This window comes from Malaclemys terrapin, chromosome 14 (assembly GCF_027887155.1).
Source record: "Malaclemys terrapin pileata isolate rMalTer1 chromosome 14, rMalTer1.hap1, whole genome shotgun sequence".
Lineage (NCBI taxonomy): Eukaryota > Metazoa > Chordata > Testudines > Emydidae > Malaclemys > Malaclemys terrapin.
The window spans coordinates 4236823-4502242 of NC_071518.1; the positions used below are offsets into that span (position 1 = coordinate 4236823).

General features: G+C 50.4%; 6 protein-coding genes across 17 annotated transcripts; 4 read left to right on the plus strand and 2 right to left on the minus strand.

The window, feature by feature from the left end:
• Positions 1-14473: 14473 nt before the first annotated feature.
• CBFA2T3 (CBFA2/RUNX1 partner transcriptional co-repressor 3) lies at positions 14474-135655 on the plus strand. 11 transcript variants are annotated; one of them, XM_054049025.1, is made up of 13 exons: positions 14844-14930; positions 64821-64929; positions 102882-103031; positions 108495-108572; positions 111166-111407; positions 111913-112002; positions 118097-118278; positions 119743-119993; positions 121775-121860; positions 123256-123451; positions 125142-125210; positions 126705-126895; positions 127324-135655. In XM_054049025.1, exons 2-13 carry the CDS (start codon positions 64854-64856, stop codon positions 127816-127818), a joined length of 2106 nt encoding a protein of 701 aa, XP_053905000.1. In that variant the 5' UTR covers positions 14844-14930; positions 64821-64853; the 3' UTR covers positions 127819-135655. The 11 variants fall into 11 exon arrangements, with proteins under 11 accessions (XP_053904999.1, XP_053905008.1, XP_053905005.1 ...); XM_054049024.1 differs by lacking the exon at positions 64821-64929 and having other exon boundaries at positions 14474-14930; positions 126708-126895; XM_054049033.1 differs by lacking the exon at positions 64821-64929 and having other exon boundaries at positions 14474-14930; positions 127346-127449.
• A 3719-nt stretch (positions 135656-139374) lies between these two features.
• On the plus strand, positions 139375-148135 carry PABPN1L (PABPN1 like, cytoplasmic). Its single transcript, XM_054049269.1, has 7 exons — positions 139375-139464; positions 140561-140669; positions 142012-142079; positions 143359-143465; positions 144937-145024; positions 145821-145966; positions 148048-148135. Exons 1-7 carry the CDS (start codon positions 139375-139377, stop codon positions 148085-148087), a joined length of 648 nt encoding a protein of 215 aa, XP_053905244.1. The 3' UTR covers positions 148088-148135.
• A 6710-nt stretch (positions 148136-154845) lies between these two features.
• TRAPPC2L (trafficking protein particle complex subunit 2L) lies at positions 154846-159811 on the minus strand. Its single transcript, XM_054048645.1, has 5 exons — positions 159731-159811; positions 158421-158593; positions 156110-156197; positions 155875-155954; positions 154846-155014 (listed from the first exon to the last, which is right to left on the minus strand). The coding sequence occupies exons 1-5, from the start codon at positions 159761-159763 to the stop codon at positions 154969-154971; spliced, it is 420 nt and encodes a 139-aa protein (XP_053904620.1). The 5' UTR covers positions 159764-159811; the 3' UTR covers positions 154846-154968.
• Positions 159812-159819: 8 nt separating this feature from the next.
• GALNS (galactosamine (N-acetyl)-6-sulfatase) lies at positions 159820-230492 on the plus strand. Its single transcript, XM_054048646.1, has 14 exons — positions 159820-160033; positions 171807-171930; positions 173235-173309; positions 175123-175225; positions 181883-182026; positions 184102-184168; positions 184302-184429; positions 185261-185400; positions 188089-188192; positions 195963-196099; positions 198701-198803; positions 210530-210651; positions 223721-223838; positions 226866-230492. The coding sequence occupies exons 1-14, from the start codon at positions 159929-159931 to the stop codon at positions 226950-226952; spliced, it is 1557 nt and encodes a 518-aa protein (XP_053904621.1). The 5' UTR covers positions 159820-159928; the 3' UTR covers positions 226953-230492.
• Positions 230493-242145: 11653 nt separating this feature from the next.
• APRT (adenine phosphoribosyltransferase) lies at positions 242146-247474 on the plus strand. The gene is made up of 5 exons (XM_054048845.1): positions 242146-242342; positions 243966-244069; positions 245040-245173; positions 246350-246428; positions 246896-247474. The coding sequence occupies exons 1-5, from the start codon at positions 242161-242163 to the stop codon at positions 247036-247038; spliced, it is 642 nt and encodes a 213-aa protein (XP_053904820.1). The 5' UTR covers positions 242146-242160; the 3' UTR covers positions 247039-247474.
• Positions 247475-248280: 806 nt separating this feature from the next.
• On the minus strand, positions 248281-259884 carry CDT1 (chromatin licensing and DNA replication factor 1). Of its 2 annotated transcripts, none has more exons than XM_054048843.1 (10): positions 259243-259884; positions 258162-258305; positions 257483-257703; positions 256324-256518; positions 255263-255408; positions 254516-254619; positions 253720-253908; positions 253284-253418; positions 252987-253188; positions 248281-252136 (listed from the first exon to the last, which is right to left on the minus strand). In XM_054048843.1, the coding sequence occupies exons 1-10, from the start codon at positions 259783-259785 to the stop codon at positions 251976-251978; spliced, it is 2040 nt and encodes a 679-aa protein (XP_053904818.1). In that variant the 5' UTR covers positions 259786-259884; the 3' UTR covers positions 248281-251975. The 2 variants fall into 2 exon arrangements, with proteins under 2 accessions (XP_053904818.1, XP_053904817.1); XM_054048842.1 differs by having other exon boundaries at positions 258147-258305.
• Between the last annotated feature and the right edge of the window lie 5536 nt (positions 259885-265420).

The following is a 265420-nucleotide window of genomic DNA, read 5'->3' on the forward strand; positions in this document are numbered from 1 at the left end:
GGGGATTGTGGAAGGGAGAACGCGTCAGGGGCTTAAGGATCTTTCACACGCTGCTTGGATTTGGGATGACTCTTGACTGGGTTTTGATACAGAACTAATATTTCGCGAGTGGGAAGCCGGGCTTGCTGGGTTAGGAGCAGAACCATGTCTGGGGCAGAGCTAGCTGGGGTGGGGGGAGCCCGACTTCCCCTGCGACAAATGCCTATACACAAAATAAATGCAGGCCCAATAGCCAGGCTCTCGGCAAGCACCGTGTGTATAGGAAGGGGTGATGTAAGCGATGCATTAAGAAAAACCTGGCCTACTTTCACACCACCAAGGTATGCGGTAGGAAGCAGAATACACTTTAAATGCTATTAATCCAATCAGATCTCCGGTTTTGTATCCGATATTAGAACTGAGTGAAAGCAGGCCAGGCTTACGCTAGGGTGGGGAGAGGTCACATCTACAGGCGTGACTGGGTCCCTACGCATCCCCTGTCTGCACGCCCCAAACAGGCCTCGTGAGGTGGTATTTGAAAACCAACCAAACACTGGTCATTAATATCAGCGTAGAATGCATGTGCTAACCGTCAATGTGACGGTATGAATTCCCTCTGTGTCATGTGTCAAACGGCAGCCTAGCCTCGGTGAAGGTGACGAACAGCTCTGCCCTAGACAAAGCGGGGTTACCTCCATTTACAGATTAGCGGCAACAATGCTCTCAAGCAACCCACCAAGCATTGTCTTGAGCCTGAATGGGAAAGAGAATTTCCATGGCTCCTGCTCCCCCAGAAAGAAACAGGAGACTGAATCCCCAAGGGGCCTTCTGAACTGTGAGAACAAAGACAGTTCTTTGGGACCATATGAAAGAGAGAGCTGCCATCTTTATCTTTCACCTAAGACAACAAGGGCCACCAGCACCTTGGACTTCTGGGGCAGGTCCTGACAGAGTCAGCCAGCTGTGCTGGACAGAGAATATTTGGGGATGAACAAAGACTGTGTCCTGCTAGATTAAGTTTTAGACTTTTGGATGCAGGTGTTCACTTGTAACCTCCACCTTTATTTCTTTTACTTGGCATCACTTATCCTATGGCCTTTTGCTCAGAAACTCGTTTCATTTTAATCGAAACCAACCCAGTGCTGTGTTTGAATGGAAGCGATTGTTAACGCTAGTTAATGTGGGGATTGGGTCTTTAAAGGCACAAACGAACCTTATTATTCCTCTGAGGGGCCCAGGAGAGGGCTGGGCAGTTCAGGGCAGGTGGGTTGGGGGAAATTCAGGCCTGGGTGTGTGTTGGGGTCACTGGGTGCTGAACTAGGGCCGCTTAACACAGAGAAATTCAGTGCAGGCTAGTATACTAGCTGGGAGCACCCAGAGCACAGGGCACTGAAGGCACCCAGATGGTGGAAACTCCTTACTGGTCTGGACTCAGTAACCCCCTGGTCGCAGGCTTGCAAGCTGGCACTTCAGCTCACACTTTCTGCTCTGGAGGCCGCCGGTACAATCCCCGCTGTCAGCCAGGATGGCAGCCATCACACAAGCACAACGCGGGATTTCTGAGCCAACACCTGGGGAAACCTATCCCCTTCTCTGCAGAGGGCCCTAGCCACAGCAGAGCCAATGTGTCTCTACCATGGGGGCAGGGCTGGGAGGCCAGAATTTGGATGGGGGTCCATGCAGGGGCTTTCCCCATGTCCCTGTGCAATGGCTCTGATACTACAAGGGTCCTCTGGCCTTAGACCCCTACAGACTGGGAGGCTGGGGCCATATAGGTATTCTGGGCTGGAAGGCAACTGCACTGCCACTTCATGGACCTAGGAGAGGCTTCCTGACCCTGCTCCGTCCCCCTCCCCTGCACCAGGCTGGACTGGATTGGGGGAAGAGTTTGCCCCTAAGAAACATGCAGCCTAGAGCCAGCTGAAGTGAATGAGATTTGATTACAGAGCAGAGGGTTCAGCGCTCCCTGAGCCAGGCCCAGTTAAAACGAGACACTCTCCGTCCCAAACCCGGTTTCTTAGCAGGGCTCCTCTCAGGTTCTTGCCCTGCACAGCGAGGGGCTCTTCGAGGGCATCATCCTCCCAACCTAGGCACAAATAAGCAAGGACTCATCTGAGAGACATCTGGAAGCCCTGGTCCAAGGGCACACGAGGGGCTGTGCTCTTCTCCCACGTTAGTAGGGGTTGCACTGTTGTTCTGGCCTAGCCTTGAACGTTCCTGGTGGTGGAGTGTTCCAGATCCAGAGAGTCTTGGTCCAGTCTCACCTCTACCTCTCATGAGCTAGCCCAAGGCGCCCGGGCCAGATTCATGAGGGTGTATAGACTGGGGGCTGGGCGTTTATATGCTGTAAGCAGTGGCTCTCAACCTGTCCTGACGACTGCACTCCTTTCAGGAATCCGATTGGCCTTGTGCACCCCATGTTTTACCTCACTTAAGAACTACTTGCTTACAAAATCAGACACAAAAATACAAGTGTCACAGCACCTTATTACTGAAAAATCACCAACTTTCTCATTTTTACTATATAATCAAATAAATCACCTGGAATATAAATACTGTACTCACATTTCAGTGTCTAGTTTATACTGCTTTATATACAAGTCATTGTCTGTGTGAAAGTTGAGTTTGCACTGACTTTGCTAGTGCTTTTTACGTCGCCTGTTGTAAAACTAGGCAAGTATCTAAGTGAGTTGATGTATCTGCTGGAAGACCTCTGCGTACCCCGAGTGGGTACACGTACCCCTGGCTGAGAACCACTGCTGTTGAGTATGCTGACTTGATCTCTCTGCCTAGCACAATATCTGTCTCCCTCGTGCCTACACTGTGATTTTAGAAAATGCAGAGGGGTGGGCGCTTCATGCTGAGAAAGGAGACACCCCTCGAATTAGAAAAAGTCTGAACGGGGCCTTTGGAGTTAATGTCCGTTTGCCGGGGCTGGGAGAGTGGGGTGGTGTAGTCATTAGAGCACAGATCTGAGAGCCAGGAACTCCTGGGTTCTAACCCTCCCTGTAACCCTGACTCCCTTGGTGGCTTTGGGCAAGTCATTTTAACCCTTCCGTGCCTCGGTTTCCCCATCTGTAAAACAGACAATACTATTTACTTCCCTAAAAGGACTATTGTGGGGATTGATTAGACAATGCTACAGTGTGCTTTGAACATGAAGTGCTAAATATTATTATTAAATTGCCATATTCTTCACAGGAGCCACACATCTATTTCCCCAGTGGATTAGAAACATCCCACCAAGAAACAATTTGTCTCCATCTGCAGAGGGAAAAGCTGGGCTCAGTTTCATCCTTTCCCAATAATCTGACTGGCGTAGAGAACAGCTTGCTTAGGGGACCATATGGCTCCCTCCTCCAGTGCATCTATGGATACTGCAGCTAGAATGGAGCTCCCAGCTACTCTATCATGGTTAAAATATTGCATCAGCCAAACTGCGCTCTGGTGAGCCATCTCTTTGCCTAGAGCACCTCGCCTGGTCTGAAAACGCGCCCCGCGCTGCTGTGGCCCCCTTTGCAAACCTGCGGGCAGCTAGCTTGGGGATGAAGCACTTAGACACTGCGGTGTCTTGAATCGTAGCTAGCAGCCAGATTAATCCAAAGGAGAGTAGGCAGAACTATAACAAACAACAGAGCCATTGCTAGCAGTTCTAGGAGCTCTGCCTACTCTCCATCTGAGCGGATGCTTCGAGCGAGGACCTTGGGTTTGAACTATTTATAGGAGACCGTCCCTGGATAAATATGGATTTGCGTGGGCCTGGATGGCTCACAGGAATGGTGAGAGATATACTGCCCCTTTGCTTCTAGGCTGCTGGTTTGAATCCATCCCGGCACCGTCCTGCCTCGATGGCCCATGTGCAATGAGTGTGCTGGGTCTCAGGCCAGCTTTACAGTGTTGCCAGGTGTCTCCAGCACCAAACCAATGCCACGGCCGGCAGAGGCATCAAGGAAGCCAAGCCCCCATCCTAGGTGATGGTCTCTGCCTTTCCCAGGGGATTTTGCGTGGGACGTTGTATAGGTTAGTCTGGCCTCAGAAGAGCATGTGCTTGCAGCATTTCCTTGTTCCCCTGGAGCTGATCACACTGTCCTGTGCTGGCTAGTACGTGAGCACTGAATAACCAATGCAAAGAGCAATACATCCACTCACCGTGCAGAGCTGAGCACCGTCTCCTAGCTGCCAGCACCATTGTGCTGGGGGATCGTCGTTTACTTCACATTTGGTTCGGCTCTGATCATTCCTGTGAGAGGTAGGAAAGGCCTTTTGGAGCAGCCGGTTCATCTCCACAGGGGCCAAAGCCTAACCCTTTGTCCAGTCTGGTTCTAAAATCCCCAGCCTGATTTTAGAACCTCGCTTGCCTTGGATACCACTCATGGTCAGCAAGTTTATCCTGGTGTTCAGCCAAAATCATTTCGGTCCCTTAGCTCCTGGTCATACTCCAGCACTCTCCTTCTGTTGACAGGACAGGCCTGATTTTGATCTGGTAACCACAGTAGGAATTAGGAGCAACTCAGTGGGAATGAGGAGTTTGCCCTCGTGAAAAGGTGATGGGAATGCGGCCCTACATGTAACACCTGGAAAATGCTCCCCAGCCAGGCACGCTCCTCTGCGGGAGTCTTCGTAAAGCGCAAGCGCGTTGCTAGGGGGTCACACATTGAATCCCTCCGGCTTGCACGGGCTGTGTTTTCTAGGGAGGCCCCAGCTTTGCGATGCCGTGACATTTTACCTAGCCAAGAATGGCCTCGGCTTCTCACTAGCTAGGAGAGGAGCGGCTGGTGCTGCCAGTTCTCCCCAGAACCAGATAGCGTGGCATGGTGCTGCTAAGTCAGGCAGGACGGAGAGCCTGCTGCCAAACTGTGTGAAGCCACAGGAGTTTTCCCACTGACTTCTGTGGGAGCAGGCCCGGGCCCGAAACAGGCAGGGACACGTTCACGTTTCGCTTTTGTTTTGTGGCAGCCCCGTGTGGTTTATTTGTGGGGTTTTGGCTCCACTTTCCTGAAGGGCTTCGAAAAGGCCTCAGCACAGGGTTTGGATCACACGGAGGGGAGCATTTCGCTTAACCAGGACATCCTCCGGGACCGTGACGAATACACGGAGGTGAACAATCCGAGAAAGAGCGGCTTCTCCAGAGCTCTAGGGCCAATACCAACCTGGCGGCACTGTTCATGAACAGCAAGCGTTTCGGTGCATTTCTCAGCAATTCCAATAGCTACGTACTGGATGGGACCCTGGCACCCTTTGAGGCCAAAGTGAGGAGAGAGGTTACTCTGGAGCTGATGCAGAAGCAGGAAGGGTACTGGATTTTCCTAAATTAATTTTGGATGCATAGAGTTAACCCCCTTGTTATGTAGTTTGCACACATTTGCAAGGGACACAATGGACGTTGAGGTGAATGCGTGGAGACTTTCCGTACAAAGGCTGCACATGAACAACATGGCAGAAGAAAGAAAAAAGTTCTACCTGAGCACAGCAGCGAAGCTCGCGCTGCAGAGGGAAGGCTGGTCTGGACAGTCACCATGTTTAAGGATATATTACCGTCCTTTTGCACAAAAGACCTGGCTGGCTGGAGAATTAGAAGGTCACATGCTCTTCTAGGTTTGGAGCAGTAGGATTAAGGACACGCCAGGCAGCAGAATTCTCAGAGAAGTTAACCACCATGCGGTAACCTACATGCAATCTAGCTTACTTCCCTCCTCTTTCTTTCGTAGAAGGTCTAAGGTCTCCCGAGAACACGGCACCTTTTCCTTCCCCATCCTCTCTATCTGTGCCCCTTGGCCGAACAGAGCTTAAGTGAAGCCAGGCTTTCGATAAGAAGAGAAAGTGCACTGAATGCAGAAACATGAGCAAGGAGAGGCTGGAGCATGCCGGATGGTGAGACTAGAGAGACGCTGCAGACCACTGGAGGAGAATTCCCTCTCCCGCCCTACACGGCCGTCAGCTCAGTTCTCTGGCTGTTTCCCAAACCAGAATTTAGGGGGAAAACACACTGTCTGTCTATCAAAGTTGGATCATTTTGGAGGCAGAGCCCAGCCTCCAATGTGTGCAGGATGCACCGACAGGGCTGGGGCAAATCTAACCCTCCCTGGATCAGGGTAGGAACAATACCCGAGTCAGTGGGGCAGGGCAGTCTCTCCACTCTGACCTGTGCTGCCACTAGCGAGAGCACAAGCCGGTGCCAGAGAGCAGATCCCCCTGGCCAGCTCTGACTTTCCCCGTGGGGCGGGGAGGAAGCAGAGGATCCCCTCTGACCCCCTCCAGCGATGGAAGCCCAGGACAATTCTTGGAAGTGACATCACCTCCTTCCGAACGGGACTTGCAGCCCTGACTTCCTCCCCAGTTACTAGGGACTGAGAGCCTCGGATCTGAATGCAAAGGGCAAGCCCTGGGCAAAGCATCACCTGTTCGCCATGCAGAGTGGGGGTCCAGGCAGGCAGCTCGCTTGCTGGGCTTCTAACTCACCATTTGCACTCGCATTCCCCCATCAGCGCGTGCCGAGGGGGCTGCACTTTTCCACACACACTGTTAGCTCCTGGGTTCAGTCTTCTGACAACAGGGCCCTTCAATCTGCCCTTCCTTCAGACATCTGCTAATTCCTTCCAGGGCAGTTGTCACTGCTGTCGGCTGGCGTCAGCGCCTTCGGCGAATGTGGCATCCTCTTATGCCCAGGACATGCCACTGCTGCAGCCAGCCCCTGCTGTTTGCCAGCTGTAAGGATCACGCCCAAGTCTGCTCGCTCCAGACCATGTGTGCTCAGGTTTCTAGATTCCCCGTGCGTTCACACCTACAGTGCGAAACAAACATTAAACAGGCCTGATCCTGCAGCCCCCACTCATGTGGGGTCTCATGTGTTTCATCGGACAGAGACTGCCCCGTGCCTTTTGTGACATGCACAGCCTGGCCTGGCCCTACTGGAGGAAGTGCAAAGCAGGGTTTATTCTGGGCACAAGCCCCCAGGGGAACACGTCACTGCTTGTCCCACCCAGGGCATTTTAGTTCTTCTATCGGATTTAGATTAGGAGAACAGGCCCAAGAGGCCGCCCCAGATGCATTAGGGTTTTAGAGTAAGGGAGCAAGTGCACCCTCCAGACACCCCCTTTCCCTAGGGGAGGCCCGGCCTGTGGGGGGCCGACACTGAGCAGCCAGATGAAGGGATAAGATGTACGTGGCTCACCCACTTCTCCAGGTCTTCAGCATGAGAGTTCCCCTAGCGCAGGGCCCATCTCCGTGGGCATCAGCAGGTATAAGGGGGTGGAGTTCAAGGCCAGCTAGGCTTACAGCTCCTCTCGCAGTGCCTCTGAACAGCTGGTCCCTACTTGCCAGTCACAGGGCTCACGGAGTTACACTCCAGCCCTGCCCTGGTTGGCAAGAGCTGTGCTCGTCGGACTAGGAACGTGTGGAACCCCGAGCTCAGGGCATGGCCCAGCCCAGACGGAGTCACCCACCGGCACCTGCTCCTGGGACAGGCTAGCGGGATAGACGGGGGAGCGTTCTCCCAGCTGGAGGTGCGTTCCTCTCTCTGCAATACTACAGCCAGGGGCGCTCTAGCCATGCTGACGAACACGTACAGGCCTCAGGCACCTTCTGGGAGCTGCTAAGGAGCCTTTTCCCAGCCCCAGAGGAAGTGGAGATTTCTCCTTCAAATGCCTCCGTTCACAAAGCCGGGTCGGTCACCCGCAAAGGGGCAAAGGAAACATGCCGAGGGCAGAACGGGGCAGTCAATGCACACACATGCGATGGAGACTCAGTGGACACCACACAAGGCCTTAGCGTTGCCTCAGTACAACCGAAGCAGAGATGCGGTAGCCCCACTCTGCTGCCACAAGAGGCAATGGGGGTGGATAACCCCGCAGCAGGCGGGGACGGGCGCGGAGCCAGGTGTACAAAGAAGGACGTTTCTTCATTAAAGGGGCATTATCTCCTGGCACTGCTCCCCGGCTCGGAGAGGCAGAAAGTCCACGCCAGAGTTTGATGGAAGTCACCGTTTGTTCTCGCTCTCTTTCTGAAAATTGATAATTAACCTTTTGTCCACGTGGCTGTTGTGTTTATTTGGTGCAGCGGCTGCAGGGCGCTGATATGGAAATCGCAGCCAGCAGGCAGTGCCTCGTCGCCCGCACAATCTACAGCCGCTCACAGCCGTTGGACAGAGATAAGCAGGTGCTTATTCACAAGCCCTCCAGCTGGCTGGGAGGGCAGCACTACCTGATCACTCCAATCTCTGTGAAAAACTACTTGAGGTTAGGCTAATGTGATGGAGAGAAGCGATAGGAGAGCGTGCAGACTCCCTCATTCCCCCCACTTTCCCTCTGTCTGCTGCTTTAGTCCCTTCCCTCTCTTCCACTCTCATTCCTCTTCCCTCTCTTTACACTTCATTTTTCTGTCTTTCCTCTTATCTCCCACTCCAGGGCCACGTGATGGATTGATTTTTTTAAGACTCGGTCTTTGTATTTCATTTGAACTCTGTGGATTCTTTCTTCCTTTCTCCATCTCCTTCACTTTTGCTTTCTTCTTTCTCTTGCCTTTTTCCCCCTTCTTTCCTTTCTTGACTCCCTGGCGCTGTGATATTTTTTTAAAGAACACTGTTATTCACGGTCCCCTTTAAGCCTTGATGTGCAGAAAGGCGCAGCTCTTGTCTACACAGAAAGGACGGCTTGTGACAGAGGCCCTAAACAGGCACTCGGGAGATCCAGTTCTAATCCCTGCTCGGGCTGACGTTCCCCGAGTCAAGTCACTCCCCCGGTCCTGTGCATTAGTTCCCTCGCTATAACATGGGGCACAGAGGCTCATCCCGCCTGTCACAGGGCTACAGTGGGGATGCATTCGTTAGGGTATGCGAGGTGCTCGTATGCCCCAGGGATCATAGAAAAGCCTAGAGATGCTTAGTGCAGTGGTTTTTAACCTGTGGCCCGCGGAGCCCTGGGGGGGCCACAGACCATGTCCAAACTTTCTAAAGGGGTCTGCACCTCCACTCCAAATGTTTAGGGAACTGAAAAGAGGTTGAACCCTACTGGCTTAGTGAATAACAGCAGCCGTCACCAAGTGTGCCTGTCTCCCAATGACCTCTCCAGCTTTGCGCTAGTCTTGGGCTGCTATAAACGACAGGCTTTTGGTTTCAAACACGGGAATGAACATCTCCCCTTTTGATGGAAAAGAACCACATATCCCTCTCTGCCCAATCCCCCAGCCGATAGTCTTGTTTTTCCAGAGAAACAGGCGGGAGGCTCCGAGGTTATTAACTAGCAAACCAGACCGAGCCTTCATCCTTGTCCCTCTCTGAGGTGCCTACTGGCGTGGTGCGAGGTGGGGATAGCCTGCAGTTTTCCTGCCCCATTTCACCTGTTCTGGCCAAAGGGGGTGGGGAGAGGGGAGCAGAGATGTCTCTTCCTAGGACTGGTACCTTTCACCAATGCTATAGTCATTCCTTTGAAGTCCCTGTTAAGAAGCAAGTGCCCCTGCCCCAAGGCGTGGGGTCCAGCCTCTGCAGCAGGCCCTGTGGGGCGGAAGAGAATATGTGCCCTTCCAGAGAACACACCCCTTACTCTGCATCTTGCCAGCTTCACCATCTCCCCCCGTTTCTGCCCCTTTGCAAACCGCATGCCTTCCCCCCACCCCACTCTGTTCTGAAAGTCACTGCCGCCTCCCCCAGCCCCACCGCTCCTTGCCTCACAGCGCATGCCATCAGGCATCTGCTCTGCCATTCGGTGTCATTATCTGGGAACAGCTGGGGACGGAGATAACCGGAGCCTCTAAGCTCCTGCTAACGGACACAACGCTGCGCTACAACTACTGCTCTTGCTTCCCCGCTGCGGACACAGCCATGCAGGAGAGCTTCCCAGGGCCTGGTGCAAAGCGAGCACCTGTTGCAGCAGATTTCAGTGCGCCGGCTTCCCTTTGCTTTTGTGCTCGAAGCTTGCCTGGGGCTGGGCTGGTGCCTGTCAGAGATTATGGGCCTGCTTCTGCTCTCAGGGGGCTAGGAACTATCTCCTGCTGCTTGGGACCCGATTCTGCGCCTACGTTAATTGTCGGTCAAGTGACGCCACGTGCACACGGCCCTGGGCTCTCCCCATGCCCAGTTTCTCCTGCCTGACTGCAATCATTCCTAGGCACCTAGGAAAAGGAGCCAGCCCGAAATCTGACAGGCGCCAAGCCTGGGCAAACTTCCAGCACCAAAGGAAGCCAGTGTGCTGAGGTCCGTTCTGACCCACCGGCTCGCTCAAGCCAAGCAGACCTGGGGTTAGTCAGCAGGTTGGGGGCAGAGCAGAGTCAATGGCTCTGGCCAACTGTGGGAGTCATTCGGGGCCACTGTCTGATCAGATGGGAAATGAACTCCCAGCCCATCCCTGGTTAAAGATCCCAGGCCCCTTTTGCAAGAGCTCCAACATCCCCGCATGGTCCTTCCATTCCACCTGCCTAAATTCCTCTCATCAGTGCTGTGGGGCACAGCTAGACAGGGGCTGCGGTTTGGGGCTGGGGGAAGTCACTTTGGAAACCTGGCATTAGAAGACTTTCAATTTTTTAGCATAAAGCGCTAAACAGGTTCAAGAGACAGTTCAGTTTTATTTCACTCCGTTTCTCATTTATTATTTAGCTCATTTTTATTATTATTTCACTCATGGATTATTGATGCAATTTCATTTGATCTGGTTTATTTAACTCAAAGCAGGTTTTCTTTTTAAAGTGTAAAATGACTGCAAGTATCTCAGCGTATTTCTCCTTCCCCTTTCAAAAGGCCAATCTTAGAAAACAGGCTAGTAAGGAAGACGCTAGAGCGAACAACGTCTGTTCTGCGTAAATCTGCCTGCCTCCAACCAGCCAACCCACACCAGGAGGGAAGAAAGATGCTGATAAAGGAAAGGCCGCACTGCCGAGCGAATGCCACAGCCAAGTACAGATAAGCCAACCGTCAAATGCAAAGACAAAACCAATCCCGTCTGAGAAACAAAGCGAATCCCGGCCAGCTGTTTCATGGGGGGTTCTTGTTTCCTTTCACTCTCTTGGTTTGACTAGCCAGGGGATGTGAGAGTTGGCTCCGCTTCTCCTTTAACCTGATGGGGTTTTCTGCTCAGCAACAAATGTGCATGTTACTCAGACAGAAACTAAGGCGGGGGAGGTGAGGGATGGGCACTCCCAGCCCAGGATGAGAGGCTAGAATGGCTGCTCCAGAGGGACCGGAGAGCCGAATGTGAAGGGAAAGTGAAGTAACATCACTGATGCATATTAAAAAGCATCTGGGCCAGGGCAGGTGTACAGCAGCTTGGCTTGACTGAGAAAATCCAACCTACTCCAGGTGATGGGAGAAATCAGGAGGATACAGGAGCTGCAGCTGCTGAGAATGATCCCGCTAGGGTCCAACAAGGAAACCCCCCAAACAGCCTGGCCTTTACTCACTCTTCACAATCAAGGCATTCCACATGGGCAGTTTCTTCCCCCCCTCCCCTGACTCTCAAAATCTGATTGCAAATTCATCTCTTTGATTGCAAAACCTGATTGCAAAGGAGTCCGACTGTCACTCTCCGACCCCTGTTCTCGCTGGGGCGGCTCCCCTGCTCCCCATCCATGAACCCAGGGCTGGAAGTCACCCTCCCCCACTCCCCAAAAGCGGAGCCGTCTGCACACAGTCTGCCCTGTAAGCAGCAATGGTGCTATCCAAGCTAAAAATAAAAGGGGGAAGAGGTGAGACAGCACAGCTGGTGACATTACGAGCCTCCTTTCGTCAGCATGAAGCATTGGACTTAAAACCTCCCCGCTCGGAGCACAGGTGCCAAGGTCTCAACCTGATGTGAGGCCACAAGCCAGCAAGAATTCGGATGCCTGCACAGGCAGTCACCAGACACAGGGCTGACCCGGCAGGAGTTTGCTTAGCCTGCGAGGTCGTCAGGACCGGGGCGGGGTCTCCCTCTGTGTTCGTGGCGCCCAGCACAACAGAGCCCTAACTAAACAGTAACAAAGCCACCCTGCACCTTGCAGGGCAGGACCCACATCAGGCCCTCCATGCTGGCTGCCCCAGCCAGACACTCCAGCCTTCTCAGCCTGGGGACGGGGGACCCATGGCCGGTGAGCAGATGGGGCCGTGTCTATGCCCTGCCAATGCTCACTCAAACCAGAACCCTCCTGGTCTGGAGGCAGCAGCTTTATGAGGCAAACATTCGGAGCTGGGCCCAGCTGGCACCTGTTTGCCCAGCAGCCATAGGTGAGATCAGAGCCCCAAGACAGCAGCTCTTCTCTGCTACGGGTGTGCCTGTGAAGGGGCACCATCTTTCCTGGAGGGGGATTCGCTCTGCGGCCACCCTCCCCCATTCCTGGATTAGCTCTCGGGAGTGTCTTTGGATGGCTGGGGGGCGGGGAGGACTCAGAAATTAGCAAAAGACGGCCCAAGCCTGAACCACCAAACAGCACCGTCGCGCTCAGCCAACGCTTCCCACCCAGCAGCCAAAGGATGCATTGCAGGGCTGGAGGGGGAAGAAGGTAGATCTCCTGGATCCTCCAGAAGTGCGACGGTTTAGAGAGACTTGCTGGGCTCAGCACACTTCACACCTTGTAGCTGGGGCATGAGTGGCCTGGCCCACTGCCGCCTGGCCCGGGGGACGGCAGTGCTGGGGAACACGGAGATCCCATGGAGGGGACTCTCACCCCCCGAGAGGAGCAGGCCCCTGTACTCTCTTACCCAGCTGCTTTGTTTAGTGGTTTTTCAACTGTCTGATCCTTTTCTCTGGCTCTTGGCTCCCCACCCAGCCGCTGGCCCCACCCTGCCTGCTAGCAGCTCTCACCCCCTTAGAGTTCACAACTAGAATGAAGCTTGTACCGGGCTCTCAAGGAAGGCAAAGGGGACCCTCATCCTCACGGAGTAGGGAACGGAAGGGGAGCTGCAGGTACACGATTCGCAGCCATCCAGAAAAGCTAGGCCTAGGCGACCCTACAAATTCAATGAACCTAGCAATCTGCGCCCTGAGCCATACTGGGGTGACCCATCCCCCAGCACAGACGCAGCCAGGCCGATGGAAGAATGCTTCTGCTGACCAAACTGCCACCCCTCGGAAGGGTCCACACCAGAGCTGTACCACTGCAGTGTAGACAGGCCTTGCTGTGACCCCGACGTTCCCCCCATGCTCACGTTTGGTAACACCCAGGCCCCACGATGGGAACGTCACTTCCCCTTCTGACAGGGTGGGGGGGCGAGGGAGAAGAACTCCCTATCCCCCTGGGGATACTGACTGAAGGCATTAATGCATTAACAGGGAGTAGGGCATCTCCCGCTGCATCGTCCCTGGCTGCATTGGGAAGAGCGCCAGGACGCAGATGGGAGCTAGTCCATTGTAAACCCCAGGTCTTTGCAAGGCTCCCTCCCACAATCTATCACCGGGAAGTCCCTATGATTTCCCCAGAGGCCACACTGCATGCAACCCTGCTCAGGCCCCAGGCTCTAGCCACCCAAAGCTGCTCGGAGGACGGAGGATCACATTGCTGCTATCTTTCCCAGCCACTTTGGAGATGCTGATGAAAGCAAAAGGCAGGGCTGGGCCAGGAAGCCCAGGGCAGCAGTGTGAAAGTGGAAGCACCACATACACCATCTGCGGGAGCACACACTCCACAGGTGGCAGGCAGAGACACACCATCTGCTGAGCCATCTTCGGGGAGCGAGCAGTCACGGCTATATTTTTAGGACAGATTTCCTCCCTCCCACCTGCAGACGCACGTACAGCCTTTCGGTTCTCTCTCTAACAAGTCCTTTCCTTTCCCCAGGGCCTGCACCCCGCGTGTCAGCAGCATCGGGGCAAACGGAAGCCCAGGATGTGGGAGAAGGCAGGAGCTAAGAGACACTAGAGATGGGAGAAGCCAGGACCTCTTAAGAAAGTCAGTGGCTCCAGATTGCAAAGACTTATGGGGGATTTTTTCTCAGTTCTCCAGCTGAGAGATGACTGAGGTGCAGCAGAGACCTGTGGCTGGGTGAGGGCTGCAGTCCAGGGGGTGCATGACAGAGGTGTGCCGGCAGGCCCAGGGCATGGTGCCAGGCCAGGCAGGATCATGTCAGATCTGAAGCCTTCCTGAAGTCCCCCCGAAGAGACAAGTTCAAGACGAGAACAGCCGCAGGCACCCGCCCGCCCAGCCCGCTGTACGTAGAACAGACGGGCCCAGCTCCTGCCTGCACTCCCTGTCCCCCTCCCCCCCCGCGGGAAAACAAGAACTCGCCACCCCAGGCTGGCCGCTGCTGCGGCTGCTACTGCACCGGCCCCGCTCGCGGAGTGGGGAAGTGAAGCCAGTGCGAAGGGGAAGTTGTTGGAAAGTCAGACCGGAATGGGTGATAGGGAAGACAGAGCTGGGCTTGGTCACAGATGGTTCCTGTTGGGGGAAGAACAAGGGTACAGCTGCCCAGTCCTCCTCCCCTGCTGCATTATCACCAGCAGGCAGCTGTCTGCCTTCCCCTCTCACCCTGGGACACAACTCCCCCTCCACATCAACCCTGGTGGTCACATGAGCACCCAGCACCCCTTGCAAGGCACACTCCAGAGCAGGCTGGACAGCAGTAAGTCAGAGCCACTCAGGGGCAGGGTGGCCCAGGGACAGAACCAGCAGCCGCTCGCCTGCATTTTCTGTTATGCAATCCGCGGGAGAGGCCGGAGCTCTCCAGCCTGCTCTCCTCCGGTGTGGATTTGAAACAGCTCCTCTCCCCTGCAAAGTGGCTGAGAGCATGTGAGAGAGAGACACCCTCCAGAGCCCTGCATGGCCTCTGGTCGCAGTTAGCCTCCAGCCGAGAGCTTAGGTAGATCCTCTCCAGCAGTGCTGGCAGCAGAGGGCCTGGCACTGCATTTCTGGAGCCCACCACCACACCGTTCAGCTGGCACTGCAAGCAACCGGCTGGGCTTTAATGGCTGGAGGCTCCTCCGAGCTGGAAACCCGACCTTCCGCCTCCACTTGCCATGGCACCTGGGGAAGGGGCTCCAGGAGAACCGGCCAAGGTAAGAACATAAGGTCTTTGGATGGGAGGTGGAACAAGCCAATCCCGGATGGACCAGGTGGTAGCAATTACAGCTGCCAGGCTGTCCGCTTTGTTTACATGTGCGCCGAGGGCTGAGGTGTTGACTCATCCCATATATCAAACAGGATTTCAGGGCAGTGGAGCAGCCCATAACTAGCCAGACAGGTGTTCATCGCAGGGAAAGCCCTGGGCACAAACAAGCCCTTGCACTTCCTGGGTGGCAAACACAGAGCCAGATTCGGTGCAAGGGCCCCGCAGCAGGTGGGAGATGCACTTGTTTTCCAAAGGCGGGCGCTTAATGTCAGCAAAGCCAATGGCACCTCGGACAAACAAACCAGATAGACCTGGGGGAGCAGAGCCCGGTGGAGCAGAGCCCAAGGGAGCTGCCCAACTGGTTCAAACAGCAGCTGGCTAGTCACCTGTCCCAGATTATTAGGAGGAGGTGGCCAGGTTTGGCGCAGAGAGATGTTTGACTGTATTTCTGGTCTCCAATCTGTGAGCAACACAGGACAATGGAAGGATTTTGCTACCGAGCTGGAGGAAGGTGCATCCTGACTTGGCAGTGTCTGCTTTGCAATTAACATTTCCATAATGACTAATCAGGCTCGTTCATGTTTTATTTACAGGTTTTAAATCCTGAATTTACTCAGTGCTTTCTTTAATTATCAGGTCACTTGCTCATGTGTAATTCTGAATCTTGTTTTATTTTTCCACCCTAATTCCCCGGCAGCAATTCTGGGCCAGATTCTGAGCGCACTTACCCCAGCGAGTCTCTCCCTGGCTCCAGCAAAGTTACCCTGGCGTAACCAAGATCAAGATCTGGCCCCACCGGTCCCTGAGGTGTGTGGGTAGCGGTGCTCCTAACGGGCTGTCAATTACTGCTCCAGGTCAGGGAGACAGCTCAGAGGGGCTGCAGGAGCCAGAGTTAAAGCGGTTCCCTTGTGGATCCGTCTAGTCTCCGTAACGCAGGGGTCGGCAGCCTTTCCGAAGTGGTGTGCAGAGTCTTCATTTATTCACTCCAATTTAAGGTTTCGCGTGCCAGTCATACATTTGAATATTTTTAGAAGGTCTCTTTCTATAAGTCTATTCTATATAATTAAACAATTGTTGTCTGGAAAGTAAATAAGGTTTTTAAAATGTTTAAGAAACTTCATTTAAAATTCAATTAAAATGCAGAGCCCCCCAGACTGGTGGGCAGGACGCGGGCAGTGTGAGTGCCACTGAAAATCTGCTCGTGTGCCGCCTTCGGCACGCGTGCCATAGGTTGCCTACCCCTGTCGTAACGCATTTTCCCCAGACACCCTCATTCCTAGAGTTGCTACAGAGTTGCTAATGTTTTGCTAAGGGAGGTGGTGGAGATGGGAAGGACACAGGAGGGCAGCCCAGCATGGGGACAGCACCGCAGGATCATGGAGGGATCTGAGGTGGCCCTTGTAACCTGAGTGGCAAGCAAGTGGGGTCAGTGGGGCAAAGGGAGCCACATGGTTGGGCTCTGGAGGGAGATGCTCCTACCACTCCCAGCCAGCAGGATGGTCCCTGTCCTGCAGAGCTTTCAAGGATGCTGGGGGTGGGGGGGAGAGAAAGGCCCTGTCGTCCCCACAAGCAAAGGGAGGAAGGATGCAGGGCTTCACGAGGTCCAGCCCACTAACCCAGTGCACATGGAAGTACAGGAGCTGCTGGGCCCATCCCAAGTGACTCCAGGGGGTTAGAATCACGGAACTGGGGCTGGAAGGACTGCAAGAAATCATCTAGTCCAGCGCTGGGCACTGAGGCAGGGCCAAGTAAACTCAGACTGTCCCTGACAGGGGTTTGTCCCACCTGTTCTTAAAATTCGCCAAGGTCAGGGATTCCCCAGCCTCCCTCGGTCACCTGCTTCAGTGCGTCACTCCCCTAGGAGTTAGGAAGCTTTTCTTAATAGCTCATCTCAATCTCCCAGGCTGCAGACTAGGCCCATCACTTCTCCTACCTTCAGTGGACATGGAGAACAATGGATCCCCATCCTCTTTAGAACAGCCCTGCACCGATTTGAAGACTTAGTAGGTCCCCGCTCAGTCTTTTTTCAGAACTAAACATACCCAGTTTTTTTTTATTTTTATTTTTAAACCTTTCCTCCTAGCTCAGGGTCGCTAAACCTTTTCTCATTTCTCTTCTGGACTTTCTCCAATTTGTCCACATCTTTCCTTAAGTGTGGCACCCAGAACTGGACACAGGACTTTAGTGCCGAGTAGAGCGGGACCATTACCTCCCATGTGTTACATACAGCCTGCCTGTTAACACACCCCAGAATGATAGGAGCCTTTTTTGCAACAGCATCATGTTGTTGACTCAGTCAACGTGTGAGCCACTCTCACCCCAGATCCTTTTCAGCAGCACGACCGCCTTGCCAGTTATTCCCCAGTTTGGGGTTGTGCATTTGAATCCCCACCAGCACCTGGCAGTATGATTTTAAAGGTGAATACGCACAAGGAACCAGGCTGCCTAGAAGCCAGGGAATCCCCGACACACAGTCAGAGAGCATTCTGGAGAGACAGCTCCCAGTCTCCACCCCAGTGCTGCCCAAAGGCCTGCTCCCACAGTCAGGCAGTGCTCAGCACTGCTCAGGATTAGGCCCTGAGGCATGTGGGGACACACTCCATGGTGCTTCCCACATCCACAGCACCGCACGGCCCTGTAGAGAACCACACCAGGTATCACGGCAGAGCGGTTCCATCCAGCGTGTCAGAGAACCCGAGCTGCAGTGACGGCCAGCAGCAAGACCTCAGCAGGTCACGCGGTTCATACCTATGAGATGCTGCTGCTGGAAATATCTTGACCCTTTCTCTGTGGATGCCATCCCAGAAGCAGGACTGTGCACCCTCTGGCCTGCCCTCCCACTAGCATGGGCAGGAGCTGGGCATGCCCATGGAGGGCAGCAAGGGCATTTCATGGTGTAAAACCCTTTCCATCCTTGGAGGGCTAGAACACATTTCCTAGCTCATCCTCACAGCCCTCTGGGAGGGAGGCAGGCACCATTAGCCCCAGGTTTGAGAGAGGCGCAGTGACTTAGCCAGGGCCACAGAGCGTGTTTGTGTCAAAGGCAGGATGAGAACTCAGGAGATCCCTGGCTCCCAGTCCTGTGCTCTCACCACACCTCTCCTAAGAGCAGAGCTTGCAGGAGTGACGCGGTTCTTAGTAACTTTCAGAATCGTTTCACAGGGGCAGCCGTGTTAGTCTGTTTCAGCAAACAGAAGGAGGAGTACCTGTGGCACCTTAGAGACTAACACATTTATTTGGGCATCCGTGGAGGTATCCGATGAAGTGGGTTTTAGCCCACGGAAGCTTATGCCCAAAGACATTTGTTAGCGTCTAAGGTGCCACAAGGACTCCTCGTTCTTTTGCAGAATCACGAGCGTCTGTGGATTGTATTTACTGCCCTAAAGATACTGGGTCTCAGCTTTCTTTTCAATATTCTTCCCTGAGAGCCAACAAGTTGATCAACCAAAAACGTAAAAACCCAACTGGGATCGCAGACAAACTGGACTTACCCTCCCCCTGCAGCAGGTGGGTTTTCCCAGCCACAGTCATAGGCACCAGCAGCCCATGTTCAGCAGCACATTCAGGGCAGCCCTGCAAGAAGAGGAACAGAGGGGAAGTTAACCAGCCCTGTGGAGGCTGTTCGGGGCTTTGGGCATCGGCTGAGAGGCCTGAGAGGCAGGTTGGCTGGTTCCCCTTTGCAGCCTGGGCTCTCCAGCTTTCGCCCTGACATGCACAGCTGCTGCCCGGCTCTCAGAGCTGCACAGCAACGGGGTCTGTTTCTCAGGCAGAAAATAATCCAGCAGTTGAGAGGATTTACAAGGTAACTAGGAGCCGCCTGAGACCCCGTCTCCACCAGACGTCTCCTGTTGAGGTCCCCCAGCAGTACAAGCCCACCACAGCACGGGCAAGGGCAAGACGCTGTAGCGTGACTGTCCAGGGGCACGTAACCACTGGGTCATCTAGGTGTGCTCTGAGCTGGGTTAAGCGCCATGCGGCTCAGAGGGCTGGCAGCTGGTCTGAACTATGCTCCCCTCGTTCTTACCAGAGGGGTAAGGAAGGGAAATTGCAGTGAAGAAATCATGCTGCAGACCAGGCAGGAAGGTCCAGCAGCTGCACCTGAAACCAGCTGCATGTGTAGAGGGTCACCTGGCTATCCGGGGAGCACTGCTGCCCTTGAGAGCAGACTGTGCAGCGTGGGCATGTCGGACCTGAGTCAGCCTCAGCCCCAGGGTTTCTTTAAGAGGGACCACAGGAGAGCGATGGGAAGAGGAGACCCCCAGCAGGATATGCAGTGACTTCTGGCTAGGACAGCAGGTCTTACTGGCTCGCCAGAAAGCCTCCATCGTACCCAGGACCACTCCAGGTGGATATCAATGCAGAGAGCAAAACTTTGCCGCTACACCTGGTCACCCGTCACACCCCCCCCCATAGGGTAAGGGGGCAGAAAGCCGTACCTTTGACCTTAGTCCTATCAGCAGAGTGGGGAGTGAATAATACTGCAGCTGTGGGCACTCGGGGCAACTACACCACGCACACAAGAACACCCACAGGTGCCCTCCCAGCTGACGCTCTCTAGTTTAAAGCCCTCAGCCAGTAGCCCATAAACACTCCACCTCCCTGGGAATGTCAAGGGATGCCAGCCCCGGGAACTAGCTGTTTTATGGAGTTCCCAGAGTTTCCTCGGAGAGCCTGACTGGGCCAGCAGGCCCCAGTTCCATCTCCTTACTCCACCCAGTGCAGCTGTGGGAGACAGGGGCCAGGAGTTAACTCTTTGCCTGCTGGGATTAACAGGGCCCACAGGTTAACCCTTTGTTTGCTGGGATTAACAGCAGGCAGGAATTAACCCTTTACCTGCTGGGATTAACAGGGCCCAGAGGTTAACCCTTTGCTTGCTGGTATTAACAGGGGTCAAGAGTTAACTCTTTGCCTGCTGGGATTAACAGGGCCCAGGGGTTAACCTTTTGCCTGCTGGAATTAACAGGGCCCACAGGTTAACCCTTTGTTTGCTGGGATTAACAGGGCCCATGGGTTAACCCTTTGTTTGCTGGGATTTACAGGGGCCAGGAGTTAACCCTTTGTCTACTGGGATTCAGTTAAGGCCACTGTTCCTGCTCAGAGAATCACTGGCTCTAGTTTCCCTCAGTGAGTGCCATACCCATTATGGGTCATGTCCTGCCATGTCCTTTCTTTGCTCATTGATTTCAGTGGGAGCTTTGCCCATGGGCCAAAGGGAGACCATGGCCCGGTAGGGCAAGGCAGAGAACGAATGGATAATGTATCCTGATGGTGATGCTAGAGTAAAGGGGGGTGTGTGGAGTGTCCCATCCTGAGCCTTTTCTTGGGCTGATCTCTTCCCAGATGGTAAATGCGGGGTGATGGCGGTGGGATCTCTTCAGAGAAAATGATTATAGTTTGCACCGGGGGGTTTCCCACTTTCTAACCACCTCGCAGACTCGGTCCCAGCTGTGGGACACTTACCGTTGGCAAACAAAGAACAGAGGAAGTGACTGTAACCTCTGAGCAGTGTCTGGTCAGGTTCTTAGCTCCTGCCCATCACCCTGGTATCTGAGTGTCCGGGTGACAGCTGGCGCACATTTTGGTAGTGCCATTTTTATGGGTTTATTGCCCTCCTGCCTGGTGTTTGTCCTCATCTATCTAATCTGTCTGTCTGTCCAACTGGTGGGTTTCCTGTAGTGCCCCAGCCTGGCGTAACTGATGCTGGCTCCGGTTCTTGCCAGCTCCACAGCAGCGGTGGGGTTCAAGACGGACCTGACTGTGGGGAGGAGAGTTCCCTTCTCCTTGTAAAGAGGAAGGCGCCGCTGGCCCAGTGGTTAGGTGCTGGTCTGGGGCTCAGGAGACCTGGCTTGGATCCCCTGCTCCGCCGTACGTTCCATGTGTGACTTTGGGCCCTCGATCGTTTAGAGAGGGCTGAGATATCAGGGTCTGGATCTGAGCGTTGCTCAGCTCTCTAATGACAACACATGCTCAGTCTCTCCCGGTCGCCTGTCGTTCCCTGCAGCGTGGAGCTTTCTCTCCCTACCAGCGGTCGGCCGTGTCACAAACGCAGGGTCTTCATGCAGTTAGCTTTGGAGCTCGGTTAAGAACACACATTGCTGGGTGGCTGCTGATTTGCACACGTTATTGACCGGAAGGGCAATCCAAGGGGAGCTCTGGCAGCTGCCAGGGGTTGAGGGATACACCGTTCAGCTGCTGGCAGGAGCAATGTTTATTTTATTGGCAGGGTATCTCTGCAAACTTCCTGATTTACTCGCCGTGAGGAAGAGAGCGATAATGCTGGCTGGTCCATGGCCCACCCTTCACTCTGGCTTCAGTTATCTCAGAGGAGCACTGGAGCAAGGAGGGGCTGGAGGAAGGGAAATGAAATCAAACAGAGAGGGCACGGTTTTCTGCTATTGATAACAAGCCCTGCTTAGCCTGGGAACTTGGAAACAGTGCAAGGTGATCACAGCCAGCCAGCAACATCCCCTGCTTCCCATGATGCATCTGTTCCCAATAATTAACAATAATAATAATACCTACTATCTAGCCTCATAGGTACACAGCATGGGGCCTGCCAGAGAGACTAAGGACAAACTCCCTGCTGTCAGGAACTTACAGGGCTGTGTCCAGACCAGGGTTTTTTGCCCACAATTTCCCACCGTAGTCAACACAGCTCCATTGGTGATGGCAATGATTGGACTCTAGTGTAGACAAGGCTTCTGTCGCAATTTGAACCATCTTGTTATCTAACACTGCAGATAACAGGTCTAAAATGCCAGTGGCCATCCAGCCACCTGTCTACACCAGTGCTTCCAGCATTGCTGCCACTGGGGGAGCTGCATCAGTCTTAGCAACAGTGGGGAATTGTAGAGGGGTTTTGTTAGAGTTGCCCCTCTCTGGGGCAGCTGGGAGCCAGGCCGCCTCACTACCGAGGTCCGCTGAGTCAGGGAACTGGCCGGGTGAGACAGGAAATAGTCAAGGGCTCAGGCCCTCAGGTAGGGGCTGAGCAAATAGTTCCAGACCAAGCCCGGGCCCTGGGTCAGGGCGGGGCGGTAAACAAGCAGTCTAGAGCTCAGGCCCCAGGCAGGGGCCGAGCAAATAATTCAAGATCAGGCCCAGGCCCTGGGTCAGGGCAGGACAACTCACAGTCTGGCGCTCAGGCCTCAGGCAGGGGCCAAGCAAACTAGTTCAGTAATAAGCCCAGGCCCTGGGTCAGGGCGGGGCAGCAAACAAACAGGAGCTCAGGTCCTCAGGCAGGGGCCGAGCAACTAGTTCACAGGGCCGGCTCCAGGCACCAGCTCGTAGGAGGCGGCGTTCCGCCCAATCCTAGGGGGCACGGCCGCTTTTTTTATTTTCTTTTTTATTTGTTTGGTTGTTGTGCCGCTCCGGCCGTCCTGTAGGGGGCGGCAGCGTGGAGGATGGGAGCACCCTGCAGCAAGCCCGGCAGGGCAGCCCGCGTCCTTCCCTCCCAGCCGACCGGAGCGGCGCGGAGCCCTTGCGGCAGGCGGCCCAGCGGTTGGAGCCGCATGGTAGCACCCCGCTGAAGCCCTGGCCGCCCCCTTCTCTCTCTCCCCCAGCTCCCTCCCCCGCCCCCCACTAGCCGGGGCACGTCCCCCTGCACCCTGGCTCCGGCCGCGCCGCAGGTTTTTTTTTGTTTGTTTGGGGGTTTTTTTGCTTTGCCGTTCTGGCCGCCCCGGGTTTTTTGTTGTTTTTTTTGCTTGGGGCGGCCAAAAAGCCAGAGCCGGCCCTGCTAGTTCAGGATCAAAAACCCAGACTCTTGGTTCTGAGCATCTGGGGCGAGGGGGAGACAGCCACCCGTAAGTGGGGTGGCAGGGGGGACGCAGGCCCGCCCACTCCACTGCGTCCCAGCCAGGGCCGGCTCCAGGGTTTTGGCCGCCCCAAGCAGCCAAACAAAAAAAAAACCACAAAAACAAAAACAAAAGCCGAGATCGCGATCTGCGCCGGCAATTCGGCAGGAGGTCCTTCGCTCCAAGCAGGAGTGAGGGCCGTCTGCCGAATTGCCGCCGAACAGCTGGACATGCCGCCCCTCTCCGAAGTGGCCGCCCCAAGCACCTGCTTGGTAAGCTGGTGCCTGGAGCCGGCCCTGGTCCCAGCCTGGGGCCCTAACAGCGGCAGGCGGCCTGCTGCTGTGTCAGTGGGGATCTTGGCTGCAACGCACTGACATCGGCTCTGGGTGTGCTGCAGCCAGACTAGGGTCAGCTGCCCCCGGGCTACTTCCTAACTTCCCCTCTAGCAGTACCTGCTGTGACGAACTGGGACTGTTCCTAATGTGGTCTTTGAATGCTGAGTGGGGAGTGTTGGCTGGGAAGGCAGGGGAGGTTGGCTAGGACGGTCTGCATTGGGGGATGGGAGACTGGTCGATGGAGAATACCTGAGCATGTAAGGTGAGAACCCAGGAAGGGGTTAGAGGCCTGGTGACACCTTTGCCCGGGAAACAGAACAAAGGCTGGGGAGTTGAGGTTGGTCAGGAGCTGGCTGGTAATGGAGGAGAGCCCAGACGGGGCTCTGACCCCCAATGGGGCTGTGGTGCCCCTGGAACCCCAAGATGGACCTAACTGAGGGGGTCCTGTTGTCTGTGCCTGCAAGACCTGTCTTGGACTGTGTTCCTGTCGTCTAAATAAACCTTCTGCTTTACTGGCTGGCTGAGAGTCATGGTGAATCGCAGGAAGCCGGGGGTGCAGGGCCTTGTGTCCCCCCACACTCCGTGACACCTGCATCTGGGCGGTGTCCTCCAGGGAATCAAGGACCATGGGCTCCTCAGGGTACTCGGCGAGCGGTAGGCTTGGCAGCTTCTCTGGGTCGCTTCTCTCCGGTAGGGATGACAGCTTCTCCGGGGTCTGGTCGTCATCAGGCCTTGACTGGTATGGCCAGTCCTCGGGTCGGTCACAGGCTGCGGGAGTCTCCCCAGCGGGAGCTAGGCCCCCAGTGTCTGGCTTCTCCGGCGGCCAGGCAGCTTCAGAGCCCTGGGATGTGGCTTTTATACTTCCTGTCCTGCGCTTTGACCTTTGGGGGGCGGGCGCAGGCTCCAGTGGCTCCGCCCACTTTGGCAACCAGAGGGGCTCGTCCCTCTCTGGGGCGGCTGGGAGCCAGGCCGCCTCACTACAGGAACGTTGGGCAAAAGTCCCTAGCAGAGACACAGCATCACTTAGCCACTACGTGGCGGTAAGGGATGAAGGGGGCAGGCGAGGGGAGGAGGAAGGCTTGCCCAGAAGAAGGTGATGAGGTTGCTTGTTTCAGAAGGGTGAATTTCATGTATTGTGCACTGAATGAGGCAGGGTCCTGTCGACAGCATAGGCTGGGATCGTGTCATTAAAGTCTGTTTCACAGTGCCTATGCACAAGAGGCCTGCCTTCAGGTTGCATGGCCAGCATCAACTCTGACATTTCCTAGCTGCACACTGCATGACTTTGCAACCTTAACATTTTTCACATGGACGTTTTTGTGCAATGTCCTATGTTTGTTACAAAGCAAGCTGAAACAACAGAAATCCCATCCTGTGGAACCAGACAGAACCCCCCCACCCCCGGGTCATCAACACCTTTAGATCCCACCACTTGAGCGAGCAGAGTAACCATCAGCAGTGGTAGGCTGCTATTTGCCAGGTGCACCAGCCACTAGAGGGAACAAGCCCCACACTGAGCCAGTGGGTTTCACACAGATTGGCTGACAGCAGAGGAATGGTGAGCCACAAGCATGCTGGGTTTCATTCCAGGTTCTGGAGGGGAGTGGGGTCTAGTAGTTAAAGACCCTTCTGCCCCTGTCCCCCTTCCCCTGACCTACTCTTGCCCCAGCCGACTTTCTGTGCGCCCACTGGTTCCCTCCCAGCCCCCAGATCCTGCCCCCATCTGCTTCCATTCACCCTCCTCCGCTCTCCCCCCTAGCTGCTATTTGTACTCCCCTCCCCGCAGCTCCTGTCCCCCCGCTTCACCTCAAAGACCTTATACCCTCACACCTGGGGCAGGTCACTAGGGGCCTCCCTCCTGTGCCCATTCCCTAGGCCAGGGGTCCCCAACGCAGTGCCCGCGGGCGCCATGGCCCCCGCTGGGGCGTCTAAGTGTGCCCGCGTACTGGCCGGCGGCCGAGCATCCGCCGAAATGCCACCGACAAGCAGCATCATCCAGAGGCATCGTCGCCGAAATGCCGCCCATTTTCAGCAGCATTTCGGCGGCGACACCTCTGGATGACGCTGCTTGTTGGCGGCATTTCAGCAGATGCTCGTCTGCCGCCGTGGTCCTCCGTGCTCGTCGTCTGGCACCTGCCAGATGAAAAAGGTTGGGGAGCACTGCCCTAGGCTGTGAGCTGAGCCGAGTCTCAGGCCAATTTTTAGTGGACCAATGTCCCCATCAGAACCTGCCTCTGGACCATTGGTGTCAACTGGGCCCTCTGGCTGGCAGGCTCCACAGAGTGGCCAAGGATGGCAGGACGGCTTGTGGTTAAGGCCCTGGGCTTGCTCCCAGGTGATGCGGGTCTGTTCCTGGTTCTGCCACGGACTCCCAGCGTGCCTGCGGCCAACCCGCTTTAGCTCTCTGTGCGTCAGTCCTCCACCTGCAACCTGGGCCCGGTGCCAGAGGGGCTCCCCGCGGCAGGGGGGCATTGACGGCAGCACTTGGGTAGCGCCGAGTCCTGCGAGGTGCTAGGAGACCAGCTGTGCCCTTGCCCTGACAGTGTTACCATTCCACAACAGGTGTCAGCTGGGACCCTGTCCCCCAAGGTAATCTCTGCTGTCCCCTCCCCGGCACCCTTCCCACTGCAGTGTCTCACTGGTCCAGGGGTCCGTGTCCTGCACGGCCAGCCACACAGAGCTCCCTGTCCATCCCCAGACTGGCAGGAGTCTGGAATGGTTCAATCCAAGGGTGGACATGGAAAAGTAAGGGGAGAGCAGGGGCAGGGGGCGGGTAATTCCCATGCCCTCGCAGAGATTTGAGGAAGAGGGGGAATGTTGGGCTGCAGGGCTGCACAGAGGTTTTGGGGGCTGGGGGCAAAATCTGAAACTGAGGCTCCCCCACCCTTCCAAAAAATGATTGGGGGTGGGTCCTGCCCCCAGGGGGTGTGACACAGAGGAGGTCAGGCCCTGCCCCTGGGAAGTGGGAGACCGTGGGGGTGGGTTGCAGAGTGAGCTCCCACCCTGAGTGGCGCTGTGCCCCTGAGCTCTGCTATGCCGCTCACTCAAATTCGGCTACCCTTCCCACCCCCGCTACTCATCCAGCTCTGGTCACGGGACGCTGGGATGAGAGCAGCCAATGGGCCAAAGGGGGGAGCCAGCTAGCCCCACGGGACGGGAACCACTGCTGCTCAGTGAGTGCAGGACGGGTTTGCCCTCAAACACCCACCCTGGGACAGAACTCAACTCCCTCCTAGTCACACCCTCTGTCCCCCCACTTTCAGTGGCGCTCTGCAGCCCCTGGATTGTTCCGTGGGCCCATTGCCCCGCCCCCACCCCAGGCAGGCAGTGTATCCAGGGTCTGGGGCAGGCAACGGGCACCATGCCCACTGAGGAAGTGCCACCCACCGTCAAGGCCTGGTGTAGAGGTAGCAGCAGGGCCTGTGGGGTTTCCACGGGACAGGTTAGCTCTCATTAGAGCTAGAGAGGCTGGCAGGCCAGCGGGCGCAGTGGCAGTGATAGGGCGGAATGGTGGCATGGAACGGGCACAGCTTGGCTGGCCCAAGGCCACGCAGCTCATCACGGTCAGCACCAGGAGTAAAACTCCAGCAGTCCTGGGTCCCGGCTCTGCGCCCATTAGCAGCATGGTGGTGTCCCCCAGCGTGCGCATGGCTGTGTGGGGAGTCAAAGGACTGGCTTCGGGGTGAGGGGAGGTGGGTGGCTGTTCTGAGCGAAGGCATCCCTGGATGCAGCGATCGACCTGTACATTGGCACCTGCCCATTCCCTCTTTGGGCCCAGAGGACAGCTCTCAGAGGCAGCCTGCGGCCACAGCCTGGAAGGCAGCATATCCAGTTAGACTTACTGCAATGGTTTCATTGGTTTCACTGTGGCCTTTGATTTAGCTTCATTTTCCACCCGGTCCTTCCCCTGGCGACATGGGACTCCTCTTCTGCAAACTGCCCTCGGAACTGGTGTAAGTGGGAAGAGAGCGAGCGAGCTCCCTGCCCATGAAACCGGCTCTTGTGCACCGGCTGATAAAGCTGTCTGTAACTCTGGGGGTGTGACAGAGCTGCAGCAGGCTATGCCGGATTGGCTTCTGTTCATTCACATTGATTTTTTTGCAGGGACCGGAGGTGTTGGAAGTGCAATGCAAGCTAATTAAATTCCCATCATTAAAGAGCCTTCTGCAGCCAGTTCCACCCTGTCAAATCAGGAGCGCTGGCAAGCAGCCTGCTACGGGGTTGTTATTTGGCCAAGCAGAAGGGGAGAGCGTTAACCCCTCCACAACCTAATTGCACAGACAGCGCGCTCCTGGCGGGGAGAAACAGGGCAGGAACCCACGGTCACACAGTGCTCGCTGGCAACCATCAGCGAGGGAAACTAGTCGACTTCCTTGTGCCCAGATCAGTTAGACCAGGGCCCACCCTGAGGAGGAGCAGCCTGGCCTCGCACAAGACCTTGTGACTATAGATCACACACTTTGTTGCACTATGGCCCTAGTAGACATTACCTCAAAGGCCCAATCCTCCAGTGCCCTGCACCAGGTGTAGTCATTACACTAGTGCGAAGTCCATGCCAGTGCTACTAAGTGCAAATGGTGGTGTTTCACGCGCCCTTTGCATGGGGGTAGATGATGGCACTAAGTGTTGGGCAGCAGACATCCAGTCTTCCTGCTGTCTAACTCACCCTGTTTCCAGAGCCCATTTTTCCTTGCAATTGGCTCTTGCCACAGGCAAGAAAAGCTCAGGGCAGCTGGGAAAAGATCCCATTGCACCTGGTCGCCTTTTAAAATCCCTCCAGGGTCTCTATATGCTTTGTCACCCAAATGGTGGTGCCAGGGGCAGCCGCCCTGATCCCCTCAGAGCATCAGCTTTGTCCCAGCCCTGGCGGTGTTCTCTGCACTGCCTCCCACACAGAGCTACAAGGAATTGGTGTGCAGAGCACACGTGGCATTGCATTGTGTTTCCAACACCTCCTGGAAAACCTGCCTCCTGCTGCTACTTAGTGGCTAGTTCTCTGAAAATGTCTGCAGCCCAACAAGCTAACAGAATCAGAGAAGATTAGGGCTGGAAGAGACCTCAGGAGATATCTAGTCCCACCCCCTGCTCAAAGCAGGACCAACCCCAACTAAATCATCCCAGCCAGGGCTTTGTCAAGCCAGGCCTTAAAAACCTCTAAGGATGGAGATTCCACCACCTCCCTAGGGAACCCATTCCAGTGCTTCACCACCCTCCTAGTGAAATAGTGTTTCCTAATATCCAACCTAAACCTTCCCCACTGCAAATGTTAGGAAAGGGATAGATAATAAGACAGAAAAGATCATAATGCCTCTATATAAATCCATGGTATGCCCACACCCTGAATACGGCACGCAGTTCTGCTTGCCCCATCTCAGAAAAGATATTAGAAATGGAAAAGGTACAGAGAAGACCAACAACAATTATTTAGGGGTATGGAACAGCTTCTGTATGAGCAAAAACTAGAAAGACTGGGGCTGTTCAGCTTGGAAAAGAGATGACTAAGAGGACATATTATGGAGGTCTATAAAATCACGACTGATGTGGAGAAAGTAAATCAGGAAGTGTTATTTACTCCTTCTTATAACACAAGAACCAGGGGTCACCCAATGAAATTAATAGGCAGCAGATTTAAAACAAAAGGAAGTACTTCTTCACACAACGCACAGTCAACCTGTGGAACTCATTGCCTGGGGACGCGGCGAAAGCCAAAAGTATAACTGATTCAAAAAAGAATGAGATAAGTTCACGGAGGACAGGTCCATCGATGGCTGTTAGCCAAGATGGTCAGAGAGGCAACCCCACGCTCTGGGTGTCCCTTAACCTCTGACTGCCTGAAGCTGGGACTGGAGGACAGTTGATAATTGATAATTATCACTTGATAATTGCCCTATTCTGTTCGTTCCTGCTGAAGCATCTGGCTCCAGCTGCTGTTGGAAGACTCCACACTGGGCTAGATGGACCATTGGTTTGACCCAGTCTGGCCATTCTTGGGTTCTTATGTTACGTACATCTGTGATGTGGTCGGACCTCAAAATGTGATTTTGCTGAAGGGCATCGATGGAAAGAGAAGATTCTGCCCTTGCAGCAGAAGAGACGACCAAGAGGGGCTGATGAAGTCTGGGTAAAATGTGATGTGTGTGGGAGAGAGCCAGATGGGCCTGGCTGGAGAGCAGGGTATTGCTAATTCCCTCGGGACCCTTGCTACAAAGGAGTTGATGTAGGATCCTCGAGGAGCACTTAAAAACAATAAAGTCATTGCGGAGCAACTAAATGAATTCTGTGCTTCAGTCTTCACGGCTGATGATGCTAGGGAGATTCCCAAACCTGAGCCATCCTTTGTAGGTGACAAGTCTGAGGAACTGTCACGGATTGAAGTGTCACTAGAGGAGGTTTTGGAATTAATTGATAAACTTAACACTAACAAGTCACCGGGACCAGATGGCATTCACCCAAGAGTTCTGAAAGAACTCAAATGTGAAATTGCGGAACTATTAACTATGATTTGTAACCTGTCCTTTAAATCGGCTTCTGTACCCAATGACTGGAAGGTAACTAATGTAACGCCAATATTTAAAAAGGGCTCTAGAGGTGATCCCGGCAATTACAGACCAGTAAGTCTAACGTCAGTACCGGGCAAATTAGTTGAAACAATAAAGAATAAACTTGTCAGACACATAGAAGAACATAAATTGTTGGGCAAAAGTCAACATGGTTTCTGTAAAGGGAAATCATGTCTTACTGATCTATTAGAGTCCTCTGAAGGGGTCAACAAACATGTGGACAAGGGGGATCCAGTGGACATAGTGTACTTAGATTTCCAGAAAGCCTTTGACAAGGTCCCTCACCAAAGGCTCTTACATAAATTAAGTTGTCATGGGATAAGAGGGAAGATCCTTTCATGGATTGAGAACTGGTTAAAAGACAGGGAACAAAGGGTAGGAATAAATGGTAAATTTTTAGAATGGAGAGGGGTAACTAGTGGTGTTCCCCAAGGGTCAGTCCTAGGACCAGTTCTATTCAACTTATTCATAAATAATCTGGAGAAAGGGGTAAACAGTGAGGTGGCAAAGTTTGCAGATGATACTAAACTGCTCAAGATAGTTAAGACCAAAGCAGACTGTGAAGAACTTCAAAAAGATCTCACAAAACTAAGTGATTGGGCAACAAAATGGCAAATGAAATTTAATGTGGATAAATGTAAAGTAATGCACATTGGAAAAAATAACCCCAACCATACATACAATATGATGGGGGCTAATTTAGCTACAACTAATCAAGAAAGAGATCTTGGAGTCATCGTGGATAGTTCTCTGAAGACGTCCACTCAGTGTGCAATGGCAGTCAAAAAAGCAAACAGGATGTTAGTAATCATTCAAAAAGGGATAGAGAATAAGACAGATAATATCTTATTGCCCTTATATAAATCCATGGTACGCCCACATCTTGAATACGACGTACAGATGTGGTCTCCTCATCTCAAAAAAGATACACTGGCATTAGAAAAGGTTCAGAAAAGGGCAACTAAAATGATTAGGGGTTTGGAACGGGTCCCATATGAGGAGAGATTAAAGAGGTTAGGACTTTTCAGCTTGAAAAGAGGAGACTAAGGGGGGATATGATAAGAGGTATATAAAATCATGAGTGATGTGGAGAAAGTAAATAAGGAAAAGTTACTTACTTGTGCCCATAATATAAGAACGAGGGGTCCCCAAATGAAATTAATGGGCAGCAGGTTTAAAACAAATAAAAGGAAGTTCTTCTTCATGCAGCGCACAGTTAATCTGTGGAACTCCTTGCCTAAGGAGGTTGTGAAGGCTAGGACTATAACAGGGTTTAAAAGAGAACTGGATAAATTCATGGAGGTTAAGTCCATTAATGGCTATTAGCCAGGAGGGGTAAGGAATGGTGTCCCTAGCCTCTGTTTGTCAGAGGGTGGAGATGGATGGCAGGAGAGTGATCACTTGATGATTACCTGTTCTGTTCATTCCCTCTGGGGCACCTGGCATTGGTCACTGTCGGAAGACAGGATACTGGGCTGGATGAACCTTTGGTCTGACCCAGTATGGCCTTTCTTATGTTCTTATGTTATGTTCTCGCATTCTTCCACTCTCACCTAACTTCCTTGAGAATAGGTGCCAGGGAGTGGCACGAGGGGCAGGTCCAGCCTTCCCAGAGATGATACAAAGACCTTCTCTATGGGACATATTGGCAAGAGTGGAAAGGAGCGCCATTCCAGGGCCAGAAAGGACTGATGGATTTCAATAGGGCTGCACAGAGCGGACTCTGGCCCTGGGAGAATGAAGACAGAAAGCTCTTAGGGAGTGGCTCTTGGAACAGAGATGGGGCAGCACGTGGAAGGAGAGAGCTGGATATGTTGCCCCCGTATTGAGGAAAGGTAGAGAGAGACCCCTGAGAGAAGAGACCAGTGTGTAGTCAAGTCACTGGGGGCTGCGTTTGCAGTTCCACAGATAGGCTCGGATGTGAGGAAAAATAGTCAGAAGCTTTGGTGAAATGTGCCAAAGGTTTGTTTGGCAATCCCACCTAACTCCAAAACGGCTGAGGGGATTTAGCTCGCACTTCCCACACCAATTCACCCTTGGGCAGAGACCAAACCTGGAGAATTTCAGCTCCTCCAGGGGATATTTCAGAAAGTTGTGACTCGGTGAAATCAGTGGGGTTGGAATGGCTGTGGCGCTAGCAGCAATGACCATTCACAGCCAACTCCCGCTATTGTATTGTCAGTTTCATGGTAATTGTTTTTTTTCTTAAAGCTCCAGCTCCGGTAGTCATGGGATCACATGAGAATCTCAGCTTTATAACAGTTTCTACCTTCCTGTGGCAGAGAAATGCTGGAAAACATGGCTCCCTAAAGGCCCAGAAATCAAGAGACTAAGAAAAAGAACTTGATTTTTTTTCATCTCTTGATGTTTAAGATAATCTCATCATTTTGGGGGACATGAACCCTGATTTTGGACTTCTCAGGGTTGGTGACACTCTTCCCACAACTGCTAGGATCATTTTTCTTTTTATGCCACATAACAGGATCAAATCGACTGGCTTGGGAAAACTTTTTATTTTTAAATTCTTATTAAAAGCGTCGTGGATGCCACAAAGCCCTCCACACTCCCTTCTCACACCACGTGGGCCAATGTGCTGCCTCAAAAAACCTAGTGCTAAGAAAGCCTGGTCTTTCAACAGTTACAAACACAAATCCTCGCTCACTCGGTGACTTTGCAACTCAAAAGAAACGTATAAAGATCTGCAAGGCCCGACCCCAAACAAATAGGAAAAAGGGGGAAAGCAAACAAAACCAGCCCCTTTTTTCTTAAGAAAGAAACTGGCAAGAGGCACTTCCTGTTTAGCAGATGTCACCTAGACGGATGCAGCTGCAGCGAGTGATAACTTGCGGGCGCGGGTGAGCTGTCTTCTCCAGCCCGCCGGCTCCCAACAAGTCGCTTATCTGCTCTGTGCATTCCACACTGAATTACAGAGCTGGGAAATGAGCGAGGGTGAGCTTCTGTTTCAAACGAAATTAAAAAGGAATGGCGCACGCGGTCTGCGACTCAGCTCCTGGGATTAGCTGCGAGCTGGATTTAGACGCCGAGATTAAGACAAACACAGCCCTGCACACAAAGCATCAGATGGGAAATATGACATCTCCTGATTACACCGAGAAACTTCTCAGACCTGGTGGGGGAAGGGGGCAGGGCAGAAATACAGTTTGTTGGCTGCTCTTTGCCCCATCATGGGGGAGACTGTGTCCCTTGCTACCTGAAAGGATCTGCCCAGCTCCGGAGAGTGCTTTGAGATCCACAGGCAGCGAGTGCTAGGAAAGGGCATGGTGCTGTTATTATAACTCCCCGGCAGCTCTCCTTCCACAGAATGCAGGCTGGGGGTTACGAGTTAGCTTCACCTTAGCCAGAGGTTGCACTCTGCACCTGCGCCCTCAGGAGGCGCTTCACTTCCTGGGCATCTGTTGCCATTACGCCGCCTCCTCCAGACAGCTGTCAGAACAGGAGCAGTAGGTTCTTTTGAGGGTGGTCACAGCATTGCCATTCCCATTCCCAAGCCTTAAAAAATCCTGAGTCGGCCCCCCAAATCAGACACTTCACACCAATCCTGCACTGTGGGTTCTTTTCACTTGCCTTCTGCTTTCTGATCCTCTGTGACGCGCTCACTTCACGCTGTCCAGCTTTTTTCCCCAACCACGAGGGCTAGAAACGACTTGTTTTTGGAATGGAAGTCGAGATTCTCATGGAATCCCATGGATCCAGGAGCTGGGGCTTTCAGAAACACCTCGAGTACCATTGTGAAACTCGCCAACACTGGTTAGACATGAGCCTGGACCCTGTCATTCGGCTCCTCAGAGCCAATGGTGACCGTCAATTATGCAATGGGGTAGGAGATGGAAACCTTGCAAGCCATCTCTGCAGCCCTGCAACGCTTGCTGTTGCTCCGACTGTCCCCAGTCTGACAGGTCTCCTTGTGGTACAGGTAGCTCACAGCCTCCTCGATGCCCCCATGGCAGCTTTCTCTTTCTCTCTCTGCTGTTTGTTGTTGCCCTTTGCAGTTTGCCAGTGGGGACAAAATCTCACCCCCCAAGAGCCTTGCGGGGAGGAAATATGACGTGGCCCCCACAAAGGAGCCAAAGCTACTGGTTGATGCTGGTGAAAGAAATCTGAACTTGACTGCAGCATCCTAGCTGGCGGGGAGGGATCTTACGGGAGACAAGGAGGACAAACCCTTGGCTTTTCCTGACTTGGGTGGGAATTGTGCCTGAGGAAGGACTGAGAGAGAGAGGGATGTGGGGTAAACCGAGGCACAGAGCGAGGAATGACTTGCCCAAGGTTACACAGGGAGTCTGTAGCAGAGCTGGAAATTGAACCTACACCCCCGAGTCCCAGTCCAGTCCCTAAACCACTACTAGACCCTTCTTCCTCTCAACTCGACAACCGCTGATAGAAGAACCTGTCTCGTAAGCAAGCAAAGGATGCTAAGTCTGAAGGCTTGTGGAAACAGAGCAGGAACAGAGCAGCCTCTGAGCTGAAGAAGTGGCTGGTGAAACACCGATTGTAGAACCAGCCATTCATGAAACCTTATCCTCCCACCCAGCCCATGCCTGCTATTCTGAGTGGAGGCTCTGATCTGAACTGGTCTCTTGGTTCCCTATGGTCTCACCAAGCAGGGGCATGACTCAACATATTTGTGCAGGGGAAGGTGGGATAAATGAATGCCATTGGCTTTTTTAAAAGCCTTATGCTTATGAAAGGAAATGTTGCCTGAATAACAATCAGCCCTTAAATGTGTACTCAGAAGTACATGAGCTTAGCAAACAACACATGGCTGTCGGGAGAGCAGGGGAAACGGGCAGACAGGAAAGTAAAAGCAAATAAAAGAAGAAGAAGAAGAAGAAGAAGAATTACTTCAGTAGAATGTTTTTACAGAGATAACAGGTAGGATAAAAAGGTAGGATAAAAAAGGCTGTAAGGTCAGATTTGCAAAGCCAGTCTCAATCTGTGCATGTGCTGTTTTGTGTGGGTGCGCGCACACACACACACACAGAGTCACAACTGGCATTATGTCACCTGCACAATCGATAGAATTTCCAAGAGCAAATTCTGTTTGCATTCGGGAGTGGTTTTGCACATGTAACAAAAAATAGTGCAAATGCACAAATAGTGCCCCGGGGTGGAAATGTGGCCCCTAAAGTCTAAGGTGCCTGTTTTTGTTTGGAGATGTGTCTAGGCACTTAATCATCCTCAAGAGAAACTCATGTCATGCTGCAGCTTCCCGAGCTTGCTAAATTCCCCCAACACCTTAGGGCCCCAAATGGGCCGCAGCTTGGCCCCATACACGGCACCAGGCCCACCAGTCTCAACTGGGAGAAGTCTATTGACCTTCTGGGCATGCTGCAAAGCCCGTTGGTGTGAGCGGCCATTGGGGAAGGATCTGCCAGATAGATTTGCATCTAGTGGGAAACTGCAATGGGATGGGTCTAAGCGGTACAGGCCGCCGTGTGACTGGTGATGGAGTGAGGTGTGCTGGAGAGGGGGAGGAAAGAGAAGAGCCGTTGCATTGGCTGATTTTTACTTTGTATCTGTTATGTCCTCGTGTGTCTGAGTGTACGGTCAGGGTGCTCAAAGCTCACTGACTGACAGGCTTTAAGGCCGGAAGGGACCATGGTGATCATCTAGTCTGACCAACTGCACATTGGTGGCCACAGAACCTCCCCCACCCACTCCTGCAATAGACCTTTAACCTCTGGATGGAGCCCTTTGGGGTGGACTTTGTACACGACTCAGAAGGAAAGAAAGATCTAAGCATTTCCCACGCTCTGCACAGTAACCTCTCAGCCCCTTGCAGGTGGTGACGTAAGAGTAAGGTGCTCACCTACCACAATGATCAGCCTAGTATAGGTGCTTAGATAGACAGATCTGGTCTTTAGTCGGGGGCACCATTAGCAGATAACCTCCGCCCACCGCAGAGGATGGGCCTGTTATTGCAGAGTGCAAGGAGCTGGTAGGTTAGGTTTGGAGCACAGTGAGGAGAGTTTGAATGTTGCAGCACCTGCAGTGTGGAAGAGTGCCGTGCCTAATTTACGCCTGAGCTGTGTATCCCCGACCTGGACGATACCCTTTTGACGAGCACGTGGAGACTGTAAGGAGAGCATTGCAACCGTTGCAGAAGCTTGGAATGAAGCTTCTAAATGTGAGCTCGTTAAGCGAGGGGTCTGTTACTTGGGAAAGGTGGTGGCTGCTGAAGGGGAAGAGGTGAATCCATCTGACATCTCGGCCATTTGTGTCCTTGCAGAGACACCACCAGACTCCATAGAGGGAGCCTGGCAAGCTGCCAGGCTTCTTCACCTGCTATCGACATAGAGTCAAGACTTCGCAAATAGCAAAGCCGTGGTCTGACTTGTTGGCTGTTCCATTAGCATCTGACACACAACACTGTCAAGAGTGGAGTCTGAAAAATCAGAAAGCCAAGGAGCAAGGCAAGGGCTCTGGAGAGATACCCTCCAAACAGCCCGTTCCCTGGACTGGGCAACGTCAAAGAGTTTTAGACCAGCTGATTTAACTGCCTGGTACAGCCACCAATAACAGCCTATCCCAATGTTGCCTTTCCCTTTATCCTTCATGGAGGTGCTTCCAGTAAGGAATTAGGTCTTATATTAACATCAGGGGTAAACGGAGAGTATAAAACTGCACCTAATTCCTTATGGGTCAAGAACACTAACTGCAGGAGAGAAGAATTATCACCTTCATTCAGAAAAGCTGGAGTTTCTAGCTCTGAAACGGGCTCTAACTGACAAATACTGTGACAACCTCTACTAGGCATAATCCTTCATGCTTTACAGCGATAATAACCCACTAACCTATGTTTTCACCACTGCCAAGCTGAATGCCACAGCACACTGGTGGGTTGCAGAATTAGCTCATTTTAACTTCAAAGTTAGATATCGTCCAGGGAAATCTAATGTGGAGGCAGATGCTTTATCCAGAATGCCCCTTGATATGCAAAAACATAGGCTGGAATGCACAGAAGAGACAAAGACAGGAGTTGTTAATGCTGTTTTACTGTCCTTGGATGTACAAAGAGATGACAAGGTATCTTGGTTAGCAGCTATTACTACAACCCTTTGGCAGTAGAAGACTTCTCCAAGGGTATTAAATCCACCATCAAGCCTATTCGATGAGAAGACATTTTGGCAGCTCAGAAAGAAGAACCAGCTATTAGTAAAATTCTGTATTATAAGTCCTTGGGGAACAAACCAAACAACCAAGAGAACATGGGAGAACGGGTAAGATCCGCTGTCTCAGTGGGATAGTTGCATGTGGATGAAGATGGAATACTTTACCAGAAAACCATGTCACTAAATCAACTGTTATCATCTGTAAAATACAAAAGAACTACGTGGAGAGATGGGACATTTAGGATCAGAGCAAGGAATCAGTCGCACAAGAGACTAGTTTTATTGACCACAGATGAAGAGGGACATCGAACATCATATCACTAGAGTTTGTACATGTGTCAAGCAAAGGAAATTCACCAGCCTGCCAGAGCTCCACTAACTAAGAGAGCTACAGCAGAACCATTTGAGCTTGTATCAATAGGCTTCTTGCATCTAGAGAGAAGCAAAGGAGGCTATGGATGCATCTTAGTGGTAGTTGGTCACTTCACTAGGCTTGTCCAAACCTACCTAGCACCGCCAACTTCAGCAAGACCGTGGCAGGCAAGATCTTCAGTGACTTGGTTTTAAAATTTGGTTTCCCCAAAAGGATCCATCAAGACCAAGTGTCAGAGTTTGAAGATAATTTATTCAGAAGGGTACAGCACAACCCCATCTTTTTAGTGTCTGCGCATTGTGCCTCAGGCGACACGTGACCAGGATTCATCAGCATATTTAGTCCGCTAGTTGGATCATTAGCTTCCCCGGCCCGGGCCGGTACTGACAGGGAGTGCGATGTGAACACTGATCCAGTCCCCCTGCACAGCTCCATATCACAGGGCAATGGGTAGTTAGCAGGGCTGGCTCTAGGTTTTTTGCTGCCCCAAGCAAAAAATTTGCCACCCCAAGCTCTGAGAGCGCAACTGCCCAAGCAGGAAAAAAAAAAAGATGGCCGGAATGCCGCCCCTGGAATTGTGTGGCCCCAAGCACGTGCTTGCTTTGCTGGTGCCTAGAGCCGGTCCTGGTAGTTAGACTGGCTGAACCAAGCTCTGCTGGCTATGTTGAGAACCTTGTTAAAAGAACAAAAGTCCAACTGGAAGGAAAAACTCCCTTCATAAGGTAATCTATGCCGATAATTGTACGTGAAATGAAGCTACAGGGTTCTCACCATTCTATTTCTTAGGTGGAAGATCACCATATTTGCCCATTGACATTGCATTTAGTTTACCTATGAACTTTAAATCTGCACCTGGAGGCCATAAAGATTAGCTGAGAAATGGAAAGGGCAGTCGAAAGAAGCTTATGAACTGGCGTGAAAATGTTCTCAAAAATCCGCTGCTCGTGGTAAAAATCAGCTTGATCAGAAAGTGCATGGCGGTCAGCGCCCTCTTGCCAGGGCCAGAGTCTGTGTCAGGAAACGTTCAGAGAGAGGGGGAGCAGGCCGATTAAGCTCTTACTGGGAAGATAAAATTCAAGTAGTACTTGGAAGTAAAAGGGATAGTCCGTCCTGGGAAGTAAAAGCAGAAGATGGAAAAGGATGTGTTCGAGTTCTTCACCCCACGCTTTCACTTCCCGGTGATTTCTTACCTGGGGAAAGAACCCCACGCTGGAAACTGCCACCGCAGAAAACACCGACACGACAAACCAGCACAATAAGAGATCAAAATGGGGGCAGGAATATGGACTCCGGTTAGTCTGATCGTAAGAGTGAAGATGAACCGCATTATGTGATGGAACCAGATACTGCCCCGGCACAGAGACCCTGAGTTCAGAGGCAGACACATTTCAGCCATGTCTGGCAAATGAGGATGTCGTTGACCTGTAAACTTGGAAACTCTTGATCCGACAGCTGTGGCATTCATGCTAGGGATTGAAAGACGTGAACGTCGACACGAGACCATGGAACCTGAAACCCAAGAGGACAGATCACCAGAACAACCCACTGACACGTGAGGCGTCCAATTAGAGAGAGAAGTTTATTTCAGATTAAGCAGAAAGTTTGTGCCACATCTCCAACTGCATAGTCAGCTCTGAACACCGTAAACACCCCAAGTTATCCAGAGCTTAGCAGATAACAGCTCTTCTAAGGACTGACTAGAACGTGAAAATCTTTGGGTACTGAAAGGGTTCCAAACGGACTGTGCAGTTGGAAAGTGGAACTAAAATGGCTGCAGAAATGTTCTGCTTAATGTGAAATAAACTGAAGAGAGATGCAGAAGCTTCCACCCTCCGTACCAGAAGGTGTCAGAGGAGAGACCGAAAGACTCACTTGAGAACAACGGGTACCAGCCTGTGGAACATGTGGGTGGCTGCTAATCAGTCCAATGGATGGACTGGGTGCTCCACTTTGTTCATAGAAACGCCAGGATGACATCATTTACAAAGGGGAAGGGTAGCACTCGAGTGGGAATGTCTGGCTCAGATTTACCGGGGCCCTGTCCCTTTAAGGATCAGAGGTCTTCTGAGGGGTGTCAATTCAGTAGAAACAACCAAAGGAATGCAGCTTGCCCCAGCCCCTTTGCTACACTGTCCTTTCAGAGCACACACAGCTCCGCTGCTACGATCAGGGAGCTATCCCCTGGGCCCCGCAGCAGACAGGGCACAGGTGAACCTAAAAGGGTAGGGCACAGGTGACTCTAACCTGAACGGCACCTGCATTGCAGGAGATGGTGATTGGCATGTGTCCTCCCCACCCCCACCTGCAAATTCCCCTGTTGGGATCCTCCCTGGGGAGGGAGACTCAGCTGTAGGAGGATCCGTTTAGCTGACTGTAGTCAGCTAAAAACAACCCCTTTGCCTTCTCCGCCTCGCTCTGTTTGCCACCACGTCCATAGGCGGAGTTTGGGGGGCACAGGGGGCGTTGCCCCCCCAAACTGCAAGCCTCAGGCAGGCAGCCTGAGTGTGTCATGCAATGAATACAGCAGAGGAGACAGATGTGCTGCTCCCAGCTTGTGCCCCTGAGGCAGGGAGGCGGGATTTTGTTTATAACCAGAGTGATTAACAGGTGATTAAGATAAGAAAGGGCTGGTTGGATGTTTCCTAAAGTTCAATAAATGATAGAAAGTATCAGGGGGTAGCCGTGTTAGTCTGTATCTACAAAAACAACAAAGAGTCTGGTGGCACCTTAAAGATTAACAGATTTATTTGGGCATAAGCTTTCGTGAGTAAAAACCTCACTTCTTCGGATGCATAGAGTGAAAGCTACAGATGCAGGCATTATATACAGACACATGGAGAGCAGGGAGTTACTTCACAAGTGGCGAACCAGTGTTGACAAGGCCAATTCAATCAGGGTGGATGTAGTCCACTCCCAATAATAGATGAGGAGGTGTCAATTCCAGGAGAGGAAAAGCTGCTTCTGTAGTGAGCCAGCCACTCCCAGTCCCTATTCAAGCCCAGATTAATGGTGTTGAATTTGCAAATGAATTTTAGTTCTGCTGTTTCTCTTTGAAGTCTGTTTCTGAAGTTTTTTTGTTCAATGACAGTGACTTTTAAATCTGTGATAGAATGACCAGGAAGATTGAAGTGTTCACTTACTGGCTTGTGTATGTTACCATTCCTGATGTCCGATTTGTGTCCATTTATTCTTTTGCGGAGGGACTGTCCGGTTTGGCCAATGTACATGGCAGAGGGGCATTGCTGGCACATTATGGCATATATGACATTAGTGGATGTGCAGGTGAATGAGCCCCTGATGGTGTGGCTGATGTGGTTGGGTCCTCTGATGCTGTTGCCAGAGTAGATATGGGGACAGAGTAGGCAACGAGGTTTGCTACAGGGATAGGTTCCTGGGTTGGTGTTTCTGTGGTGTGGTGTGTAGTTGCTGGTGAGTATTTGCTTCAGGTTGGGGGGTTGTCTGTAAGCAAGGACTGGCCTGCCTCCCAAGGTCTGTGAGAGTGAGGGATCATTTTCCAGGATAGGTTGTAGGTCGTGGATAATGCGCTGGAGAGGTTTTAGCTGGGGGCTGTATGTGATGGCCAGTGGTGTTCTGTTATTGTCCTTGTTGGGCCTGTCCTGTAGTAGGTGATTTCTGGGTACCCGTCTTGCTCTGTCAATCTGTTTCCTCACTTCCCCAGGTGGGTATTGTAGTTTTACGAATGCTTGATAAAGATCTTGTAGGTGTTTGTCTCTGTCTGAGGGGTTGGAGCAAATTCGGTTGTATCTTAGGGCTTGGCTGTAGACAATGGATCGTATGATGTGTCTTGGATGGAAGCTGGAGGCATGTAGGTACGTATAGTGGTCAGTAGGTTTCCGGTATAGGGTGGTGTTTATGTGACCATCACTTATTTGTACTGTAGTGTCCAGGAAGTGGATCTCTTGTGTGGACTGGTCCAGGCTGAGGTTGATGGTGGGGTGGAAATTGTTGAAGTCCAGGTGGAATTCTTCAAGGGCCTCCTTTCCGTGGGTCCATATGATGAAGATGTCATCAATGTAGCGCAAGTAGAGGAGGGGCACTAGGGGACGAGAGCTGAGGAAGCGTTGTTCTAAGTCAGCCATAAAAATGTTGGCATACTGTGGGGCCATGCGGGTACCCATAGCAGTGCCACTGACTTGAAGGTATAAGTTGTCCCCAAATCTGAAGTGGTTGTGGGTGAGGACAAAGTCACAAAGCTCAGCCACCAGGCTTGCTGTGGCCTCATCAGGGATACTGTTCCTGACAGCTTGTAGTCCATCCTCATGTGGAATATTGGTATAAAGTGCTTCTACATCCATGGTGGCCAGGATGGTGTTTTCAGGAAGAACGTCAATGCACTGTAGTTTCCTCAGGAAGTCGGTGGTGTCTTGAAGATAGCTGGGAGTGCTGGTAGCATAGGGTCTGAGGAGAGTGTCCAAATAGCCAGATAATCCTGCTGTCAGAGTACCAATGCCTGAGATGATGGGGCGTCCAGGGTTTCCGGGTTTATGGATCTTGGGTAGCAGATAGAATACCCCTGGTCGGGGTTCTGGGGGTGTGTCCATGTAGATTTGTTCCTGTACTGTAGCTGGGAGTTTCTTGAGCAGATGGTGTAGTTTCTTTTGGTATTCCTCAGTAGGATCAGAGGATAGTGGCCTGTAGAATGTGGTCTTGGAGAGTTGCCTGGCAGCCTCCTGTTCATAATCTGACCTGTTCATTATGACTACAGCACCTCCTTTGTCAGCTCCTTTGATGATAATGTCAGAGTTGTTTCTGAGGCTGTGGATGGCATTGCGTTCTGTACGGCTGAGGTTATGGGACAAGTGATGTTGTTTGTCCACAATTTCAGCCTGTGCGCGTCTGCGGAAACACTCTATGTAGAGGTCCAGTCTGTCATTTCGACCATCAGGAGGAGTCCACGCAGAGTTCCTCTTCTTGTAGTGTTGGTAGGAAGGTTCCTGTGGGTCAGTGCACTGTTCAGTGGTGCGTTGAAAATATTCCTTGAGTCGGAGACGACGAAAGTAGGCTTCCAAATCACCGCAGAACTGTATCATGTTCGTGGGGATGGTGGGACAGAAAGAGAGTCCCCGAGATAGGACAGACTCTTCTGCTGGGCTAAGTGTGTGGTTGGAAAGATTGACAATGTTGTTAGATGAGTTGAGGGTACCATTGTTATAGCCCCCAGTGGCAGGTATTAGTTTAGATAGCTTACAGTCCTTTTTCCTCTGTAGAGAAGTGAAATGTGCATTGTAAATGGCTTGTCTCATTTTTGTAAAGTCCAGCCACGTTGAAGTTTGTGTAGAAGGCTGGTATTGTATGAGAGTCTTCAGTTCTGAGAGCTCATTCTTGATCTTCTCCTGTCTGCTGTAAAGGATGCTGATCAGGTGGTTCCTCAGTTTCTTTGAGAGTGTGTGGCACAGTCTCTCACCATACTCAGTGTAGTATGTTGATTGCAATGGATTTTTTACCTTCAGTCCTTTTGGTATGATGTCCATCTGTTTGCATTTGGAGAGGAAGATGATGTCTGTCTGTATCTGTGCAAGTTTTTTGTTGAGGTTGATGGATTTCCACTCCATACGGCTAAATTTAGTGCCTTGCATGTTGTCAAGTATCAGGGGGTAGCCGTGTTAGTCTGTATCTACAAAAACAACAAAGAGTCTGGTGGCACCTTAAAGACTAACAGATTTAAACAGATTTAAACAGATTTAAACAGATTTCGACCATCAGGACTCCTCCTGATGGTCGAAATGACAGACTGGACCTCTACATAGAGTGTTTCCGCAGACGCGCACAGGCTGAAATTGTGGACAAACAACATCACTTGTCCCATAACCTCAGCCGTACAGAACGCAATGCCATCCACAGCCTCAGAAACAACTCTGACATTATCATCAAAGGAGCTGACAAAGGAGGTGCTGTAGTCATAATGAACAGGTCAGATTATGAACAGGAGGCTGCCAGGCAACTCTCCAAGACCACATTCTACAGGCCACTATCCTCTGATCCTACTGAGGAATACCAAAAGAAACTACACCATCTGCTCAAGAAACTCCCAGCTACAGTACAGGAACAAATCTACATGGACACACCCCCAGAACCCCGACCAGGGGTATTCTATCTGCTACCCAAGATCCATAAACCCGGAAACCCTGGACGCCCCATCATCTCAGGCATTGGTACTCTGACAGCAGGATTATCTGGCTATTTGGACACTCTCCTCAGACCCTATGCTACCAGCACTCCCAGCTATCTTCAAGACACCACCGACTTCCTGAGGAAACTACAGTGCATTGACGTTCTTCCTGAAAACACCATCCTGGCCACCATGGATGTAGAAGCACTTTATACCAATATTCCACATGAGGATGGACTACAAGCTGTCAGGAACAGTATCCCTGATGAGGCCACAGCAAGCCTGGTGGCTGAGCTTTGTGACTTTGTCCTCACCCACAACCACTTCAGATTTGGGGACAACTTATACCTTCAAGTCAGTGGCACTGCTATGGGTACCCGCATGGCCCCACAGTATGCCAACATTTTTATGGCTGACTTAGAACAACGCTTCCTCAGCTCTCGTCCCCTAGTGCCCCTCCTCTACTTGCGCTACATTGATGACATCTTCATCATATGGACCCACGGAAAGGAGGCCCTTGAAGAATTCCACCTGGACTTCAACAATTTCCACCCCACCATCAACCTCAGCCTGGACCAGTCCACACAAGAGATCCACTTCCTGGACACTACAGTACAAATAAGTGATGGTCACATAAACACCACCCTATACCGGAAACCTACTGACCGCTATACGTACCTACATGCCTCCAGCTTCCATCCAAGACACATCATACGATCCATTGTCTACAGCCAAGCCCTAAGATACAACCGAATTTGCTCCAACCCCTCAGACAGAGACAAACACCTACAAGATCTTTATCAAGCATTCGTAAAACTACAATACCCACCTGGGGAAGTGAGGAAACAGATTGACAGAGCAAGACGGGTACCCAGAAATCACCTACTACAGGACAGGCCCAACAAGGACAATAACAGAACACCACTGGCCATCACATACAGCCCCCAGCTAAAACCTCTCCAGCGCATTATCCACGACCTACAACCTATCCTGGAAAATGATCCCTCACTCTCACAGACCTTGGGAGGCAGGCCAGTCCTTGCTTACAGACAACCCCCCAACCTGAAGCAAATACTCACCAGCAACTACACACCACACCACAGAAACACCAACCCAGGAACCTATCCCTGTAGCAAACCTCGTTGCCTACTCTGTCCCCATATCTACTCTGGCAACAGCATCAGAGGACCCAACCACATCAGCCACACCATCAGGGGCTCATTCACCTGCACATCCACTAATGTCATATATGCCATAATGTGCCAGCAATGCCCCTCTGCCATGTACATTGGCCAAACCGGACAGTCCCTCCGCAAAAGAATAAATGGACACAAATCGGACATCAGGAATGGTAACATACACAAGCCAGTAAGTGAACACTTCAATCTTCCTGGTCATTCTATCACAGATTTAAAAGTCACTGTCATTGAACAAAAAAACTTCAGAAACAGACTTCAAAGAACAGCAGAACTAAAATTCATTTGCAAATTCAACACCATTAATCTGGGCTTGAATAGGGACTGGGAGTGGCTGGCTCACTACAGAAGCAGCTTTTCCTCTCCTGGAATTGACACCTCCTCATCTATTATTGGGAGTGGACTACATCCACCCTGATTGAATTGGCCTTGTCAACACTGGTTCGCCACTTGTGAAGTAACTCCCTGCTCTCCATGTGTCTGTATATAATGCCTGCATCTGTAGCTTTCACTCTATGCATCCGAAGAAGTGAGGTTTTTACTCACGAAAGCTTATGCCCAAATAAATCTGTTAGTCTTTAAGGTGCCACCAGACTCTTTGTTGTTTTAATAAATGATAGAAAGTAACTGTAGATTTTTCTACAATTGTTTCAATTGTTGGATTCCAGAGGTGGTAACAAAGTGACTAGTGTCTTTCTTTGGGAAGAGAACTGATTTTTTAGACTAAGGAAATGCAGTAGATCTAATCTACCTGGACGTCAGGAAGGTATTTGATACAGTTCCACATGAGAAATTATTAGGTAAATTGGAGAAGATGGGGATTAATGTGAGAAGTGAAAGGTGGATAAGGAACTGGTTAAAGGGGAGACTACAATGGGTCATACTGAAAGGGGAACTGTCAGGCTGGAGGGAGGTTACTAGTGGAGTTCTTCAGGGATCCGTCTTGGGACCAATCTTATTTAACATTTTTATTACTGACCTTGGCACAAAAAGTGGGTGTGTGCTAATAAAATTTGCAGATGACACAAAGCTGGGAGGTATTGCCCATACCGAGGAGGACCAGAATATCATACAAGAAAATCTGGATGACCTTGTAAACTGGAGTAATAGAAATGGGATGGTATTTAATAATACAAAGTGCAAGGTCATGCATTTAGGAACTAACAACAAGAATTTTTGCTATAAGCTCAAAAACAACAAGGAGTCTGGTGGCACCTTAAAGACTAACAGATTTATTTGGGCATAAGCTTTCGTGGGTAAAAACCGCACTTCTTTGGATGCTATAAGCTGAGGATTTATCAGTTGGAAGCAACAGAGGAGGAGAAAGACCTGGATATATTTGTTGACCACAGGATGACTATGAGCCATCAATGTGATATAGCCATGAAAAAGGCTGCAGTCCTGGAGTGCATCAGGCGAGGTATTTCCAGTAGAGACAAGGAAGTGTTACCATTGTACAAGGCACTGGTGAGACCTCATCTCGAATACTGTGTGCAATACTGTGTGCAATTCCTGTATTTAAGAAAGATAAATTCAAACTGGACTGGAACAGGTGCAGAGAAGGGCTACTAGGATGATCAGAGGAATTCAAATCCTACCTTATGAGAGGAGACTCAAAGAGTTTGGCTAGATTAGCCTAACCAAATGAAGGCTGAGGGGAGATATGATTACTCTCTATAAATAAATCAGAGGGATGGACACTAGGAAGGGAGAGGAGTTATTCAAGTTAAGCACCAGTGTGGACCCCAGAACAAATGGATAGAAACTGGCCACCAGCAGGTTTAGGCTTGAAATGAGGTGAAGGTTTCTAACAATCAGAGGAGTGAATTTCTGGAACAGCTTTCCAAGGTGGGCAGGGGAGGCAAAAAACCTAACTGGCTTCAAGACTGAGCTTGTTATGTTTATGGAGGGAATGGTATGACAGGACTGCCTACAATGGCCTACAGTGGCCCATCGGCAACTGCCTGTAGCAAAAATCCCCAACAGCTTGAGACAGGACACTAGATGGTGAGTTACTCCAGAGAATTCTTTCCCAGGTGTCTGCCTGGTGGGTCTTTCCCACACGCTCAGGGTCTAACTGATCGCCACATTTGGGGCTGGGAAGGAATTTCCCCTGGTTCAAATTGGCAGAGACCTTGGGGGGTTTTCACCTTCCTCTGCAGCATGGGATATGGGTCACTTGCAGATTTAAACTAGAGTGAATGGTGGATTCTCTGTAACTTGAAATCTTTAAACCATGATTTGAGGACTTCAGTGACTCAGCCAGAGGTCAGGGGGCTATGACAGGAGTGGGGGGGGGGGGGTTCTGTGGCCTGCAATGTGCAGGGGGTCAGACAATGGTCCCTTCTGATTTTAGGAAGAGTATCTGAGTAAGAATAATCATTACCATTTTACACCTAACCAGCATTCCATAAGTGACTTGTCGCATGATGTCAGAACATGTTAGTATTAGAGCTGAGTGGGTCTAATATTTAGTTAATTTTCTTTCTTGATAGAGGAATTAGATGCAATGCTCCTGTCATGATTATCTGCAAAAAATCTAGAGTTTTCAGTTGCCTAAGTAGCCCTTGGAATCACGGTTAAAATTGCCTCCCCCAATCTGAAATGGCGTCTCTGTGGACAGGCATGGAATTTCTCCCACCACCCCAACTGGGGCCCTGTTGGCCTGACTGGAGCCACCCCACCAAATATAGAAGTCAAACTACACCTATGATCACACAAAGGGGGGGAGAGAGAGACGACTGGCGGTGGAGAGAGTGAGGGGACAGCAGGTATGAAGTTAAACACCTGGTGGAACTCTAAGTGGAAGGTGCAGATTCTGGCAATAGAGATCTCTGGTCTGGGAATCAGCATCTGGATCCCTCTCATTCCTGATGACGTTAAACCTTATGGCTATAATGCGGTGAGGAAGGGAGGTCTGTGAGGGTGAGGAGGGTGTGGAACCTCTGGTGGGAGACAGGGTCAGAGCAGGACAGACTCTGCCAGGAAACTCAGGGTTTTCCTGTTTTGTATGCAATAAATAGGGCCATTTTTTCAGAAAAGTGCCCGTGCATTTGTGCATGCAAAACTGCATGTGTAGAATTTCTGTGATTGTGCGTGCAGCCCTAGTAACTGTGCGAGCTAACAGGTGATGTAAAAATAGATGACTTGGGTGTGCAAAAACACAAGCACTTTTCAGCAAACTCAGCCCATAATTAGCATTTCCAAAGGGCTGTGCAATTATTAACTGTGGGCAGTGATCACCTGGCTCACCAAAGGCTACACAACGAGGCAGTGGCGATATTAGACCGATGATTCCCAGCCCCGTGCTTACCCAGGTAGACTCCTTGGCCTTGGCCTTGGCCTAGACATCACTGCCTTGTAGGCAAATTTCTCCCTGCTGGGGAAATTGGCTGTGACACACTCTCCAGGTTCCCTCTCTGGGGGTGGAATCCCCTGGCCGCGTTGTACGCTGTGTATTAGTCACAGATGTCCAATGGTGTCCAGTCCTGCCTGCCCCTCTCTCTCTCTCCCCCCATGCAATTGCCACTCTGCATTCTTCCCAGACTGCATTGCATCAACGCTCTGCAGACAGCTGCTCGCTGGCTGCTAATAATAACCATCGGCATTTCCTGCAAGACTGGGCAGGGCACCACTTGGACTGGGTGAAACCAAACACCACAGCAGGGTCACAACCAACTATTACCACCCTCTCTCCTCCAGTGAACATCCATGCAAACATACCCACACCCTCTCCGGACACCTCTACCCATACACACGCAAGCAGCCAGTCATGCACCCATAACCACAGGCCAGTGGAGACCTCACATGCCCACACATTATCCTCAAACACAGAGACACATATCTGCAATGAGTGCATTTGAATCCTGTGATGCTACTTGTGCAACCTCGAACCCCACCCGCAGGGGAGATCAATTTTGAAGGGGCCAGATCTGTCAGAAGCTTCAGGGGAGAATGCCCTGGTATTGGTATGTCTGGGATTGGGGCACATGCGTTTGCACGGCCAATCCCCCATCCTAGGCTAGACAGCTAGGCAACTGTCAATCCTAGTTTAGCACAGTGACCCTGCTTTACCCCAGAGACTCCACTCCAGGCACTGCTCCCCCACCAGCCACTTTCCTCTGCCGACCACAGGTGTCCAAAAGAAATAATTGTGCCAGGTGTCATGCCTGTGTCACGCACACACACCAGGCAGCCTGCCTGAGTTGCACACGTGCGCCACACATCACGCCTGATTCGTGCACGCAGGCCATGTGTCGCATCCAAGTCACCCACATATGTCAGGTGTTGGGCCCCATTTGCACACACACCTGCCACATATCACACCTGAGTTGAACACACATGTGTCTGATGCTATGTGTAAGTCACATGCATGTGCCAGCTGCAACGCCTGAGTCACATGTGCTGGGGACCATTTCCAGCGAGGTTTCAGGGTGTCACTTGAATATATTCTCCCCATCCAGCTCTTGTATCTCGCTAGGCATTTATACCACACCCTTCACTGACAGCCCCTGCACCACCCCGAGGGGGAGACAGGCTGTCACTGGTTCTCACAAGCCACTGCCCCCATGCCCACTTCTCAGGGATGGGGGGATAAGTGCAGGGAGTGGAATCCACCCAGGAAAGTCCTTGCAGGGCTGACAAGAGGCTAGCTCTGAGGTCAGAGGATACCCCCCAGCTCCACGCCCACCTTGTACAGTCACTGCCCCATAAACTGTAGAGCCCCATCTGCGTGGAAGGGGACTCCATAGAGCTGGGGGCAAGGGGAAGGGAGGATGCTACTTCTCTCAGTCCCTCTGATAATCGGCCACAAGCACATAAAGGACGTGCTACTGCTGCCGGCTGAGGGAAAGCTCCCCTAGCACAAGTGACCATGGCCTGTGTTTATGGTACTATAGGCCCAGGGTTCTAGTCCTGGCTCCCCAAGAGTATACAGGGGAATTTGTAAAATCGTAGTGTCCCCAGCACATGGATTTGTTAGGCGCTCAGGTATTCATCCTGGCCAATTCTCCAGCTTCTTCTCCCCTCTGTGGGCTAAAACAGAGGCATAAACTGGCCTGGCTCTCCCCACTGTGACAGTCCTAGGCCAGCACACGGAGCTGAGAGATGAGAAGTGTTCTAGAGCCGCTTACAGCAATGTGGTTGCATGCAGCTGGCTCCTGCAATAACCCTCAGGGTCACTCGTGCAGCCCAGCTGAGAGGCACCATATGTCCAGTCAAAATTAAGGGCAATGCCCCCACGGAGGCCTGGCATGTTGTCGAGCCCATGGGGGCATAAAAAGAGAAGCAGCGGCCTCCGAGTAGGGCTTCCACCAGCAGCAAAATCCATTTCAGACTAATAAAAAAGTCAGGACAGCAGCTTTGGTAGAAACCAACCCCAGGGTCTGAGGAGATGAAGTTAATGGCACTGCTGGGGAAGGGGCAAGGGAAGGGGAGACTGTCTCTTTAAACAAAGAGAGAGCGCGAGTCGGAAATTGACATAACATGTGCACTTAATCCCCAGCGCTCAGTAGTTGCACACTGAGCCATCAATCATGTGTCTGGGTGACTGACAGAAACTCATTAGAGCACTTTCTACCCTGTCTGCCCATTGTCACTTTCCCAGAACCCAGCCCCCCTTCGACTCTCTTGATGGATTTGGGAAATCAGAAGGAGAGAGACTGAGAAAGGGGCAGAGGATTGGCCAGGCAGCCCAGAGGAAAGGCACTTTTAGGTGCCTGGCCATGGATTTGCCAGCCTGCCAGGGCGCTTCCCCCGTCCTCTCCGGCTTGGCCCCCTGCAAAGCCTGATGGTTGGTTTCAGATTTGGTCCGAGAGGGATTGTTAGGCCCTGCACTGGAACTGATCCAGCCGGCCTATCCAATGCTAACACTCGCTTATCTGCTAACCCCTGGCTGCCAGCCTGCCCTAATCTCCTTTCCCACAGTAGTGAAACAAAGCTGCGGAGAATGCAGAAGTGCAAACCTCTCCCTTTGCCATTGCAACTATTTCCAGAGCTGGCTGCAGGCTCCTGCGAACTTGCAAGCATGACCCACTGGCTGGAGGAGAGGCCAGGTGACTGCTCAGGTGCTCGTGCCAATTAAGTGCTGGGGAAAGGGGGCAGACTGGGGAGCGGGGCCTCTTGGTCAGTACAGTGCCAGGTGCATTCCCTACACCTCTCTCCCGATCCGGAGGGGCTGCTCCTGCAGCCGGTGGGGGAGTTCATTCTCGGAGACAGGGTCAGGCAGGGCCCACTAGCACTAACCCTGGGGCTGGTAGTTTAGTGGTGGGGATGCCTGTCTCCTGGGAACTAGACTGAGACCCGTCAAACTCAGTTTACAAATGTTTGCCATCGTCCTCAGTGGGAGCTGTATGCCTCTACCTGAAGGCAGGAGGTGGCCCCTCTTCGTGTGCGTGTGTATTTGCAGGTGCCTCGTGCAGTGCTAGAAATTCCATGCTGCGCTGCTTGGTTAAATGCCTCGCTGGTTACACTTGCCTTAAGCTGTATGTCGCTGTCGGTGGTACGCTCCTGCACTATTGTTGAGGGAATGGATCGTCTCCCACAGGAAGCAGAGAGATGGATAAACATGCCTTTACAAGTGAAATCACCCTTCCCTCTTATCCAGCTGAGAAACTAAAAGGACAGCATCTTTGTTCCCCTTATGAACGCAAGAGAAAGAAAATAACGGGCTCCCTCCGCTGCACGAGTCACTTTACGGGAATGAAATCTAGATACACTAGCCGGTCGTTTTACTCTTTAAACAATATCCACAGGGCCTGGTGAGGGAGCCAGTTTTGGGCCAGGAAGGGGTTAATCCAGAGAAGTTTGCTCACTCTAGGGGATGATTTAAACCAGACAGAAAGCTTCTGTCATCCATCACATTAACAGCCAGATCATTGTGTTTTAAAGTGTCTGTAATTGCAGCAATACAGAGACAGAGAGAAAGATAAAGAGCTGGGAAGATGCAAATGCAAACGAGGGAAGCGCCATATTCCTCCTGCTTTTCAAATGGAGCAGGGAAGGTGAGAAACCCCTAGAACAGACTGAGGGAGTCCAAGCCTCACACTAACCCCATCTCGACAGTTGCACCATTGCAGCTGCTGACACTGGCCCGGCTGCGGTGCAGTAGGACATGGGGAGTGTGGTGGGCAGCCTTGCCCAGAGCAGTGTGATCCCAGCACACCAAAGCTATGTCTACACTGCAAAAAAACCCACAAACCCCCCTGCGGCAGCGTCGACTGACTCCAGCTTGCGCTACGGGGTTCAAAATAGCAGTGTAGACGTTCCCGGGAGCCCCGGCTCGGAAATCCAAGCGGGAACTTCTCCACGGCTATTTTGAGCCCTGTAGCGTGAATTCTGCTGGCCCGAGTCAGTTGACCCAGGCTCTGAGGGGCTGTTTTGTGCAATGAAGACATGGGCAGGGCTGTGATTCCACCATTCTCTAGTTGTATGCAGTGCCGCTGCGGCCGTGTCGGTCCCAGGATATTAGAGAGACAAGGCGGGGGAAACATCTTTTATTGGACCGACTTCCGTTGGTGAGAGAGCGAGAGAAGCTTTCGAGCTGCACAGGGCTATTCTTCAGATCTGGGCAACGTACTCAGAGATTTCCCAGAGCCAGAGAACAGCTCTGGGTGAGCTCAAAAGCTTCTCTCTCTCCCCAACAGAAGCTGGTCCAATAAAAGCTATTACCTCAACCCCTCCTCCCCCCATCCTTTGCATTCTCTGGGGCAGAGGGGCCTGGTAGCAAAGGGCAGCTCATGGTCTGTGTCCCTGGCAGTTCAGGTCTGTCCTGGTTTGAAGGTGAGACCATGTCCTGTTTCATAGGAAAGGACCTTTAGCCACCAGATTCCACAGGGCTTCACACTGGGCCTGTTCTTTTCTCCCTCCCATAAGATTCTCTCTCTCTCTCTCAGCTGTGCCCTTTCTCCACTGCCATCACCCCCAGATCGCCCTGCGAGTGGATCCACGGCACTTAGCATTCACTTTCCTTTCTCTGCAAGAGCTGCTTGGGCCTCCTGGAGAACAACCCTGCTGCCCCATTGCCTCTGTCCCAGGCGTGTTCTCCTGCCTTCCTTTTTACTGGTAGGAAAACAGAATCCTTATTGCTCAGCAGTTCACCTGCTCCTGCCACTTCTGCTCACTGTTTGTCCAGTCCCAATAGGTGCTGTAGAGACTATTGTCACATTATAACCAGGACTCTGACATTGAATGGGGAAAATACCAGGAGCCAATTTTCTATCCATCCAGCCCCACACACCCTCTCTAGCTAGCCTTCTAGAACACCCATTACTATGGTCGCCGATGCAAATGTCTCCACTGAGGATACAGAGCTAAATAGAACAATGTTATGTATGATCACATCCTATTGGGAAGAGGGTGACGGAGAAGCTTGGACTGAATTGCCTCTGAACAGTGTTTTGCTGAGTGTCCCATGAAGCCATGAATGGGTCCTTAAGTGGTAGTTGTTGACCAATTGGTTAATCTCATCCCTCTGGTCGATAACAGTTTGCCTTTCTACAGTATCAGGGGGTAGCTGTGTTAGTCTGTATCCACAAAAACAACAAAAACACTGGACTCCTTCTTCCTTTCTACAGTAGGTTCCCTCTTAAGATGATGAGCTTAGCCTGGCAATACCCCTGTGGCATAGGCAATCCCTCCCAATTCATAGACTGAGAAACTGAGGCACAGTGACTTGCCCGTGATCACACTTGAAATCTATGCTAGAGATGCAAATAGACCCCAGGTGTCCTGACTCTCAGGCCTGGTCTGAACCCCCCTTTCTTATGACCGGGGAGCCTGTTTAAAGCCTCAGATCGGACTTCTGAAGAACCTCACCTTCAAAGCACCAGCTGAGCCTGTCCCCACTGGCCTGGTGAGTCAGACGTGCCCATGGGGCTGCTCCTCTGCCCCGGGAGCCTTGAAATGGCCTTGCTGATGGAATCAGGTGTCCTGCAAGAAGAATATCTGTGAGTGGGTCACCTGTGCAGCATGCTATGAAGCAAACTGCCCTCCTAGTCATATGGGCAAACGTCTCCTCTGAAGGCAGCGGGGCAGACCTAGACTCCGAATATCTGGTTCTCTCTGCATGGGCAGGGATTACAGCTACCCAGGCAGGGCACTAAAGGTGACGTCCTCGCTATGGAGCTGGGTGGAGAATTTTACCCTAACAGAGGGACTTGCAGGCTGGATTTGACCTTGCTGGGGAAAATCTCCTTTAATATTTATTGCAAATACAGCAAACCAACAAGCACCAGGACACTCAGAAACAGGAAGCTTTCCAAAACGCCCAGATTTTAAACTACATCATCTTTACATAAAATATTACCTTTATCTCACAGCAGCCTTCCTACTGATTTCCTCGTTATCCGTGGCTTAGCGCTAAGTGGCACTTCTCTCATCATCTCCTATCTGTCTTGAGCAATAGAACCCCTGGGGGAAACATAGCAAGGTATCTGTTGTGTGTGAGACCCATGCAAAAGGAACCGGGGGAAGCATGCCTCTCTGTGTGTTAGCGGAAGGTTCGTGCAATCAGCCAGGCGGTGCAGCCCATGTAGAAGCATGCAGGTTGTGAATTATTAACACTCATACGAAGCCCGCAGAATAAAACAAGCTAACACAAATGTTTATTTTCACAGTAGTAAATTATGACTTCAGTAGATTGAAATTACAGTCCCTGGGCACTGAATAGAAAGGAAACAGACTCTGCCACCCAAACTTACACCCAGGGGACACTCGTCATGTTCCCGTCAACCAACATGGGTTAGATTTTATTGCCGATTAGTAAAAAAACCAACAAACTACAGCTTGTCCCAGTCGCCACACAGATTGTTGCTGGAGCAAAGCCGCAGGAGGAGACAAAGCTAGGCTGGTGATACAGCATGAAGCGGGATGCTGCTAGATTTGCAGGAGTGGCACCTCCCAAGGGCTTATCCTTGCACTTGATATAACTCACTGTAGCTGGCTGGCTCTGCCAATAACTAGCCATCTATGCAGCATGATGCACATGTGTTTGGATATCGATTGATCACCCGAGCCATTTTCTGGTCGTGGGTACGCTCTCACGGTCTCTGTCACACCCACACAGGGCCACCAACGAGGGGCCTGATCCAGCAGACTCTTATGTGAATAGACCTTACTCATGCAAATAGTTTAGCTGGGACTCCTCACAGGGATAGAGGCGTACATCACCTGGCCCCGATCCCGCTGCAGGCTTGGTCAGAGTTCCCATTCTGCAGCTCGACCATAAAAGTATCCTCTGCCCAAAAGTTCCCTGCAAGTTCTCAGGCTGGGAGCCAAACCCCGCTGGCACAATGACCAAAACCCAAACCCAGGTTGGTGTTGGACTTCAGAGCCGCTGCGAAACAAAGGAAAAGAAGAGGGTTATCACAGGAGGAGCTCATATAAATCAGTAATCCGGGCCCGATTCTGTATGACCTCAACTTTCCACTGACCCCCTGGGAGTCTTGGGTCTGCAAACAATGCAGAACGGCCCCTTGTGCAGAGAACATTCGCTTCTAATAGAGAACGCGGCTCAGTTTCTGCCCTGGGTTAGAATTCAGTTGGGCTGCCCGGTGCGTGATTTGCCGCATCGCCCAGCTCTCATGCATACATGTGACTCTCGCTGCAGTGGACAGAGGCTGTGTATGTACATCTGTGGGCACATTTGGACATAATGGGCCTGAATAATGACCGGGGGGGGGGGGTTTGCAGGATCAACCTAATAAGTCTCTTCCCTCTCTGGTTTCTATGATCCTGTGAAGCCCCAATGACAAAATGAAAAAGCTGATTTGACAGCATCCATCACCTAAACTCAAACTAAACATATCAGCCAAATCCTTAACTCCTCCTGGCAGGATGTGCCCGAGGGATGTCCACAGGCACCTTGTCTCGCAGCATCTCAAGGTCATGCCATGGGATGCTCCGCTGATCTCGAGTGCCATGATAAAGAATTGTTTAAACAGTCTGGTTAATTAAATGTGCACACTGCCATCATTTAATTAGAAACTGATTAATCTGCTGTTTGTATCGCCCTGATTTGCGGAAGGACCCTGTTTTAGTCAACACAAATGGAAACATTTAATAAACAGCTGCTTCTGTTCACCTGTCCGGAGCGAAGTCCGGCTCACGGTGATGCTGTTAACTATTTGACGGGTTGAAATCCGGCTGGGAACGATGGCCCTTTTGATTCAAGTGTCTGGTCAACTTCTACTGTCAAAGCAAATGTTTCTGCTATATACGTTGTAAGCATAATTCCCCTGGCAGAGCGAGAGGATCCCCACGTTAGCAGAAATAAATATATGATGGTGGCTGAGCTGGATCTGAAATGATATCTCTACTGGCGAGTAAACACCGGATAACTCAAGAGTGGCACCGTCATGAATAAGTTATCTGTCTCCTCACTTGTGAAGATAAATGTCATATCAGACTTAAGCCATCACCTATACAGCCAGACATTCAGGTCATGCACAGAGTTCCCTACCAATGCTCCCTTGGCTGAACGACATGGGCTTTGCTTAGCTCTTCAGACAAAAGCTTTGTTTCTGTCTTTTCAATGCCGACGCGCCAGTAAAATGTCACGTCTCCGCGGCGGAGGAGATGACGACCTTCACTCCTGCCAGGTCTCTCTTTTGGAATGGGTGAAAAGGGATAATTCACCATTCAGACGCAAGGGGCCCAATCCTGCGCACACTTACTCACGTGAGTAGACCCAGCAAAATCAACGGGGCTAGTTCCAGGAGAAAGAATTTTCAGCACAAGGCCTTTGCTGACTCTGCAATGGAGGCCACGTAGTTTCCATCTAACGCTGCCATTCGGAAGGAAAATGTTGCTGTCTAGTACTAGACCAGAATGTTTAGGGACACGTGTTCAGGAGGGTGGCGGAGTCTGAATTGTGCATGGGGAATCCGTGTTCACATAGCCCCCCCGCCCCGCGTATTTGCATGTGCCAGCTGGGTGTCTGTCTATGCAAAGGAGGCTCTGCAGGCACCAAGCCCTGTTTGTGTGTGCAAAGGCAGGTGTGCGTGGGTGCATTTTTCCTATGCTCATTTCAGCCTTTGCTTTTTGAAAAATTTGTTTCTTTGGGGCAAACCCTTCTCCTCCCCCCTCTGCAGCTGCAGGGGGTCTGCTGCTGGGAGACAGGTGGGGCCGCACCACTCATGTGGTGGGGGACAGGGCTTGGAGAGTGGAACCCAGCTTCCCGGGCTCCCTGTGAGTTGTCAATGGGGATGCTTCATGCAGGGTAAGGGCAAGGCCCAGAGGGGTTGGGGACCTGGGAATCCAGCGCTACGTGAATTCTGCAGCCCTTCCCCCTCACCTCAGAGGGCAGGAACTAGGGCCACACAACTGGCTGCAGCAGCTGCTGGGGAGGAAGTCTGCTGCTGCTCCATGGCTGGTGGAGCTAGAGGAGAGGACACCCCACCCCCTGAGATACTGAGCTTGGAAATGACATCTCCTTTCAACTCACAATTAAAGGCTGTGGGACCTGCCCTGCAGGGTCCCCATGAGCGTAGTGCGCTGAAGGGTTGGCGGGATCGAGCCCTTTGTTTCCAAACACAAGTCACAGTCCATCAAAGCCAGGCCTGAGCTTCTGCCCCCAAAGTCTGCAGTCTAAGCCCAGCTCTGCAGTTTGAACCTGACCAGCGTCTCTCTGGAGAGATCAGACGGGAGAGGGAATCTCTCTTTTTGGACCAACTTCTGGTGGGGAGAGAGAAGTTGGTCCAGTAGAAGACATTACCCCATCCACCTTGTCTCACTGATGTCCTGAGACCGACCCGGCTACAGCAACCCTGCATACATGCATCTCGTTGCCATAGGAAATTCCACCATGGTGAGCTGAGCACAGCACCCACCAGTCACCTTCTCTGGGGCCCTTGCTTGCACTTAAGCTTTGTTACAGATAAACAGAACCAGTTTGCATCCCGTACCAAGTAACGCTGATGAGAACCTGTCCAGGCCTTGGGCTGTCTGAATCATGGTGTCCAGGCGCTGTTCAGACTTGGCCATTGCAAGATGAGTATCTGCAGGGACACAACAGTGGCAGAAGGCAGTAGTTTGGCCTTTTGTTAGTTCCTGGGGAAGGGGAGAGAGTTATCAACCTCACTGTAATAAGGAATCTTTTGGCAGTGAGGACTCTTGTTCTGGATACCCTGAGGTAACCATTTGACCTAATCGTCTCACATGGTGAATCACATTGATTACATTTTGCCCCACATCTCTCTGCCGGCCAAAGACTAGAACTCCAGCTGACTGCGGTGGGAACAGGATTAACCCCCGAAGAGGCAACCCAATCTCGAGCCAAGGGACACACCCAAAAATATCAGCGGAAGCGTGTCCAGTTGTGGAGCTGGTGTCTCCAGTAATAAATCTGCATGATTCAGCTTTTCTGATGTAACTAACTGACAATAAAACAGGGAAATAAAGTCCAGTCTGTTGTAGACTGGAGGAAGTTTAGGTGATAGAGGTAAAATTGGGTCTAAAATCATAGACTCATAGACTCATAGGCTCTCGAGAGGTCACCTGGTCCAGTCCCCGGCACTCAAGGCAGGACTAAGTATTATCTAGACCATCCCTGACAGGTGTTTGTCCAACCTGCTCTTAAAAATCTCCAATGATGGAGACTCCACAACCTCCCTAGGCAGTTCATTCCAGTGCTTAACTACCCTGACAGGTAGGAAGTTTTTCCTAATGTCCAACCTAAACCTCCCTTGCTGCAATTTAAGCCCATTGCTTCTTGTCCTATCCTCAGAGGTTAAGGAGAATAATTTGTCTGCCTTCTCCTTGTAGCAACCTTTTATGTACTTGAAAACTGTTATCATGTTCCCTGTCAGTCTTCTCTTCTCCAGACTAAACAAACCCAGTTTTTTCAATCTTCCTTCATAGGTCAGGTTTTCTAGACCTTTAATCATTCTTGTGGCTCTTCTGTGGACTTTCTTCAAATTGTCCACATCTTTCCTGAAAAGTGATGCCCAGAACTGGATACAGTGCTTCAGTTGAGGCCTGAGTAGCGCGGAAGAATTACTTCTTGTGTCTTGCTTATAACACTCCTGATAATACAGCCCAGAATAATGTTCCCCTTTTTTTTGCAACAGTGTTACACTGTTGACTCATATTTAGCTTGTGATCCACTATGACCCCCAGATCCCTTTCTGCAGTACTATCAGAAGGGAGTAAAATGTCATATGGGAGTAAAATTGGGTCTAAATGAGTGACATTGGAGAGATGGCACTTCTGTTCTAAGGCTGAATTGGGTCAGAGTAGGATGCCTGAATGAAAGTCCCATTGTTTTCTTGGGGAAAAGTCCCGCTGGTCAACATCATTTCTTCATGGCTGCCTTGACAGGTCCTCTCCAGCAGGGGCTGCTGTGTCATGACATGGATCGTGCTAAAGAGGCTTCAGAAAGGAGGTCTTGGGGAATTATCATATTAAAAAACAAAATACAAATAATCCATGTGTGTGTCAAATGCTCCACAACAACGCACACAGGCAAGCCACCTGACAAGCCCGACAGTTACACAGGAGGCCGGGCTTATTTCTCGTAGAAACGCATGAACAGCTGTTCCTTTTTCTACTGGCCCTTGCACTAAAGGAACAACAACTTTGTAGTGGAATTGGTATGTGGGGAGGGAAACTTCTTCATATGTGTGTATGTGTGTGTGTGTGTGTGTGTGTGTGTGTGTGTGTGTGTGTGTTATTCAAGATGCAAGGGGAGGCATTTAAAAAGTTTTCTGTGCTGATAGATTTTGCAATTGAGCATCTGATTTCTTGTTTTAAAAAGTCTCAAGCCATGCCCTCTTGTAATCCTGGCAGCAGCAAGAACTTGTGAGAGGCCTCTGTAGGGACTAAAGTTGGAAGAACTCAACACAGAGCAAGCCCCGAAGAAGGGAGAATGGAACCACAGAGCGCCACAGACAAAGGGAAAATATAAAAGCGAGAGAAAGAAAAGGGAGAGGTGTGGAGCATGTTAACACACACACACACACACACAGAGAGTCCTGGGCAGGGGCAGTTGATCATTGCTCTCTGTGCCTCTGAAAGGTGGATCCGTTTTGCTTCTTCTAGAAGATATTAAATTCGATTTGCATTTTCCACATTGCAACCCCCCACTCGGCCCTTCCCCAAAGAGGGGGAGAGGAAAAAACCCACCCAGAAGAAATGCAGCAATCCGGCTGCGTGCACCGTGACATCTGCCGCGAAGCCGGCGGGGATTGCAGCAGTAGTGGAGCGCCCCCTGCAGGGCGCGGCCGGGAGGTGCGGCCAGCCCGCCCGGCTCATCGGGCATAGGCTGAGAAGAGCGGAGTGGGAGCTCAGTCAGACGGGAGGCGAGGCAGGGAGCGGAGCGGAGCGGCCGGGGCTGCTGGCGATTGGACACCATCAGGAGGAAGCCCTCGCTGAACCGACCGAGCGCTGCTGGGCTCGCGGCGGGGGCGGGAGGGTGCAGCGCACCGCACCGCGCCGGACCCGGGAGTTAGCCAAGAGCCCGCAGAAAGGCGGGTTTGCGAGGAGGGAGCAGCGGAGGCGAGATGCACCGGGAAGTACGAGCCGCTCTGCCTCGCAGGACCCGGGAGCCGGCAGCCTGCTGGGGGCTGGCCATGCACTAAAGGACCCGGCCGGGGGCTTCCCCTGCGCGCACGCCTGACCGCCAGCTTTGGAGCGGGTGGGATCGCCTCGCACCTCCAGGCGCCCCGGGGAAGGAAGAAACCCCCTGCGCCCGGAACCCCTCGGAGCTCGCCCGGGGGCTGCAGCCGGGCAAGGCGGATCCGGGCTCGGCAGACCCGCTCCCCCACCGGCGCTTTCGGGGCAGGGGTCGCTACGGGCGGAGCTGCCCGAAGGGGAGGTGGCGGGGAGACGGGCACCGAGAGTCGGCTGCGGGGCGCCTGGTGCAGCGGGAGGAGGAGCAGGGGGCGGCGGCTCGCCAGCCTGACAGCTCGGGGAAGTTGTCCGAGGGAGATTACACGGCGGAGCCCGCCCCAGATGGCACTGGGCAGAGGCGAGCGGAGGAGGCGGCGGCGCTAGCGGAGTCCCCCGGGCTGGAGAGAGACGGAGCCGGCGAGCCAACGGGCTACACAATAGGGGCGGAGCAGATCGCCGCAAAGAGCAGCCCCCCGTGCGCCCTGGGGCTCCCTGGCCGCGAGGTCGCCTCGCTCCATGGCCCCCAGCCGGAGGGATGAGCCCCGACGGGCGTGAAGGGGGCAGAGAGAAAATGAGAAGCCAGGCGAGAGCGGGGGGTCTGCCCGGGCAGCCAGCGGGCAGGAGGTGAAGAGCGCCCCGGGGGGACGGCGGCCGGTGCCGCCAGCGCCACATACCAAAGAACCCGGGCCCCGCGCAGCGCAGCGCAACGCCCGGCGCTTCCTTTCCCCTCTCCTGGCTGGCGAAGAGCCCCAGGGCCAGCGGCGGCCGGACTGCGCCGGGGCAGCGCGCAAAAGGAGCGCAGAGACTGAGGACCGCGCTCCCCAGGGGAGCTCAGCGCGCCCGGGAGAGGGGAGCGCCCAGCCCCCGCAGGAAGCCTCGGGCAGGTGCCCGGGGCATGGGAACAAGGGCGCAGCCCCCTGTTGGACCCCGCGCTTCGGCCCCTGCGCCCCGCAGCCCGCTTGGATTAACTCCCGTTGGGTTTTGCTAGAAAGCCGAGCAGCGCACCCGCCGCCTCTGGATCCCGGCTGTCTCCGGGCGTGTGAAATTACCTCACGGCTCCTTCCCGACCTCCGGCCAGTAAGTCCCTCTCCTCCCCACGGGGGAACGTGCGCGCGCGCGTGGAAGTGCCGTGGGACTGGCGTGCAGGGGCAGCCCTCTGCCCTCGCCGGCCGTGGGAGCTGTCCCCGGCGGCTCGCGGGGGTTGGCTTGCCCTCCAGGTGCGGGGCTCCTGCAGGAGGGGCTGCGGGGCAGGGGCGGAGGACGCGGGCTCTTTAAACTTTCCTTCCAGGCAGACAGGGGCCAGTCCCTCATGCCGGTCCTGCTGAGCGCCAAATGGGGGGGGAGGGATTACCCCCCCTTGCAGACAAAGGCAGGGAGCGATCCTCCTGGGGCTGCGTGGGCAGGCGGGATCCCCCCACCCCCACGGAGGCTTGGGTTCATTAGACAATTAGTTGAGAGCAGGAAGGCTCCTGCCTGTCCCCATCCCCGCGTGGTGGGTGGGAAGATGCGGGGCTCAGATCCCGGCTGGCGGGGTGCCTGTGGGGGCGGGGGGTGGAGGGGATGCAGCAGGTGAGGGGGCCGGCAGCGGACAGACAGAGGCACTCGGGGCTCGGGCTCCACGGCCACACAGCTGGTTTGATTCCTGCTCCAGCTGGCCCCAGCCCCGACGGGTTCTCCCCGCCCGGTGGCCCGAGCTCTCTGCCAGGCAGCGGGACACTCCGCGGGAGCTGGGGATTGGCAGTGTGGGGGGAGAGCAAGTGTTTCTTCCGTGGGGCTAGGGAGGAGCCAGGCGAGTGAAAGAACTTGGGGGGGGGGGTAATCCCCCCTGCCAGGCTGCCAAGAGCCAGGTCTGTCCTGCCTAGTGATCTGGGCAGTGGTAGGTTGGTTCGTGGTAGGTTTTCAATGGCAGGCGGCATGTGCCACAAAGCTGCGGTGTTAGAGACCATTGTCCACAGGACGAAGCTGGGAAGTCAATAAAGGGTCAGAAAAGACAGTGGAGCAACTGACCTGCCCCCCGTAGACTGTTCTCCCAGCTGCCACCAGAGCTGGAGTGGTCCCCACCAAACACTTGGCTCAGGGCAGTGCCTGAGACAGCATTTAGCATGGCCGTGCCCGGGCGGAACCTCTCTGATTCCCAGCAGCAGTCAATATTTGTTTTAGGGCAGTGCCCCAAGCCCTAGGCAGGGTCCACCCCCCTTGTGCTGCACAAACAGAGCAAAGCCACCACCCCTGCCCTGAAGATCTCACCGTCTTAATAGCCAAGGTTCCCCTGAGGGCCACATGTGGGGACAGACAGTTAGACAGCAGGGCCACCAGACATACAGTGCAGGGGAGAGAGGGAAAGGAGAGAAGCATTTCCCTTTCAAGGGAGCTCTTCTGTACTTTGCTGTGGCTGGGAATGTTCCCTCAGGCCTGGGAGCCTGGTGCCCAAATGTGGGGTGCCCAGTTCTAGAACCTGTTCAAGGGCCTGGCTTCCAGAAGGGGGGGAGGTGCTGGGCACTTCCTGAGAATCAACCCCCTGGAAGGAGTCCATTACCCCCCCCCCACCACCACCCCTCATGGAGGTACCTAACATCAGTAGTCACTCTGGAAAATGACAGTCTGCGACCATCGAAGAATGGTGGTTTGTTTGGGGCCTGATGCTGCAGTCCTCACTCAGGCAACTCTCCAACTGATGTCTGGAGGAATTTTGCCTGAGGAAGGACTGCAGGGTTTGGCGTTGCCCTTTTCTTCTGCCATGGACCAGAAGCCAGTCCTGGGCTGAGAGCACAGGGTCCGTGTTCTCTCCTTTGCGAAGTGGAGTGTCCTGTGTGGATGCTTTCCCGAAGCCCCGAGGCTGGTGTTTGAACACTCCATAATCTGACACGGCCACCAGTTCCACAGGGAAGCGGCCTCATTTTGTGCCCACCTGCAGCAAATCTCTCCCATTTTTGCTTCACAAATTTTCCCTTTCTGCACGACTGGAAGAAGTCATTTTCCTCCCTGAACGAATGGCTGCAAGAGCGGTGAGCCAGCCGCTCCTCAGAGGCATAAGAAACCGTCAGCTCCACATCAGACTTTCAGAGTGGCTGACTGATTGATTTAGACTTAGTGGTGAGGAGATGCATAATTCTTCTCAGGAGACTTTCTGAGTCATAAGGAAGAAACCGAGGGCTAATTGAGATACATGTGTATGTGCTACAAAACAATTTGATGTAGGTTTTAAAACAAGGGCTGCTTAGGAGGAATCCAGCTATCTGAATTTGCCTTAACATGCTTCTGATCAAAGTAATTAACCAGTGTAAGAATCTGTCCCGTGTTTTCCGTTCAGTGTCCCTGGCTTGCAGAATTTCATTAAAGATCTGTCTTCTGGAGTATCCAGTCTTCCTGCTCAGCAGTCTGTCCAGTGTGTCTTAATGGCGCATTTGGTTCTGATGCAGCAGTTGTGGCCCGAGGAAAAACAGCAATTCAAAATATTCCCCGCAATATCCAGGAATCCAAATCACTTTTTAACATGACGAGCCAAGGCCCCGTTTCAGTAGTTCAGTCCCACTGGTTTATTGTGGAGGGCTAAGTGCATTGCGCCAAATCATTCGGCACTGCAGGTTGTGTCCTTCCCAATCTGAGCTTGCAGCCAAGTATATGTGTGTTTTTATTTCAACAATGGATTGTGGTGCTGGATAGCCACTGAAATGACTAGAGATGTGGTAAAGGGATGGGTCAGCTTGACAACCAAAGGCCTGGAAAGAAGCTCATTTCCTTATATCCTTATGTCTTGAGAAGAGAGAGAATTTTATACAACCAAATTGTCCTTTGCTCTTTTTTACATTTTATTTTACTCTCATCTTGGGCAATGAAAATCAGTGAGGTCAATTTCACTTCTGTTTAGAGTCAGTTTCATCTTTAGGTTCTTGTTAAGTATTTCCCTTTCAAATACTGCAGGGGAATGCTCATTTGATTAGAAACAACTCTTTTTGTTGTTTTTTCCTTCTTTTTTTAGCCGATGAAACCTTTCTACTGATCTTAGGTTTTCACAAAAAGCTTGTTTTTACAACGTTTTAATTTTGGGTCAGATGTGAGTTGATGGTGTCCGTTATGTTGAGCAATGGTCTCGTCTGCCTTTAGTTTAGAAAGAACATCTATGCATGCTCCCTCTGTTGTACTCTCCCAATGCCTGTCCAAGAACAATTCTGCCTTTAATTAAAAGGGAATAATAATCCTTTGTTCTTTTATCCGAGGATCTCAAAGCACTTTGCAAACAACAGTTCTCAAAACCCCCCAGTGAGGTAGAGGTCAATATCGCTATTTACAATGGAGATGACTAAGAGACAAAGAAGTTCAGTGACTTTTCCAAAACCACAGGCAGAAGCTAAGGATGGAACCAAAAAGTCCTGCTTCCCAATCCTTTGCGCTAACCACTAGACTCCCGCAGCAACAAACTGAAGTAGTGATCTTGGGGAGGAAGTTGTGAAAGTCAGTGCTGACTTGGAGAGATGTTTACTGAGACTTGACATGTGGGTTTTTTAAAAAAAATGTTATACATCATTTTTATGACTTATACTCTATTTGTTTGCTATGCTGGGAAATGACTTATGTGGGGTCAGTTGGGGACAGGCTGAGTTTTACCTCTCGAGACACAAAGAAGGAAAGTCCTCTTTGATTTGAAATGTATTTCCCTTCACATAAAAATAGAAGTTAGAGTTTTGCTTTTGTTTTGATTTGTGGGACTTTACAGTGAGCCAGAGAGTCACTGGGAAGGAAAACAAAGATGAATTTTGCTGTACAGAGAAGGGTTTTTCTGTCCACTGCTTCCAGTCAGAGTCAGCCCATGTCCCATCCAGCAGGTAAGGTTTTACTCTTTACCTGTGGTTAGTGGCATTTTTAGCACTCTTTCCCTTCCTTCTAACTTGGGTAAGGCTGTTCTAGGGAGCCCAGGAAAGTGACCATGCTATCGGTAGGGTTATGTACAGAACCCCCCTTTGCTGTCCTTTATTACAAAAGGGAGGCCTCACTCCAAACCTGTTTTCACACACACTAATCTCTGGGGCTCTTGTGTTTTGATATTTTGAGGCAAGTAGTTTAAAAATGCATGCTTGTGAAGCTGAATTCATAGAGCGATGTAACATGCAAGACATTCATTGCACGTCATTTTAAGATTCTTGCTCTTTTTCACTTCTTGTGTTTTGGGTCTTTGTACCCCGTTTGAACCCGGACAGACTGAGATGCATGGGTATGCCAGACACGGGAAAGAGACCTGGTGGGAAGGAGCTCTTGGATCAGGGAAGCCTCCCACCACGGTAAAGAAAGAGGCCCTGAGGTGGTGGTATAGGCAACCAGGAACAAGGTGGTCAAATGTTCCTGCCTCAGCCGGTAACAATCATATCCCAAAGTGCACTCTCCAGCTGCAAGTGAGGGCATTTCGGAGTCATTGCTGATCTGGCTGGCTGGTTGCTGACTGCGGAAAGGTGCAGTTTTTTGTTTCATTGTGAAGCCCCGTAACTGAGGAGTGGGTGATGAGCAACACAAATCTCCTTTTGGTCCAGTGCTGCCCACGAGCTTACAGTGTATCAGAGGTTATGAACAGCTAAACAAAGCCGACCTGATATCCCCTGAGAGCTAGTGGCAACACATTCCTAAGGGGGAAACAGGGACAGGAGGACACGATTTTGGCTGTGATCACAGCAGCTCTCCCAAGCTAAGTGTAGCTGGACTAGTCAGTTCTTGGATGGGAACCGTCATAGGAAAATCCAGGGTGCTGAAGGAAGTGGAGTCAGTGCGTTGGTAGATGGCACTCTTCTCTCTCAGACCATGTGGAGCCAGTGCCACTACAGAAATGGTGTTAAGGGGCCTCCAGAGGTCTTTTGGAGGAAGAGGCCATAAAATGTAGATCTTGAGCACAGGCCCTCATTAAAGATGCCCTGGTGTTTCAACTGTAGTGTTATTTGTCCTAGTCACATTCCAGGGGTCCCATTCACCATTCCTGCACCGTTGTGCAATAACTTACACTGGTGCAAAAAGCATGTAAAATGCTGCCAAATCAGATTGCACTAGTGTAACTGACTACAGAAGGCCAGGGGTGAATTGGCTCTGGTAATTATGTTCAGCCTTCCTAAGTTCCCCTTGCAGTTTCACGTGGCTATAGTATCTTCTCCACTTCCTGTCCTAAACCGTTGTAGAACTTTGCAGTGCTCTGTTAAACAGCTGCTGCCTTCCACCCTGTGGCGTGTGAAGCACATTCCAGTGTCAGAACTGTTTGTGAAGCGCTATGAGACCCTTTGGGATGAAAGGGGCTACGTGAATGTAAGTTATTGCATTATTTGATGGAGGTCAATGGATTGTTAGTGAACTGGACCGAGAATAAAGGGCTGCCTAATAGGACAGGAAACAGCAGTTCTGTAAGTGGACAGGCTGCGACTGTGAGAAATGCCGTCATGTTTGCAGTTGGGATTACATTCCAGTGGAATGGGCCATCACCAGCGTTCCAGCCAGCACAAAACCATGGCTATTGGGGGAAAACAGCAACATGCGCATTAGACTGTTGTCACATTTCAGTGTTTATCAGACGTGATAAATGAGAATTTTGTCTCCGTCTAATTGCTGTGATGAGCTGAAAAGCCAGCAGTGTGTTTTCAGATGAGTGCGTCTGCAGTTTGCAGCAAGAAACTGCTGCGAAGGCCGGGCCTGATCCCACCCCCGCTCCATGGCCGCCCAGCCATGGCAAAACTCCCATGGGACTCTGCAGCAGGTCCTCAGAAAGAACCAAGCCCTTATTCCTCTGCGGCAGCTTCTTTGTAAGCAAGCCAAACTCCAACGCCACCACCAAGCCAAAGCAAACACGTTAGCATCCGCTGCATTCCCGCTGCCTCCCATTGCAGTTTGGGAGAGCTAAGAGGAGCCATTGGAACAATCCCTTCGCTCCTCCATTTACACCAGTGCAGTGTGGCGTAGAACGCGAGGTAGTGTTGGACAGGCTCTTTGCACTGGTGCAGGGCAGTGGGGAGTCGGCCCTGATTTCTAGGGAATTCCTGACTCCAGGCGATAGGTCTGTCCTCCACAAGGGCTTTGGGACTGATTAGGAACATGGGCCACGGACTCCAGCACCTGGGGCCTGATTTTTTCCTTCACCTGAAGACCACTTTACACTGACATTTGCACTCCCTTTACATCACCTGAGTGCTGAAACGTCACCTTCGTGTAACGCAGGATCGGGCCCATGGCATGCATTCTGCATTTCAGAGGACTGAGGGGCACGAGTCGCCCAGAGAGGAGACGCACTGTGGGCCCATGTGTGTTTCACCTGAAATATCGCTCATTACTTCTTAGCATCCCCTGAGGGCCGGATCCTGCACCCATGTAAGTCAATAGCCAAGCTCCCACTTTGAGTCCAGCGGTGCAGGATCAGTCCCAACGTGCAGTTCTGTTCTTACGAGTGACTGAAACAAGGACACTGGGGCGGGGCTCTAGGGTGATTGTCTGTTAGTGCCCCCAGATTAGAGGGGCTCAGTTTATCTGTAACAATAGCTCCTTTGATCTGCCAGTGCTGGACGCTCTCTCTGGGATCTGTGGGTTCTTTCCACCTTGCACGTCATCGGTGGAATAACGATCAATCAGCCAAAATCTGTGACACCTGGGCAGCCCCACTGAGGATCACTTGTGGTGGATGGCCAGCCCTGTGGTGGGCAGTGGGGAATACCTGGGTGTAGGTGTCACCCGTTGAGGGAACGTGGCCCTGCGATTGGAGCGGCAGGTGGCTGTGCTGTTGATAATGCATGAGAAGAAAGGCCCAGATCCTCAAAAGGCATTTAGGCACCTCACTCCAACTGATTTCAATGGGAAAGACTGGGCCAGACCGACTCTGTCTCTCTCCTCAGAGCTGCGTTGGCTCTGCAGGGCTTAGGAGAACTTAAACAACTTATTTTTGTCACTCAAGTGAGCTGCTCCGATTTGAAATCTGCCCAGGGTCAGTTCTGCCGAGTAACTCTGGGCCGTGTTTACTGACCCACACTTTCAGCTGAGAACAGGTACTACCACCCGCCGTATGGCCCATTGCTTTCAATCACATGGAGGCAAAGCTCCCGGCCTCCAGCTTCTTACGGCTGCATGACAGCGAGATCAATAATGTCTCTGCTGAGCAATGGGGCAAAGAAGCGAGAGGCGGCTTTGGATGAACCCCTCAGGCCTGAATTCTCTTTGACACGAAGGACCCTTGGCGTTCATTTGGCAGTGAAAAGGGCCCTTCCCGTGAATGTGAATGTCATTTATGCTCCCTTTCCACTGCCAGCGTGGGGCAAAGAGCCCCAGTGAAATCACAATCTGATCCTGAATGTTTAAAGCCCAAGCCTACCCCTACGGATGGCAGGAGGAGTTTTGCAATTACAGAATCAGGCCTTTAATATGACTAGTGAAAACTCCTGCCGGAGCCTTTCCCACGCCTGACCCCTCCAGCCCCACCCAGGGTGTTCTCGACAGAAAGGGCCCATCTTGTTTTTAATATGGATAGTCAATCGGATAGCAGCCCCACCTTTATGTACCCACACCTTTCCTTTGGAAGATGCACAGCAAATACTTCCGGAAAGCATGCAAGGCACTTCCTGTTCAGTTTGCAACATTCCTGTTGATTCCCCCTCCCCCGTTATTTTATTAAATCTCAAACAGACAAAAATGTGTTCAAATTGAACACAAGACTTTAAAAAAGAGAACCCCAGAGACTCCAACAGCCCATGTGCCGTCAGCAGCCTGGCTCTGCCCCTCTTGAAGTCAATAGGAGCTTGGCTTCTGCCGTCAATAGGGGCAGAATCGGGCCCTGCCGTTTTATAGAATGCGACTAACATTCGGCAATTTGCAGACTCCGGGGCCTGATCCTGTAAACAAGCTCACATGGCACTCCCGCTCATTAGGCCTCGAGAGCACTCTAGAGTTCTGGCATCTTCCTGGCTCACCAACTCTACTCCTCCCACCCTCTCCACCTCCTTCCTCCACTGCTCTCTCTGCACACGAGCTCGCCAGTTCCTTCCAAGAGAAAATGGACAAAACACGACCTGATCTTCCCCCTCCGCTCGGCAGCGACTCTCTCCTGCCACAGCTGCAGACGCTTCTCAGCTGCTTTCTTCCACTTGCCCCAGTGACCCCATCTCCTGAACTGCCCCCACCTCCTCTCATCCCTGCCTTACTCTCCTTCGCTTCTCACTCTCCTCTGGCTCTTCCCCCTCACAATACCAACGTGCTTCAGTCTCCCCCATCTTAAAGCACCTCTCTTTGACCCCGCTGGTCTCTCCAGCCACCCCCATCTCCCTTCTCCGGCTCAGCTCTAAGCTCATTGAATGCACTGGCTGGAGTCCCTCTCCTCTAATGTCACCCGAGACCCTCTCCAGTCCAGCTCTCTGCCCCTTGCATGCCCCAGAAACTGCTCTTGCCAAGGTCTCTAATGAGTCCAAGCCCAGTACCAGTACTCCAGCCGCATCCTTCGTCACCTGGCAGCTGCGTCCAACACAGCCAGTCCTGCTTTACTTCTGGAAATCCTGTCCTCCCTTGGCTTCCATGATGCTGGCCTCTCCTGGTTCTGTGCCGGCCTCTCTAATCATTCCTTAAGCGTGTCCTTCAGAGGATCCCCCCCCTCCCTCTTCCAGCTTTCTGTAGGGGTTCCACAGGGCTCTGTCCCTGGTCCCCTCCTCTTCTCCCTCTGCACCATATCTCTGGGGTATCTCATCTGCAAACACAAAGTCAACCTCCACCTCTGTGCTGATGGCTCACAGATCTGTTCTGCTCCAGACCTGTCGCCTTCCCTCCAAACCAGGATCTCAGCCTGTCTCTCTGACGTCTCCTCATGGATGTCTAGCATCAGGTCAAGTCCAACGTGGCTAAAACGGAGCTCCTAATCTTCCCCCGCCCCCCAACCTCCTTTCTTGATCGCTGTGGACAACTCCGCCATCCTGCCCGTCACACAAGCCCCTCATCTGGGCGTCAGCTTTGATTCAGACCTCTCTCTAGGTCTTCATACCCAGGCGATGTCTAAATCTTGCCAATTCGTTCTGCAGAATATCTCTGCATATGGTCTTTCCTATCCACCCAGGCAGTTCAAACTGGCATCAGGGTCTCATCATCTCAATTTCTGCCACAGCCTTTTCTCTGGCCTTGACAAATGCAGCCTTGCCTTGCAGACCCACTCAGAACACTGCTGCAAAGATTGTTCTCCTAGCCCCTGGCTTTGAGCACGTCCCTCCTCTCTTCGAAGCCCTCCACTGGCTCCCCCTTCTCTACAGAAACTGCCTGTCTTTGCTCTTCCCTACCTGTCATCTCGCAGTTGGTATCGAAATGCAAACTCCCACTTCCAGCTGGCCCATTCGACCAGCCTCCAGCACCTGCTTGTTCCATTTTCCTGCTTTCTCCCAGGTTGCCCCTCATGCTTGGGAGAATCTCCCCATAAACATCTGCAAAGCTCCCTCCTCCTCTTCCTTCAAATCCTTCCTTGATACGTGAATGAGAATCTCTTTGGGGGCAGAACCACTGGCTTTGGTTCTGTGTTTGTACAGCTCCTAGCCCCAGTGGGTCCTGGCCCTGAACTAGGTCTCCTAGGTGCTACGGAAATACAAATAACAAATCCTGATGATAACAACTGAGGACTCTTCTCAGAGCCCAGCAGATCAGAAACCAAGAGGAGGGGAACCAACAAGTGCAAGGAAAGTCCATGGGTCACCCCTGCCTCATGCCAGCGCTCTGACAGCGATCAGTAGCGTATGTCAGGCGAGCGGGATTTGGCCCCGTAGGCAGCAATGTAAACTCCGTCACCCGCCAGTCCCGTCTCCACGGAAGCTGCTCCTTTCTGTGGCCTCCATTCCCTGTGTTTTTTGCATCCAAGACTCTCTTTGCATCGCTGTGGCAGGTGTCCCTCCAGCCGGCTCCCTGCCCTGCTGAGGCTGGGAATTGTTCGAGATGATGCCAATGTCTCTCCCCACGACTGTCCAGGATACTTAGCCAACATGTTCCTATTGATTTCAGTGGAACCTTTGAAATCGGGGTCAAGCTTGTCACCAGCCTTGGACTACAAGCTCTTTGGGGTGGGAACTGGCTCTGGCATTGTGTGTTTATAGTTCCTAGCACGACAGGGCCCCGATCCCGGACTGGGGTCTCTAGGGGCCAGATCAAAGGCCTTTAGGCACCGAAATACCTTTGGAAATGTGGCCACAATAGAAATAATAACCCAGCATTCTAGCAAGGCTGGAGGAGTGACTCTCACGGGCAGATCGCAGGACCCCCCTCGGCGGCGAGGCCTGTAGGAAATCGGTTGCTTGGAGGGACAGATGGGGAGAGCCGTGTGTTCATAATAACCAAGAGGAATTTGTGTTTGTGCATCTATGGCTGTAAAAATGGTGCGTCGTTGTATTTGATTGGCTCTCGCTCCTCCCCACCCTCCATATATCACTTGTCTTCTTGGGTGGGGCAGGAGCCGGGCATCTGACCCTGCTCCTGCTGAAAGCAGTGACAAAACTGTTGACTTCGGCGGCGGATCAGGCCCTAGGTCTTTGCATATGGCTGTACAGCCCGGCACAACGGGGCCCCAGTCCTGACTGGTGCCCTGCTCTCTTGTAATACAGACATTAACAACCCATTTCCTGGGTGTGCCCAGCCTCCTTCTGCCAACAGCATCCAAGAGGTTAACCCTGACGAGCTATCGGGAAAAGCTCCTAGTCTGGGGGCAAGAGAAGGCAAAGGCTGGGTGGGTTTTTGTGTTGCCGCCTGGTGTCAGGACTCAGGCTACTTGCCAAGCCCCCGAAAGGACTGCTGTCCCCAGCAGCGCCTGACCACCGAGCAGGCATGTCAGAACACGCTCCGGGGGCCTGCAGTGCTCCAGGCGTGTACGGCCGGATCCCGTTGCTCTGTTTACTCACAGTGTTTAGTGAGTGTGTTTAAGATCCAGGAGCGCCAGACAGCTGGTAAATAGCATGAGGGGGTGTGTGTGTCTTTTGTCATGTGACTCCATCATTAAGCACTAAGCTGCCCACCTGTTCCTCCCGGAAGTGACACAGCGTCTCAGTCCAGTTTCCAGGTAACAGCTGACGGGATGGGCTAGTGGCTGGCACTGGTGGCGAGGACAATCGCTAAGGTGAAATCTGGTTGTGGGTGCCCAGCAGGAAGACCCGTTGGGCCTGGTTGTCAGAGGTGCTGGGCCCCCGGGGGGTTGGGAACAAACTTCCCTTGTGAGCAGAGTCCTCCAGATGAATCCGCTGGGCTTGCTGCACCTTCCACCCTGAACTGATATGGCGATTCCTACAACCGCCCGTGAGAGACAGAGTCACTGCTCAGCTCCTGCCCGAGGGACCCCACTCCCTTTCCTGCCACACTGGCTCGAACCCCCTGCAAGACCTCGTAGCCTCAGACGCTCCAATGGGCAATACCTGGGTTGAACCCGAGATGGTTTTATAGGCCAGGCTGAAATGCACAAAATACTCCCTTGTCAAATGTGCCCTGTAAGGAAACCCGCTCCCCGCTGCGGCTGCTCCCCGGACCCATCTGCTTGCTTGGAGAGCTTCCCACAACTGTGATGCTGAGGGAGGAGGGTGAGGAGAGTCTAGTCCAAATCAGCCAGCAGCACGAGGGATCGCTTAGCAATACCAGTGCAGGCATCTATTCCAGACAGGCTTGGTTTGAACGGTGCAATAAACACCCCGCAGCCAAAAGCACTGGAGGGTGGTGGAAGGAGGGGCCTAGTGGGAGGAATTCACACCCGTGCGCAGTTAAAAAAACACCTTCCTGGGGCCAAATGCATCCATGGTGCAGCCCCATCACCTTTGGTGCAATTACACCAGGGATGCATTTGGTCCACAATGAAGATGATGAGGTGGGCAGGCAAAGTCAAGTCCCCTTTGCCCTGCCTCCATAACCACCTCCATGTCTGTGGGGCAAAGGCCCGGTGATTTCGTTCTGCAGGCATCCTGCTGACGACATTTGCAGGCAGAGACACCACTCCCCTTCCACAGGCCCGCCCTCGGCATGACTGTACTCATCAACCGTAGCATCTCTCTGCTGCTGGGGCCAACTCAGACCCGATGTTTCCAGGTGGGACACTGTTAGCACCCACGGAGCTGTACCCACTTGCCCCCCTTGCCCCCTGGCTCTCGCACTGACAAAGCAGAGGTGGGAGGCGTATTCCGGGGGAAGCCGCAGACCTGTTCTCCGTGGTATAACGTAACAATAGAGCACGCTGTGGTCCCAGCCGCCCTTAATAATCCAGCGCTTAGTATCTGGAGCGATTCCTGCTGGAACCATCCACCAGCTTTGACTGTCTAACATCTTCAGCCCAGCAACATGTAGGGTTGGGCCGCGCGGGTTGCTGGTGCTGAAGATGTGTCTGTGCAGATGACGCTCTCCGGGACAGTTATTCTCCCCTCCGGGCTTTCTCAGCAGCCGCCTGCGTGCTCCGTGTCTCTGACACTTCGGTTGTGAGCCATCCTGGGTAGTGAACATGGTTACCTAGCCGCTCCCTCTGCCTCAGATCGCAGGGTGGGGCTGATGCACCGGGGAGAAGGGGGGCAACCTCCTGCACCAACCCCTCCTCACCCCCCATGGGCAATGCAGAGCTGCGGCTTAAAAGCCACAATTAGCCCTGGCTGTGTGGGTGTGCTGTCCCCGGGGGAGGGTGAGCCGCACTGTCGGGAGGAGCTGGGGCTGTTAGGAATTCCACTGCCCGTCACAGACACTCTTTGCTCTCCCTGGTAGGGGTGGAAGGACCCTTGGCTACAGAGTCCCTGTGTTCATGCAGGGGCAGGGGGTCCTCCTGGAGCAGAGACCCTGCCAGGGTTTGCAATATCTGGAGCATAATTCAGAGTGCCCAGTGCAATCAACAGCACAGCTGGGCTTGGCAGCCCATTTCCCACGTACTCCCCGGGCCAGGGCGTTCTCTTAGTCCTCATCCCCCAGGGAGTCACCTGACGAGGTTAGCCTGCTCCATCGACTGGGCTCCTGGGGACCGGAGCTAAGTCCCTGTTAATCAGGCTTGGGGAAGCCTTATGGTGAGCCGGCTGGCGAGGAGGGAGGCGGGCGTGCCATCCTGGACTGTCCTCTGGTGGGCAGGGCCAGTCTCGGGTTGGTGGGGCACGTGGGGGGAGGGGTAAGCGTGCATGCTGCAGGCGAATGGCTCTCCAAGGTGAACCCACTCCCCGCGAGATCCTGGCCAGGAGGCGAGGCCTCCGCGTAGCGGCTGTGAAGTGAGCCGAAATCCCCGGAGCTGGCTACGAGCCATTGTTTTCACCAGCCACCTTAATCCATCATTATCTGGGCATATTTCGGATCCTTGCCAAGAGCAAGGTGGGGAGGGGAGCGGGAGGGGGGAGGGCGTGTGCATCACGCTTTCCCTATTCCCATGCCATCCTTTCTGCTGCCTGTGTGTAATTAACAGAGTAATTAAAAACAGGAGGAGTTAATTGGTATTCATTTATGTGGCAGATGTTTTTAATTGAGATACGAAACAATTTACCTGTTTACATAAACAATAGCGAATGAAGGCTTGTAAAACAGAGATTTAAAAAAAAAAGAAAAGAATTAAAATGATTTCCTTTTCTCACCAAACTGGCTTCTCACTGGAAAGCAACAGCCAGGACGCTAGCAGACGCTGCTGAATTGATGGCAGAGAATTAGGGTGTGGTTATTATTTATCTGAGTTACAGTTGCCTTAGACTGAGATCAGGGCCCCTGTGCAAAGACATAGTGAGATTCCCGCAGAGCTCACCATCTAAATAGACAGGACACACAAAGGGTGAGAGGGGAAAGGTCACGCAGCAGGTTATTGGCAGACTGGGAATAGACCCAGATCTCCTGGCTCCCAGTCCAGTGCACTGGCCGCTAGCTCACGCTGTCTCTGCAGTGCCTGTTGGGTTTTTGAAGTACATTTATCCCCAGAGGAGTGTGTCAGTCTGAAGTGGGTCCAGCTGTTAAATTTGGATTGGGTCCTCCTTAGAGGCGTTTGGGTTCGTAGGCTGGCCCATCTCTAACACACATAGTAACTGAGGGTTATTTGTCGGACGACAATGAGGAAACAAAGAGGAACGGGATCTCTGGAATTGGCAGACTAGAAGAAAGTGAGTCCATGTAGTCCTTGCAAAACGGATTGAATCAAGGCTCCATAGTTAATGTTAAATAAATCTTGCAAAGTGAGATGCAAATTCCTGGGGCAAGTGGCTCTGGAGTGCTGTCGTCTCATGGTGAAATGACTCGCGTTCCCGAGCGCAGCCAGCGGGTGGAGCCCTCCTCCGCTGAGGCTGCTCCGCCTGTCTCGCGATGGAACAAAAGCTCTCTCGTTTCATCCCCGTTGCCAGATTAGCCCGGTGTGTGTTCATGGGTCAGGACGCAGGGGCCCAAGGGCGTGGAGTACAGTTGTGAAAGGAGGTGCCTAATTCTCCAAGGACAGGCCTGGCTGTGTGGGGATCTGCTAGGACCTGCCAGCTCAAGGCCAACCCACTGTAACGAGAACGTTTTGTCAGAGCCATGGCCCACACGGGGGAGCGCAGGAGATGGGGCTGCTCATGTCGGTGGGGCAGCCGGGGAGGCTCTGCCTGCAGGAACCTTAGGGCAATAACGCTCGGCCAACAGCTCGGGCCTGGTTTCAGGGAGGTGGATTGGGCCCCTCAGTGCTTGCGCTCGCCCCTGCGGTGTCTGGGGTGGCCGTGGTGCTCCGAGCTCTCGCCCAGCCCTGGGCCGGTTCTAGGCCTGGCTTTGGGCCTTTGCAGAAGGGGCTTTCTGGAAAAGATCAACTTGAGGCCGTTGGCCCCTGGTTTAAAAAAAAGAACTTAAGAAAATGCCAAGTCACCATCCCGCCTGCCTCCTGGTGCCTGTGACGGGGAGGCGGCCCAAGAGCCCTGTCTGATGAAGGGAGGTGTCCAGGAGGCAGTGCTGTCGCTGCTGGGAGGAATGGTGCCGGGACTGGGGAAGTCACAGAGAGAGCCAGCATCCCCCAGCAGCCTGTGGGGAGACTTTTCCCCCAGTCGGACTCCTGCACTGATCTGGGCAGGGAGATGTCAGCATGGGATTCCCCATGGCCAACAGGCCCTGCCCTCCCTGCTGGGCTGTGCATTTCATTGCTGGTAGTTTGCGGCCTCGGGGAAGCTCAGGATCTGCAAAAAAGCTGGACATGCACAAGTCCATGGGGCCGGATCTAATGCATCCGAGGGTGCAGAGGGAGTTGGCGGATGTGATTGCAGAGCCATTGGCCAGTATCTTTGAAAACTCGTGGCGACCGGGGGAGGCCCTGGAGGATTGGAAAAAGGCAAATGTAGTGCCCATCTTTAAAAAAGGGAAGAAGGAGAATATGGGGAACTAGAGACTGGTCAGCCTCACCTCGGTCCCTGGAAAAATCATGAAGCAGGTCCTCAAGGAATCCATTTTGAAGCACTTGGAGGAGAGGAAGGTGATCAGGAACAGTCAACATGGACTCACCAAGGGCAAGTTGTGCCTGACCAACCCGATTGCCTTCTATGACGAGATAACTGGCTCTGTGGCTATGGGGAAAGTGGTGGACGTGTTATACCTTGACTTTAGCAAAGCCTTTGATACGGTCTCCCACAGTATTCTTGCCAGCAAGTTAAAAAAGTATGAATTGGATGAATGGACTATAAAGTGGATAGAAATATCGCTAGATCGTCGGGCTCAACGGGTAGCAATCAACAGCTCTATGTCTAGTTGGCAGCCGGTATCAAGCAGAGTGCCCCAGGGGTCAGTCCTGGGGCCAGTTTTGTTTAACATCTTCATTAATGATCTGGATGATGGGATGGATTGCACCCTCAGCAAGTTCGTGGATGATACTAAGCTGGGGGGAGAGGTAGATATGCTGGAGGGTAGGGATGGGGTCCAGAGTGACCTAGACAAATTAGAGGATTGGGCTAAAAGAAATCTGATGAGGTTCAACAAGGACAAGTGCAGAGTCCTTAGGACGGAAGAATCCCATGCACCGCTACAGGCTGGGGACCGACTGGCTAAGCGGCACTTCTGCAGAAAAGGACCTGGGGATTACAGTGGATGAGAAGCTGGATATGAGTCAGCAGTGTGCCCTCATTGCCAAGAAGGTTAATGGCATATTGGGTTGCATTAGTAGGAGCATTGCCAGCACATCGAGGGAAGTGATTATTCCCCTCTGTTTGGCACTGGTGAGGCCACATCTGGAGTATTGCGTCCAGTTTTGGGGCCCCCCACTGTAGAAGGGATGTGGACAAATTGGAGAGAGTCCAGAGGAGGGCAACGAAAATGATCAGGGGGCTGGAGCACATGACTTATGAGGAGAGGCTGAGGGAACTGGGATTGTTTAGTCTGCAGAAGAGAAGAGTGAGGGGGGATTTGATAGCAGCCTTCAGCTACCTGAAGGGGGGTTCCAAAGAGGATGGATCTAGACTGTTCTCAGTGATAGCAGATGACAGAACAAGGAGCAATGGTCTCAAGTTGCAGTGGGGGAGGTCTAGGTTGGATATTAGGAAACACTATTTCACTAGGAGGGTGGTGAAGCACTGGAATGGGTTCCCTAGGGAGGTGGTGGAGTCTCCTTCCTTGGAGGTTGTTAAGGCTCGGCTTGACAAAGCCCTGGCTGGGATGATTTAGTTGGGGATTGGTCCTGCTCTGAGCAGGGGCTTGGACTAGATACCTCCTGAGGTCCCTTCCCACCCGGATAGTCTCTGATTCTGTGATCTGTCTGTGTGTTTCTAATGCCAGGTCCACGCCCGTATAACACGGGACTGTTTAACATAGTGCTTGCCAGAGGTCAGGTGCTGGGTGAGCCCAGGGCTCAGCGGGGTTTGTGGCCAGTCAGGACTTCTGAAAGCAGACTGGAAAACAGACCAGACCTGCTCTGCACCGACGGGCTGCAGAGGACCTAGCTGGGCTGTTCCGTCGCGGAGGGCTCCACCGGGAGGGGTGAACTTAACCTGATCCAGGCACGCTGATGCAAACGCAGTTAGTTCGGAAGGCTTGCTGCAATGCGGCGCCAGTCAGTCAGGACCCAGTGTAACTAAACCAAAAGAAGCCAAATGTCGCCTTTGGCACTGGCTTCACTGGATCGGTTTAAAAGCCGACTCCGGTGATACCGGTGCCATTTTCTCGTGTGGCCAAGCTGGGAATCAAGGACCCGCCCATCCCGCCCTCAGGCACAGAGTAACGTCTTGTTCCATGTTCTCCTTGTGCCCGGGCACCACATGTCTGGTTGGTGAGATGCTGGTGAGGCACCTAGGCCCACCTCCCTAAGATAGCCACAGAGAGCAGGAAGGGGCCTCGCTGGAAGGCAGAGTCTCCGCAGATTGAACTCAGCCAGACACAGGAAGCTCTGAGCTGCGAAGGGGCAGAACGCCCCAGGTAAGCGGGTCCCAATGATCTCCCAGGTTACCCCAGTAGCCTCCTTCGGCAGCCTAGTCAGGTACCGCCAAGGCCTATGTCTTGGCTGGTGAGAAGTTGAGTCGTTAAACGTGACAGCCCGAATTGCTCTCTTCCAGGAGGCTGTAACGGCACAGACAGGGTTTGCCTGGGCAGTAAAGGGCACTTTCCATCACTGTCTTTGGGTCTGGGAACTGAGTGACACTGAACTTAGGAGGGAGCGGGGTGGAGACGGGAGGTTTGGACACCTGAGCTGTTCCAGAGCCCTTCTGTCATTGCTCTATGTCAGCCTCTGAGCACATCTGGTTCCCGGCTTTCCTGCAGCGTTTGTTATGTCCCAATTTCAAAAGCATGGGAGCGTCGAAAGCCAGGCTTCATTTATATGATGCATGGGAGTTGAATTGATTTGATATGATTTAAAAAGGCGTCATTTGTCCTGACACAGACTTAGAACAAACTGAAAGCAACTGCGCCTGCTCCCCTGCCCCCGCCCACTGGGCTCCCCAAAATGTGCCACTTCAGATGAGCTGCACAATGTTGTCATGGCAAAAAAACCCCAAGGCATCTGCTCAGAGCATGGCTGTGGGACTCCCCCGCTGGGACCTGGGTATCGCTCTGGGAGGACATGAAGGAAGGAGATGGCTCTGGAGAATGGGGCTGGGGAAGGCTCTGGGCCTAGCGCTGCAGGGACGGTTGAGTTCCGGATTCTGCTGCATGCTTTGTTAACGAGCCTTTGTGTCCTCAGCTCGTTAGCCGTTTGCTTTTCTTCTGACCTCAGACTGCATCAGTCTCGTTTATTTCTGCTCTGACCGTGAGCTTGGCTCGTCCGGGGCCTGCCCCCGCCCGGCACAGAGCAGAGAGCTGGCCGTGCAAACACCGGGGGGACGGGGCTCGCTTAGTGACAGCATGGGCGGGGGGCAGCATGTAGGTAAGCGCCTCATTAGTAGGGTGAGGCGGCTGTAATCGCAAAGTCCCCCCAGCCACTCCTCCCAGACGCACACTCGGGGAAGGAATTGGTCTAGATTGGAACCCACTGTGGGATGCTGCAGCCATCCAGAGCCAGGCAGAAATCACCCTGAGCTCACAAGCAGTCCCAGGAGGGGCTGCAGAGAGCGTTGTCCGAGGAAGGATGGCAGGAGCTGGCCTATGCTAAACCGTGGCCGTCCGTGCCTGAGGGGAATCCTGCTGCGGTTCTGGCCCGGGCCGCTAGCCCGGCTCATTCTCCTCTGCACTTCCAGCTGTTGCTGTAGGACAGGGTCTGCGACTCGTGGTGCAGCTGTGCTGGCAGGAGCGGTGGCTCAGGCACCAGTGCAGGCCAAGTTCAGGTGTCCCTGCCACTGTCAGGAAATCCTGCGGTGGGAACGCTGCCCGAGGCTGGCCATGTTAGCGGCACTGCACCGCTGCTGACTGCTGCCAAGTTAGTCCCTGTTGCCCCATCCACCAACATAACCCAAATGCAGTGCTGCTTTTCACCCAGTTGGCTGGCCTGAGAGGGACACAGGCTAAGACCCCCGGGAGCACAGAGCTTCACCTGCTAACGCAGCCACTCGGCAGTGTGGACGCAGGCCAGTGCTACTCGAGTGCTGCTGCTCCACTAGCCCCTTTCCAATTCCCTTCCTGTGCCCGGAAAGGACAGACAATGTCCCACCCAGCGCGCTGGGAAGGAATTCACAGAGCGTCTCAGCTCAGTGCAGTGCCAAGAACCAGGGGTAGGTCCCCAGAAGTCTTAGCATCACATGCGAGTGAGTGCAGCACCCGTGTGGACACGGCAGCTCCAGTGTGATTTCACCACTCCTACTCGGGCTAGGCTGACGAGAGTGTAGATAACTCCAGTGAGGACATAGCCTAGTATTCAGAGAACCATTGTCTGTCTGTCTATCATCTGTCTAGCTCCATACGCCTATCTATCTATCTATCTATCTATCTATCTATCTATCTATCTATCTATCTATCCCCACACACCACATCTATCTATCTATCTATCTATCTATCCCCACACACCACATCTATCTATCTATCTATCTATCTATCTATCTATCTATCTATCATTTTAGTTACAGTAGTGCCTAGGAGAACTCGAAAGGAAAGGGGCACCATTGGGCTAATCACTATTCAGACACTCAGTAGGTCAGTTTCTGCCCCCAAGAGTTCGCAGGCTGGGTTACTGATCTGTCTGCGAAGGTGCCCCTCACCTTGGTATCGAAGCATCACTTTCTCTCAATCACATCAGCATCCTCACACGTCATTTTAAAACCCCAGCGATAATGGTAAGCTTGTTCCTGCCAGCAGGGCTGGGAGAAGGGAGATTTCCGAGTTTGTTTGCTTTGGGAGGGGCTCAGGTACCACGGTGCTGACAGACCTTAGACACCTAGCTAGGGAGTGTGGTCCTGATGTGAAAACCTGCATCCCTCGCTTGGTGATCACGTTTCTTTCTCCTTGTCAACACGGGGAAGAGAGCCGGGTTATTGCCCAGCAGGGTCACCGGCCCGTTTACGTGCGGTTCTGTTGTCAGGTCGGAGCTGATACCCCGAGAAGAAGGGCTCTGCCCTGGTTGTTCCCTGGAGTTGTGTCCCAGAGCAGATAAGAAATGTGCTAGTAAAACATTTGACTAAGAGTGGAGAGAAGGTTTGGCAAGTTGCCGGTGGAGAGCAGATGGCTGAGAGCCCAGCTGCATGCAGACTCTGCCGGTCTCAGGTGTGTGGAGTCGGTCCCAGGAACCTCTGGCCCCGTTGCTAATGGAGATGGAAGCGGGGCTGGAAGGAGTGGGGGTGTCTCCGGAATGCAGTGGTTTCCCATGTCGGCGGGTACTGAAGTGCTCCTGTTGTGCCAGGATTGTTAGACTTTCCTGAGGGCTCTTGGGCTCTGAAATCCCCATTTCTAGGAGATCGTTTGGTTTGTTTCCCCCCATTGCTGGAGCTTCGTAGGGATCCAGGTTGGGTGTTAGCACCGCTCAGATCCCCTGCGACAGGCCGGAAAGAGCCAGTGTCTCACTTTGCCTTGAACTCCTCTGCGGCCTGGGCTGTCATTGCAGGGGGAGGACAGTGACAGAGTGACACCCCCCCCCACATTCCCCAGAGACACCTCAGAACCTCTGAGTCACATGTTGTTTCCTTTTTACCCCCCTCTGGCACCAGAAGCCCTAGTGACCCTATTCCCCCACCATCGGCCTCCATCGCCCACCCAAGGCAGCTGCTCCCCAGGGACCATTCTTTGGCAGGATGAGTCCCTCACTCCATTGCCCCCCGGGGGCACGCTGGGCTCTGCTGGGGCAGGACCAGGGGGACGGGCACTTTATTAAAGAGAGGATTGTGCTAAAATACCCAAGACTGTGGCCAAGGGTTAACACGTGGTTCATACCGGCCGGTGTGGACGAAAGCAGCCCATGTTCTAAGCGCGTTCTGGCCTAGGGATCGAGCCAGGGTTAAAGTGGGGTCTCTAACATGGTTACGATACTTTATTTCTGCCCATGGAAGCAAGACAAATCCACCTTCCAGCCTGGTTTGCAGTTACAGTTTGAGCGTAGACCTGGCGGATGCTCCCCCACCAGCATCTATGTGAAAGGTTTATTAGGGGATGGGAGGAAAATGTAGGAGCTGTGCCACACTCTGTGATTCAAATATAAGGTGTAGTCTAGCACTTAGGACTGATGTCTGGGAGCCAGGACGCCTGGGTTCCAGGCCCAGCGCTGGGGGAGGTTTCTCTCATGGCTACAGCAGGAGATGGAGAGCCAGGGCTCCTGGATTCAATTCCTGCCACTCGCTCAGTCTGAGACCTTGAGCAAGTCATTTCACTTTTCTGTGTGTCTATTTTATCACCTGTGAAATGGGAATAATTATATTTCCCGCAGAGGGGCTGGTGAGACTCAGTTTGTAAAGCACGCTCTGCTCCCTAGGCAGGGAAGAGTAGAATAGTTAGGATTTGGGGTCCGTTTTTAGGCAGAGGTTGCAGGTTGGTTTGCTGGTTTTCCTAGCGCACTAACAGACCAGTGACCCTCCGGGCCCAATTCCGAGGTGATGTCTTACATTAGATCCCTTGACACTAGTTTAGACCCTGTTCCACTAACTCACACCCTCCTTTGAGCTACTCACACGCTTGTGACTGGGGTCTAGGGGTGGCTGAGTGGGTCTAACGAACCCCTGAGGAGCCGAAGAAGGGAGAATGGCTCCATCCCTTCCTCTTTCTTGCACTTTCTTGGGACTGCTCAGGGTACAATGGAGACTAATAGTAAAACCTGTGGCCTCGAGTCGCAGTCCTGCCCCCTCTCCCCTAATCTGGCCCTTCGTGGGTGGAACACAATGGTTACTCCAGCATGGCTCACGGTTACTGGCTTGCCGCGGCCTTCTGCCGAGCTCTGCTGGGCTCTGCGTTTGTGGCATTCTTCCCCATCTGGGCAGATTTGTGGCTGTTTTGAGCCTGATTCGGACCTCGCGTCGGAAGATGTAAATCAGGAGTCACTGCAGCCTAAGGGAGAGCAGAATCAGACACGTGGTTTCCCGTGGTCGGGGCTCTCGCTTCTGCCGTGAGGCGGGGCTGCCGGGGCCCAGCGTGGCAGGAACAATCCACGCCCATTTCTGGGAAAATGGGCTGATTCAGACCTGCCCAGTCTCAGGCATGGCCCAAGCCTCTGGCTGCCGGGAGGTTTCTCAGAACCGCTTGCAATGTGGCAGGTCCCTTGGTGCAGCCACAGCCGGGACCATGGCGTGGAAGGCAGACTGCAGAGCCGCCAGCCCGGCATTCCCCAAGCCTCTGCCCACCTGGGTGTGGAGGCTGTTGGGGAGGGAGGGACGTTCACTTCCTGCTTTAAAAAAAATAAAATAAAACCAATCAGTGTCAACTTCCCCCCAAAATGGGTGAGAAACTGGCATGGGGGGTGCAGCCAACGAGCAGATCCCAGGCTCCCAGCTCCCCATTGTGTGTGTGTGTGTGTGTGAACCGTCTCCCCCTCGATCCTTTCACATGTGTGACTGCTCTGCAGTTCGTCCCCACTTTGCCGCTGGCGCTGAGTGCTTCCCTAACGCAGTCCAGATGGAGCGGCTCCGTCCCTCGCGATCTTATCGGGGAGTTGTTCTTGGCCCCGGTGGCACCAGCAGCTGAGGAGCAGGAATGCTTTCCTTCACTTAGGAGGCAGCCCGGCTTCGGGAGACGTCGCCTCCAGCATCTGGATTTCATTTGTAGCCATTTGGAGAGCATGAAAGATGCTGTTATTTTAATTCCCTTTTAACTCTTTCCTTACTCGGGAAGTGCTGCCGGGGCCAGAGGGGAGGCTCGCAGGAAGATTGGGCTTTCTGAATGTTATTCCTTGTTCCAGTCTGAATAAAGAAGAGCACGTTCCATGCTGTCTCCCTGCTCTTCTCCCACGCCTTCCCAGTTCCTGCCCCAGAGCCCATCAGAGGGAGACAGCCATAAACCCAGAGCCACTTTGCTCGGTCCTATTCCACTCCGGACCTTTGGATCACTAGTAAGCAAAGATTCTGCCTGGCCTGCTCTCTGCCTGGAGGAGCAGAAACATGGCACGGTTGCTTCCAAAGACTCCTGGGGGAACCCCAGCGTGGGGCTCAGCCCATGGTGCAGGTTCTGAGGGATGACACATATCATCATCAGCCTTAGCGCTTACATAAGGCTCGCTTATGCCCATTTCCCAGATGGGAAAACTGAGGTTCAGAGAGGTGAAGTGACTTGCTATGCAGGAAGCCTGTGGCCAAGGTGGGGAGAGAGTCCAGCTCTCCTGGTTCCCAGCCTTCCTCTCCATTCTGTCCTTGCATGGGATAAGGACGAGGAGTCACTGGGTTACCCTGCAGGGACTGGAACGTGGCGCACGGAATGTGCTCCTGGCCGGCTGCTCTGCGTGCATGGGCTGAGCCGAGAATTTGGGAGTGTGTTTTATTATCCAGTCCCCACGCTGGGGCTCAGAGGAATAAGGGTACCCCAGCAAAGAGATAGTGAAGGCAGGTGCCCACCCATCGCAGCGCCGTCATGCATCCAGTGCCTCCTGGCTCCCTGGGGGGCTGGCCTGCAGGAGACTAGCCCCATTTCCAGAGGTGGCCTCTGGCTCTCCTGGCAGGTGGGCGCGCCGGAGCATTAACCTCTTCAGCTGTGGGGCAGGGGAGACACCTTGAGTGACCCACTCTTCAAGAGGTTGCTGTCACCAAGAGGGAGGGAGAACGCAGGTCAAGGCCTGGCGAGTGCGGGGTGTGTGAGCCCCTGTTCCTGCCAAGGGCCTGCTGAAGGCACACACAGCTCCTTTACTCCCACTCCCCACCAGGCCTGGCCCTCCCCCACCCACCCGCCTGTCTGTGCCAAAGCCCCCCGCAGGTGGCTGCAGACCACCACTTACCACCCTGGGAAGGGGCAATGCCATGGAGAGCAGCTCCTCCTTTCCCCACCCTCCTCAGAGCCCCACCCTTGGGTGCTCCCCTCTGTGTCCAGGGGAAGGGTTCACGCTGCAGAGCTGGGAGGCGTTAGCATGGGGCCCAAGGACAGCAGAGGCCAGCATGGCAGTCCCCCCCAGCTGGACATAGGAAGCCCCAATCCACCATTGCCCGGCGCCTTGAGTGGTTATTTACGCTGCTAGTGCAAAGAGTGTGCAAAATGCTGCCACTGTGATTCGGGAGTATGTCACCCCCCCACTCTGCGCAGGTGAATGACTCCCCAGGTGCAGGGCAGTGGAGAATCAGGCCCAGCAAGCCCTGTCAGCAGTCAAAGAGAGGGACCGAGACCAAATAAGAACTAGCCTCTTTTCCCAACAGCTTTGAACATGGGCAGAGCATACGAAGAGATCGGGGGGGGGGATGTGATCTGGGAGTCTGCGACACAAACTGGGGTCCAATAGCCCATACTGGCCGCTTCCAGCCCTGCAAAGAGGGGTTTGGGCCCAGAGCTACCCGGTGGGGCTTAGCGGCGCCAGGCCAAACGCCTGGGTGTGCGTGAATAAAAAAGACAATCTGAGTTTTATTAGACAGTAGCTTCTGTGGTGCTGCCACAATTATTGTTGTAAAACTAGAGGCATTTGGGAGGGCTGGTATGTGGCTTCTAGCCCCAGCAGGAACCAGGCCGAGCCTCATTCACGGAGGGTTAAATGCACTGGTGTAACAAATGGAGGGCTTTCGGTCACAATGGGGTGTCTGGGGAGATATCTGGATTCGACATCTGATTCCCATCAGGAGGTGAAGTGGGGGAGGGTCCGGCTGGCCCAACGAAGGAGAAAATACTAATCCTTTTCTTTTTATATTATTACTTATTCATCTGGGTTGCACAGACCTAATGAAAACCAGATGTAGGAAAACAGACTCAGCCCCAAGCGCCTGGGACAAATTATCCAAAAGAAAAAAAATTCCAGCAGAGTTTGACTCACGTCAGAGAATCGCTGCCACATTTATAACTGCTGTTGGGAGGGGGGGACTGAGAGCGTTCAGAACGGCCTGGACGTCTCCACCCAGGCGCCCCCCGCCCCACACACACACACACATGTCTCCCCCTGCATTCTAGCTCACGAACTCTTCCATGCTTCCAGCGCAGAACCTCAGCCAGACCTGGTAACCGGACGCTGGGCCAAACCCGGGGAAAATTTGCTGGAGAAAGGATCTGGATTAGATACTAAAACGGGTCAGAATGGGCATGCGTGGATGAGGTCCTTAAACCACGGTAAAAGGGACAATGGTAAATTTTCAAAAACAAAGGTAAATTGGGAGTCTCAGGGGACTTATGTGCCCATATCCCATTGGATAGAGTGCCAGACTCCCATAGGCTCCATCCCAGCCTTTCTTACTGATATTACAGCTAACACCTTAGGTTAGTAAAACCACAGGGCATCTAAAAATCTAATACACCCTTCCCTGTTTGGGCTGTTTGCTAACTTTTTGTATTTCTCAGATGCTAAAATTATCTAAATCTAGTCAGTTTCTCTTCCATTATACTTTCTGGTCAGTTTCATTTTCTAGGTCTCATGCAACCTTTGGGTTCCAAACACATCAAGGAAATGTTTATTACTTTAAAAAAAAACACCTTTGTTTCCACTCCAGTTTGTTTAGTTTCATGGAAACTTTCCTCTTGGCAATAAATTGTGGGAAAGCTTGTTTGTACCTAACCCGCATATTGGTGGTTCCTCCATTTGAAATGTCAGGGTTTGGGCACATGTATTAGAAATAAAGACACAGCAGAGGAATAAGAGAATGTGAGCAGGAATGCGTAGGACCCTCAACCAAAGGCAGGGCTGGGAACAACTGGCGTAGCCACTATCAGAAAGGAACATTGCAGGTATTTCAAGAGGCAGGTGCACTCAGCCGTCGGAGGATTGGCACGTGTGTCGCATTATCCCCTCACACAGCCGGTGACCACTCTATTCTGGGTGTTCAGTACAGCACCATTTATCTAGAGATCTTCTAGAGGGACCTCTGGGAGAAGGGTGAAGTTGCCAGTGACTTGGGACACACAGATGGGATGGGATGGCTGCCTGGCCTCCTCTCCCAGCTAACATGTGGCTAACCAGGACGCTGATTAAGTGGAGTTTTATTAACTGAGGTTGTGTCGTATTCCGGTGCCCAGCTGGCCTGCAAGAGCAGAGCAGGGCGCAATATGGCTGAAATGCCATGGAGATTATTATCATCCGTTCAGCCATATATTCGAATTTTCTCTGGACTCCCCCCGGGTTGAACTTTACGAGGGTTAATTCGGACGGAATGGGATTGCCCAAGGCCATGCCCATGCCGGCTAACTCAGCGAGTGCTCCTGTTTGGGACAAGCAGAACGGCCACTAGCTCTGGTGGGGGAAGATGGGCTGGGGGTGATATCTGCACAGGAACCGGAGGCTCTGGAAGGGCTCCTGGGCCCACCTGCAATCGGTGGGTAAGCTCAGAGTGCCTAGCTTAGAGCACTCGGCAAAATGTGCAGTCAGGCAGACGTGGGGGCAGCTCAGACAGAAGCAGAAGCAAAATCAGACAAGTTTGTGGCCTCAGTGTGGGCTGCTGTGGTAGCGGATATACCGCGTTGACAGAGACTGTCGTCGTGGGTTCAGACGGTGGCATAATGTACCCAGACGCCATCCTTGCAACTCGTCGTGCAGCCTTGGGCGGCTCACAACAAGGTGACTTAGTGCCCACATACGGGCCAGGACTTTACAGATATCCACTGCGGGTGGCCACACTGTAGGGTGTCCAGTCTAGGAGACGAAGCTACCGCAGCATCCAACGTCACAGGCCGCTTTTGAACATGTTGGGTTGGTCCTAATGTGTATAAACTGTTCCGGGTTCTATCAGCAACCTGTTTGCAAAAGCCAACGGCTCCACTGGAAAAGCCAATGCTTGGGCAGAGGGATGCAGCCCCTGCAGCATTTTTATTTCTAAATGAAAATCTGGAATTCTTTGTTCCCCTCACAGTTCAGTGGTTCTGGCAGAATTCCTAGATTCCAAGGCCAGAAGGAACCACTGTGGCCATCTAGTCTTGAGAACGTGTGTGTCAAGAAAGGGGCAAGAGGGCGTGATGGCTGTCCCGCCATGCAGACAATTATCCGGGCACGTGCGCTGACTCATGCCTACACTCATCCCCTGACACGATACACGTGCACACACTAACACACACACATGTGGGCCATGCAGTTACCCGCCGTGCAATCCAATTGGCTTCAGGGGGTGGCACTGGGGTGGGGCCGGGCACTAGCCGGACTGAATTTGGCCGCTTGTGCTAACCAGTGTGTGTGGCTGTCCCTGCCTCTGCTGCTGGCTGGCACAAGGGCTCTGTCACACCTGACAGGCTCCCACGTTGGGGAGAGGCTTGCCCAGCGATTCACGACAAACGATGAGTGCTGGAAAGGCCTCACGGGTTTGTTCCCTGGAGTAGAAGCCACGGAGAGCGGGGCAACCTGCTTCGGGCGGCAGGCAGTTTAGCTGTGTGCTCACACGCAGCTGGACGGACACTCACCGAGTATGTACACATTTGCACACTCACACTGATGCACACTTAGGGACAGATTCTGATACCCTTTTCCCCACCGAGTAGCATCTTACTGCAGTGTGAGCAAGAGATTCATCACCTGGCCCGTGTCTATACCCAGGTACAAGCATGCTAACGTACCACCTGCATTCACAGCTCCACCCCGCAAACCCGCACAGATGCCCCCGCCCGCTTGCATTACAAACACCACGTCTCCTTTAAACCTCCCGAGTCTCTGCAGATGACAGCTCCCTGGACGTGCCGGGACTTCTGTTGGTTCCCATCTGCTGCGGGAGGCTCTCAGCTGCTGTTTGGCTCTGGGCTGTCACTCAGGCCGGTATTTATAAATAAAGCAGGAAACGCGTGGAGCTCAGTTTTCCATGCCAGGCCCGGTTCCCAGGGCCCGACGTGTGCAGGAATGCTGCCATTGGGCAGAAGGAGGTGCCGTCTTTCACATGATCCCTCTCACCCCTCCACACTTCCAAAAGCAGTGTGGCCAGGGGTTGGGTTGCAACTACCCGATCTGGTTCCTACCAGAGCCCCATGTCCCAGGGCCTGAAGCACAGAACCAGGGCCCTCCTGACCCAGAATCTTACTGACGCTGATTGATTTCCACGCTTAGGGAAGGTCAGTCGTTTTGGCTGCATCCCTCATTTCGGCTACTCTCTGCCTTAACTTACCCTCCCCGGCCCACAGCCCCAACTCTCTCCATAGCGTGGCTGGGCTCCGAAAAGGGACTGTGTGAAAATGACCCCTGCTTACTCCCAGCCCTGCTCCCCCGTGCATTGGCTGATGCACGGCTGCTCTGTGTCCCGACCGACGCACGTTCCCAGCGCCGTCAGCCAGCGGCGGAGGAGCGGTGGGGATCCCAGAGCCTGGGAGGGAGAAGAGACAGAGCTGAGAGATGGCCGCTTTCTGTCTGTCGCCGGAGGCTCCGCGCTCAGCCTCGGGAACGCTCACTCGAACCCCTTCCCCACACTGGTGCGCGTGAGGAATCCCGTCCTAGCCGATGGGCTGATTCCAGAGGGAGCCCTGGATGACCTGTGGAACGCCCATCACCGCAGCATCGGGGCACAGGGCAACTATTAGATGCGACCCAGCAATAGGTCACCTTGTCAACAGCAGGCAGCACAAACCCAGCCTCCTTATGTTTCCCCAGCCCACCAGAAATAGCTCATTGATGATCCACAGCCCAACGGATAATCCACCCGACGCCATGTTGGGGAGATCAGGAAGGCTGGGTTGGATTGCAGCCGAAGCCCATGTTGAGGGAGTAGAGTAAGCAGCTGAGTAGGACGCGGGAGCTCCCGAGTGCTAATTCTGCCTCGGACACCAATTCCCACCCCCTACCCACAGTGTACTTGGGCCCAGCCCTGTGCCTCAGTTCCGCCCTCCCCCCCCCCCCCCCCCCCCCGGAAATGGAGATAATGATGCTCTGAATTTACCCGGGGCACAGGGTGCCAACAGCCCCCGGGCTTAGCCCAGCATTCACTCAACTCCAGCCGTTCAGAGCGAGGAAGCAAAGTGCTGTGGACATCTCGTCCTACCTGCATCACAAACACGTTCATCCGAGCAGGTACCAAACAGGCCAGTGGTGGGGTCAGTGGGGCCAGGAACCAGCCATTTTGCAGCCACTAGAGATGATTTTTTTGCCTCTGTCTTCACGCACAAGGTCAGCTCCCAGATTGCTGCACTGGGCAGTACAGCATGGGGAGAAGGTGACCAACCCTCTGTGGAGAAAGAAGTGGTTCGGGACTATTTAGAAAAACTGGACGTGCACAAGTCCATGGGGCCGGATGCGCTGCATCCGAGGGTGTTAAAGGAGTTGGCAGATGAGATTGCAGAGCCATTAGCCATTATTTTTGAAAACTCATGGCGACCGGGGGAGGTCCCAGATGACTGGAAAAAGGCTAATGTAGTGCCCATCTTTAAAAAAGGGAAGGAGGAGGATCGGGGGAACTACAGGCCAGTCAGCCTCACCTCAGTCCCTGGAAAAATCATGGAGCAGGTCCTCAAGGAATCAATTCTGAAGCACTTAGAGGAGAGGAAAGTGATCAGGAACAGTCAGCATGGATTCACCAAGGGGAAGTCGTGCCTGACTAACCTAATTGCCTTCTATGATGAGATAACTGGCTCTGTGGATGAGGGGAAAGCAGTGGATGTGTTATTTCTTGACTTTAGCAAAGCTTTTGATACGGTCTCCCACAGTATTCTTGCCACCAAGTTAAAGAAGTATGGGCTGGATGAATGGACTGTAAGGTGGATAGAAAGCTGGCTAGATCGTCGGGCTCAACGGGTAGTGATCAATGGCTCCATGTCTAGTTGGCAGCCGGTTTCAAGTGGAGTGCCCCAAGGGTCGGTCCTGGGGCCGGTTTTGTTTAATATCTTTATTAATGATCTGGAGGATGGTGTGGACTGCACTCTCAGCAAGTTTGCAGATGACACTAAACTAGGAGGCGTGGTAGATACACTAGAGGGTAGGGATCGGATACAGAGGGACCTAGACAAATTAGAAGATTGGGCAGAAAAAAACCTGATGAGGTTCAACAAGGACAAGTGCAGAGTCCTGCACTTAGGACGGAAGAATCCCATGCACTGCTACAGACTAGGGACCGAATGGCTAGGTAGCAGTTCTGCTGAAAAGGACCTAGGGGTCACAGTGGACGAGAAGCTGGATATGAGTCAACAGTGTGCTCTTGTTGCCAAGAAGGCTAACGGCATTTTGGGCTGTATAAGTAGGGGCATTGCCAGCAGATTGAGGAACGTGATCGTTCCCCTTTATTCGACATTGGTGAGGCCTCATCTGGAATACTGTGTCCAGTTTTGGGCCTCACACTACAAGAAGGATGTGGAAAAATTGGAAAGAGTCCAGCGGAGGGCAACAAAAATGATTAGGGGTCTGGAGCACATGACTTATGAGGAGAGGCTGAGAGAACTGGGATTGTTTAGTCTCCAGAAGAGAAGAATGAGGTGGGATTTGATAGCAGCCTTCAACTACCTGAAGGGGGGTTCCAAAGAGGATGGAGCTCGGCTGTTCTCAGTGGTGGCAGATGACAGAACAAGGAGCAATGGTCTCAAGTTGCTGTGGGGGAGGTCCAGGTTGGATATCAGGAAAAACTATTTCACTAGGAGGGTGGTGAAACACTGGAATGCGTTACCTAGGGAGGTGGTGGAGTCTCCTTCCTTGGAGGTTTTTAAGGCCCGGCTTGACAAAGCCCTGGCTGGGATGATTTAGCTGGGAATTGGTCCTGCTTTGAGCAGGGGGTTGGACTAGATGACCTCTTGAGGTCCCTTCCAACTCTGATATTCTATGATTCTATGATTCTATGAAAGTCCAAGGTGGTCTGACCAACGTTCTTTAAGCTTCTCAGGCCAGATCCACTGCTGGGGTCAATCAGCAGAACTCCGCTGAAGTTAATGGACCCCATTGATCCACCCCAGCTGAGGGCCTGGTCCTTTCTCCTTTGCCTTTGGAGGAAATCTGGCCATTTTCAGGCCAAACCAAGTGGGGTGGGGCTAAGCGTGGGCTTTACCCTAGCAGCTGATTGCCACGCTAGCAATGAAGAGGGCACTGCCACTCCAGAGCAACTCCCTTCCCGAAGCAGTGGCTTGCAGCTCTAGGCGAGGGCCATTACTGGAGTGTTACCCACCTGATGTTTGCCTTTTCAGCACAGTCTGCATCTGTTCCTCCATCATCTCTGCCTGCCACCTCCAAATCCTCCTGCCACTCAGACATCCATTGGGCCAGTGTCCCTGGAGCGGTGGGGCCCGGACGACCCCCCCCTCCCTTGGGACCAAAGGCTGCCTTTCAATCTCACCAGATTTGCCACAGAAGCTGGAGCCTTCCCTGGCGATCATGTGAGCCCATTGTGCCCCATGGCACCCTGGCTCCGGAGGTGAGCCGGACACTCGGCTCCTTTCGCCTACGGCGCAGTCAGCCGTGGCAGCTTCAGTAGCCCATTGATTCAGGCGAGCAGCCCACGGGGATCGTCACCCTGAGCTGCTGTTGGCTTTAACAGGGAGGTGCGGCTCGGCTCGGCTTGGCTCGGGGGTGCGCCGAGGGGAAGGCTGAGTGTGATTGAGCATTGCAGGCTGAAATGCAGGGCTCCTGGCACGCCGGGAATGTGTCCTTTTGCATCCCCAAGCCCCTGGATACAACAATAATTTCGAGTTTCTATGAGCTCTAGCAGGGGAGACAGCAGGATCCCGTGTGGGGAGAAAGAGAGGGGCCACTATAACTCCCTGAATGGAAAAGTCCATGCCTCTTGGGTGAGTGACCCCAAAACGAGCAGCGAAAACCCTCGCTCCCTTCTGCTTCCTGGCTCCGAATGCCCTGTCTGCGTAAACCCGCTGGTTTCCAGCTGCGTGGGGGCATGAGAACAGCAGCTGGACGTGAGCTGATCCGCGAGGGGTAATTGATTTTGCAGTCCTGTCACCATTAAAGGGGATTGACTTTGAAAGGTGAAGGTGAAACGCACTGGAAAGTTATCTCCCAGCTCCTGCTAAGCACATCAGTTCTGGTATTTCCCCGGCACCACGTGCTCTGCCCTGGCTAACGCTGGGTCATCATTTCCCCCATAAGCCCCTTGCTTGCGGAGGTTTGGTTTTCACGGGAGCCACAGCAGTGCCCAGCCGGGGCGCCAGTTGGTTTCATTTACCGCCCTGCATACAATTGCTGCACCAGGTAGTTGCTTCTTTCCATCTAACGCGTCCCTCTTCTGTGCAGCTTCCTGAACTGGCCTTTCATCCCGGTGAAGCGATGGCACTGGGGGCTGTTTCCTGATGGTGATGGGGGCGGGGGGGGAGCAAAAAGGGTCTTTCCATTGGTTTGCAATCACAGCCCAAGGGAAGAGTCCCTGAAGTTGATTGATTGTTTCTTCCTTGCTGGCTGTGTGTGCTAACATTTAATTACCCCCCGGCGGCCCCGGCATTGCCCTCCGCTCTTCAAGTCCAGATGCCCTGCTTTGAAATTGCAGCAGCCCACGGTGATGCACCTGACACACGTAGGTATTCGGGGACTGTCATGGCAGATACGCCAGGAGGCAGGGCTGGCCACGTGCTTTACAGATAAGCCCCGTGCCAGGAGTTAAGACCTGGTGAATATTTTTCAAACAACGTATTTTTTTATCCATTTTAAAAATGGCCTTTTGTCAAAAATGAAAATGTTTGTAAAAAATTGTCTTTTACATTTATTTCCATCTTTTTTTCCAGCAAAACCCCAAACTACAAACACTTCATTTTCAGTTGGGGGTGGGGGGAGGTTTGTTCTTTTCCATGCCTTTTTCCATGGCAAAAGGGAGAGAAGGGGGGAAATAAATAAGAACAAAACCCAGAACCTTTTCAAATCCCAACGTTTGATTTTTTGAACGTTGCTGAAATAGACGAAAACACGTTCCTGTTCCAACCCCCCGGAATGAAAGCTTTCCATCGAAGCTTTCCATCAGGGGGTGACAATTCTGCTGTTATCCTACCGGCCCGCTAGGGCTGGCTGTGCACTTTCCATGTCTCAGCTGGTCCTGTGGGCCAGGCACAGAGCAGTGGTGTGATCCGGAGAGCAAATCCCAGCTGTGAGAGCTACCACAGACCTGGGTGTCTATCCATGGACTTGGTGCCTGGCTGTGAACCAGTCACTTGGTAAATGGGGGCTAGAGTGCAGGACCCTCCATGAAATCTTGATGGTGAACCTTAATTCAGCTTTCCAAGCATATGTGTAAGTGACGCTGGCAGCTCCACTGGCCTCCCTGGAGATACTGGGACAAGGCCTCTTTCTTCAGCCAGCCCGTGCCCACCCATGCCCCCTTGTTCCCCTGCAGGACATTACAGGGCCATGGCGCGTTGGGACAAGGGAGAGGGTCAGACGCTCTAGCTGTGTTCACGAGGAAGTTCTTCAGGCAGGGACCATGTTTGTGTTCGGTCTTTGTACAGCGCCTGGCACCACGGGGTCTTTGGCCATGACTGGGGTTCAGGCAGGACCATAAATCACCTAATAATGCACAGCGCCTGGCACCACGGGGTCCTGGGCCATGACTGGGGCTCAGGCAGTACCGTAATATATCTAATAATGCACAGCGTCTGGCATCTTGGGGTCCTGGGCCATGACTGGGGCTCAGGCAGTACCGTAATACATCTAATAATGCACAGCGTCTGGCACCACGGGGTCCTGGGCCATGACTGGGGCTCAGGCAGTACCGTAATATATCTAATAATGCACAGCGTCTGGCATCTTGGGGTCCTGGGCCATGACTGGGGCTCAGGCAGTACCGTAATACATCTAATAATGCACAGCGTCTGGCACCACGGGGTCCTGGGCCATGACTGGGGCTCAGGCAGTACCGTAATACATCTAATAAATAATACTATATCTTTGAGGAAGGTTGGCCTCGTGGTTAAGGCACCAGTCTGGAACTTGGGGACCTGGGTTCAATTCCTGGCTCTGCCCCAGACACCCTGGCAAGTCATTTAATCTTGCCATGCCTCAGTTTCCCCTCTGTGACATGGGGGAATGACCCTTCCCTGCCTCACCAGGGGCTATGAAGCCACATCCCTAAAGGCTTGTGAGGGACTCAGCTGCCGAGAGTGACACTGTAAAGCCTGTAAGCATGGCCAGTGTCCCACCTCCCTCTCCTTGGCCTCCGCTGGAGCTGCCTCCCAAAGCCCGTGTTTCTTGGCCTGCGCTCGGCTGCGGACGGCGAAGGGGAGGCCGGCCCGAGACCGAGACTCCAGCGCTGGCTCCTTTCCAAAGCTGTCTCCACAACATGTAGCCCTGTCTGGGGGGAGCTTTCACCAGACGCAGAAACTGACCCTGCCTGAGCATGGAGGGGGAGCTGCAGGGAGGAGGTATGAAGGGGGGTGGGGTGGAGGGAGAGATGAGGGGCCTATAACAGACAAGGCATCCACTGTCTGGGAAACTAATTACACCTCCTGGAATAGTATACGGCTGTTTGCATTTTCGAAGTTACTTGTGGGCTAGCGCGAGGGGAGCAGGCTTGGTGTGAATGGCCGGCTCTGCCTTTCATGTGCTCTTGGGGCTGGCTGGTCTCTCGCAATCCCACTGGTGGGGATTTCATAAAACTGATTACGAATAAGTCATTAATAGCGGTCTTATCACTCGGGTGCTGGAAGAGAAAGGCAGATCAGGCATGACCGTGAACTCTAAAGGGACTTTGGGGCTCTGGGAGGAGAGATCCTCAGCGATTTAACTGGAGAGGAATTTCCCTGAAAAAGTAATGGGTGTATGCTGAGCTCCTGTCAGAGTTCCCACACAAAAGTGCTCCGGTGCACACAGCGTTTGTGTGCACGTGCTTTCCCATCTCTGCTGGGCTGCTGTTACAATGCTGTTGGCATCGTTCCACATAACCACGTGTGTATCGGTACCGCAACTCCAGTTAGACTGGCTGGGATTCCACAGCCCTCGGGCAGGCGGGCACCTAATTCACTTGGGCTATGACTGCAACTGCCACAGTAGATCAGGTTGCTGTGAAACGAACTGGTAAATTTGCACGGGCAAAAAGAACAGGAGTACTTGTGGCACCTTAGAGACTAACAAATTTATTAGAGCATAAGCTTTCGTGGACTACTGCCCACGTATGCTCTAATATATTTGTTAGTCTCTAAGATGCCACAAGTACTCCTGTTCTTTTTGCGGATACAGACTAACACGGCTGCTACTCTGAAACTTTGCACGGGCAATTACCCAACCTGCGTGTGGCCAGATTTTGAGAAGCTGGCCTTTAAATAATGAGAGACTGTTTCCTGGGACTTAAGGCAAAACTCTTGGTGTCAGTTTCACGACCCTGTTTGATAGGTAGGAGGATTGAATCAGAGGTCACGGTCTGTGAGCTCCAGGCTGCTACACCTACCTTGGAAAAGGGTAGAGCCTGCTTCTTCCCCTGGGGGGCTGGAGCTGCTGGATGGAGTGTGGCATGGGGCCCATGGCTTCCCAAGCCCTCCCCACTCTTGTTGGAGAGGCTCATGCTGGCAGCTCGCTGAGTGCAAGGGCCATCCCTGTGATGCACAGGAGAGAGCAGAGGCCCTTTTCTCCTCTCAGCCACACCCAGGGAGGTTAAGTAACTTGCCCCAGATGGCGACATTGTCTGAGCTGGGACTAGAACTCAGGACCTATTGGCCCTGCAAGCAACAGCTCCATACTAAGGCTGCCTCATCTTGTGCTAGTGAGACACGTCTCTTGGGTGCCTGGCAAGTGGCTGATGCGGCGACTGGCTGGGCAAGGTTCAGATGCTTCCGGCTCAGCGGCACTGGCGTACCAAGCGAGTGGCCGGGGGGGCTGGCGGTGCGGGGCTGTTTCTCATCGCCATGGCAGCAGTGGCTTGCCGTCTGTGAGCACAAGGCTGTGCCCGTGGGCCAATCCCGTCCGGCTCGTGAATGTGCCCACAGGGCACTATTTTGTAGAACAAGAGGGTGTCCTCTGTGCAGCGTGATCTCCCCCGCACTGTACGTGCGAGGCTGTGCTGCATGACGGCAGCCATTTTGCATGCAGGTGTAGAACCACGTGCCTGACTAAAAATGGCATGGCCCGCCACGGCCTGGCAATCACAGCCTCCCTGCTGCTATAGGCCTGGCACCATCTCAGGCTGTGCCCGTGTAACCCACACACCTCCTGGGTGTTGTGTTCTGGCCCATCTGGTGGCACCGAGACCACTGAGAGAGAGAGATAAAATGAGTCTGCTCTACCCCCTTAGCTAACAGCCAGTTGGCTTTTAGTTCCTTCAGTAGAGGCTCATGCACCAAGCTCCAGAGATCCCAGGTTCGATCCCGCCCGCCGACGACCGGGGTCTGTTAGTGTTACACCAGCCTGTGGCTGGCATTTGGCAAGGGCTGGTTGATGCAGGCAGGGGCACAGCTTACCTCATCTTCTGCGCCGAGGACGGGAGGGACAGCGAGGCTAACTGGTGCTGGTGGAACAGCCTCCCTGTGGCTGCCCTTCCCTCGGGAGGCTGCTAAGCGCTTTCCTGCACTTCGGAGGAAGTGGGGAGCTTGGGACAAGCGCACCCTGATCGTGTGCCCGCTCCCCACTACAGAGACCTGCCCACTCTGTGCACCAAAGAGCTGCAGTTTGCCAGGCCGGATGCCCCCTTCCCGCCTCTGCTTGAGCGAAATCCCCAGGAGTGTCAGTTTCCTGCAGAACCTGGGAAGCTCGTCTATAAAACCTTGTTCTCTTCCCGTTGAAGTCCGGCCCTGGCTTTGGCCGCTGTGCAAGCCCCGATAACATCTTGCTCTGATTAAGACCAGGCTTTATTTAGCCTGGACAATGTACTCGCGCAGGGTTCAATTAATCTTACAACAGTTGCAGTGGATTAAGAATGCACATTAGATTAGTTTATCAGCGGTGCCTGCATGCAAATAAGCCCCCGAGTTCTCCTGATCCTATAAAGGCAGTGACACCTCTAGGAGACGCTTGTCAGCCTCTAGCGAGGGGGACGCTTTCCTTCTTTGGTTCTCACCAGGGCTCCAGCTGAGCCCCCAGACACAGGGCACTTTGACGGACCACTGCAGCTGCCGCCACACTTGTGCCAGGCCATCAAACTCTAGTGCACCCTCTCTAACGGCGGAGAGAGAGAGAGAGAGAGAAATGGACGTGGCAGCAGCTGATCTCAGTAGCAGGTGCTCTCACTTAAGCTTGTTTCGCGGCTGTCCTGTTTACTTGCTTCGTCTCTTCCCTGCCCCCCCGCCCCAGTCCCAGCCAGGTCCCCCTGCCACTCCAAAGCCTCCTCTGAACTGGGCCATGGCTGAATCCCAGGAAAACCGCAGCCCTGTCGAGATGCTGAGAAAGACAGCTTGAGGGATGCGGTGTGCAGAGCCAAACAGTCCTGCTCTGGCCATACATTGCTTTAGCCCCCTGCCCTCCACAGGGGATTGTCATGGGGTTCACTCCTTGGGGCTGCGTCTGGGGAATAGGGCCACCTGCTCGGATGCCCCCTTCTATCTCACGCTCCGGGATTTGCAGTGCGTCGGGATGATCCCTCTTCCTGGCTTAGGGGGATCCCTTTTCACAGCTTGTCCCCCACCCCGGCTGGGTCACTGTGTGTTTTCCAGGGTATCAGAGTTCACTGGACGATCTGTCCCAGGCAAGCTTCCCTTCTACCGCTGGTTGGGGAACCCGACCCACTCTGCTCCGGGGTCCAGCTCAGGGACCCTACAGTCAGCAGCCAGGGTCTGCTCCATCCCAAACCTGGACTGCTTCCTACTCTGTCTTTATCAGGCTCCTTTCTCCACAATCCGGCTGGTACACCCCCTCCTTGAGGGCCAGGAGCCCAGGACTTCTGCTCTCCCCCTGGGCTTCTCCTTCTTTCCTTTCTAAGCCACTTCCTGGCTTTATACCAGCCCTCCTTGCTCCTGTCCAGCTGGGCTCCATCCTCCTGCCTTGTTCTCCCTCAGGTGTTGCCTGGCAGGTTAATTGGCTCCTTCGGAGCCTCATTAACCAGACAGGCCAAACCCGCGAAAAAAACACAGAAATTGGGCTTGTTTTGGGCTTAATTGGCTTGTGAGTTGCTTGTTAGCTAGTTTTTGGCTTCTTTTTTTTTGATCAGTTCCCGGCAAGCAGGGGCAAGGCGGGGAGAGAGTCGGGGTGCATAGCGGGCCCAGCCCAGTCCCAGACTGCACGCCGGGGGGATCTAGTCACAGAGTGTTGGGCTTCTTAGGGACTGGCTTGTTTTGGCCTTGTTTTGAGATGGGATTAGCTTGATTTTTGGCTTATTGTGAAAGTCGGGGGGGGGCTTATTTACCGTGTGAACTTTGGCAACTGTGTCATTAACCCTTTACGGGCTACTGTGGGGGGAAGGGGGATGAACACTGCATCACAACGATATTCCCTGGTAACAGCTCGCAGGGATCCTGGGACAAGGAATTCTGTAATCACTCCCCAGCTACAGGTTATCTCTGACCTTCAGACACAGCTAGTTTTAGGCAGCTGGGTGGGGGCGCACTGGTGGTTGGAATTTGTCAAATGCACCTGACCCCTGACCCTCCACTGCCCTTCTCAGCATTAGATATTTAAAACAGGGACAGTTCACTTTGAGCTGATCAACTTTCAACGTTTTTTTTAATTGTCTATCACAACTTCTAGTATAACATCAAATATAATAAAACAAATTGCAAAACGCAAAGTGATTTTAAAACTAACCACGGCAATGCTCTGTTTTGTTAAAAACCAACGCTGTGTTGCTCAGCATTAGAGACGTCAAATGGCCAATGCTTCGGTCCGCTTGTTTTTTGTTTCTGTGACGAAATTTCATCAAAATTGACAATGTTTTGATTTCCAGGCCGTGGCATTTTCTGAGGATGGAAACCCGTGGTGCTGGAAAACTTTCCACCAGCTCTGTCATTGGGGCTTTGTTGGACAAGCGAGAGGTGGGAGGGACAGGGAATTTTATTCCCGATGATCCGGAGAAGGGTTTAATCGCAGTGAAGGCGTCGGGCTTCAGGCAGTGTGGCCGGTTCTCGCAGTGTTATTGTGACGATCGTGAGTCATGTTGTTTTCTTAACGCCCCAGCTAGGCTCATCCTGGGATAACGCCACAATCTCGGCTCTTATTAAAAAAAGGTACATTTCCCCTCTCCTGGTTTTGGAGAAAAGCCAGAAAACGCGTCCTGAGTGACCCCTAAAGGCTCAGAAACCACGAGGCAAAGAAAGGGAACCTCATATTTATTAGGTCTTTTAAATCCCCTGATGTTTTGGGGCCTGACTGGGGATTTTTGAGTGCTTGAGGTCAATGACGCGGGAACGAATGCTCTCAAGGCACCCGAGGAACTGCCCTGGTTGCTGTATGTATGGGAGCTGCTGCCTGCAGCACGGCATCTAAAGCCCAATTTACTATCTGTGAATAATCCCGGCCTGACAGCGCGATTCCTGGAACTCCACACATAATTCCTGGGAAATGGCGTGGCATTCCAGCCGGCGACCCGGGGAGAATTCCCATTCCTTCCAAACTGGCCGGTAACCAGCAGGGAGATTGCTCTGACGGTGTGTGCCATGGCAGAGATGGGTTCTCGGGGACGAGCGCCAAGATGACAGCATGCTCTGTGCATGCGTGACACATATCTAGATCTGTCGGGTGCGTGTGTACAGGGTATATCGCGTGTGCTAATAGAGGTGCGTGTGGACTGTGCATTGGTACGTATGCGGGAAGACGTGTGCATGGTACAGGATTTCCAGGGTGGGTAGATGGCTATGTGATCCAGTGTTGTGTGGCTGGATGAACATGTGTATCCAACAGTGCTGTGCATATGGGCGGGAAGAGCTCTGTACAATATGTTGGTGTGCAGAGGGCTGGCTGGGCGAGAAAGGGCGGCCTTGTGATTTAAGGCACAGTCGCGGGGACTCAGGAGCTCTGGATTCAGTTCTCAGGTCTACCCCAGACCCCCGGGGTCCCTGGGGCACGTCCCCTCAGGCTGAACGCTCTGCCGGAGTTAGGCACAAGCCCCAGTTTGGGGATCACCGTGATGCACGAAACTCCTGCTGAAACCCTGGAGGCGTCAATGGCTCTGCCTCAGGGCATGCGCACTGGGGCCGTCCGGACGCCCATCTCCCCACAGAGGCGTTCGGTGGCCTAACCCGCCTGAGGAGCCGGATCCGCTCAGTGTGCTCAGAGGCTCCCATCGGCGAGCTTGCACAAGGCGGCCAGGGGGAGGAGGACCACAGCCGCCCTTGGAACGTTTAGCCCACTGCTTCTTAGGGTACTCAGCTGGGAGGCGGGAGAGTAGCCGGTTCAAATCCCCCCTCCACCTAATGGGGAGAAAGGATTTGAACGGGGAGTTTGTGCCCTGACCCCGGGGTACAGGACAGTCTGATGTCGGGCCCCAGCCCCTCCCCTTGAAGCTGTTATGCTGCAGCTAAATAACGAATGAGCCACTGGGGCAGGGGCTGGCTCCCACATCGCCCCCATCCTGGTACGTGCGCCAACCACCAGGCAGCAGAATCATGCTCGTGCTGGTGTGCTCGCTTGCCCGCTCTCTTGTCCAAACGACCCTTTGCAAGCCAGTGCGCACAAGCCCGAGCGTGGCTGTGTCGCCTGGTGGTTAGAGCATTCGCCCAGGATGAAGGAGACCAGGAGCCGGTCTCCCTGCTCCACGGAGTCTTGTTATTTATCCCCAACGCAACAGCTTCAAACCGGATGATGGAGGGAACTCCACAGCAGAACTGCCCAATGGTTAGAGCACTCGCCTGCCAGGCGGCAAATCCCTTCTCCTCCTTTGGGGGAGGGGGCACTTGAGCCGGGGGGTCTCCCACTTCCCAGATCAGTACGCTCGTCACTGAGCTAAAAGTGATGAGCGTGATCCGTCCTCGGCGCTCGACACTTCCCTGCAGCCTGGACCTCGGTGTCTGCCTCTGAGAGCACGGTGGGGCTGTGCACCAGCCCTGGCTGGCATCTTCCCTTGGCTAGCGTAGGTGGCTTCCCACCTAGGGCGCTAGCTTTTGGGAATCGCTTCCCCAGGGGCCTGTCTCTCCCCAGCCTTCTGAGCTCTCCGCCCTTCATCTCTCTGCGGGGAGAATGACACGTCCCTCTGCCACGCCTGGTTGCTGTGAGGCCGAGCTCATGGATGGCCGGGGGCTCAGGTACAAGAAAGCTGAGCCCCCAAGACCCAGGGTATAGCTAGGACATGGCCCTCCATGACTCTGCGTAGGACCCGGTGATAATGCGTCTGCCCAGGAGCCCGAGGGTTCACTGCTCAATGGGTGAAATTGCACTTTCCGTCTGGGGCAGGAAGGGTAGACTTCTCCTCCCGCCCTGCATCCACTGGGTCCCCGCTGCAATGAACAGGAAGGGACGCCCCTGAGAGCCATGCTCCTTGCCCCCTCAGTGATCTGAGTCTTGCCCTGCTCAGGAATGAGGGGTGGGGTGACCCAGGCAGAGTTAGGAGCAAACGTGCTCCCATCCCAGCCCCGAAACGCCAGCTTTTGGGGTTGTGGGATCTCGTAAAGCTCCTCTCCTGTGCCATAGTCCTGAACCAAGGAATGTTGGCCGTTTCACAGCCCAGAACGTTTGTGAAGTTCTCAGTGTTTTGGGACAAATTCATTGTTGCTGGAAGGAATGTTCACAGTTTGGCGTTTTGGAAACGTGGAGGTTCCCCGGGACAAACGGGTCGGTTCTCACCATGGGAGAAGGGCCCTCGGACAGGGGGGACGACCCTGAAATGGGCACATGAGTGGGGGCCCGTTTCAGTCCAAGGTGATGCCTTCCCAGTGGCATAGCCATGTGCATTACGGGGCACGGGGCCATGCCCTCCTCTTGCTGATGTGAATCAGGAATAACTGCCCATGTGAGAGGAGAAACACGTGTGTTTCGATTGGCTGCAATGCAAAGAGGTCTGCGTGGCTGCCACCTCCCGTGAAGGCCTGACCCAAAAGCCATTGCAGACCAGGGCAAGATGCCCACTGACTCCAGTGGGCATTAGGTCCGCGCCTGGGCGAGGGAAGGATCAGCAGGCTGGGTTTAGCTAGTGCCATGTGGCCCGGCGACCCCAATCCACTGCACTCACCTGTGTCTCGCTCTCTGCGTCTCTGCCCCTTGCAGGTAGTGCAGAGAAGAAGAAGGCAGCCACAATGCCTGACTCGCCGGCCGACGTGAAGACTCAGTCCAGATCGACACCCCCCAACATGCCTCCTCCTCCGCCAGCCGTCACGCAGGGAGCCACACGGCACCCCTCCTTCACGCCAAACACCAGTGAGTAGCCGGGGCAGACGGGGCTGGGGTGATGCGAGGGGCTGGGACGCGGTGAGCAGACTCGGGGCCGGATCCTGTCGTGCTGACGGAGATGTCACCTGGAAAGGGTACTCCCCGAGAGGGCTCTGTGCCCTGTGCCACCGGGCAGCGTATGGGCCCTGTTACAGCTGCCCCTGGGCAGGATGCCATAGGGAGGGGAAGGGCAGGGAGCATCTTCCCCCCATCCCTGCTCCAACGTTCTCCTGCAGAAGCCAGCCAGACATTCCTGGCTTGCCCCCGCATGGCACCACGCAGGGCTCATCTGGGGCCGCCGTGCGCATTGCCCACCTCAAAGGGGCAGGCTGGGCAGGTGGGGCCTGGCCAGCCCCCCAGCCAATGCTCTTGATGAGCACACGCCCGTAGGCAGGCCTAACTCCTCTCCTCTGTCACCGCCCTTGCTCTGCCCTGGGGCTCTCAAAGCTGCAACACGCCCCTCTGTGTTAGCCTCGCCCCTCTGTGTTAGCCTCGTGCTGTGGAGAGAGAGGAACTGCTCTCGTCCTGGAACGGGCCTTTGTGTTCCTTATTTATTTGCATCTCTAAAAAGGACACAAAGCACCTGCCCTTCCAGCACCTTCCTGCTCAAAGTGCTCCCTGCGGTCAGGGAAGTGTGGTTATCCCCGTGTCCCAGAGGGGGAAACTGAGGCACAAAGAGGGAGTGGGTGATTTGTTCACAGTCACCCACTGAGTCAATGTCCTGACTGCCAGCACCCGCCCCTCGCCTCCCACTCTAACGACGAGACAACACTCTCTCCAATACAGAAACAACTGGAACCAGTTAGGAAATTATGAATATTTTCTGTGAAAATCTGAGGATGAAACAAAACATTTGGGGAGGGGTTTTTGTTGTAATTTTTCGGGGGGTCGGGGGAAATCAGTTTATCAACCAAAAAGCAAAAAAGCAACAAGCGCTGCATTGTTCTCACTTCTGCTGAAAAAGCTGAAAATTTCCTGAGACACAAAAATTTCCCACCAAACATTTTGCTAGAAAAAAAGGCCCAAATTTTTGTCAGCAGCGAAAAAATGATGAATGCAAACTGTCAAGCAGCTCTAGGAAGAACCGGGGGGAGAAGAAGGGGATGGCAGCGAACCCCAGGCTGGAAAGCCACGAACAAAGGGGAACTCCCATCTGGTGCCAAGTCACTGCGGCACTGAGCTGGACTTAGCAGTGCCAGAATCCGGGCTGTAATGAGCTGTTGATGCTGGTTTAACCCGTGCTCCCCTATGGCCTGTGTGCATCAAGTCATTGTGGTGGGATCCGGGATTACCTTATCACCGGCTGCCAGTTGCAGGCTACAGCATTGATGTGTTCTCTACTTTCTCTGGTGGGATAAGGAGACCCACGCCAGTTTAATTTCTACAGCGTTGTAGCCCGTTTCATTCCCCTCCTATCACCAGGCACGGAGCGGCTGGTGCCTTGATAGGTTGTCTTGGATCTCATCCACCTCCTTTCCCCTAAGACTTTGCAGCCTCCTTCGTCTCTTTTCAAACGAATGGAGCTGTCACACAGCACAGGGCTGGGGGTGCCAGGAGCACATGCCGCAGGGGCACTCCCTTGCATGCCAGCGTGCCCTGTTACATGGGTAAGCTGCACTCTCGGAAGGTTTGGGACAATCTACACCCAGGAGGGGGATGGAAAGCTAGCGGTCAGGTCAGCATGGCAAGCAAATGATCTGGAGAAAACCTGCCCCCTTGAGCGCATAGCCACAGACTGGCACAATTGGGGCAGGCTGTGTGGAGCCGGTCCCATAGGAAAGGATGGAAGAGGAGCAGTTGTCCTGCCAGTGATGGGGTGCCGTCAGGATCTGTTCCAGGTGGACATCACAGGCCAGTTTGGGATCAACCTGTGACCATCACTGAAAATGTTACATGGTACAAACAACGGGGCCAACCCTGAATGGTGCCGAGCACTTGCAGCTCCCATTGGCTTTAGTGGGAACTGCTTGTTCCCTGTCCGGGTATTCGTGGCAGACGCCTCCTTCCATCACTGTCCTGAGAAGAAAGAAGAAACTGAACAGGATTCCTGCTTGCAAGGAGTTCTGGGAACAGCCTGGGGAGCTGGGCCTGGGATGGATTTAACCCTGTGCTCCCCAATGGCCTGTCATCTATCTCCCTATCTACCGATCCCCATACACATCTTCTACTAGCTAGCTACTTCTTCCACGACCCTTATCAGTGTAATATCTGAGCACCTGGAGCTGTCGGTATCTCCAGGCAGGCAGTGATGATATGTGTTGGAACCTTGATGTGACACAGTGTGACATATTGATGTGTGATGTGTGAATGGCACTGCACCATAGTGTGGAATGGGAGACAGTGCATAGAGCACTGGACTGTGAGTCAGGAGACCTGGGGGATGTTCTCGGCTTTGCCACTGGTCTACTGGGCGACCTTGGGCAAGTCACTTTCCCCTTCTGTGACTCAGTTTCCCCATAATGATACTGACCTTTTTGGTAAAGCCCTTTGAAATCTGCTGATGCAAAGGGCTATAGAAGAGCTAGGGAGTATTATAGCTAGGACCCTACCAAGTTCAATGTCCATTTTGGTCAATTTCACAGTCATTTTTTAAATCATAAATGTCATGATTTCAGCGATTTAAATCTGAAATTTCATGGTGGTGTAATTGCAGGGGTCCTGACCCAAAAAGGAGTTGTGGGGGTGTCTCTAGGTTATTGTAGGGGGGGTTGCAGTACTGCCACGCTTACTTCTGCGCTGCTGCTGGCGGGGGCGCTGCCTTCAGAGCTGGGCGCCTGGCCAACAGCCGCCTCTCTTCGGCTGCCCAGCTCTGAAGGCATTGAAATATGTGTAGTAATACCCCGACCCCCCTAAAATAACCTTGTGACCCCCCTGTAACTCCCTTTTGGGTCAGGGCCCCTAATTTGAGAAACGCTGGCCTCCCCTGTGAAATCTGTGTAGTATAGGGTAAAAGCACACACAAGACCAATTTTCTTAGGGGGGGACGGACCAGATTTCAGGGTCCAGGATGCATTTTTCATGGCCGTGAATTTGGTAGGGCCCTAGATGGATGGTGTTCAAGGAGAAGGCACATAACCCAGTTGCACACACACCCACGGTCTGTCGTCACATCCCCGACAGAGCGCAGGTGTCAGAGTGCGCAGACAGGGAATTGCTCCAGGAACGCTCCCAGGGGGCCTCCTCCTCCTGAGCTAAACCACGAAGCTGGGAGGGCTCTGGTGCGCAACCAGGGCTTTGTTCAGTGTCTCTGCAGCACACCTGAGTCCCCAGCCCCGCTATCCGCCCTCCCCCCTTCCATTCACAGCTTCCACAGGATCAGTCATCTCGCGTGACTAGTCCTGGCAGCCCTGCCCTGCCCCTTTTCCGCAGAGCTTCTCCACTGAGTTGCTGCAGCCACCCTCCTCCCTGTAGTAAGCGGGGAAGGCTGGGGATTGGTGTGCACCGGCTGCGTGCTGTATCTGGCAATGTCCTGGGACACGCTGCAGGAGCTAGTCACAAAGACATGTAACAGCCTGCTCCGGGCTGCTCCAGAGACCCAGACGGAGGAGACGCAGCGGGAGGTGCCGGCAGACACAGAGGAGCCCTTTGCAACTAGATCGGTTTGGCTTTAGTGGGCTGGAGGCCACTTTCTCTAGCCACCTCGGGCAGCGGGAACAAGAAGGGACGTTAGCGGGTGGGGCTGGGCCTTGATCACTTTGGAAATGTAAAACTATTGGGCCAAATTCATTCACCCACTAGCCCAGGGAGGAGCACGTGGCATCTCCTTGCTGTCCCCCGGGATTCTGCTAGTGGGGAAATCCTCCAGCAGCCACTCCGGTGGCATTCCCCAATGACTCCCTGGCCAGCACCACCTACTTTGGGGGCTTGCACCGACCAGCAGTGGAGCCCCCCGTGGAGGGAGAGGAGATTGCAGGCACCTTGCCATACTTTATTTGCCCCTTTGTGCCAATGAGCGAGACAAACGGGGGGGAGAGGTGACATCTTTTACTGGACCAACTTGTGTTGGGGAGAAAGACCAGCTTTGGAGCTGCCCAGAGCTGTTCTTCCAGCCCAACGCAGCTACATCACTGCCAACAACCGTTCTACAAACGACAGAGCCAATGGCCCACGAGTCCCTGTACGAATGTGTGTGTGTGTGTGTGTGTGTGTGTATCCTCTGCACTGGCATAGCTGTTGCTCTGTGAAATAGCTGGTCTAGATCTGTAAGAGACTCCCCTTCCCACCCCAGCAGAGAGCCTTGCCTCATGACCAAATAGAACAGCTTCTCGCTGATAAATTCTAAGAGCAAAAAAAACAACAACCCACCAACGCCTTTGACAACTGCTTAGCCTTCGAACGGCAAAGCTGTTCCATCTGCTCCGCTCAAGGGAATCCAGGCAAGGCCCAATCTCTTTAAGGTGTGTTTGGTAGCGGGTTGGTTTGGTTTTTTTTTTTAACCCTGAGCTGCATTCCCAGTCAGTGCAAGCGCTGGGTTTGGAACCAGCTGTTCTCTAATTAGAAATCGGATTCTGATCGTCTGTGATCTGATGGGTTTTGCTTCTAATCTGAGCTCTGCAACAGATGTGGTGCCTCTTAATTCGTACTTGGGTTTGTGCGTGTGCATCTGTGTGGAGCGGGGTGTCCCCCTCCTCCAACATGCTGGGTTTTTCCTAGCCACGCTGCGGCTGAGGGTGACGCTCTGTATGTATTGAGCATGCATAAAGGTTACAAAAAGGCAAAAGAATTTTAAGTTGTCCCTTTTGCACTTAGTCCTAGTGAATATTAGCAAACCGCCTGACTCAGATCTGCACTGAGACTTACCCTGTAAATCAGGGACTTTATTAACCAGCAAACTTAATGGTTACCACTCTTGAGAGCTCTGTGCAGCACGGGGGGAGGAAGCCGTGGGACAGGGCAGAAGCTGAGGAGGTTAGTAAGAGTGTTGGACTCAGGGAGGCAGCCGGGGGTGGGGGGGGGTGCCAAACACTAGAGGGCCATGTTGGATTCAGAGGTCAGTATTTATCCCCTGAATTGCCTGCTTTGGGACAGTGGCAATTCTGCCCCATCCAGGGAACTTTGTCTAATGGCTAGTGCAGGGTTCTGTTCCCAGCCACTGAGTCACTGTGTGACTTGGGCCAGTTGCTTCCCCGCTCTCTGCCTCAGTTTCCCCAAGGCAGGGCTGTGATACCTGCCTCGCCTGGGAGTGGCGAGGCTTCCTTTATGGATCCCTGCAAAGTGCTTGGAGGTCCCTGGATGATCAATGCCATTTAGGAAGCACGGCCAGGCCTTTTCAAGGCAGGGACCCACAGTCCATTCCAAGGAGAAGTCCGTTAAGTCTCTCACCTCTGGATTTTCACCACGCAGCTCCAGTTCAAGCAGATGGGGGCCGAAGCAGCCCAGCCCCCGCCCAGCCCTGTGGAAAGCTGCCCCCGCTGGTCTCTCATGATAGCGTGTGTTTTATTTTGCTTGCAGATCAAGAAGCTGGGCCTCCGACGTTTCTGCCTCGCGGCCGTTTTCATGGTTGCTTGAAATGGTCGATGGTCTGTCTTTGTAAGTAAAATGAAACATCCACTCTAATGAGAGACCCAGAGCCCACTTCAGCTCTCCCTGCCCCAGAGAGCGACCCCGTGTCCTTAATGCTGCCCTGAGTGCGAGGGTGGCAGAACCGGGACAGTTCTGCTACGTGGCAGGCAGGAGCTGGATGGGGTATGCCGCCCCGTGGGAGGGTGGGGGCGCTTGGGGTGAAGCCGGGGCACTGCTTTTACCTGGCTATTGCCTCCTCCCCAGAGCACAGGGCACAGGGCACTTAAGGGAGCTCCCAAGCGCGTAGCCTGGGCATGGGGAGCCGGGTCACAGCCACAGGCTACCAGCCCTTTCATTGAGTGGTGCACAGCAATCGCAGGACACGGCTCCAGCCCAGCGTAGGGGCAGGATGGGGAGCTGGCAAACACACTGGTCTGTGGGACCAGTGCTGGGATCTGCCCTCTGGCAGCTGCTCCTGGAGTCCCGGGTGTCTGCGTCCATTGCTGTCTGTTAGCCCCCGCCTTGTGGGAGCAGCGAATTCACCACCGGGGCTTGTGGGTGCGAGCACATGAGGGCGTGCAGGGAGGGTGCTTTCAAGGAGGCTGCCGCTGTTCGTTTTTTACCGTCTCAGTCCGAACGGGACTTTTTCCCAACCCGCTCGCTCCCCCGTTAGCAGAGCGGGCTACGAGGGTGCAGGCTGCGTCCACAAACCTTCCGTCGGGGCCATGTGCGGAGTTTAACTTAGTAACACACCTGTCACTGGAATAAAAGCAGTTGTGGCCGGGGGGTTATTTTCGGCATCTCTTTAGCAAGCGGCTGATATTGCTTCGTAGTAGAGCGAGAGGGAGCCTGAGAAAACACAGGAGTCAGGGCTGCTGGTTTCCAAGAAGCATAACCACAGCGGGGCAGGTTAGTAGTGAACGCGGGAAGGGGGATTTTGAGAGCCACGGGGCTATTCGGCAGCTGTATTTTCTCAAGGCGAATCGTGGGGCCTTTTGGGGTTTGTGTTCCCAGCAGAGCTATGTTCAGGGGGACTCGGCGCCCCGATTTCATGGGGGGGGCATGCACTGTGTCACGGAGCCTGTGAACAGGAATCCCTCTGGTTCCTGAGTTGCGCTTCTAGCTGCTGCGGTTCCTGCTCCGGGGAGGCGTGGGGACTAGGCAGAGGGGGGAGACTGGCGAAAAGCCTGTAACTGACGGGCTATCCAGGGAGTGTAATTACCCAGCAATCGGGCTGGTTCTGTGATTTCAAGCTGCGCTGGACAACGGACAGAAGTGCCCAGGGCTTGGCGCAATCTTGCCCTGGCTGATGCCGGGTGGGGTAGGCGGGACCTAGCAGCACAATCCCCGCTCTACTTTCTGTGGGCAGGAGAGGGAGATTGCTCAGCAGCGACTGGCATGAAGGCACCTTTCCTAGGGGTTGATCTCTGCACGCGCTAGGAAATGCGCGGCCTGTAAGTGCCGAGGATCCACTGCTGCGGGTTCAACCGATGCAGGCACAGCTTTAATGCAACCGATTGTTCTGCAGGGTTAGCAAGCAGATGTCAGGGCCTGGCCCTGCCTTTCACTCTGTGATTGCAGATAGCCACATGTACGGCTGAGGTGAGTTAGGGCTGGATTTTCCAAAGCGCTCTGCGCCCGTCCTGCCCCCCGGGCTGCTGAACTCCTTGGAAGGTGGCTCCTGGGGCCCTTGGAAGCGCTTGGCATGTACAGGAGCGAGCCCTAGACATCACCACCTGCAAACATCCCAGCCAGTCGAGCAGCCTCAGGCCCTCGCTCCGCTGTCAGGTTGTATTTGCCGAGGCTGATGCAAAGTGCTCCCCATCCCCGTGGTGACAGCCCAGGCTGGAGCCCTCGTTGGCTGTCCTGCGGATTCTCCATGGGGCTGGGGAAGGCGAGTTGTTCCTTCCGGTCCATGCTCTGGTCCAGCAGAGGCCACGTGCTGATACACAGAGCCCCCTGTGCAGCGAGGGGCAGGATTTCCAGACAGGCTCTGCTGTCCTCGCGCGTTGTGTTTGTGTCGCTGTTAAATGACTGGCTGAGCCAGGTCTCTCCGGGAGCAGGGCGGGTTATTGATTTATTGGGCCTGATGAGCACACGGCCGCTTCGCGGCACATTCATTTACCCGCGGGGGCCGTGGCTGATTGCCCTGCTGCTTGGCTGTCGATTGGAAGCTGCCGTGGCCGGACATTGGCGTTCACGTTCCCTTCTGTTTGCAACACGTCGTTGTGAGACAGACGGACTCCCCATGTAGCCACCAAACACTGACATATCTTCCCTGTCCCCTGGTGCTGATACCGCCTCCCCTCCCCTCGCTGACACGTCTTCCCACCTCCCTTCCCCGCACAGGACCTGCGCATGGCATCCTCTCTGCAGGTCACCATCCGCACACTGAGAACTCAGCCTCCTGCTCCAAAAAGCTCACTTTGGTAAAGGAAAATCCCCATTAGCTTCTGGCTGTCTAGAGCCTATGGCACATAGTAGAGCCGTTCTGATTCTCTCCAGTGGGGGGCAGCATTACTTGCTAGAAGCCCATTACAGCGTTCTGCCAGAGGCCAGCCACTGGTCTTGAAAGCCAGCGTCTTCTCCAGTGACCGTCTCTCTGTCTCTCTCATTGCAGTAATGAATGGAAGCAGCCACTCCCCTACCGCTATCAATGGAGCTCCTTCCACCCCCAACGGGTTCAGCAACGGGCCTGCCACCTCCTCCACTGCTTCCCTGTCCACCCATCAGCTCCCTCCCGCCTGCGGCGCCCGGCAGCTCAGCAAACTCAAGCGCTTCTTGACCACCCTGCAGCAGTTTGGGAACGACATCTCCCCGGAGATCGGGGAGCGGGTGCGCACGCTGGTGCTGGGGCTTGTGGTACGTTCTGTGGGGCGTGTTTGTCCGGCATGCGCCATCGGAGAGACGGACGTAGCTGTAACCGAGCCAGGCTTTTCCCTCCCAGAGCTGTGGGGCCAACTCCGCAGAGATTTTTGCTGGTGTTCCTGAATTTGCTCTGGGGAAAAAAATTGCCATTTTCCCGAAGCAAACTTCTCCCCCTCTCTCCCCCGCAGCAAAACTGGGAATTTCTCCTGCATTTGTCACCAGGTACAAATTGCCCATTGTGGCCTCAAGCCCTGCACCGAAATGCAGAGGTGAAGAGGGAATTGTCCAAATGAACTGACCTGCCCCTGCCCAGCCCAGCCCCATGTGACTAGTAGCCCAGGGCCTGTGGCAGTAGCCATGTGAATTCTAGAGCCCAGTGGAAATGCCAGCTCTGCCCCAGGCTGGTGGGAGGGAGAAGCGGGGTCAGTGCAGCGAATGGCTGGCCGTGTGAACGGGCTGGTGACTCCTCTCTGAGCCTGACCCTCTCTCTGCCTCGCAGAACTCCACGCTGACCATCGAAGAGTTCCATTCCAAGCTCCAGGAGGCGACTAACTTCCCGCTGCGCCCCTTCGTCATCCCCTTCTTGAAGGTAGGTCCCTTATGCTGCACAGTCCTGTCTAGCCCAGGGCCGTGGCCCCACCGGCCCCAATGACACCCCATGGGGGAGATCTGCGGCATCAGGCACCCTTTGACTTGGGAGATGGTTGCTGTGGGTGGCACGCTTATCAGATGCCTGGGCTATGGGAAGAATTTATCTGCTCTGTCAAGGAACATGCAAATACCTGAGTCAGATGGGGACAGATCCCATGGAGCTGGGGAGCTCTGGGGTGGAGCCCAGGAGAGTTGGGCAGGAGTGGGGGGTCGTGCTGGGTTGATTGCCTGAATGTTGTAATTTTAGGAAGCCAGGAACCCCCTTCCCCGTGTTCCTCGGGCTCACCCCCTCCGCTCACATGCACAGGAATATGCTTTGAAGGACTCACTCCCTCCTCTCCATTGGGGTGGCACATTCCCTTCTCCCGCTGCCCCCAGCTTTGGACCGGGGAACTCAGCAGGCCCTTGTCTCTGCACTAGCCGAGATGCTTGTGTTTGGCTTCCCAGTGCCGCAGAGGGGGCGTCTTGACTTCCATGGAACGTTTCAAACCAACAGGAAGCCCTTTCTCTGTCTAGTAAGCTTTGTGGGGCGCTGTAAGCCCAGGGCCCGTGCACCAAAGAGCGCTCTCCAGCCCCGGGATTCCAGGCCCCTTTTCTTCGGGTTCTTTTCCCAAATAACACAAATTCAGCACGTCAGTCGTGTCCCTTCCTCGATTCGGGATCTCCTGCAGGGGCCTATCTACTCCCAGTCTGCCCCCTTGTCTGTTCCCAGGCCACACGCTGAGTGTCACATGCAAACTGGGTTCTTTCCCCTGCAGAGCCTGAGCTCCTGCTATCCCCGGACCCACGGCCTCATCACAGCCTCAGCTGGGAGGCAGCTAATCAGTCCCAGCTGGAGAGCTATGCCCTTCCCCTCCCGCCCCCCGGGCCAGCCACGTTGTGACAGAAACCCAGCTCTGCCCCGTTTTAAATAAACAGAAAGTGAACGCTGGGGGCGGGGTGGGTTACACAGGATTACTAGGCTGGGATGCAAAGGGATGACAGACGCACTGATGCCATTCTCGAGTGCATTTCAAAGGGCAAGACAGTTACAAACGGAAACCAGTTTGCTTTGCCTAACCTAAAGGGCAGTGTCCCCTTAGGAAAGAGGAGGTGTGCTTAGGTATCCAGAAACCCCGGGAAAACCCACCCTTCACTCGCACGGCTTCAGATCCAGTTCTCCATTCCGGGCCTGGATATTTGCCCCAGGCTGGTGGTGCCCAGGTGAATGAAAGCAGCGGGGAACGCTGGCTGACACAGTCACATATGCTCGCTCATTGCAGGCACCCATGGAGGTTAGTGCCAGGGGTCCACCCCTCTGGAATAAGTCACCACTGAAGTTTGACTCCCTCCTCTTCATTTGCAAGTGCCTGACGCTGGGTTGGCACGGCTCACGCTGGGGGCACCTGGCTTCCGCTCCGAGGCTGGGTTTGCTGGTGAATGTGGGCAGCCTCTGGGAGCAGGTTCCTGGCTGGGCTCTGGGTCTGAAGGTGACCCTCTCATTGTCAGTCAATGCACCAGCTCGGAGCGGAGGTGCCGCCCGGGCAGTGATGGGAGGGGGTGCTGGACCCAGGGCGTTGTACGCTCAGATTGGCCGAGGGGAAGTCAGAACTCTGGGCCTATATGAACTCTTTGCCCAGCGAGAACCCGTGGTGCCAGTTTCGTGGTCTCAGCCGCTGGTTCAGCCCTCTCCTGGGCGGGTGCCTGGCATTGCCAGTTCTCGAGGTGAACGCAAAAGAGGTTCAAACAACCCCCCAGTGACCCCGCCCCGCCTGTGCCTCCCGCTAGCTCTGCGTGGGTGGAGCTCAGTCTCTGGCCATGCCATGGATGTGAGGGTGTTTTCCAGACCTGTAGCTCCCGCCTCCTATGGGAGCTAGCGGGGAACCGTCCTTGCTGCACGTCTGCTCTTCCATGACACGAATGAGAAAGAGACCGAGCAGGATCAGCCAGGGGCCCGAAGGGGACAAGGACGGGGGCCTGGCTCCATGTACCCTCTGGGCCCAGTTTGGTGTAACTCTTGGCCCCCGACATTAACGCTAGGGAACCCTTAAAGCCCTCTTGCTTTGCACCATAGTGCGTTAGCACCCTGCCCGTTGGGGCCATGTCGGGGGCCCCCCCTCACGTAGCCTTCCTCGCCCCACAGACAATCATACAGCAGCTCCTGGGACCGGGCTGCTGCCTGGTGGGAGCCGGCGATGTCCCCAGGTGAGGAAGGAGGCCCTGGGCCGGAGCAGGAGCTGTGAGGGGAGCTCGCTGAGCTTCAACTCAGCTGTTGCCCGCCCCCTCTCTCTTTCCCGGCTCTCACTCTCCAGTCTCAGCAGTTCCAGCTCCGCAGCTGAGTCTGTTGATTTGGGAAATGTGGGGGTGGGGAGGGGGTAACCTGTGCTGCCCCCTCCCCAGCCCCCGGGACATCCCGCAGCTCTTCAGTACAGGTGCACTCCCGCTCTCGCCCACATGCAGAGCCGGGTGCAGCAAAAAGCAGGGCTAGGCCCAGCTGCTCACCACGTGCAGTTCATTAAAAATCTCCCTTTTATATTTGCCTTTTAATTCCGCCCTGAGCCTGCTCTGTCGCCCCGCTCTGGAGGGATTCTCAGCGCCCTGGCGTGTCTGTCAAACCAAATATGTACAGCCCATGCTCCGGGCTGGCTTCAGCTGCCCTTGTTTATCAGAGGAATCGGAGGGGGGGTGGGAAGTCCCCCCCCCGCATCTTTATTATCTCCCCCGCCCCGGCCCCAAGGGTTCTATCCCGATGGCTCTGAACTAGCTGCAGGAATCTGGCCAGAGCAGCCTCCAGCGCTCTCGGAGCCGGTGTATTCCACTCCCATCAAACAGCAAAGGGTTTAAACGTTTAAGAGTGCTCTGGGGCCATGCGGCGCTGGCCACGTCCGGCAGGGTGGGCTCGCCTGCCCCCGTCCTTCTGTCCGGGGGGAAACTGAGTATAAAATCAGAGCTTCTGCTTGAGGATCTCAAAGCTCTTTAGAGACATAGGCTGAGATTTTCAAAGCAGCCTAGGAGGTTTAGACACCCAGGTTCCATTGACATGAATGAAAGCGACGTGGCCAGTCACCTGGACTGGTTTGAAAATCTCAAGCCTGAAGGACCTGATCCTGTTGCTCTTTGTTCTATGGCTGCAAGAGTGGGCGCTATTAATCCAAGCCCCACAATGCCCCCAGGAGATAGGTGCTATTCTCCCTGCTATGTGGATGGGGAAACCGAGGCACAGGGAGGCCAAAAAAAGGGCCTGACGTGCAGAAGTCCTGGGCTCTCGCAAGTCGGACTGATTGCAATGGGAACTGTGGGTGCACAGCACCTCTGAAAATCAGGCTTTGAGTTATGGGCTCTGACACTGCCTCCTATGGCCCTGGGCAGGTCCGTGCCTCAGTTTCCCCAGTGGTGAAAGGGCGGTAATAATAAGCTGTCCCTCCTAGGGTTGCTGTGCAGTTGAGTTTGGTGGTCTATGGAAAGTGCTGTAGAGGGCGAGGGATTTATTACCGTGGGGCAAGGAGTTGGCTCTGTGAGTCTGTATTGTGTTTTCCCCTGATCCCCGCAATGCCCCTTTCCATTCCGTGCCTGGGCCCGGCACAGCAGCCCCTCAGGCAGCTGCGGTCAGTGCGGCCCCGGGGAGGAGAGGGGATCAGGGACATTGCTGCTCTGGCTCTCGGGGCAGAGCTCCAAGTGGACCTAGTCTCTCCGCTGCCTGCAGTGCGTTGGTCGGGCAGTCGTACCCACTTGCCTAACCCCTGAGGAAGGCGGGCACAGGGGGCCAGCTGGGGGATCCACGTCTTGGGCACTGGGCAGGACCTGCAGTTTCTGATGCTTCTTCCTCTGCTGTCCAAAGCTAGAGGAGACCGAGCGCCGCAGCCTGGAGCGTGAGGGTACGTCTCCTTGCCCCGCTCCGGGACATGCTGCCCTGTCCTCCAAGCTACATGCCCATCAGAGAGGGCCAGTGCTCCCTGCCGGGAAGGCTTGGCTCCAGATCCTTGGGCAGAAGCCGATGTGACGGTGCCCTGGAGAAGCTTGGCTTCCGTGGCACCTCTGTGCCCGGTGCTCCCGGACCTCAGGTCCTGGGGCGCTGTGAAAATCCGGCTCCTGGCTGCAGTTCCCGAGTGAGGCTCGGCGGTTCTCTGGCCAGAGGAGCCATTTGACAACACTCCCTGTGCTGTCTGCTCCCCTGGCACCCTGCGCCCATCTGTTTCCACCTAGGACGCCAGCTGCTTCTCATTCCGCTAACTGCAACCAGCCAGCCCCACTATGTTTCCCAGACTCCGCTTTTTTAAAAATGATTTATTTAACTGGGGAGAGGGGGGACGAGGGGGGGGGAGGGGCGTGCTGCCCTCAAATCTCCAGCCGCACATTTTCTCAGCTCAACTCGAACATGTTCAACAGATGGCGATTTGGCTGAGGCTCAGCTGTCTAAATCGAAAACCGGGGCTGGCAGCAAAAGCGCTTGGATAAAAATGTGTTTCTGCTGCTTAATCATCTCTGCTTTGGATGCTCTTCTCGGGGTGGAGGCTCCCTGAGAAACTCCGTGGGTGGGGGAGTTTATTTACAAGTCCTTCCTCCCCTGCAAATGCACACGCTGGAGAGGCGAGCGACTCCCGGTGTCCGAGCTGGCCATGCCCCCCCCAGGGACAGGTGGGGCTCTCCTGGCCTGCCCTGGGGGGGCTCTCGCCTGGGCGGCGGCACGGCTAGGAACACCCCCAAAGCCGCTCCCAAGCGCTGGCTAAGGGAAAGTAAACGTGGCACCACGAGTGGCCGCGGTATTGGAGGAGTGGACGCAGCCTGTGTAAACCACATGTGCCGATAGGCAGGAGAAGCCCTGGGCTTTTGTGATCTGTGGTTGTCTTATCCCCGGGGGTTGTCTGGTGCCCATCCCTGTGGCATCTGTGGGCCAGATCCGACCCTGCCCCCCATTGAAATCCAACAGGGGCCTTTCCGTCCCCTCGGCTGGGGTTGGATCTGGCCCCCAGTGCTTTACGTGGCTTAGAATCCGTCTCCGGGTCAGGGGCTGGGGGAAGCCCATTCCCTAGCCAGGCTATATATGGGCCTGATTCTGTCCCCCCTTCATTCGAATTAGCAGCAACAGTGCAATCACTGCAGCTACTTACTGAGTAAGGTGCTCCTCAGGGCGAGTAAGGCTAGCAGCCCTGGCCCCAAAATGATTAACGGAGGAGCTCCCAAAATGATTAACGGAGGAGCTCAAACCGCAGCCCCCCTCAGGAGCCCATGGGATGGGAGCAAACGGCAGTGATGCCTGCTGGTTACAGAAACTCTTGGGACTTCCAAAGCCCGGTGAGCTCCCAGCCCCTGCCTCTGATGGCTAAGGAGGGGCTGAAGGCACGGAGGGAGACCTTAGCCCGGGTGCTTGGTTGAATCCATACAGCTGGGATTCTGGCCCGGTGCTAGCAATTGTCTGTTGCTGTTACCAGGGGAGGTTTGCCCAAACATAGCAATTCCCATTCTAGATCAGTCCAATTATCCATCTACTCCAGTGTCCTGTACCTTGCTTCGGGGGAAGGGGCCACAAACCCTGCAGCTGGTCGTTATGGGGTAACTCCCACGTCTGCTGGCCTGGAGCGTAGGAGGATCCTCGTGTCATGTCTGACACGGCCACGACTCAGGCTGAGCCGGCCGATACTGGGGGTTCGAGGGAGGGAACCTCATTATGGGGGTTCGGGGGAAGGGTGAGCTACACCCCTGCTTTCCCCAGCAATGCCTGGGGACGGGGAAGCGCTGCTGCACGGAGACCAGAGACCCGGGCACTGACCCACACGGGCGGCGAATTCTTGGCCGTGTGTTCAGACAAGGCAGATGGTATCCTTGCATTGGGGGTAGCTCTAGCAGAGCCAGCTGCTGTTGAGGAAGCCAGCATCCTCTGCCGTTTATCTTGGCCCTTCCCGGTCTGCGAGGGACGCAGAGTAAGGAGCCCCCTCGTGGCCCACCCCTGCAAGGCAATGGAGCCCAGCCTGGGACAGCTGGTCTGTGCAAAAGTGGGTGGTGGGGGCAGTGCTGGGGCTGGCGGGGGCTTTACTCTGTCTCTGCCCCACTTGCAGGCCAACCTGCCCTTGCTGCAGCGCGAGCTGCTCCACTGCGCCCGCATGGCCAAGCAGACCCCAGCCCAGTACCTGGCCCAGCACGAACAGCTGCTGCTCGATGCCAACGCCTCTTCCCCCATCGACTCCTCTGAGCTGCTCCTGGAGGTCACCGAGACTGGCAAGAGGAGGACACCAGACAGGTAGGACCCGGAGGCTCGCGCTTGCTTTCCCGGAGCCCCACCCAGCTCCCGGGGCTAGTGTCATGCGGTGAGCACGGGGCCTGCGGCGAGTGGGCGTGACCCAGCAAGGAGGAGAGGATAAAGCCATTCCCAGCTCCCCACCTTTTAGGAGTGGGGCTTGGGGCAGGGCAGTCTCCTGAGTACTCTCCGCCAGCCTTTCCCCTGCCCAAGCTCAAGGGCCCAGGCTGGCGAGACCCTGCTCCAGAGAGCATGGCAGGCACGTTGGGCCACACACAGCCAGACTCCAGGCACTGTGGGGTGTGGAGCTGCGCCCATTCCTGATCGCTGTGAACAGGGAATGTCACATGGCCTGGAGCATTTCCCCGCCGTGTGCAGCCCTCGGGGCTCCTGGGATCTGGGGGTATGTCAGGACTAAGCCCCCTGCACCAGAGGGGAGATTCACTCCAGTAGGGGGCAGCTGAAGTTCCCACCATCCGCCTCCTTGGGGTTTCCCAGAAAGGTGGGCAGCTTGCATCTCCACCCAGGCACCGGGCGAGCGGTCTGGGCAGGAATCAGCACCTCCAGCCATCCTGGCCACACACCTCTTTGTGACCAGTGCCACCCAACAGTGTGTCTGCGCTGCATTGTTAACATGGGTCTATGGAACCGGGCCTGGGTGTCTCTGGGTTTCTAAGCCAGGGCTTGAGCGTCCACACTGCATGGTAAACTGGGGCTTACAGGTGCTGGACTGGGGTCTCGCAGCCATGCTAGCACATCTACACTGTGCTGCACAGCCCTTCTGTCTCAAGTCTGTGGCTTGAGCTGTGTCCACACTGCACGGCAAAGGGGCTTGGCCCCGAGTCACAATGAGACTTGGGCTGTGACCCTCCCCACAGCAGGGTCTGAGGACCCGGGTCCTGAGTGCTTGTGACCCGAGTCAGACTGATTGGTGTGTGGACAGAAGGAGGACTGGGGCTCAAACCTGAGTCAGAGCCCGGGTTAGTGTGCTGTGTAGCCATACAGCCCCCTACCTCCCTGGCCATGTGCCCTGTCACCCAGCAGACTGCCCCTGCAGGGGGCCAGTGCATGAGCAGGCAGGAGCCAGAGAGGAATCTGGCCCACAGCTGTCTAGTTCAGACGGAGTTCAGCACTCCCTCCGCTCGGAGGAATCGCTCGCTGCACCCAGGACGCAATGATGCGGGCTCCAGGTTGGACTGGATACGTTGGCAGCTAGTTGCATTTCTGGAGACACTTACCCTCAGGTTCTGTAGGTCAGGATCATCCTCCCTCATTTGACAGAGGGGGAAACTGAGGCACAGAAGGGCAGTGACTTGCCCAAGGCCCCTGCGGGAGTCAGTGTCAGAGTTGGGCTCAGCGGCCAGAGCACCAGGCTGGGGCTCAAAGCACTTTGCAAAGGAGCCAAGGGTCAGGAAACCCTTTCCCAGGGTTGTAACCAGGTCGCCCTTTTTCTCCTCCGCGGAGCAGGACCAAAGAGAACGGCTTGGACCGAGACCCTCTGCACCCCGAACACCTCAGCAAACGGCCGTGCACCATGAGCCCCGCTCAGCGGTACAGCCCCAGCAACGGGCTGAGCCACCAGCCCAACGGGCTGCCCCACCCCACCCCGCCCCCACCCCCGCACTACCGCCTGGAGGACATGGCCATGGCACACCACTACCGGGACACCTACCGGCACCCCGACCCCAGGGAGCTCCGGGAGCGCCACCGGCAAGTGGGTGAGTGGGAGGCGGCGTGGGCATTCGGGGGGATTGACCTCCCTGAGAGACGACCCGGAGAGCATCCCTTCCCCTCCACTGCTGCAGGGGCCAGACTGCTCCATGCAGGGGGTGCTCTGCAGGCTGGGGGAAGGGGCACCCTAGACTGCCTGCCCGAGGGGAGGTGCCTGGGAATTCACCGGGGGGCAGGCTGCCTCCCTGGAGCGTGCGCAGTCCGGCGGGGACTGGCCACCACAAAGCACTGGGCCAAGGGAGGGAGCCTCCATGGCTCTGGGTGGCTTGAGAGCGTAACGAAGGGACGGGTGAGATGAGCCTGGGGGAGGCTGGCAGTTGGGGCAGGGTGGAGACAGAGGGCCCAACCCATTGCAGGCAGTGGAGTTACACCGGGTGACGGATTCGGCCCCAGCTCTGCGGAGAGAAACGAGCCCTGTTGTGGCGGGTGCTGTAAGGACACCGTGGAGAGGAGTTGCCCCTGGGTAGCTAGAGAGAGCAGAGCAGGGGATGGCTCTCCCGGAGGAAGGGCAGCGCTCCGGATCCCGGGCATGCTACTCAGAAATAGCTGGGGTCACAGCAGTACCAAGCCAAGGCGGGAGGCATCTTTCAGGAGGAGAGGCAGAGCTGCTGAGGAACTATCTACACCGCATTGTAAACCCAGGTCTGGGGGACTCAGGCTCGAGGGCCCGCATTCGAGCGTCCACACTGCTTTGTACCCGAGGTGTCCCTACTGCGCTGCACAGCCCTTCTGACTCGAGTCTCTGGCTTGCCCTACAGCCTCACTGCTCAGTGCCCGGGCTTCGACCCCAGTCCCAGTGGGACTCGGGCTCTGACCCACCCCCTAGCAGGCTCCTAGGACCCAGGTCCTGAGTGCTTGTGACCGAAGTCAGACTGAGTGGTGTGTGGACAGAAGCGGAGCTTGGTCAGAGTCCGGATTAGTGCACAGTGGTTACACAAATCACTCAGCATTTCAGTCCCTGACTCCCTGGGAAAATCCATCGGACATTCTGGGGCTGCCGGGGGTCCTAGGCAGGCTGAGTTCTTGGTGGTCCTGCACAGTGCCCCCGTCCCACCGCTGAGACGATAGTCGTTGGAAAGGGGAGCGGGGTGGGCAGCTGTTATTGCAGGGTCTCCTGCAGGGAAGGGCCGGTAAAGAGGGTCGTCCATGAGTGATTGGCAGGAGAGCGCTGCCCCCGTCAGCAGCAGTGCAGATGTGTAGGTGCTGACCCAGGGCTGCTGGGAGGGCGACCCCGTTCCTGGCACATGGGCAGCTCTGGCAGCAGCCCAAAGCCCAATTCCCCGGTTAGCAAAGAGCAGGCGACGCGTCTCCCTGTCAGTTAGCCCCAAGGACTGTTCACCTCTCCGGGCTGCTCAGGCTGCCCTGTGTTCCAGAGCTGGCCCAAGTGGGGGCTGTATGGAGGGTATAGCGACTGCACTGATTTTCGAACGTCTCTCTCTCTCTCTGTTTCCCTGATGGCCTCTCCTGCCGTGGGGCGTGACTCCACTGCCGGCCCGTGTCGAGCTCTTTGAGCGGGTGCAGCCCCAGGCAGAGCAGCGTCCTCCCGCCCCAGGCCCTGCACGACACCTCCCAGCATGCTGCGTGGGCCAGGCGCACCCCCTGCCCGCCAGCACTGCTCTCATCTCTTTGCTCTGTACAGTGCCCAGCACGGCCCCGAGGTGCTGTCCTAACACAGAGCATAAAAAACAGCCGTAACTGGAGCCCCTGGGGTGCCCAGAGCTCTGGGCCAGGGTGACTGGCTCTCGCTGACCTGCGTGTTCTCTTCCAGCCGTGCACGGCTCCCGCCAGGAGGAAGTGATCGACCACAGACTAACAGACAGGGAGTGGGCTGAGGAGTGGAAACACCTCAACAACGTACGTAGCAACCCCGCGCGCCGCTGTCTGTTACCTGGGCAGCCCTGCCGGGCACTGGAGTGGCTGTGGCATTTGTGCTCACTACGGGGGGAGGGCATGGATTAATTGCTCTAGAGAACATGAGCTCTGGCCCCTCCACAGAGGGGCTCGTAGGTTAACTCGTCCGGACTTCTCTGGTTCCCGTCCCGTGCTGCTCACCATCTTCTCTGACGTTCGAGGTGGGGCCTGCTGCTGTAGCCCTGGCTCCGGGGAAGTCCCCGCTGAAATGGATGGCTTTTCCTGAGCCAGGAACCCTGCAGAAACTGAACTCCATCCCTCAGCTGGTGGACCCCGCCCTTCCTTGGAGCCCTGGGGTCCCTGTCTGCTGGAATTTGAGTCAGAACCCTGTTTTGTGTGCCCTGGCTTACCGTTCCCCATTCTGACCCCTGTCCGGCTGCCCTGGCCTAGGGGAAAGTCCTGGGAACCAGCCATTGCAAAGGTGGCGCCTTCTCAGGGCTTGGCAAGCCACAGGAAGTGTGCTGAGTGTAACTCCATTGATGCGTGCCTTGTGTAGACACACTCCCCTCGTGCAAATCGGGACAAACACAAATCTGCAGTAGATACGCCCCTTCCCTCCCTCCCAGTGCAAATCGGGACAGACACAAACGTGCTGTAGACACGCTCCCCCCGTGCAAATCGGGACAGACACAAACCTGCTGTAGACACACTCCCCCCGTGCAAATCGGGACAGACACAAACCTGCTGTAGACACACTCCCCCCGTGCAAATCGGGACAGACACAAACGTGCTGTAGACACGCTCCCCCCGTGCAAATCAGGACAGACACAAACCTGCTGTAGACACGCTCCCCCCGTGCAAATCGGGACAGACACAAACCTGCTGTAGACACGCTCCCCCCGTGCAAATCGGGACAGACACAAACGTGCTGTAGACACGCTCCCCCCGTGCAAATCGGGACAGACACAAACCTGCTGTAGACACGCTCCCCTCGTGCAAATCGGGACAGACACAAACGTGCTGTAGACACGCTCCCCCCGTGCAAATCGGGACAGACACAAACCTGCTGTAGACACGCTCCCCTCGTGCAAATCGGGACAGACACAAACGTGCTGTAGACACGCTCCCCCCGGGCAAATCGGGACAGACACAAACCTGCTGTAGACACACTCCCCCCGGGCAAATTGGGACAGACACAAACCTGCTGTAGACACGCTCCCTCGATGCAAACTGGGGCTTGCACAGATGCATCACATACCGGGGTGAGACGCACCAGTGCAAGCCCATCCTACCCTGAGACAGCACATGCATCCCGGGGGTTTGCACTGGTGCAGCTACCCCCCAGCACGTACCCCGTGCCCAGGCCTTACCTGTGCTCTCCCTCCTGCTCTCTGGCAGCTGCTGAACTGCATCATGGACATGGTGGAGAAGACGCGGCGCTCCCTCACCGTGCTGCGCCGCTGCCAGGAGGCCGACCGCGAGGAGCTCAACCACTGGATCCGCCGCTACAGCGATGCTGAAGACATGAAGAAAGGCCCCAACCCCCCACCCCGCCCCCACAACAGCTCCTCCAACTCCGAGGCCCCCCCATTAGGTACTGACTAGCCCAGCGGAGCGGCTTTGCCCGCACGGCGCGGGCGTAGCAGAGTGACTCAGGGCTGGGGCGGCGCCTTCCTAGGCTGCCTCCCGGGTGCCCAGCCCAGGTCTGGTTGGAGAGCTTACAAAGAGCTGGATGCTTTAGCAGAGGAACCCCACAAACACCTGGGCACCCCCTGCCGAGCCTCTCCCCTGCAGCAGCTGGAGGGCTTGGGCCGAACAGTGCTCAGAAGCGAAGTGACCGCAGTGTAAAGTGTCCAGGGCGTGGCTGCTGGGTACCATCCTCCATTCAGTCTCTGGGCTGTCTCTTTCCTCTCCTGGGTGCAGGACTTTACCATCAATCCCTCCCCGCATTGCCTGCAGCCGTGCTGCTCCCATCTCACCGCCGGGTCCCTCTGCCTTTCGGCTCTCTCCTCCCCGCGAGATGCCCCCTCTCTCCCTTTTGGGGTCACCCGTGAATTTGATCAGAACCCAGCAGCAGCCCTGGCGCTCCCCTGATACGTACTGTCAGCATCCACCCCACGGGGGGACTTCGCTGCCCTGAGCAAGTGGAAACTGTCCCAACAGCCCCCAGTGCCTGAGACAGAGAACAGTCCCTGGGCGGCGCCAGCCCAGCTCTGTCGGAAGGGCCGAGCGGCTCTGTGTTCTTGAGGGAACAGTGACCAAGATGGAAGGTGCCTTCAGTGACATGAGCTCATCAGCCGAGGTGATAGAAGGGAACGAAATGTCACAGACCTCTAAAATCTCAGCCATGCCGCCAGGCCTTCTTACCCGCCAGCCCCTAGCGACTGAGGGAAAAGGCTTCCCCGCCCCCGCCCCAGCCATCCCCTCAGCAGGACCTCATGCCTGCTGGTCTTGGGGCCCTGGTTCTGCACCCCTTCACCAGCGGGTGCCGAGCTTCACTCCAGCTCTTGGTGGTTCCCTTCCCCTGAGACGCTCCATTCCTGTTCCCTCTGCAAAGCATCACAACAGGAGGCTAGAGTCCCTCCCACAGCTCGCCACAGTCACTAGGCTGCCAGGCGCATTGTATTGCGAATAAAAACCAAAAGATGGGTGACTTCCAGAGAGATCCTGGCAGGGGATGCCCTAGCCTTGAAAGCACTGGAAGGAGAGCCCAGTTCTCAGGTAGGTCCCCAGCGAAGATCAGCATCTACTCAAGACAGGTGTATTCACTGAGCCACGTGGGGGCCGTCCTGGGTGTTTCTAGCCAGAGTGGGCAAAGCCTGAACTATACCTGGGTCTAGCTGGGACGTTCCAGGGCTCACTTTTACAGGCACTGAAGTTCATCTCTGCTCCGCCCACTAAAACCCTCGCAGCGAAACCAAATACAGAGCAACCCGAGTACTCCCGTCTGTGAAACAGAGCTAATGGCCCCCTGCCCTGCGCTTGTGTCGTCATTCACACCAATGCCAACTCAGGCACCATTTTGAGTGGGTTGCACTTGACATGCCCTTTGCCCAGGTATCATGGCGCCAGGTGCCAGGCAGAGGAGAACCCGGCCCAGGGAGTTATCAGCTCCCACAGCAGCTCTGTGTGTATCTTGGAGGCAAGAGCCGGCAGGGATGGTTTCCACTGTGTCACTGTCGGTCTCAGCACTGACCGCACTGTAGCGCAGCTCTCCTGGGCTGTTGGTTAGGTTGGACACGCTTCATTTCTTCCAATTTGTTCCTCTCCCCTCTTGTTTTCAGACACTCACCGGGAGTTTGTGCCCAGGCCCCTCTCTGGTTACATGCCCGAGGAAATCTGGAGGAAAGCTGGTGAGTGTGCCACCATGGGATCCCCTGTCCACAGCCCGGCGCGGCACTGCCCGGCGTGAGGCAATGCATGAGGCCGGGGGGCCCAAACCGTGCCCAGCCGAGCCTGAGGCCAAACGCATCCCTGGGTCTATTGCCTGGGCCTCAGTGGAATTCCCCTGCTGTGTTTCGGGGGCTGAGGTCGGGGGAAGGAGCCCTGCTCATTAGGACACTCTGGGGACTGGCGAGCGTTACACGGAAACGTCATCCCTATGCCTCCTTCCTTGTCCCCCGAACCAGCGGCTGGGAGTGGGGGGGACCTGATCCGAAGCCCATTGAAGTCAATGGGAGTCTTTCCACTGGCTCCCGAGGGCCTTGGATGAGTCCCATAGGGACTTTCACACCCAGACCGAACTCGGGAGCTTACGGACGGGATTGCGCCCACTGTAGGCCAGTTTTCTAGCCCCGTCTCTCTGGGACACCCTTACGCGTAGAGCACTCCATGGGGCTGGAGGGCAGGGACGAGGGGGAACAAGCTCCCATCGTTTCTGATGGTGCCGGACCCCAGAGGCCGCTGCTCCCGCTTGTTCCCTGCAGTTTAGTTTGTGCCTTTGGATGGCCCGTCGCCGGGAGAGCAGGAGGGGATCTGAACTCCATGGAGGGATTGATTCTCTGCCAAGACCTACCGTGGACACGTGGGATTTCCTGCCGTCCCTCTGCTGGATCGGGCACCCAAGCTGCTCTCCTTGGGCAGCCCAGGCTTTCAGAAAAGCTCATGCTTGGTTGGTGGGCGTGATGGGCCGTGGCTCAGCCTGGCGCTGGCGTTGGGCGAGTCTGGAAAAGACAGGCGATAGAGAACATGGTCAAGGCATTCTCCCCTTGTTCTTACAGTGTTTTAAGATGCCCAGGAGCTTCCTTTTGAACCCCACACTGCACGTGCTTTTCCTCCATAGCATGCGCTGTGGTTGACAGATGGTTATGTGGATAACAAGACCCTCTGCAGTTAGAAGGGGTGCATCAGGGTAGAAACCAACCCTTAGCTGCCAGCGGTCAGGAGGAAACTTCCCCCTATGGGCTGCTTCTGCCACAGCTGTCCACTCTGGGCGGGTTCTTGCACCACCTAGCCTCTGGTGCTACCCACTGCTAAAGACAGGATACTGGGCTGGCTGGGCCATAGGTCTGAGCCAGTCTGGCAGTTCCCCCCTTCTTCCGCCTGAGAGCTAGGCACACGTTTGCACGAGCCTTCATGCATTCACACAGTGTGTGTGCATGGGTGTGTTCATGCATCTGTGCACATGGGTGCACATGCGTGTGTGTGCGTGTTCATGTGTGTATGCACGTGTGCAAAGGGCTGGTCTGTGCTGCCAGCTGTGTACGGAAAGTCAGGCCTCCCAACCTTGACAGCAAAACCCCAGGTCGCAGCTGCCAAGACTTGCCATCTGGTCGCCTGCTGGTGGCTTGCCCCTGCGGGCCGTCGGCTCGCTGGCGGCGCTACATGAGCTGTGCTCTTCCTTTCAGAAGAAGCTGTGAACGAGGTGAAGCGCCAGGCCATGTCCGAGCTCCAGAAGGCGGTGTCGGACGCGGAGCGCAAGGCCCACGAGCTGATCACTACCGAGCGAGCCAAGATGGAGAGGGCCTTGGCGGAGGCCAAGCGCCAGGCTTCCGAGGACGCGCTGACGGTGATCAATCAGCAGGAGGACTCGAGTGAGGTAGAGGCGAGCTCGCCCCGCTGCGCAGGGCTCGCTAGGGTAGTAGAGTTTAACCCTTGGCGTGCTGACACCGCGTGCGCCCCCAGCGTGCGAGCCAGGGCTGGGAGGGGGCTGCCCCGTTACAACCCCAGAGTTCAAGCATTTAGAGTTCAGGAGCCTGGTTTTTAAACCGGATCAGCAGGCAATTCACCCTGCACCGTGGGGGCATCCCAGCTCCCACGCCACACTCGGCCCATCCTTCCCCCAGGTACTGAGGGTTTAGAAAGATCCAATACAGTGAAATCTAACTAGTGCCACCCGCCCGGGGACTGCCTGGAAACGGCCAGGGAAATTGTACTCGTTGGGGGCCTGAACCTAAGACCTAAGACAGAGGTCTCTTGTGTTCAGTGGGATCCTTTGGACGGTTCCATCCCCCAGGGGGTGTCTAGCGGGGCTGGGTCTCTCTTCCAGGCTGCACCGCCCCGACGCTGATGTCTCTGCTTTCGCCCTCTCGTACAGAGCTGCTGGAACTGCGGGCGCAAGGCCAGCGAGACCTGCAGCGGATGCAACACGGCCCGCTACTGCGGCTCCTTCTGCCAGCACAAGGATTGGGAGAAGCACCACCACGTCTGTGGGCAGACTCTGCAGGGCCTCCAGGCCTCCGCCGGCGCAGCCCCTTCCTCCGGGGTGGGCTTAGGGGTGGGCTCAGCTCAACCGGATGTGGTGGCTGTCAGCGCCTCCATCACCAGCGTGGCCACCATGGCCGCCAGCCCCAGCGAAACCGGCTCGGCTGCTGTGTCGCGCTCCGGCACGCCGGCCACCCCAGCTCCTCTGGAAACGGCATCACGCTAACCAACCGACCGGCCAGCCAACAGAGGGGAAAGAAACAGAGAAACCTACAGAACGTCACTGCTGCTACTGCTTCTCTCCAAAAGAAAAACTAACTGCATTCAATGCAATTCCTCAGCTACCTGACTCTTCTGTGACCTCCAAATGACCTCTCGATCTCTCATATGTAATCCTCACGGATCCTCAAACTGGGCTTTAAGTGGAGTTAAGGCAAATACCAATCTTCTCTGTTCTCGCTTCGGTTTTCTATGATTTGGGGAGTTACTATCGGCGTCGGCGTCAGTTTGTTTGTTTTCTTCTTTTCGGACAAGGAATTTGTCCACAAACTCTACGCACCTTGACTCGGGGATGTGCGTGTGTGTGTGTGAAATCTCCCTCCCGGTGCGGCCGGGGGACGGCATGATGAAGGATTTCGATTTTAGAAGGCAAGAAACTTCTTCTCTTTTTCGTTTTTCTTTTCTTTTCTTTTTTTTTTTTTGTAAAAAAATAAATAAAATAAAAATAAAAACGTCAAACTCTTTGGCTTTAAGTAAAAAAAAAAAATCCAAAAAACAAATAAAACAAAGTAAAACCAAGTAAAGGAAGCTTACCTGTAAACTACCTTGCTAGCTAGCCAAGAACATACCAGACTCACCTCTGCTCCAAAGGAAATCCAAAAACAAACAAACAAAAAAATCCAAACTTTTTTTCCACTGCCAAAGTTTTTTTGGTTCTGTTGTTGGTTATTTTTACTTTTTTGGTTGATGGTTTTGGTTTGTTTTTTGTGAAACAAGGAGCAGCACTTATCCCTTTCAACCAAACCACGACGACTGGCCAAAGGCAAGCCGGCGCTCTTGGACTCCTTGCATTCTTTGGTGGGGTGGGGTGGGTTCTTGCGCTGGACTCTCAGCATCCACACGTACCTTGAAGGAGGAAGGATGCGCATCTGTGGATTTAAAGAATTTTATTAAAATAAAGCAAAAACAAACAAAAAAAGATACACAACTTTTGTGCGTGTGTGTGAGTATGTGTGTGTGTGTGTGTGTGTGTGTGTGTGTGTGTGACGGGGAGCCAACATTGTGTGCTCCCTCCCTCTGTGGATTATAAACGTGTTTCACTTGCCTAGGAGAGCGTGCTAATGAACAAGAACCTTCAGATCCCGGTCCTGTTCCAGAGAGAGCATCGTTTCAAACAGAACTGTGACAATCTGTCGTTGATTCTCCACTGCTCGTCAGAGTGTGAGCAGAAAGCAATTGCACCAGTACCTTCTGCTTCTTGTACTCCTCCACTACCTCTCTCTGCTCTCCATAACCCCACCTCTAGCTCCAGTATCTTGTGACTGCCATCCTTACTCCTTCAACCTTTCACAGGAAAAAAAAAAAAGACACCTTTTGTTTTTCCCCTTCTGAAGACTCTTTCGATTGCCTGTAGATAGACCCCCTTGCTTTTGTGTCTACTTGTTCTCCAGATGTTTTCTCCAGTCCTGTGATGAACATTGTCATTGGGTTATTTTATTTCGCTTTCGCTTTTTCTTTTCCCACCCCGCGTCCCCTCATATGATTTTGCAACAGTTTCTAGGAGGAAAGAAAGGAAACAAACAAACACTTGTTCTTAGAGAAGGAAAAAAAGACAATGTAGATTATTTTGCATTTCTTGCATCGTGTATAACGCGCAGAGGACGGGAGTGCAATATGGAAAGTGACATGGCTGCAGAAAGGGAGAAAGGTGGAGACTGCCCAGCCACGGTCAGGGCAAATATTGTACGTTAATGTGAATGTATATAGTATTTGAAGAGGTCCAAAAAAAAAATAATAATAATAATAATAAAAGAAGAGACGTTTGCCAAATAAAAAAAAATGAAGATAAACCACTGAACTGTGTAAAGTTTAGGAAATAGGTTTTAAAAAAAAGCAAAGTCCACGTGTTCAGTAGAAGGATTAGTTTTCCGGAGTTGCAAAATCCATCACGTGTGTTTTTAAAAAAGTAGGGATTTCAGATCAAAAGTTCCCAGGCACTAGTCATTGCAAAGGGAGGTTTGGCTGAGGGCGATTGACTCAGAACCCTAAGGTGGCCGTGTTTGGATGTTTTCCTCTCCCCTGCAACCCACCCCCGAACCTCGCCCTTGTTTGTATCGTTTTCAGAAGCACTGTGTGGTTCTTTAGAACATCGATTCAGGTTTTGGAACAACAAGGAGTCCTTTGTTTAGCACAATGGATACATGCAGGGCTAGGCGGCATTGTTCGGTCCCACTGCGGTTGGGTCTGCTTTGCCCTTTCTTTTCTAGTTGTGAGCCCTGGGTCTCTTAGCTGCATCGCATCCAATGTGAGTCCTCCCCGTTCGGTTGCACCCCACTCAAGCTCCCTCCTGGTGGCTGTGAAGTTGTAAAGACCATGTCGTGTCTCTCCTCAGAAGTGCGGCATGTTCCCATGGAGAGGTTTGGGGTTGTGGCTGTTTCTCTCAGTGGATGTGGCTCTGACGCCGTTTGGTTGTGTCGTCTTGGCTCTGGGACGGGCTGTCCTGGAGAAGAGTGTGGAGGGCTGTGTTTGATGTGTACTTTCACTGCCTCTGAGGGATGGCTGTAGACGGTGCCGCGTGGTTCTCCGCAGCTGATGCCGGCTTGTCCTAGGATTCCAGGATTTCAAAGCGAGACAGACCCAGGCAGGAAGTAGGGTTTGAGGGAAGTTGTTAGTGCGATGCTGCGGTCCTTGCGCCTTGCTGTCCCCTCCCCTAGCTCAGCTCTCAACCACAATGGGGGTATCAGATCTTAAGAACCAGGCGTGGATCCCATCCTATGGAAGGCAGCCAGAGTTTTGCTGTTGACTTCGAGCAGGACGAAGTCACAGTTCTTACATCCAAAGTTTGCAGGCTTTGAACACCTGGCAGTCCTGAACTCAGCGAACCCGGCAGCATTTGAACCCGGCCAGGAACCAACAAGTGCCAGAAGCACCGCCATTCTGTAGCCCTCCTCTCCCCCGCCATGCCTACACGGTAACGTGTCCCAGGGCTGCCCAGAGGATTCAGAGGGCCTGAGGTCTTTGGCGGCGGGGGGCCCCCGCTGCCGAAGACCCGGCGCTTTGGTGGCAGGGTCCCAGGGCAGAAGGACTCCCCACCGCGGGTCTTCAGGGCACTTCGGCAGCGGGTCCGGAGCGGAAGGACCCCCCGCCACCGAATTGCCGCCGAAGACCCGAAGCGGAAGAAGCTCCGGGGGCCCGGGCGCCACGAGTGTTTTCCGGGGGCCCCGGAGCAAGTGAAGGACCCTGCTCCAGGGGCCCTGAAAAACTCTCATGGGGGCCCCTGTGGGGCCCGGGGCAAATTGCCCCACTTGCTCCCCCCCCCCCGCCCGTGTCCTCACATGACAATCTGGACACCTTACGCTGTTGGAAGATTACATCCCTGGGGAACTGTGGAAAACTTTCCTTAACTTCCTCTAACCCCATGGCAGCCTGGTCTTTCTAAAGCAGGCCTGGATTCCTGGCTAGTAAGAATCTTCTGGAAAATACCAGCCCACATGAGCCCCCCAACCCCGAGAGACAGTTCCTCTAAAGTCCCAACTGCTGCTCTCCAGAGGAAGGTCACATCCTCGGTGAGGGATGAGAGGAGGGACCCAGTAAGAGACAAAGCAGCCTGTCAATATCTGTGAGTGCAGAACTTCCTCCCCTGGAACTGACTGGCTGTTTGACGCAGGCCGGTCCCAGCAGCAATGCCACTGACCTGATCTCTCTGCTGAAGGTCTCCCTAGGACCTGTAAAAACAACAAGGAGTCTGGTGGCACCTTAAAGACTAACAGATTTATTTGGGCATAAGCTTTCGTGAGTAAAAACCTCACTTCCTAGGACCTGTAGTGAGTCTTGAAGCCCAAGGTGAAGCTGTGCAGAGTCTGGTCCCAAAGCCCTAACTAACTGGGCTGGAGCTATTGCTGGGGTTTGTTTACCAACCATTTGACGGTAGCTTGCAGTGAATCCAGCCAGAGACCTATTAATGGGCCAAACCCGAGACTTTGTAGCTTCTGTTTGTTTCCTTCCGCAGCCTCATTCATCCAGCGTTAGGTTCTGACCCTGGTTTTCTGACATGCATCACTCGCCCTAAGAAGGATTGTTGTGTTTATTTATCACGTGATATATGTATATTGTCTATTTTTCTTATATTTCATGAAAAGAGGTAATATATAAGAGTTTTCAGATGTCATTAACCGCAGGGTTCATCCTGCCATTCGTAGTGTTTGTTATTTTTCTAAACCTCCTCTCGTGCTTGAATTTCGGCCGCCTCTCTGTCCCATCCGTCTCACATCTGCTCAGCATCCGGACCCTGCCGCTCTACCTCCAACTTGCTTAAAAACCATAGACGACAATTGTATAGAAAGGAAATAACCCCATTTAAAAAGAACTCAACAAGCTTGCCTTCAAACCAAAATCCCTGGGAGGCGAGAGGGGAGCGGGAGGGGAGCCTCTTGCGGAAGTCCAAACCAGAAAGCTTTAAAATAGAGTATTTCAGTGGCCAAAAAACCACCAGGAGTATGCAGCTTCCCAGACAGTGACGCTCGTGGCACAAAGAAAAGCAGGCGGCAGCAATAGAGAAAACCACTCGCTGGCTCCTCTGGGTAGGGCGAGAGGATGCAGGCGGTTCCAGGCTCTTTCATTGTGAGATGGTCTTGCTAAACCTCCTCAGTCAGAGCTTTCTTATGTGTGGGCTTTGCAGGGTCACCTCACCCTCCTGTGTCCTGCTAATCCCTGATTCCTCTGCCAGTGCCCCCCATTGCCTGGGAATGTTATTCCCAGTGGAACAGACACCAGCTGGGAGAGTTAATAGCCTCCTCAGCCATGGCCATGTCAGCAGGTTTTAAATCCCTGGGGCAAAGCAGCATGGTTAGATTGTGTAGTGCGTGTTGTGTGTACGCCCTGCAGTGGGCCAGATTCTGCGCTCAGTGACTTACCTGCAAGCGCTTTGTCTCCATGGGGTTTGCAGGGATGTCACTAAGAGCAGAATTTGGCCTGCTCCACTGCGTATCCACCTGCCTCATGGTTACAGTGTAGGCCCAGATTGTGTAGCAAAAGGAACTTAACCTAGGCCAAAAATCCAGGGAATGCTGACTCTCCTGGGCCCAGGCGCTGTCCCCGTGCGTATTACTGGGGGGATGGGTATAGGGGGCAATTGGGAGATTTCTCTCTCCTGGGTGGTGGCTCTTTGGGCATCTTTTTGTGAAGTCCCTGAAGATGATCAGCAAAGGAAGGGCCAATGTTTCGCCCCTCCTGCAGCCCGTGCCAGGAGCTATTTAAGCGGGGTGACCCTCCCCACATGGCAGTAGCAGGAGTGTGGGAGGGAGGGTGGGCGCCTGCTGCTTTCCTTCCAGCAGCCCTGGGGCAGTGAGGAGAAAAATAGGGGATGACCCCAACCCCAGGCAGGGGTGAGGGATGGTTTTGTGGCTAAAGAAGTGGTGAGGTCAGAACAACCCCAGGCAGCTCAGCACAAAGGCATCTGGGATCCAGGATATCTCGGGTGGCACCATGTGTCCTCCAATCCCATTGACGTCACTGGGCATGTGGTTCTCTGCAGGATTGGCTCGTCGTTTGCAATCAATGTGTGTCTCGGCCCAGCATGGTGCCGTGTTCATTCAGGTCACCTTCCTGTTCCCAGAGGGCGGAGGGAAGCGGGCGTGTTTGGCAGGTCATTCCTGATGCCAGGTTCTTTCTCGGTGCTGGAGCCCAGCCCTGCGCTGCACATAGGATCAGAAAGTTTAGAGCATGCGCCCGAGGGGGGGAGCCGTTTATTGACACAGGGCAGCGAGATGGGGGTTTTGTTTGGCTTTACGCATGACTCACCGTGGACCCATTTCCATCGGGGGCTCTTTAACTTGGGCCCATCCCTCAAGTTTCCAAATTGAAATCCAAGCTGAAACCAAAGCACCTCCCTCCTGCCCTGCTCCAGCCGGGCAGTTTAGTGGTGATCCTAGATGTTAGAATTGGAAGAACTCTCTTAGGATCTGTTCAGATCATGCCAGGGTCCGGGCAAGACTGTTCCACGTGGTACATTTACTAGGGCTTTGCTTAGTCCTGTTTTAAATAAACCCCGTGATGGTGTTTTGTTCCCTGGTCTGCCGTGTCTCACTGCCAGGTTTTCCGGAGAGTCTATATTCTCCCTTTCTTAATAGCATCCCACTGCTGCTAGTTACACTCTCTTCTTGCAGCCAACATGATCGCGCTCTTGGTGCTTCACCCCCATCAAATACATGTGGAGTAGGGCTCGAATTGTATCCCTCCATCCTTCCTCATTGCTCAGCTCGTCTCAGCTCCCCTCCAGCCGTCCTGCCAGCCCCCACCAATCCGTCTTGCTCTTCTCTAAAGGTCTGGCAGCCAGGTCCTGCCCAGGCACAATCTTCCTAGTGGGAGTCAGGCTCCGGGACACGGGAGCGTGGGACAGGCACGGCTGGGTGAACAGCGAAGCGCCAAGGGTGCATCTCCCCGGGGAGGCAGGTGTTGGGTGCACTTCTCAGGGTGCACCTGTGATGTGCGCCAATGGTTCTTGAATGCCAGCTGGTTGCGTCTCATGGCTTAGATACCCCCAGCCCACGCTAGGCTACTGGGAGGCATTTATAGCACAGGCGAGTCAGTCTCCCTGAGACTGCCAGCAACATCCTTCCGGTCCCACGCTTACCAGCAAACACAGGCAGAAATTACCTGGGTGTGATCTATTCTGTAGGGGCAAAACAGAGCCAGTGCTGTTGGTGCAGCTGTCTTGCTTCTGGCCATTGCCCCAGGTGAACTCACCATACATTCCCTGTACGCGTGTACACACACACACACACACACACACTGTGCTCTGGTCTCTTCCGCTTTCTTACGATCCTCTTTTTTCTTTATGGGCATCCCCACGCAATTTTGCGGCCTTTGTGGGGGATGGCCAGGCTCATGTGTACGCTAGTTACAGCAATGAATGGAAGGCGAAGGAGTTTCTTGGGCTGCGATCCCCGCCCCCTGGTAGGCGGGACCCTGCTTCCGATCTCTCTGCGCTGGTGGTTTTATGTAAGGCAGATCTGGGGGAGCTGGAGGGAGTTTTTGTTTCTTGTAACAAGCCCATCTCTTGGCTTGTCAGTTGCTTTGGAGAACAGCAGCAGGACACCCCTGCTTGGGGTGTCAAAAAAACAGACGTAAACACAGCCCAGGGAAAATAAATACAGAGTAAACCCAGGTTCTCAGACTTTCTGCTAAGCCTCTTCAGAGCGGCAGATTCTGGGATCCCGTCCAGATCTGGCGGCTAAGCCTCTGAAAGGTGGCTTTGCAGCAGCAATCCAGGAGAATTTGCTCTGATTCCTCACCTCAAACAAACAAACAAAAAAACCACCAGGTGCTCCCAGAATTTCCCCCTTCCGGGCACATTTCCTTGTCCCTAGCCAGGGTGTGACCCAGCCAGCAATTCCGGAGAGCCCAAACTGCTCAGCCCAGCCTGGGTGGAACTCCGCTAAGCCCCAGGGATGGATGTGACCCACCCTCAGTTCTGCTCCTGCTCCCCCCTCTCTGAAGCGACTCTGCCGAAAGTCTCGAAAGCCGCTGACGTGCCCTGTCAGAACCCAGTAACCTGCTCCTGCCAGGCCCACGGGAGTGCCAGCGTCGGGGGGCTGGGAGGCGATTGACTCGTAAAACTGTGCAATACTTGAATGAAAGGGGGTGGGGGAGGCATGGCTTCTATAGACTGGTGGGCGTGCGTGGAAAAAGAGTTTAACGAGGGGAGAAAACAGAAATCCCGCACCCCACCCCGCTCCCTGCTGTTTGTGGGTTTCCGTGGCCATTCCAGAGAAATGACGACATGATAGGAGTTTTTTTGGCATGCTGCCCTTCCCCCGCGGTTCCCTGCTTTCTCTAACTGTACTGTATGTTTGACCTGTGAAAGATGTAAACATTATGATTCAGGTTATGTCTGTTCTTAACTCTGTATCCGTGTAATAAAGACAATTTAATATCACCCCGGGGGTATCCGCTGCTGTGATTTGTGTTCTGTTCGGCCCCTGCCTCCTCCCCCAGCGATGGGCCAAACCAGGAGGCCGGGAGGGGGGAATTGGGGAATGACTTTGGTTCTATCTATGTACCCAGCATGAAGGCCACAATTTTCAAGTGACCAGTGATTCTGGGGCCCAATGTGAGAGGCCTGGTTTTCAAGCAGCGACGATCCCCCACCCACTGGCAATCAAGGCCCCTTAGGATGTTTCAAGATGGGTCCCCAAAATCACTCGTTGCTTTTGAAAACCTTGATGAAGAACGGCTAGGCCATTTCCCCTGTTCACAGCAGTGAAGGCTGTATCCTGATCAGTGGGCCTGGGGTCAGAGGGCCACCATTCCCTGGAGGGACTCTCTGTTTTTGAAGGGACATCAGCAGCAGAGGGGACATGGGGAAGCAATTCAGCCGCACAGGCAGGGCCGTGCACAAGGTTTAATAAAGTTCCACCCTTTTAACGTAACCTGCCTCCAGCTTTGCTCTTTGCAAATGAAACTAAGCTGGGGCAAGGCCCACGGCACCGGAGCTGGGCTGAGGACGAGCTCTTGTGGGTGTCCGGGGTTGGGTCAGGCAGGGCTCCGGTTAAAGGGCTGTGCATGGGGGTTTGGCTCCCGACCCGCCCGCTCTGACCTCGCGCAAGTTTTCCAGTGTTTGAAACAGTGGCCATCTCACAAGAGTTTGGCCACGCCCAAGCCAGAAATAGAGGAGGCCCCTTCCAGGCCCAGTAACCAAACCGCAGGGGCAGCTCCTGGCCTTGCTGTGTGAACCCCCCACTGAAATCCCAAGGGGTCTGGATTTGCGCCATCCCTACCTAAGAGCAGGCATATTTCAATGCAGTCCCTACCCCCCCCAACCGTGCATTCCCATGCTTTGCACGTACGGGACAAACTCCCATGGAAGCCCGTTCTCAAACTGCGCCCCCTGGGGCACTTGCTGGTGGGTCCCCAGAGAGCCCGACAGTCAGATGTTGCTGGCACCGCCTCTGGATCTCCTTGTTGCCAGCTGCTGCAGCAGATAAAAACATCTGGAAACAAGGAGCCGCGGCTCCAGGAGCGAGGAAAGGGAACAAGAGCCACCAGCGGAGGGCTGGGCAACAGCACACGGGAGGAGGAGCAAGGGGCTGGGAAGGGGAAAGGGTGCAGGAAGTGGGCCCATTTCAGGGAGGAGGGATTCACGCCTGGACAGGCCAGGCCATGTTGGTTCCCCTGAGGAAGGGCTGCGTTAATTTATAACTGACTCTGAGAGGGTGTTAGGGACGTAGTGAACCAGCGCGTGCGCGCTCGCACACACACACACATGTCAATGCCCCCAGCTCAACCAGCACTACGCACTGTGGAGCTGGGCTCACTGGCTGGAGCAGGGCAGACAGACACCTTGCACTGCTCTGCCCCCTTGCCACTGCTGGGACCCACCGTCCTCATTACTTTGGCTTCAGGTGAATCAAGCCCTGTGTATAGCAGGCTGGTTCCTCCACCATGGAGGTGCAGCCACCTCTGGGGTGAACCGCAGCAGCCTCACTCAATGCATCTCAGTCCTGACCTGCCCCCGCCCATTGCTCTCCTGCCCCCCTCTCCCCAGTGTTGAGAGTTGAGGGGAGCTTCGCAATGCCACGGAAACTAAATGTCTGTGTACGAAAACTACTGGGGGTTCGCTTCATTTCAGGGCCTGCAATGTTCTGTGCACGGCCCAGAGCCGTGCACTGGTGTCAAACACGGGGGGCGGATGCCCTGGTGACTGGCTGGGAAATACTGGGCTGAAAGGCTTCTTACCAGAGCAGCATTGGCTGCGGGGGCTGAGAGAGCAGAGTCCAAGGCCCTGCTCCAGCCGTGCACTACAGCACCTGCTTAACTTTCACCAGGGGAGTAATCCCGTTTAGCCCAATGGGGCTACTCAGATGCTTGAAGTCGACACCTGCTTTCCTGGATTGGGGCCCCAAACAAAGGACATCCCAGACACGTACACATAGCTCTGCCAATGCCCGGCAACTCCAGCTGGCAGGGACCCTCACTGCAGTCTAGGGGGCCATGCACAGCTCGGTGCGAGCCCGTCTGGATTCAAAGGGAGACTCCTGGGGAGAGGTAATATTTAGTTCCCTCCACCACCTAAGCCGCCCATTCCAAAAAAAATCCTGGGCAGAGATGCCTCAGTGCACCCTTAAAGGGGGAAGGAGCAGTGACATTACCTGCAAGCAGCTCAGAGGGGAACAGGAGCTGTAAGGTGAGAGGTGACCCCCATCACAAGGTAGAGTAGGACACTAGTGTGATCAGCTAGCTAGTCACTAGGGGTCTAGAACCCCCAACCTACTGCTTTGAAGCACAGAAGCTGCTACCCAAGGAGCTAAAGGAGCTGTACTATCAAACCTGCTCCCCCAGCAGAGAGAACCTATGAGCTGGTCTGACCCCCCCCCACAGCAGGGAGCTCTGGTGCTCACACCAGCTGGGCTGTGACCCCTCCGCCCCTGGGTGGGACACCGCTGCCTGCGATTGGCTGCTGATGTATCAAATGGAGAGCTGGCAGGGGCTGCCCCAGGTGCAGTTTCCTCCTGGCCTCCAAGTTCCCTAGAGTGGGTTGATTTGTTTGTGAGAAGGGGAGTGCTCAAAATGTTTGGCTTCCAAGCAAGGTAAAGGGTGGAGCGGGGTCCCCCTGCTGCAGGAATGGGGTGTCCCCCAGATCTGCCTGTTGCTTTCTGTTCCTCCAGTGCTGGTGGCATTGGACTGGTTTGCCCTGGGCACAGGTGGAATTATCCGCTTGCCTAGTTCTAAGGTCAGGGCTGTGCTCTGGCAACGCAAAGGGCTGTGGCTTTAGGGGGGGCTGGGCTGGGCTGGGTGGGGGACGGTTTTCCCCAAATGGTGACTCTAAAGCCTTCCAAAAAGCCAAGGCTGCCCTGTCTCTGCTTGGGGGCACAGGAATGGCTGCTACTGGTCTTGCCTGGAAAATACATGGCTCCTATCCTGTTCAGAGCCTTCGTACGTACAAGTTGCTGCAGCATATCTAGTCCCACGTGCTCAGAACTCAGGAGCTGGGTGTCATGAGACGCTCATGAGATTTTAAAAAATAATCCGTGTTGGGTTCTCTTTCTTTGCCTTCTGGCTCTCCACCACTCCCGTTATCCAGCTTTTCCCAGCAGCCGGGGGGCTGGAGACTTACTTTAAAAAAATGCAAGCTGCAGTTTTCCTGTAACCCTCCCTCCTGACTCCAGGAGCTGGGGCTTTAGGCAAGACGCCCAATGAAGTTACAAGATTATTAGTCGTACCTAAGAGCCTGGTTCATAGACCAGGCCCCCGGTGTGCCAGGGGCTGTACAAAGAGCTGACAGTCTCCATATAAGAGAAGAGACATAACAGGGGGAGCGCAAGGAAACAACGACCGTGCTAATCAGCATGAGGGGCTGTGCTCTCGGCACACCATGGCCAAGTTTTTGTCGGGCTCGTGGCAGAGTAGGGATTTGAAGGAGGATAACGAGGGGGCTTTGTGACTATGTCTGGGGGGGAGCGTGAGCGAAAACATGGAAAGTGCTTCAGCATCTCAGCGGAACCCAGCGTCTCTAGCTGCTCAAATGTCACTTGAAACCTCTCTTTGTTTCTGCCACGGTTCCCATAAAGCCCCCTCTTTCTGGACCCCTCCGGGGCCTGGTGGCAGGACCCACCACCGTCCCTGGCAAGGGTGGATTCCTCCTGGGACGTGGCAGAGATGGCAGCTCGGCAAAAGGCCGCGGATGAAGACTCAGACCTGAGCCCGCTGGAGGGGGACAGTGCAGAGGAGCTGGGTGTGCTGGACCCGGTGAGTGCGTGTCTAGAGCGCTGAGCTACAACCACTGACGTTTGTCTTTCTGGGGACCAGGGCCAGTGCAAGGAAGTTTTGCGCCCTACGCGAAACTTCCACCTTGCGCCCTCTCCCCCCCCCGAGCCCTGCGGCAGTTCCCCGCTCCCCCCTCCGCCCTGAGGCGCCTCCCCCGAGGAGCCGAGTGGCAGCTCCCCACCCCAGCTCACCTCTGCTCCGCCTCCTCCCCGAGCACACCGCCCCCGCTCTAATTCTCCTCCCCTCCCAGGCTTGTGGTGCCAAACAGCTGATTGGCACCACAAGCCTGGGAGGCAGGAGAAGTGGAGCAGCCGTTGCGCTGGGAGAGGGAGTCTGAGCCGCACGTGTCAGCGCGCCACCGGCAGCCCAGCCCAGGAACGCTGTAAAAAAAAAATTGGGAGCACCGCTTTTTGGTGCCCCCAAATCTTGGCGCCCTAAGCAACCGCCTAGTTTGCCTTAATGGTAGCACCGGCTCTGCTGGGGACCTGCCCTGGGGCAAGAGGGGAGATTCCCTCCCCCCCCCCCCGTTTTACAGTGGTGATGCGGGGTGCAGTTCTGCTACGTCTTTCCCTCGAGGCTCGGGAGCCGTGTGATTCATTGGTTGGCTGAATGTGATTTGGTGGCACTAATTTCATCCATGCAAAAGCATGGGCTGGTGGATGGGACACTGGGCAAGGGAGGACTTGGGACACCTGGGTTCTGGTCCTGGCTCTGTCACTGACTTACCCAAGCTCCCAAGGCAGGCCACTCTTCGCTGCGTGTGTTTCACTCAGGTTAGCTAACCACCGTTAGCTAATCGCAGGGAAGACACCGCAACTCTGCTTGAACTGGGGTAAGCCGCTCCGGTTGAAGTCTGTGGGGCAGCCAGGGGTCGAACTTGCGCAGCTAACCCCAGATGACTAGAGGCTCTGCAGAGACCTGTCATGAGACAGGCCCTGCCCTGTAGAGCTGACGCTGAGCAGACAAGACCGACGCCGGGTGGGAGGAAACGGGACTTGGCCCTGGGGTCTCCTCTTGCAGAGCTGCCCCTCTCTGCACTGGGTTCTCACGTGCTCGGCCTCTTGGGTTTGGTGCTCAGGAACTGGAAGCCATCAAGGCCAAAGTCCGTGAGATGGAGGAGGAGGACGAGAGGCTCAAGGAGCTGCAGGCTGAGGCCAAGAACCACCTCATCCTGAGATCGCAGGCAGGTACGGAGCTGCAGCTCCCCCGGGAGGGGTTGGCTCCCGAGGGGTGTTAAGCTGAGGGTTTAGCTGAACCTGGGAGGCACATGGGACAGGATTTCCTACCGCAGGGCCAAATGCTGCCGTGTTTGAGGCCTCAAGGGACAGCCAGTGCCATATCCCCATTAGCCAGAGGGGTGGATAGTGACCGTGTCAAAGGCTCCCTGGCCTAGTCTGCCTCCAAAGGTGCCATTGTCAGGGAGGCAGTGGGAGAATGGGGGATCTCTGCTGTGTGAGAGTGGATGGAGGACCCCCTACGCATGGCTTAGGACACTGAGCATGGGTTTCAGAGTGAGGGCTTATGGGTTCTGTCCCCAGTTCTGCAACTGATTCTGCCCTGAGCCTGGCCTTGGGCAAGTCACTTAACCTCGGTCAGTGATGGATACAGCTTTCGTTCCTGGGGTGCTGAGGCTTAGGGAGTGAGTGCGGAGCTCTTCGAAGGTGCCGTTGGTGCCAGAGCTGCTGGCTTGGCACAAGCACCTGGAGCTTTCCAGGGTCAAAGCTCTATTATCCGGCCATTCCTGCTATGCTAGATCAGCTCTAGGGGCACGAACCAGCCCCTGGGGCTCGGGAGATCCTTCCCTCAGGGCTGGCTGTTTCATTGTGGTGGGTCTAGTGCCTTTCTCTGACGCTCAGGCCACTCCAAGAGGCAGGCTAGATGGGTTACAGGTCTGAGTCTGTCTGGCAGGTCCTTGTAAAATACCCCCCACCTCCTGCAGGGGCCTTAGTGCCTCTCTGGTGATGACATGCTCGAAGGACACAATGTGGCATGTTTGGGGTAACACTCCCCCTTCCCAAAGGGGGACAGACCCCAAATGAGGAAGAGAATAAACACAGAGGGCTGCAGGACTGGTTCCCTCAACAAAGGCTTGCACCTAGCCGGGAATCAACCCACTCAGCTCTCCCCTCTGGAGATCGTGGTTCAGATACGCCTGTCACACGTGAAATGAGTTTGGTGGCCTCAGCCTAGTTTGTAACGCCCATTGCGTGGTTTGCAGTAACTGGAGAGGCCCTGGAGTGGAACGAGGGGAGGTGGGCTTTGGATGGGGACTTAAGCACGTTGGCAGATTTGGGGATTGGGGGTGCTCAGGGCAGAAGTGGCAGGGATGGTGTGCGGAGGAAGAATGTCACCTTGTCTTTCACCTTTGAGGAGACCTCTTGCTCTGAGGGCTGAGGGGCTAGTAATTCAGTCTCTAGGGCTGTCAGGGTCGCCCTCCCATCAGCACCAATCTTACTTGGCCAGAAACCCCACTGCACCCCGTCACTCTCTTTCTGTGCAGCACCTTCAAAGGAATCCTTGTCTCGGCAGGTATTCCCTTTCCTAGGACAGCAGAGGAGAAAATCGAGGCTGATCAGAGATCCATCTACGTGGGCAATGTAAGTGGGACAGGTCGAAAACCACAATGAGACCCCCCCGCCCCCCTTCGGTGACATTCCCAGGGCAGAAAGCTCAGCAGAGCTGCTGCTCCTTATGCTAATGGGCTGGGGGTGGGATGTGTCCCAAGACGGTCTGTCCCAGCCTCCTGCTAGGAGCAGAGCGGGATGAACCACACATTACTGGATGTGCTTAGCATCCCCTCCTACGAGGGAAATGGGTGAGAGCCGCTGTCTTGAACTTATTTCAAACTTATCTGCTTGATAATTTCCACCATTAGTCCTGGGTCTGGGGCTCACTTGTGGATATTCAAAAACACAAGTGGCTTTGCTTGGGCCTAGCTAGGCCACACGGTGTTGTTTCTGTTCCTGACTGGATGGTCAAGGCTTGGATTCAGGTTTCCAGCTGGAATGTCTGATTCTTTCTAGCCGAGTCACCTCGGTGCAGTGAGTGGCCAGCACGAGGCTCAGGCACTGCTGCTGTGCTATGGGTCTACGCGAGGCCTTGCGAGCCAGCGTCACCGGTGTCAGTGAGCGTCTTCCTGAGAATCCTTGTGGAGGACGAGGCCAAAAGCTGCTGAACGCAGCCCGAGCTGATTCGCTTCTTGATTGGCGCAGACTTTCACAGGAAGGGTTCTGTGGCATTAGCCTAGCTCTGTATAACATACCCTATAAGAGCCCTGAATCCAGAGGCAAAGATGCACGAGGGGCAGATCTCATGTTCTGATGTTCTCCAGACAGGAGCTCCTCGACATGGGGTTAAAATCTACCAACTGCAGTGAATGGGCATTGAACCAGCTTCCAACATGTGCCCTGCACATGGGGCAAATTCACTGGCTGGTGCCATTGGTGAGGTTCCCCGTATAATAGCTGGGCATGGGGCACCTCATAAATCAACATTATTTAAGTATCAGAGGGGTAGCCGTGTTAGTCTGAATCTGTAAAAAGCAACAGAGGGTCCTGTGGCACCTTTGAGACTAACAGAAGTACTGGGAGCATAAGCTTTCGTGGGTAAGAACCTCACTGATGCATCTGAAGAAGTGAGGTTCTTACCCACGAAAGCTTATGCTCCCAGTACTTCTGTTAGTCTCAAAGGTGCCACAGGACCCTCTGTTGCTTTTTACAACATTATTTATTATCACTGTTTAGTGCTTGGTTGCAGCCCTGAATAATTTGAGCTGGCGGAAGGCTGAGCCATTGCAAATGATATTCTGGGGCTGGCTGGCAGGGCATGGGCATGAGCCCTTGGTGGCATCTGAATGGAACGGGGATGTCTTTGCAGGTTGACTATGGTGGAACAGCAGAAGAGCTGGAGTCCCATTTCAATAGCTGTGGGCAGATCAACCGAGTGACCATCCTCTGTGATAAATTCTCCGGACATCCCAAAGGGTCAGTGCTGTGCTCTAGGGACACTTGGGTTGTAGCAGTTTGGGGTTGGGTGGGGAATATGTTCTGAGAACATGATGCGGGATCCTCATATCCTTGCTCTAGAAATTCCTTTCCCAGAGCCCCATTAACTAGGGAGGCGGCCATTCCTATTTCTTCTCCTGTCTTATGCTGGGATCATCAGATCTCTGCCGAAACCTCGTCTCTCTCTGACTTCCAGCATCTGCAGGGAAACCAGCTGTAGACCCAGCATGGCTTTGGGTTGGGGTTTAAGGTTTCTTTCATTGTCCTCTTCCTCTATTGCGGCCCACCTTGGGTGCAGAGAGCTCTTCTGCAGACCGGGCATGTCTGGCTTTGGAGGCTAAGTCCGAAGCCTAGTGCTTTACTCCTTCCTCTTACCCGGTCTGGAAACCTGTCAATATCATTTCTGTCGCTGCTGATGTGCTCCTTCCATCTGGCACAAGCTGGGATGAAAGGCGCTGGGGAGACTGTGTCTGAACTTTCGATACTTCTCTGATTTAATGATTAGTGTCAGCACGGCTCTCGGCTCTACATTAAAACAGAGGTGTGCCGCTTCTCTCCTCTCGCATAACGGAGTCATGGGCTGGCTGTCTCCCTGCGTTCTAGAGAGTCAGGATTTATTCTGAATTTTGCTGACAACATACTTGGTGCTGTGGGACACCCATAGAGTTGGCCTCTGCCCTGGACAGGCAGCAAGTGAAGGCGCTAGTCCTGCACTGGGAGCGCGTGGGTGGGATTCACTGCCCGTGCAGATCCCCCATTGACTGCAGTGGGGCTCTGTGCAGGCCCAGCAGTCCAGTCAAGCGCCATCAATTGCAGTATCAGAACCTAAGTGCCAGGGATTCAGAGCTATTGCATGACTTGCCTGGTCATTGAAGCTGGAGAATTTTCCTTGATTCACAATCCCCTGGGAAGCTTAGCCCCAGGTGCTTTTCCTAGCTCTAACCACGTTATAACACTCTGCCACTGGGCCAGTCCCCGTCGCAATCTGGACTCAATAGCATCTGTCTAGCGAGAGCTGCACTTGAATGCAGGGTGCGAGCTCGGTTTCAGATTGGTGCAGGGGCTCTATGCTGCCTAGGTGGGCTGTCTAGCGCGTGGCTTACCAGGTGGTGAGAGAGATCGCAGCCCAGGGAAAGAGCATTGCCAACCGTCGTGCTCTAAAAATTGTTTAATGGTTGATTGCACGACTGAATAATTTGAACTGATGGCAGTAGGTATAGCTCCAGTGCCAGCCATGGTGTGATCTGCTACCCTCCACTCTCTCAGCGCTGTCTGGAGCGGTGCCTAGTCAGTTATCTGAATGAAAGGCCCTTAGAGTGGCAGGACAGACTCCCCGTGCTGAGCAGCGGACCGCGATGTTACCTGGCCACCTGTGCAGGTTCCCGTGTTGTGACCTCCCCGAGCAGATGCTGCAGTGCAAAGGGGACGCTGTTTTCCTTTCCCTTCCCAGGTATGCATACATTGAGTTTGAGGACAAGAGCTCTGTGAAGGCAGCGGTGGAGCTGGATGAGAGCATGTTCAGAGGCCGGGTCATCAAGGTAAGGACACCGGGCCCAATAGGGGTGCGAGGCAGGAGTGACTAGTGCCATGAACCTAGGGAGGGATTCGCCTTCCTGACGAACGCACTTTGCTTCCTGGGGGTCTGCACCCGGACCACAGACTGGGCTAGAGATACGTCATTGGGCTGCAGCTGTTTGTACTTGGTTCGGGTGATTCTGGGTGCTGAAAAAGGAGGCCTCCCAGTGCTGAGTCTACACTTCCAGGTCTCCCAGGGTGCAGGCCTCAGTCAGGGTCTGAGCTGCTCCTGCCTGGCTCCAGCTTCTTTGCTGTGGGTTTCATCGGTTTTGCCTCTTGCCTCCCTCCTTAGAGACGCTGCCCCCTGCCTGGCGATAGGCCTTGCCCTCTGGGGACGAGGGGCCAGCTCCACTCAGGGAGGGCCCTTCGGTGCCACTGTCTATAGCCTGGGAAATGTAGCACTTGTGGTCACCTTCAAACCCTGCTCCCTCCTGGCTGGGAGGCTGCTGCAGGTGGTTCACCAAGATGCTGTCTCTGTTTTGAGTGGGAGACGTGCCGTTTGGAAGGGAAGTGTTGGGGCAGGGGTCATAGAATCATAGAATATCAGGGTTGGAAGGGACCTCAGGAGGTCATCTAGTCCAACACCCTGCTCAAAACAGGACCTAATCCGAACTAAATCATCCCAGCCGGGGCTTTGTCAAGCCTGACCTTAAAAACCTCTAAGGAAGGAGATTCCACCACCTCCCTAAGTAACCCATTCCAGTGCTTCACCACCCTAACCAGAGTCCTGGCCACTCCTTGATCTTTGCCTTGTCGCAGGTGCTGCCCAAGAGGACCAACATGCCAGGTATCAGCACAACTGACCGCGGGGGCTCGAGGGGCCGTTTTCCAAGCAGGGGGGCCCTGTCGCAAAGGGCGAACATCTACGGAGCGCTGAGAGCAAGACCTCGAGGGAGAGTGTACAGGTGAGCGGTGACGTTCCCTGCTGACAGGAGGTCAGTGGTAGAATGGAGAATCCCATGTGCTCTCCTGCCTGGCAGGGGTTTGGTGCGGGATGTCTCCAGTCCTATTGCTGTGCTAGCAAATCAGATTTGCAATTGGCACAAGAGGGGCATTTTCCCTGGTCACTAGGTGTCCCAAGCATAGGCTGTCCCTATCCGACCAGCTGCTGGGAGTATCACAAAGCACTCACCTAGCCCTTTCCATGGCTAAACACCAGCAAAGCCCCTCCACCTGCCAGGGAACGGGGAATGGAAGGGGGGAGTATTTATCCCTGTTTTCCAAAAGGAGCAAACCAAGGTGTACACCTGCCCCAAAGCTGCACACTCCCTGTGTCTGCACTAGACTCTTCTGTGAGCTTTCCTCCATGGCTACCTGGAGTACTACGAACGGTGTGAGCGCTACTGTAGACTGGCTGCTGGCGCTTCAGTCTCCAGGCGGCTTACCTGGCCCTGCTCGGAACAGAGCTAGGTGATATAGGAATGAAAACGAGGCCAGCTATGCAAGTGCTCCCCTCGGTGGGAAAACTTGGGAGAGAAAAGTCTAGCAGAACCAAGGCCATTGAATCCGCCCGCAGCACCATGCTTACTCTCTTCGCCCAGGCTGCCTCTCTATTGTAATGAACTCTTTGTTTAATGGCTGGCGGCTGCCCGTGTTTGTTCTGCAGGAATCCCTTTCCTTGGTTCGTGTGAGTTTCCACTCGGACTTCGACGTCGCCCCAAGTGTCAGTCCATGTAAGCTGCCCCGCTTCGAAGAGGAGGCAGGGGTGTGCAAGAATACAGACAGGACTTGCTAGGGGCAAGGGGAGCAGGGGGTTAATCAACACGAGCCTTGATACTTCCGTCTCCCCCCAGTAAAACCAGAGTAGTGTTCCCCGTGGGGTCAGAGATTGGGGGGAGGGGTCCTGCAGGAATTGTCTCCTAAGGGCTTGAGGCTGTTACTTCAGAGAAGCCTGCACTAGAAGCATATTCCTCTCCTGGTCCCACGGGCAGTCACATGCTGTTAACATCACCCGGGTGTCCGCATGGCAAGCGGGAGGCTGGGAGCCGTGCGCAGATGTGAACGTGGGCACCCTGGCAGGGCCTGCGGGCGGCAGCTCTCCTGCAATTGAAAGGGACAGAAATGAGCAGTGACTCTTGTGGGAGACGGATGCCCAGGGCGCGCAGTACCTGTGAATGTCCTTCCACCTCGGTGACCCAAGCGTGGCTGGCTTCGAGGCACACTGAGATGAGCACTGGGATCAATTCTCCAGCCCATGCCTGGGCTTCCTGCTTCAGCAGTAAAGTGCCCCCATTGCTAGATACTGCTTGTTCTGCTTTATAGGCTCCCTGGGGAGAGCCGGGTTTATTCCCATGGCGGAGGGAATTCCTCTTGACCCTGCCACGCTGTCCGTGAAAGCAGGCAGCGTGGTCTAGTTGAGGGCAGCCCTAGGAATTGGCTACTCTGGGGTTCTACTCCCAGATCTGCCCCGACCTGGCAGGGCACCTCCCCGTCTGTGCCTCGATCTCCTGGCAGGGTTGTGCTAACGAAATGCTTGCATGGCACTCTGAAGACACGGGGTGCTAGGTAATGGCTCTGTGGGCAGGCCTGCGCCCTGCAGTTTGGAGTTGATTAGTACATTCTGCTCACTCCAGCATCCTTCCAGCCCAGCCCAAGAGTGGATGGGGGCTCCCTTCAGGGCCACTCACCACTGCCTTGAAAATGGAAGTTGAGCCTATCAAGGCCCATATGCCCTGCTGATGAGACCAGCAATTGAACGAGTCAGTCTCCTGTGGTGCCACCATCACCGGGTGGAACAGGCTATTACGCTGTGAGCTGAAGCCGCTTGGGAGCAAGGAGATAAGAGCTATCTCTGGGCTGTATTGAGGACCAGGAATGCTGCTCGTTCGTCTGTGCGAGGCCTAGGGCAGCCGGGCCATCTCGAATGGCCGGTCTCTCCCACGCTGAAGAGCAGACAGTTTTGATTCGGTAACTGACTAAATCGCTGACCTAAGACCGTTGCCTGAGCCGGCCTGTGCTTGCTGATACTGCTTTTGTTCTTGTCTAGGGGTCATGGCAGGTTATCGCCGTGGTACTCTCCCTACTAGGCCGAAGGATGGGATGACGCTGGAGACTCCAACAGGGCTGGATTTAAAAGTGGGGTATGGGAGAGGGGTTTAAAGAGAACCTACCCGAGCAAAGAGAAGTCTGGACGATTTTAATATTTTTGCCTGGATGGAACAGTGCAGTTGCATGTTGCGCAGTTAATGGGGTGAGTTGTTCTGAGGGAGAATGGAGCCAGGCTACCAGAGCCACGCTGGCACTTTCCAGGAGCCAGAGGCGTGCCCCGAGTTTGGTTACAATGTCAAATCCTTCTTGTTGAACCCAATATTCTCCCAGCTAGAAAGAACAGCTGATCTCTGGGCATACATGAAGTGCTCTTGACAGTGAATAGGAACAGAGTTCACCAGATGATCGGCTTTATCCTCATCCTGTAGAAACTGGAGGACAGGGCTGCATTTTAGGACTCCATATAAGCCAGATTTGGCCCTCTGGCACTGATCTAGCAGGGATGTGGGTGGGTGGGTGCTTCTGGAGGACTGTGCAACGCATTCAGACAGGGCTATGTTGGAGTGATGGGGATAGCGGGGAGCATGGGAAAACAATCCCTCTAGGAGAAGTGAGCTGCAGGATGTTCTGTTTCCAAAACTGTCAGCTGTACTTCAGCTGGGCCACAGCTGTCAGGAGCGTCTCTCTGCTCCACCTGCTGCTGCCACCGTGTGAGAAGGTCTAAACCCCTCCTGCTGCCAGACTGGAGAAACAGATGTCTCCACTTTGCTCTCTGTGACTCACTTCTTCTGCTTGTCCTGTGGATCATGGATGCTGACATCTCTTTAGCACAGGCGGGTCCTCAAGACCCTCCAAGGAAAGTGGGATCTCTTCTACCCTCTAGAAGGGCAGGGGTAAGACTCTGGGACACTGCTTAAATTCAGATCTGGCCTTATGTTAAAAAAATAACTGTAAAAACCTCGTTAGGGTCTTAGATAAATTTTGAGGGGAAATCCAAACTTTTTCCGTTGAAGTAAAATAACTCATTAGGCCTTTGTCCCCAGAAGTGAGTGGTCCTGATTCTGCTCCTGGGTAGAGGAGTGAGCATAACTGTGGTTTTGGCTTTCTCAAATGTGCTCCTACTCTTCTGTATCTAAGAGCAGGATTCAGCCCTGTAAATCTCCTGGAAGAAAAGGCATCCCTAACCTGGCTTCTCTTTAAACGTTAGTGTGTTTTCTTTAATGTCTGGGGTTACACAAGACCTGACTACCTGCAAACTCTTTCTCTCCCCGACCTTGTTCTGTAGCTGTGATGCAAGTCCAGGCACTCACTGTTTCACTTCTGGTGGGCAGAGTTTGAATCCAGTCTCTAGTGACAAGGGTGAGTTTTGTGGGTCTAAGCTTAGGCTCTATTTCTTCCTCTCCCAGTGACCACAGTTTGGAGGTCAGTGCTGGAAGGCCTAGGCTGACGTAGCAGGGGCTGTTGCCAGTCAGGGTGGAAGTGCATGGAGGGGGTTTTGTGTGGGAATTCCTGCACAGCACCTGTCTGCATTGTGCAGTCCAAGCCACTGCAGTTTGTCTCACTTTCATGAGTGCTAAACTTGCTCCTATTTTTAAAGGAAAATGTTTTTGGTTAAAAAGAAAAGCCCGGTTAAGAAACCCCGTGAACAATGTTACTGTGTAAAGTTATACATTTAAATACATTTTATTAGAATTCCAGCACTAACCTGTCAGGACCTTTAGTCAGGTTTCCCTTTTCCCCAGCTACAACTGATGCAATTACTAACCCTTAAGGCAGCTTTCTGGACAGTTGAAGGGACGCTGTCAGGATAAGAAACCTATTTTAGAAACCGATTTCGCTCCCTGTTAACACCTTGGATCACTGAATTTCAAAAATCTAACTCTTCACACGTGTTTACTATTTGCACTTTGTCTAGCATGGAGCATAGAGAGACTGTTGCTTCACTTTCTGGTTCTCCTGAACCAGCCCATAGTTTGGGTTGCAAATTTTGAAGGGACAATCCAAACCTTTCCCATTGATTACAAAAAAAAAAGTCATTTCTGTTGGTAGATCTTTTATGCCCTAGAACTTTTACAAAACCTGTTTTTTGGGTCTAAAGTACCTGGCAGTGACCTTTTAATGACTGTTGTTGAAAAGGAAACACTGAGTGCTGGTCTTGGCAAGTGGAAAGATTTAACTCACCTTTTTACGTGTAGAAGTTTATCAAAATAGTAAGGTAGAGGTGTGACTTGTTTGGGTGGGAGGGGAGCTGGAGAATGGGAGAGTGAAGTGTTTGACACTTAAGTTATTACTGCTGAAATGTATTGATTGAGCTGGGCAGATTTCTCTGATCAAGTTCTGTTTGTGAAAGGTACTGTTTAATCGACAGATATCTTTTTTAAAAATAAATTATCCTGCTGTCTAAAAAAGTTTCTTCCACAATGAAAGTGCAGAAAAAGCAGCAGACCTGTCTTTGCACTGAGCTAGTTGCCTTTAGAAGGCTCTTAGACCACAGAAAAAAACACACCTACTGCAACAAGATGTTTATTAGAGAACACCATAATATAGGTCCATATCCACGGACGTGGGGAATTTGGCCCATAGTCAGGAGCAAATTGAATTTCCAGTGGCTGGAGTAAGCGAGGTCTTCCAGGTTAGCCTGTGTTCGGAGAAGATGAAAGGGCTCGCTCTTCGTTTGCTGCAGCTCTGTCCTGGAAAGCGAATTGTTACTTGTAGCTAGACCATTGTTGGACCTTTCTCAAACAAGGGACCTGCAGGTTTTCCTGGCATTCCAAGCAGAGCTATTCTCTCTGATTGGCAGAGACATAGTCATGATGCCTCAAGTTCAGTAAGAACACAAGAATGGCCTGCAAGCCAGCGCTTGAAACCCTGCTGAACGTCATTCCTCATTCTCTGCTATTTCACAGTGATTTAACTGGAGTGTTTGTTTTTGAACAGTTTGCCCACATGCACCCTGGTGTTCAGTAGACTTGCCCTGGGGACAAACGTGGCACATAACATCATACATCTGTGCTTCCTGTCTCCCTTCTCCCTCTCATCAGTGAGGATTGGCTCCTCTGAAGTCAGAGAAGGAAAACCTCTATTAGCTCACATCTTCCCCATCCCCGGAGGATCAATGCAGGATTGTCCCTGCAGCATGTGTAATGATTTTATAGCAGATACAGAGCTGGATGCCTTAGGAAGTGCTTGGAGTATGGAAAAGATGGAGAAACCCAGGAATTTCTCCACTTTCCAAGGAACGAGAGTTGGGGGAAGATTAGGAAAACCAGCCAGGTGTTGATGCCGAGTTTTCAGGAGAAGTTTAGACTATACGCATCCAGTGCAGCTCTGGTGTTCGCTCTGTGTTTCCTTGAGTCACTGTCTCCTGGACTCTCAAGATTTGAATTTCCCTTGCTGTGATCACAGAAGCACTCTTTGTGTTGCCAGACAGCTTGGAGAGCAGTGAGCAAATGGCTAGGAGCGCTCAGAACCTCTATCCTTCCAAGAAGCCAGGAGAAGAAATGGTGGAGTAGAAAGGAAAAGGCTCCTGCCTTCTCCCATCATCCCAGCCAGGGCCGGCTCCAGGCACCAGCCCACCAAACTTGTGCTTGCGGCACCTGGAGGGGGGCGGCGCAGTGCGGCGCTCCGGCTCCGACCACTGGGGAGAGCGGGACCACGGCCGGGCTCGCCGCCCTACCCCCGGCGCTCTGGCCGCCGGGGAGAGCGGAGCCCTGGCTGGGCACTCCGCCCTCCTCCCAGGGCTCCGGCTGCCCTCCCCCCCGCCGCCCTCCCCCTGGCCGCCGGGGAGAGCGGAGCCCCGGCCAGGGCTCGCCGCCCTCCCCCTGGTGCTCTGGCTGCCGGGGAGAGCGGAGCCCCAGCCAGGCACTCCGCCCTCCCCCCGGGGCCCCGGCCGCCCTCCCCTGCCGCGCTGGTGGGGGGAAGGGGCGGCCGGAGGCTTTTTTGCCTGGGGCAGCAAAAAAGCCAGAGCCGGCCCTGATCCCAGCATTCAGAAAGGGCAAGGCAGAGGAGAATCCAGCAGCACTAGTGAGGAGGGGGTTAGAAAGGAGGATTCATAGAAAGGGGGCTCATAGAAGAGCCACAAGAATGATTAAAGGATTAGAAACCTGCCTTATAGTGACAGACTCGAGGAGCTCAATCTATTTAGCTTAACAAAGAGATGGTTAAGGGGTGGCTTGATTACAGTCTTTAGGTACCTACATGGGGAACAAATGTTTAATAATGGGTTCTTCAATCTAACAGAGAAAGGTGTAACACCATCCCATGGCTGGAAGTTGAAGCTAGACAACTTCAGACTGGAAATAAGGTGTAAATTTTTAACAGTGAGTAATTCATCAGTGGAACAATGTACCAAGGGTCGTGATGGATTCTCCGTAACTGACTGTTTTGAAATCAAGATGAGATGTTTTTCTAAAAGATCTGCTCTAGGCATTATTTGGGGGAAGTCCGATGGCCTGGGGTGTACAGGAGGTCAGATTGGATGATCACAAAGGTCCCTTCTGGCCTTGGAATCTTTGACTCTAGAATCCTTTATAACCAGGGCAACCTATCCATGTTGTATTCTATTGTAATGGTTGTTACACTGGCATTGTGCTAGATGCCCTGAATTTACTACTACCCTCCAGCCTCAGGATTGGTCTCCCATCTAGTGTACCTGTACTGGTAAGTCTGATCTAGTAATAGCTCGCAACACCTTGCATCCTGTGGGTAGGATACACCTTGTTGAGATAGGTACAGTCCTTTGTTTTGGTGCATATACCTGCTTCTAATCTGATTTCCATTTAAGAACTCACCTTAATTTGTTCAAATGCCTACTGCCTTTGGCAGGTTTGTATGTTTATTTCAACCTTTCACCTATTCTGAGGGAAGAAAACAGGAGACTAATGGATGTTAGACAGGTATTAGTGGGGTTAGTGTGCAATCCTCAATGTAGTCCAGAAAATGAACAGAGAATTCCCTAACACTCTGTTTCTCTTCTGGCCAAAACAGGATCGTCATGTTACGGTCCCTTCTGCCAGCCACTCCCGTATGTGTATGTTCATGCACAGAGCAATGAGAGTCTGACATGTGATCCATACAATGGGCTTAGACTGATGCAATGACAAGTTGGAACGGGAAATACAATGCACACTATTATCTCTGCCCTCAGGGTGGCTATTTTTCTGCTACCACAGTACTGCAACCCCACTTTCTTGGGCTTTGATCTTAAAGTGGAATTAGTTATGTCTGGATTAATTTGATTAAAGCAGCATGCATGTCTCTGGGGCTGTGGAAATGCAGATGGGGAGGGATAGCTCGGTGGTTTGAGCATTGGCCTGCTAAACCCAGGGTTGTGAGTTCAATCCTTGAGAGAGCCATTTAGGGATTTGGGGCAAAAATCTGTCTGGGGGATTGGTCCTGCTTTGAGCAGGGGGTTGGACTAGATACCTCCTGAGGTCCCTTCCAACCCTGATATTCTGTGATTCTAAGAACACAGACTAGGTACCTGCATAGGTGGTTCTAATGCCCCAGTATAGTATGAAGGACTGCCAAGCTGCTGGAGATAAAAGTGAAGATGAGACAAAACAAGAAAAAGTAGAGGGTCAGTAACCTGCTTTGTAACATCAAACACTAAACACTTCAGTTTAATGTGGCTAAAAAACCTCATCCTCCATAGCTGTTATAGAACCACAAACTGGGTGTAATTGCAAACACTGGTCAAATTTCAGGCAGGTTTGCACGCACTAAAGAAAATACCCATGTATGGTTTGAGTAGACTCTTGCACACTACCCCTACTTAATGCCATGTGGATCACTTAGCACTCTCCCCCCATGAAGGAGGGGATTAGGTGAAGGCACTGGATGGGGTTACTGGAAAGTCGGGTCTAATTACTGGCTCTGCCCCAGCCATCTTGTGTGACCTTGGCAATCTGTGCCTTAGGTAAAATGAAGCCAGGTGTGTTGGGAAGGGTGCAGCTGCTTGGGGTGTGAGTATCCAGTGATGGGCCCTGTTGTACTAAGCACCTGAAGCTGTCACCTCTTTTCAAGTAATAGTTTTTTTGCTTTGATAGTTACAGGCGTCAGTCTGTGCCCACCTCACTGATCTGGACGCTCCTCCCACAATGAGGAAACATGGCTAAGGAGCCAGACTTGGTTTAGTTTAAAACAGCGTCAGGAAAGAACATGCTCTGGCTGCAGCTCAGGGAACCCAGCATTGTAAGTGGCAATGAGCAGAAAAGGCTGGTCCACATTCTGCCTGAACTGCATCTGTTCAAGCCAGTGGGGCCTCTTCTGACTCGATTTAACAACTGCATACAGCAGCAGTATGCACACTGCTCTAGCAAGAAGAGGTGGTCCCAGTTCTGATCAGAGCAGTAAACCAGTTCATTTCAACTCCCCCAAGAGTGGGGTTGACCTAACTTTGCCATTCCCAGTCTGCCTTAGATGTCTATTTTGCTGAACAGTTGAGCTGGCTGCTGGTCTCCGCTCAGACTGCACCAGGCACAGCTATTTCAAGCATAAGTTAGGGGCAGATTTTTACAGAAGCATCTCAAGGTTGCACACCTACCATACAGCTGCATCCACTTACACGCTCAACCCTGCATGCAATTTGGGCAGACAACTGTGTGTGCAATTTAACATGCAGCCCTGGGCTTTACTGAGGTCGGACATGGACAGTGATCAATAGCTCACTACCTTTGTCTTTATTGAGGAGCAAGAGACTCTTCCATACTAGTTAAAAGCAAAGCCTATATTCTACTAAGCAAGTTGTGCCACGCTCCACAGCGTGACTGGCCACAAGAACACCAGCAGACATAGATCCAAACAGCAGTAGGTTTATTTTACACAGAACAAGTTTAAAGACTATATATACACACAGCTTCCTAGATACACTTCTGTACAATGGAGAATGTTCTCAAACTCAAAGAGAATAGCTGGAGCTTCAGCACACCTGCATCATCATGGAGGTCACCATATTATCAAAGGCCCTAGAGAAGGAAGAGTACGAAATATTAAAGGAAGAGAAGACAGTCCACCACACTGAGATCTCTTATACAAAGAAGCTCTTCAGTTAGTAGGTAGGACATAACTTCTATTTAAGCATTTTTAATGGTAACTTCCCACAGGCTTGACAATAAATATTTCATTCCTTACCACTGGTGCAATGCATTTCACAAACAATTACTTTCCTTCTAATAAAGCTGAAGTAACCGTGGTTCTTGCCCCGTCAGTAGATTAGTCATTTTAGTGGTAAGAATAGAAAATTTGCTTTTGCATATGCAATGATGGTTGGAGGGGAACAACACTCATTGGTCCCATAAAAAGATTTTGAATATGAAAAGATGGGCACTGTCCTGTCAACTGTTTTGAGAATTATGCATTCTGGAAATAGTCTCCTCATCCATACTCTTCTACAGAGGCTGAATTTTCGAAAGCGACAGCCTGCCTATTTAGAGGTGTCCAGTGGACAAGGCTCTTGACAAAGTATTATCCCCCACGTTTCAATAAAAAGAATGTTTAAGTAAGATCCATTGGTAACTTTTTTAAGTAACCCCAGGTTCCTGAGTCAGCATCTCTAATATCAGTTCATAGAGCTACTAATGAGTGTGAAGTCTGTGGGAGAACGTTAAATGTAGCCTCTAATGAGGATGGTGCAATGGCAAATTTTCTATTAGGTAGAAGTAGTCCAAAGAGAGTACAGCTGCATGTTTTTGGAAAGGAGTTTGCAGCTCCCAGCTTTAAACTGATCACTCACAGAAGTTACATTCTTAAGAGCTAAATCCTAATAGCTCTGCATGTCCCAGAAAGGCAACAAAATCAAAAGGATTAGTGGAAGCAGCTCACTCACCTGGAATGAATGCAGTCCCCAGGGTTATAAAAGGGGTTGCACATTACATCTGTGTATGAATTATGCAGCTTTCGGAACATCTGAAAAAAGATCATGGTTTGTTTTTAATTAAAACCTAGAAAATTACTGTTGGGGGGAGGGGTTGTTTGTTTCTTGGCTTCTCAGCATTTTATGAATAAGTGGAAGGAACAAAAATACTGATCTGGCAAGTTACATTCTGATTTCCTGCACTTACGCTGCGGATCTCATTGTCTCGAAGTGCTGTGTTTGAAGAATCTACCACCATAACAAACTTCACCTTGGAATTTGTCACGTAGCCATATCTGTGCAGTTGATTAAGGAACACATTTTTGACACACAAATGCCTGGAAAAGCAACTAAAATAAGACTTGAGTACAGTCAAAAGAAAAATTTACAAGTGGATGTCACCCTCAAATTGGTCACAATATAATCCATGTCTAGATGAGCTAAGCAAGGGATGGGTCCTAGAAATTGGACTTATTTTCTACCTTAGTGTTACCATTTCTGAAAGGATGATAACTTAGCTTCACAAGCATAGAGAGGGCTGTTTGTATAAAGATTTATAACTAGAAAGAGTTATGACAGGTTGTATTTTTAGACAGCTGCTACTTTGCCTGCCTCCCAAGGCATGTATTACTGTTCAGTAATGGCATAAATGGCCTTCAATCATCAGTCATTTTGATGATAATTTCTTTGGCCCTCAAGAACCCCCCCTTCATCAAAGAGTTCTGATTATTCTTTGCAGCCATGCCCATTCGGGTAGCTAATATCACTGACTCAGTAATCACTCAACAGCAATGTTACAATATGGAACCTTCAAAGTTAGCAGCAGGATTATGAAGCCATGGATATCTGCTGTCAGGTACATTAGTCAGAAAGTTTCAATCCATGTGATTAAAAGGGAAGCAGAAGGCTAGCCACAGAAATGTTAAAAGATCAACTAGTCTCATAATTATCAGGTATAGCTGCATAAATTTGTTAGTCTCTAAGGTGCCACAAGTACTCCTGTTCTTCTTATTCCTGAAATACCAACTTTGTATCTGTGAAAGCTTCTGCAGTCTTACCACCTTCAGCAGCATTACCAGAGGAGGTCCAATTTCGCTGCCTCAGTCACAGACAAGTTGTCATAATTTTAGCTAAGTGAAGAACTAGATACTATATTTATAAATTGTGAAATCTGATCAAATCATAGCTAGCTTCAGTTGCACCAAACTTCCTCATTGCAGACAGGAAGAGTAGGTCACTACTGCTTAAGTCGATCTAACGTGTGCTGTTCAGGTGTGTGAAAAAAGACACCCTCCCTGAGTGACGCAAGTTAGATTGACCTACGCACTGTCTACACTGGTGCTATGCTCTCCCGCCGACATAGCTTCCGCCTCTTGAGGAGGTGGAATAATTGTGCCGACAGGAGAGAGCTCTCCCGTTGACATACAGCGTCTTCAGCAGACATGCTACAGCAGCTGCATCGATGTAGCGCTTCTAGTGTAGACCTGCCCTAAGAGACAGGGCCAAGAATAAACAGAACTGATACTATTCAGACAAAAACACAGCTAAACAACCCTTAGACCTAGGGCTCCTATATGACACTGCAGCAGCAAATCCTGTGTTTTGAAATAACTGCTCTGTGTGAATAGACCAATGCACGTTGCCACAGTGCCTTCTATGTGGCTTCAAAAAGCCACAGTGGTTGCCTGTGCAGAGCAGCTTGCAGGACTGGGGCCAAGCTAAGAATATATAAACCCATAATTGCATTGCTCAGCTGTATGGATGCTGAATGTCAGATGCCAATACCCCCTTAACGATCACAGGTACTGTGGTATAAAAATTAATATTTGAAGTGAAGGGTTTCTAAAAAATAAATGGAAAAATACAGGACGAGATGCTCAGCTGCTGTATATCAGCATAGTTTCACTGACTTCAGTGGAATTACTGATTCACACCAGCCAAGGCTCTGACCCCTTTTAATCTTCACCTTTTGCAACACTCATTGGCTATTTACATTCCTTGTAACAACCTAGTTTTACAACGGCCAGCAAAAGGGATGGTTGTCCATTTAAAGGTTTCCTTTCTAGGTTTTCTCTTGCTGCAGTGTTTGTGTTTCAAACACTTTAAAAAGCAACCGTTTTCATTGTTGTTTTTTTCTTGAAGGGAGGAAACATTTCTACTGGTCTTAAGTTTCCAAAACACTGGTTTTCACAAAATGTTAACAGACAGTGTCCCTTTAAGCACTCTCTCTCAGGTTGTTTTGGTCAAATGAAAGTACCAAAATCTATGAGATATACGCATACTAATCCTCAGCACACTTGCCCATTAAAAGTCAAACTGCACAGTGGTTATTTCACAACACAGGATTTACAGCTACAATGTCAAATGAAAACAATGGTAAATTCTAGAACTGGAAGACAGATACTTTTAAAACCTAACCCTGCATTCCTTGCTTAGAGAAATCAGTGGAGTTCTGACTGAAAAAGGACAGATTGTAGGAACAGGGCCTATAGAGCACACCTGTCAGGCATTAAAGATACACTTTGTAGTCTTCTGTTGGGTACAGAAGTCCCAGATAGAGCTCTCTCTGATCCACAAGGGCCTTCCCCATGGCAGAGATCTTTTCATCCACAACATCCAGGGAAGTGTGCACTGTATAATGGAACTTCAGTTCATTTTCTGTTGGGATGCTTCGGATGTACAGGGGATAGTTCTAGAAAGGATGACGACAAATTGTGCTAACTGGGGCTACCTATTCTGTGCCCAAATAGATTAGCACTTGTAAGTGTAGTGCTCTGAGGATGCAAACTGCTATTATTTAAAAACTAGCTATTTTTAACCACAAATTCTATTTAAAGACATCACAGAATGCCACTGGTCTACACTTGTATAGCGCAACATGTATTTATACTGCAGATCTAGCTTTATCCTCTACTATTAACAGTCTTTAGAAGAGGACTATTGCCAGGTTTACATTTTCTCATAACACAAAGGTAACGAGTGATCCATCCATCCCCCTAGGTGAGACTGTCCCAGCTCATTTGGTCATCTCATCGGAATCATCCTTCCTGGAAGAAAGCCCATAAAGGGCTCCCACAGAGTGACAAAAACCTGGGGCTTCCCAACCCCTGCTCCACCAACCCCTATGCCAGCCTCTAAACAAGCTCCCTGCCTCCCCTCAACCCAGCACCACTGCTTCCCTACCGCTCCTGAGCTTCTCAAATCAGTCCTCCGGCCCCCACCCCAACTTGCCCACTGCTCCTGCCTCCTCCCCCATCTTCCAACCCAGCCCCCTCCCCCTACTGCTCCTGCCCACCAACCCAGCCCCCATGGCCCACCCCTACTGCTCCTGCCCACCAACCCAGCCCCCCCTTGGCCCACCCCTACTGCTCCTGCCCACCAACCCAGCCCCCCCATGGCCCACCCCTACTGCTCCTGCCCACCAACCCAGCCCCCCCATGGCCCACCCCTACTGCTCCTGCCCACCAACCCAGCCCCGCATGGCCCACCCCTACTGCTCCTGCCCACCAACCCAGCCCCCCCATGGCCCACCCCTACTGCTCCTGCCCACCAACCCAGCCCCCCCATGGCCCACCCCTACTGCTCCTGCCCACCAACCCAGCCCCCCCATGGCCCACCCCTACTGCTGCTGCCCCCAGGACCCACATCCTATTACTTCTGAGTCCTGCCCCCTCCGCCAACCCAGCCCTCCACTCCTACTGCTCCCACCCCCTGCCCAGCCCCACGGCCCACCCCTACTGCTGCTGCCCCCAGGACCCGCACCCTATTACTCCTGCCCCCCAGCTCAGCGCCCCCTCCCTGCCCTGGCCGCAGCACGCCCCGCCTCCACCTCCTTGGCGATCACGGCGATGCACACCGCCATCTTGGACGCCGGCGCCCCTCCCCTATCACGTGATCAGGCGGACGCTTCCTCCTCCGGCGCGCGAGCTTCAGGTCATGTGACTCTCCGGTGCGACGGGCTCACGTGACCCGGTCCCGCTCCCGCCAGGCAAGGAGGCGGGGGAGTGGGCCCGTGGCGCCGGTTGCCATGGAGAGGCGCCTGCTGCTGTCCCTGTGCCTGTGCTGGGCCCTGAGCGCGGGGGGCGCCGAGCGCAGCGGGCCCCCCAACCTCCTCATCCTGCTCATGGACGATGTGAGTGAGCGAGCGGGGGAGGGGCACTCTGTCGTTGGGGGGCTGAGGGTGTTTCACTGGGGGTGTAGGTGGGGGGCTGGTCACAGGGGGTGGTGGAGGCTGGGGGGGTTCCCTGGAGGTTTAGGTGGGGGGCTGGTCACAGGGGGTGGTGGAGGCTGGGGAGGTTCACTGGGGATGTAGGTGGGGGGCTGGTCACCAGGGGTGGTGAAGGCTTGGGGGGTTCACTGGGGGTGTAGGTGGGGGGCTGGTCATGGATAGTGGTGGAGGCTGGGGGGTTTCATTGGGGGTGGTGGAGGCTGGGGAGGGGGTTCCCTTGTGGTGTAGGTGGAGGGCTGGTCACGGGGAGGTGGTGGAGGCTGAGGGGGGGTGGATCACTGGGGGTGGTGGAGGCTGGGGAGGGGGTTGTCACCTGCCTGCTTGGATGAGACGATGGTATAGGGTGGAGGGGTGAACTGGGGAAACTTTTGGGAAAGGGAGAGCCTATACAGGAAGGATGGGCTCCACCTAAACCAAAATGGAACCTGATTGCTGGCACTTAAAATGAAAAAGGTCATAGAGCAGCTTTTAAACTAAGAGCTGGGGGAAAGCTGACAGATGCGGAGAAGTATATGGTTCGGACAGAGACATCCCTTAGGGGAAGATCTACCAATAGAGATTCTCTATGTCAGGGGTTCTCAAACTGGGGGTCAGGACCCCTCAGGGGGTTGCAGGTTATTACTTGGGGGGGTTGCAAGCTGTCAGCCTCCACCCCAAACCCCACTTTGCCTCCAGCATTTATAATGGTGTTAAATATATTAAAAAGTTTTTTTGATTTATAAGGGGTGTCGCACTCAGAGGCTTGCTTTGTGAAAGGGGTTCCCAGTACAAAAGTTTGAGAACCACTGCCCTATGTCCTAATAAGGAGGAGAGTATGAAAGATAAAATACAGGTAGGATCTGATGAGAAACAGTCAAATGAAAAAAAGTCTCATTCAGTTGCCAGCAATGCCCCTCCCTCTGCTATGTACATTGGTCAAACTGGACAGTCTCTACGCTGGACACTCAATAACAGACTTAAAAGTGGCCATTCTTCAACAAAAAAACTTCAAAACCAGACTTCAGTGAGAAACTGCACAACTGGAATTCATTTGCAGACTTGCAAACACCATCAAATTAGGCATGAATAAAGACGGAATGGCTGGGTCACTACAAAAAATAATTTTCCCTCTGTTGATACTCACACCTACTTGCCCACTGTCGGGAATGGGCCACATTCACCCTGATTGAATTGGCCTCATTAGCACTGACCTCCCCCCCCCCCCCCCCCGACTTGATAAGGCAACTCCCATCTTTTCATGTGCTGTATTTTTATACCCGCCTATTGTATTTTACACTGCATGCATCTGATGAAGTGGGTTTGAGCCCACGAAAGCTTAGGCCCAAATAAATGTGTTAGTCTCTAAGGTGCCACAAGGACTCCTCGTTGTTTTTACTGACACAGACTAACACGGCTACCACTGAAACCTGTCATGATGTAATGGGTGACAGCTAAAAAGTGACAAGTTTTTAAAATGCTTATATACCAGTGATGGAAGTCTAAATAATAAGATGGGTGAACTAGAGTGCCTTGTATTAAATGAGGATATTGATATAATGGGCATCGCAGAAACTTGGTGGAGTTAGGATAATCAATGGGACACAGTAATATGAATGAAGGCCAGAAATGGGAGGAAAAAAAAAAAGAGTGCTTAAAGATTGGGTTTGCAAGGTCTCAGTCTTGCAAACTACTCCATGTGGCCGAACTGCTGAACCAACACCATTGAAGTCAACAGGGCTCCGTGCGAGCACAGGGGTCTGCCCACGTGGAATAAGGTGCATAATCGGTTCATTATTCACCCTTAGAACAGCTTACGCATGATAAATATTAAAAATTCTTTACAATGGTATTTGTTTAGTGCCAGTGTTTTGGGAGTGTTCTTGGAACTTGGGTTAACTATTTGAATGAAATTTTATCTGATACCAGTCATTGTTTCTTTATCAGATTAAAAATCTTCACCTGTATTCTGAAAATTGGAATGCTCTGATGTTCCCTTTCAAGCCCTTTCCAGATTTTATGTAAAAGTTATAAAGAGGTGGAGAGGAGTACCTGGGCCCTGAATACTGTGTTTGCATTAGTGCGTTACTGCCCCAGTCTACGCTGGCTATGTCTAAACTGCAATTAGACACCTGCTGTTGGCCTGTGCCAGCTGTCTTGGGCTTGCAGGGTTTGGGTTACGGGATGTTTAATTGCGATGTAGAGGTTCAGGCGCCGGCACTCTGGGACCCTCCCATCTCGCACGCTTCTACAGCCCAGGCTTCAGGCTGGGCCCAAACGTCTACATTGCAGTTAAACAGCCCCTTAGCTCAAAGCCCACAAGTCTGAGTCAGCTGTCATGGGCTAGCCACAGGTTTCTAATTGCAGGGTAAGCATACTCACTAAGGGTATGTCTACACTACGAAATTAGTTCGAATTTATAGAAGCCGGTTTTATTGAAATCGGTTGTATACAGCCGATTGTGTGTGTCCACACAATAAAATGCTCTAGGTGCTCTAGTCGGCGGACCGCGTCCACAGTACGAGGCTAGCGTCGACTTCCGGAGCATTGCACTATGGGTAGCTATCCCACAGCTATCCCACAGTTCCCGCAGTCTCCGCCGCCCCTTGGAATTCTGGGTTGAGATCCCAATGCCCGGATGATGCAAAACAGTGTCGCGGGCGGTTCTGGGTACATGTCGTCAGGCCCCTCCCTCCCCCGTCACAGCAACGGCAGACAATAGATTCGCGCCTTTTTACCTGGGTTACCTGTGCAGACAACATGGAGCCCGCTCAGCTCAGCTGAGCTCACCGTCACCATATGTCCTCTGGGTGCCGGCAGACATGGGACTGCATTGCTACACAGCAGCAGCTGCTAACTGCCTTTTGGCGGTAGACGGTGCAGTAGACTGGTAGCCTTCATCGGCGATCTGGGTGCTGGCAGCCGTGGGGCTTGCCTTTTGGCAGTAAATGGTGTATTACGACTGTTAGCCGTCCTATTACAAGTCGGGTCATCGCACATTAGCAGAGTCTTCCCCGAGCAGCCGATTGTGCAATAGGCCTGAAGACCATCGTCATACACCGCCCCGTATTTGCTGCCAAGCACCCAGAAAGATGCCGAGGGCTATCAGTCACGCTGCACCGTCGTCTTAAGATGTAAAAAATAGATTTGCTCTGTATTCATTTGCTTCCCCCTCCCTCCGTCAAATCAACGGCCTGCTAAGCCCAGGGTTTTCAGTTTAATCTTTGGGGGGACCATTCTGTGTGACAGTTGTTTGTGTTTCTCCCTGATGCACAGCCACCTTTCTTGATTTTAATTCCCTGTACCTGTACGCCATGTCGTCACTCGGCCCGCCCTCCCTCCTTCCCCTAGTCCGTCAGATACTACGTTTGCGCCACAGCTCATAGAGCCGAGAAGCGCCTTTCGCGCCTTTTCTTTGAATTCTGGGTTGAGATCCCAATGCCCGGATGATGCAAAACAGTGTCGCGGGCGGTTCTGGGTACATGTCGTCAGGCCCCTCCCCCCTCGTCACAGCAACAGCAGACAATAGATTCGCGCCTTTTTACCTGGGTTACCTGTGCAGACAACATACCACGGCAAGCATGGAGCCTGCTCAGCTCAGCTGAGCTCACCGTCACCATATGTCCTCTGGGTGCCGGCAGACGTGGGACTGCATTGCTACACAGCAGCAGCTGCTAACTGCCTTTTGGCGGTAGACGGTGTAGCATGAGTGATAGCCATGGGGCTGGCAGCCGTAGGGCTGCATTGCACCAGCCCCTTGCCAGGAGATGGTATATTGTGACTGGTACCCATCATCGTCGTACTGGTGTGGCTGTCAATCATGGCCACCTGGGCAGACATGCTACTGTTTCGATGATGATGGTTACCAGTCGTAATATACTATTTTCTGCCAATTGCCCAATATTGTCTGGTAAGCACCCAGAAGAGGCCGTGGGCGATGCTGGGTGCTGGCGGACGTGGGGCTGGCAGACGTGGGGCTGCATTGCTACACAGCAGCAGCCCCTTGCCTTTTGGCAGATGATGGTATATTATGATTGGTACCCATCGTCATCGTACTGGAGAGGCTATCACTCATGATGCACCGTCGGCTGCCAGCTCAAGATGTAAAAAATAGATTTGTTCTGTATTCATTTGCTTCCCCTTCCTCCATGAAATCAATGGCCTGCTAAGCCCACGGTTTTCAGTTTAATCTTTGGGGGGACCATTCTGTGTGACAGTTGTTTGTGTTTCTCCCTGTTCCTGTACCTGTATGCCATGTCGTCACTCGGCCCTCCCTCCCGCCCTCCCTCCTTCTCCTGGTCCATCAGATACTACTTTCGCGCCTTTTTTCAGACCAGGCGCCATAGCTGGCACTGGGATCATGGAGCCCGCTCAGATCACCGCGGCAATTATGAGCACTATGAACACCACGCGCATTGTCCTGGAGTATATGCAGAGCCAGGACATGCCAAGGCGAAACCCGGACCAGGCGAGGAGGCGATTGCAGCGCGGCAACGAGAGTGATGAGGAAATTGACATGGACATAGACCTCTCACAAGGCACAGGCCCCAGCAATGTGGAAATCATGGTGTCACTGGGGCAGGTTCATGTCGTGGAACGCCGATTCTGGGCCCGGGAAACAAGCACAGACTGGTGGGACCGCATCGTGCTGCAGGTATGGGACGATTCCCAGTGGCTGCGAAACTTTCGCATGCGTAAGGGCACTTTCATGGAACTTTGTGACTTGCTTTCCCCTGCCCTGAAACGCCAGGATACCAGGATGAGAGCAGCCCTCACAGTTGAGAAGCGAGTGGCGATAGCCCTGTGGAAGCTTGCAACGCCAGACAGCTACCGGTCAGTCGGGAATCAATTTGGAGTGGGCAAATCTACGGTGGGGGCTGCTGTGATCCAATTTGCCAGGGCAATGAAAGACCTGGTGATAGCAAGGGTAGTGACTCTGGGCAACGTGCAGTCAATAGTGGATGGTTTTGCTGAAATGGGATTCCCAAACTGTGGCGGGGCCATAGACGGAACCCATATCCCTATCTTGTCACCGGAGCACCAAGCCACCGACTACGTAAACCGCAAGGGGTACTTTTCAATGCTGCTGCAAGCCCTGGTGGATCACAAGGGACATTTCACCAACATCAACGTGGGATGGCCAGGAAAGGTACATGATGCTCGCGTCTTCAGGAACTCTGCTCTGTTTCGAAAGCTGGAGGAAGGGACTTTCTTCCCGGACCAGAAAGTGACCATTGGTGATGTTGAAATGCCTATCGTGATCCTTGGGGACCCAGCCTACCCCTTAATGCCATGGCTCATGAAGCCGTACACAGGCAGCCTGGACAGGAGTCAGGACCTGTTCAACTACAGGCTGAGCAAGTGCCGAATGGTGGTGGAATGTGCATTTGGACGTTTAAAAGCGCGCTGGCGCAGCTTACTGACTCGCTCAGACCTCAGCGAAAAGAATATCCCCATTGTTATTGCTGCTTGCTGTGCGCTCCACAATATCTGTGAGAGTAAGGGGGAGACATTTATGGCGGGGTGGGAGGTTGAGGCAACTCACCTGGCCGCTGATTACGCACAGCAGGGCGCGGTGCGCATCAGAGAAGCTTTGAAAACGAGTTTTGTGACTGGCCAGGCTACTGTGTGAAACTTCTGTTTGTTTCTCCTTGATGAACCCTCCAAACCCCCCCCCCCGACCCAGTTCACTCTACTTCCCTGTAAACCAACCACCCTACCCCACCCTCCCCTCCCGCTTGCAGAGGCAATAAAGTCATTGTTTTTTCACATTCATGCATTTTTTATTAGTTCCTCACAGAAGTAGGGGGATAATTGCCAAGGTAGCCTGGGATGGGTGGGGGAGGAGGGATGGAAAAGGACACACTGCATTTTAAAACTTTAACTCTTATTGAAGGCCAGCCTTCTGATGCTTGGGCGATCATCTGGGGTGGAGTGACTGGGTGGACGGAGGCCCCCCCACCGTGTTCTTGGGCGTCTTGGTGAGGAGGCTATGGAACTTGGGGAGGAGGGCTGTTGGTTACACAGGGGCTGTAGCGGCGGTCTCTGCTCCTGCTGCCTTTCCTGCAACTCAACCATACACTCGAGCATATCAGTTTGATGCTCCAGCAGACGGAGCTTTGCCTCTTGCCGTCTGTCTGCAAGCTGACGCCACCTATCGTCTTCAGCCCGCCACTTGCTCTGTTCATCCCGCGATTCAGCCCGCCACCTCTCCTCTCGTTCATATTGGGCTTTTCTCATCTCCGACATTGACTGCCTCCACGCATTCTGCTGTGCTCTATCAGCGTGGGCGGACATCTGCAGCTCCGTGAACATATCGTCCCTCGTCCTACGTTTTCTCTTTCTAATGTTCACGAGCCTCTGCGAAGGAGAAACATTTGTAGCTGGTGGAGGAGAAGGGAGAGGTGGTTAAAAAAGACTCATTTTAGAGAACAATGGGTACACTCTTTCATTACAAGGTCGCATATTTCGGCTTGCAGGCAGCCATGGTAGGCCACAGTGTTTTGGCTTTTTTAACCTTCTTAACATGCGGGAAAGGTTGCAAACAGCAGCGCATTTCCCATATCAAGGATGAATTGGGTTGTCCATTTAAAATGGGGTTTCAATGTAAAAGGAGGGGGCTGCGGTTTCCCGGTTAACATGCGGCACAAACACAAGTAAACCCCCCCCCCCACACACACACACGATTCTCTGGGATGATCACTTCACCCCTCCTCCCACCGCGTGGTTAACAGCGGGGAACATTTCTGATCAGAAGAGCAGGAACGGGCGCCTCTGAATGTCCCCTTAATAAAATCATCCCATTTCAACCAGGAGAGCTTTCTGGAGATGTCCCTGGAGGATTTCCACTCCATCCCCATACACGTTAACAGACTTTTCCAGTAGATGTACTGGCCGCGATTGCCAGGGCAAAGTAATCATTAAACACGCTTGCTTTTTTTTTGTAATGTTTACAAATAGTTACAAAGTTACACTCACCAGAGGTCTCCTGTGTGCCCTGAGGGTCTTGGGTGAGTTCGGGGGTTACTGGTTCCAGGTCCAGGGTCACAAACATATCCTGGCTGTTGGGGAAACCGGTTTCTCCGCTTCCTTGCTGCTGTGAGCTACCTACAGTACCTCCATCGTCATCTTCCTCGTTCCCCGAACCGTCTTTCCTGTGTGTTTCTCCAGTGAGAGAGTCATAGCACACGGTTGGGGTAGTGGTGGCTGCACCCCCTAGGATCGCATGCAGCTCCGCGTAGTAGCGGCAAGTTTGCGGCTCTGCCCCGGACCTTCCGTTTGCTTCTCTGGCTTTGTGGTAAGCTTGCCGTAGCTCCTTAATTTTCACGCGGCACTGCTGTGTGTCCCTGTTATGGCCTCGGTCCTTCATGGCCTTGGAGATCTTTTCTAATACTTTTCCATTTCTTTTACTGCTACGGAGTTCAGCTATCACTGCTTCATCTCCCCATATGGCGAGCAGATCTCATACCTCCCGTTCGGTCCATGCTGGAGCTCTTTTGCGATCCTGGGAGGACACCATCACGGTTACCTGTGCTGATGAGCTCTGCGTGGTCACCTGTGCTCTCCACGCTGGGCAAACAGGAAATGAAATTCAAACCTTCGCGGGTCTTTTCCTGTCTACCTGGTCAGTGCATCTGAGTTGAGAGTGCTGTCCAGAGCGGTCACAATGAAGCACTGTGGGATAGCTCCCGGAGGCCAATAACGTCGAATTCCGTCCACACTACCACAATTCCGACCCGCAAAGGCCGGTTTTATTGCTAATCCCCTCGTCGGAGGTGGTGTAAAGAAACCGGTTTAAAGGACCCTTTAAATCGAAAGAAAGGGCTTCGTTGTGTGGACGTGTCCAGGCTTAATTCGGTTTAACGCTGCTAAAGTCGACCTAAACCCGTAGTGTAGACCAGGCCTAAGGCTCCTATCTTGCAAAAAAAAACTTGTGCATGAATTTAACTTCACACCCATTAGTAGTCTTATTGAAGACAAATGGGACTACTCAGATGCATAAAGTTAAGCATGTATGTAAGTCTTTGTGGGATCAGGAGCTAAGCACCTATGCATTTTTTCTAGAAGTCTACTCATCAACACCCCTAATGACTGTGATTCAGTTACTGCCTTTGGAAAATTATTCCATTGACTAACTGATCACACTGTTGGAAAATGTTTCTGAATTTCTCACTTGAATTTTCAGGGTATTACTTCTTCTTGTTCCACCCTTAACCTGAAATAAGTGGCTTCTCCTTTTGAAGAGTCATTGTCACCAAAGCCTTGTTTATGCTACAACAATATCCCTTGGTGTCAGCAATGGGTGTGGTTGAACCAGTGCAGAACAGAGTGCAGCTGCAAGTGTGGACAAGGACAAACCATGTTCAGCACACTTTCAGAAACTGGTTAAAATTAGGGCTGTCAAGTGATTTTTAAAAAGTAATCGCGATTAAAAAAAAGTATTGCGCGATTAATCGCACTGTTGAACAATAATAGAATACCGTTTATTTAAATAGTTTTGGATGTTTTCTACATTTTAAAATATATTGATTTCAATTACAACATGGAATACGAAGTGTACAGTATTCACTCTATAATTATTTTTGATTACAAGTATTTGCACTGTAAAAAAACAAAAAGAAATAGTATTTTTCAGTGCATCTAATGCAAGGACTGGAGTGCAATCTCTTTATCATGAAGGTTGAACTTACAAATGTAGAATTATGTACAAAAAAATGCATTCAAAAATAAAAGTGTAAAATTTTAGAGCCTGCAAGTCCACTCAGTCCTATTTCTTGTTCAGTCAATCGCTCAGACAAACAAGTTTGTTTACATTTGCAGGAGATAATGCTGCCTGCTTCTTGTTTACAACGTCACCTGAAAGTGAGAACGGGTGGTCTCATGGCAGTGTTGTAGCTGGTGTTGCAAGATATTTATGTGCCAGATGTGCTAAAGATTCATATGTCCCTTCATGCTTCAATCACCATTCCAGGAAGCATGTGTCCATGATGATGACGGGTTCTGCTCGATAACAATCCAAACCAGTGCGGACCAATGCATGTTCATTTTCATTATCTGAGTCAGCAGAAGGTTGATTCTCTTTTTTGGAGGTTCGGGTTCTGTAGTTTCTGCATTGGAATGTTGCTCTTTTCAGACTTCTGAAAGCATGCTCCCTATCTTGTCCCTCTCAGATTTTGGAAGGCATTTTAAATTCTTAAACCTTGGATTGAGTGCTGTAGCTATCTTTAGAAATTTCACATTGGTATCTTCTTTGCATTTTGTCAAATTTGCAGTGAAAGTGTTCTTAAAATGAACATATGCTGGATCATCATCCGAGACTGCCATAACATGAAATATATGGTAGCCTGCGGGTAAAACAGAGCAGGGGACATACAATTCTCCCCCAAGGAGTTCAGTCACAAATTTAATTAACGCATTATTTTTTTAACGAGCATCGTCAGCATGGAAGCATGTCCTCTGGAATGGTGGTCGAAGCATGAAGGGGCATACGAATGTTTGGCATATCTGGCATGTAAATACCTTGCAATGCGGGCTACAAAAGTGCCATGCAAATGCCTGTTCTCACTTTCTGGTGACATTGTAAATAAGAAGAGGGCTGAACAAGAAGTAGGACTGAGTGGGCTTGTAGGCTCTGAAGTTTTACATTGTTTTTGAGTGCAGTGATGTAACAAAAAATCTACATTTGCAAGTTGCGCTTTCACGACAAAGATTGCACTACAGTACTTGTATGGGTGAATTGAAAAATACTATTTTTTTGTTTATCATTTTTACAGTGCAAATATTTGTAATCAAAAATAATATACACTTTGATTTCAGTTACAACACAGAATACAATATGTATGAGAAAATGTAGAAAAACATCCAAAATACAGTATTTAATAAATTTCAAAACTGCGATTAATTGCGATTAATTTTTTGTTGAGTTAATTGGGTGAGTTAACTGCGATTAATCGACAGCCCTAGTTAAAATCCAAACGTTGCACCACTAAGAGCTTCAAAATGAAACAAACAATAAGAAGGAAGCTGACTTCATTAATTTTCAGTGCCCATAGTGAGAAAAATGCAAAGAAAAACAAATTAAATAAAGAGCAGAAATAATCACAGATGAATTAGTCTTAAAATTATTTGCCTTTAACCATCTATGATGGTGTTAGTAACATAGTTAAATAAATGTATTTGTTTACAACATAGGATTTTTCAGTTGGCAGTATCCCCTCAGGTAGCTTCTCTTCGAAGATCTGCATTTATTTCTTTGGATTCTTTCTTGGCAGGAATGTGTTGCATGTAGTTTTGAGATTCTCAGAAAGCTAATTGAGGGTGTCTATGAACAGAGGTGGTGTGTCAACTCACAGCTATCACCTACCTGGCTGCCTTGTGATGACTTGATGTAGCTGCCCACCTATGTTTGCCATTTCATATTCAGGATTATTTTCTCCCAAGTGAACTTTAATTTTTTTCTATATTTAAAGACCTTTGGGGGCAGGAATAATCTCTCCATATATCTTTGTACAGCACCAAGCATAATGGGGCACAGGCCCTGATTGGAGCTTCTGGGTGCCACAGTAATAAAAATAATACCCTCCCTTGGGCTTTTGCCTATTTCTCTGATCTTACTGACGTATCTGTGCCTTCTCCGTTGTGTCTGTGAATTTGATGGCTAGACTGTTCTTTTCTCCTTCCTTATCACTGGTAAAGATATTGAGTAATATGGAACTCAACACTGACCCCTTTGGAACTCTTCTCAATCCCACCTCTTGGTTTTAGGTTGTACCATTTCATTGCTCTCCGCTCACGCTCCGTCAGCCAGTTCTGTATCTATGCTGCAGCATTCTTGTCCAAACCGCCTCGTTCTGATGTCTCTATTAGACTCTCAAGTGGGACTGCATTGAAAGCTTTCCCAATATCTAGATGTATTATGTCCTCTGCATTTCTTTTGCCCATCTGATACGTGACTGTAATAAAGAAAGCTTTTGAATATTTAAGGCAGAGTATGCAGGCACAGCGCCTAATTGCTCAGTAAGTTGCTCCCTTTTTGCTTCAGTTTTATTTTTCAGTATTGAAATTAGCCAGATAGGTCGGTAATTTTCTAAAGCTCCCTTTTTGGCACAAAATAGGCTCCTGAGAAGGAGCTGTGTGGTCACATTAGCCACACATCTTTGTCCTAAGCCACACTATGGTAAGGCCATCCTCTGACACACTGGCCAAGAGAACTGATGTGATAATGGCGCACTTCTCTCCTGAGCTTTGCTTTTAAACTATACCCCCAATGCCCTCCGTTATTTTACAACCCTACTTTTTTACTTCGATCTTCACTGTGCATTTCTGATTGCATATATCCAATATTTGGAAATGTAGGCCTGCAGTGGATAATTTTATAATTAAGATGCCGGACTGAGACTGAAGAGATCTGGGTTCTGTTCCCAGTTTTGTAATAGATTTCTTTTGTCACCTTGGGTAAGTCACTTAATCTCTCTCTGTCTGTCAGTTTCGATCTGTAAATGGTGACAGTAATACTTCCCTACTTCACAGAAAGGTTGTGAGGATAAATTCATATTGTGTATGTGAAGTGTTCAGATATTATAGTGATGAGCACTATAGAAAAGCTTATAAAAATAAAAATGCTACTCTGGTCCTGAAGGTAGTACAGGAGTTTATAGAAAGCTAAAATGACTTTTGTCTTTTTGGTCTGGTTTTTCTGCAGATGGGTTGGGGTGATTTGGGAGTGTTTGGAGAGCCCTCTAAAGAAACCCCTAACTTGGACCAGATGGCTTCAGAAGGGATGCTCTTCCCAAATTTCTACACTGCTAACCCTCTGTGCTCACCATGTAAGTAAACTTCAGCTTTAAACTACCATGGAAAATTGCCACCTTCTGGGAAGATCAGGATGTTTGCCAGCATCTTACATAAACCAGCAACCAAACCAGTGATTACCCTTAAAGCAGTGTTAGGATTTGGAGCTTTCATCTTGCATTTTGCTTCCTTTTCATTTTTTTGCTTGAGGAAAAACTACAATCTTCTGTTCATACAAAACAGTATTTTAGTCATCAAAACACTTCATTTAAAGGATTTTTTTTATTCTGTTTTAGCCTTCAGGCCTCTGCAGCTGAATTATTTCATCTCTTCCCTCTTTGGGGCAATCAGACAAAACAGTATCTAAATCTTTGTTGGAGAAATCCAACAGGAAGGAAGCACACAATGGGCTTGATTCTGTTCTATAGGCAGAACTTCCATTGACTGGGACTTTCATGCGTGGAGCAACTACATGTTCCATCCCATTGTTGTCATTGTTAGCCACTAAGAGATTTAGAGAGGGGGAAAAGGGACAAAGCCATTTGAGTCCCATGTAGATTTTACATCTTTGTCACTGTGTCTGGTTCTTCAAGTCTGATTGCCAGCTGACAGCTAAAATATAAAGACTTTCTGAGGCCTCCATTCGGGAAAACATGTAACCATATGTTTTAAGTCCATCCCCATTCAGGAAAGCACTAAAACACCTGCTTAAGTCCCATTGACTTCAGTGGGATTTAAGCAGATGCTTAAAGTTAAACATCTGCTTAACTACTTTCGTGAATCAGAGCCTTGATCTCTATCATGCTAGAGCTGGATACCTTGCCTTTGTTAATTGTAGAAGTAGATAAAACGGTTTTGCCAAGGCAAGATAATGAATGTAAGTTTAGCAAATAACTGATTTATCTGAGCTAGATTAAGATGTGTCTCCCTTATACTCACCCCAGAAATGCTGTTTAAAGTTACTTGGACAGAATGGCGGCTGCATTTCCTGTCTGGAGGTGGTCACATTTCAGTAGTGGGTCAACTGCTTTCTGCACACAAGGGCCAGATTGCAATCTCAGTGGAACTGGAATAACTCCATTAACATCAGTGGTGTCACTTTGGATTTATGCTAGTGTGGCTGTTATCAGAATCTGGCCAAGTATGTACATCACTTTAGGATCCTTTGGGTTGATTATTGCTCTTATCAGCTAAGCAATAATCTATAGCAGAAATTCCCTACGATCTCCAGTCGTCATGCTGTCATCAGCCAAAACATGACCTCTGAAGCAGAGAATTTGTATAAAGAAAATAAGACCCCCTATTCATGCTTTCTTTGTTTTGATTGTTTTATCTGCAGCACGAGCAGCGCTGTTGACGGGACGTCTTCCCATCAGGAATGGGTTCTACACCACGAATGCCCATGCCAGAAATGGTGCGAACATCAGTGCTGCTTCTCCTAGAAATGCTTTTTCTTCCTTTATTCTTTGCCTTTTCGCTTGGCAGCAGGCATGGCTGAATATTGGCATTTGGCTCTGTGCTCTACCTTCATGGGTTTTCCAGGAGGTACATTTTCAGAGTGACAACAAGCGATTGGCATGTAGCTCCACTGCAATTAATAAGAACAGGTGTGAAGTGTATTGCTTCTTATGCATGATGCTGAAAAGGAAGGACATCGCCAAATGTTCACATTAAGCAAAAAGACCTAAGTTAAGATGTTAATCTGTTTGCTTCTTCTGGCTGAGATGTTGGTTCCTTGGGTGGGCTAATTAACATTGAGTGAAAGAAGAAAAGTGACATGGGATGTGGTGTTAACGTCTTAGCTTAAGAACAAGCTGTTTAAAATCAAGTCTGTCATGGGGTTTACTACTCACTGCTGGGGCGTCTCCTTGTACTTCATCTGGGGATTAGTTCATGACCAGTCTAACGCCCCCTCCTTCAGTTGCTCACCCCATGGTCTCTCTCTTTCTGGGCTCAGGTAGCTCCCTCTTTGTGTCTCAGGCAGTCTTTTGATCCGCTGGCCAGTCAGTGCCACTTTTCCAGTGGCCAGTAGGGGAGTCCAGGCCTGCCCACTACTCGGGGTTCCAGCGCAGGGACTGGTTGTTGCCCACCAACAACAGTCTTCTCCAGCTCCAACCTTGTTGCCAATTCCATGGCCTCTTTCCTGCCTTTCTTCCCTATCTTCTTGCCCCCCTCTGCTCCCTGTGACTATTTCACCCCTCCCTTGGGTTCTTGCCAGAGTCTGTATTCTAAGGCAGGATCCCAGGGCTTACTCCCCGCTAGGCCACCTCCTCATCTCTGACCAACTGCCCTCCTCTCTAGGGAGTGACGTCAGAGCTCCTCCCTGCAGCCCTTCTCCTCCCACCAACTTCCTCTCTTTATAAGCCTATCCCAACTCCTCCCCCAGCAGGCCTTCATCAGCTGTTAGGCCTTAGTAGTCCCTGCCTCTCCGCCAGATGCAGCCTGTCATGTAAGGTTAATTGGCCATTTTTAATGGTTTCAAGTCTTGTGTGGGGCAAACACCCCCTCATACAGTCTTACAGAAGTAAACCTCTCCCGGCCAGTAAAACAAGGAGAGTTACATAACACGATGCTGCCTGCCAGGAGAGCTCTCCTCCAGCACCCATGAAGGAATGTACCTGCTCAGAATGTCTTTGGGTTGGTCTAATTCTAAAATTACAGATGCTTTATGAGACCACACATTCTGGGCACACACTTACAGCTACCTATCGGTTCACACTGTGCATCAGTGGGAGAACTTGGGTATCTCCTAACTCACTGGCGGTTGTGCCCTGTGTTCTCAACTAGAAAATATTGGAGACATGCTATTTTGGATCAGCCAGTGCACTTTGAGCAAGTCCATTTGTCCTTTATTTAACTAATCCTTTGACTTTTATAAAAATGCACTAGCTGTAGATAACTTCAAGCAGTTTGGCAAAAGTATAAACCAAACGGCCCCAACTTGCTCTCCTCACAGCCACCTGCATCCACACCGTCCCTCCAGCCAACAAAGGCTGCATGTGTGAAGGGCTTCCTTCCCTGGAGCAGTGAGTTTGCTGAGTCAGCTTGTTCCGAGACCTGGTGGGCTGGAGAATTTGAATCCTTTACTACAGTATTGTTGGACCATTAAGCTAGCCCAATTTTTGGTCCTGTCAAATAAGCTTTCTAGGGATGAGTGTCCATAAGCTTTCCTGACCTGCTTGCTAGCCTTAGCGATGAGTTAAAAAACATGTTCTTGTTTTATACAGCCTATACACCACAGGAAATAGTAGGGGGAATCCCAGGTTCTGAGCTGCTGCTTCCAGAATTGCTGAAGAAGGCAGGATATGTCAGTAAGATCATTGGCAAATGGTAAACTTGTCTTGAAATTTCTTGTTTGTGTGTGTGTGTGTGGTTTAGTAGTGTGGAGAGACTGGGAGAAACAGAGTTTCAAAAAAACCCTTTTGAAGCTCAAACATCTGTCTTTTCAAATCTGGGCAGGATCTTCCCACCTGCTGTGATTAATTTCGGAATAGCGTGCTATTGTTTTATAGATATAGCAAAAAAAGGCCCCAAACTCTCAACCCATTGTGCTTTCATTCAGCACCACATTGTACTTATTTTCATCAGAAATCGCAGAGATGTTTTGTTGGAGCATTTCCCTTGCCCTCTACAATTGTTTGTCTTTGGCCCCTGCTGTATATCATTGATCCTCTGCAGATAAGTCTGACTTGTAAACTCCAGAGGCATCTTTTTTTTTGAGTAGCAGAATGTTAGGATAGAAATGAAGATACAGTCACATGAAGGAAACATGCTGATATTAGACAGAGCTACAGAGAAGAGTGATGGCCTAATCTAGCAGAGCAAAGGGTAAATAAATAGACAGTGAGAGAGTATTGACCAAAGATCTGAGTGAACTACATCCCAAGAATTTTAAAAGGACTAAGGGCTTGATCCTGTTCTCATTGAAGTCACTGACAAAACTCCATTGACTCTTATGGATGCAGGCCCAGATCTTAGCAAAGGAAACATCAGAACTTGTGAACCTAATCGTCAATAAATCATGGCAGTCAGGCGAGGTACCTGACAACTAAATGCAACTGTGGTTCCTGTGCAGGGTAGGAGGGAAAAGCTGGAGAGCTGCCAAACTAATACAATAGGCTGCTTTGATGGGATTACTATTGTAGTAGTTGAAGAGAAGCCAGCGGGCATAGAACATCTGAATTGCAATAAAGAACTTGTGTGATGTGATTGAGTCCCATTGGGTTTCTAGGTCTCCATGCTGGTAATTCACAATTCATAGTAGTACTATGTAATAAATAAATGCATAAATAATAAACTTCAAAACTGCATAGATACCAACTGGATATAACATGTAACCAACAGAGTAATTGTTAATAATACAACCTTCAAGTGGGGACCAGTATTAAGGTAGTCAGTTATGGAATCCGTATTATTTAACAATATTAACAATCTAAAGAAAGGTATAGATTCAACTGTGATCAAATTTTCCAGCAACCCAGAAATTGGAAGGAAAGTAAACTAACCTAAGACAGTGAATTATTTAGTAGCCCAAATCCAAACAACAAAATGGTCAGGAAAAATCGGATCAGTGGGCTGAATGCAATGAGATACATTCAGTGCTAATAAATGTAAATTCATACAGCTAGGGAAAGGAAATAAGCAGCAAAAATACATATTGGTTCCAGATAGTTATCTGGAAAGCAGCGAGTCTGGAGAACCTTCTAGGGGTAATAAAAAGCAAAGTAAAAATGAACTCACAATGCAGTGTCATTGTGAACCTAAGAATTGCTGTACATCAGCTGCTTCACAGAAAGGTACTGGAAACTGCAGATGTGAGATAATCTGACCCCATTAAAGTTTCATCGTAACCCCGATTGGTTAGCGACTAGTTTAAGCCTTAAACACGAGGTTTTATATCTCTTTTAACCCTCTCTTTTAAGTATTTGCTATTACAACTCTGAATATTATTTGCAGTGTTGTTATAGCCATGTTAGTCCCAGGATATTAGAGAGAAGGTGGGTGAGTGGTGGGACTTTCTACCACGTGTGGAGGGTGAGGAACCCCCGGTGGGCCAGCCTGTACGCCACTCTAGACTCATGGCCCGCTCGGGATATCAGTTGGCGGCTCCTTCATGGAGCCGTGAGCACGGGTCTGTACCTACTGTGGTTCATCCCCATCCCCAGCGCCCGCCCCTCTTGCAGTGTGAGGTAGATCCTGGTGCACGCCTATCTAGAATGCGCCAGGTTGCAGCACCTAATCTGACTCCTCCAGAACCACCTGTTGAGGTTCTGGCTGCACTTTTCCCCACATCTTTTCATATATGCACACCCTGTCTGTGGCCCCACAAAGTTGTGAGACCTCAGTCAACCTCCTCCTGGCACTGGCCAAAATAGCCATCTTCAACACCAGGAGGAGGATGCTGGATAGGGAGGTGCTTTGCATCTGTGGGGCCTATTTCTGTTCCTCCCTGGGCTCACTCATCCATGCAGAGTTCCTCTGGGTGGCATCCACTGGCTCCCTGGACAGCTTTGAGAGCAGTGAGTGCTGTCCGGGATTCTCTGCTTGGTGTCCCCTTCCGGATCCCTAGTTTTGAACCTGTGACCTCCACTCCCTGCCCTGTTCTTTCTTAGCTGTCCCCCATATTCAGTTGAGTCCTGAGTCCTGTGACTCCTCCCCAAAGGTTGCACCCCTCCGCCTCCCAGAATTTCAATATGGCCTTTTATTGGACCAACTTCTGTTGGTGAGAGACACAAGCTTTTGAGCTTACGCAGAACTCTTCAACGCTAGGAAAGATGCTCAGAGTGTCTCAGTTAAATACAAGGTGAAAAAGATAAGAAATTAACACATGTTGCAAGAGGCCATTCAAGGTGAAATTAACAACTGAAGGAGAAAAGAGGGTTTGTGGGTTCCAGATTGTTGTAAATGAGACATAAATCCAGTGTCTTTATTAAGCCCATAATTTTTGCTATCTAGCAGCGTTATGAATTTAAAAGCTTCCAGGCTCATCTTTTGAAGGTGTTTATGCAGAGGACTGAGAGGTCAGATATGGAGTGATCGTTCTGTAAAAGGTGTTTGCCCACAGGTGATAGGGTGTTTTTGTCTTTTATCATTTTTCTGTGCGAGTTCATTTGACAGCATAGTGACTGTCTGGTTTCACCCACGTAGATGCTATTGGGACATTTAGTGCACTGGATGAGGAAACCATATGTTGTGATCCGCATGTGTAGGAACCATGGATCTTGAAAGGTGTGTTGTGGGGGTGTTTATCATCGCAACAGGTGGAGATATGTCTGCAGGTTTTGCATCTGTTGTTCTGGAAGGGTCTGGTGGTGCTTTGAGGTGGTGTGTCCTGGTCTGTAGGGAGCTTGCCTCTGATGATGAGCTTGGCAGGGTTGGGGGGTTGTTTGAAGGCCAGAAGAGGGGGTTCAGGAAAGATTTCTTTCAACATGTGGTCCACATCGAGTATGGGTTATAGTTGTTTGATGATACCCTGTATGGGTTCCAATGCAGGGTGGTAAGTGACAACTAGGAGTGTGCAGTTGGGTGGAGGGGGGCAGTTGCTGTATTGAAGCAGGTTCTTTTTGAGTATTTGGGTGGCCCATTCCATAATGTGATCTACTTCTCTGGCGGAGTGTCCTTGTGTGGTAAAAGTAGTTTTAAGTGTGCTGAGGTATGTATCTGGGACTTTCTCGATGGGGCATATTCTGTGGTATCTGAGTGCCTGACTATACATAACAGATGTCTTGGTGTGTTTGGGTTGGTTACTGGATTGGTGAAGGTAGGTGTGGTGATCTGGGGATTTCTTGTATGTAGTTGTCTGTAGGGCGCCATTGTTGAAGTTGATCATGGTGTCCAGGAAGTTGGTGCTGGTGTGGGAATGTTCTAGAGAAAGTTTGATGGGTGCTGGTTGTTGAAGTTGTAGTGGTAATCTTTGAGGGAGTTTAAGTTATCTGTCCAGAGGATGAAAATCTCATCAATGTATCTCAGATATATCATTGGTTTTGTGGTGCATTTGTCCAGAAATTTTTCCTCAAAGTGGCCCATGAAGAGGCTGGGCAAACAAAGAAAACCTGCACAACGCCTTCAAAAGACAAACCTGGGAGCTTAAATTAATAACTCTGCTAGACACCAAAAATCATGGGCTTAATAAAGACACTGGATTTATGGCTCACTATAACAATCTGGAACACACAAACCCTCCTTTTGTCCTTCAGATGTGGAGGTGTTAACCACCCGCTTCACCTCAAATGGTCTCTTGCAACATGTGTTAACTCCTTATCTGTTCTACCCTGTAGTTACACTCTGAGCTAGGGTGACCAGACAGCAAATGTGAAAAATCGGGACGGGGGAGGGGGGGAAATGGAGCCTATAGAAGAATCAGGAACACCCAAAAATCGGGACTGTCCCTATAAAATCAGGACATCTGGTCACCCTACTCTGAGCACTTTTCCCAGAGCTGAAGAAGAGCTCTGTGTAAGCTTGAAAGCTTGTCTCTCTCACCAACAAAAGTTGGTCCAATAAAATATATTATCTCACCCACCTTGTCTCTTTGAATTTTATGTTATCCTTATAAATCTTCAGTCCCTCTTTGAATCTTGCCAGGTTCTTGGCCTCAGTAACATCCCGGGGCAGTGAGTTCCACGGTCATATTATGCTCAGTGTTGATAAATGCAAAGGAATGCACATTGGAAACATAATCCTAACTATACATATAAAATGATGGGGTCTAATTTAGCTGTTACCACTCAAGAAAGAGATTTTGGAGTCATGGATAGTTCTCTGAAAACATCCACTCAATGTGCAGCAGCTAACAGAATGTTGGGAATCATTAAGAAAGGGATTGACAGAAGACAGAAAATATCATATTGCGTCTATATAAATCCATGGTACGCCCACATCTTGAATACTGCGTGCAGATGTGGTCGCCCTAGCTCAAAAAAAAGATATATTTGAATTGGAAAAGGTACAGAAAAGAGCAACAAAAATGATTAGGTACAGCTGGAACAGCTTCCATGTGAGGCGAGATTAATAAGACTTGGACTTTTCAGTTTGGAAAACAGACAACTAAGGGGGAATATGATCGAGGTCAGTAAAATCATGACTGGTGTGGAGAAAGTAAATAAGTGTTGTTTACTCCTCATAACACAAGAAATAGGGGTCACCCAATAAAATTAATAGGCATTTGTTTAAAACAAACAAAAGGAACTATTTCTTCACACAATTCAGAGTCAACCTGTAGAACTCCTTGCCAGAGGATGGTGATAAGGCCAAGAGTATAACAGGGTTCAAAAAAGAACGAGATAAATTCAGGTTTCAGAGTAGCAGCCGTGTTAGTCTGTATCCGCAAAAAGAACAGGAGTACTTGTGGCACCTTAGAGACTAACAAATTTATTAGAGCATAAGCTTTCGTGGACTACAGCCCACTTCTTGCATCCGAAGAAGTGGGCTGTAGTCCACGAAAGCTTATGCTCTAATAAATTTGTTAGTCTCTAAGGTGCCACAAGTACTCCTGTTCTTTTTGTAGATAAATTCATGGAGGAATGGTCCATCAATAGCTGTTAGCTAAGATGGGCAGGGAAGCTGGGAATGGACGACGGGGCATGGATCACTTGATGATTACCTGTTCTGTTCATTCCCTCTGGGGCACCTGGCATTGACCGCTGTTAGAAGACAGGATACGGGGCTAGATGGACCTTTGGTCTGACCCAGTATGGCCGTTCTTATGTTCTTACTATGTGTTGGGTGGTAAAAGTATTCCCCTTGCTCAGTTTTGAATTTGCTGACTTTGGGTTTCATTGACTTCCTTCATTTTTGTGTTATGAGAGAGGGAGAACAGGAGCGTCTAATCTACCTTCTCTACCCCATTAATTATTTATTTATTTTGTATGCTTTTCTCATATTCCTTCTTACTCGCCTCCTTTATAAACTGTCCCTCTTTTAAAAATCTCTCTGGAGATCAGGTTTTCGATGCCCCTAGTCACTGTGAAGATAGCGAGGGGTATTTTTGTTGTGGTGTGTGTGCGCCCGTGCGGGTGCACGCACATAGATGTGGGGATACCACATGTAAAACTAGAGAGATTTGTGGTTCTAATTTACACAGCCAGTGTGTGACCAGATCAGGAATTGTGAGACTAAATTAGTCTCTGGTGTAATTCCATTGATCTCATCGGGTTTACTCCAGGGACCAATTTAGTCCAATGAGTGCACTTCTGGTCCCCAAATTTTAGAGACAATACAAAAGAGGGCAACAGAAATATCCATGGGTTAAAGATCTATGAGGAAAGACTGAAGTGACACATGCATGTTCAGCTAGAAATGTGTCCAGTTGAGACAGTGAGAGAATGACCATCTATAAATACTTTCACAAATGAAGGAAGTGAGTTATTCACAGTCCCAGAAGATGTGGAAGGAAAGGAGCTGTAGCCTGAAGCTAAAGAAGGAAAGTTTAAATTTTATATCCAGGAAAAAAGCTGTTAACAGAAGCTTGTGTGTGTGTGTGGCTTTCATATGTACATTTTAAGGGCCTCATTGTCATTTACACTAAAGCCCCTTTACATCACTCTGGTGGCATAAAGGGCCTTAAAGTAAATGTAATTGTAAATTACACACACTTTGGGGCCCTTTACACAATTTACTGGTGTAGAAGAGCCTTGGTAGAAATGAGACCTAAGCCCTAAATTAATGATTATATGTATTTTTGCTGTGTGTTCTGGGCACCTCCACCCAAGGCACCATCATCACAGATAATCAACGTGTTTAGAGAGAAGAGAAGTTGGACAATGACTTAGTGGAGCTACTGGAACAGTGGCAGGGATTTCTATAATCTCCTTTGAATGCACGTTTTTGTCTAGTCATTATTTATTTGGCTATCTAGAGGACTGTAACTAATCACTGAAGTTTTCTTTCAACGTCCTTGAAAGATGTTTCTTTCTACATAGTTCTGAGAAGATTACTATTTACTCCTTTGCAATGGACTCCTGAACTCTTTGTGGCTTTTGTTCCTAGGCATCTGGGTCACAGACCCCAATTCCACCCCTTGAAGCATGGATTTGATGAATGGTTTGGATCCCCTAATTGCCATTTTGGACCTTACGATAACAAAGCCACCCCAAACATCCCTGTTTATAGGGACAGGGAAATGATTGGCAGGTAATTCAGCTGTTTGCTCCATGGCTCATTTAAAAAAATATTTTGGAAGTTATCAACGGCTTGTTTTCTTTCCCTGTGGTCTTATTCAGCTGTCCTGTGGTCTACTGAAAGACAAGCGTTCAATCAGCAAGCTGTCTTCAGTTAGGAGAGGCAGGCAAATACTCCTGGATCAGACACAGCAGTAACACCGTGGTTTGGTTGGATGGGCAGCAATCTCCAGAAACCTCACACCATGCCAAGAATTATTGGACATGAGCGAAGGAAATGTCAGTCATAAGGGATGAACTGGTTCAAATATCATCTGACATGTACCACCCGGCGTTTTCAGCACATGCAGTGAATTGGCAATCCTAGAATTGTTAAAGTGGGAAAGGGACCCACTGAAGGGGGTGTATTTCGGCTCCCTTCCCACCCCCATTCTGTTTGCTCAGGACTTTTGTCCCTAGACCAGAGACGGCTGACTGGGAGCAGTGTAAAGGCCCAGGTGACTGTTTGCAATCATGCTAAGCCAGAGGTGGGCAAACTTCAGCCCGCAGGCCACATCCAACCCATGGGACCGTCCTGCCCGGCCCTTAAGCTCCTGGCTGGGGAGGCTAGCCCCCAGTCCCTCCCTTGCTGTCCCCCCTCCCCTGCAGCCTCAGCTCGCTGTGCCACCAGCACTCTGGGCAGCGGGGCTGCGAGAGTGTTAAATTGCTTCCCGGAGGAATGTGCTGCTTAGGGAGCACCAGGACTGGCAGCCGTAAGAAGTACACCGCAAGTAGCACATTCCTACAGAGAGCAATTTAATACACTACACCCACCCTCCATACAGTTTCGGAACCCTAACATGGCCCTCAGGCCAAAAAGTTTGCCCACCCCTGTGCCGAGCCAAAGTGAGGAGGATTTCTTATAGGAGAGCATGCAAGAGGTTTTTGGCATCCGTGGGAGGACGGTGTTAGGTTTAGAGCATTTGTCACTTGGAGTAGGAGGATTTTTGCAGCCGAGAGGGCAAGTCGAGATGGGACACTTACCATTGGAGGAGGAAGGTGTTTATGGAGGAGGATCTTGGCAGCCAGAAGGATTCAGAGTGTTTGTGTCTGGGCAATGCCTGCTAGATCTTCCAGCTTCCTTTCCCACTCCCAGACTTACCTGCTTATTGAGAGAGATGCACAATCCAATGGTTAAAGCACAGGGCTAAGAAACAAATTCCTGAGTTCTAAGCCTGGCTCTCATATTGTGTCTCAGTTTTCCCATCTGTAAAATGGGAACATTAATACTGCCCTACTTTTATGGGGTTGTTAATGTTTTTAAAGCACCTTGAAGATTATAAGCCCTAGATCTGTGCTAAATTTTAGTCTGAACTCCTCAGCTGTTCCCTGGTGGGATCCTGGCATCCTCATCCCAACCTCAAAAGATGAACTTAAATCCCAGCTGCTTAGTGCTGGGCTTTTATCTGGCATCTTGCTTTTTAATGATGGAATGCTCTGGTGCTCAAGGCTGAAAGGCTTCAAAGGCCAGAGCACTTAAGAAAGGGACAAGTGGGTGACCAAAATTCCCTTACGTGCCAGAGCGTTCACATATTCAAACCAGGTATTGCACCAGGCATTTGTCACAAGCGATGCCGCTAACATCAGGGGTGAATGTTGGCTGCTGGGGTTCTGGCAGGCTAGAGAGCCCAGAACAAACTGCATGTTGCTGAAATGTGCTCATGGACCACAAATAGGGCACTGCTGCTCTAAATCATCTCCCAGAGGTGCTCATCCAGCTGTGCCTCTTTTGGAAACTGATTCCATTCCCCTAGTGAAGGCATTTTTATTTCTCCCCTCCCGGTTTGCGGTAACCCTTTATATGTTTTCATCATGACAGCCCACCATTTCTTCCGACCTTGCAATTGCACTGGTCTCTCCTAACATAAAAAACATCATCAACTTCTTTTCGGTTTCTGAGAAAGGGCTGGTTACATAAGTGGTGAGTCTCTGTCCTTTTGTTGAGTAACAACAATGACCTGCCCATATAAATAATAGGGAAGAACAGCCCTTTGGTTCTGTGTTCCACAGGTATTGATTTTTTTTTTCCTGGTTCTGCTTTATTTTAAGATATTATGAAGATTTCAAAATTGATCTGAAGACAGGGGAAGCAAACTTAACTCAGATCTACTTACAGGTATTATACATTTTCTTTATACATTATACTCATATAGCTTTATAACCCACAGCCCTTTTTTGTTACTTTAGGTTGAGGGTTTTAGATGGCGGAAGATGATCCTGTTAACATTAATTTCTGTTGTCATTTACAGGAAGCTCTCGACTTTATTAGCAGGCAGCAAGCCAGTCGTCAGCCATTCTTTCTCTATTGGGCTATTGATGCTACTCATGCTCCTGTTTATGCCTCCAAACATTTCTTGGGCACTAGCCAGAGAGGGTTGTAAGTCACCTTCTATTTGATTTCTGCTGCCTACTGTGATGGTAGAAAACCACAGCAATATTTATTGGACTGAAGTAACATAGATCACTTGTTAAAAGTGTGTGTGTGCATGCGTGTGTAAATACACATACTAGCTAGCATGGAATTTCCTTTCAGTATTTTTTTTTCCAAAAAGACTGTGTCCAGTTTGATCTTTAATATATTTGTTGTAAACCAAAATAAAGATGTTGTGATACAAATGTGGGTGAAATCTAAGCTCCCTGGCCCATCGTGTGAGTAATGAAACGCTGTTCTGTGGAATGGGTGCTTTTGTTAGTCTGTTGACATAGTTTTATTAGCCTGGCTTAAAAGCCTGTAAATCAGAACAGCCAACAGGCTCCACATCATGGAAAATGCAATTTACAGTGGGGGAAGGAGAGCTCTATAGATATAATGGACCTTGCTTTTAAGATCAGTTTCAAACTAGCATCTATAATCAAAATTACTTGATTAGCCTCAGTTCATGGCAAAAGTGGCCTCTGCTTATACTTGGCTTCATTTATCTCAATTGCTGGTCTCTGTCCAAGAATGTTCAGATCTTAGCAAATTGGAGAGTCTGAATATCCAAGAGAGGCTGCTTTCTGCAGATAAAAGAGACATAAGTTACGAAGTGACACTGGTAAACTTCTATTATAGTACCTGATGTGTAGGTGAATTATTTCCCTCTTCAGCACAATTCATTCAGTATTCTTGTGGGCTTTAATGGAGTGCTCTATGTTCTGTAAGACTACCTGGTTTAAACTATTTCTCCTCCTTTACTGGCTTGCATGTTTGTAATCTCTACTATCTCAGGTATGGTGACGCAGTGCGAGAAATTGATGACAGCATTGGGAAAATCCTAAAATCCCTTCAAAACCTGGGCATCAGTGAGAACACGTTTGTGTTTTTCACATCTGATAATGGAGCTGCTCTTATTTCAGCACCTAAACAAGGTAAGTGTCTAATGAACAGAGCTGGACCTCAGCTATGAAGTTCGGGTCCAGATCCAAATACTCTGAGTCTGAAGACAAAGACATCTGAGGTTTTGGTTTGATCCCTTATATAGATAAGAGAAGCCTCAAAGTTCGGGAGTGTTCAGAACTAGAGTTCTGCCTCCAGTCCATGCTTGTGTTAGTTGCTCACCGGGGCACACTCATATTTAGACAAGCACATGTGCATGCTGTACTGTGCCCCGGTGCTGATGGGTATATTTTTTTATTTTACTCTTAAAAGCAGTACATTAGCTTCCTACCGCCTCTATACTTGCTCCCACCTTCTCTCTTAATCTGTTGTTGATACTGTGTGTGCAGAAGTGACATACACAGGGAACTGCTAAGTCTCCTGTATTAGTTAATTAAGAAGACAAATTCGAGGGCCATTATCGAATGCATATCTGAGTTTTCTGGATCATTATAAAAGATCCAGGAGTCCCAATGCGTTTAGCTTTATGAAACAATGTCAAGGAGAATAAACATTCCCTGCCATGGACAGCTTTGCTGCACTTCTCAGTTGTTCTCTTGTTTTCAAGCTTCTATTCTTGAGCAGATTAATTTGATTTCCCCCGCGTTGGAGGTCAGGTAGTCTTGTGATTATCAGGCCACAAGATGGGAGGCTCCTGAGTTCTAACCTTAGCTGAGCCGCTGAATCTGTGTGGCCTTGGGCAAATCCCATGACTTTCCTGGCTGTTCCTCAGTCAGTGCAGCTGTAAGGCTGCATCAAAAGTGGGGACCTTCCATGCAAACCGTCTCTGAGCCGAGCTTTCCTGGGGAAATAAAATGTAATCTCACTTTTGTCGTCGTCCTGTCTATATCCAATGACACTCGTATCTTAAAAGGACCCTAGAAAATCACATTTCAATCTGAAAACGTTCATCGAATCATAGAAATGTAGGACCGGAAGGACTCGAGAGGTCCTTGAGCCCGCCCACCTGTGCAGAAGCAGCACCAAAGTTTACCTAGACCAGTGGTCACCAACCGATCGATGGCCATCGACTGGTCAATCCTGGACACTCTCCCAGTCAATCGCGATCTCCGCTCATGCAGCGGGGCTGCTGCTAAGTCCGGCTCCCTGCCTGCCTGGCCCTACACCACTTGCAGAAGCGACCAACACCCCCCCACAGCCCTGGGGGCGGAAGAGAGGGGGCAAAGGTCTCTGCGCACTGCTCCTGCCTGCAAGCACTTCCCCCACAGCTCCCATTGGCTGGGAACGGGGAACTGTGGCCAATGGGAGCTGAGGGGGCGATGCCTGCAGAGAGGGGCAGCTCACGGAGCCAGGTGCCCTCCCCACCCCAGGAGCCACAGGGGCGCATTTGCCCCTTCCGGAAGCGGCACGGGGCTGGGGCAGGTAAGGAGCCTGCCCTAGCCCTGCTGCACTGCTGACCGGGAGCCGCCCGAGGTAAGTGCCGCCCAGCTGGAGCACACACCCGGAACCCCCTCCTGGAGCCAGCACCCTGTACCCCCTCCTGCACCCCAACCCCCTGCCCCAGCCCTGACTCCCTGCCCAGAGCCAGCACCCTGTACCCCCCCTGCATCCCAACACTCTGCTCTAGCCTGGAGCCCCCTCCTGCACCCAATCTCCCTCCCAGAGCTTGCCCCCTTGTGCACCCCAACCCCTTGCCCCAGGCTCAGCCCGGAGCCCCGTCCCATACTGCAAACCCCTCTTCCCCAGCCCAGAGCCCGCATTCCCTCCCAAACCCCTGCCCAAGCCCGGTGAAAGTGAGTGAGGGTCGGGGAGAGCAAGCGACGGAGGTTGTGGGGGGATGGAGTGAGCAGAGCGGGGCTTCGAGGAAGGGGCAGGGCTTTGGGGAAGGAGTGGGGTAGATCCTGGGTTGCCCTTAAATTCAAAAAGTGATCTTGGGCATAAAAAGGTTGGAGACCACTGATCTAGACCATCCCTGACAGGTGTTTGTCTAACCTGTTCTTAAAAACCTCCAATGATGCGGTTTCCACAGCCTGACTTGCTCACCTGTTCCAGTGCTTAACTATTCTTATAGTTAGAAAGTTTTTCCTAATATCTAACCTAAATCTCCCTTGCTGCATTGCCTTCAGTGGACATGGATAACAGTTGATCATTGTCCTCTTTGTAAGAGCCCATAATGTATCTGAAGACGTATCAAGTCTCCCCTCAGTCTTTTCCCAAGACTAAACATACCCAGTTTTTTTAACCTTTCCTCATAGGTCAGGTTTTCTAGATCCTTTATCATTTTTGTTGCTCTCCTTTGGACTCTCTCCAGTTTGTCCAGGTCTTTCTAAAAGGGTGGCACCCAGAACTGGACACAGGACTCCAGCTGAGGCCTTACCAGTGTCAAGTAGAGCAAGACAGTTACTGCTCATATCTTAGATCTGACACTCCTGTTAATACACGACAGAATGATATTGGCCTTTTTTGCACCTCTGTCCCATTGTTGACTCATTCAATGTGTGATCAATTTTTACCTCTTTCACTCACAAGAAACATTTAAGATTCCTATAAATGAAAGAAGTGAACAAAAATTTTTTGTTTTGTTTTGTTTGTTTCCTTTATGCATTTGATAGCACTCCCTAGCTAGTCTACTAATCAGTCAGTTTCTCTCCTGCTGAAAAGACCTTCACAAGCATCCACAGGAAAAACATCATAGTGTTTATCAATTTTCTTTCCTATAGGAGGTAGCAATGGTCGCTTTCTGTGTGGTAAACAAACCACTTTTGAAGGTGGGATGAGGGAGCCAGCTATTGCTTGGTGGCCAGGCCAGATACCTGCAGGACACGTAAGTATCTGGCCTTAACAATTTTAGGCCCAATTCAGTGCCAACTGAAGTCAATGGAAGGAGTCCCATTGGCTTCAATGGTCTTTGGTTCAGGGCTTTTAGCACATTCTTAATGGAATCACTGTGTCAAAACCTGGGATCTGATTAAGTAAAGAATTGGTTGATGTATATACAATAAGATCAGTTAATTACATTATTGCAATCTTATACCGTGAATGCACATGATTGGATTTTTTATGACCACTAAGGGGTTTGACTTTAGCCAGCAGATACCTTTTTGTTTTCCTGGTCTGTTTAACCCCTTCACTTTTGTTGGATCATACGTCTGTATCCCCAGCATTTTTAGTGGATTATCAATGTGATCAAATGGAATGCAAGGACATTCCTGTTACTGTGTGTCCTGCTGCAGTGGAGGAACATGCTTTCTGGATGTATTCTGCGTGTCCTGCAGCATCGAGTGATTTTAAACCTGACACTCCTGTTTTTTGTGGCTAGATAGCAGTTTCACTCAGAGAGGTAGGTCTGTGTACCAGAATGTTCCTATTTCCTGCCTGCACAGAGATTAAAATGATGCTCATTCTAAAATAATCCTCAGGTGGCAATACCAGCATGTGCAGGAAATTGTCCCAATACTCATTAAAGAAAGATTTAATCAGCTCTCCAGGAGGCAGGATTCCTGTTAAATAATATGCATTCCCTCCCCTTTGTAGATGTCTTTTATTCAGAAAGAAGTGATACTTCATCAACTCGACACTGTGCCCAAGATCGCAAAATATTTATAAAACATTTATTTTTCTAATTTACATTCCTTTTCAATGTTGTAAATCCATTAAATCTGATAAAGATAAATTATAGAACATATTTAGAGGGCCACTGTCAGATTTGGCCTAAAATTTGGAGCACAAGGGTAATTTGAGTTTGTCATTTTTAAAGGTTTTACAAAACCTAATAGGAATGTTTTTATGATTCTTTAACATTTGAAATGAAAACAGTTTATTGTTTAAATTTAAACATTCCCATGAAGTCCTTGCAAGCCAAGCATAAGTAACTTTGGACTAGTCCATGAGAACACAAAATTGAAACTGACTGTTTTGGTTTGTATGTACAAACTTTGAGTAAAGTGCCTAAAGTAAAGAGCCATTATTAATGGGGACAGGTACATTAGATATGAAAAAATAACTCTAAGGTATAATTAAGAACAAAGGCAAGGAAATGTTTTTAGCAATAACTTAACAACAGTAATCTTGTAGTGTAGCTAGCTATTTTATGTGATGGTAAGAAATGTTTGCCACAGATTGGAGCTCAGTGTGGTAGTTTGTGGTGAATTGCTTGCTCTTTTAGAAACAACTGAAAGTTTAACCTAAATTTGTACGATCAACCATTTATGTATGGTTAACATATTGGCACACCCAAATGAGGTGCCATACTGCCATGGGTACACACACAAAGGCAAGCTACCTCTATTTAGAAAAGCTCTTATGTATATGATTAACTTTAAGCACATGCTTAAGTCTTCTTATTAGGCAGATTCTCACCTGATGTAAATTGGCATAGCTCCATTGACGGATCTGCCTTCATTGACTTTAATAACACTTAAGTATATGCTTCACTTTAGGCATATGCTTAATTCCTTGCTTGATTTAGCCCCATTTCAGGAAACTGGCCACCAAATGGTTACACATATAGAGGTCTAATCCTGAGAGGAGTTGTGCTCCCACAATTCCCATTGGGCTCAGACTGCTTTTCAAACCTGTGGTCCATAATGTGCTGCTTCACTCTGTGTTGTGGATGTGCTAGTATGGGTGAGATCTGTAAATAAATACATAATAACAGATATTGATAGGTCTTCTATGCTTGTATTCTTGCAATCAAGGCTCCTGCAGTCTGATGCCCACCGCAGCACTGTCCTCAGGTGAGAAGTACAGCATTGCTTCAGGTTTTTGGGTAGTGCAACTCTGCCATTGCCTTCTAGTGTTACAGTCGCATGTATAGTTTTCATAGTGCATAGTTATTTCTTAATAATTGCCTTTTCTAGACATAGTCAGTGGAGAGTTCCCTTCTAAAGTTTGTCTATTTTACATATAGTATGTTGAAGATTTTACCTTCCCAACCTGACCAGGAGGGAGGAGTCAGAGGTTAATTCAGTGTTAGTGCCCATGTAGTCATTGAATTCTCTGCTATATCAGTTGGGAACTTTGCCCGCTAGTAATACTGCTTTTACAATGGACACAAGTCCACCAGGAATTGGAGTGAACCCACAAACTGTCTCATAGCGATGACCAAACATCTATCAAATGGTGACAACTTTTGGTTACTGTTGACCGAGGCCACATTCAAAGCAGTAACCTGCTGTTGAAAGTTTCCCTATCCTGTTGCCTGCGCCATTCGGTTGCTCAGCCCCACCAAACTACTGGAGTTAAAGCATTCTCTGGAAGGGTCATGCCTCCTTGTTGATGGTCAGAAATTTGATAAATGCAGAATAATGCACATTAGAAAACATAATCCTGACTATACATTCAAAATGATGGGATATAAATTAGCTGTTACCACTCAAGAAAAGATCTTGGAGTCATTGTTGATAGTTCTCTGAAAACATGCGCTCAATGTGCAGCAGCTGTCAAAGAAGCTAACAGTGTTAGGAACCATTAAGAAAGGGATAGATAATAAGACAGAAAACATCATAATGCCACTATATAAATCCATGATATGCCTACACCTTCATTACTGCATGCAGTTGTGGTCGCCCCATCTCAAAAATAATATATTAGAATTGGAAAAAGTACAGAGAAGGGCAACAAAAATGATGAAGGGTATGGAACAGTTGCTGTATGAGGCGAGCTTAAAAAGCCTTGGACTTTTCAGCTTGGAAAAGAGATGACTAAGAGGGGATATGACAGAGGTCTATAAAATCATGACTGCTGTGGAGAAAGTGAATAGGGAAGTATTATTTACTCCTTTACATAACATAAGAGAGATCACCCAATGAAATTAATAGGCAGCAGGTTTAAGAGAAACATAGGGAAGTATTTCCTTACACAACGCACAGTCAACTTGTGGAACTCTTTGCCAGGGGATATTGTGAAGGCCAGAACTATTAACAGAGTTCAAAAAAGAATTGGGTAAGTTCATGGGGGATAGATCCATCAATATCTATTAGCCAGCATGGCCAGGGATGCGAACACATGCTCTTAGTGTCCTTAGTCTCTGATTGACAGAAGCTGGGAGTGGACAATAGCGGATGGATCATTCAATGATTGCCTGTTCTGGTCATTGTCTCTGAAGCACCTGGCATTGACCACTGTCAGAAGACAGGATACTGGGCTAGATGAACCATTGGTTTGCCCCAGTATGGCCATTATGTTCTTATGCTGACAATCTTACTGACTTGTAGCTTCTTTTTTTTTAGTGGGTGTATTTCTTTATTTCAAATAAAAGGAATGTTGAGTAGAAATTATAAAGGAAATCAAGTGGACAGTTCTAATAGGAACATCAGTAGCGCTATAGGTAACCAGTTTGGGGCTCGGTCGGGGTCTTGCCACAGAAGGCTGCTGCTGGTGTTGGCATCAAAATTCAGTTCCTTTTGGCCCCCCGTTTTGGCATGTTTATTCACACACAAACACCCTTTCTGTAGCTTCCTTCCCCTCTCCATTTTCCAGGTGAATTCATAACAAGTCAACATTTAAACATTCCCTGCATCACGTCTGCCTTCTGGAAAGATCTAGCTGAAAGAAATTCATATTCTGCTGGTATTTGAATCCTTCTCCTTCTCTCTTTCTGCGTGTCTCCTCCCCTTCCCTCCCCAGTTCCTGCTCCCTGAAGGAGAAAAGAACATATCAACCCAAAGACAGCATTGCAACCTTTTCTTCACTATCTCCCATGGGGCGCAAATTGAAATTGAATTAGACAGGGATATCAGGTCTGCTCGCTGTGATAACTGTAAAAGGATTTTATTTAAAAACACCCTGACATTTGTTCACCCAGTTTCAAATATTTAGCTTTTCTCCTTTCCTTTCCTGGCGGGGGCGAATTTATTAATTGTCGCCTTTGATTCAGAGTTAAAGCTTGAAAGCACTGATAACAGCAGTGGTGACTATTTCTTCCCGCAACGTGGCCCACAGCAAAAGGATTTCATTTTCTTAAAGACATTATGTGTTCACTGAGAGTTTATTTAAAAAAAAAAAGGGGGGGGGAGCCCTTCTTACGTGCGTAATGCCAGCTGTTCCTCACTGATACGAGGAATATCTGATCTCGCTCTTCTTTTATCTGTTATTTATTTTCTCTGGGCTGTTACTCTCTCTGGATTTTTATTTTTCTTAAGAAAAAATGGAAGAGGCAACTAGAATGAGAGTGCTGTTGACAGGAGAAAATAGTAATTTAAAAAAAATTCCCTGAAAATACTTCAAAGTTTTATAAATATTAACCCTTTTTATTTTTTTCTCTCTTCACGGTGCTGCAGAGCACAGATAAATCCAAGTGGCTGTGGCACTGGCGTTTAATTTCCTTAAGAAGTTTTCTCTGCTTCACGGAAGAATGTTGTCTGAGACCAGAAACGTAATTGAATGATTAAAGGGAGCCATCTACATCTGGTTATGTTTAATAAAGGCCAGTACAAGAAGTCAGTGGTGGCCCCAGAGGACTGTCACAGTGTATAAATTAGATAGTACGTCTCTGCTTGGCTATTGCTTCTTGCAGTCTGTTAGCCAAAAGATTTAGGTGACAGGATTGAGTGGCAACATGAAAAGTGATTTTTTTTTGGATTTGCCTTATAAACTGTGAAAGGCCTAATTACAAAAAGTCTTACATGCTAGCTATCCTGTTCATTCCTGCTGCAGTAGGAGTACATGGAGAGCAGGCACGTTAATAACTATATCATGTGCCAAATATCCCCTTTATTAATCTCTCAAATCCTTCCCATGGCATTTCTCCAACCTCACAATGCCTGCGACGTGCAAAGGGTAAGGAGCAGGGGGCGAGCATACGAGACTCAGCACCTCATGGTGTGTGAAGTTGTCCACCTTTGTCAGGAATGGATGTGATAGCTTCTTTGAAGGAGGATAACATTGTTATTATTTAATGTCTGTGCACTCTTAACGTGTGCACAGCCCTTTACAAAACACACACACAAGGCAAGATCCTTGCTCTAAGGAGCCGACAATCTAAGGGTATGTCTACACTGCAGCTGGGGGTGAGCCTCCCAGCCCTAGTGGACAGACTCATGCTAGCTTGGAGAAGGGGATGGGTCTTAGAGCCCGGACTCCAGCCCAAGCAGGAATGTCTGCCCCGCTATATTTAGTCCTGTAGCATGAGCCTAAGTCAGTTGTTCTGAGACACACTGTTGTGGATCCTTTTTAATGTGATGTTTATTTTTTGCAGTGTAGGTAGGTGTACCCAAAGAGAGCAGTGTGGAGACAGTAGAGCGTAAGGAGCATCAGCAGCAACATCTAGGTCCCATCAAAATGGGGTCAGTGGGGCCTGACCCCTCCCCAGATCTCTGTATCTGACGCTACACAACAGCATTTTTGTTAGTGTTTGAATCAGCAATAAAAAGGCGCGTCTGTCATTCTTGCAAAGGAACAGGGAGCGTGTGTGTAACCATTATGTATTTGCAGTGAGCCGCAGTCTCATTGGTGTCTGACTTAGTTGTTGGGGTGGAAGGCAATGGGAGGTTTGCCTGGGTAAGGACTGCAGGATTTGGTGCAGTGTATGTCGGTTTGGTTTGGTTTGAAGGGAGAAAATATGGATCACCCAGTACCAGTGCACATTATAAAACTAAAACAGTACGTCCAGTTTCACTGTAAAATGGGACTGTTCCAGTTCCTTCTCCGAGGTTGTGTAGCAGAGAAAGTTACAAGCAGTTTCCCTCCATCCTCTCCTCCAAATGAGGAGATGAACCTTGAGAAGAGTTCGTGTACATACCTGCCTCTTGTGTTGCTCATGTGGAGAACCGTTTAATATTTCAGGTCCTGTGATTTAACCCCTTCCCATCCTTACTGCCCACAAAAACAGGCTGATTCTAGCCTCTTCCAAAGTACCTCAGTGCAGCAAAAGCTCTGAATCAAACTATGGGCCTGATCCTACGCAACCTTTCACATGCCAGTAATCCCAGTAATTTCAGTCAGATTACTCTACTGACTAAAGGCTATTTTCATAAATAAAGGTTTCCAGGATCAGGCCCTCTCTATGCTTGCTGCTTTGCATTCTGTTTCTCCTGCATGGGAACAGGGGAAGTTTTGCCCATATCCTTCCTCAGTATTAAATGCTCGTCAGTGTTTTGTGATGAATTCAAATGGTTAAGAATTGAAATGACTGTAATCCAGCAGAGTGACATTGCAATGTTAAACGCTTAATCCATCCCAAATGCAAGCCCAGCATGCAGCCTGTTGTTTTTGGAAAGAGGAAAATACTGTAATTTTCAGAAATATTTTTCAATTCCCCGCTTAAATCCTTAGATGTTCACTTTTTCAACCTATTGGCCATCTAGCCACTTAGAGCAAGAGGTTTAGTAATTCAGAAGATAGTTTGTTCCCCTTAATAGGGCTGAAGAAACTAAAACAACTGAGCTGATATGTTGCAGAGTTCCTCTTTTATCATAATTTGCTCCGGTATTTAAATACTCTTTTAGAGTCAGCTTAGTAAATGGAGATCCATTACTTATTAGCCGGAAGATTCATGGATAAGGCAGGCTTTGATGGTTATGATGTTATGACCGATATATTGGTATCCTCAGTATATTGGTAGAACATGAGAATCTGCCTTGGATGGAAAAGAAAGTAAATGTTTTTTCTCCACTTTATAAGTATGTTGAATTGGGTCACATGGCTCTTTGTTTCCGAGTTTGCGGTATGCCTGGGAAGGTTCTGTTGGGTCACATCTGGTACTGATGCATCCTGTCGCAAAGCGCTCATACTCTCTCACTAGACTGAAGATATCGGCCTCAAATTTGTGTAATGTTGGTTAATTCCCCATCCCAAGGCAGATGATAGTCTCCTAGCATAGTAGCATAGCACAGAAAGTGTGTGTGTGTGTGTGTGTGTGTGTGTGTGTAAATCAGTCAGAAGGTAATCGATGGAAACAAATACTGTGTGGGATGCTTGCTTTTAAAACAGAAATAATTAAGACAGAAGGAATTATAAATATGGCTGCCAGTTAAATTTAAAAACCTCTTAAAAAACCACTAAAGCCAAAAAATGGTGGTTTTTCCTCCCTGATAAAAATATTCTAAAATATTTCAGATTTACCATTCTAGAATTGTTGAAAACGGTTTGTAGACAAGGTCATTGGGCCCTGAAGATCACTCCCCATCCACCCACTTCTGTACTTGCTGGGAGCTCACCCCTGCCAATGCAGGGCTCTGGAGAGGGCCAATGGATGGAATAAATCAAGGGGAACTTTGTATGGAATACTGATTTTTTTCAATCTCCGAATGAGTAATAATTTGCTTATGCACACCAGGGGGCCCTAAGCACCACAAAGTATGAATGAATGAATGGAAAGTGGGTGAAGTAAAGGGAAAGGTTTAAAAAAAAAAATCCATAAAAAACAACATGAAAGGAGGAAGGGCTTGATTCAGCCCTCTAGAAGCTAATGGGGACTTTGCATGTGACTCTGATATGAGCAGGAGCAAGCCCCAAGTGAGAAATTTTGAGAGCTGCAAAAAAGGAATGGGATTGAGAAAGCAGCTCTTTTGTAGCAGAGAGGCAGGCAGCCTCGTCTGCTTGAATTTGTATGGAAAGTCTGTGCAAATGCTCTTCGTTGTCTTGTCGATTTCAGGTGAGTCATCAGCTGGGTAATGTGATGGATCTCTTCACCACCAGCCTCTCCCTAGCGGGATTGCAGCCTCCCAGTGACAGACAGATTGACGGTATTGACCTTTCTCCTGTCATCCTGCAGGGCAAGCTAATTGACAGGTTAGTTATGAGCACGGAGCTCACAGCTCCTCCCTCGCGATTATTGGAGGGGGGCAGAACTCATTTGCTCATTTTAAAAATCTCTTCTTAAAAACTATTATTACTTTAGAAACTGGCCTGGTACACTTTGTGTTCCTGGTGGCTGAATTGGGGTGAGCAACAGAGATTTACTTTCTGTGCTAATTATGTGCTGGAGCTAGCGAGGTGGGATTGCTTGAAACTCAGCATATTGCCAGGAAATGGATTCCCTGGGCACATTCAGTTGTCCAGGGATTAGCACAGATCCCTGGAATAGCATAAGGTCACAGTGAGGATAAATTCCGTGAATTCTAACCTAGTTAGGGAAAGGAGGTTTAATTATTTATTACTGTGTAGCAACCAAGAGTGTCTGGGTCCTTCACAAAACACAGCCACTGCCTGAAAGAGTATACAGTCAAAGGCCTTGACCCTGAAAAGGGACTTCACTGAAACCCCACTTGCTCCTTTGGGTCTGCTTGTGTGGATCCTTTTTCACGGTTGGGCCCAAATTTTAGACTTGACTTGAAGAGCTAGCATAACGAGCAGCAGTGGGGGAGGGGATGGGTGTTAAAACAAGACAAGATTAGACAGTGAAAATTCTTGACTTCCTTTCCTGGGCAATGTAGAACTGGGAGTATTTCCAGGAATGGTATAATTGAGCAGAGGGAAGCAGCCTGACAAATCAAAGTAGAGAGGATGTTCCATAAGTAGGGGAGAGCATGAGAAAAGTCACCGGGACACTTGCAGGATTCATCTGTGTTGACTTTGAACCTTAGGTCAGAAAAGCTATTTTTGTGCCCATTAGGGTAGAAAGCACCTGCATAGCACTGCAGATGATTCACCTCGTGTCTAATTTTGGGCGTTACTGGATCTGTGAGTGCTGTGAAATGTTTGCAATTAGCATTACTTTATTTCTTTAAGGTTGAAGGGGTTCTTTATTGACATAAGAGTTTTTTCATTGGAGAGACAAACGTTTTATTACTCTGCCCCTTGCACTACAATAATTGTCACTTCAGTGCACCAGGTGAACCAGGTCAGGTCTTCCAAAGCCAAAAACTCCATTCATATTTTTTTCCAGTGGGTTAGGTTTTAACATCCTTTTTCGCTAAGAAAGCAGGAACAGTAAAGATGATGTGGGGATGGAAAAGATTATTTAAAACAAAAGATCTTATACAAACACCCCCAACTAAAGAAAGCTCCTTGAGGAATGAGTGTTATGGGTGAGTGAGAACAGGATGAGTGAGTCCTTTTCTTTCACTGGTGGGAACATTTTGGACCCCATTCTGCATTCTTGCTACCCCCTTCACTCTCATTATCCCTTAGGAGTTTTTGGTGTATACAGAGTGGACTAAAAGGAATGGGCCCTGTTTTTCCCTTTGTTCACAAGCTCCTCATAAATACAAAGAGCTCCTCATTAAATACTCATAGTTTGTGCAGGGAGTGATGGAAACTGTAGTTCATTCTCAAACCAGAAGGGATCTAAGACCACTCCTGTGCTTCAGTCAGGGAGATTTTTAACCTTCTCTTACCATGAAGATATGGTCTTCAAGGTGGCACCATAGAACCAGACAGTTCTTGCAAAATAGGAATTCTGAGTCCAAACCAAAGCTGCAGATTCAGAACTGATGATGATGAACTTTCTGACTTCGTGTAGCAGTCTATAACTACTGGAAAAAGCTGACCAAGCTGGAGTCCTTGCATGAGGAACTCTGCCAACAGAGTCTGCCCTCTAGAGATGCTTCAGTTCTGCAGAAATGGAGTGGTCTGGTTTTACCTTCCATTCCAAGAGCAACAGAGTGCTTTGTCGGTGAAACCAGAGGGAAAAGGGGGGACAGTGCTGAGCTCGCCACAACATTTTTTGAAAGGGGGACACAGGCCATTAACTAGTCTGAATAGAATATATTTTCCAAATATATCCCCAGTGTGCTCCCTAAATTGAGAAGCATGGAGGTTTGAGAAAAGGCAGCACCCAGAATTGCATTAGGCCAAGTTAATGGGAAGGCTTTTTGAGAAATTGATGGGGGTGGAATCTAAAGCATGTTGGAGTGCTAGCATTTGTGATTTGGGTGCATTCTGAGATGGCACTGGAAAGCAGAATGCGTCTTTAATGCCGTTTTCCCCCTTCTCTGGCTAATCAGCCTGTGTGACAGTAACAGCTGGCAGTCTGGTGCTCTCTAGCTGTCCCCAGCCATAAACAGGAGACCAAGCATCACATGTTCTGTGAATCCCCATCACACACCCCACTCTTCTGAGACATTTGGTGTTTAAATCGTCACGCTCTATAGAAAATTCCAGGGGCTGATAGTTCAAGGATTAACAGTCACTGGCAGCCCAGTTGTATAATGTTTCATTCTTGTGCAATGTGAGCTCTCAACTTGATGAACACTTTAAAAAATGTTAATTGAAAACCTTGCAGTGGAGACTCTGAGAAGGCAGCCTGTTCCTGACTGATAGCTGAATCGGAAGTCAGACTCCATTAAAGTGTTTGTCTCCCTTATCAGTGTGCCTGCCCAAGCGTTTGTTTAGGCACATTGCATTTCTCATGCAGCTGCACTTCCCCTCCCCCTTCTGCTTCCCTGTCAGGCCGATATTCTATTACCGTGGCAACGAGATGATGGCAGTAAGACTTGGGCTTTACAAGGCTCACTACTGGACCTGGATCAACTCCTGGGAGCAGTTCAGTCAGGTAACAGAAAACAAAACCCCCTCGTTTAGTTCATTTCCCCCATTCTCAGTTGCATCAAGTGACATTTTCCTCATGGGGGGGGGAAAACCCATTAAAGGGGAATTCGAAATCATTGGCATGTCCCTGCGCTCCATTTTAAACCAGCCTTTTAGTGGAGACATTGATGTGTCATTACTGCTGGATCTGTAGGATAAAGGGAAAGGAGGAAGGAGACTAGTATTTCAGCACCTTCATATTGACGTCAATGTCATTCCAGGGCAATCACAGGAAATTGTCCTCTTGGGTTGTTTTGGATGTTGGGGTTGGGTTTTTTTTTTTAGCCTCTAATATACTCCAACGTTAAGCATCTTTTCTTGATCAATTCTTACCAACTCATATGTCACCCCATTTGGAGTGTTACATTAAGTTGTTGGTGTGGATCCAGTGTCTGATATGAGGAATTCAATGTCCCTCACTATTGACACGAATATAAGGCTGCTTTGCTAAGCAATGCATGGAGAGGGAAGGAAGTCCAGCCATCAGCAGCTGTACTGTGCAAAGAACTGCAGCCGCTGAAAACAGAGCACTTGTGTTTCATCTCTTACAAAAGCATGCTCCGACCTAAATCATTCTAAGACAGCACATTTTTGAGCTCTCTCGGTTGATCATCCCTTTGTTCTAAGTGATACTCTCTTGCTGTTTTTCTGATTTTGTATCTTTCTTGTTCCAAACTTGGGTAATAAACTCTGGGGCATTTCACAAATGGCAGCTCACCATTGTGCCATGCTGATTATGCCCTTAAAAGTGAAGTAAATGTGCTATGGCACAGCTCTCAGCAATTTCAACAGCAGGCTGGTGGTACAGGGGGTTGTTTGTAAGATTATGACTATTTGTTATGTATGGGAGGTCTTCAGGGCTTCACAGGTGCAGAACAAAGTGCTGCTAGCATTTGTGGATGTGAAAACAAGCATGTAGTTTGTATACTCAGGGCGAGCGGGGTGGGGGGTAGAGGCAGCATCACGGAAGACTTCTACATTCATGGCTGTAAACTTTGTATCTAGAAAGACTGTAAGGCTCAAAGAGTCAAAGTTGCAATTTTACATGGCGCCAAAGAGACTTACCAACTGGGAGGGAAACTTGCATCGCATACTTTACGCCATTGTTAACACTTTGTGAGGCGGATGATGCAAGATATTGTCGACACGTGTATGTGAATAAAGCTCGGATCTTTCAAGTGACATGGAAAGAGTGTGGAAGATTTTCACTGTGAGTGGGGACATTGGAAAAGGATGTGCACTTCCCATGTGTACACAAGACCATGTCAGATATGAGTAACTGCTCTCCATTGTAATATAAGCACATACACACACTTACACACCTAGTTCAGAAAAAAATAAATGCCTATATTGATCTAACCTGTTTGTACATGTCTGAATATGTGTGTAGCTGTGATAATGGAGACCGGTTACTCATTTCAAAGACTCTCCCACTGTGAGCAGTGGCAGTTGTGTAATTAAGGAATATTTCTTTCTTTCTAAGTCTTTGTTTAACTACTGGCTGATTAAAGTCCGTAATTATGCTGTACATCAGAGAGATGATTAAAAATTCACTTGCTTTCCTGCAGCTTGTATCACATGTGGTTGATGTGGGTAAAATTGGAGCACATTAGTGGACAGAATAGCCATTAACAACATGCAGGGGAAGCTGGGGCTGAAATTTGTTCCGATTCCTCTCATGTCCTCCAGGGTTAATTACAACCCTCACGAGCTTAAAATAAATAAATAAATAAATAATTCGGAATGCAGAATATTTTTACAGTTCTGATTTTTGTTTTCTTTTTTGCAAGCTTGTCATACATGACCGCTCCACAGTTCCTCCTTGCCATTACTGCTTTGTTATCAGTAATATTTATATTGTGGTTGGAGTTATCTTGGCAGAATAGGAGGAGCCAGTTTTGCTTGCTGGCTTCATTGCAAGTGGACTTTAATGTACACTTGTGTGACATTAGAAATCCTGATTGTGGACAGAACAGATGAGTTTGCCTTGCCAAGCCACTGGGGCTTTTGGCTAAGAAAGCAAGTTTTTACCTTGTCTAATGGTGGGGTCTCCTGACTGGCTCATTACCTGATTATCTGAGTCAGATGTGGAGATGTATTAGACTCCCTTTGAACTTGGAAGCCTTTCACTCATAAAGATGGTGGGGCCAAAGTCAGATCTGGTGAAAGCTGGTACAGTTCCATCATCTTTATTGGAGCTGCAACCATTTAAACAGGCCTGAGGTTGGCCAGATACGTCAAAACAACTCCCTGTTTATTTTCAAGAGGTTTACTTTACGGATAATTTAGTATCTTGTTATTTTTGTAGAGTTGCTTCATTGTTTCATGTTTCAGCCAAACCTCCATTTGCTCTTGAAAGCCCTTGTTAATTGGGAGAGGTTTTTTTACTAAATATAGATAGTCTTGTCAGAATCCAATTTTTTTCTTTAATTTCAATTATTAGTATCACTTTTTTTATTTCTAAATTTTTACTGTTGCATGATATTAAGGGATGGGTAGGGTTGGGGCAGGGCTGTAGAGAACTCCCTGTGCCACTGAGGGGCCCAAAACACAGGTGCGAAGGAGGTTGCGGTCCTGACCTGGAGCAGATCCTACTTGATCAGGACTACATAGAGGAGGATGAGCCCCTGGCTGCTGGGGAGGCTACCCCACTGCTGAACAGTTCCCACACACCTGGCTGGTGGGTGAGTGAGTGGGGCCATGACAGCGGAGCTGCAGAGGATTCCCCATGTGGTCACAGGCCGGTGACACCCGATCCCTGCATGTGCAAGGTGTGGAGAAAGCGGGGAGCCTGGGAGGGCAGAGCAGACAGGGTGGTGCAGGACCCTTGGTCAGGATGGCACGGAGGAAGGAAAGCCCCCAGCCACAGCGGAGGCCACCCTGCTACTGAATGGTTTTGTCCCTGGGCAGGAGCCTTTCAGCAGCAGGGTGACCTACCCCACAGCTGGGGACTCATCCCTCACAGGCCTGGCTGGGAGTCTCTGCTCTGCTCTGCAGGGGCGCTGGAACAATTTGTACAGTGCGGGTGCTGAGAGCCATTGAACCAAACTGTAACCCCTGCGTATGATGGAAACCACTTCAAGCCAGGGGGTGCTGCAGCACTCTCAGCACCTCTAGTTCCAGCACTATGCTCGCCTGCTAGGACCGCAGCCTCCCCCACACCTTGCTCCTGCAGCGATCCAGTGTCACCATGCAGGAAGCCCTCTGCAGCTCTGCTGTCATGGCCCTGCTCGCTCACTCCCAGGACTGCGCTGCCAAAAGGCCAGTGACATTGGATCCCTGTAGGTGCAGCGTGCCGGGGGGAGGGGCAGGCTGCACTCATGCTATTACTGATGGATGCTTTTTTTGTGTTGATTTCAGTGTCAGCTGAAATTGACATTTACCAACATCTATCAATTTAAAACGAATCCCGCCAAACCAAAATACAGACAACTTATGTGATTTTTAATTCATGTTTGGTGTGCTTTTGTTTTAAGATTTTTAAACCTGTAAATGCCACTGAGCAAACCAGAATCCAATTGATGTTAGGATTGGAAAACATCACATTGTTATCCTTCTGGCCACATGTGTGTCTTCTGAACACCTCCATGCTTTTCACCGTCAAGCTTGGTTAAGAAGAATTTGTGCAAGTTTAGGAATTTTAGCCTCTCACCTGGAAAGCTACTGGCTTGATTGCAGTGTTAGGCAGCTAAGTAATAAAGTATGTGTAAAATGGAGCACAGAGGAGACGCTTACAGACAGCTAACCCCAGGAGATAACTCGGTTGTGCATGCTTCTCCCCATATGGCACTTGGAATATTTACAGTGCAAAGATCCCATGCCAGCAGTCCACTGATTTATAGTCTCTTTGCCTTATTAAACTCTCATGACATTAACATGCTTTAACTGGTACCCATCATCTGCATTCTAGTTTGGGATTCAATTTCATGTCATCAGTCACAAAGATGAAATGTGTTGGTTTTTTGGTTTTTGTTTTTTTATCCTCCAAAGCCAGTATTTTCTAATCTGCTTCCTCCCATAAATCGTTATAATCTATTTCCTAGCACTACAGGACTATTTGGTGTTATCTTCCCTGCTATTTCTACTTGATTATTTAGATAACTTATATTCATGAATGGCTACTCCCTTAAATAGCATAAGGGAAAGAAATATAAATCCACTCAGCGGAAATAAGTGAGACTAAGGACTTGATGGCACACACCACTCCTGCTTGTAAATTACATGGGACGCTCACATGAGGAATATTTACCTCGCTGCCATTTTTGTACAATAAAAAGCCTTTGTGATTTACAAGTGGTTCATGTTTATGCAGTTTGAATTGTCTGACATCCAGGAGCAGATGAATAGGACAGAGATAAGTGAATTTACTGAGAGAATATATTTATATTTGTAAATAATTTGAGATTTAATACATATTCTATTCCTGAGTGAGATTTGGTTCTGGACTGAAAAAAAGGAGACACGGAGAAGTTTAAGAATTCTTTAGTCTCAGACTTCATTGGAGAGTCAGTAAATAAATGATTCCACAGGAAAAATACTGCATTATTGACCCCTGGAGTTTAAAAAGACGCTGTGAGAGCACAGGAAGTGTAGTCTGCAGCAGGGTGACAGAACCTGTAACTGGATTCACCCGGCAGGCCTAGGGCCAGACTTTCAGCTGCGGTAAGTCGCAATAGCTCCATTGAAATCAGTGCAGCTATGTCGCTTTAGACCTGCCGAGGATCTGGCCCGTACTGTCCTTTGGTGCTTATGGCTCTCCGAGCGTAGGCTCTTCCACGGCCCTATCGGCACTGACAACCTTCCAGCCAAATCCAGTAGTAATGAACACAGCAGTGTACATGACACATCCAATGCAAATTGGTCAGAGGATCTGTGTCACCAGTCAAGTAGGGTAGTTGGCTGGAAATTGAAGCTAGACAAATTTAGACTAGAAGTAAGGCACAAATATTTACCAGTGTGGGTAATTAACCATTGGAACGACTTACCGAGGGCTGAGGTGGACTCTCCACCATCCAGATTTGGATGTTTTTCTAAAATACATGCTGTAGTTCAAACAAGAACGAATTCCGGGAAGTCTCATGGCCAGTGTTATGCAGGAGAGCTGACTAGATGATCACAGTGGTCCCTTCTGGCTTTGGAGTCTAGGAATCACACCCAACTGGCATTCGGTGGTTGTGCTGAAAGCCAATTCAATTGTAAGCTAGAGCAGCCCCCCATGCACCCACCGCTTTGCCCGACAGCCTTCTTTGAGTTGCTTTTCCTGCTGCATTCCCCTGCCATCCTTGTGGCATTTAAGTTGCATGTGTTTGGCCCAACCACAGACTGCCAAACAGATACACTACCACTTGTGTGTATATCTTGTACCACATACCACTATTTGTCACCACTGCGTTTAGCCCAGAAGAGGTCAGTGAGACGAGGCAGATCCTGGAGGACAGGCAGATTTACTCTACCCACTCTGAAACATACGCCTCATGCTCTGATGCTCTCCTGCTGCCCTGCCCAGCTGATCAGGAACAATGCTGAAGAGTTTAGAGGGAGGGAGCTGCATTTAGCCCTCCTCTGTTGGGAGGACAGGTCAGCTTTACACAGGGTCGGGGGGGAGGAGAATAAAGGGGAAAATTGTGGATTCCTGAAGGAATCTACTGGCCTCTCTTTTTTGAGGGGTAATTAAATTCCTTCCAAAATCCCGATTTTAGTGGTTCATTAGAGGTGGCAAGAACTTGAGTCACCAGGAGGGTAAAGCTCTCGCCTCTGCTTAGTCCCGAGATCACTACCACAGAGCATACCTCTTCGGTAGCACTGGTGAGGTGACCTTAACTGGATCTTTGCCAAAATATTTTTTAAAAAGCCCTTTGGTTTAGTGGATTGGGGCTGATAAACTTCAGCCTCTCTACTGTCGGCTTAGTATCTTGTTAGTAGTTTTCAGTGGTTTTTCATAAAGGGTGTGTGTGTGTGTGTGTACACAAACACACCCTATTGCTTCACTGTAAAATGCCAGCGGGGTTATTTGTGCTGCGGTCTGTTCTGATTGCCCTTCTCATCAACATGAAGGAATCGATAAAGCCTTTTCTGTGAGGGGGGATGTGAAGTCAAGTAGAACCTCACAAATAATGACATTTGATTGTGGTCCTCTGAGCATATGAGCTAGCTATCGATCGCTTCTGCTTGAGAGCCGATGGAGACTTTTCGATTTGCCCCTTTTCTCCACTCCCTTCCAGACAGTTAACACATTAGAAGCGATTTTTGTTCAACAGGGCTGAAGCGGCTGCCAAGAGAAACCAGCACCAGCATTTTCAGGTGTTCGGTCACTCTGAGTTCCAATGCTGGAGGCTTTTGCTGAGAACTGCCACGAGTGAGAATCGCTGCTTTCCAGTGCTGTGGCAAGGACAAGAAGAAAGAGCAGATTGCTGCAGTGTTGGGGATACCTGCCTCAAACAAGCTGGTTTTTTCCTAATATTAAAATTTGTTTTGTTGTTCTGTGTTCTGAGCATTGGAATGAGGAACTGTTGGCAAGGAGACGGTCCAGTGTTTGCTGTGCCACTATCATAATCCACAGTCACTTGTAAATTCAGAATGCTCTGGGATAGTGCCCGGGAGATGAATCGCCAGAGGGCTTACATTAACACAAGTGCTGATTCCATCGCTTGGCTAGGAGCCCAAAATGGCGAACTGTTGGATTTGTCTCATGTCATTATTGACATAACATCTGTGGGCCATTTACTCTGGAAATTGAGTCACAAGCCATATAATCAACAGTCAGTAGTTCTTGCTGAGGGGCTTGCAGTGGGGCTGGAGGGGCGGACACTCCTGCCCCCTTAAAAATCCACTTGTCCTGTCTGGAGGAAAGGTTTATTTTTATTTTTTGTATGAGGAAGTCAATGACATTCAGTAAAATTTCTCTTCACTGTGCAATGGTACAAAACATCATCCCTGTCCAGGAGATCTGGTCCACTAACAGACATGCTTCTGGTTACTATTTGCAAGTAATCTGATGCTCTCTTAGTTGGCTGTTTCTAACAAGGCACAGAACTGTGCCTAGCTGTAGACATGTCCCTCGTGTTTTTATAAGTGTGCGGAAAAAGATCAGAGAATTTGTCTAAATACAAGCAATTACCTTTCTTCTTTGTGAGGTCACTGTTTATTGTAAATGAACATCTTACCTCATATAAGGTGCAGAGTAAACTATATTAGAATTGTGCAGGGAATCAATAGCCAGTTAAAAGCACATTGTTAGTAACAGGCTCTCGTAACAAAAATGTTTAAGGAAACAATATAATCAGTCTAATGATGGTTTTGGTTTTGTTGTGGGGAGGGCGGGAATTGGCTCAACCCATTTCCCTTAAAGGGATTCTTCATTCTTCTCCTGTATGCATTTCATTTTTAAGTGAAGCTGGCCATCTGGAACTCAGCAAAAACACTGGGCCAGATGCACATCTGGTGTAGATCAAAGCTCCACTGATTTCAGTGGAAGGATGTTGATTTACACCAGCTGAGGATCAGGCCCACTGTATCTAACATTAAAGCCTGCAAAGCTCTTAGTTTCTATGGCCTGTGTGGTTAGCTTGTCCTTTTAAAAAGGAATGTCTAATTTGCCGAAGAGTGGGAAATCATTCTGAAACAGTGGCATGATTTCAAATTCCCTAACAATCTTCACCAGTACAAATATCTAGAAAGAACAGTCTCGTTCTTCACCAGTCACGTCTGCTTCATCAGCTCTCACTCCAGCTTGTGCAGAGAAGGCAGAAGAACCTTATGTGAGGCAGGAATGAAAAGTAGTAATTCCTTTCATCCTGATAAAGGAAGATCTAGGGACAGTCTCCATCTCACTTCCCCCTCTCCCCTCCCAAGCAGCATACACAACCCTAATCTAAGTTTCCCAAGACACCAGAGGCACCGTTCAGATGTGCAAATGTGTGGATTGTCTGTTCCTGAAAATTCTTCCCAAATCTCAAGCAGAATTGATTAAAAATTCTTTGCTCTGAAAAGGGAAGCAGTGCAGACAGAGCATCCTAGACTTTCAGTTTCATTCATAGAGGCTATTGTGTAGTTTCCTTCTCAAGAACTGGAAACAGCATTGACTGTAGGGAGAGGCAGAATTACTATTATGGTATTTAAATAGTCAAGTGATTTTCCTGCAGAATATAAGCTGTTTTACTGCCTCTTAAATTGGGCAGTGATACTGCTGGTGTCTCAGATAATGTCAGGTTTCAGCAATAGGGCTCCATCAAGAGGCGGCTCAGAATGTCCATTTTAATGGGAAATTGGGGGTTGATGCATTGTATGTAACCAACATTTTTTTTCCCATCAGCACATATTAATTGCTCTGGCAAAATCTTTGATGCCATCAGACCTCCTCACTTGGCTTGTACAATGGCAATGGCTGTGTCCTCAGTCATCCTGCTAGGTATTGTGCTCTGACACCTAGTATAGCATCCGAAGAAGTGGGCTGTAGCCCACGAAAGCTTATGCTCTAATAAATTTGTTAGTCTCTAAGGTGCCACAAGTACTCCTGTTCTTTTTGCGGATACAGACTAACACGGCTTCTACTCTGAAACCTAGTATAGTGTATATATAATATTCAGGTTATTTATTTATAATGTTTTTTACAGCCTCAGCCCTGCAGTCAGACTGACGTGAGTGAACACTTGAAGGAGATGGGCCACACAAGCGTTCAGGGTCTGCCTTTGCCGTTTCTATTGCAGTACTGGGTTTTGCAGTTGCAAATGGGGCTCTGGTTAAATTGACTCATGAACCAGATGGAAGTGTGCCCGCTACATATGCCTGCATTCTTTATAATGGCCACCAGAGGCGTGAATTTTTAAATTGGCAGTCATTGGTTTTGAAAGCTCTTCATGGCAGAGGACCTGGCAGCATTTGAGACCAGGAACCTTGTCCTGATGGATAGCAGCACTTGTTCATCATCTGCCATTAGGGATCCCAGCACAGCCCCATAACGTCCTGTCTGGCACTCAGATGTATGCCGTTGGACCTTTGCGCCCAAACCGCTCTGACTGCAGGATCAGGGCTTTCCTCAATAACCACCCTGATGTTCTGGGTCCGTCTGCCCTGGAACCTGCTTTCCCCGCTATCCATCTCAGTCCATTCCTCCCTATCTTTAGAAGTCAGATAACAACTGTTTTTCCCCAAAAAGGTGGTGGTGGGTTTTTTTTGGAGTGATCGCAGTTGGTTCCCTATTTATTACCATCCTTCTGGTTTGTACTGGATCCTTCCATTTGCTGTAACCTCTTCCTGTCTTTCACTTACCTAGATATTTATTATGTCAGGCTCCTTCCCATTGGATCTCAGGGCCTGGACTTCTAAGAGGATCATTTTTAACTGTTGATGTTGTATTTTGATGGAGTGGTTGTTTTGCTGGACAGTGCCGTCCGAGGGGATGGAGGGGGAATATGATTTTACTTAGTAGTTGATATGCAAGTAGGAAAGTTTTGAGGCCATCTCTGGGCCACAGGTGGATTTTGATGTCACACTGAACATCATAGAAATGATTTGTATTTCACTGTTTATTTGTGGAGATAAAGTTGAAAGGCTTTAGAATGTAAAAAAGGTAGTTTCAGCCACGTTTTCGGGGTGTTATTTATCAATGTCACAGAATGTTATGTTTGAGGGATTTTCTTTTTCCCTCTAGTAAATTAGATTTGAAGAGGGAATTGGCTTTTGAAGCTAGAGAGACAGGTAGCTTTTTGTTGGTTCTGAGACACCTTTGTTGAAGACTTATTTCTCAGGAATCGGGGGATATAATCTGGAACGTGTTCTGGAGCACCTCATTTTGTGAATTACATTTCACCATTTGCTTCTCATGTAAGCAGAGCAATGTAGAAGCAAATGCCCAAGAGAATAAATTCTCCCTCAAACTAAAACATTTGCAGTAGAGGAGCAGTGTATCAATTAGCAGGCACTTAATTAAATAGCTTGTTTGATTTGCATCCAAATTATAATTTGTATGTTATATCTGGGCTTTGATACCTTTCCGCTAACTGTTCCATGTATCTTTTTAAAGTTAAATTCTATTTTCCACTATCAAAACCTCATTCAGTCTCCAAGGTCTATGGTATGAGAAGGTTAAAAGGTCAATCATTTTTGTATCCATTTAAAGTCCATTATTAGTTGCCCGCTACAACCTATCAAGCAACTCTCTTATTTTTTCCAGCCACTGATTCAGGAATCTATAGCTCTGTGCAGATAAATGGGATTTCATGGGCTTCTAACCTTCTTGCTTTATTGAAAAGCAGAATATTAACTGCTCCGCTGACCAGCTGTCCATTAAAAACATACAGGATATTTTTAGAAAATTGTTTGCCAATCAAATCCTAACATCTGTGGAGAGCCTTTCAGTTTGTTTGTTGTTTTATAAGCAAATGGTACAACTGCTTTTCACTGCCCCCCCCCCATTTAAATATTACCATTTACCTTCTCTCTGGGTCTCTGTCCATGTCTCAGGGCATTATGAAGTACAGTAAATAGCGCAGCATGTTAGCTGGAATTGTAAACCTGTGAGGTTTAACAAGTCCATTAGGTGCTAGTTCTTGCTAGTATATGGGGCCTCCTGCTTTATTTTCTCCTCAGTGAAATTAGCACTTAAAATTTTTTGCTATTCCCAGAGCTAAAAGTGTTCTGTTAGCCCGTAGGACCGTAGGCCAAGCTCTAAGTTATTAGGGAGTTGACATCTGGCTTATAATTGGCTGGAGTTCAGGAGACACACAACCTGGCAAAGCATACAAATGCACAGATGCAGAGAGCTAACTGCTCTGGATTTCTGAACAGACAGCTCTGGGTGTCCCTGGGCTGGTTATTGAGGACTTAACCCATTGATGTGAGCAACTGGAACGTCCAGATACTTATGGTCATCATACCAGCCGCTACTGCTGGGGAAATCCTGGTTTTTGCTTCCACAGAGTTTAATGATGGGCACGGGAGTTTTTTTCAGACCTAATGCAGATCTTCCAGCCCACCTAGCATTACCAGCTTAATAACCTAATACCAGGACTTCGAGAAGCTGTAAATCAGAAAGACAAACTTCTTTTTTTTTTTTTAATTAAAATTTACAGCTTTCTTCAGTGAAATATGCCTTTGGGTCAGATTCAGAGAGACACTGAGCTTTAACATTTCCCATAGAAGCTAGCAGGAGTTGTGGGTGCTCATTGTCTCTTGGGATTATGCCCTTTAATTTTATTGGATTTTTTCCCCTTTATAATGTTGTCACCGGCCAATCAGAACCCGTCTATGCAGCTCTGTACTGCAGTAATCAAAGGGAGAAGATGCTTTTCATGTGCAGAGTTATGATTAAATGATCTCCCCTTTTGTCTTTCATTTGCCATTTCATTTTAATGAATATTTTATAGAGATGATTTCTGCTTTTTAATAGTACAGAAATGTGAGTCCTGCTTCAGTTCTCCCTCCAGCTTTACACCATATCAGCTCCAGTAGAGTTACTTTTTTCACCCCAGCATAAATAACAGAAGAATCCAGTTTGCAGACTCATAATCAACTTCGGGTTAGAACTTCTTTAAAAAAAAAGTCACAGTTAAGAACGGGAGAGTGGGGAAAGTGGTCTTAGCCAAAGTCTTGAGAGCTGAGGAGTTCATATTTACATCTGTTATTAAATAATAAACTCAACCCCGTTCTCTCATCTCACATTCCCAATGACCCACTTCGTTCTCTCCAATGCAGGGTATTGATTTCTGTCCTGGGCAGAACATTTCTGGAGTAACCACCCATACTCAGGAGGAACACACCAAACTGCCTCTGCTCTTCCACTTGGGAAGGGATCCTGGGGAAAAGTATCCGATAAGGTGAGCCAGAAAGACACACATGGAAATGTCCATTGCTGGAAATGGTCCGGTCCAGAAGGGGCTCGGAAGTGAGGTGGCAGGAAGCTCTTCAGCGAGCACATTGTGACTTTAACACAAGGCTTAGTTCATCTGGCATTTACTCTCCTGTCACAGGTGCATTTGGTCCCATTATTTCACTGACCTGACTCTCTTGATTGCTGGACACGGTGGGCGAGGGAATATTATTTTTTTATTGTACCAACTTCTGTTGGTGAGAGAAACAAGCTTTCAAGCTTACACAAAGCTCCTCTTTCGGCTAGTCAGGTTCTGTTTCATATGGGTAAAATAAGCTGTATTAAATGGTCATCGTGTCATTGTGAGCATGATATTGTTTTCATGTCGTGCTGTCCATCGTACTAGGTCATTAGTAATGGTATGTATTTTGTTAATTGAGGATTATTTTGTCTTAAGAGGGGTGTGAACAGGCAAATGCACCAAATGAAACTGATGTGGCAGTTGTGCCAATCTAGCAGTTAAAGCAGAATCCACGACGATCATATAGCTATGGGTGGAAAGGAGACAGACATTTCTTAGGGAACAAGTGGTGGTGGAGTACAAAGATTACATCAGCATAGATATCACCTTGGGTATGTGGCAATACCTATATATTTATCAATAGACTTGCTAGCTGTTTCTGAAAATCAGGTGTTACACCTCAGAAAGCTTAGACTGGTGACCACGGTTCTAAACTAACAAATAAAGAACAGAACAAAATATAGTTTTCAAATGGTTTGGCCAGACACTGGGTTGGCACTTGTCCCAGCTTGACTTAGACTATTTAGTGGCTCTTGTCCCATGTCCAACACCCCTTACCTTTTGTGTCCCATGGACAGGACTGACTCTAGGGTAGCTGCAGAATAGCACATCAGTGAACGTGCACACCCAAGCTAGTCTGCTGTCTGCGCTTGTTCTCCAGGGCCAAGCCTCCCCTTTCCCATCGCAGCACATTCGGAGAGGTTTAGCCACCAGTGCCTTCCCCCTGCATTCTGTGATGGCGAGTGGGAAGCTTTCAAGCCTGTGGGAGCTTCCTCAGAAAGTAATTGAGTTAGTGGCCCACCCTCTGCCCATCCCGCCCACTCTTTGGACTACGCTGGTCACTTAATCTCCCATAACTGTGTCACTGCAACCTGCACCTCTAGCAGACTTCCTGCCCCAAATGATTTCTGCAAGGGTTTAAGCAGGCATCAGCTAACTCAGCAGAAGGTGAATCTGGCCCTGTGAGTCTAATTACAACCACCCTACGAAAAATCTGTCTGGGCTCCACCCTTCTCCGTTGATTAGGAAGAATGTTATGGGGGTTTTAGCAAGGTCAGATGGCGGACTGGGATATGCTATCTTTTCCATTCCCATTGGCTCTGATTTATAGAATGTATAAGTAAATAAGGAGGAAAGTGGGGCCGCCACGACCACTTGCACAGAAATGGTTTTGTGCAGTGGCTTTTACAGCGAGATGTTTTCTGAACTGACAGGACTGCAATTATTCAACCATTTTAAATAATTGAGTGGATGCACTCACTCCATTATTTTCAACAGCACTGAGCCTGTACTGTCCACTAAGTGTTCTCACTAGAGAGAGAAGGGGAGAAAAAATATTTTCACTTCTCTCTCTCCTAACAGATGAGCACCTAGAGGTACATTACACAGTGTATAAAACTCTCCAGAATCCCATTGCATTTGCTCCCTTTCTATTGCATTTCAGCACTAATGAACAAACCAAATCATATCACATCTTATTCTTTGCTGCTGCGTTTTAAATTCAGCTCAGTAAAATTACATTACTGGATTGGGATTCCAGATGAGATTATATCCTGTTTGGTTTAATGGCTGTGTTTTTTTGCGGAAGGTGGAAATCACCCCATTCCAAAAATTAGATAATCAGAAATCTTATCTTGGCTATGTTGGTCTGTGTTTTGAAGAGTCTTATCTGGGAGGTGTCTGTCTGCAGGGCACCTGCTGCCTGATAGTTTAAGCATTCCTTTCAACAGCCATGTTTTGAGGATTGAACTAAATTCCAGTGATACATCTGTAGTCATTTCTCATATGGTTCCATTGCTTTCTGGACACACACAAGCTGTTGCCTTGATTGAATTTTATGGTAAGATTATGACATGATTATGGAAAGCAGTGATGTTATTTGATATGCAAACTATAATGGAAAGGATATTTTTAGTAAATGAATATTCCTTTCTGCAACATGTAATGTTACTCTTCTCTTGTCTCTGGTCACATTGGAAACATCATGGAAAGTAGGTCTCCTATCCTATGTAGTACTTAAATTATCCTCATTTATGGGGATGTTACTGTTGTGGCTGGTGTGTATTTTTATTTAGTTTAATTATCCCCTTTGGCAGCTTGCCCATTGGGAGTCCCTACATTAATGCTCCTCAGAGGGGAACCCAGCATTCTGTTGACAAAAGGGTAATTTAACTCCGTACTGGTCCCAGTAAGAACCTTGATTACCTGCATCTCCTTAGCTCTTGTGTGGCAAGGATTGAACCAGTTTTGTGTCTTTGTCATCTGAGATGTTAATGATCATGTCTAAGAAGGCTGAGGGACAGATACTAATTTATGTCTTATGTTGTTTTTTGTAGCTCTGGGTGTTTATTTTTTAAAGCATAAGATCATACATTAACACCGACAATGTGGGGGAGAAGCATTTCTCTAAGTCCAAGCAATATTCATTCTCCTTGCAGGACACAATGCCTAGTCCTTCAGATTAATTTAAAACTACTGGAACTGTAGAAGGCCTTTGTTACAGAATATATCAGAGACTGGACTAGGTGATTTAATAAGTCTTTTTCTTTATTAAATTCTTTGATTCTCTGAGTATTGCACATCCCACAAGTACCATACAGGGAAAGGTTCTTTCCAAGAATATGATGTATCCAAGTAACATTTTAGAGAGATTAAAATAATCTGTTGCTAGCACCTTCAGAACCAATTGTGGGGGAAAATACTTTATTCACACATGCCTATATTAAGATGCTTTACAATACTCACTAAGAACACAAGCAAACAGCAAATAAAACTAAACTTAGCACAGCATAAAATACAATAAACCCAATACAAACTGCAATAAAGAAGGTGTTTGGAGTCAAACTCTGAAGGTGCAGAAGGAATTGTCAGGATAAATCTCCAGAGGTGCAACATCTTAACAAGCCAGCACAGAAAGCTAAAGCCATTGCTTGTCATTAATGGCAGTCAGTACTGCCATCTGATCTGCGTGATTGATCCTCATTCAAACTAGGAGTCCCCTAAACTCTGGGCCTGGAGAAGCAGTGACCTCTGATTTCAGTCAATACAGTTGACTAGAATGGAGGAAACAAATGGAATCCACAAAATTGACTGATATTTACTAATGATTTCAGAATCCAACAGTAATGTGTTTAAAACAGGGTTTACAAGAGCATGATGAAAAATCCTAGAAACCATCAAAGAATTAACAATGCTAGTTACAGGGCCAGAAAAGAGAGGAAGAAGCTCCTGGCGGAACTGATAGGAGAAAGATTAGCTGCTCTTCTGTCAGATCCTGACTTCACAGGTCAGGGCAGAAACGTCAGAACGAGCAAAACAGCTAAACTGGTGTATAATTTCACTCAGGGGATAATCAGAGGGAAAGTTATTCTGGATGCTCGCCATCTAACCAGAGGGAAACAGCAGCGTCTGCATTGAGGGAGAGCACTGGGAAATTACCTGCAGCCCAAGGAGGAGTGCCGAGGAAAGCATTAAAACTATGAAAAAGTTGCTGAGAAGTATGGTTAGACGCCTCAGTCAAGACAACAGGAACCTGCTGCCTGGTATCAACCAAGCAGGTGTTAGACAATGAAAGATTTGCTAGGAAGCACTCATATCCGGCACATGCCTGGAGTTCTTCCAGCAACACCTCTTGCAACAAACAAGTCATCCCACTGCCTGGGGGGGTCTGAAGAGAAATATGATTGTGGAGGATAGCTTGTCGAAGTACATCTGTGGGCTTTTGCCCGCTGTAATCCACACGTGGTACCTCTGTGTTGCAGTGAGCCATTAAATCAACCTCTCCTTTAGTAAGGCTTATATAAACACCTGCACGTGTTTCAATGAGTAACCCTCTTAGCCGAGAATTACGCTACACAAAAAGGAATATTAAAAGAAACAAACTCATGAATGAAGTTCAAGTGAAAAATTATCTGAAAAGGGCAAAGTCAGCTAATAAAAAGGTCCAGACAATGTCTAGACATGTGAGGGGCTACAAGAAACCACTGCCTCAAATCAAGATTCACAAATCAGCATTGAAACAAATACAGAAATATCAAGTGAGTAATCACCATCATTTTTGTTTAAGTGGCCCATAATGAAGCAGTGGACAGTAAAAGGCTGAAAAGTCAGCAAACCTCTCACAGATTATAGGTTGTACAGCACCTCGCACAGCGGGGTCCTGGTCCATGACTAGGGGTAGCTCCTAGGTAGCATGTTAATAGTGCTACTACTGCTAATAATAATAGGTAGGAAATAAACTACTTCTGCCTTTTTAAAATCAGCAATGGGAAACTGCCATATGGACAAGGTTACAGAGCAGGCATTAACTTATTATAAGGCTCTACAACTAGAAACACCAATAGTGCAACTCCTCCAGCCCAACCAGCCATTGTAGAAGAGTGTGGCGAATAGTGCCACCCTAATCTCTAACGCTACAGGGTGATAAGATTCTCAGAGACAAGTGGATCTCTGTCACTGCCAGGAGGTCAATACTCCTGATGATGGACCATATCAGATTTGTTAACCACAGACTGTGCATTCTGGAGTAAAATCATCCATGCTCAGGTGACTGAGGAAGGGAAATACAGTCAACAGGAGGTGTGGAAATGAAATTAGCCAAACATAGGGCAGAGGAAGAAAAGTCCCACTGGCAGATGACACAGGAGAACCCCCAGCAATGACCTGCTACCCCCAGTGATAGGTCCTGGGAGCAAAAACAAAACTTAGCACCACCAAGTAATTAAGATGATGTTTAAAAAAAAAAAAAAAAAGTGAACGGAGTTTGAGCATAGAAGTTTCTGGTTATCAGGGAATAATAACTGTAAAAGCAGCAGCACCACCTATCCTCCCACTTAACCAATGCACTTAGCTAAACAGCACCAATAAGGGCTCAGACGGAAAAAAGACAATACAGGAACGCTCAGCTCCAAGGCAACATCTGGTCTAGCTCTACCCTATTTCACAGCTGTTTTGACTGAGGTGCAAGAGGCTGTGACTTGTCTGAGGTCATGCAGTGATCCTGGGGACTCTGCAGCCGAGGAACCGCTTGTTTTCCAGGCCTTGGATAAAACTGCTAAACCACACTCCCCCCTTCTTTCTAGGATCGCGGCGTTCCCTGTTTAACATGTGCTTGTTGAGCTCTTCTGAAGACAGAAACTTGATGTAGGTGGTGTGGGGGAGGGGACTACCCTTCCCATCTTCTGAAAGATTTAGGGCTCATCTGGTGTTTCCATGCTTGGTAACACCTAATCAGTACAACACTTACTTCCCTTTCCCACGTGGGAAGGAAGGTGATGGTATGTTTGGACTGCCTCTGCTTTCCGTGGGGAGGAAGGGCTAACTCCAGACGAACACCCTGAATCAGCCGGGACTGCAGCTCAGTTCTACATGCCTACACTTGCCACAGTCCAGCCCTCCCTATGGTTTCCTTTTATCCAGTGTTATTGCAACAGCATTTCTTACGACACTCTATTTAGAATTTAGGAGTAGTAGCCCTGTCTAAATGGATACGGTCCACTGTCACCCACATGGTAGATAGATAAGATGTCCATCTCTAGAGCTGCCACTGATACTTTGTACAAGGGCTTCTCTCCCTCCCTCCCCCACTGCCCACCACTGCCATGGCAAAGATTTGAATAGCAATAGTGCTTTAAAATCTGCATTTGATCAGTGTGTGCAGCTTTCATAGACTTTAAGGCCAGACAGGAACATTATGATCTTCTAGTCTGACCTCCTGCACGACGCAGGCCACAGAATCTCACCCACCCACTCCTGTAACAAACCCCTGACCTATGTCTGAGCTATTGAAGTCCTCAACTTGTGGTTTAAAGACTTCAAGGTGCAGAGAATCCTCCAGCAAGTGACCCGTGCCCCACGCTGTAGAGGAAGGCGAAAACCCTCCAGGGCCTCTGCCAATCTGCCCTGGAGGAAAATTCCTTCCCGACCGCAAATATGGGGATCAGCTAAACCCTGAGCACATGGGCAAGACTCACCAGCCAGACACCCAGGAAAGAATTCTCTGTAGTAACTCAGATCGCACCCCATCTAACATCCCATCACAGGCTATTGGGCATATTTACCGCTAATAGTCAAAGTAGCCAGCACACGCTTCAGGGACACGGTAAATTCTAAAGTTAGCATTTAAACAAAAGTGGTTTAACCGGGTCCAGTACTGACAGCTGAGAGCCAAGGAAACACAATTGTTGGAATTAATGATAATATGGGAGACCATCAAACACTCATTTAATCACACATTCCTTTATTAAGTCCAAAGGCCAAATGGTAGTTTATACAGTTGCTCTAAACATGTCCAACAGCATAAAGAATAAGCAATTACAACACCCTATACAGTAACAAAGTATTTCATAAGCATGTGATTAGTATGCTTACAAACAGACCAGACCTAGGGAACACTTGTCTATTCCTGGCATGCTCCAGCATGACAAAGAACCATCACATTCATAACTTTTTTAAACCCCTTCAACAAACAGTGTCCTAGGTAATTAATACTTTCACTAACCACCAGTTTGAGAGAGTTCGCCCTTATTTCCAGTCTTAATCCAGATAAAATATACAACCTCCCTTTTCCCCAAGGTGTCTCCTCTTTCTCCTTTCCCACCCTACCTGCTGACCAATAGCTTTTTTGTTGCACCTGTGTTCCCATCGGTCTTCCTTTTTAAGATAACACTGGTAACCATGCTGGCTCCTTCGAAGACAGATTTTTTTGTCTTCTTTAAAACCATCGGCAGTCCCCCTATTGGTCAGAGGCCCTCTTTTTGGAAACTTCCCCGTATCTCATTAGTTATTTTTTTGAACCAGACATCCTCTCTACTTCATTTCTTTTGCCTTATAACTTGTTTCTTTCAAGGGCTTCCTTTTACTTGCTAGCCAGGACCTTTCTTTACAACACACACATTTCCTTAAGCAAATTTGAGCTAACTCTGAGTCCCTAATTTTGTATTCACTCTACAACGATGGTCAAACAAACACACAAACCCAACACCAGAAAAAGAAGAGCAGTTAAAAATAGGCTGAGATTAATTGGACCAAATGGACAATCCTTTTGCTGATTGCTGGAGACAGCCAGCCACCAAGAAGAACCGGATTGACATACTCAGGAAGGGCGGTGCTCCCCAGATGAGCCTCCGAATTCAGAGAGCCATCTAGAACCTCAGACAAAAATCAAGGACAACATGGTTGATTGCAAGTGCCTTGGAGAGAAAAGGTGGGAGGCAGTCACTCAGACCTAGCGCATTGTAGGCTTTCTATGTTGTCAGCAGGAGAACTGTAGAAGGAGTGTGATAATTTTGCGCAGCAAGAGCCAAAAGGATTTAAGAGCAATTGTATTAAAATGCCCCCAAAAGCTACCAGAATAAAAGATGATTAAAATATGGGTCTAAGGGTTGTTTTTTTTTATTCTAACCCTCTTCCCATTACCCTTTGACGTCATGCCTCTTTCCAGTTAGTGCAACTTGCTGCATCTGAGAAGCAGAGCCCAGACCGGTGGTCTCCATCTCATCTAATACAGCTTTTACATTGAGAATAAACTTGACAATGGAAAACAGCAACAAAGGAAGACTGAATAATAGCAGAGGATGAAGTCTGAGATACTACAGTGGTGGATGCTATAGGAAACCCAGAAAATACCTGAAGTAGATAAGATTAGCTCATCAGGGTCTGGGTGTGATTATTTAATTATTAGAAACAAAAAGGGATTTATGTTAAACCATTCCTATGGAGAAAGAAGTAAAATACAGAAGCCACTTTATTAACCAGATTTTATGTTGTTCCACTACCTTCACATGTGTCTGGTAAAACACACTGTAAATCTGAGCACTGGTATTAAATAGCTTGGTGTGAGACTTCTATGAAGCTTGTTATACTCGCACGAGGAGTCCAGTGGCACCTTTAAAGACTAAGGCTAGGTCTACACTACCCGCCTGAATCGGCGGGTAGAAAACGACCTCTCGGGGATCGATTTATCGCGTCCCGTTGGGACGCGACAATCGATCCCCTAATCGACGCTCTTACTCCACCAGCGGAGGTGGGAGTAAGCGCCGTCGACGGGGGAGCTGTGGAGGTCGATTTTGCCGCGGTCCTCACAGCGGGGTAAGTCGGCTGCGATACGTCGAATTCAGCTACGCTATTCACGTAGCTGAATTTGCGTATCTTAAATCGACTCCCCCCTGTAGTGTAGAGGTAGCCTAACAGATTTATTTGGGCATAAGCTTTCGTGGGTAAAAAACCCCACTTCTTCAGTGGCCTTTTTACCCATGAAAGCTTATGCCCAAATAAATCTGTTAATCTTTAAGGTGCCACCAGACTCCTTGTTGTTTTTGTGGATACAGACTAACACGGCTACCCCCCTGATGCTTGTTATATTATGACCATTTGGTAACATTTCTCTCAATAATAAGGTAATCCTATGGTTCCCAGGATAGAGGTATTGGAGTCTGCTTGTATATAAATCACCTGGAAAAGGTACAATTTAAAAACCAAGATCTAGCTCAAAAACTAAGCTAGCTAGAAATGTTCTGCCTGTTTGGGTATACTGTTTATTACGGGTTTATGTGTGATGAGAAAGATAAAGAAATTGTCTCATAACTTCTCGTATAATTCAAAATTAGTAGCAAACCTGAAGGTGAAGGACTGTGAGGATTCTAAGATTAAAATGATCCTCTGTTAATCAAAGTAGTACATTAAAGACCTGTCCATCCCCTCCCCCAAATGTTAATTTCATTGTAGGGCATGGGGGAGAGGGGTTAACAGCAGAGCAGTTTACATGTGGATTTGTTTGGAGAGGGAGGAGATGAGAACAGATTGCCAAAGCACAATTACTCTAAATGAACTAAGCACAGGCCACACCTGTGTCTGGGACCTAGTGCTTGCAATCCAGCCCTGATTGGCTCTCCAGAGACTTCCTGGAGGTAAAGTGTCAATTAGTGTAATGACCCTGGACTTTGTCCACTCTGTTTTTTCATTCTGAGCATGGAATAACTTCATGTACACAGGGGGCTCTCTTTTAGCAAACTCCTCTCAACAACACCTGCTCAACCCTTGCTCACGTTCTCTCTTCTTTCACTGCTATTCCCAGCTCTTCCCTTCAGCAGGATTGTTGAGCTAGAATACAAATGCAGTGTGCCCTGGAGGCAGAGTGGTCTGAACCTTCACTCAGATAGTAACATTCAAACACCTGGATAGATAATATCATTTTTATAGAAAATGCTGAAGGCTCTGCACTTGGGGCCTGATCCTGCGTTTCCACTGAAGACAATGGGGCGACTCGTAGGCGTAAGAGAGGTTCCTAGCTATATTAACAGTTCACAGGTAGATTTCAGATTGGTTACCAGGAAGTATTTACCCCCTAAACCTTGGGCACTAATCAAACTCGCACTCCTATTACAAACTCCTTCTCCAAACATGCTTCTGCCATGAGGCGGTGGGCAGTGGCAACCCACTACATACAGTCCCTAAATACTGCTCTGTAAAAGCACGGCACATGAGTGTGGGATCATCAGCAGGCATATTGTAGATATGAGCAGGTCAGCCTGTGGGTCTGAATAAGTTGTGAACTCCATGGGGCAGAGGCTCTGTCTTCCTCCGTTTTTGACAGGGCCAGCCACACTGGCACTCAAATAACAACCACAAAGGAGTGAATGATGATTTCACAGCATGACTCCAATTTAAAGTGAACAGTAGTCACGTGGCCAGTGCATTCCCCCAGTACCACCCCCACACACTTGGGACAGGACTAGATGAGAAACATGGGTTGTGTTTTAAAAACATGCTCTAGCTAACACATTTTAGGGCCAGACTGAGAGAACCTTACATCGACTAGTACTCTGGCCTACACCAGGAGGAGTCCCATTGAAGTCAGACTTGTGGAGTAGAGTACTTCAGGTGAGTAAGGCTGTCACAATTCAGCATGTTTTAAAACACTTGCAGAGGCTCAGTGTAACTTTTAAGAACATGTCTATACAGTACTTAACTTGTTTTCACCAACACCTTTTAGGGCCTATGTTTTCAAACACAGCCTAGACATGGCCTTACGTTTTAGACTGTACTCACTTTAGAGGTGTGAAACTATTGTCTGAGCCAGGCTGCTTCAAACAGACCATGCTTCTGGAAATTGTCCAGTCTGTGCCAAAGACTGAAAGGATCTAACTGTTGAGGTACCACAGTGATGGATGGTTCGGATACCCCAAGATAGATAGATAAAGGGATAGGGGGGTTCCCATTCCACTTTCCTTGGCTGACCTGAACAGGTTCATAGGAACTGATGTTGGGCCAAGGTTTCCTCTGGTGACTGAACTAGTGAGGGACACACAAACAATGGCCTGCATGTGCAGATCCGAGCAAGGAGATGCTGTGAATGACACTAGCCTTCTCCGTTCTATTCAGCCCCATGCAGACGTGTAACAGCTGGCTGGTGAGAAGTAGAGCTGTGGGCAAACCCAGTGGCTGTAATTATGACAAAAAGGAGGGTTTCACCATCGACAGCCTTGCCGTGTATGGAGCAAAAAGCAGCAAAATCACAGCAACACCTTCGTACCTATCAGCCAGGCCACAGCTCGGTTTTCCAGCTAATTTTGAACCCTGTGCCCCAAAAGCACTTTTGGTGGGTGAAGCATTTAACCCTTAGGTGTTTTACAAAGAAGATGTGAAGCTTCAGGTTCCACTTATAAATTGTTCAGAAAATGCTGAATAGGGGTTAAATGTGTTACCGACATAAGTAGTATGTGTGTGTAGATCATTATAACCACATCAGTAAAAAGTGTGGTGGTTTTGAGCAACCTATTGATCTGTTGGACTAACAATTCATTAACCGTTTATTAAAACATCTTTAATCATTTATTAACCCTTTTATAAATGGCACCTTAATACAAAGTGTGATTAAATAAGGTTTTCAAAGCGCTTTGAGGTCGATAGATGAAAGGTGCAATAGAAGGACAAAGCACTATTGCTATTAAATTGTATTTTCATGTGAAGTACACAAGCTATCTTGGTTTCTGATCCGCCAGTCACGGTCGCATTTAGGCTTGAGAAGCGTTCTCTCTTTTCAACTTTGCAGCATAGTGACATTCCCCCTTTAAAGAACTTTCCAATTTTAATGGGCTCCGGTGCCCAATTTATTGTGTAAGTCATTGTACATCTCTCTTACTACATCCACAGCCTTTGTGAGCTTCCCTTTGTGATGTCTCCTGACAGCGTGCGGGCGTTTCTTTGTGATCTCTTCCCTGTATGTCAACATAGATTAGCTTTTAAGGCCTAACGGCCTCAGCTGAATAACTTTTTTTAACAAACGGTCATCCGGGGAGTCCCGTGTGTTCAGTGTGACCAGAGAACCTCCAGATACAATGTGGCCATTCGGGGGCAACGCTGTCTCCACTCACTGGCCACGTGGCTGCTGCTTTGAATGCTCCTATCAAGAGTGGTAGCCAGAGATGGTCTTTGGGACCTGCAAAACGTTTGGTCGAGCCCCAGTTTTCAGAATAGCCTCAGGTGTAAGAGAGAACTGTAGAACCTGCTGCAATTGGAGAAAAAAGGAGATAGAGTGTGATGGAATGGGAACGTCACAAGAATAATCTCTCCTGGTGGTCCAACCAAATCATACCGCTGGACCTGCTGATAGTCTCTGCATTTGTTCTCTAATCCAGGATACAGCTAGGTAGGTGTGAGAGAGACAGATTAGCTTGCTTGAGCTTGTCATTCCCAATTCCCTTTTGTTCGCTATCAGCATCGCTCAGACCCATCCCCACAATCAGCTTCTCTCTGGAAGGCTGCCGAGGAGATGTGATATTTATAGGGTTTACTGGAAACAGTTGGCACATTGCTGGGCTTCAAGAGATGATTGTTTTTCAGAGAAGGAAATTAGCTGGAGTGTGGGGCTGGTGGCCAGCTTGGGCTGTTAGCAAAGAGAGCCTGGGGTCAGGACCACGTTGCATTGTTTCCCTTTTATCTCCAGAAGCAATTTGCCGTTCTCTGTTTCTTAAGTGACTCTTAATATGGGCAAAATGAGATCACTGGGTATTAATCCTCCATTTTAGAAGTACTTGAAGTATTACCACAGTGAAATAGAGTGTAAGCCACTTAAACAATACCGACTGAAGTAATAATGCTGATAAAAGGGAGATAGGTTCACCGTTCTTTCCATGGGGGCTTTAGGCTGCCAACTCCCCATTAAGGTCAATGGGAGAAGCTTGGCTAGTGTCCTGTGTATGAATGGGACCGGTTGGTGCCAGCCAGCAACAAGAATGTTGCTGAAGAAAAACATTCTTGTGGTTTAAACATGGGGTGGGGGTGTTGGGAACTCCGGGTTCTGTCCCTGGCTCTGTCCTGTGAGTTCTCTCTTTCTCGGGTTCCCCATTTGCGGAGTGGGGTTCGTGATATTTGCCCACCTTGCTGGGGGATTGAGAGGCTGAATTAGTCAATCTTGGGGGTGTAACAAAGATGCAAAGTACTGTTTTTTCCCTTGTTATAGGGAAAATGGGTGGGGTGTTCCAAGCACTGAGGCCCCCAATTCCGATTGAAAGGCAATGGAAGTTCGACACCCAGCACCCGCTAGTGTTTCTGGAAATCCTATCCAACTTCCTCATTTACTTATTTAGATGTATTACCAGGTGCCTGTATCGTGCTCTAGGCACTGTCCCGGAGCAGCCGTACCGGGCATCAGTTTCCCAATGGCCCTAAGTGCCATGCACCGTACAAACTCCTGTCCCCTAAACACACCGTACATCGAACCAGACACCAGGGTAGTGTCTAACTAATAACTCCTGTGGCTTTCATATTGTTCTAGGTTTTCCAGCCATGAGTACCAGGAAGTTATGGAACAAATATCCCCCAAAGTCCAGCTGCACAAGGAGACCATGGTGCCAGGGGAGCCACAGCTAAACGTCTGTGACAAGGCCGTCATGGTAAGGGATTAAAACATAAATCAATTTGAGCATCCTTGGCTTATAATGTATTTCGTAAAGCTTAAAAGCCTCACCCAGCACTGAGGAGGGCCAGAGAAGAAACGTCATTCCGTCCTTTCGAAGTGCTGTCTGGCTACTGCATTGAAGACACAGCCATTGGTTATCTGCGGAATGCCGTAGTACAAAGTGTGTGGTCTTAGGCCTGGAAAGTCTACCAGCACACTGTGATAAACTCTGTGACTTCCTTCCTTATAGATAGTACAGTATCCACGGCTCTAGTGCCTTCTCCTCCTTCCTAATCCCCTCTACAAATCTCACTTCTTCAGATGCAAGTAATGAAAATCCATTACTTGCATCTGAAGAAGTGAGGTTCTTACCCATGAAAGCTTATGCTCCCAATACTTCTGTTAGTCTTAAAGGTGCCACAGGACCCTCTGTTACTTTTTACAGATTCAGACTGACACGGCTACCCCTCTGATACTCTACAAATCTCAGCAGTCCAGCTGCATTGTGAGCAATGGGATTGGCACCTGGGCTCTTGTCATTCTCAATGGGTTTGGGTAGCTTTGGTCTTGGTCCACCTCCCCAACCTCAGCCCACAACTGTTTTTCCAAAGTCTTCATGGTCTTAAACCCAGCAAGTGGAGAGTAGTGCTGCTTTTCTGTTCAGATTGTATTTGAAACTGCGTGTTTGATAGTTGTGCTTTGGCATTTCAGTCGAAAAGTCCCTGATTTCTACTGAGCTCCTTCTGAACGTGATGGTTTGGGACATTGAGAAGGGCCTGGAGCAGTGTGCAAGATTTGAAGCATGTAAACCCCAAAGACGGAGAATTATTTAGTCTAGTCCAAGATGTGTGTCTAGGATACTGGGATGAAACTGAAATAAAGGAAAATGTTGTAGATGGAATAGCAGGAAAAATCTTCCCGACAGTGAAATAATCTTCCAGGGCAAATTCCAATGGCTACAGAATATAACATAGGGAACAATCTTGCATTAGTAGGGAGATGGATAGAGTCACCTAGTAAGTTTTTACCATCTCTAATTTCTAGGATTTTCATTTCTTGGATACTGTGCAGGGGAAGCAGTTGAATCAGTTCTTCTGTGCTGCATTTGTTTCACGTTTGCTTTAATAACTGTCATCACTCAGCAATGGTATTGTATTGCCTGCTTTGATAAATGTATTGAAAGGTTCTCCAATTTCTGCACATACCTAGTAGTGGGTCCCCATATCTGTTCTTAGTGCCAAACCCATTTACTTGGCTTGTGTCCTGAAGATCCCTTGGGGGGCTGGGAAGAGGAATCTTTCCTATTTAGCCATGGAATAAAGCAGATCAACCACTTTGTAGCTGTTACTCCGGTCTCAGGACAGGAATAGGCGCTGCAACTTTAGCACCTCTGCACCACCGATGTGGCAAATCCTCCACTCTCTTGTGCCCCAGTGCTCCCTGTCATTAATGTGCAGGGAACCCCTGTTGAGCTGATCTCTCAATGTGCTGGTTTGAAGAAACTGCCCCTCTGCCTGGACCCACACCAGTTTTGCTGGATGTGGGACTTGGCACATGAAGGGGTCTCAGGACGTGGTGTTTCAAGAATGGATCTATGAAAGCTGAATGGACTTAAATCTTGAGTCTCAAGCAGATGTAATCCAGTTTTTCAAAAGGATGAAAATTCCCTTTGTTTGTTTGGATCTATATTGCTTCAGCAGAATGTTTAGCCTGTGAAATTTCCAGTGGGTTTTTCTTGTTCGTATGTATTTTGAAAGTGAGAAACATATTTAGAAAGCAGAATTAATTGTTCTTAAATTGTCTGGAGCCCTTCATTTCAGGAGACACGCTCCTATGAAATCCCTCTGCCTTCCCCTTCGCCGCCTGCAGAGATTGCTGGTGCGTCACTGCCATCTGTTGTTAGTTATGTGGAATGTAAACCGGCTCCAGCATTTTTTATAGCATTAATCTTTTCCCTGAAGGAATCTGATACTAAACAAATGCAAATGACTAGATTTTATATATATAAAAATAAAGACAGTAGGTCAGAGCAGACTTGAGCCTTAATAACTGACCAGAAGAATTTCCCGTGGATGTATGGGCACTGAGAGAGAGGAAAGAAAGATCATCATTTACCAGGCTTCTGTTTCATAGGAGGGAGACTGAGAGAGCAGAGGATTTCTGGAGACAGAACAGGAATTGTGACTTTTCATTCATTTTACTGCAATCCCACATTTAATTTTGGGTTTTTTTTTTCATCATTTAAATAACTCACCCCCACCCACCCATTTCCTACTAGCCTTTTGGAAGCTGGGTTTCCTCACTGATCACATTTATCCTCTGCCGCCTGCACACTGGGACAAGATCATTCAAGAAGCAAGAAAAGAAGGGAGGCAAATAGCCTTGGTTCACATGCTTTGGCGTGGTCGTTATCTAAGCGCCTCCTAATCCATCAATTCATAGGCTAATCCCCCCAAACGCTCATTAAAACGCAAATATTCTTCTCTCTCTCACCCTCAGTCTTCAGAGGCTGCTGCCTTGTACTTGGTTCCTTAAGAAATTTTACAAAATACCTTACTGCTAATAATTACAGCCTCTTTCTGGATCAGGGGGAATTTGAGGGGTTTCACTAAACATGTAGATTTGCTCCCTCATCACGTTATTGGAGAGAGGGGTCACCACAACTCCCTGCACACTGCAGATCTCAGACAGGAGGCTAATGCAGGTGTCTGTTATTGAAGGAATGTGGAAGGCAGTTTCATAACCATCTGCGGGAAAAGGATTTGTGGGCTTTCCTGAGGACTGTAGGGATGAAGTTTCAAGGGTGTAGCTAGATGGACCCTGCTAGCTTCAGCCACAAGTGAAGGTTCCTTTTTCAATGAGAATATAAAAGTGGTCTCGTGTACTAAAAATGTAAATGGGTCTGTTGTGGCTCAGGGCTCATTGTCTAGCTCTTCTTCCAGACCTTGACAGTTTAATTCCACAAGGCTGATTTTATATGTTTCTCTCTCTCTCTCTCTCTCTTTCTTTCTTTTTTTAACAGAATTGGGCTCCTCCAGGCTGTGAGAAGCTAGGAAAGTGTTTGGAACCTCCCAAGTCCAATCCAAAGAAATGCTTTTGGCCGCACTAATATTCCAGCATGCAGGGTCTGCTTGAAAGCCGTAAGCAGCTGAGATCATGGTTCACAATGCACATGGACACTTGTGTTTACGTCATGGAAGGGAGTGATGTAAGATATCATCACCGACTCTTCAGAAGGGACCAATGGTTACAGCATTACTTCTCAGGGATTTAGCAATTAGTTTTCGTTTAATTCAGTGTCTCTCTTAATGGGTCAAATGAGATGTTGCTGCAATGCATGGTAAATTTTCAGTAATGAATATAATTTTTAAATGATATGACTAGAGAAGATTTTCAGCCAATCGCAACTCTCACATTTCCTCAGAAATGACATGGCTGTCCAGTCAACTTGCTCCTTTCCCACTCAGGCTGTTCTCTTGGATAACTCTTCATTAAAGTGGCCTCAAGGGAAGGTCCAAGAAGAAGGTTGCCCAGAACTTTCATATCCTCCAGATAGAATATGCCAGTTTTGCTTTGTTTTACTTTCTAGTCACGTAGGAATAAAGTTTGTAGCTAGCTGCAGTCATTTTCAGTAACTGTTTTAAAATTGTACTTCTCGTGTAAGCTCTTTGAGGCATGGCCTTTTTTTCCCTTTTATCTTTTTTAGTGTGTGTACACAGCACAGGTCCTAGCACAATGGTCTGTGATCCTTGGTTGGGCTACTTAGCTGCTATCGCACGACAAACACCACCCACGGGCTCTGTGTCTCCCTGATGCAAACATTCCCTTCAATAGCCTAATATTACCCAGCAGGTTCCAAGCGGGAGAATGCCTTGTATTTCTCAAGCATGAATCTGCCAACCGAGCTGTTGTGAGCATGAGCTAGGTAATGTTTGTAATGCACTTTGAAGATGAAAAGTGGGATGTAAGTGCTACGTTTCCCTACAGTATTACAGGGAGTTTCTTTGGGACCCAGGGATGGCCCTCAGTGGCTTAGTCCAGGATCCACTCACTTCAGATCTGGATTTGGTCACACTTCCAGCTTGCCAAAGGAAGTCACTTTTCAGTCCTATGGGCACAGCCAGCTGCAGGCTCAGAAAGGCCCATTTGCATCAGGATCTTTAGTCTTGGCACTGTTCCCAGTTTATGCTCTATGGGGAATTCTCCCGGTGCAGACTGTCCAAGTGCTGCACTCAGCATCCTGGGGCCAGCATTCCTGTAAGTGTAGTTCTCAGGAAATGTGGAGCCCCAGCAGAATTGCACATGGAAGGCTCTTCCCCTGGCTCTGTATCTGGTACTCATGCACCTCGCTAGTGCTAGTGGCTTTCTGGTGCACAAAGAGAAGCTAACACGCCATTTGGGGATTGCTGGGGACACGCTAGCAGTAGTCCTGTACAGCCTGTCTGGGCCACTTCTGTCTCTCCAGAGCACTTGATGCTATTCCCATTTGTCTTGATGCAGAGGTGAGTTGCTTCAGGAAGGCAACAACTCTTCCACTCCTCCCCCCACCAAAGCCCACAACTCCAGATAAATGGAGACCACCAGCCTCGGTGCTAACCATTATACCACCCTTTGCGACCCTGGCTCTACACCTTTTGTCCACACAAGCTCTTCTCCTGCTTCCAAGCCTAAATAATCCAATCCTTCTGTTCCCCAAAGTACTTGCCTCCTCTAAACCCCTTCACAGAGGCTGGACAGGCCCACAAATATAGGATTGTCAAGATTGACACTGGAGTTGGCCTTAGCGCCCTTTGTGTCAGGAATTATAACAAGTACCAGAGCCTCACCCTCCAGCAGAGCCCTCTTAGTATCTCACAGATCTGCTCATCTGTCGGGGTGATTTTTCTGCTGTTCTTCATCTTATTTACCTTGTGGGTTAGAGTGTTCCTTGTTATCCATCAAAGATCTCAAGGCCTCTCTGATTGAGTCCTAACATATTTTATGTATGTCATCAGAGTATGGCTGGTGCAGACAGCCCATTTTGAGTGATACGCTGGATGACAGGAGATGATGGATTGAATCCTGACTGTAGCCATAGGAATCATTACACAGCCGGCACCCCCATTTCAGATCTCTCTCCTCTCTAAGCTTGACTGCCACTGGGATCTGTCACCCAGAAATGCCCAGAGCTCTACTATCCATATTCGTTTAATACTCTGCACTGTCAACAGGCATGGAGATCAGCAGATGTTGGATTCCTTCATTATGACGCTCTGAAAATCACTGTCAACCTAAAATGTAATTGTTATGAATGTAACGCTATGAGATCCATGGACGAAAGGAACCATGTAAACAGGGGTCGATGCTTGTTCTTTGAGGTCCAGCCCAAACACACTAAGTTATCGCTTATTCTAAGCATTTATACCATGCTCGTCACAGTAGGATCTGGGTGCCTCTTATCCCATGTATTCCTTACCTTCCTCCCCCTTTTTCTTTCTTTCCCAGCTTATAGTGTCAAAGATCCTGCTTTTCCCCTCTCTATATATCTTGCTGATACAGGCCCATCAACTTCGTAATGCCCTCAGTATTTGATCAGTTACATGGAGCCCTGATTCTCATCACTCTGACAACTCAGTTGCTTGAGATAACACTCCCATGCTCCTGATTTCTGTGATCAAAAACAAAGGAACAGTCAGACACCGCAAGCCAACATCCTTAGTATATCTGACTGTTCCTTTACTAACTTTAGACTTTGCCAACTCCAGGTGGGTTGCATCAACTGAAACATTGCAGAGGAGCACATCATATTGACATTTTCCCTCCTTTCTTTCTGGTTCTCTGAGCATCATAGTGTTGTATTATTGTCTAGAAAAAAAGAGGGATGGGGAGAGAAACCAAGTTAGAGAATGTGCAAAAATAAATGAAACTGATGCACAAGCTTGTAAAGCAAAATGGCCGTGCACCCAGCCAGGGCCCCTTAATGGGGGCACAGTAAGAGATATGTAGCAGCCTTGAGATACCAGGATGACTTGTTCTGATTTAAACAGATATCAAGAGTATTGAATTGATTAGGATTTTACAAACAGCCGTAAGTGTTCATTATCATATTTCTAAGACATTGAATTTATAACATGTCTATGATGTGATTTGGAAACAATCATGCTGAAGTGATAAATGCTGAGAAGTGCAACATTTAGAGCCAGTTTTTTCAAAAGTGTGTGTGCAAGATGTCTGTATGTGCATATTTATTTGCAGTAGTTCTGCATAAAAATAGCCGTTTAGATGTCTAATTGATCTAATTAATCACTTGCATGTGCAGTTATGACGAGTGAATATACATAGCACTCTTATTTTAAATCAATCCCTTTTCCAAAGATCTACAGGTTCTGCGCACATCTGCATGCAGAATTCTGGATGCTGTAAGTGAATTGACAGTGAGATTTGTTTAATTCTCTGCTCTGCACTTGTTTCTTTATAAGAGACAGAAATTTGATATGAAGGAGCTACTGCTTTAAATTAAAATAAGAATAATTGTAGCAAATGGAAATTAACTTCATAGGTGTATTGTTAAGTATTTTTAATCAATGCCTCTTCCAAAGGTGGACAGTTTTTAATGTTGTTGTGAGCCCAGGGGAATTGAAGAACAAAATAAAAAGGTATTTGATCAGCCCGTGCAGCGTGTATTTTCCGAGGCTGACAAAACTAAGAGATGCAACCCCGATGCCAGCACTAGCATTAGAAACCTGCCTCTCTTCTCCTGAGCAGGGTGAGAGCCAGTTGGGGTGAATGGCAGGATTCTAGCCAGGTGCTGATACAGCTCGGAGAGATGCAGCACAGTCTAGGATGGGACTGGGAATCAGGAGAGTTCTAATCCCAGCTCAGCCAGTGACCTGCTGCATGACCCCGGGCAAGTCACCTCCCCGTTCTGTGCCTTTGTCCTCCTCCCACCCTTTATCTTGCCTATTTCGATCGCAAGCTCTTTGGGGCAGTGTTTGTCTCTTACTGTGTTTGGGGGGGGGTTCCAGTATAATGGGGCCCTTTACACACTACTGTCATACAAATAAATACCTCACATTGGGACAAATTCACTGATGAGCTCCAACTTTTGCACCACTCTGTCACACCGAGCAGCTGTAAACTTGGCTTACCTGGCTGGGTAAGCTGTGTTTATGGCTGGCTTGCGTCACTGTAGCAGCACAAAGCAGCCAGAACACATTGGTAAATCCTGCCCTTAGTATTTATATAGGACCTTCGATGCAAGTCTGATCCAGGCTCCAGCTGCCCAGAACACTCAGTGAGTCAGTGCACTCACGGTGAGCTCTCTGGTTTGGGAACTGCCCACACTCAGGCAGGAGTTGGTTTTCTTGTGGCTGTTGGCAGTTCAATCTTCTTTCAAAGAAGGCAGGCTAGCAGGTGGGTCTGGCTGACACTGGTCTGTTATTGGCAGTGATGGTTCCTTGGTGTTTTCTTCTCTTAAGATGTGTAGTTTGGAGCAGCACATAACACGAACAGAGAGAGGACTTATGTCTTGAGTTTATTCATGGTTATGTGATGTTCCCTTCTCCTTTATATTTAAATATGTCTCCTAAATGGCATAAGCTTAAAAGCTGCCCAGGCTGAGAATCCAGGGAATTCCTTCCTTGACTTTAATTTCCAATTAGCTGATCCAGGAGACTCCAGAGATGGCCTCTTCCTCACCCCTGAGGCTATGTTCTCATCAGCCCCTCAACGCAAAGAAGCTTCTGAAATTGATGTAACTAATAATCATGGGGAAAGTCCTACGATATTCACAGTCTATGGCTCCAAAATTGGAGGCTTGATTTGAAAACCTGCAGCGACAAATGGATTATCTCGGTGGCAAATTAGTCTCTGTGGACCCACAATTTGGGTATCTGCACACTGGAATTGAAAACCAGCAGGTCAATTCCAAACACTTACACTCAAGGTTAATGCCCTGCAAACTGTGTTGAATATGGTGATGAAAGATAACGTGCCTCTGCATTTTAAATGTGAATCCTTGGAAAGCAGCATTAAAAGTGAAAACGCAAAGGTTCTGAACTGACCTGCCAGAACGGAAGGCAATGACAGCTGTGCATTTGCTAATAAAATGTTGAGCCAGGCCTTGGGATGGAGCCCTCAGACGGGTATTGAGGTTGACAGAGGCTAGTGGGTTTTTACTAACGGACCTAGAACTAATACTAATGTGGAGGAGACTGTCGGACTTCAGGGGATGTTCATTTTAGCATCGGATCCTGCAAGGTTCGGAGCATTTTCAGATCCTGTTAACATCAACGGGAGCTAGCAGTTCTCAGCACCCTCCATATTCAAGCCTTTGACTGAGGTATAGGATACGCCCCCATGGTCACTATCTTTAGTAACGACTTCCCAAAGCCATGTCACTCTTTGTAAAGTGAAGCTGATAAGGTGGGTAACTTTTGGAAGGTTGAGAATACATTTTTTTTCTAGGGATGGCGACGTCTACTCAGTCATAACACTAATGATTCTGAACAAAGAAGCACTAATAAAGAAAGAACTCATAAAGATGGGGAGCTATTGTTTTCATCTCTTTTTCAAGAATATTCCGATTCAAATTGGGGAGAAAAAAAATTGAGTGGGATAAGGCAAAACGTTCTGCAGTGTCGATAGTGGCTACTTCATCAGACAGGGAAGAGGAATCCCACACCAGTGATCTTGCTGCTGTACTGTGCACTAGAAACTTTACAAACTACCACACAGAATAATTTTCCTTTTTTACCAGTTTTTATAGCAGTCACTCCCAGAGCTTCAACACCCTAAGAACTGTGTTGGATTTTGATTGGTGTCAGGACAGTGGTCTTCTTAATGAGTGGCTTGATTTCTCTTTCTTGAGACTTATTTGGAAATAAAATGGTTTTGCTTGAATGTTTCTGGTAGTATCAATGTTTGATACAAATTTCCTATGCATTATTGGAAGAGGGTAATACAGAGTAAGCTAATGTTATGCTTTGTTTCTGCTTGACTAAACTGTGGTCTTTTTTAAAAGCATGTAAAGAATAACGAAAAAATATTTGCTTCTCATGTGGGTTGCTTCCTCTTCTCTTGGTTATTTTTGACCCGTGGGCATTGTTTGCTGGATTCATGGCATATCTTTTTCTATGGTTTATATTTATTCCTTGTTCAAGATCTATTCAAAATCCTATAAATAAATTATAAAAATCATTCCATAAGAAGGTGGATTTCCGGGCAGGAATCTCACCTTTTAGGAGAGAAGAAACATGAAATCAATCACACTCCCTGAGAGAGACACAAGTCAGCATCTGGCTTTTGGCTTTCAGTGCATTTTATTTCCCTGGAATCAGTTAATACCCTTCTGGGTGATCTCTAGGTTGGATGGCAACGAGATTCCTCCATTGAAAGGGATACAGGCTATAAGCACCAGGAGATGTGATTTGAGGCATTTGTGCCAAATCCACCAGTTCTGGATCACTCTCAAAACCCCATTTTGGATGACTAGGCCAGTAAGGAAGCCAATGGGAGACTTTTGATTGGGCCCTATGTCATGAAGAGTCGAAGCAGTCATGGATATGGCTAACTGTAAAATGACAGCATTAGACTATGGTGCATTTGACTTTTATTACAGAAAACCTGTCTAATTATCCAGTACCAAAGCTGAAGGCTGCATCATAGAGCTGGGTGGAGGAAAATAACATTGACAGACCCAGATTCCAGCAGAATATCTGGTTCCATCAAAATCTAAACACTGTGCGAAATCCGGTGGATTTCACTGGAATTTCTTTTCAGAAGAAAACCAGGAAAAAGTTTTGACAACGTTGAATCAGTTTCCAACATAATTGGAAGGAAACCGATCAGTTTTTTGTTCTGAAATGACATTTCCAAAACTTGATTTTGTGTTTATAATTCTAAATTTCAAAAAATTGAAATGAAATGTTTTGATTATCCAAAAATGAAGGTTTTTTTGGGGTGGAATGAAGCCAGATTTCCAAATCCTGAAATCCTTAGTGAAATGAAACTTCTGCCCTCTGCACAGCTCTACTACTTTACCAATGAGTAGTTAATCAAATTAAAGTAAGATATCAACGTCTTGTAGACAGGTGTGTACATAATAATACTTTGTACCTCTCATGTCAGGATCTCAAAGTACTTTTACAGGGTTAACTAATTAAACTTCCCAGAACCTGTGTGAGGGAGGTGTAGCCTGATTAATTTGATATGTTTGGGTGGTACTACAAATGGGCATCTTAAACCACAGTGACTTGTATTAAGGGTTCAGCCTCCTGAATGCCTACAATATCGGGATCAGTAGAGTGAGAATCACCGTTAGCAATTCTACTAGGTTTAGAGACTCTAGGAGCCCATGAGGAACTGTGAGTGTATGGCGTGTGGTCCCAGGTTATCAAACATCCTCTTATTAACAATTAAGCAGATGAACAATGACCCAGCCACTGAAACTGATACAGAGATAGAGAGAAACAATGAGATGTCCAGCATCAATGATTTCATACTCTCATCCCTTAGGGAACCATCGAGATAGGGTGACCAGATGTCCTGATTTTATAGGAACAGTCCCGATTTTGGGGTCTTTTTCTTATATAGGCTCCTATTACCCCCCACCCCCGTCCCGATTTTTCACATTTGCTGTCTGGTCACCCTACATCGAGATGGGTAAAAAGATCATCAGGTGGCCTTCCTATTGGGGGTCCCCGACATGCTTCCCTCCACACTCAGGCAGGGCTACACCTTTTATCCCATTACACCCATTATGCTTATGTATCAGAGTAAGAGTATTACCCCTTTTCCTTATTTGTACTTCCACACTTTACTAACTTACCATGCCCTGTTTCTTATAGGTTATCCCCTTCACTTAGAATCGCAGGGCTGGAAGGACCTCAAGAGATCATCTAGTCCAGTCCCCTGCACTCATGGCAGGACTAAGTATTATCTAGACCATCCCTGCTAGACCATCTAACCTGCTCTTAAAAATCTCCACTGATGGAAATTCCACAACCTCCCTAGGCAGTTTGTTCCAGTGTTTAGGAAAAACTTCCTGTCAGGGTGGTTAATGTCCAACCGAAACCCGCCTTGCTGCAATTAAGCCCATTGCTTCTTGTCCTATCCTCAGAGGTTAAGGAGAACAATTTTCCTCCGTTCTCCTTGTAACAACCTTTTATGTACTTGAAAACTATTATCATGTCCCCCCTCAGTCTTCTCTTCCCTTATTCTCATTAACATACACATGAGTTACTATGTTAACTTTGTTATTACAGAATTCTTTGAAAAGTTACTACCAGTCATCTTGTGGCATTAACTGGTGCGTTGAGGCCTATTTCCCAGGACATCAGAAACTAATACATCTATTACTGTATCTCTCAATCTTACTGGCCCAGGGTTATCCCTCAGCCAACTTGTCATGTCAACCTCTTTCAGGCCTGGGACCTTCGATGGCCAAGATAAATCTCTTACTGGTCTAAAGTCTGTAGGCCTTAGGTTGATGCTTTACCTTACTTATCCTTATCCTACAACTTAAAATTATTAACCACACATTGATTGTATTATGTATTTGTATATTCATCTATTCTTGCAGTTAATTTAGATACACCTCTACCCCGATATAACGCGACCCGCTAGAACATGACTTCGGATAGAACGCGGTAAAGCAGCGCTCCGGGGGGGGGGGGGGGGGGGTAGGGCTGTGCACTCAAAGCAAGTTCAATATAACGCGGTTTCACTTATAACACGGTAAGATTTTTTGGCTCCCGAGGACAGTGTTATATCAGGGTAGAGGTGTATAATCGCATAACTACATAATTATATCAAACGATTAACTACAGAGGTTAGTAGTGCTTGCAGGCTGCTGTAATACAGTCACATGAAACATAGTCTTTCCAGGGTTAGCCATATAACATCCCATGCGTTTCTTGACTTGAGGAGGAGACACAGTCCATCTCTCTCCCTAGCTTGTCTAGTTAGACGAGGTGGTCCAAACCTCACTAGTGATAGTCCAGAACTAAAGCATTTTGGCATGAATGCCTCACCAGTGGAGGGGTCTCTGCCTGGCTCAAACTGGCAGGACAAAATTAGTCCTAGGCAAATACTTTTCAGATGAGATTCACACTGCCCACCCCCTCCCCCCATTATCCCTCTGAAAGTTAACTGGTTGCAAGGAGTAGGCGGCGGGAGCATTAGATACCAAAACCCAATATATTGGCCAGGAGAGCAGTGTTCATCTTGTCTCCTTTGAAATGGAGGAATAGAGGGGTGAAGAGCTTGTAGGAGTTGGGGCAATTTGGTTGTTAAGGTATCTGATGTGCTGTGATCTGGGGCATGGCAAAGGATAGAAACATTGTTTTTCAGAAGTATCTTTATCAGCTCTCTGGCCGGGGTGATCTAGCATTATCCAGGGAGGGACCTGAGCCCCTATCAGAGGCATGAAAGTCCCCTTCCCTTCAGATTGCGGGTAGAATCCTAACAAAGGGCTTCTGGGAGGCCCCTGCAGCTCATGGGTGTGAGACATTTGCTTCTCTAGGAGAAAATGGCAGAGCGTCACGGGGATGCCCACTTGGCAAAGTGGTGGTGTGTCCCGTGTTATCACTGCTAGCAGCGCTTTTGCAGACAGCATGGGAGGGTTTCAAAGAAGAAAGGAGAGGCAGCCCAAACGGGAGAGGATGGCGAAACGTAAAATTTGTGTTCAGGGGCCATAGATCCATCAATGATGAACGGAGGAGGATGGAGATGATTTAAGTTTGCATTGATGGCACATTGCAATGTGGAGCTCCCACTTCCTAGCCAGTTTGCTATCCCTGGTGGGCAGGAAAATTACCTCAATAATTTCTTTCTGCTGAGAAAGCAGCCAAGATGCTGGAATAGCTGACTACACCGTACTTCAGTTGGTAAAGCAGCAAAACAAACTCCTCTGATCCACCTCGAGGAATTAACAAGAGAGCCGAAAAGCCTCCGTTCCAGTGGAAAGTTATGTGCTTGATCTGTGTTTGTTTCTTCAGTTGTTGAAGGGCTTGGTTGACTTGGGCCAGCTGTTGCAGAGAGGATTTGCTGGTGGCAGATAGGACTTTCCCAAAGTCAAATTAGCTTATTCCTAATGGGAACTGCTATGAAAATAACCCACACTGACCTTCTCCTGCTGTTGTCTCTCTCTCTCTAAAGCGCTTTCTAAGAAACATAAATCCCTCAGAAAGGACAACCTTTGCACTGACCTTCAGCTTCCCCCCGGCTTACACTTAATGCCAGGTGGTCATTAAAACAGGTGTCTTTTTGTCACTTTGCCAAAGCAGGCCCATATCCCTCCATGTATGGAATAGATAGGAAATACAGCCGTGTAGCCTGCAGTATGTGGTACACATCTCCCCTAGGGGGTTGCACCAAGAACTTGCACTCTTCTCTTAGAGCAGTCATCTATCCATATTGAGGGAGAAGTCGTATAGGACTAGGATAGGCTAACCAGGATAGGGTGACCAGATAGCAAGTGTGAAAAGGACAGAGGATGTGGGGGTAATAGGTGCCTATATGAGAAAAAGCCCTGAATATTGGGACTGTCCCCATAAAATCGGGACATCTGGTCACCCTAGACCAGGATGAAGACAAACTAAAGCCAGGTGCAGGCTATGCGCTGTGTATCTTAATTCATCATGCCCTCGTCACAAATCACCATGGCGTTCTTCCCTCTAGGCTTCACTTTCTGTGTAGGCATGCCCTGATTTCCACCTCCCTGCAAAACGGGACTACTGCCCATGGGATATGAAAGCAGCAAGGGCTGTGAAAAGCAAACCCCATTTTCTTTAGAGAGACATACCAGAAGGCAATTTGGCCACAGCAAAGTGCAGAGTCTAGACAGCAAGTCACATGACTCTTGGGTTAATTGACAACCGCTGGTATTGCTACAGCCCTGAATGAAGTCAGTGCGACCCCACGTTTCTACAGCAGGTCTGCTCCAGCCTGCTTTCATTTGATTGGTCATAAAGAGCCAGCGTGGGCCAGGGCTGACTTGCTCCTAACCTACTGGCTAGCCCACAAACCGCATGGAGACCTTCCAGTAAAACCCCGTGTGCGATTTATTTACAATGTTCCTCTCCACCACCTCTGCAGACTAAGCAGCCTCATCCCAACAGTAACGTGGAATCGAGCCCTCCGCTCCTGACCGAGGAGAGGTCTCTCAAGGTAACCCCCTGGCTGCTTCAGTCCCTTTACACCTCCTTCCTATGCCTCTTGTGCCATCTGGGCTAATGAGATAATTTGCCTTCTCCAGCCCATCTCTGTCCATCCATTGGGCACAGGTCCCATCGTCAGGTGCACTCTGGGGAACTAATTGGAGTTGCGGTGAGCAGAGCCCTGGCCCAATTCGGTTACCCAGCATCACATCCCCACCCGGCCAGGACCCTCCTGATGCCTCGCTAGCTGGCTGCTGCCTGGGAGCCCTGCTGCTGTTGCTGACATCATGGAGGAGGAAGACAGAGCTCCTGCTGCTGGACTGAGTGGCTCGCTATGCCCTCGGTGTTGCCTCCTGGGCCGGTGGTGCTTGTTGCTTTCATTGTGGGGGAAAGGGGAGCAGTGCAGAGCAGGATTCTCCGCTCAGTGTCTCCCTCTGGCTCCCTGCTTCTGACCCTGTGACCATCGCATCCTGGCAGAGTCCCTGCTCTACAACCCCCAACTTGGTGCGTAGGTGGTGGAGTCCCCCTTGGTGTGCTAGAGGTTGGTCCTGGCAGGTACCACCCAGATTGGAGACCTCCTAGACTATGACCGGGGGGGGGGGATCCCCTGGGGCTTTCCACCCTTCATGTTCCCTGGTACATACTGCAGGAGGAGAGGGCAGCCTTACCACCCACCCCTCGGGCTTTCCTGAGCGGGTCTTGTGGGAGGGTATTTCCCACCTGTCCCTCACCCCTGGCCCTCTGGATCTTGTCATCGGGCTCTGCCCCTGAGTCCTCCCTCCCCCGGCCGCTCCCCCTGCATAACCTGAGCCGGCTGCATGACCTGCAGCCGGTTTGTTTCTGCACCGCACCTAGAACACAGCTGTACATGCTCGTGCCCCAGGCCTTTCACTTCCTCATCCTCATGCCTCACCCCGACACCAAGGGGCTGGACCGTCTGTGCCGGCTGGGCGAGCAGCCCCAGTAGGCAGATCTGTATTCTACCCTGGAATAGACACACAGCCTGCCGGGGATATCGGCTGGCGGCTCCTTCCCGGAGCTGTGAGCACGGGCGTGTACTTGGGGCGGCTCCCCCTCCTCCCCGACGCCTGCCCCTTTTGCAGCATGAGAGAGACCCTGGCGCAGGTCTACCTTGAGTGCACCAGGCTGCAGCTCCTTTTCTGGCTCCTCCAGAACTTTCCCCTGGCCGCACCTCTCCCCACACCTCCTACTCTAGGCACACCCCATCCGTGGCCCCACAGAGTCGCGAGACCTCGTCATCCCCCTCCTGACGTTGGCCAAGGTGGCCGTCTACCATACCAGGAGGAGGCTGCTGGACAGGGAGGTGCTCTCTGACTGCGGCCTATTTCCGCTCCTCCCTTAGGTCATGTCTCCAGGCAGAGTTCTTCTGGGCCGTGTCCACTGGCTCCCTATACACCTCCGAGGACCTGTCATCGCTCTAGGCTGCCCAGGGCCCATCTTTTGGCCATTCCATAGGCTTGTTGTCAGTGCAATAGGAACGCTCTAAATCCAAGTCTCTTGGCTAATATGTTCATTGTATTCGTTAGCTGAGGTTTGAACGTGCTGCAGAAGAAACAGGAGTTAGGAGTCTGATGTCAGGATGCTCTGCCCTGTGGTGGGCTGATTCTGAGCCATGTCACGCTGTCTGGAGTGTCTCACCATGGTGAGTGCCAACCTCAGGGCAGACTGGAAAGAAGCAGGGCAAAAATTCCAAACTGGTGGTGACGAATGTGAACTCCTGGATCCCTGTAACAGTCTTACCATGGAGTCACACACAGTCCCCTTAGAGTCTCCAGTCTATCTTGCCAGCCAGGCAAGCTAGACTTAGTGATAAATAGTCACTTACACCAAAAATCACAAAATATTCAGGTTGCTCCCGGGCCCAAGAGACCGGTCATTTACCCCAGATCAATTTGTATCTTAGATCTCACACCAAAGACAACACCTGTAGCCAATCCTGTAATAAACTAACTTAAAAGATTTATTAACTAGGAAAAAGAAATGAGGTTAAAGCATGCAAACATATACACAAATGATTTGCAATCTAAATCCTAAGAGTAACAGAGTTGTAGTGATCTGTCAATTCAAAGACCCAGAGGTAACCCATGGAGATCTCTGGCTTCAGTTTAGTGTCTCTGGCCCTGTGAGAGTTCAGACAACAAGGAGATGGAAAGTTTTCCTGTGTGTCTGTTTTATTTCCTTCATTCAGCCTCCAAGTCCATAGGATGAGCTTCCTTGCATGTAGCATTTCCAAGGTGTGATAGGGCCATTCACCAATCCTTTGTATTGTGATGTTCCTTAATGGCCCGGTCTGATTTTGATAGTTTTTTTTTTTTTTTTGGGGGGGGGGGGGGGAGGGAACACTCTTCCCATCTGAGTTCACAAGTTTAGAGCAAACATTTTCAAAGTTATAAAGCAAAACTTATATATTTCCTTATTGCCTGGTAAAATACAGACATTACAATAAGACGAATGCATGCTGCAACTTACAAACATTCTTTAGAGTCTAAACACTAAATACGTTCTTGTAAGACTAATACCTATTTTGAGCAACACTAATGTGTGAGTGACCTGATCTGGGCACCAGCTATGAGTTTATCAGTCTTAGCTAATGCCTGCAGACTTTACAAGAGGTGGCATCTGGCCTGCCAGCATCACAAGCCAGTAGCCCAGAACTGAGCATCCTCACATTTCCTACTTGATTTTTTTCCACTTTATGCAAATGAAACAACAGATTTTAACTGATACAAAATGCATACTCCAGGATGTACTAATGTTCAGGTCATGCTGCGACCTAGTTTATCAAGCATGGGAGAGGGTGAGAGATGTAGCGGGGTAGAGCCTGTGACAGACCAGGGAATGGGTTTGCTCGGTATTGAGTAACTATGGCTGGCTTTTGGTAGAGGGCCAAAGTGACACGTCATCCTGAGCTTTTGAATTGGTAACTTTTTTCTTTTCTGTTTTTTTAAGCCAGAACTATAAACCAAGTTCAGCTTCCTCTCGGCGATGCTGCGGAGTTAGTGCTGTGTTGTTTCTAACACGATGCTGCTGACGTGGCTTCCTGCGAGGTGCAGCGGGTCCTGCTGTAGTAGGACTCGCTCTTCCCTTGGCACAGAGGCTAAAGGTGAACAGTGTCATGGCAGGGGCGGACAGCGGGGTGGCATCACAGGTGTAACCTCACAGTGGCAGGCAGGTGATGTGGCCGGAATCAGTGTCATGAGGTCACTGTGTGTGTGTGACATCACCGGAGTGACAGCCCAGTGCTGGTGTCATCAGGGGGTGGCTGGAAGGGAGTGACGTCCTCACAGCAGGCGTGACAGCATGAGGACGGGCAGGTGTGGGTGGCAGTGTCTTTGTGGTCATGGTGGAAGGGAAGGTAACACCCTGGGGATGTTGTCACGGGGCACTCATGGATGCCACTGGGAGGGCAGGTGCTGATAGCGCCGGGCCACACCACCAGCAACAGCCCCAACTTCCTCTCTACCCCTTCCAGCTGCAATGGTCTCCCTCCTCACACTCCCCCACCCCTTCCAGCTGCAATGGTCTCCCTCCTCACACTACCCCCCCCTTCCAGCTGCAATGGTCTCCCTCCTCACACTCCCCCACCCCTTCCAGCTGCAATGGTCTCCCTCCTCACACTACCCACCCCTTCCAGCTGCAATGGTCTCCCTCCTCACACTCCCCCACCCCTTCCAGCTGCAATGGTCTCCCTCCTCACACTACCCCCCCCTTCCAGCTGCAATGGTCTCCCTCCTCACACTCCCCCACCCCTTCCAGCTGCAATGGTCTCCCTCCTCACACTACCCACCCCTTCCAGCTGCAATGATCTCCCTCCTCACACTCCCCCACCCCTTCCAGCTGCAATGATCTCCCTCCTCACACTCCCCCACCCCTTCCAGCTGCAATGGTCTCCCTCCTCACACTACCCCCCCCTTCCAGCTGCAATGGTCTCCCTCCTCACACTACCCACCCCTTCCAGCTGCAATGGTCTCCCTCCTCACACTCCCCCCCCCTCCAGCTGCAATGGTTTCCCCCCTCACACTTCCCCCGCCTTCCAGCTGCAATGGTTCCCCCGACACACACACACCCTTCACCCCTTTCCAGCTGCAATGGTTTCCCCCACGCTTCCCCCTCTAGCTTGCAATGGTTTCCCCCGCATTCCCCCCTCCGCTTCCAGCAATGGTTTCCTCCGCACTCTCCGGTCTCCTCCCCGCGAGCAGCGCGCGAGGCACTAGTCCGGCCGAGGGGCGCCTGCGCAGTGCCCGAGGCAGCATGAGCGGGGATCTGTGGGAGCGGCGGCGCCTGCTGGAGGAGCGGGTCCGGGCCTTCCCGGACTTCCCCTCCCCCGGGGTGCTCTTCCGGTGAGGGGGGGTCAGGGAGTGGAGGGGGGCTGGGGGTGATGAGGGAGGAGGGGGGGCTAGGGAGGATGGGGGGGGCGGTCAGGGAGTGGAGGGGGGCTGGCGGTGGTGAGGGAGGAGGGGGGGCTAGGGAGGATGGGGGGGGCGGTCAGGGAGTGGAGGGGGGCTGGCGGTGGTGAGGGAGGAGGGGGGGCTAGGGAGGATGGGGGGGCGGTCAGGGAGTGGAGGGGGGCTGGCGGTGGTGAGGGAGGGAGTGGGAGGCTGGGTGATGGGGGGGCTAGGGAGGATGGGGGTTAGGGAGCTAAGGGGAGCTGGGGGTGATGAGGAAAGGGGCGAGGGGGCTAGGGAGCATGAGGGAGGGGGAGGTCAGGGAGCAAAGGGGGGCTGGGGTGGTGAGGGAGGGATTGGGAGGCTGGGTGATGGGGGGGTTAGGGAGCTTAGGGGAGCTGGGGGTGATGAGGAAAGGGGCGAGGGGGCTAGGGAGGGTCAGGGAGAAAAGGGGGGCTGGGGTGGTGAGGGGGTCTAGGGAGGATGAGGGAGCGAAGGGGGCTGGGGTGATGAGGGAGGTTGGGGGTGAGGGGGCTGGGAGCGGGGGGGCTGGGGGTGATGAGGGAGGGACATGGGGGCAGGACGTGTGCAATTACACTTGTGCAGCCTGCACACTAGAGCACAGCGTGAAGCTTGGCCCTGGCACATGGATGGCGCAGCTGCAGAGTCCTACTGCCCTGGCGCTGGGGATAGACCCGCTTGGCCTGCCTAGGTTTGTCCTTGGTTTGTGCTGACCTTTGCCCTGCTCGCTCCGCAGCAGGCAGCCTCTGCCCACCTCTGCCCGGTGCGCTGAAGCTGAGCTCAGGGGCACAGCCCATGACCCACAGGCTCCTGCAGTCACTTGGTCAGTGAGCAGCCAAGTTAGGCCTTAGTCCTTCCCGCAGTTACACATGGGAGTAAAGTCACGTGGTGTGAAACTGAACTGGTGTGTAGCTTTGTGGAGGGGGGCAAACTCTCTCCCAGAATGTTCTTATCTGAGCACTTTATCAGCTGTGGCTGAGATTGGTCAGGTATATGTATGGGTTATATCTCAGCAAATAAAAAAACACTCTGCAGATGCCCAAACAAAGGCATTTCTTAATGAGGGCTGTTTCAGCTTTTTTTCTATTACTGTGTCAGTGCTAGAACTCTTTTATTAAAAAAGTATGAATTTCATTATAAGAAGTTATTTTTCCATCACACGTATTTTCAAAACATCTGAATTGTTTTGGCTCAGACATTCTCAGAAATAGTCACCGTCTGGAAATTCTCAGCCTAGAATGTGAACACTTTGGAAAGTTCTGAGCATCTGAAAAAAGGGTTAGAATACAAGTGCTTAGGGAATCCTAGCAGCAGTTGCTAGCTGTCTAGTTATAGGAAACATTTCTTCACTCAGTGCTGAATCCAACCACTATTTCAAGAGATCTTGTAAGTAGCCCCTTTTGCAGGTATTATGAACTCCTGGAAATGGAGTGAGGACTCAAATCCACTTGTGGAAACCAAGCTTCTTAAACATGGAGAGGGTAAACTGTGGGCTCTGATCTGTGTAATGTAGCTTTCAGGTTCCAGGGAAAACTCATTTTGTTCTTCTGTTTTTAGTGATATCACCCCTTTGCTAAAGGATCCTATAGCCTTCAGGACTGTGATTGATATTTTGGAACATCGTGTGAGGACACACTATCCACAGATCGACTTCATTGCGGGTGGGTAGCATGATAAATGTTTAGTGAAACTTCAATAAAATACAGTAGAGAACATTACTGTTCATCCATACAAAGATTGCACGGTAAGTAAAGGTCAGAAACAACCCCTTTAAGGAGGCAGGAAAGATGATATAACATCATGGTATTGCAACATTATGACTGTTTATCATAACGTTTTATTCTGTACCAAACTACGTAACACTAGTGTATGGTTGTTTTATTTCTGTGCTGTAGTTTTCTGACATGCTGTTCTGAGCGTTGAACATACTCGATGAACATTTGGCAATCATTTCCTTTATTTAAAAAGATTTAATAGCAGTAAGCGGTGAATTAGCCAATATAAGTGAATTACTACTCTGTCTTCCTTAGTCTATAACTTGCCTTTAAGCCAGGTCTAGTGTTATATGAATAGCAAAGACCCAAGCTGTTTCTCCATTTTCCGCTTGTCTCAGAATGACTGGCTACAGACCAACTATAGCTGTGCCTTGTGGAGATAACTGTTCTGTTCCAACTAACATTGTTTAAGGACATGGAGAATAATAAGTATTGAATGGAAGAGGGGTGATTTGACAATAACCCAATGTCAGTGAGTCTAGTGGACTCTATTCAGTTCTTAGTGGCTGTGATCATGTAAACCCATCCTGATGTGATACTGAGTTTCTGGCCCTACAGTTGAATTGATATTGAGACTTAATTTCTTATCAGTACAGATAAGAACCAGTTCACAAACTAATAGAGGGAGCTTCTAACATAGATACTGTGGAACTCCAGGTTCCAGGCTGCATTTCATAGTAAGTTTGTGTGAATACAAACATACAATGCAAAGTAGGTGAGATTGCAAGTCAGTACAAATAGCTGCTAGACTCCCTGAGTCCAGGAAGATAACAGAAACATTGAGCATTTGCAGAGAGAGTGAAAGCTGAACGGTTTCCCTTTGTTAACAGTGTTTTTGCTGCTCTGCTTTCCATAGGTCTGGATTCTCGTGGTTTCCTCTTTGGCCCAGTTCTGGCACAGAGACTAGGGATTGGCTGTGTGTTAATACGAAAAAAGGGGAAGCTTCCGGGTCCCACAGAATCAGTCTCATACACTCTTGAATATGGCCAGGTAATAGCCAGAAGAGAACCCTTGGTGGACACTGCTGTAATTGCTAATGTCTTGTTTGTTGAGATCACTGAGCTACTTTGGGGATGAGGATGGTGGTGAGATGAAGCCCATCTAATAATATTTGGTGCTAGAGAATTTCACAGCCATTGTAGCCCTTCTGGGGCTGGTGATGAGAACACAGCATTGGGAGTCAGGCATTCTAAATTCCATTCTGGTTGTGCCAGTGACTAGTCCCTACATCATAGGGATGGTGTGAGGCTTAAAATTTTGCAAACTATTCTGAGATCTTTGGAGAAAAGGTACTTAGTTCAGACAGCTATTAGGTGGGGCTTGAATCTGAGTGTATGTATTATTAAGAGTACTGAGCATAAAAACTAATGGCTGCTGATTTTCAGAGGAACCTAGTTAAAGGACTGACAGCAAGTCCTGTGCTTCTGGAGAAAGGCCAGTGGAAAAGAAAGGGGGAAATAAGGAGGGTTGCATGAAGATATCCATTACTTTTTCCCACTCTTGCGTGTTTCAGTAAATGCTCCAGTTAAATACTCTTTTTTTATGGTTTTAAAGCAGGAAACAATTATTGCACAGCAGCTGGGTTCATGCCTGGCCCTTATTGGAAGAGATATAGCATAGACTTGATAACTCTGCCTTAGCTAGCTAACTAATGCTGCTGAATACTATTGAGGCAAGCCTTCCCTTGCATAGTACAAAGTTCTGTGGTAGTCATAAGCATTGCATGGGTCAGTCCTTAGGTAGAATGGGTTCATCTCTCTTGGAGGACAGAGAAAAGATACTTCCATGGCTGGCTGTATAGATATATAGACAGATATAGATATAGACACTAAAGGGCTGAAACCGAGGACTTTCTGCACCAAAACCATAGGAGTCTTGATCATGCATGCTTAGGCCAGTGTATTACATACAGGAGTTCCAGTCCCATCTGGGCTGCTGTTCTGGGAGAGTTTATCTAACAAAAGGAATAGAATACACTGTGTTAGTGTGCATGATTGGGACTCTGAAGATCTCCTTTAGCTCCAGGCCTGTGTATTTAGGTGCTGAAAGTCAGGATTTCATTATTGCTGATGAACGTGATATCTGCTTTTTGCTACACGCTAACATTTTCAAAAGCAGTGCTCTATAAAGTGAGACTAGAACAAAGTTGCCTTTTCAATCCTGCAGGCTGAACTTGAAATCCAGAGCGATGCCTTGGAACCGGGAGAGAAAGTGATCCTCGTTGATGACCTGCTTGCAACTGGAGGTAAGAGCAGTCGCTTAGTTAAGTCTGCTCCATGTGTAGTTGTGCTGTAACTGGCATTGCTCATTCTATCTCAGGGTGTTCTCTGCTGAAGCTGCTTTGAAGAGGATAGAATCTCTTTGTAAAAGTGTCCTTGTGACTTTATGGGGAGAGGGATGCAGCAGTTAGCCAATTGGGGTTTATACTGTGTCTGTTTGAATTACTGTACTATAGTACCTGAAATCCCTGCCCTAAGGCCCGCCAGAGTTCAGCTTGGCTTTAAAAAAAAGAAAAGCCAGGTAGGAATCCATTGTCTCATTCTTGGCTTTGCAGTGCGCTGACACTTTCTGAAAATTGGAAGTTACCTGCTTGCATGCTTCTAACCATGTGATTAGCGATGGCTTAAAGTTGGAACTAAGACTGTGTGCCGTATCTGCTTGTAATACTTGGAGTGATTGTGTCTCTCTCTGCTTAACGTCCCTGTTGTGCAGGTACCATGTGTGCAGCCTGTGAGCTGATGAAGAAGCTGAAGGCTGATGTCCTAGAGTGTGTGGTGGTCATAGAGTTAAAATCTCTGAAAGGGGCAGAAAAACTGAAACCCTTCCCAGTCTACTCTCTGCTGCAATATGACTAATGAGCTTCAGATGAGAGAAGGTTGCTATGGTCTGATTGAGGCTGCCTTCTGAAGATCTTCTGCTGTTTCTTATCTTGATCAATTGTTTGAAGGCAACAAGCACGTTTTTGGGTGTGAGGAATGGGAGGTGTGGATAATACATTCCTATACTAACCTTGACTTCAGTTTAGGTATTGAACAGGTGCTATATCCTAACTACTCCTGTTTATTTTCCAAGTCAAAGATTAAAACTTCCTTTTAGAGATCAATGCGTAAATGGTGCTGCTAAGGGCAGTAGTGAGCTAGATGGAGAACTGAGGTGATGCCTTTTGTGGGACACATGTACTGGCTTTTGTTTTCAGCCAAAAATAGTCAGTACCATGCTGAGACTTTGTAATAGGCTCATTAGAAATACCAGAGATGGAAATGAATTATTATAAAACAGTTCAACATCGTATCTGGCTTCAGAAGATTGGATGCAATGTTCTCTGCTTTCCTTTGGGACGCTGTGTGCGTTTGTGTTCCTTCCTGGCAGCGGAATGGGCTATTCATGTGGGAAAGGCAGGGACTGCAGATGGCAATGCAGAGTTGGTACAAATGAATCATTAGACCCACCCCTCCTGTTTTCTAAAGAAGGTAGGAAGCTTCTCCCCATTACAGCAAGGGCAGTTAGACCTCTCTTGTTCCAGCTCAATTCTGCTAAACTTGCTGCACTGTTTATGCCCCCATATTCTGGGGAAGCTGATAGAGCTGAAGGTAGTTTTGAGTGGGGGAAAAAGTTGTCCTTCAATCTAAAAATACCATTTAGAAGCCTTTGTATCATTCCAATCTCGTGTTAGGTTTTGCTGTGTACTGCTACAGCTGCGGGTTTGGTGAGAAATGAGGAAGGGCTTTGAGATTTTCTTGTGGTCGGGTGGAAGGAATCCGTTTCTCTAGATCAGTGAAAACTAACATGGTATTGGGCATCTGTACGATGGCCTCTTTTACTGCATCCACATGCTTGGGTTACAGCTGTTCTGTCATCCTTGTGAACTGTACACATTGGAATTCTTCAATTTGCAATGCTAATGGAGCGGTGGTGACTTGTTCAATATATGAAATGGGTGCAAGTCCCCAGCATGTCATGCATGTTTTGCATGAGATAGGATGAGCAACTTTTGACATGCTCCCTTCTATTATTTATACAGTAAAGTTCCCTGGACTCTGCCTTTAGCCTCAGGTTCCAGCAAACTGAAAGGTTACTCGGAGCTTGGGTTGATACTGTTGTCTCCCTCCCCCCCCCCCCCCCCCACTTCCAATCAACTTCCTTGTTCCAAAATACCCTCTAGTATTGGCACAGCTAAAAAGGGAAGGGAAAGTGGAACTATGCTCACTTTGAGTGCTTTAGCATGAGCTCTAATATTAACAGCATTCTAGTTACTATGGTGGACAAAGTTTGATAGGCAGATTTTTAGAAAATAGACTCCTAATTGCAGTGTGTGATCTAGCTATAACATCCAACTCTGTCACAAACACTTACCAATCAGAGCCAGGGTACCAAAATCTCCTTATGGATGAGAAAGGATGCTTTGGATTGTAACTAATATTTGTAATGGGTGTCTTCAATTGAATCAGTAGCTGCTTAGTAAACAAATATTGATCTTTTAATTCTCACAACTAGTCTGGTAGCAGGATGAAGTTGGTGTGTGTTTCTCTGACCCTTTCTCTTCAAGAAACCAACATCCAGTGAAACAAGCCATCTTGTGACTTCAGTGAAATTCAAAAGGGTTGGAAGTTGGGCCAGCCCAATTGCTTTACATGCTGAGCTGAACCTTTAACATATCTTCCTCATATCTGGTCTTACTGAATTCTTCCCCCAGCCTTGCCCTTTGAGCTCTCACTGGAAGATGCTAGAGAAGCCAACTTTGGGACTCGCTAATCTCACCCTCCTACAACTGTAATACCTAATATCTAATCCTGCAAGGTAAAGAAAGGCAGTTACTTATTCAGTGCCTTGAGGCACAGGGCAAGGAAACTGTTGCTTCCCCACAGGTTTGTGAAAGTGCACCTTATACATGGAGAATAGCTCAAGTGCCACATTAAATCAAATAGGCTTGCTGTTAGAGTAGGAACTATAGAGAGGGTTTGGGCATTTGCTTCATTGTAGGCTGCTGTACGCTCCCCCTCCACTGGATAGAACCACCTGTAGGGTGACACTGCTGAAACCATACAACTTGTCTACAGGCTGAGTTGTGGAGTTTAGCTCTGAAGGGTGGGGCTTGAGTGGTACAGACCAAGTGTCCTTTACAATCCCCCAGGCCTGCTTGCTTTCCAGGTGTGTAGCCAAGCACTTGTAGTTAACCTTAAACATCAGATGTTCAGTTTCTTAGGTCTATAGGAGTAGTGGGGTTAATTTGCTCCTGGCTTCAGAACCAGGTAGAGCTGGAAGAGACACCAGTCCCCAAATAGGACATTCCAATTCTTTGGGAAGCCTCCAGAGGATATTTTTTAACTTTGATGCCCAGCCTGTGTAAGAATCAGTACCTCTCCTGCACACTTGACACTAAAGGCAGGAGAGTTGCTGTGAAGTGGAGAAATTAAGTTCCACCCAAAAGACCCATGGAAAGCAGCTGCAGCACTGTCACAAATATGTTGTTTGACTGCCAAAGCACAGCCCTGGCCCCATGCAGTGCCAGAAACTGATTGCAGGCAAGGCTTGGCCTGTACCCTCTCTGGCTGCAGGGCAAGTTTTTTATACTGAGCTAGCTAACTTGAGTTACCTGTCTTGAGTGTGAAAGAGCCCTGTAGTTCTTACCTTACTGTAGCTAGTTGTGGCCAGCCCTGTCTCTTCCCCCTCAACCTTTTACATCAAGGTAAAAACTAGTGCCTTCTCTTCATTAGGATTTTACAGTAGGAGGTAACACCTCTTAGGTATCTCACTATAAAGAAAACTTTTTTCAGTGGAACCATGCCAGCCTAAGGGTAGGTGAAAGCTAGCTTTGTTTCAGGTTCTTAGCATAGAGCACTGGACATCAGTCTTACCCTGGGGGAGGGTTTGAGTATCTCCATTTTGATAGAAGCAACACTGCTAATCCCCAAGTGGTTAAAAAGCATGCTCTATTTGCCTTTGAGCCTTTAGAGGTCATGTTTTCTGCCTTTTTTCCTGCACCTGGGAGCTATAAACATGTGAAAGCTAAGATTTTCATCTGATCCTGTCACTTGGAGAGTTAGGAGGGTAGGTGTTTTCCTTAAAATCCAAGAGGTGGCAGTGGTGTACAAGGGATTTGCTCAAGATTGCAGAGATGTGTGTGCCAAAGTTCAGACTAGATGTGATCAGATTTATCTGCCACACATTACTGCTGTTTCCTACTCTTAGTGAAAAGCAGTAAGTTGGCTTTGTTCTGTTACACAACAGCTTCTTTTGTGTCATTACCTAATGTTAGCTCCTGCATGTGCACTACCAGCCTGTCTACTGCAGTCATTCTGGGGGCAAATAGGCACCTTCTGAATCTGCTCCCTCAATCAGATGGGCCAGCCTGGCTGTAGTTTACCTAGTGTAAAGAACAGAGGTGCTCACTGTTTGTACTTCTGGTATAAACGAGCAGTAACTCACATTCATGTCCTAGTACTTGAGGCAAGGAAGACCTGTTCCTTACCTGCACCTCTGAGGTAACTCCTCCAAGCAGTATTTGTATATCCTGAGGCCTTCTGAGCTGACAAAGCCCTGGATGGCACCTCAGTGATGTGCCAGAGGGGTTTAGGGTCCCCCCTCAGACTTACAGCATGGACCATCCAGAGCAGGGTTCCATCAACAGGAGCTTAATGTTCTATCAATTCACAACACATGTTAAAAGTGGTACATGAACCAACAGTTGGGGGTACAGAGCATTCTTCATTTGTGCTAATTAGATTATGCTGCAGTGGCCAAAAGCTGTCAGCAGTTCCCTTCCCTTGAAGGCCTAACCTTTGATTAGGTACCGACCCTCACACACTAAACTGTGCTCTCAGCCATGCCTGTATGTACAAAAGCTGCAGTCATTTCTCTGCAAACCCCTGCTCATTTTTTCCAAGAAGTCTCTTTGCATGAATTGAATTGGCTGACACCCCAAGCCTTCCCTCTACTGGTAATTCACAAAGTTCTGCTGCCGAGAAGCCTCAGCACCTCAAGCAGCCCACTGGTTAAGGCAAGAGCTTTCATTAAAGCAGGGAGCACTGCTACTGCCAATCATTTAAAAGTTTAATACCAACACCTTTCAACAATATGTACATGGAGTTGAACACATCAGAGCTGGAGTGGTCTGAGATGCACTCTCTCTCTCTCTCTCTCTCTCTAAAACAGAACAGATTAAAAAGAGCCCCTGGGATTATTTTTTTCCAAAGGAAATTCCATTTTTCTTATTTCTCACTTATGAGAAATGGCATATGATCCCATCCACCCCCACAGCACCTTCAGCTAATGGAAGAAATGGATGCAAGTTGTCATACTGGAAACTTGTTCAAGGAAATTAAACATTACATCATTGTTCAGAGAGGGGGTCTGGCTTATGTAACTAAGGCCATGCCAGCCAGAGATGCTCAAACACCCCTGCTCCCACTGTGGCCTGAGCACTTTTATTTGTTGTACGAAGTTGCCCATAGTAACAGAGCACTGAGAGCTAAAAAAAGGGAGCAATTTAGGTAGGAAAGCCAAATGCAACCTCCTACTGGTGGAGGGCATGCAGTAGTGAACATAACATTAGCCCTCATGTTTGAGGGCCAGGGGAGTTGCCCAGAACTGTGCCAAACGAAAAACCCAAGATCAAAGAGGTTTGTCTACCTTCTCCGTTTCCTGTGCATAGGTAGAAACCAGTGAGGTCACAAGCACCCCAAAGGGGAGTTCTCTGCAAGACCTTGAGAGCCCCATCTCTGCTACATTCAGAGGCACATCTAATTAAAATCAAGGTCTCACCCCCAGCCATCTCCCTCCCACCCCCCAAGAATCAGAGCTTCTCCTCCTCAATCATCCTTGTCAGTCTCTCCATAAGGACATTGAGGTCCATGCTCTTGTCCAGCTTGATGTAGGTGTCTTTCCTGATTGGATGGATGACGACCCAGTCAGGCAGCAACTCTGAGAAGAGGTGTAGGTGTTTCTCCATTTCACCTGCAGAGAACCAGAAGTGATCAGCAAGTTAGTTTCAAACAGCTTCTCCCAGCTGTCAGCCAGTGTATTACACACTGGGCAGCAGTTCTGGCTTCTGCTCCCTACCCAAATCACAGAACCATGAAGGTGAATTTCCTCCCAGCCCTTGCTTCCAGACTGAGTTTAGCCATCAATTACACAGCTGTGCTTGGCACTGCTGGTACACAAGGAAGCCCTATAAAAATATTCCCACTCCTCTCTCCATCAGATTACAGCAGTTATTTTAGGAGTTTAGACTACCCCTGAGATTCTCATGTCTGGGGGAGAGGCTACAGAACTCCCATTACCAAGCAGATGAAGTAGTGTCAGCTTCTACGTTGACAGGCAAACTACTCTTAGGGTGGGTGCAGCAGCTAGGCATTTTGGGGGAGCATAGAGCTGCCTGATAAAGACTAGACCCTTCGCTTCCACCAAGATAGGTCTTAGGGAGACCACTGAAGGAAAACAAATGTTTACTATTGCTCCATTGACACTGTTCCAGGAAGCCAGCAAGACTAGCAAGCTGAGCATGAGTTAGAAGTGAGGCTAGAAAGTAAAGGCTCTGTCCATAGGGATCCTCCAACTACGGCTAACTCCATGACAGCTTTTCAGCTACCAAAAATGTAGTTTAATATGGTAGCCATAGCAACCCCTAGAGGTAAGCAGGTATTATGGTACCCATTTAGTGCTTCCTAGCATTCAGCTATACCTCTGCTCCTGGGGTGGCAGGAGATGTTGGATTTCGTGACTCAGAACTCACTGTAGGCTCTTCAGGTATCTTAGAATCTCACATGCCAGAGGCAAAAACCCCTCTCCCATCCCCCTCTATTACCAGAGGTCATTGTGGTCCGGTAGCTGTCGAGCATCCGCGTACATGCCACCTCCATAGTCAGCGCCTGCTTCTTCTCAGCCACGAACACGTTGCGTAGGAGGCGTGCCATCTCTGGCAGCCGTGAGATCATGACGAGCCGCTCCTCCTGTTGTGGATTCCGGGTCATCAGAGCCTGCAGTTTCTGAGCCTCCTTTGCTCTGATCTAAGGGAACGGAAGTTAGTGGGGGTTGGGTCAGACACCCTCCAGACCCCCCTTGTCGGGGCCACTCCCTCTGCAGTCACAACCAAGTTACTCACCCTCTCTAGCAGGGCCTGGGACACCCCTTTCAGGGCACTGGAGGTGTTGGCCGTGGGTGTTGCTTTGGGGTCCTCATGCTTTCCTGGGCTGGTTTCAGCTGTTCTTAGAGCCAGGTTGGCAAGAGCCTTTTCCATCTGTCCACACGAAGGAGAGTCAGAGGTCACATGGGGGAGCTGCAAGGTGTACCCAGGGAGCCTACGCTTGAGGCTAGGGGGATGGTTCCCAACTGCCGATTAATAGTTCAGGGTCTTTGATCGATAGCAGGGAAGAGTCGAACGTGGAGTTTCCTCCCCAGGGAGGAGTGGGTGCTTGAGTATTACTGCGCCTGGGTCACAGGAGTACCAATGATCACAGATGTGAGAGGGCATAACAAGTTCATCACAACCATCCAATATTGGTGCCGTGTACTCCAGCCTACACAGCTCTGTCCCTTACCTTTGGGGTCATCATGCTCCGGGCCTTGGTCAACACGTCCTGCGCTGTGGTCAGCTTGTCCACCTGAGGGGGCTGGGGCAACTCAGCTGGTATTATGTCTGGCACCTCGTCTACATTGAAGCGAGGGTGCCATCTGGTCAGCTTGTCATCTGGTATGACCATTGGGGGGCTGAGGGAAGCCATGAATGTCTGGAGTGAAAAGAGTTGTGTGTCAGATGCTGCAAGTCAGATACCCAATAAGAGATTGGTTGTGTTACCCTTGAGCTAGCCATTACCTCACTGCAGTGTTGTGCTTTTAGCAGAGTTTAGTGTCATGTGTCTATGAGAAACCAGACCCCGGAGATTCCAGGACAGTCTCTATTGTTAGGAGAATCCTGATCCTTGTCTCAATGTTTCAGTTTCTCTCCCCTCCCTTCCTAGGAGTCCACGGACTGAACGGTTTGGTGGTTCAACCATGTACTTTTATTTTGGATCCCAGGCCCCTCAGTTAAGTGGATTCTTAGCTCTGCCTCTAGATATCAAAAGTGTCTTGGGGAATCCCAGATCTCTTAGGGTCACTTGTTGGCTTTCACCTAAAACAGAGCAGGTCTCATCATCACATGATGGGGAGCTTCTGAATTGGAGATATTTTTAAAGAGACGATTGCTTAGCTTCACGGAGTACAGGAGAACACAGCACCCCCGAACAATAGTAAGGTTCCAGATGGCTGCATGCACAGATGGCAGATTCACTCAGTCTGCATGGCCCATGGTCTATACCAGTCTCCCCATGATACCAAAAAACCCGAGTCATTCACCTTGTGATGCTGTTTGACAATGTTCACCAGGTTCCTGCTGAATACCCTCCTGCGTTCCAGCAAGCGTGATGCTGACAGGTGCGGGCGGCCATCTACCTTCTCCTCTAGAGGGGAGAGATGGTCCTTCATTATCTGCAGGTCCTGCAACTGGGAAAGCTACAGGGGACGGACTGGCAGGAAGAGCTGGCTGCAGCACCCCAGATCTGACACTACTGCAGCTGTAAGTACTGGAGCAGGAAGCAACAGCCTCCAGGGCACCAGAGCCCCTTCTCTGCTAGTCACGCTGAACTTGGTCATCTGCTTCAGAGCCAGCCCTCCGCCCCGACCTGCTATGCTGCTGCATCCCAGGGAAATACACAGATCAGCACCTGGATGAATGCAGAGCACCAGTGTAGCCAGAACCGGGAGTGCCATCGACAGGTTATGTTCTGAGCCCAGTTTCAAAGGAACCCCTGGGAAAGGCCAGCTTAGAGCTCCATTACCAGCCAATAGCTTTACATGCCTGACCCACTGCTGGAACAGGTCAGAGCTGCTCCCCACTTTTCCCACGTTCCGGGAACCAGCCAGCCAGATTGTCTCAGTTCCGTCAGACACAGTGAACTCATTTGGGGAAGGTTTCCAGAGACCCAAACATCCTTTCCCAACAAGCCCCACTAGGGATCGTATCCGAGAGAGAGCTAGAGCCCAGCCTGCCAGCCAGGTCTCCTCCACAAGGGCTCTGAGCAGACAATATGCTGCAGCACATACCTTCCCCCAGCACTGGCTCCACAGTGAGCTGGTAGCTGGATTTCTTCAAGAAACTGCTGAAGGTTGGGATGTTCTTCTCCTGGCGGAATCTGTACGAAGTGGGGTACACGGCTTTGATCTGACCCACATTCCTCTCTTCAAACTGCCTGTGGCATTGCGGGAAGAGTCAGAAATTAAGTAGCGGCGCTGACACAAACGAGCATTAGCAACAAGTGCTTAACTCAGCAGCCTGATGGAAACCAGAGCAATGGGGGGCCCCAGGAATCAGTGACACCCATGTGACATGTGGGTCCTAGCAGTCAGAGTCCCTGCCTGCGTATATATGGGAGTCAACAGCAAGGGACAGAGAAGCTACAAGTTACAGAGCAAATTCTGTCCTGGGAAGTGGTCTGAGTACAGGTCCGGGAGCCAAGGGCTCTCCAAGTCTGATCCCAGTCTTGACACTGGCTTCCTCTGTGGCCTTGGGCAAGTCATGGAATGTCTGTGCCTCAGGTCTGCTCTCCAATGTGGAGATAGTCCGAGTTTTCCCCTGGGATGGGAAATCTGTTTGTAAGAGGTACTGCAGGTAGAGCAGGAAGGAGTGAGAGTCACTCCACATGCTCTAGCCAAGTTTCCCTTGTGCCAGCATCACAGACGCCTCCCCCAGGAGGACACATCCAGCAATGCCACACGTGGACACATCCAGCAATGCCACACTCCTCAGCTGTGCTGAGCCTGTCCTCATTTAGACGGAAAAGGTTACAACCAGAATTTATCACGGGTAGCCAGAACAGGTGCAACCCCCTCCCCCGCAACCCTTCCCTGTCAGCTTCTCTAGGTCCCTCTGCGAAGGCCTGGGAAGTCTGCACGAGACAGCCCCAGCCCTTCCAGTGCACTTGCACCATGAGCAGCATCTAAGGAGGTCAGGATTCATCTGCTTTGTACGAGGCACAAGACTGGAAAAGTTCACAGCTGTTCTGCTGCTAGCACAATTACAGGGAATGCTGAATTCTGAGTCCGCCAGCTCTCTAGCAATTCCTCATCTAGAGAGCTGCCCGCCGGCAGGAGGAGGAGGAACTTACCTGTGCATTAGATCTTGGACACCCTGTTTGACCTTGGCAAAGGTTACCGTCTCCGAGCGATTGAAGAGCATCCCCACAATGGTGTCCATGCTGCGGAACATCTCTGCCAGTACCTTGTATTTATAGGGCAGCGTGAGACCTGGGGGAAGATCCTGAGCAAGGCTGTGGAATCGCTGATAGGCAGGTGCCCTCTCGCTGATCGAAGGGAAGAGTGACCAGGAATTAGACCCACAACAAGTAGCTTCAACCTGAGATTAACACCAGGTGTCTGTGAGCAAGTGTGTGAACAGACTGGCAAGTGGTTTGCTACTCAAAAAGGAGGTCAGCAGGAAAGCCTGCCAGATTCAGGTGTGGTAGAAATCTGAGTCAGCGCTGACATGGCGATTTGATGGTCATACAAGCCCCAACCTCTGCCATCTTTTCCCTCTATGTTCTCCAAGGAACAACCCTGTGCTGGCAGGATGGGGATGGACTGGATGAGCTGAAAAGGTCCAGCTCAAATTCTGAGGCTGTGCTATGTATTCCAGTCTCTTTTCTTAGCCATCAGAATAGCAGTAAGATACGTGTGAGTTTCATCCCAAGTTCACTATAGCATCTGTGTAGCGCTTTCCTCAAGTGACCCTGCTGAAGTCTCCCCCCCAGATTGGCGCACTCTGCTTCAACAAAGAAGCCCACCCGCTTTTGCTGTCCAGAGCGTAGGCGGCAGCAGGTCACCTCTCAGGGATCCCTCTCGCAATGCCATGTTAGTGCCCAGGAGCAGACGTTTCAGAAGTAGCTGCTCATTTTCAGCCATTTAGTGCTGGCGCACTTACTTGGGTGAACTGGGCAAGCAGGAGATGTTTGGTCTTGGAGTATAACGATCCCATCTATGCTGAACCCCAGCTACTGGATTTTAAACATCAGAAACATGGATGTTTGAGAGACCACTGGAGAGCTGCAGCATTTTGCTACCCAAGTGCCTTGGGCTACATTCTACCTCTGCCTCGTGGGTGGTAATTACCCTTCAGGAAACCCAGAGCAGCATTAGTTTTACCATCGCTGACTACGGCAATTAACTGGAACCCCAGGTCTACTGTCCCAGACTTTGTTTCAGCACCAGGTTAAACACACACTAAAGGTGAAGCTCTGATTCCAGCTATCCCCAAAGGTGGCTTCTCACCTGGCTTCCGCAGTTGGCTCACAGGTCTCTTTGGATGGTTGCTGTCCAGATCCCTTCCCCTCCTCTGCCTTTCTGTTGCGGATTTTGGATTCTAGCTCCTGCACTTGTTTCAGGCGGCTTTTCAAGTCACTGCAGGTCTCGGAGGGGCAAGCGGGCAGTTTGGCTTTCCAAGTCAGCTCCTGGAGTCTCTGCAGGCGGTGTTTCAGCTCCCTGGATGAAACCTGGGATGGGGAGGGGGAGTGGGAAGGTAACAGATACAGGACTTTTAGGCTGGAAGACTGTTTACAAGTAATGCTCGGTTGTTCTATTGGAGGGTCAGCAGAGCTCCAAGTGTCCCTTATACTCCTATACCATCATTTATTTAGCACGCAGGGGGCCAATCTAGGTACAGCCCACTTGCTGAACATACCAGGCACATGCTGGCATCTCAAGGACGACAGAAGTGGGTTAGTGATAAGAGATTCTGTGGGAATTCTACCCCAACCCGGCTTGTGTTCCATTCCCCCTTGGTGTTAACATGCAGTTAGATACTGCTGCAGGGCTAAGAGTGAGGGGTTTTGTATGCACCATCAAGCCACTTCGGAGGGTGAGAGAGCAGAAGAGCACAGAGTTACTGGCAGAGCTCCGTTCCCAGTCTCAGAGAGAACTCATGCTCTTTCCATACCTGCTTAAGACTTACGTTTCCCTCTACTGTAGCCAGGCCAGACTGCAGCCCACTCTCTGGACCTGGTGAGAGGGTCACATTCACCAAGTTCTTCACATTCTTGTTAAGGGAGGATGGGGTTGGGGGTCTGAGGGCAGCACTGGAGCAGGGGCTGGAAATCTGCAACAGGAATTTGTTCTGTTAGAACCTTTTGCCTTCGCTGCCAAAGAGTCTCCCTGTTTTAGTGGGAGAGAAACCTTCCCATAGCTACGAGTCAGCAAGTTACTAGAGCTATAGTCAAAATCAGATTTTCAATACCTAGTGAATCCAGGTCCGAGCAGTGTGGTGCAACGAACAGACAGCCTTTGTTCTTTGACTTCGCCACCCCCCAAACACACACTTCGTAACATCAGCCCTGCACCAGCCATCACAGCCTGGGATTAGGGATTCCATCCTGGCCCGGTCAGTCTACACTAGGAGCATTTTCAAAACATTTCCTACACTAGTTCTGCTCCAACAAGTTTGCAATATCCGAAACCCTGGCAGAGATGGGCCACCAGCTGCTGCAGGCTGTTAATACTGAGTCCCTGCCCTTATCGAAGGGGATCTAATCTCCAGGTTGCACGAATCACCAGCACCTGTCTACACTAGAACTCCCAATGTTCTTAACACCAGTACGAGCAACACGGGAAGAGTCCTTCCTTCCTGTGACCAGGACCCCTACGAGCCCCGCAATTGGGGTTTCTTACAAACGCATTGTTCAGGTTTGCTGCCCGCAGGGATGTGCCCCGTTTGCGTGTCAATGGGCTGTGAAGTCATCAGCACAAGAACAACGCTACGAGACACGCTGTTCATTGTTTCCCTGCTGATATTTTTGTCACTGGCTCCTCAGCGCAGGTCGGGGGAGCAGTTAGGGCCCTGTTCGCCGGCAGCAGGCGAGTAACACGCGGTCCGGAAGGTCCCAACAAGGCCGCCCACTGGTCGCAGGCCTCAGACCCAGCGCTGCCCACAGAGGCCCCGTTATAAAGAGAACCCAGATCTGCGGAGCCAAAACTGCCCTCGTCCAGGGGTCTCGCGTGGGTCCGGGCTGGCCAAGGGCCTTCAGGGAGGTACCTACCGTCTCCTGCGCTGTACCCTGGGGGTCTTCATCTGCGGGCAGTACCAGCTTCTTCCTGGCCGCTCTCTTGCCGGTCTCCTGGGGCGGGAGCCTGGCTAGGGGGCCGGCGTTTCGCCCCGCTTCCAGTTCCTGGTCCAGTTCCTGTCTACACCGCTTTCGGCCGGTCAGTGTCCGTGCCGGGGGTTGTGGGGCGCTGGGATCGGGGCGCACCGGGGTGTGGGGGGAGGCCAGCAGCAGCTGCTGCTGGGGGCTCAGGGGAGGCAGCCCGGCTGCAGCGCTCACCGCCGCCCTATCGTTCTTTTCCAATCCGACCAGCTTTGCTCCCGGGCTGGCTTCTCGGAGGCTCCCCCGGGGCTCATGGCCGCTCCCTGCTGGGATCCTTAGCGGGGCTGGGGTAGGCCGGCTTTTGGAGCGGGCGGCCCGGCGCGTCTCCCCGGCCACTCCTCCCGCGGCCCGGGTCTTCCTCCGCTTCGTGCCCAGCGGTCCGTCCCGGGCGGGGTTTTTACTGTGGGAGAAGAAATCGGTCACCCTGAGCTGCGCCATCCTCGCGGGGCCTGATCCGGGGGAAAGCCCCACACGTGCGTGGCGAGCCCGGCGCGCTAGAACGTTGGCACAGCCGCGGGTTCCACCGCGCGCCGAATGTATCAAACTTCCGCGGGAGCCCCGCCCCCTGGCTGGCGCGGCTGCGCACATGGCCCCGCGCGGAAAATTGGCGCCAGTTTTCTCGGAAAGGCACCGCCCGCAACCCGTCCCCACCCCTCTGCGTCTGCTGCCGCGGGGGAGAGCCCCCCCCATGTGCCCGGCTCAGACAGAGACCGGGTATGCGCTGGTCCGTAGCATGGGCGGTGCCGCGGTAGGTATCACACGCACATTGCAATCATTTGGAGAGGAAGGGTGGTGCAGTGGTCAGGGGCCAGGCTGGGGCTAGGGGAGATCTGGAGTCAAGTCTTTGCTCTGGCACAGATTTCCCCTCGGTCCTTGGGCATGTCACTTAGCCTCTCCTTGCCTTGGTTCCTCAGCTGTGCAATGGGGATAATTAAATGGGGGGGCATTAAAGACTGTGAAGTGATCAGACATTCCAGCCAAGGAGACCCCCCAGGCTCTACCCCCTCCCCCTGCTCCACACAGCCTGTGGACAGGCAGGCCTCTGCGGATTCTAGAGGAGATGGTGCTATACTTTGGTGTTTGAGACCTCTTCCAAGTGCATAGGGCATGATACACTCGGGCCAGGGAACAGATCAGAGACCTTGTCTCCAGTCACTTTTCTACTTAAAAAGTGCAGTGTCTTCTGCTGTCAGGTGCTAGGGACATTCATGCCCTTTCAAAGACCAATATCTTCAGTGGCCTCGAGAGCGTGTGTTTGTACCTCCCACAGTGGGATACTGGCGCGTGACCGGGGTTCCTGGGCTTACTAGAATACAAGAAAGAATAATAACAATTAATAATAGAGATAAATGAATTAATTGTATAACTGAGCATAAAAAGGGGCCCACTACGAGTTCATAATAAGGTGAGGGATGATCCTGTGAGACCTTCAGGCAACGGGGAAAGAATGCACAGATAGGCTGCTGAAGCACACCACTTTGGCTCCTCCCCCCTCCACCAGAATTTATCCCTCCAGCCCAGTGCTTCCCTCCAAGCTTATCAGAGTTTCCAGCATGTCTGTTAGCAAACAGATGTGGGTTTCCAATCAACACACGGAAACCTTTAGACTTGGCTTTTTAATGGCTTGTCAGCATTACTAGTTCGTTTTGCTTCATACTCCAACCCTGAATTAAAGTTGTTGACCTAAAACTCGATTCCCCCTCCATGATTTGACATGTCATAACAGCCCTGACCTATTCACATTTTGCTGTTTTGACCAAACATCCCATAGCAATTTAACAATATCCATTAATAAACCTCACAATATCCTTGTGAAATATAATTTTTTTATTTTTTACAGATTGGGAAACTGAGGCACAGAGGCATCAAAGGCCAACATTTTCTAACTTTGGTGTCTAAAGTTAGGCACCTAAATTCATATTTATGCACCTAAATAAGCAACCTGGTTTTGAAAACCACTCAGCTCTCACAGCTATGTTTATGTCCAGGGAAGATTGGCAGAGGCCCTGGAGGGTTTTCGCCTTCCTCTGCAGCGTGGGGCACGGGTCACTTGCTGGAGGATTCTCTGCACCTTGAAGTCTTTAAACCACGATTTGAGGACTTCAATAACTCAGGCATAGGTTAGGGGTTTGTTACAGGAGTGGGTGGGTGAGATTCTGTGACCTGTGTTGTGCAGGAGGTTGGACTAGATGATCATAATGGTCCCTTCTGACCTTAAAGTCTATGAGTCTATGACACAGAGTCATGGAATCCATGACTGCCAGAGACCTCTTTGACATGCTCTGCTTCAGTCCCAAGAGCTGCGGGACTTGAACTGGTAGCCAGTGGGGCCCTGGCAGGGTTCCAACAACAGGCAACAGCAGAGACAGGAGGCCCCCTGCAAGGTTCCAGCAAGGGATGACAGCCTCATGTGTGTGTGTGGGGGGCACCTTGGGTGAACGGCTAGGGATGTCCCATTTTCTTTTTGGGAAATATGGTCACCCTGCAGCTGTCACACAGCTCAGAAACCATGGAGCCGCAGCAGCAAAAGTCACAGACAGGTCACGGGCTTCTGTGAATTTTTGTTTATTGCCTGTGACCTGTCCATGACTTTTACTAAAAAATAGCCATGACGAAATCTTAGCCTTTATTAACAAACCTCCAACAGGTCCTCGAGTAAATAACACAAGTCAAGTCCTGTGATTTCTAATGCAAAACAACAGCAAAATCCAAGAACAAACCCCTATATTAACAACAAAACTCTTTTGTTTTGATTTATAATCATGCAGAACACAAAAAAGATACCGGCACGTTGTCCTTTGTGAATCATCTTTAAGGTTAATTAATCCATTCAAATTCCTTAGCTAGATCAATGTCTGTCAAATCTCTGGTGAAGGTATGACTAGCTGTTGGACCCAACTATGAGTCAAAAGATGCAAGGGCCAAGATGGCTAAAGACCTTATCATGGTTTCAGAATCAAGTGTAACTATTAATGCCCCTCGGAGACCTATGGCCGTTACCTTATGCTTCAGTGCAGAATTCTGCAAGGACAACTGGCAGCCAGCGCGAGGGGCTGAGAGCCCTGTGTGTGGGTAACTCCTTTCAAACTTCAGAGACTCTAAGAGGTAGACACATCTGGGTCACAGCTGTTTCCACATCCATGTGGCTATGATCTGCTTCCAGGTTTGTGTCAAGGTGAAGCCAAATCTGGGACGCAGCTGCTTCCGTGTCCAGCTGAGCTTGAACCTTCAGGAAAGAAGTCCCTGATGCAGTGCGCAGTTCAGCGTTCTGTAAACACGTACAAGTCATGGCAAGACTCCGGAGAATGCCCTTCCTCCCAAGGGATCCCAAAGCACTTCACAAACATGGAAATATAAACACCTCTGGGATACAAGATGGCAACCAGCCAGCTCACGGCACCACTGCAGGGGAAGGGAAAGTTTGAGGTTGACGACACTGAGGCAAAGTTTATGGGTTCTTAGTCCAGGAGGGATAGCTCAGTGGTTTGAGCATTGGCCTGCTAAATCCAGGGTTGTGAGTTCAATCCTTGAAGGGGCCATTTAGGGATTGGGGCAAAAGTCTGTCTGGGGATTGGCCCTGCTTTGAGCAGGGGGTTGGACTAGATACCTCCTGAGGTCCCTTCCAACCCTGACATTCTATGACTAGGAGCTTGGGGGTCCTGATCCTTCCACGTAACTCCTTGTATTAGTCTCTGTTTCCCTCACTGTAAAATGGAGATGATGCTTGCCGAGTTCTCCAGGAGGATAGGAAGTTGAAGTGTGTGAAAAGCACCCAGCTCTTTGGACGGAAGGTGCTAAAAACAAGGGGAGTACCACCTTTTCCTGGAACACCTGCATCGGCTCAGTACACAGTGTGTCAGGCTGGACTCATTTGCTGCGGTAGTCCTGACGTGTCTGGTTTTTGTGGGTTTGTTTCAGACTCTGGACATTTAGTTAATGCAGAGCTCTGTGGCTGAATGTTGAAGAATGCTTTGCCTTCAGTGAATACGTCTGGAGACCAGCCTCACCAGAATCAATAGAAACCCTGCATTGCCCAGGGTGGAAGGGAAATGAGCTTTGATGCGTGACTAGAAATGGAGTCTTTGTTCCGCTCTAATGACATCTGACAGCACTTAGGCCAACTGAAGCGATCTCCGGATCCTCTAGGAAGACTCTGACTGGGGCTGGGTTTGTACACAGCCCAGGTGTTTCAAGCCCTTGTGGCTAGTAAATTAGGCTCCCCTATCTTATCTTAGGGCGCAATCGTGCTGCTATTGCATTCACTGGCAACACTCCTGTTGGCGCTCGTGGGTGTAGGATTGGGCCCTAGTAGAGCAGCACCTGCTCCTCCCACCCCATCATAAGTTGTGCATGTTCTAATTTGCAGTGGAGTTGGGATGTTCCAAACCACATTATTTCATAGCAGCCCAAGTCTCACTGCAGGTTAGAGTTTACCACAATTGAATGGGAGGAGCTGGTGGAGACAGCCAAGGTCAAGGCAAGGTTGCCCCCAGCATTGAGTAAGTGGCAGCTTTGAATTTTTATTGGGAGGTTTTTGTGTTCTTTTTTTCTCTCTTATCTCCTCCTGTCCATGCCCTCATCTGAAACGTCAGACACTGCAGCTCAGTAGAGGTTTGGTTACTTGATTGCTTGGTGCAGAGTTGGAAGTTTAATAAGATAGAGAAGCCATGCAAAAAGCTAGTTACAACCCAGGTACCTTTAAAAATAAAAATTTGAAAAGTGTAATCAACTTGCAGGAAACAGTGGGAACAAGCTATCTGGGATGACAATTGGATGCTGTTTTATTTGACATGTACAAACGTACAGTGAGCCAAGGAATGTGAAGAATTTCATTTGCCTGTTATTTCCTGTTACAGTGTCTGGAACACCATTTACCATTACCATCATTTGAAATTAATAAAACAGATCCATTCTGTCCCGTCTGGAAGGGGGACAGGAAAGTGTGTTCTACTTTAAACTGGAGCATTTATTTGCATGTATACATCAATGTGGACCTGTCTCCACACAAATGTTAAGCATCATATACTGGCCGCAGTCTGCACGCTCTAGTCCAGGGAGTTTAGTGGGAGCTCTGCATGTCAGCTGAGGACAGTATATTATAATACTTAACATTTATACACAGCTTTTGTTGTCAAAGCTGTTTACAGACATGGCTAACTACATGGCCCTAAATGAAGCACTCAACCTCAATTAGATTTAATATTTTGTTTATCATAGGCAAACAGGAACCATATGATCATTTTGACCACAAATGTCCTTACCCTCTGCCTGCCTGCTGTAAAATGAGACGTTGGCATTTGAGCACTTCAGTTCAGCCCTGATCCTGCAATGGGATGCCTGCAGGTGGACCCGGGCAGAGATGCATCAAAGTCAGGGCAGCTGGGCCTCCTTCGACAGTTAGATGCTCCTAAAAGGGCAGGGCTGTGTCCTCAGGGAGGGGCAGGGAAGTTATTTCAGGGGGAAGGTCTCCAAAGGCTAGTATTATACCCAGCCTATGCATCATATACCCCAGGGTGAAATTTTGGCCGAATGGGGAGTTTTGCTATTGATTCCAATAGGGCCAGAATTTCACTGCAGACTTTGGGCTTGGCTACACTCGAAACTCCAAAGCGCTGCTGCGGGAACGCTCCCACAGCAGCGCTTTGAAGTGCGAGTGTGGTCGCCGCGCCAGCGCTGGGAGCGAGCTCTCCCAGCACTGCAGGTACTCCACCTCCCCGAGGGGATTAGCTTACAGCGCTGCCCCGTGCTGGGGCACTGTTTACACTGGCGCTTTCCAGCCCTGTAACTTGCTGCGCTCAGGGGGGTGTTTTTTCACACCCCTGAGCCAGAAAGTTGCAGCGCTGTAAAACACCAGTGTAGCCAAGGCCTTACTGGCTGGGTTATTTGATGGCTGCCCCAAACAGTTGAGGATGGCCTGAGAGCCCACTAAATACATGGTCTCCATGCTGAGACTGACAACAGGGTCTGGTGTGCCTCAGTCCCGTTCCTCAGTTCTGCATTGTTGCCCAGTGGTGGAAGGGGAATTGTTTGCTCTCATAGGTGTGGGTGTCTCCTAGCTGTCTGGGCCTTAGTT

Bases quoted from the DNA above. Each gene is read 5' to 3' on its own strand.
- APRT (XM_054048845.1), top strand. From the start codon at position 242,161: ATGGTTTCCTCCGCACTCTCCGGTCTCCTCCCCGCGAGCAGCGCGCGA. The intron at 244,070-245,039 runs GTGGGTAGCATG...TGCTTTCCATAG, and splicing joins ACAGATCGACTTCATTGCGG to GTCTGGATTCTCGTGGTTTC. The intron at 245,174-246,349 runs GTAATAGCCAGA...TCAATCCTGCAG, and splicing joins ACACTCTTGAATATGGCCAG to GCTGAACTTGAAATCCAGAG.
- CBFA2T3 (XM_054049023.1), top strand. From the start codon at position 14,840: ATGGCTGGAGGCTCCTCCGAGCTGGAAACCCGACCTTCCGCCTCCACT. The intron at 108,573-111,165 runs GTAAGTAAAATG...CTCTCATTGCAG, and splicing joins ATGGTCGATGGTCTGTCTTT to TAATGAATGGAAGCAGCCAC. The intron at 121,861-123,255 runs GTACGTAGCAAC...GCTCTCTGGCAG, and splicing joins AGTGGAAACACCTCAACAAC to CTGCTGAACTGCATCATGGA.
- CDT1 (XM_054048842.1), bottom strand. From the start codon at position 259,785: ATGGCGCAGCTCAGGGTGACCGATTTCTTCTCCCACAGTAAAAACCCC. The intron at 253,419-253,719 runs GTAAGGGACAGA...TCGTGTGGACAG, and splicing joins GGAGCATGATGACCCCAAAG to ATGGAAAAGGCTCTTGCCAA. The intron at 253,189-253,283 runs GTGAGTAACTTG...CCGTTCCCTTAG, and splicing joins CCCAGGCCCTGCTAGAGAGG to ATCAGAGCAAAGGAGGCTCA.
- TRAPPC2L (XM_054048645.1), bottom strand. From the start codon at position 159,763: ATGGCGGTGTGCATCGCCGTGATCGCCAAGGAG. The intron at 158,594-159,730 runs GTGGAGGCGGGG...CATCCTTTCTAG, and splicing joins TCGCCGTGATCGCCAAGGAG to AACTATCCCCTGTACATCCG. The intron at 155,955-156,109 runs GTAAGTGCAGGA...ATCTTTTTTCAG, and splicing joins GAGACAATGAGATCCGCAGC to ATGTTCCGAAAGCTGCATAA.
- PABPN1L (XM_054049269.1), top strand. From the start codon at position 139,375: ATGGCAGCTCGGCAAAAGGCCGCGGATGAAGACTCAGACCTGAGCCCG. The intron at 140,670-142,011 runs GTACGGAGCTGC...TTGTCTCGGCAG, and splicing joins CATCCTGAGATCGCAGGCAG to GTATTCCCTTTCCTAGGACA. The intron at 145,967-148,047 runs GTGAGCGGTGAC...GTTCTTGTCTAG, and splicing joins CCTCGAGGGAGAGTGTACAG to GGGTCATGGCAGGTTATCGC.
- GALNS (XM_054048646.1), top strand. From the start codon at position 159,929: ATGGAGAGGCGCCTGCTGCTGTCCCTGTGCCTGTGCTGGGCCCTGAGC. The intron at 173,310-175,122 runs GTGCGAACATCA...TGTTTTATACAG, and splicing joins GAATGCCCATGCCAGAAATG to CCTATACACCACAGGAAATA. The intron at 175,226-181,882 runs GTAAACTTGTCT...TTTTGTTCCTAG, and splicing joins AGTAAGATCATTGGCAAATG to GCATCTGGGTCACAGACCCC.